General features: G+C 34.2%; 1 protein-coding gene across 1 annotated transcript; it reads left to right on the plus strand.

Annotated features, from left to right (window-relative positions):
- Positions 1-37,208: 37,208 nt before the first annotated feature.
- LOC149533956 (MADS-box protein JOINTLESS-like) lies at positions 37,209-214,677 on the plus strand. The gene is made up of 7 exons (XM_089805936.1): positions 37,209-37,673; positions 38,229-38,426; positions 52,546-52,603; positions 113,106-113,167; positions 155,208-155,307; positions 214,390-214,431; positions 214,513-214,677. The coding sequence occupies exons 2-7, from the start codon at positions 38,245-38,247 to the stop codon at positions 214,675-214,677; spliced, it is 609 nt and encodes a 202-aa protein (XP_089662062.1). The 5' UTR covers positions 37,209-37,673; positions 38,229-38,244.
- The last annotated feature ends 44,029 nt before the right edge of the window (positions 214,678-258,706 follow it).

A 258,706-nucleotide genomic window follows, 5' to 3' on the forward strand; every position in this document is an offset into this window, starting at 1 on the left:
GTTGAAGAAGAAGGAATGGCAGAAGAGGAAGGAGAAGACATAGAAGAAGAGGGAGATAAACCTCAAGGTCTGACTCAAGGGTTAGGAGAAGATAAAGAGGAAAGTGTTGAGGAAGAAGAAGCCAAGGAAGCACAAGTTAAAAGAAAGGACACAACTCCTCCTGCTCCTCAATCCAAGGGAAAGAAAGTAGCTACTCTTGCACCAAAGAGACCTACCACAAGGGCTGTAGCACAAAAAGCCCAAGAGGAGGCAAAAGGAAAGAAGAAAGACTCAAAGAAGACTACTGCCAAGTCTAAGAAAAGAAAATTTGTTGCCCAGCCTGAAACAGATGAGGAGAAGATAGAGTCAGAAGACAACAGTCAACTTCAAGTGGTAAGACACAAACCTCAGACTGTTGTTGATAGATTATGTTCAAAAATTAGGAACGATGATTTGAAAGGTTTAAAGAACCTGAATTTTTCTAAGCTCACCAAAGAAGAGAAAAATAAATTAGAGGAATCTGTGTATGTTATGATGGCTGAATATAAGCACACACCTCTAGAATTAGATGAATCAATGTCTATAGAATTGTACAAAATTGTAGAGGATAAATGGTATTTTTGTTTACAAATGGAAAGGGAGATAAGGGAGTCAACATTAGCTAGTTTGTTGGCTGATTTGTCTAGAGATCAAGTAACAAATGTAGTAAAAAGGCATAATAATAGATTCACTCCCAAGCATAGAGCATTCAGCATATTACAAAATAAAATTGAAGAGGTAGTTACAAAGTCCACAAGATTGTGGAGTATAGTTTACAAGAAAATAGAAGATGTGTATAATGAAGAATATAAGGCAGAGGCAAGTGCCAAGATAAGGGAAAAGAACGTGTCAAGAACCAAGGAAAAAGAGAAGGAACAAGTGGAGAAATAGAGTGAAGAAGAAAAGGAAGAAACGGCACATACAGAGGAGAAAGAGGAAGAGAAAGATACAGCTGAGTCACAAGATCAAAGTGTGCAAGACACACGGGTATCTCCTCCTAGCCCTCCTCATGCCACCATCACACCTATAGTTATTATAAAAATAAATATTTTACAGACACTTCAAATCCAAACATCAATCCATTAATTGCAGAGGATTTAGAAATCCTTGACCAATCATCACTAGTAGCAAAATTAAGTTCAAATCCTATATTGGTCAGTGTTGATGAATTACATAATCCAGAAGTTAAAACAAAGATAGTCAAGGTAAAAGCACAAGTGCCACCCTCGACCATACAAACTACTGGTATTCTATTTCTTCCACCACCACCTCCACCAAGTGTAGTCACTTATACACTTCAAATGCCGAGTACAACAGTAGGGGAAATAAAAGAAACATCTGAACAACCAACAAGTTCAACCCCACCTAGCGATCATAAAAGGGATACTCAAGCTAAAGAAAAATATGAGACAAGGAAGAAGAAGGAGTCTGCAATACAAACACTAGTTGCATTACCAAAATTTGGTACTCCAACACAGACTCTTCAGCAGTCGAGCACTGATGGGTTACAACTACAAATCAGGACACCAGGCTCGAGCTCATCAAAGGTAGTCAGGAAACTTCACTATGGAGTTCTAGATCTTGATGAAGAAATAAAGATCCCATATTATGAATCTAGCACTCTCACTGAAGAGAAGATCAATGAAATTCAGAGTGCATTAGACAGAAGAAGGAGGCAAGAAGCACTAAGAAAAGAACAAAAGCATAAGCTTACCTTGAATGAAATCAAAGACATATTCATAGAAGCTTTCTGCTTACAGTCTCCAGATGAGTCAAGAGCAATTATAGAGCAACTATCTAATATAGTTGACCAGGTGACTAGTGAAGACCAGGAAACAAATGCCAAATTGCTCGAATGGTCAGAAAGGAAGTTCCAAGGCAAGGTAAATAATAAAATATCTGGTGATATAGCACTGTCACAAGTAGAACTGGCAAAGAAAATTAAAACAGTTAAAATTGTACTAGGAAACATCTTTTCCCTGTACAACAAGTTGTGTGATTTTTCCACATTCACATAGGACACTAGCCAAAAAATACTAAGCTTGGAGAACAATTTGAAGATTTCTAGTATGCAACTCCCCACAAATCCAGCTCAGAGTGAGAAGCATTTTGCCTAATCACTTCACACACAAAGAGAGTTAGCTGTCTTAGCAGCAGAGGAGGCAACGACAAAAGCTAAATTGATGCAAATTTAATTCTCAATAACTCCTCATTTGGAACTACTTCACAAGGAGCAAATAAATGCAGAGACAGTCCTCAAGAAAGACCCCAATCTTTCTTCATCTAATGGACTTGTACAACTATCAGCAGAGATTGCCATCTAGCATAAGTCATTAGATGTTGCACTAGCAAATTGGAATGCAGCTCTGAAGGTACTCCTTGAAGTAAATAGTACATTTTTGGCCAAGTATGGCATTTCTTTGTAAGACCCTTGACATAAGTGTCAAAAAGGGGGAGAATAAGTATGGGGGAGTTAAGTACAGGAATGAAATGATAAGTATGATAAAAGGGGGAGATAGCAAATTTTGGGAGACTTTTTTTGACAAATTTTAATTAGTCAGAATGCAAAAATAGGACAGAAATCACTGAGTGTACATACAGGATCAACTAACAAGGAGTCATAAGGATCTTAGTTAAGTGTTTTTGCCACTCATGTCAAAGGGGAAGATTGTTAGTTTAAAGAATAATTTTGACAACTGAGTGTAAATACACTTAACCGTTTTTCCACTAAACAATGCCGAACAAAGAGTAGGTGCCAATTAATATGAAGTGTCGAGCTATATCAAGTGTCGAGCAGTAACAGTAGGTGCCAAGTGTTAACAAGTGCCGAGTAACAGTAGGTGTTGAGTGTTAACAAGTGCCCCGTGTTAACAAGTGCCGAGTAACAGTAGGTGCCGAGTGATACAATTTTTTTTAGGTGCCGAGCTATTCAGGAAACAGCATGTGTCGAGCATCAACAATGCTTCAGGAGCCGAGTAACTCAGGATATCAGCATAAGAGTTTTTTATTGCACCAACTATGATGTAAACTATTTTTGTAGCTGACATAATATAAATCTCGAAATATATAGAGATAAGAATGAATATTTTACATTTCCTATGCAATTTGCATGCACCCAATTGGAAAACTTGGAAAGGCATGCAACCAATTACCAAAAGACAAGTATTGAGCGAGAAATTGAGATTCAATGTGGATCATAGATCCATATCTAACCCTAAGTCTTCAAATTCTTTTTAAGGAAGACGAAAGGTTCATTGAAAAAAAAAAGAGATGAGAGGAGACTTAGAAAGTAAGAGTAGCAATTCATTAATCAGTTGATCAGAGCAAAGCAAGGTAGACAAACAAAAATCAGATCTCAGAGGATTGAAATCAGAGAAAGAGAAAGAACAAGTTCCTGCATTCAGTAATCAAGGATTGCAAACAAATAGGTTTATAATACCTAATACTCTCTTACCATTGTATTAGAAAGAAAATCCTATGTAGATAGGTTGGCTTAAAAGCTATTTGTAGATCCTTATCAAAAGGTGATTAAAACCTTTAATAGGGTGACACTTCATGTTAAGTGTTTGAAATCCTTTAACTAGGTCACTATTGACACAATGTAAAGCCTTTAACAGGGCAGGCCTTTAAGAGGGTAGACCATCAGAAGTGGTTGAACAATATTGCTGCAGTAATTTTTGTGGGTATCATCCCCACCCCAGTTTTACCTTCTTATTCCTGGAGGGTTTCTGGGTTACCAAATTCCAGTGTTATGTGTTGTTCATGCATGTGTTTAGTTTCATGTTTACTTGATGTATTTACATGTATGAAATTTACTTCCACCTAAAAGTTTTATTGGCTAAAGTGTGATACTTCTGATTCACACTCCCCCCCCCCCCCTCTCATAAGTATGCTTTCCATATTTGAATATTCCAACAAGTGTGAGTAACTAAGGCCAATTGGCACACTCAACACCCAAACCACCATGCAAGAGTTAACACAACAGAAGCAAACATAAAAGAGAAAAACACCATAGAGAGAAAGAGAGAGAGAGAGAGAGAGAGAGAGAGAGAGAGAGAGAGAGAGAGAGAGAGAGAGAGAGAGAGAGAGAACAATATTCTTTATTGATTCTTAAAAAAATCATCATACATTCCCAACTATAAGGCCTTCTAGGTTACGACTATTACAAAGAAGAATACATCTTTCAAAGAGGAACACATCTCCAGACTCAAGTACAAACTTCTACCTCCAAGCTGCTTCACATAAGACTCCTCTACCAAAATTATTTATTAAGACTCTACCCAACATCCCCTAATTATACCAATCTAAGCCACAAGTCAGCCTAGAATGCTAAAAACTAAATAAACCTAAGATTAAATACTTGAAGAGCCATAAGTCAACCTCCAATAGAAATTAAATGTCCAAGAATTGATACCCAAGAAAAATCACAATATCTCATAGCTTCGATTGAATTAGAACTTATGCTTCAAACCATAGGTAGTAATTTATGTCCTCTAAAACCCCTTAAAGGTGCAAAGGCCAATTCACCAAGGATAAGTGCACATCCATCTCAAAATTCACGCACAGAGTCCTGTCGTGCAAATTATCATAAATTTATAATCTAGGAGAATTGTCATATCTCCAAACTTATAAGGAATTCGGACTCCCTCCTTTCACACAAGGAAGTACTCTAGGCCCTCTTAAATCCCTGAAATTTTCGTCCTCTAAATATTTTCACAAAATTAGTTACATAGCTTGCAATAGGAAACCCAAAAACTAGAAAAACACAGTTCCAACAGCAAGGTAAAAATGGCTCAAATCTTACCATGATAACTCCAATCTCATTGTGCACATAGGAAAAGGTTCCCCATTGTGTCTCCAATGCTTTGAAACTACTAAAAGCTCACAAGGAAAGACATTGTAACTCAACAAAACTAGGAAAACCTAAGAACATGCAGGATAGTAGTGCAAACCAAGATGCTCTTGCATCAATCGTATACTTTAAATTCTCTCAAAACCACTTACACATATGAGATCTTTGTTCTTGTTCTTCTTCATTAATTCTTAATTGAGGTGAATTACAAGAATATAATACATGAGGTTTTTCTTACATGATTTCCCTTTGGTTCTTTTGTTGAGTGGAGGCTATTGCATCAACATACTTGACCACATACTAAACATAATTGTATCTACATGGTATAATGCATTTCATTGTTAGCTTTAATATTTACTACATTATAGGATTTCCTTTATTTCAATTCAAGTTTTATTCCTAATAATGGGTTTTACTAATGTAAGCCCCTTTTCATAAAAAAAAATTCCTTTTGTCCTATGTGAAGATGCAAGTCATAGAGTTTCAAATTTGCATTTTTAGGGATTGGAGTTATAGCGCCATTTATAGATCAAAGACTTTTAGTTTTCAGCCTCTCCAGTATAGGTCAAGATTAACCTATAACTAGAAAGTCGACCTATTCCTAATACTTACATATTTTCACTTGTTGTATATTCTACCTCTTGGGTTCTAGATACATCTCTATTTTAGGTTCTAACATAATCTAATAGTCCATTTCTAGATCTAAACTTCTATCCTCTACTAGCCCTCAATTTGAGTACATTTCCTTCTTTGTAATATCATTGTGCTTACTTTTATGGATTATATTCTTAAACACCAACTAGGACTCCTCTCAAGGAAAAGAAAAAGAAAATCTCAAGACCCTACATTGTGAAGATCACAAATTGGTACCCTATCTTGTTCCAATCATGTTTCTATTATTTCACGGTTTTAGATCTTCTTTAAAATAACGTATACTTTGGTGAGTGCCACATTTCTCACAATTTTGTATGTAACACCCACTATGAGTTATTTACAATTTTAACATTGTGTTAAGATGTCATAAAGCCATAATTAATCATTCTTCATGTCATAAGGTCCTTGAGACTGATTTGTAATGTTTGTGTCCAATATGTGGTCCTGATGGTCTCAATATTGTCAAAATTATCATTATTAAGTGAAAGCTTGGAAAAGGAACCAAAAGGGGTATTTAATCATGTATGAAGGAAATTGGGATATTAAAATGTATTCAAAATGGACCAAGGGCACAAAGGCCCTATTTTTGGTGTGGAGTCAAGTTGTGTAAAATTTCTCAATATTGACAAAAGTTGTCAATAAAAGTTGTGTTGCAAAATTATCATAACATATGGATAGAGTTTGGTTAATTTTAAAATAAGGGTTATGAATGTTTTCTTTTATGGTTTCAAAGTTTTCTCCAATCCTCTTAGGGTCAAGGATGACTAAGGAGATTGATCTTGTGTAAGAAAAGAAGAATTTGGATTAAAATATTTATAGTTTTCTTGATAAAACACATATTTTTAGTCACCATTTTCTATATTGTATATATAGATGATTAATTGTATAAATGAATAATTGGTATAGTAGGAAATATTGACAAATATCCTTTAAGTTAAGATCTGTTTGAAGCAAATCCATTGAGTTTTAGAGGAGATATGGTCAATTTTGTCCAAGCAGGTTTGTATTTTCTAAAAACTTATTTTTTCAATGTTTCTTATTCGTGCATTGTTATTTTTTCACATGGAAGACATAGTATGTAAGGGGGAAATTATTGTTCAATTTGGTAATTTATTTAGGGTTTTTTTTAAAGTTTGGAGGGAGATTGTGAAATTCTTTGGAAAAAATTGGATACCCTCCATAACTAGGGTTTGTTTGCAAAAATGTGTGTACCTCTAGTTTTCAAAATTGGAAAATTATTCCCATAGGTGGAATGGGAAAATTTTGGATGAAATTTCTAATGAACTAAGTCTCTATTATGGAGGTTGATTTTTTTGAAAGATATGGCTTTCCTTGGGCTTGGTACGTGTGTGTGGCGGGCCTTAAAAGTGTGGAAATGTGTGCTAATTAAGTTGATGTTAGAAATTTGAGAGGTTTGGTAAGTGAATAAATGTGAAATCCTTAGTTTGTGTATTTTTTGGGAATGGAGACCAATATTGTGTATACTTCCTTTGTAAATGATGGCTAATTAAAGGCCTAAAATAGAGGACAGACATGATTTGACACTTTTGTTCCAAATGATCCAATACCAATTTAAACATATATTAGAAAAAAACCCAAGAGGGTATCTATAAATTCTCTTGTTTGGTCCCTATGATGAACAATTGGGGAGTTATGATCAAAATTTTGGAAATATTATGAAAGGCTAAGTTACTGAGAGGGGAGGGGTGAATCAGTAACTAAGAAAATTTTGATCCTTAAATTAAAAATTAATCCTTCATATATATTATGAGGTAGTTGCATTCGTGAGAAATTGAAAACATGAAAGCATACACAACACTTTAACACATAAGATTTTGTGATCCATAAAACTTCCAAATAAGAAGTAAAACTGGGGTGGGGATGATACCCACAAGCTTTAGTACTGCAATATAAAGTTGGTCGGTTAAGGCTTACATTGATCACTTCTGATGATCTACCCTATTAGGAGCAATAAGGACTGCTAGGTCCACTTTATTAAAGGATTTACAATCATACAATAAAGTATGCACTCGGTAAAGAGATTTACATAAGACTATTAGGTCTACCTTGTTAAAGGATTTGGCTGATCCACCTATTAGGATGAAGCAGTAGTTGATCTTTGATCTCCAACTAGGTTTGTTGAATGAGATTACTTTGAGTGTATAAATTGCCTTGCTGTGATAGATGAATCTTTGCTACTCCTTATACTATTTTAGCCTTTGTAATTCGCTCTCATGCTTTTCTCTAATTACATTACTTCCATTTGATATAATTAAATACTTTGGATGTGATACAAAAAATTATAAATATATATATATATATATATATATATATATATATATATATATATATATATATACAATCCAATAAAAAAATTACAAAGTCGGCCACAATACAAGTTTACACAAATATTACAAAGTTGGCTCAACCTACAGGAATTTGGGTTCTAAAGACTAACTTGATGAGGTTTTGATACTCGGCATCCACATCAATGCTCAACATCATCATGCACTTGGTAGATGTAGAATCTCAATCCATACTAATCACTTTCAAGTAGTCTTGAACTTAGTCTGCATTAGTGACTTGGTGAATATTGTGAAACTCAACATATAAACTAGATAACTTGATTCATAATGCATAGTTCAGTCAATGCTCTTACTACAAGCTCAGTATAAACTGAATCACTTGGTTAACACTGAGTAGTTTGATTAACACTAGACTCACATCACATCAAATGAAAACTCTGTAAGCACTACACAACTTGGTTTACACTGGTAAACTCGACATACACTAAGATGCTCGGTTTACACTACCGATCATTATCATAATAGTAACTACTTGACACAAACTAAAATTTGTCCAAAGGACTCGGTAGCAACTGTAGAACTTAGTAACATCTGAAATGCTTGGTTAACACTATTAACTATACAATAAGCTTGGTAGATACTTATAATCTAAGTAAGTGTATGTCACTAATAAAAAAACTTGACAGTAAAGTCAACAAAAAAACCCTGCAAAATAGGGTTATAAGGCCTAATTGAGCATAGTAAAGCAATTGATATTGATTTTCAAAAGGCATTTGTTCCGAGGGTTAATCTAATTTGTTTTTGGACATGTGGGTTTGTAGGAAGCCTAAAACCACTAGTCCAAGCCCTTTCTAGGTCATGTTTTATGTTTGGTTCATGTTGCCATGGTGGGGTCACCCCTTTTCTTTGTGATTGTTGAGCATTGAAAACCTTCATGTATTATATGTGTAAATCCTTGAAAACTTTATTTGAATGGTCTCATTTCACCTTTTATACCTCTACATCACTACATGAGAAGCACACAAAAAAATTCCATGTTCAACTTTATGACAGTTCCCAAGAGTCATACCCTTGAAAGTAATATTTTATTTTACATATTATTTAATTTGATGGATAATCTCATGTATATCATAATTTTTCCTATTGATAAAAGTTTGCACTCATTTTATTTTTGATGGATAAATACCTTACCAATATGACATTCAACTTCTTATTCTCTAATAACTTCCATGGATGCTTTCTCAAGAGCAATTTCTTCACCCTTGTTAATAAAATTGGTTAGTTCATTTAGTAAATCAAATGATAGCTCATTCTCATCACAAGTTTTGTTAGCATTAATGATGATAGTATTCTTATGGGGGGAGTATATTAGAAGTGTTGGAGATATGATTCATAGCTTATGTGTTACATTCATGACAATGTTTTTCATTGATGTCAATCTACTTTTATTCGATGAAGAATGGTAGAACAACAGAGATAGATTGTCTTTGAGTGGTTCATGAATTTAGGATCAGATTATGTACACTTGGGATTATGTTTTTAATTATATATAGATGTTATAGTTAAGATCACATACATAAATATGAAGACTAGATAGACTTATGCATATTTTAGGGAAGGCAAATTTTAATTAGCTTTTCTAGAAAGCAGGTACTCTTATTTGGATTTTATCTCCTAACAGAGATAGAATCCGGTTGAGTAAGTTGAGACCAAGTTTAAGACATATTGGAGATGACTTGGTTAAGTTAGCATAATCAAATGTTTATCGTATGAAAATTTAAGAAGACTACAAACCTACAGATTGTTTATAATCTTGAAAATATGTAATATTCTAATGTAACATGTATTGTAATATCTTAAGATGGTCCTATATTATCATATTAAATTAGGAAAGCCTCAAGGTCAACTCAATAAAAAAATTTTGGACTTGGTATAAAGGAAATATGTTTTCCTTAGTTGTAATCATCATTGACATCATAAGTAATGATATGTAGTCGGGTATGTGCAGGATCATGGTGTGCCAAAAAGTGGCGATCTGAAAAATATGTAGTTCTGAAATGTCTCAAAGAATTTCAAAATCTATTCCCACTTTTTTCCCACTCATCTTGATACTAAATGAAAACAATTAATACCTTTATAATTCCTACTATATCTTTCAATACCAACCTTATATGGTCATCTTTAAAACATCCTAAAAATGTGTTTTTGGCATGTTCTTATGTGTTTTTTACTTCAAGCATGTAGCTGATGACTTTTTTTTAACCAAAATTTGATGTAATGAAAAGGGTTTCTTAAGAATGTTCTTAACTTTTCATAAATGTAAGTTTTGTCAAATTACAAGTTCAGTAAGTAATTATTACTTATTTTCTAATGGAGTTAGCTACAAAGTGCTGATTGACATACTGGTTGAAAAATAGCTATAACTTTCAAACCGTATAATATTTGTGAAATCCAAAAGATGCGTCACATTCTATGCTTTAACTGGTATAAGAAAAAAAGAAAAACTTAATTTTGATTTTTTTTGAACTAGTTAAGGTGGTCAGACACAAGAGTTTTTTAATTCTGAAAATAGTATAGTAGAAAATTCATAATTAATTATTTATTTGGAATAAAAATTGCCAAAAATATGTGTCACATCTAGGAATGAGTCTAATTTTTATATCTAAAATTATATTTAAAAATATTATCATTTGATTATGATTAAGGTGGTCAGACATACACCTAATTTTTATTTTTGCCCTGAAATTTTTGTAGCACTGCATTAAAATCCAAACTTTTGACCAATCAAATAATTTTTCTCCAGATAAGGCCTTGTAGTTTAGAAACTAGATTCAATTTCCTACAGATTATTTTCTTACAACTTTTTGATATAAAGTCCAAAACCACTTTAAAATTATGTGTCAAGTTGACATAACCCTGATTTGCTACTTTTTCACTGCCACTTAAGGCCATAGTTTGGTACACCATGATCCTGCACATACCCAGTCATATCCTTGTAATATATATTGTACAATCTTGCTATGTGAATTTTTAAAGATTGAATAGAAGAGTTTGGTGTGGTTGAGGCACAATAAGCTTACAAATAATTGTATTTGGCAAGACAAGTTTATGGTTGAAAATTTTTTATTTCAAATTTTATTATTTAGAAGAAATGGTATAGGGGCTATTTAGAGAATGGGTTATGTGGTCTTCCTTTCAACTCCTAATAAGGTAGGCACAAATCCTAATAGTGTTGGAATCTCTTAACAGGGATTCAAAATCTCCTAACACAGACTCATATGTAGTATTTGGATTTCATTGATCCAAATAGGTTCTATCATCTAAGAATGAAATTTTATATTACTACATTATTTTTTGGGTATCATCCCCACCAGGATTTTCCCCCTGATCAAGGGTTTCCCTAATTAACAAATTTGGTGTTATTGTACATGGTTATTTTTCTATGGATTTTGCATCTTTTTTTTACATGTTCCAAAATTATTAAAGATAATGAGAGTTATTTTAATTACATAATTGATTCACCCCCACCCCTCCTCAGTTATCTTGGTGGACTTTACTTTCTAACAATTGGTAATAAAGCATCGGGTCCTTGAAGGAAAAGATTAACCTCTTAAGGAGATATTTGGCACATTTATTGAAAGATAATCTAAAGTTTGATGGAGTTAACTATGACACTAGAGAAGAGAAGATGAAAAAAATGCCTACTATGCATGGGCCAAGAATTTTGGTTGGTTACAAAAAGTAAGAAGGATGTGATTGAAGAAGACAAGATTGAAGGATGTGAGGTAACATGGAAAGATTTATTCAATCAAAATGTGCTTGATAGAGAAGCATTGTTATCAGCTATTCCTAAAACTAAATATGGAGAGGTAAAATATTTTAGACTTGCTAATGAGATTTGGAATGCTTTAAAATTTACATTTGAAGGTGATAAGAATGCTAAGAAGGCTAGAGTACAGAATTGGATATTTTTATTTCAAGATGCTAAGATGTTGGAAGATGAAATTGTAAGAGGATACCTTTCTAGAATATCAGAGATTTTCATGGGAATAAAGAATTGTGGAGGAGAGAAGTCTGAAGATGAAGTTTTCTAGAAAATATTGAAGACTTAGACACCTTATTTTAAGCAGACAACATAGATGATTGAAAATGTTATCCCTTGTGAACCTAACTTTACAAGAGAGACTATTCTTGCAAAATTGCAAAAATCTGAGATGTGGATGAAAAAAAGTGGTGAATATCCTAGAGTGGAGATTTCTTTTAGTACACTAAGAGACAAACCTATGTTGGCATGTAGTGCTAGTACAACTAGAGACTGTGCTAGTAGAAGTCGATCAAGAGATGAAGAAGACAAGAAGATTGAAGGAATTTCCCTACTTATGAAGAGAGAACCTAAAGGTAACCAAAAAAAAAAGTGTTGGACATGTAATGAACTTGTTCATTATTCTTATAAATTTCCTAAGAGATTAAATAACTTTAAGCCTAGAAAGCCTTATAAATCAAGACTACCTAAGTATTGATTTTATGTTGATGAGGATGGTGAATTTGATTTCAAAATGGTAGACTTCATAAATGATAGTGATAATGAAGAGGATGATTAAATTAGATTTGCTTCTATTAAAGAAGAGAGTCTTGAAAAATAAGAAATGAAAGAAGTAATAAGAGAGGAAAATGCATTAGTATCACAAATTATAAAGAAAGAGTTTGATTGGATTAAGATATTGGTTTTTCCCATCATATGATAGGACATATGAACACATTTCTAGAATTCAATAGTTATGATGGTAGAATAGTTAGAGTTAGAAATAATGCAACATAAAACATAAAGGAAAAGGATCTATTACACTTCATAGAAAGACTAATACTAATGATGTTTACTTTTTTGATGGTTTGAAACATAATCTTTTTAGTGTTGAACAGCTTGTTGATAAGGGTTATCAATTGCAATTTATAGAGAAGACTTGCATTATCAAGGATAAGAATGGAATATTGATTAGTACTCATAAAAAAGAAAAAGTTAATGTATTTCAGTTGAATCCCATTGAAATGAGATTTTTAGTTGCTAAGGTGGATGAAAGTTGGTTATGACATAAGAGACTTTGTCATATCAACTTTGATAATATTGCGAATGTTAGTACTACATTTGTAGTTAGATATTTTACTAAGGTTTTGAAATTGACTAACATGATGTGTAAAGAGCGTGTGATGGAAAACTAGAAGAAAAGATCTTCCCAAGAAAAGAGTATACTATTTTAGTGAAATGGAGATTGTGAACACATAATTGAGTGGCCCTACAAAGACTAGAGCATTCTATGTTGAAAGATATTTTATGATTCTTTTTAATGATTTCAATAGAATGATGAAAGCTTTTGAGAAATTTAAGATATTTAAGAGTAGATTTGAGAATTAAATCTAGTTTAAAGATTAGATTCTTGAGATCCAATAGAGGAAGAGAATTCATTTCAAAGAATTTAAGAGTTTTTTTGAAGACAATGATATAAAGAGATAGCTTTCAACCTCTGAGACACCTAAGTAAAATGGGATAGTAGAGAGAAGAAACATATCAGTGGTTGAAGCAGCATGAGCAATGATGTATCCCACATCTTTTGGAGATAAGTAGTGAATACAATAGTATACACTCTGAATAGAGTGTAGATCAGACAAGACAATGGTATGACCCCCTATGAACTTTGGTTTGGACATGCACCTACTATGAAGTACTTTACAATCTTTGGAAGTAAATTTTATATTAAGAGAGATGATGACATTGGTAAGTTTGATTCTAAAAGTGATGAAGGAATGTTTCTTACATATTCATTAAAAAGAAAAGCATATAGATATTTTAATCAAAGATCTAAGACTATTATTAAGAGTGTTAATGTGAGATTTGATGAGAAGTTTGGAATTCATGAAAGGATACTTGATTACAATTCTAATGAAGAGACTAATCCTAGAAATAATAGGAAGAATGTTGAACAAGAATTATTTTATGAAACTAGCATTGACTTAAAAAATGAAATAAAAAGAGAAGAACATAGAGAAGAAATCAAACTTCTGATAGTGACACCTAATAGGAATGTGGCACAGAATCATCCTACTAAATAGATTATTAAAAGCAAAGACAAAGGATTTATGACAAGCAATAAGGTACATGAGGAACTATGTTTAATTTCTCAAGTTGAACCTAAGAATACTGATGAATCTTGTAAAGATGATTATTTGAAAAAAGTGGTGAAAGAAGAATTGGATCAAATTGAAAAGAACAAGACTTGGAAATTGGTTCCTAGACCTAAAGATAAGAATTTTATTGGAACTAAATGGGTACTCAGAAACAAGATGAATAAACTAGGTGAAATTGCAAGAAACAAAACAAGATTGGTATGTAAAGGTTATTCATAGCAATAAGGAAATGATTTTTAAGAAACTTTTGCACCTATTGCTAGACTAGAGGAAGTAAGCATGTTTTTTTCATATGCAACAAGTAAGAACTTTAAATTTTATTAGATGGATGTCAAATCATCTTTTCCAAAGGATGAACTAGAAGAAGATGTATACATTAAACAACCTGATGGTTTTCCTTTGATACATAAAGAGGATATGGTTTACAAATTAAAAAAGGCATTGTATGGACTGAAACAAGCACCTAGATCCTGGTGTACAAGATTGGATAAATACTTGACAAATTTGGGATTTGTCAAAGGTAATGTTGATAGTAATTTGTATTTGAGAAAGAATGATAAAGGATTATTAATTGTCATAGTATTTCTGGATGACATTGTTTTTGGAGATAATGATGAAGTAAGTGAGGCATTTTTTTAAGAAATGAATAAATAATTTAAAATGAATATGATTTGAGAGATGAAATACTTCTTGGGATTGTAGATTCTACAAAACAATGATGGCATTTTTATATCACAAATGAAGAATCTTAAAGATTTGTTGAAAATATTCAGATTGGAAAGTTGTAAAACTATTGGAACTTCTATGGAAACTGGATGTAAGTTGTCTAGAAAAGATGAATCCCCTACTATTGAATAGAAAAAATGTAGATCTATGATTGGCTAATTGTAGTATTTGACATGCACTAGACTTGATTAGCTAATTTAGTTGGAATTGTGGAAAGATTTTTGGTAGAACCTTAAGAGATAAATTATGAAATAGTAAAAAGAATTTTTAGATACTTGAAAGGCACACCTAATTATGGATTATGGTATGATAGATCACATGATGTCATTTTATGTGTATACACTAATGTTGATTGGGCAAGAAGTGTAGATGACAGAAGTAGCACTAGTGGTGGAACATTCTTCTTGGGAGGAAGATTAGTTTCTTGGCTAAGAATTGCAATTCACAGATATGGAAGAAAAAGAGTATTTAGTAGTGGCAAACAATCATACTCAAATTATTTGGATGAAGAAAACGTTGAAATATATTGGAATATAATTCCTTGAACCTATTATCATTTATTGTGACAACACAAGTACTGTAAGTATGCCAAAGAATCAAGTAGTGCATTAAAAGACAAAGCATATATCTATTATCACTTTTTGAGAGAGAAAGTTATATAGAAAGAGATTAGATTGGATAATGTTAGCACAAAGAAGAAGATAATAGATATATTTATAAAATCATTAGTGAAGGAAATGTTTAAGTATTTTAGAGGTATGCTTGGGGTTACTGTCCAACCTACTTCAGATTAAATGATGTGGAGATTGTATTATCCAAGATAGGAGAAGAGAACAATTTATTTACCTTGATTGGATGCTTGATGATTCCTCTATGGTAGAGTATCTATGCTTGAGTTGAGTTAGTAAGGACTCTTGGCATCGGTATTGTTGTGTCTTTTCACACTAGAGCTAGAATAGATTATTCTAGAAATGATTGAACTTAGAGAATTGACATAGTTATGCATTTTTCATTAATGTTAATGGGGGAGAGATTTTGTGTATATGAAAAACATCCTTTGATATGTATGTTTGGAAGAAAGAAGTAACATTATCATTTGGGGGAGAGATGTGTATTTTCTTAGATATGTATTTAATTAATGAAGAATATTTATGATAAATGTTGATGTACATGGGAGATTAACACCCTCCTTATGCATGTCGATTACTTCATGAAAGATGGAATTTGTGAGAAACATGAATGGGGGAGGAAAGGAAGATGAAGAAGAAGTGTATTAGGTATTATTTGAATTTATATGTCTTTCATCTATTTTGTCATCAATAAAAAATGGGGATATTGTTAGCATGAATTTTGATAGTATTCCTATGGGGGAGTATATTATTATTTTTGGAGACATAATTTAGATCTTATGTATTACATTCATGATAGTGTTTCTCATTGATGTCAACATACTAGTTATTTTGTAAAGATTGGCAGAACAGTATAGACAGATTGGCTTTGTGTGGTTTTAGGGTTGAATATCAGCTTATGTGCACTTGGGATTATATTATAGAGTATTTCTAGATACTATAGCTAAGATATCGCATAGAAATATGAAGACTGGACAGAGTTATGAAGATTTTATTCAAGGAACAAATAACATTTCTAGAAAGTGGGTACTATTATTTGAATTTTATCTCCGAACAGAGATGGAATATAGTTCAGTGAGCTAAGAGGTATTTTGAAGACATATTGAAGATAACTTAGTTAATTTAGTCTGATTAAATGTTCATAGTATGAAAATTTATGAAGATTTTGATCTGAAAGATAGATTGTAATCATGAAAAGATGTAATATTGTAATGTAACATGTATTGTAATATCTTAAGATGGTCCTATGTTATAATTGTAAATTGGGAAAGCCTCAAGGCCAACTCAATAAATTGTTTTAGGACTTAGTATAAAGGAAAGATGGTTTCCTTAGTTGTAATCATTAGTGAGATCATAAGTAATTATATAAGGTCATATCCTTGTAATATCTATTGTATGAGCTTGGTGTAAAAATTGGTTAAGATTAGAGAAGAGGTTTGTGTGGTTGAGATGTAGTGAGCTTACAAAGAATTGTATTTGGAAAGACAAGTTGTTGGTTGGACATTTATTATCTCACATTATATTATTTGGAAGGAATAGTATAGAGGCTATTTGGATAGTGGGTTTAGTGGTCTTCCTTTCAAATCCTGACAAGGTTGGCACAACTCCTAAAAGGGTTGAAATCTCCTAATAGGGGTGCAAATTCTTCTAACAGGGAATCATATGTATGGATTGCTAAAATGAAGAAGATTGTTGAAGTATAGAGATTCATTAAACCTATCATGGAACAATCCTTAATTTGTCATTGATGTCAAACCTGCTACTTGTTGGTGAGATAGTTGCTAATGTGGTCTGACTACTATCATTTGATTGATTGACGAAGAGGATTTGAAAAGAAACAATAACAAGAGTACCTAGAGAAAGGTTGAGTTATATGGTGTATAAAAGAAGTACTAAGACCAAGTAAGACTTTGATGATATATTGTATAGCTTATCTACTTAAGGATAAAATGAAAGGATACTCAAGAAAAGACAAGAAGAAGGATAAGCAAAGAGATGTGTCTTCCATGCCTAACTGAGCAAACAAGTGGAAGCCAATAAATTTAGTGCAGGCCGAGCTGAAAGTTAGCTGTGATCGAGAAAATTTAGTATGTGTTGAGAAAAGAAAAATCTAGTAGGTGTTGAAGAAAGGAGGTTTAATATGTGTCACACACCAGTAAGACTTAGTGTATACCAAGCAACCTAGTGTTGATTAAGAATCAGAAGACAGTTATTGCTGAGTAAACAACATGTTATTGCCAAGTCCCAGTAAAATGAGTTTGATCAAATATTTGACAAATCTAAGCAAACAAATTTGATTTTTTTAATTATATGAAGCATGTAGAAGATAAGTATGATGAGTTGGTGGCATAGAATCCAAGATAGACAATTTGAAGACAAATTTGAAGAGGATTGTAAGGGAAGTTTGTAGAATGAAACAAAATGGAAAAGAGGATAGATTCAATGAATCTGACCTAACTCTAAGATGGACGATTATAGTGAAGTAGAAAAAGAATCTGAATTAGTGTGAACCACATATAGACAAGGATTCTTGAGGTGTTTCTTCATTTGGTAGCTGAAGGAATGAACCTCTAGTTGGCATACTAAGCATGAAGGCTTAAGGAAGTAAAGGCTTGAAGGGTGAACAAGCTATCAGAGACAAAGGAGATTGAATGCCAAGTAGTATGGAGGACTGAATAAGAGATATACAATCTACAAGTGAGTTGTTTTGTGATCAGATCAAGTCCTACTATTACTTTCTAACAATTGTATCAGTTTGGATATATCCTTTGGATTAAGGTTGACATAGCAGTCATGAGTAAATCCTTTAACAAGGTGACATTCTAATGGAATATTCCAAAGTCCTCTAACAAGGCTCACTTCTAATAGGGTAATTGAAATCCTTTAATCAAGGTCACAATTAACAATGAGCATTGTAACCTTTAATAGAGTTGGCTCCTCAAAAAGCTCACTTTAGAAGAGTGAAAATTGGTACCATGTTACTAGTAGCTTTTCCCACATTCGGTTTCCACATAAAATCCTTATGTCAAATTGTGTGAATGGTTTTGTGGTATTTCATGTTTACATTTTTGCAAAGTTCATTTGACTTAAGATAGTAATATACTATGGTTTGAGATATTGGATGATCAATGCATGTACATGTATTTGTTAAGTACCAAAAAATTTTATCTATACATTTGAACCTTGGATAACTAATTCACACCCCCCCCCCCCCCCCCCCGTACCCCTTAGTTATTCTAATGTATTCCAACAATTGGTATCAAAGCATTTGGTGCTTGTGAAGGAAACAGTTTGAAGGTACTTAAAGCTAAAGATCAAGATATATAGAAAGGAGGTACCCAAGTTAAACAAAAAAAAATTTTGCATGGGAAAGTTTGATGAAGTTGCATATAGGAGGACTTGGAGATTATGCACAGACAACTATCACCACTAAACATGTTGAAGTAGTTGGATCCCTAACTACTGAACAACTTAAACACAAGAAAGAACACAATCAAGTAATGTTGGAGATTGCATCTGCCCTAAGCTATTTAGAGTTTCAAGACATCAAAACATGTACCACTTATAAAGGAATGTGGGATGCCCTGAATAAGATCTATGGAGGAGACCAAAATGTGCTAAGAGCCAAAGCAAATAGTCTAAGAGGAAAATTTGATGAAATGAGAATGCAAGAAGTTGAGACTATAGTCTAGTATTGTTCAAGAATCAAAGATATTGTAAATGCAATCAGAGGAGAAAATGGAATTATTGAAGATGAGACTGTGATTAGAAAAGTGTTAAGAACTCTTTTGCCTATCTATGTTATTAGAGTCTCTGCTATACAAGAATTGAGGTGTACTCTTGGTAGTGATCAACCCTTGAAGGATTGGTTGGTAGACTCATTGCTTTCAAACTTTCAAATTTTGATAATTTCAAATATGAGAATATTGATTCTACTTTCAAAGCTAATATGACACTCAAAGAACCTAAAGGAAAGAAAAAGGTCAAACATTTTGCTAGTGATAGTGACACATATGATGAAGATCTAAAAGAAATGGAAGCATTGTTGGCTAGGATATTTCATAGAAGAAAAGAAAAATACAAAGGTAAGTTACCCATCATATGTTTTAATTGTAATGAAGTTGGTCATATTGCAAAAAGGTGTCCTGAGAAGAAAAACAATAAAAATGAAGACAAATTCAAAGGTAGAAAAGATGAGAGTAAAAAAGGCTATAAAGGCAAGGGAAAGAAAGCTTATTACATTGCTAAAGAAGAATCTAATGATGAATCAAATGATCATGATGATGAAGTTGTGTATGTTGCTATGAAATATGATTCAAATGAAGATGAGGCAACTACATTAGTATCTTATGTAACCAAAAGTGGAAGATGGATCATAGATAGTGGAGGTTCTCGTCACATGATTGGTGATAAAAGTACATCTATTACTCTTAAGAATTACAATGGAAATAGTGTTAGATTTGGTAATGATGCACCCTATTCAGTGAAAGGTAAAGGATCAATAAGATTGATAAACAAGATTATGTGTGACAATGCTTACTATGTGGAAGGACTTAACTATAATCTATTGAGTGTGTCATAATTGAATAGTTGAGGACAGAAAGTTGAATTTGTACACAAGAAGGCTAAGATCTATTATGTTGATGCATAACTCATTGGGAGTGGAGATCAGAATAGAGGCAATATGTTTTATCTTGACATGAATGAAAATATTTGTCTTGTTGTATAATTTGATGATGTATGGCTATGGTACAAAAGATTATGTCATGTAAATTTTGACAACTTGGTTAGTATCAGTAAGATGAAAACAGTTGGAGGTTTACCAAAACTGAAGAAACCTGATAATGTGATTTGTAAACAATGTCAGTTAGGCAAGATGACAAAGTCTAGTTTTAAGAGTAAGACTCATACTTCAAAAGAAATTTTGGAATTAGTTTGTATTGATCTATGTGGACCAATTGATGTGCGAAGCTACAAAGGTGACAAGTATTTTATTCTATTTTTTTATGATTACTCAAGAATGATGACAGTTATGTTTTTGAGAGAAAAATATGATGCTTTTAAAATCTTTGAGTGGTGTGTGGTTAAAGTTGAAAAGGAAACTGGTAAAAGTTTGAAATGTTTGAGATCAAATGGAGGTGGAGAGTTTACATCAAATAAATTCAATAACTTCTACACCTAGGACCCCTCCACAAAATGGGATGGTTGAAAGGAGGAATAGGTTTGTGATGGATTGTGCCAGAACATTGATGATAGAGAATAAGGTCACTTTAAAATACTAGAGAGAAGTTGTTAGTATAGTTCTCTATACCTTGAATCGAGTACAAGTCAAGAACAGTACAAATTTCACACCTTATGAATTATGGTATGGTTACTCACCCAATGTCAAATATTTTAAGGTATTTGGAAGCAAGTGTTACATTATCAAGGATAATAGAAATGGTAAACTTGATACAAAAAGTGAAGAAGGTATATTCCTAGGTTGTTCCACAAGAAGTAAAGCTTATAAGTGTTTAAATATTAACACTAACAAATTTGTGGAAAGTTCAAATGTAATTTTTTATAATATAAAGAAATACATGAAGATGAACAAATGAAGGAACTTGAGAATTACAAAACCTTTATGTACTACTATGAAGACATGTATGCTAATATTGATGGTACTGTGAACCAAGCTACTAATTGAAACAAGAATCAGTGATTTTTGAGTCACATAAAATGGATGTCGAATTTTATTCGAGAGTTGAGTTACAATCAGAAGCTAGGGTACATTCTAATGTCAAGATCAATTTATAGGAAAGGAATATTGAGTTACTTGATAGAGAAGTACATAGTGAATGTGAGATTGAACTTCATGAATGACCTATTGTTGAAAGAAGAACGTAGCAAGGATTATCAAAATATGTCAGAAGACATCATTCTACCAAACAAATCATTGGAGAAAAAGAGTTTGGACCCATGACAAGGAATATATTAAGGAATGAAACATGTTTGTTAAGCATTCATGAAACTAAATCAGTGAAGGATGCATTGGAGAATGAAGACTGGAGTCAAGCCATGAGAGAAGAAATTGATCAAATTAAGAAGAACAAAAGATAAACACTAGTACCAAGATTAGAGGACAAGAAATTTATTGGAACCAAGTGGGTGTACATAAACAAATTGGATGAGAATGGTGAAGTAACAAGGAATAAGGCAAGGTTAGTCTACAAAGGTTATGCACAAGAAGAGGGAATTAACTATGGAGAGACATTTTCCCCAATTGCAAGATTAGGAGTAAGAACTTTGCTTGCTTATTCTTCTTATAAATGATTCAAAGTTTATCAAATAGATGTTAGGTCATCGTTTCTAAATGGTATACTAGAAGAGGAGGTTTACATTTAAAAACTTGAAGGATTTATTGATTCAAATAATAAGAACATGGTGTGTAGATTGCACAAAGCTTTATATGGTTTAAAGAAAACTCCAAGAGCATGGTATGAAAGACTGCACAACTATCTTGTGAAGATTGGTTTTGAGAAGACTAATGACAACAATAATCTATACTTGAAGATGGAAGGAGGTAAAGTAATTTTACTAGCTGAAATATTTGTTGATGATATATATTTGAAGGACAAAATGCATTGTGTAAGACATTTGCAAATGAAAGGATGAAAGAATTTGGGATGTCTATGTTTGGAGAAATAAAGTTCTTTGTTGGATTACAATTTTATCAAATAAAATATGGTATTTACATTACTCAGTCCAAGAATGTAAAGGAGATCTTGAAGACTTTTGGTATAGAAGATTCAAGACCAGTAAGTACTCCCATGGTGACAGGACATAAGCTATCCAAAACTAATGATTCTACTAAGGTAAATAAAAAACTGTACAAGTCTATGGTTGGAAAATTACAATATGTAGTTCATAAAAGACTTGATATTGCACTAGTTGTTGGGATTGTTGCGAGATTTTCTACAAATCCTAAGGAGAATCACTTAATGGTTGTTAAAATGATTATGAGATACTTGAAGGGTACATAAGACTCTGGTCTATACTACAAGAAGAATGACAAGTTTGAATTGAGAGCCTATACATATGTTGATTTTTTTGGAAACATTGATGACATAAATAGTACAAGTGGTGGAGCATTTTTCTTAGGAAAGATATTGGTTACTTGGACTAGCAAGAAATACAACTATATTTCATGATCTACTATTCAAGTCAAATATGTGGCTACTACAATTAATTATAAAAATGTGGTGTCAATCAAACAATTACTCAAAGGAATGAAGGAAGAAATGACTAAATTGAAAAATCTAAAATTTTGCTCACAAGCTACCAAGAAACCTTCTTGTTTCCCAAGCACACACTTAGCTACAAGCTTTGCTAAACTTTGTTCCTCTTGACTACATCATGTTGAACTCCATGCAAAATGAATATGAATTAAGACACCACAAGACCAAATTATACTAAACTAAGCCATAGGTCAGTCTAGTAAGCTAAATTAAATAAATATTCACATTAAATACATCATCAAGCCTCAAGTTGGCTTGGCAACAGACATTAAATACATGAAATAACTAAATGCTTAGGACACACCCCTAGTTTACAATGCATAACTAACTCATCTAACAACTTAAGAGTATGAGCCCTTAGGCATAGGTCCATGTGCCACCCAAAAATCCAAATATAAGATCTCAAATGCCAGCTACCTTAGATCGAAGCTCAAGAAAATAATCTCCAGGGTCTTCTAGTAAATCAAGAACACATGACAAAAAATAACCAAAATAGCTCTAACTCCAAGATGATTACTCCAAATGTGATGTGCACTTAGGATAAGGTCACCAAATATGCCTTGAACACACCCCCAATTGTAAAAACCATAACTCCACATATTCGAGCACAAAGCTCCTGCATATAGGATTGTTGACTATCTCACGATGCTCCTACTTCATGTGTGTTGGTTTTTATCTATAAGTTTACTACTTTACATTTTAGTTATTTCATGTTGGTGAACTAATTAGAAACACAAAAAATATTGACCAAGTTAAAATATAGTCTATTGGTTCATTATTATAAAGTTAAATAAGTATGAATTTGTGTGGTACTAATCCCCCCACTCTCTATGTACCTAACTTGAACCTTTACAACAATTGGTATCAGAGCATTGGTTCTTTAGATAAAAGTTTAATAGCTTGAGAGTAGATTTGGGATAATGGAAATTTACAAGTATCAAAAAAAATTAGAGGAAGCCCTAGAGAATTCTAATGACTAGATACAAGACCTGAAGAAAAAATTGAAAACTACACTCGCCAAAAGGAATTGTCAGAAACATTACAAATAAGCTTTGATAGTCTCAAACAATTACCTGAAGGAAGTGTCAACTCCAAGGAATTTGTTGTTGCTATCACATATCTATTGAGACATAATATTGAACTATATGAAGATATTAGTCAAATAAAGAAATAACGAGAAGGTGAAACCATAGAATGACATAAGTTTTAGAAAAGATGAGAGTTGTTGAAAATGCTAAAGAAATCCTTGAATCTGAGAAGAGAAATGTTGAAGAAATATTTAGAGATATAGATTCACTCAAATTACATGTGATTTCCAATACTCTTTCCTTAAATATTTCCTAGTCTTTGACCCATAAAATAGGATTCTTGACACTAGTTCATTACACCATATTATCATGGCATAGTGCCCATGCCTTGATATCATTAGGTCATCATCAATATTTAGTAGAACTTTATTTAAATCCAACATAATATGTTGAAAAGAGGAACTACTTCCCTATCCCTTTTTCAAAATTAAAAATTAAAAAAGAAGTTGAAGCTCCAAACATGGATAAAATATCAGAATTTATAATCTCGGGCCTTGTACAACACTATGGTAAATTGGTAAATTGTAAGCCTCTCAATTTTGAGGTCTTGGGTTTGAGTCTATTCAAGCTTAACATATAATAATAATTAATCTCAACAAATAATAATATATACACTCTAGGCTTTGGTTCATTGTCTATTAAAAAACATTTACATGACAACACCAATCGCATGATCATGCAAAAATTTAAGAATAGTTTATGAAAGATTTTCTTTTATTGTGATATTTATGTTTGTGTGTCCTTAAACTTGTATTTACTTAATTGACATTAAGAGTATTTATTTGATAATTTAAATATTTATTAATTTAAGAATTCAAATATAATGTTAAAATTGTTTTCTTTTACTTAATTTTAGAAAATGATTTTAATTCTATAAATTCTATATTTAAGCCATCAACTCCCTTATCTACCAATTCAATTTTGTTTCGTTCTCAATATATATGATTAATTTTTTATGTGACTAAAATATTTAAGCAATCCCGCAACTCTTTCTAAGCTTGTGTTTAATCTCTACGTAGGAGTATTACATCTCCTTAATCATTTATTACTATTTGTGAATCACCTTTTATTTCTAAATTTTAAATACCCAAGCTCTTTAACAATAGAAGCCTTAACATCTAGAGAAGAAATTGCCTTTACAACCTTCTCATCCTCTCCAACTCCATGCCCTCTTAGTCTTGGGATGGATGGATCCCTCCTCCACCTCTACCTCCCCCCCACACCCACCCCCCCCCCACCCCCCCCCCCCCCCCCCCCCCCCCACCACTCCCTCCACTGGATCTGGCACCCATCTGCCTAGATTTGGATATGGTTTTGAAATCTCAAAATGGTCGCCTCCTCCTTCATGAGGACGATTCTTTTCTAACAGAACCTGGAGCTATTCCTGATGATTGTTCTTGCTTAGGCCCCCGGCCCTTGGGTGGTCCCATAATTAAGGAGATCCCAAAGTCAAACTGGTTGGGGGTTGTTGTTGGATCCAAGACTCCTATGACTCTAGTGCTAAACTGACATTCTCTTTAGAACCCTTGGACCCCTCATTTCCCTACCTGATTCTGTGGTGGACTCAATTTCCTCAAGGTTTTCCCTGTGCCTTGTAGGAAATTTTGTTTCTTTCCAACCTATAGTGGATAAGGTCAAAAAATGATGCTCGACAAAGTGGAAATTCATAGGCTTTGTCTCTATCTCTGTGATGACTGAGGCCCTCTTCCTATTCAACTTTATGGCTAAAAATGACAAGGATGCAATCATGGTTGCATCTTGGAACTTTGGCAAATATCACTTGATGCTGGCAAAATAGAAATCGAGCTTTAACCTAGAGAGAGACCCTTACAAATCTGTCTTAGTCTGGATCTACTTGCCTAGGCTCCCCTTGGAATTCTGGGATGAATGTGTTTTCAGATGGATTGGAAGCTCCTTTGGGCAGTTCATAAAGATGGATTCGATGATTGGCTCAAATATCAAACTAGGCTTTGCAATAATCTATGTGAATGTGGGACTAAACAAACCCTTACCAACCATGGTAGACCTAATTTCTAAATGGTGAACTTGGTTGCAATCGTTAGTGTATGAGAATGTTGCTCCTTTCAACCAAAAATGCAACAATTGTGGTCATATTTTTGTGGAGTGACCGAAGAATGAGAAACTCAAGAACAAGGTATCTTCCTCGGGTGTAGAGGTGGGTGAGAGCTCAAAAATAGTTGAAAGGACTATTGTACCAATAACCTAGGAAATCACAAACCCAGGTGGTTCCATCAACACTTGCATGGAGGAGCCTCAATTGACTGGAACCCCTTGCTTGGGAGAGAACAAAAGAACCTCGATGAAAGAATACACTAGTGTGCAAGGTAAGGAGATGAATAATTTATTGAATGTTGTTGTTCAAGAAGAGGGGGAGATTTTCGACATGTTGAACCTAGAACCGCATCTGAGTGATGGTATGGTGGACAAAGAAAGGATTTTTGATGGGGTAGAGAGCTACTGTAGCCTACCTATTGACGTGGGGACAGGCTCGTATCTTGATAATGGAACCCTTGTAGTCTCTATTCCTGGTATAATGGAAGTCTTTTCCCCTACTTCAAAGGGCCCAAGCCTTGATCTCATAAAAAATGTTGAATGGATGGTCTCGAAGAGGAAGATTAGGGGAATAGAGTAGATGTCGGATCAACTATGAGGATAGGGAGACCTCCGACTAGGAACATCTGTCAAAAGGAAACAGAAAAGGATATTGCATAAGGGAAACAAAAAACCCTAAAGGAAACCCAGAACCACAAAAGATGAAGATCATATCTTGAAATGTGAGAGGGTTGAATAGCCCCAGGAAGTAGTACAAAATCAAATAGAAAACCATTGAACTTAACACTGATATGATTCTTCTGCAAGAAGTTAAAGTGAATACACATGTTTTTTCAGAAGTGGCAAATTATATTTGGCCAAGTGCTAAATATACCTATAGTGAAGCTAATGGAGCTTTTCGTTGTATTACTAGAATGTGGAATTTTGATAAGGCTATGAGTGTGGATATTTCTGTCAACACCCATTTTGTTGTCACAAACCTCAAGACCCACTCAAGCAACTAGACTACTTTCAATTTTTATGCTCCTAACACTCACAATGGTGGGCTTTTTGTCTAGAATGAGGCTACTACTGTGGCAGATTCTATGAGACATGGGAAATTTTTGTGTATGGGAGACTTCAACACCCCGTTGTACCCTTCTAAGAAATTAAGGAGATTGGATGATTTTTTGAGAAGAAACAATCTAATTGATATTGAACTACAAGGCTCTATTTTTACATGGTCTAATAATAGAACATGGGGAAATTTTTGATTCAAGTTAGGCTTGACAAGGATATAATCTCTTTAGGATGGGACATTCTCCAACACACCTCCCTAACGGTTTTTCCAAGGACTATCACGAATCATTCGATGATACTTTTGTCTTGGACTCAAAAGGCTACTAGGCGAAGGCCTTTTAGGTATGAGATCATGCGGCACTCACACATTGAATTCAAGGACTGTATTGCACAGTGGTGGAAGCATTTGGTAGAAGGCACTACCATGTTCTGTGTTGCTAGAAAGCTTGACAGAATTAGAAAGGAGGTGAAAGATTGGAGCAAATCCTCATTTAGGATTTTATCCAAGGAAAAGAAGGTTATAGAGAAAAAGTTGGAAGCCCTCCAGATGCAACTTGCCCAAAACAACCTGTAGATTGAGCAGTAGCAGGAGGAGAAAAAGTGTAGAGATGAATAGAGAACCCTTCTAAATAGAGAGGAAGTTTTCTAGAAACAAAGATCTAGGATACAAAGGTTGAAGGAGGGAGACAAAAACATGACATTTTTTTACAAATCAGCCTCAAGATAGAAAAAGAGAAACACTATGAATAGCTTGATGGATGATAATGACCACAAGGTCACTAAAATGGAATAGATGGAGGATAAAATCAATTCTTATTTCCAGGAAATGTAAAACCGCCCAATGGCCTAGGTTAACCACAACATAAAAAATGATATTCTAAGGTCATTTCAACTAGTGATTGATAGTCAAATGAATGAGAAGATGAAATGCAAGGTCAAAGAAGAGGAAGTTAGAAAGGTTATTTTCAGTATGGATCAATATAAAGCTCCTAGTCCATATGGGTTTCCTCCTACTTTCTTCCAAGAATTTTTAACATTGTTAAGTATGATATTATCCATGTTACTCATGACTTTGTTAGAATGGGAAAGTTGCTGAAGGAACTCAACTAGACCTTCATTTTTCTCATCCCTAAGACAAAAGACCCTTGGAGACTAGAAGACTTCAGACCCATTAGCCTTTGTAACACAATTTACAAGGTTCTTGCTAAGGTTATGGTGAATCACATCAAGCCTCTCCTAGACAAATTTATTGCCCCCTTTTAGTGTGGCTTTGTGCCTAGGAGGTAGATTCTTGATGTAGTTATAGCCACCCATCAGGTGATACACTCTATGGAAAGGTCTAAGAACACAGGTATGGCTCTTAAACTGGATATCTCCAAAGCTTATGATAAGGTCAGGTGTGAATTCCTCTTCGCTATTCTTGCCAAACTTGGCTTTAATGAGAAGGTTAATAGTATTATAAAAAATGCTATTACCTCTACCACTTTATCAGTGATCACCAATGGAGCTCCTAGCAATTTTTTCTCATCCTCCCAAGGTCTTTTCCAAGGTGACCCCCTGTCTTCCTACCTTTTTATTATTGTAGTAGAAGTGCTAAGAAGAAATTTAGTGTGTTTGACTAACTCTAACAGAATCAAGGGTGTTAAACTAGCCTCTTGGTGCCCCCCACAAATCATACATCAGTTTGTGGATGACACCTTCTTATTCAACATCTCCTCCATTCATGAAGCTAGAGAATGGAAAGTCACCCTAAATCAATATGCTCTGGTCTCTGGTCAATACATAAATTACCTAGAAAAGCAAAGCCTTTTTCTTCAACATCATTGCCAACTTGAGAGATAAGTTGACAAGTATTTTTGGCTGCGAGGAGGCAGCCCTCTGGAATCCTTATCTTGGCCTACCACTCATAATTAAGGAAGTTCCCAACTAGTTTTGGAATGGCCTGGTTGAACACTTCCAAAAAAGGCTAGCGAGCTAGAAAGGGAAAATCTTGAGTAATGTTGGGAAACTCTAGCTTCTCTCTGCCTCCCTGCAAGGCATCCCAGTGTATTTCCTATCCATTTTCAAAATCCTGGGCAGGTTTAGAGATATTATTGATAAAATCTAGCGAAACTTCTTGTGGTCTAGAACTGAAGAGAAATCAAGAATGAATTTAGTTAGCTGAGAGAAAGTCTATTGACCAAAAGCTCTTGGTGGTTTGAATTTAAGAGGAACAAGAAACTTGAACAAGGCCCTATTAATGAAAATTGGCTTGAATTTGGTGAGCTCTTAAGGCAACTGGTGCAACATAATTAAGGCTAAATACCTTGGGGGATTGTCTCCTCACCAATTCCCTTGGGCATGTGATCTCCCCCAGGGCTCCAAGATTTGGAAAAATATGGTTATTACTAGAAAGATCCTAAAATGGGGGTACCATTGGATTATAGGGAATGATAATTCTATTGATTCCTAGGAGGATTAGTGGATTCATGATAGTCCTCTCATGCATAATAAGTTCCTACCTCTATAGGAGAAGTGTACTAGATTGTATGGCCCTCGGATTCAAAACTTCATAACCCCTGAAAGACAATGGGTCACTATCCAAAACCTTGAACCCATTGATTTGGGAATCGCTCAAGAGCTATATGACCTTCTTTATACCTATAGGAACCCCTCAATCTGATTGAGGACTACTTGGTGTGGAAACTCACACCCTCAAGAGAGTTTATAGTTAATTCTACTTATCTATGCTCCATGTGGGAGATGGTTTCCTAGGCTGATTGGAAAAAAGTCTAGCACCCTTGGATCCTACCAAAGATAACTTTTTCTCGTGGGCAACTTTGCATGGATCGATCCTCACCATTAATAACCTATAGTGTAGAGGGTGCCAACTTGCTAACTATTGTATTTTATGTCTTCAAGATGTGGAATCTATTTCACACCTACTTATCCACTACCTCTTTGCCAGAGTTGTGTGAAGGGAAGTTCTTTCACTATGGGAGGTCAAATAGTGTATGGAGAATGAATTGAAATACTTTATTCATTGGAACGGGTTGGTGGTGCATTCTTATCTCAGAAACTTATGGTTGATTATCCCCCCATATGTTACTTGGCATATTTGGAAGGAAAGGAATAATAGGAACTTTAGGGAACAAGCCAATACTAATGTGGGGGTGCCCCAGCAGGTTATTAGGCTCATAAAAGAATGCAACGGATCTGGTGTTGGAAATGCCCCTACCCCAAATCCCCTAGGTGGTCTAGACATGAAATGGGCTTCGACATGGAATGTTGGATCAATCATGGCATAATTTGACAATTCTAAAGTCCTGGCTAGGAAGAAGGCAACATGGCTCCCTCCCCCTCCATCTTGGTTCAAACTAAATTTTGACAGTTCAACCATGATGGGAAGCGCCATAGTGGGAGGTATTCCCCATAATAGTATGGGAAATATGGTGGTCACCTATGCTAGTAACTATAGAGGAGGCTCCAATAATGAAGTGAAAACTATGGCACTCTTGTGGGGGTTGAGAGTTGTGAGAGCTTAAGGGATCTATAAACTTGCCATCGAGGAGGATTTTATGCTTATCATTAAGGTCGCTAAGGGAGAAGGACAAAGTAACTGGTCGATTAAACTCATAATCAAGGAAATCTAAAGGTTGTTGGAAGATTACCATGACATCCAAGTGGCACACATATATTGGGAAGGGAATGACATGATAGATGAGTTGGCCAAATTTGGCCATGGTGTTAGGGATTTGATGGAATGGGAGGACATCAGAATGTTGTTGGATCATAAATGCAAGTGGTGATGGAAAGGGAGCATACTTTCAAAAATATCACATAATGAATCAAAATAGGTGGCAAGCTATCCTTTTTCCATGAGGGTGTGAGGACAAGACGATCCATAAAGGGCTTATTTGAAAAGATAGTATGAGGATATGCAATAATGTTTCAGTTGTTGTGAACATTGATTACTATTGTAAAAGGATGTAGAGGGGGGATTTGGCAAGATATAGAAAATAGCCTACTAATAATCATAGTAATAACTTATTGTATTCTCGCACTAACTACAACTAGCATCGACCGTTTACAGAGGAAAATAGACCACTCACACGTGTCATAGGGGATGGATTTTTTTCTTTTGGGAAACTTTGTAGAATTATGATAACTATGCAATGCCTTTTCATTTTTATCATTTAGGCTTCTCATTTTATATTTCATACTTACAAAGAGGCTATGTCATCTGAAGATTTGGTTTTTGACCTGGGTGAAGACATGGGTGTTCATGATTGCATAGAACCAGTTTGTGTGGAGAAGGGCATTCGTAGCAGTGAGGTAGAGATGGTCTACTTGTAGGAAGGTGGCCTCTTACCATATATGGAGGGAATGGGGAAGCATAATGAGATTGTCTCGGTGCATTTCTTCCAAACTTGGAAGGACAGAAAGGTGATTGTCAATGGTATGGAATTTAAAATCTCTAAGGAAACCATTGCGAGGATTGCAGATTTCACTATGCAAGGATAGAAATGGTGAAGGCATGCTAAGGTTAATGAGGAGCCCAGTTTGTGGAAATTTGTCAAACTTGAGGAGGAACCAACACAAATGTGCAAAGGGATTTTCACGAGAAGCCCTCCCTAAGCATTGGGACACCATCTGCTATGCATTCCCTGGAAGGTTCTATTTTTAAAGCTAGGAGGAAACATGAGGAGGGTAAAACTTTTTACATTATCTACTAGGGGCTTATGAACAAGTTGTATTTTCAACACCTAGCCCAAAACCCACCTCTTTTGGTTAACCCTTTGGCCTCGGTGACCCCCCAAGTCTCCTTGGACCTTGGACCTTGGCCTAGCCATAAGAATTTCAAGAAAACCCATGGCCTAGAAGTCAAAATGGACCCAGAAGCCAAAATCAGCCTCATCAAGTTGGACTCAGATACCAAGAAGGGTTTAGATACTAAGAAGGGGACAAAGAGCACCAAGAGAACCAATAAGCACCTCCAGTTAGATAAATTCAATTTCCTCCCTCCCCCCAAAAAAAAAAAGATTCCACCTCTGAGTCTTCCAACAGTGATGTCAAACCTGCGAAAAAGAATAGATTACCTCAATCTGCCCCCAGCTCTCTCAGCCCTTCCCATATCTTTGACACCCTAGAGGCTACCCCAGCTAGAAGTGGGGGGGGTGGGGGGAAGACATCACTTCCACTAGGAAAGAACTCAACAAAGACACTGGGAAGAAAGGGAAGCACATCCATAGTAAGGCCAAACTAGAAATCCTGGAACATTCTATAAAAGACCTAATTGATAATCAAACTGATATCTGCCAACGATTTGAAATATTGGTGGAGTTTTCCACCAAGGTCATGCACTCCACAGCCACAACCTTATACTTCCTATAGGCTAAGAAAGAGGAGAAGGATCTGGGAAAAGCTACTAAGATCACTCAATACATCAATGGCTTTCTGGCGGAGGACTAGCTAAAGACCTTCTTGGAGAAATCGGTTAAGGGAAGGGGGAGGATGCGATCAGGGATGCTGCTGAGGAAAAGAAGGAGGATAAACAAGGGAAAGAAGAGATAAATTAGCCCTAGTTCTGGTGTTTTTTATGTGTAGTTTTTTTATGCTTAGTACTTTGAACTTGATACCCCATGGGGTTGTAGATTTTAGGATTATGTTGATTAAGAGCACCATTTTGTATAGGAGTTGTTGGTAAATTTTACAATCTTTTATGGATATTAGTCTAAGGTATGATAGTACTATTAATCATGTTGTGGACTTCTTCTTTTTTTTTTTTGAAGTTTAAAGATGGCATAGGATAGACAATTGGGAGGTTACCTCCAGCTGATTGTTCAGCCTATTTGTTACTTGGGGTCAAACCCCTATTCTTTTTTGGCTGCTATCTAATATTTCAAAAATAATAGAAGTCGTTCCACACTTCCACTAAAGCCTCCAATTCTATTCTATTGTTATTAGTATCTTCAACAAATTTTACAATTTTACCACATAATTTCCCATCCCACCAATTAACTACACATCAGATTCTTAAAGTTCCTAGGTTGCCCCTTGACACCCATAGAAATTTATTGTGAACCAACCAAATTGTATGACAGTACACTTGCAAATTTCTCTTTCTTTACTCCCTCTTTCTATAAAATTACTAATTGTTTTAAAATTTAATATTATTTTTTATAAAAATCAATTTCTAAATACTTTTTAAAAAACTTACACTATTTATTTATTAATATTAATTTAGAATACAAAACATAAATTGAGAACTTTACCTATTGGCTTAATAATAATTTTTTAATTTTATATTCTTTTCATGATAAATGAAACAATTTCCATATATTATCAAATTTCAGGCATCCGTAAACTTGTATTTAACAACCCCAAAGAGGTAAATAACAATAATTATAAAAATGAAATTTTCTGGATTCGATTGTGTATGCTTTTTTACCATCAATGTTTTGGATCATACTACATGATCCATCATCAGGATGTGAAAGAGTAGGATCATGTAGTATGATCCAAAATGTTGATGGTAAAAAAGCATACACAATCGAATCTAAAAAATTTCATTTTTATAAATGGATTGTGGAAATCTTATGATGTTAAGGAATAATTATCTTTTGATCTTTTTGGAAAGTAGCCCCTATCGACATTAGTTAAACATGTATAAGTTCCTGGGACCACTGGAAATGCTCACACTGAAATTCATTACATATAGCCACTTGGAATGTGATGGAACACTGACTGACTGTGACTGGTGATGTCAAAGCCGCAAGGAAGAAGAGATTACCTCATTCTACTCCCAACTCTCTTAGCCCTTCCCATATCTTCAACACCCTGAAGGCTACTCTGGCTAGAAGTGGGGGGAACACATCACTTCCCCTAGGAAAGAACTCAACAAAGACACTAGGAAGAAAGAGAAGCACAACCATAGTAAGGCCAAACTGGAAAGCCTAGAACATTCTATAAAGGACCTAGTTGATAATCAAATTGGTATCTACCAGCGATTTGAAATGTTGGCAGAGTTTTCCACCAAGGTCATGCACTCTATAGCCACAACCTTATACTTCATGTAGGCTAAGAAGGATGAGAAGGATCTAGGCAAAGCTACTAAGACCACCCAATCCATCTATGGCTTTCTAGTAGAGGACTAGCTAAAGACCATCTTGGACAAATCAGTTAAGGGGGAGGGGGGGATGAGATCAGGGATGTTGTTGAGGAAAAGGAGGATAAGCAAGGGCAAGAAGAGAGCAATTAGCCATGGTTTTGGTGTTTTGTATGTGTAGTTTTTTTATGTGTAGTACTTTGAACTTGATACCCCATGTGGTCTTAGCTTTTAAGATTATGTTGATTAAGAGCACCATTTTGTATAGGAGTTGCTAGTACATCTTACAGTCTTTTATGTATATTAGTCTAAGGTACGATAGTACCGTTAATCATGTTGTGGACATGTTTTGTTTTTTGAAGTTTTAAAATGGCATAAGATAGACAATTGGGAGGTTAGCTCTAACTGATTGTTCAGCCTATTTTTTACTTGGGGTCAACCTCCCATTCTTTTTTGGCTGTTAACTAATACTTCAAAAACAATAGAAGTCGTTCCACACTTCCACTAAAGCCTCCAATTCTATTCTATTGTTAGTTCCTGCCAAGGCAGGAATACTTATGCATTCATGTCAATCCAAATATGACATTAACACTAACCAATCAAATCTAAGAATTTAAAAGATTATATGAGATTTCAAATGTTTATATCTTTTTCTAATTTTTCATTATTTTATAAATCACATTTTTCATCCATTCTATTGGTCGATACTATTTTTGGTGGGGGAGAAAATTAATTTTCTTTAACAAAAAATACAACTATTCTCTAACAACCTCATCTTGCATTAATGAATGTATTAATTATAACTTTATCTTTTCCACATTTGTGACAAGTTGATAAGATTTTATTTTTTCAATCATTTTATCTTCCACCTCACACCATATGTCTAGTCAATATTAATTATCACAATCTATTAAATATTTTTAATTTCTCATTTTAAATATATTTATTATTAGTTTACATTGATGTTTATTTTTTATTATTTGATATAACTTGTTCCTAAAACTTCATGTAATGCATGAGTTCAAATTATACTTCTATATATATATAAAACTAATAAATATGTCTTTTTAATATAATTTCAATATGTTATATCTTTGTATTTGAATTTCTAATTTTTTTAAAACTTTGCTTTTTTAATAAAAGTAGTTAAATTATTACTATTATTTTATTTTAATAAAAATAAATTAAACAATATTATTTTTTAATTATTTTTTATATAATAGTGTTTGTAATATGTATAATTGATAAGTGTTACAATTTTTAAATTATATTATTTATTATTATTAATATTTTTTATTTGAACAATTTATCATTTAGTTTAAATACATTTAAAACTTAAATATATATTTTAATATTAAATTAATAATTATATTTTATATCAAAAATCATACTAAAGAAATAACCACAAAATAGAAATAGTTCAATTCTAAAAGATATATAAATTATTATTAGATTTTTATAAACTATGTATTAAAATTAAATAGTTATATTTTATTTCTTATTTATTACATCATATTTATTCATCAACATCAAATTTATATGTATTACGTTTATTTATTATTTACAAATGTACATATTAAATTATATAGATATTATTTCATCATTAAAAATTACTTAATTTTATGAAAATTTTGGAAATGCAAAACATTAAATAGTAAGCCTTCTCTAATTGTGTAAAATTAAACTATTAGTTTTACTTATAAAATATTTTTATATCTCAATACATTTCATTTTTTCTTTTTAAAATGTGAGTTTTAATATAGAAATTAAATTCTTAGTTTCATTAATTAAAATATAATATATTTTAATTTTTTATTATAACCATGATGTTATGTTGACTATTTATTTTACTAAGAAAAATAATTATATTTAATTCTCTCTCTCTCTCTCTCTCTCTCTCTCTCTCTCTCTCTCTCTCTCTCTCTCTCTCTCTCTCTCTCGCGTGCACACACACACACACACACACACACACACACACACACACACAACTTATGTTGATATCACTCTATCTTACTATTTTATCTCTCTTCCTCTTCCTCCTCTATATCATCTATCCTTTTTTCCTCTACATATATGTTTAGGTTGTTATTGTTGTATACTACTATTTATCTCTATCTATATCTGTATCTTAGTTTTTGTCCAATGCTAATGATTAAAAATAACGAGTTTCATTTGATAATCAAGATGAGGTTAATACATAATTGGGGGAGTTATTCCAACTACTCATGGTTGTCTAGTAGCATGCATGGTATGCTTAAACATATAATGTGATACTCCAAATGCTTCATCAATTCTTCAAGTTTTATATTTCAAATATTGGTATGGATATCTTTCCTCATTGCACATAATTTAAGTTGTGAATGTAGAAGGTGCAAATTTGTCTAAAGCATATGTATTTATCGTAGTATGATATTAAGTACTTAGTGCCATATTGGAGACTTTGGCCTCTTATTCTTGGGCTTAAATGCCCAAAGATATAATAATATAGCACAAGAACTTAACAACAAAATATGAGCCATCCTATCAGATCACAAGCGCATTTCTAGATCGAGAATTTAACAACAAAATATGAACAATCCTATTAGATCACAAGTACATTTCTAGACAAAAATTAATATATTCATAATGTTAATTTAGATTCTCACTCATCTACACCTCTACAACCATTATGCGTTAGGCAGGAACTATGACGCATTGCGTCTCTTGTTAGTAGTATCTTCAACAAATTTTACAATTTTACCACATAATTCCCCATCCCACCAATTAACTACACACCACCTCACACACATAGAAATTTATTGTGAAACAAACAAATGGTATGATAGTACACTTGCAACTTTCTCTTTCTTTACTCCCTCTTTCTATTAAATTACTAATTGTTTTTAAATTTAATATTACTTTTCAACAAAAATCAATTTCTAAATACTTTATTAATTTTTTTAAAACTTACACTATTTATTTGTTAATATTAATTTAGAATACAAAACATAAACTGAGAACTTTACCTATTGGTTTAATAATATTTTTTAAATAATTTTTTAATTTTATATTCTTTTCATGATAAATGAAAACAATTTCCATATATTATCAAATTTCAGGCATCCGTACACTTGTATTTAACAACGCCAAAAAGGTAAATAGCAATAATTATTTTTGATCTGTTTGGAAAGTAGCCCCTGCCGACATCAGTTAAACACGTAATAAGTTCCTGGGACCACTAGAAGCAATACATATTTTGTGGTCTTCCGGTCACTGGAAGCGCTCAGATTCATTGCATACAGCCGCTTGGAATGTGATGGAACACTGACTGACTGTGACTGGTGAGAGAGAGATAACACAGCCGTTAGTGAAAGTTTTATCAACTTGACTTTTAGGGTACACCGACAACAACTCTTAACAGATACAGCCTCCCCCGCATATTCTCTTCTTGGCCATTAATGGAAACTGTACAATGCCGAACGTGGATGGTGAAGATTCGATCCGGACGACTTGCTCTCGATTCTGTATTTGGAGAGCTCAAAATGGCTTTTCGTCTTGCAGCACAACATTTCCGAAAGGAAATTGCGGCAACTTCAGGCAAATCCGGAATTCTATTTTTCGTATTCTACCCTGCGAAAGAGATAATAGCTACCGAAAATAGCATCTTATCTTATCTTTGCTTGAATACGTAAGGCTGCATTTGAAATGTTTGAGGTCATTGCGAGCGGGCCTATATTTTTGTAAGGTAATCGCTAAGATCAGCTTGTCTCGCAAATATTTGTACGATTTAGAAAGCTCTCTGCAAATATTGGTGTAATTTTTGCAAATATTTGTGTGTTTTAAATGTTCTTCGAAAATATTTGTATAATTTCAAAAGATCTTCGAAACTATCTGTATAATTATTAAAGATCTCTAGAAGATACCGAAAATAGTATCTTATCTTATCTTTGATTGAATACGTAAGGCTGCATTTGAAAGGTCTGAGGTCATAGGCAGAGCTCGGCTCAGTCGCCGGTATCAACATTTTCTTGATTTTCCTGAATTTCAGCAAGGGAATCGTTATATTCTGCTTGTTTTGGAAGTATTTGTGCGATTTCTAAAGCTCTGTGTAAATATTTTTGTAATTTCAAAGGCTCTTGGCAAATATTTGTATAATTCAAGAATTTCATTGAAAAATATTAGCATAATTTCCAAAGATCTTTGCAAATATTTGTTGTAATTTCAAAGAAACACTTCACAGATAAAGCATTTAAGGCGTTCTTTTGAAAATATTTGTATAATTTGAAAAATCTCTTTGCAGGTATTTGAGGTTTACAATGGGCAGAGAAAGAATAGAACTAAAGAAAATAGAGAAAGCCGCAGCGAGGCATGTAAGTTTCTCGAAGCGGAGGAAGGGTTTGATAAAAAACGCGAAGGAGCTTTCCATTCTATGCGACGCGGAGATCGTGCTCATCGTTTCTTCTGCATCAGGGAAGCTCTTCGAGTACTCCAATACTAGGTACCATTTTCTCGTCCTTGATTTTATTTATTTAGGGCCCGTTTGGTTGCTGGAATAGGAATAGAAAAGTTGGAATACTTTTTCTATTTTCTGTTTGGTTCGTCACTTGGAATAGTGAATAGTTGGAATAGGGAATAGGAATACGTATTCCCATTTTGCCTCTAAAATGAGCTTATACTCATTCCAAAAAATAGCTCTTGTTGGAATAGCCATTCCTATTCCCAATATTACATGTCTATTCTCCATTCCTATGCCCACGACCAAATGAGACCTTAGGAAAAATTTTAGAGGATCTAGTTTCGGAAAGTTGATAGGAACAACGAATTCGTGATGAGGCAGTTTCCTAAATATTGGAACACATTGAACGCTGTACAACGCAAGTCTTTTTTCTGCTTCTAAAATTAGAGGTTTTGGAATGGTGAATTCCTGCTTAGAAAATTATCTGCTTCTAAAATTAGAGGTTTTGGAATGGTAAATTCCTGCTTAGAAAATTATGTAGAAGAGTTTTGGAGTTGGTTTTCACAAATTTTGTTTAATTTTTAAGAGTGTTAATAGTAAGCTATTTTTATGTTATGCAACAAAAGTGTATCTAGTAGTTATTCAACTTTTAAAATTATTCTTTTTGTATTTAAATTGTTTTAGTGTGAATACTTAGTTTTAAAAAAAAAAATTAATAATATTTTCTTTAAGTGATTCTGTTTTTATTTATATTAAAATATATGTATTAATAATTATAAATTTAATTTTAAAAAAATATCTCTTTGAGCATAAAGATCTCAATTTTGAATTGTTTCAAAATAATATTTCATACAAAATTATAATTATAAATTGACAATGTATTTTATAAGAAGAGTTATTGTTTATATTTTAAAATAAAAATCAGTTTTTATTGATCTAAAAATTTGACATTTTTAAATTATAGAACTCTTAATATAAACATTTACAAAATAAAGAAATTTAAAAAGAAAAATACATATTTTTTTAGATTTTATTTTCAAGACATTTGAATTATTAAAACAACAAAAGATTAAAAAATTGCCTATTCATGTCGAACTATGTTGAAAATATTTGTAATACTAAAAATAATGAGGTTTAGTTTAGTTTTTTCTTTAAAGATTTCTTTTTAGTTTCGATAATTTATTTACTAAATGAAATATATATTTGTTAGAGACATTTCTATTTTTTCATATTATTTTTTTATATTTTTTTTATTAATTTTTCATAATAATTTTTTATGGGATTTATTTAAATGATTAATTTTTTCATATTTGACAAATTGAATTTAAATAAATAATATTTATTAATCTATTTAAAATATTTTATTAAATATTATGTTATTCAAATTGAAAATTATTAATAATCTAATTTGTTCACATAAGATTATATTTTAAATCTTTACTTTTAACTATTGTTTTTTCTTTTCCTATTTATTTGAAAAATAATTACTTGTGAGCTCCATGTTCTATCTCTATTTACTTAACTTTTGATTTTTAAAATTGATTTAGGTTTTAGTTTTTAAATTATTTCAATTTATTTTTTATATTAGTTTAGTTTTTTATTTAAAATTTGTTTTTTAGTTTCTATAATTTATTTAATCAATAGAATATTTGTTAAAGATGATTTTTGATGGAATTTTTTAAAATAGTTTTTTTTATATAAATAGTCCCTTCATTATATTAAAAAAAATACAATCAAGTTACATATTCACAAAAAATAGTTTTTTTTTTCATATTTGATAAACTGATTTAAATAAATAATATTTATTAATCTATTTAAAAGAGTTTAGTAAATATTATGTTATTCAAATTGAAATTTATTAATAATCTAATTTTTTCACATAAGATTACATTTTAAAAATTAATTTCATTATCAATCAGCTACACAAAAGCATACAACTACTAGTTAATATTATCAAAAATATTTTTCTTATAAGAAAAATGGGAAGTTAGTTATGAGATTATGCACGTCTTTAAAATGGAGACAAGTATACAATCTTTATTAAAAAGCTTATTAGAAATATAATTAATAAAAATGAAATTAGCATAAATATATGTCATTCTTAATAATTTTTAAAACTATTAAAAATTAAAAATAGTTAAGATGAACATGTATAATTCTTTTCTAGATATAGATTTTATTATGTAGACTCTAATGTTGTAATTTTGGATCTATTTTATCATCCACATTATTTTCTTGAGGTATCTTATTGCATTATGATATCCTTTACCACAATGTTGAAGACATATGTTACTATTATTACTCTAGTTAATCATAATCTATAGTCCTAAAAATAAAATTACTATAATATGATTCAAACATATTAAGAAATATTGGAAGATTTTGAAATAATTAAAATTTAGCAATATTAACACATTTTTAATTTCTTTCTTGATTTTTATATAAAATTCAAAGAATTTATCTCTGTGATTGATTTGTCCTTTTTTGAAAATATTAGAGATCATCTTACTTTCTTTCTTTTTCTATAGAAACAGTATAGATCTCCCTAAGAATTTTATTTATTGAAAAAAATTAGTGTACTCCATGTTAGGATTGCCAATGAGGTCAATATATTTGGCTATTTCTAAATTAATCCTTAATCCAACATTAGCCCTATTAAGTACTAAGAAAATATTATATTTAGATTTTGAAAAAGAAAGTCTTAATGATGTTTACTTGAAAATCATTTTTGTTTTAATTTTTCACTATTTCATATATGGTTCTTTTAACTTTGAACATGAGTTATTAGAGGTGGAAGACATGTCATAGACATAGAAGAACTTTGATTCTTTAGAGTTTGGTTTATGAATTCATCCATGATCATATAAACTTAGTAAGCTTGTAATTTATATATGTATAGAAGAAATATTTTTCTTTACCAAATTTTTTTATTAATTTTACTACTACATTCTCAAGAATGATTTTTTTTCACCTCAAACTTAATAGGCTAATGGGTTGCTTCACTTTCATTAAAAAACAATTATTTGACTTTCTTTAATTTGATTCCCTATTGCATTATGGTTCCATCTGTACATAAACCAAAAGTTTCCTAGTACTCTTACATTTGACTCAATCGTTGTTTTTATTCTACTAGATGACTATTGTAATTTTTCTAACTAAGAAATAATATTTATCAAAATATAAAATCTTGATGTTATATTTATTAATAATGTTAATCTCTTATAGATATACTTAATTTTTATTCTATGATCTATATAATCTCCTAAGATTATACCATAGTAAATCATAATGAAAAAAAAATTATGGATCAAAAATAATTTACTATTCTCCACATTTTATGAGGAATTAATCTAGTCATTATGGATCCTCTTCAAATATTATTTTTTATCTATTATGAATTAATCTATATATAACTAAACATAATCATGAGGTGATCTCATAAATATTTTTAGAAGTGCTCTTTTTCAATATTTGTTGCTACAATACATAACTAAAATTATACTCCATAAGCATGTAAATATGGTTTTATCTAAATCATTTGGTTCTACTCAAAATAGATTGTAGCCACTAAATCCAACTAAAAAGGAGAAATGTTTTGCATAAAATATGGTTGATGAAAATAACATTTTAAGATAGTAACCTTTAACTATCAATAGCTAATATAGATATTTATCTTTTTAATCTTAATTTTGAAAAATTTACTAATGGTAATGTCAAATTATTATCCAATGTTGGATACACAAATCTTACCCTCTAGAGTGTTTTCTCTTGATTTTGTTAGCTCTCGAAGGGTTGGATTTATCATCCCTGAATTGGATTGTTTTATTTGATTGAGTATAAATATGATGTGCTTACATGGCAGTATGAATTATTTTTATGTCACTATATTTCCATGCAAAAGCTTTAGAATATAAATATGAGGCATCTCATAATTTTTTTAGATTCTAAATAATAGGTCACCTTTGTTCAAGGTTTCTTAATTTAATTCATGATTAACTTGAAATGAGGATAAAATTGATGTAAGTATTTGGTATACAATAATATGCTTGCAACAAATACAATGTAGCTATTTCATGATAATAAAAATAAATTCTTCTAATGGTATAATTTTTACCAAAGGGCATATCAAAGATACTGAAGAGTATTGTTAATGAACTTAGGGTTGTTCTTAGGTACTTAATTATATTGGGAATTATTATGAATATTTTCATCATTTATTTCTAGTATTCTTCTTGTTACTCAATAAACTATTTTATTATAACCATTTATAACCTATTTCCCTCGTATGATGATTCATTTGTGTGAATTGACATAATAATGATTAAAAATATGTTTAAAATATATGTGAAGGAATATAAAATAATGGCATGGCCACAACTATAATTAGTGGGCCAAGAGAGGCATACCAAATAATAGTTATTGGCATTACAAGAAAACAAAGAACCAAAGAAGGAATTTTTAATTCAAGGAGTGGACATCAAAATTGGCCATGCTCGAAAAATCATTCATATTATTCATGCATTTGGAAGTGCATTCCAACACTTGTTATCTGGGCTATTTGGTGGGAGAGGAATAAAAGAATTTTTAGTAATCAATCTTCATCTATAGAAGGTGTGTTATTAGCATTAGAATCTGTAGTGGGGGAAGTAGTGGTAGCTTATGTTAGAAGAACTTCTAAGCATCTTATTATTACTAGATGGGATATTGCATTGGCAAATAGATGGACAAATTTACCCTCTCCATGCTATAAGTTCATTGCTTCAGGGCTTGGTGTTAAAGTGAATAGGTGGGAAGTGAAATGGATTCCTCCCAGAGTGGATGTTTGTAAACTAATTTTTGATGGTTTCTCTAGGGGTAATCCTGTGAAATCGGGGGTTGGAGTATGTATTAGAAACCATAATGGATAGGTGGTGGGTATGTTGGCTCATAAATTATTGATAGGTACAAATATACAGCAGAAGCCATGGCACTTTTAAAAGAATTAGAGTTGGCACTTTATCTAGGAATAGATAATATTCATATTGAGGGAGATTCAACTCTAGTCATTAATTCATGCTTAAAGAGAAAATCAGAGAATTGGAAGTTTGGATATATTTTGGATAAAGCTTGGTCAATTATTGACAAATTTAAGATGGTTTCCTTTTCTCACACCCTTAGAGAGGGAAATTGAGTTGTAGACTATTTGTCTAATTTATCTTCCGACTTACAGGATGTTGAGATGAGGATTACGAACTTTGCCTCTGGAAATTCAGAATACTTGAATAAGAAAAAACTTTGCATAATTAATAGTATATTTATTGTTAGTATTCATCTTTTGGTATATGCTTGTGGTTCATTATACAAATTTATATATGGTTTTTTGAGATGGCTACAATATGCATTTTTTGACTTGGGAATTGCATATGTTTATCATTGCGAACTGTCTTTGCTTGACGATTTTGGGAGTTGTATCATTGTAAAGAATTATATTACAATCTTTCTATATTTGGTAACAAATAAAGGGTTTCTTGCTATGTTCTTCCCTTCATGACCCATTGAACTAGCTTTACTATATATATATATATATATATATATATATATATATATATATCTTCAGTGGCTTGCCACTTTTCGTCGATTTTTTTTTTTGAGAGAAGTATTGTTACCATATCTATAGGCAAGATATGAACCATATTAAAAAAACTAGAATGAAAACTAGGCTCTTGTACTAAGTTGTCGATCAAAGTTTTAGAGTAGAAGTAGATTTTAAAATAGAATGGGTAGGAATGAACAATTGTTATAACAAACCCTTTTGAAGGGAGCGTAACATATTGATCAAGAAGTAATTGATAGGAAAAATTGTTCAAGATAGGAACAAAAATTATGTTGGAGATATAATTTCATGAAAAAATATAAGATCCAAATAAATGGAATCAACATTTGTTAAAGAATATTGCAAGAGATGAATGGAAGTAATGTTTCCAAAAACCTCTTCACTTTGAAGACAAGCACTACTATAGACAATATTTTTAAAGGAGAATTTTGAGGGTGCAACAATAGAAAAGAAACCTGATTACTAAGGTGACTCACAATAGGAGGAGCCATGGAGATAGTCAATGGAAAGTAGCCCAAAAAAAAATGGTATTAAAAAAACCCCACTTCATATTCTTATATTTGAATAGTAGAATCATAAAAAGTGAAGTTCCTTCATTAAATGTGATGGAGGATGGTCACCATTAGAAAAAAATATAAAGATGGTGTAAAAGAAACTAGGGATCTCTTACTAGGACAAAATCTTTACATAGTGGATTTTTTGTGGTAGAATTATGGTTAATGGATATAAAGAAGAAAGATATACTCTAGGCCCCCACTTGATGGATGAATAGGGATTATTTATAGAGGATTCAACTCCTAATTTTAACTTGTTGAACAGAACCACGGAGATTGTTACATTATGGATCATAATGTAATTCTCACCCATAAAGTATTGGAAGAACAATGTGTTAAAAATTATAGGGGATAAAATTAGAAAATTTGTTAAAACATATGAGCACTTGGATGACCAAAAATATGGGATGTATGATAGGATATATATAGAGGTACTATGATTTCTATTAGTCCCCAAACCAATTAAACTACACTCATAATTTGATATTATGTATTAGTCAATTATAGGGGAAAATTATCTAATCTTCTGATCTAAACATGGTTTAAAAGGACACTCATCATTAGAATGCTACAAAAAAGAAAAAGAGAATTAAAATGATATTGAAAGCCCTACAATAGGCCAATATAAAGAAGGAGAAGAATAGAAGTTGGCAAAGAAGATTATATTGATCAAAAGCCTAATCACAACTTTTTGCATAAAAAGTAAAGAATTCAACACTCTTTATAATTAATGAAGCTAATCAAGTTGATAATGAATAAATAGCACAAGATAATGGAGGAAACAAAAAAATGGGTTAGGAGATCCCCATGGAAGAGTCAAAATCCTTTACAATTGATTTTTTCTCTCATCTTTTCATTTTTCCTCAAAATTTTAAATTTTCCTCGAATTGCACATTATTTACCTCAAAATTAATCATTCTTTGTATATATTATAGATGAGGTGACTTATACCTTGGGGAGTTAATTTTGGTAAATTTAGATGCCCAGTAAAGGGCATTTCTCTTTAGTCACCTAGTAGAGTTGACCCTCACAAAAATTAACCCCAAAATCCCTGTAAAAGGAGGCTTCCTCTATTCAAAAATAACAATTACAATACACAAGCATCCTCGCTCAAGCAATTAAGTGCAATAATCCAAGGATTTCAATCAAGAAATTATTAATGGAAGGTATCCATACAATATATTCAAGAATGCATTTCCCTCTATAGATGTTTCTTCTTTCTTCATTGGAGTTGTAAAAATTGGCCATAAAGGGAGGAGATCTACATTCATACATCTAAGAGTTCTTCTTCTTCTATTTCTATTTAATATTTGAGGTGATTTATTAGCATGTACTACAGGTTTTATTGTCTTACATGATTTCCTTTTGGGATTTTGTGTTGAGTGAAACCTATTATATCAGCATACTTGATCACATACAAAAGACAATTATATTTACATGGTATGATATGTTGCACTAAGGTTTAATCTCTATTGCATTACAGCATTTCTTTTATTTCAACTCAAGGTTAATTCCTAAAAAGGGGCTTGACCAAGAGAAACCCCCAACTTATAAGAATTTCCCCTACTATTTGGTGTGCAAGTATAGATTCATGGAGTTTTAGATTTAGATTTGTAGATCTAAAAGTGGAGTTACAAATATAGTATCGAGACCTCTAGATTTGTTTATTATGGGTATAGGTTACCTCAATATTGACCTATGCTAGTATAAGAAACCTCATGCTTGACCTGTTCCTTCGACATTCAAATTTTCACAATAGAAATCTCTATCTATTAGGTTTTCATATTCTCATTAATTTCTAGTTTTAGTATAGTTTGACAAGGTTTCTACAAATATGAAGTTGCTTCATCTACTAACCCTCAATGTGAGTCCATCTTCTTTCCCCTTCCTTCATATAACTTACTTTGATACACTAGATCTACCATCTTTTTGTTTATTATTGCATAAATATACATTTGAATTTTCTTTCATTTACATCACATTTTCATCCCTACATTCTTACATAGACAAAAAGGGCCTTAGAATAATACATATTATTGTCACTAGATCTTACATTAGCACCCCTCCTCTACTTGAGTTGTGATAATTAGGTTTACTCTGAAGAGGTTATAATATTTTGGGCCCCCTCTAATCTATGTTTCAAATGGTTGTCTACAATTGATCATCATCATGTCTTATACATTTTGGTGTATCTAGGTTCTTACATTTTCATTCTAATTTTAGTGTTAGATCTACTTGGCTACATTATACACATCAAGTTAGATCTCTCTTGTATCACATATTTCATCATTGTATGTATAGGTTCACCTTATACATTTTGGTGAACCCATTTCTTTTATGTGTTATACCTTTTGAGTGGACATTTGGATATTCTGGTTGTGATCTCTTTTGTGTCTTCATTATAACTTAATATTTTAATTGGATCCTGTTTGTATATTAGTCTTTATACCCTCATGTTTAGATCTACTTTTTATCCCCCTTGTTTGGTTACATTATATAAGTATTAAAATCCTATTTGCATCTTCACATTGTTTTGTTACATTCTTGTTTTTTAGCCCTAGTTGCATACTTATAAACATGAAACTCTCTAAAATAGAGTAGTGTGTAATCACTAATATAATCACCTTTTTTATTTCTTCTCTCTACCAAATCCATGAGGTACTTTATAGTTTATTTCATTTCATTGTGTTTATATCACTTTATGATATTCTTGCATATAGCATAATGAGGACAACTAATGCAACACTTCTCTACAAGGAATGTTTCAAGATTATTATCAGCATTTCATGTATCTTCTTGATGCATATTTGAACTAAATGCATGGAATATATAGATTACATAAGGGTATATATAAATGAGCTTGTTGTCAATCCTCTTAACTATATAGTTCTTAGTTAAGCTCAAACTCATAATAATCCTAAAAAAATTAATTGTCTCCAAAACATTATCCATGATCCAAATTTTAGAAATTGTATAGATGATTTTTCTTCTAGATCTTTTGGTGACAGTGCTTCTCCTTCACCTTCTAAGGATGGGAATACTATTATTTTGAAAGATAATATTCCTTCTACTATACCCGTTATACCATGCATGCTCATACAAGATGAATTGTCTATTCCTTCTACATTATAAACTACTTATAATGTAAGCTATTCTATCACCACCCAATAATGCTACAAAACTTTAGGACTAGATATTAATGAACAAGGTATTACAATTTCTATTAATCCTTCTCCAAAATGTCATAAAGATGGTTTAAGTTTCATTCCCTAGCTAACCCTTCTCAACTTTCTAAAGATCTTGTGATAGAAACATATTTATCTTATCAATCTCCAAGTAATTACTAATTCCCTTGATGATTTCCCTCCACCCATAATTGATAATGCTCCTATATCACTACTTCCTGAAGTTCATCATGTTGATTATTGTCTTCCTTCTTCATCTAAATGACACTATCAACAATTTCCCTCAAGCATAGATAAGAGCATGATTTGTTGTCAATAGATTTATATCTTTAATTTAATTTTTTCTATTATATATCTTTAAGGCCTTCAAATAGGAGTGTTATATTATATTAATTTATTTTTGTATTTAATCTTATTATTTATCTGTTCAATTTTCTTTCAGAAAAGGATTATTACATAAACAAAGAAAGCATAGACAATTGGGACCTAATGCAGGAGCATCTTGGGTGAAGGGAAATCTCAGATCACCCAAAACAATATTTTTTATATGTCTTTCAATAAGGGTTATCTCAATGCAAAGTTACTATTTCTAGAGACCTACTATTTTTATAAGTTGGTTGTTTGAGCTCAAAATGTTATGTTTTCATCCCTCAAGGCTATTGAAATGAAAATTTATAGAACAACCTATTTTGACAATTCCAAATTTTAATAAGGTATTTCAATTACATTGTGATGTCACTGGTAAGGCAATTATATTTTCCTAATGAGTTTGTTTTATATATGATCATCAAGCTTTGCAATGCTTGAACATCCAAGGAAACTTGAATTAATGACATTTGAAATGAGTTAGGCTTTTGTAGAGGTATACATTTTTTGAAATATAGGAGTGAAAAGTCTAACAGGTTTATTGATGCTCTTAGTAGGAGATAGATTTGGCTAAAAGATATGTAGATTGAGGTTGTTGGGTTTAGCAAACTCAAGATTTTGTGTCAAAAGTTCCTTGATTTTGGTGAAGCTTGGACATCTTGTACAAAACATATTACTCTGATAGAACCACGTGGTTGAATTTAATCATGTAGGATGATATGTTATTTAGAGGAATCCAATAGCATAGTCTAAGGAGTTCTATGAGGGAGAATCATAGTAAAGGGTAAAATGGATACTTTGGACATGATAAAACAATTTCTATGGGTAATGAAAATTTTTACTAGTTACAATTGCAACATAATGCTATGAAATTCATACAAAGTTGTAGAGTATATCAGATGGAAAAAGGAGTCGAGCAGATTACATGGTTATAGAAGTCATTACCTTTATGTGAGAAGCAATGAGACGATATCAATATGGACTTTTTTGTTGGACATTTACCGAGGACTTAGTTTTCAAATATGGTACATTTCATTTTGTGGAAGAAGACTAATGGTTTTGTTTATGTAATAGAATTATTCTTGAGAGAAGTGATAAGACTTCATGGTTTACTAAAGAGCATAGTTTTATATTAAGACAAATTTAAAGTTTAGCTCATCACATCACCCACAAACTAATGGATAGATAGAAATAGTGAATAGGAGTTTGTGAAATTTGCTGTGATGTTTGTTTGGAGATAAACCAAAGGGATGGGATTTGATTTTAGCATAGGCAAAAAATTCATATAATAATTTTGTCAATAGGAGCATTGATAAATCACCATTTAGATAGTATATGGAAGTCACCCTATAAGTGCTTATAAATTGAGAAAATGGACTAAGGGAAGACACGTAGTGTCAAAGTTGAAGATTTAGTAGAACACTTAAATAAATTATGTGAGGAATTAAGTAGTCATATTACTGAAGTTATACAAATTATAAGGGTAAAGAAGATGAGAAAATGAAGCATTAGGAATTTTCGATAGGAGATGAAGTCATAGTTTATTTGAGAAATGAGCAATTTTTAGTGGGAACATATAATAAGTTAAAGATGAAGAATTTAGGACCATGCAAGATACTGAAGAAGCATGATTCAAGAAGTATCTATGAAGTAGAATTGCTAATGAATCTGAATATTTAACAACTTTTTAATATTTTAGATCTAACAGAGTATCACGAAGGAGGTATTGAAGATAAGGTCACACAAGCACATTGGAGTATTCTAGCAATTACTCCAACTACAAAGGAGATTCAAGGAGTCTTGATAGTCATATTGGTATAAACATAAGGAACATGAGTTATAAAGAATATTCGATCAAATGAAAAGGATGGCTTGTTTAAGATTCATCATTGTTGACAAGGGAGTAGGTTAATTGTCTTGGTTTTGCTCTAAACACATGTGATGTGATAAGGTCACATCTCAAATTAGCCTAGGTGTCTAATGTAGGAGTATCTTGTGTGAAGGGAAATCTTATATAAACCAAATAAAATTTCTAATTTGTCTTTCAATAAGGGTTATCTTAGTGTAGAGGTACTATTTATGGAGGATTTCTATTTTTAGTAATTTGGTCATTTGAACTTAGAATGTTTTGATTTCACTATTGGAGGTTCATTTTAGATATATCATCTTCCCAATAAAAGTTTCATTACAATATCAAGTCTATTTTTGAAGTTAATGAAATTTTTTGGTATTGGCAACAAGGCATAAAACCTTTGAATTTAGTTTTGAAGGCTTTAGAGACTTCAATAAGGGGTTAAACATTGGATGATTAGAGTTTTTGCATCTTATGCATTGTATATTAGGTCATGTCATTTCCAAAAATGGGTCATAATAGTCAATCAAAGAAACTATCAATGAGTTATGGTCTTCGAAAGTCGCACCACCTGAAATGGGCAAAACTTAAATTTCTTCAAAATTTCTTTTGAATTATGAAATTTGTGTAGCCTTCTCTATTGTAATAAATACCAAAAAAAAGAAAAAAAATTAGGTTTGCCTCAAGTTCTAGGGTTAAATTTCTAGAATGTTCTTGGGTAGTGGAAAATTGCCTAAATAAACAAGGCATGTAGGGTTGCGCATGGCAATTCTAGGATGTTGGTGTTGGCTCTGGCTTATAGAATATGTCAAGAAACACTACCATGTGGCTTGCAATGTTTTATTTTTAAAATTTGTGAATCTATACTTTTGGAGATAAAAGAAGCCAACCTTTTGTTCTTGCAAATTTTTGTTATTTATCTATTTCTATTATGTATTTGTATTATTAAGGGGATTACCTTTTATCAGGATTATTACAGAAGAATCTTATATACTATAATAGCATTAATAAATAGTGGGAAAATAATTAAAACATGAGAAAATAATTTTTGATAAAAGAGGTAGATAAAGTAATTTTATAATTTTATCCAAACAAATTATCACATTTGTATGAATTTATTGTAGATTTCTTTCCAAACAATCGAAGCATAACTAGATTTGATATTCATAAAGAAGTGAACAAATATAATCAAAGACAAGGATGTTGGGATCTCTAAATTATACATTCCTAGCCCTCACATCCAAAAATATACACCTTTAGACCAAAATAAGTGTGTAATACCTTGTAGGAGAACAATACCCAATGGGATCATAGTGACTCATGAAGATATTCATACAGGTTATAAAACTAGAGAAGAAAATATGATAACTAAGCTACAGTTTTGAAGTGTATTATTTGGTTAACATTTTTTCTTTGTCCTCAACAAGTTCGGCTTTTGGAAGAATGTATAAAATGGATAAAGGATAAAATGTCCTAGTTATTTTTCTTATAAGTTGTTAGTATCTTATTTTTGCATTTGGAAAGGAAATTTTAGGAATTTTGGATATTTTGAGTACAATAATACAATAGTGGGGTTCATTTCTCTCCTCAATATCCAAACTCTTTCTTGACACTTGGATTTTATCGTAAATTTTAACTTAAAATTTAGCTACTCTTATTTTGATGAATTATTAGTCGAGTAGTAGGATTTAGAATGATGCAAGCACAAGGGAAACTTTTGTTTGAACCTAATATGCATAAGAAAATCTCTCAGAGCTAGATCCATCACGAATGTAGATGAATCATTTGTATGCATACTTCTTGTCAAGAAGGATGAAGCAAGAACAATTTTCTAAACACTGCCTAAGGATTTTGTATTGATTGTATGAAAGATTTGCAACAATTAGAGAATAAATCCTTATGAAAGGGTGAATGAAACCCTAGATGCAAACTTAATGCACAATATAGTTAGCACGTGCTAGTTTTTAAAATCATAATTATTTAGATAACTTAAGCTATTATTAGCATAACTTGATTACATGAAACAATCCACACATTTAGCTAAGTGAATGAAGTAATCTTAGAACCTTGTTAATTGAATTAATAGATGTTGTGGTTATTATTCCAATAGGAAGTACATGCAAGTGAGGCAATCATAATGATAAATAATTACTAAATATTTTTAAATATATGTAAAATAAATAAATATGGACAAGGATTAAATCATGAACAAAAAATAAAACAAGAGTATGCCACTTATTGAGATGTTATTTTGATAAACTATCACAACAAAATAAAATAAGTAGATTACTAATATTAATTTTCTTGTTATAATTTTATTAAATATATATTATTTGACATTTCTACTGATTAAAACTATTGTAAGTTCATACTTAACTATTGGCACATTGAGTTTTATAATATAAAGATTTCATAATTTTTGATGCTTTTATAAATCCCCTTCTTATAATAATAAAAATATCACTTATATATTAAATGATAGTCTTTTATGCTTAAATTTGTGTAACTTTTGTATTTAGCAATTAACTAAAAAAATCAATATGTATAGTTTTTCTAATTTATATATAATTAAATTTTTTATTATTAATTTAACATTTCTTGTTTTCTAAAGCACGAAGACAATCTTGAGGAAGTATTGTAAAATCTTTTCTGGAATTATAAATATTGAGGTAAATTTTCACTAAATTTTTTTTGCATATTCATATGAAGTCATTTACTTTAATAGTGAATGCTTATTATCTTTACAAAGTATCATTAAAGTTATTGAGAAAAATCATTCAACAAAATTCCTATTCAATAAAAATAGAACACACAATCAAATAGAAAAATATAGAATTCATGCATATATCTATTAATATTTTCTTTAATTTTAATTTTAATTTATTTATTTCTACCCCTAAATAAACATGATCATGTGATGATACTATCATACATTCTTGTTACTAGCTACAATACAAGGATCAAAATGACTCTAATTATCCATGCTTCTATTTGAAGAAAATATTATCCCACTAATCTTTGTTAGTAATATTTTCTTAAGTTATTGCATAAGATTATCATACCATTTTAATTTTTTTTCTTAGAATTGGGTTGGTTATATTGGGGCTATTGATGTGTTCTTAGTCATTTTTATGTCTAGTTTATATCTTTCTCTATATTATTGTCTTGAAATTTAGTGTCTCAACTCTTACATGGAGCTTTCCTTTTGTGATTATCTTCTATATTTATTTTATTGAATGTTATGCTTGTTGAAAAAATGTAACATTGAGAGAACATTGTTATCCTTTGATTGAAAAAAATAATAATACCAAACTTATTGGTATTATATCTATAAAAAAAGTATTTTAAAAGGGCACAAGACTAAAAAACTCGATGAGTGGATGAAATCTATTCAATCGTGCAAGTATAAGACAAATAAAAAAGTTGTCTTCATTATCATAGACTGCAAATCAAGACTTCTTGATCAATGCCAAACACATATATTGAAAAAAAATATCTAAGATGAAATATTACATATATAATATAAAAGAAGATAATAAAAATCACACCTATATATGTATATTGGATAATTGGAGGGTATGTGCAGGATCATGGTGTACCAAACTATGGCCTTAAGTGGCAGCGAAAAATTAGCAAATCAGAGTTATGTCAACTTGACACATAATTTTGAAGTGATTATGGACTTTATATCAAAAATTTGTAAGAAAATAATCTGTAGGAAATTGAATCTAGTTTCTAAACTACTAGGCCTTATAATGAGAAAAAAATAATTGATTAGTCAAAAGTTTGAATTTTAATGAAGTACTACAAAAATTGCAAGGCAAAAATAGAAAGTAGGTGTATGTCTGACCACATTAATCAAAATCAAAAGATAATATTTTTTTCATATAATTATAGATATGAAAATTAGATCCATGCCTGGATGTGACACATAATTTTTTGTATTTTTATTCTAAATAAATAATTAAATATGAATTTTCTACCAAAACTTTTTCAAAAAAAAAAATCCTGTGTCTGACCACCTTAACTAATAGAAAATTTTACCAAATTTTTTTTTTCTTATACTAGGCAAAGCATAGAATGTGACACAACTTTTACATTTAAAAAATGTTATACCATTTGAAAGTTATAGCTATTTTTCAATCAGTATGTCAATCAACACTTTACAATAATCTTCATTGATAATTAACTAATAAATACTTAAAAAACTCAAAATTCAAAAGAAATTATATTGATGAAATCTCGAGAGCAATATTAAAAAGCCCTTTTCGTTTCATTCAATTTCGATCAAAATAACATTGTCAAAGAACTTTTCGAAGTCTGAGTATCACTAAAACCCTCTTCAAACATATCTTTTAGGTTGACCAGGTAGGCTTGGTAAATACCAAGCCTAATCGAATATTCGATTTCAAATAAGATATCTTATTTCAAATCGGATATCCAATATGGCTCGGTGAATTTTGTTGGAAAATTTGAAATCTCAACCCATTTTGGAGGGAAAACTAGGTTTAAGAGTTATAGCTTATGATTTATAAATTATTTCAATTATATTAATATGTAAAGATGTATTTTAATATATATTATATATATAATAACACAATGTAAAGATATAAGATATAATCTATTAATATATAATAATATATTATGATATTCTTATTATAATCTATAAATATAATTTATATTGTTATTATTTTTACTACATATAATAATGTAATATATTCATTAAATATAATATGTATTATATATTATTATATTAATATGTATAATAATATAATATATGTATAATAATGTAACATATATATATGTATGTATGTATGTATGTATGTATGTATGTATATGTATGTATGTATGTATTATATATTAATAAATTATATATTATTATATTAATATGTATCTTATTAATATATAATAACGTAATATTTTTATTAAATATAATAATGTTATATGTGTGTGTGTGTGTGTGTCTGTTATTAATATATATTATTAGATTAATACGTATGTTATTAATATATACGTATATTATTAATATATATGAGTCAAAGGGGGCATAGGTTGACCTATGACCCCCTTTGACCCATTAAATGATAACATATGTCTCTAGGGGTCCTAGGACCCCTAGCGGCATATTAGAATCGTTCTTACTAGTCAAAGGGGATCATAGGTTAATCTATAACCCCCTTCGACCCATTACATGACTACATATGTCCCTAGGGGTCCTAGGACCCCTAGAGACATATTAGAATGGTTAATATGGGTCAAAGGGGCTCATAGGGTGACCTATGACCCCTTTCAACCCACTAAATGATGACATATGTCCCTAGCGGTCCTAGGACCCCTAGCGACATATTAGAATTGTTCATATGGGTCAAAGGGGATTATAGGGCGACCTATGACCCCCTCTGACTTATTCAATGATGACAGATGTATTAGAATTGTTCATTTGGGTCAAAGGGGGTCATAGGTTGACCTATGACCCCTTTTGACCCATTAAATGATGATATATGTCCCTAGGGGTCCTAGGACCCCTAGAGATATATTAGAATTCAACCTATGACCACCTTTGACCCATTAAATGATGATATATGTCCCTAGGGGTCCTACCCCTAGGGACATATTCGAATTGTTTTATGGGTCAAAGGGGGTCATAGGGTTACCTATGATCCCTTGTGACCCATTAAATGATGACATATGTCCCTAGGGGTCCTAGGATCCCTAGGCACATATTAAAATGGTTAATATGGGCCAAGGGGGGTCATAGGGTGACTATGAACCCCTTTGACTCCTTAAATGATGACATATGTCCCTAGGGGTCCTAGGACTCCTAGGGACGTATTAGAATTGCTCATATGGGATAAAGGGGGTCACAGGTTGACCTATGACCCCCTTTGACTCATTAAATAATGACATATGTATTAAAATTGTTCGTATGGGTCAAAGGGGGTCATAGGTTGACCTATGACCCCCTTTGGCTCATTAAATGATGATATATGTCCCTAGGGGTCCTAGGACCTCTAAGGACATATTAAAATTGTTCATATGGGTCAAAGGAGGTCGTAGGGTTAACTATGACTTCTTTTGACTCATTAAATGACAACATATGTCCCTCAGGGTGTTAGGACCCCTAGGGACATATTATAATGGTTAATATGGGTCAAAGGGGGTCATAGGCCCTTTGACCAATTAAATGATGATATATGTCCCTAAGGGTACTAGAACCACTAGGTAAGTATTAATATTGTTCATCTCAGTCAAAGGGGGTCATAGGGTGACCTATGACCCCCTTTGACATATTAAATGACAATATATGTCCCTAGGGGTCCTAGGACTGCTAGGGACATATTAGAAATTTTCATATAGGTCAAAGGGGGCCATAGGGTGACCTATGACCCCCTTTCATTGATTAAATGATGACATATGTCCCTAGGGGTCCTAAGACCCCTAGGGATGTATTAGAATTGTTCATATGGGCCAAAGGAGGTCATATGGTGACCTATGACCCCTCACGACCCATTAAATGATGACATATGTCAGGACCCTTAGGGACATATTAGAATTGTTCATATGGGTCAAAAGGGGACCCATTAAATGATGACATATGTCCTTAGGGGTCCTAGGACACCTAGGAATGTATTAGAATTGTTTATATGGGTAAAAGGGGGTCATAGGTTGACCTATGACCCCCTTTGATCCATTAAATGATGATATATGTGCCTAGGGGTTCTAGGACCCCTAGGGACATATTAGAATTGTTAATATGCCCCCTTTGACCCATTAAATGATGACATATTTCTGACATTAGAATTGTTTATATGGGTCAAAGGGGGTCATAAGGTGACCTATGACCCCCTTTGACTCATTAAATGACGACATATGTATTAGAATTGTTCATATGGTTCAAAGGGGGTCATAGGTTGACCTATGACCCCTTTTGACTCATTAAATGACAATATATGTCCCTGGGGGTCCTAGGAACCCCAGGGACATATTAGAATTGTTAATATGAGTCAAAGACCTATGACCCCCTTTGATCCATTAGATGACGACATATGCCGATAAGGGTCTTAGGACCCTTAGGGACGTAGTAGAATTGTTCATATGGGTCAAAAGGGGTCATAGGGTGACCTATGACTCCCCACGACCCCTTCAATGATGACATGTCCCTAGGGGTCCTAGAACCCCTACGAACATATTATAATGGTTAATATGGGTCAAACAGGGTCATAGGGTGACCTATGACCCCCTTTGAACCATTAGATGATGACATATGTCTCTAGGGGTCCTAGGACCCCTAGGCACATATTAGAATTGTTCATATGGGTCAAAGAGGGTCATAGGGTGTCTTATGACCCCCTTTGACCCATTAAATGATGACATATGTCCCTAGGGGTCGTAGGACCCCTAGGGACGTATTAAAGTTGTTCATATTGATCAAAGGGGGTCATAGGTTGACCTATGACCCCCTCTAACTCATTAAATGATGATATATGTCCTTAGGGGTCCTAGGACCCCAAGGGACATATCAGAATTATTAATATGAGTCAAAGGGGTTCATAGGTTGACCTATGACCCACTTTGACCCCATATGAACAATTCTAATATGTCTTTAGGTGTCCTAGGATCCCTAGGGACATATGTTGTCATTTAGAATTGTTAATATGAGTCAAAGGGGGTCATAGGTTCACCTATGACGCCCTTTGACCCCATATCAACAATTCTAATATGTCCCTAGTTGTCCTAGGACCCTTAGGGACATATGTTGTCATTTAATGGGTCAAAGGGTGTCATAGGTCAACCTATGACCCTCTTTGACTCATATTAACAATTCTAATATGTCCCTTGGAGTCCTACGACCCTTAAGGACATATATCATCATTTAATGGGTTAGAGGGGGTCATAGGTCAACGTATGACCCCCTTTGACCCATATGAACAACTTTAATACATCCCTAGGGGTCCTAAGACCCCTAGGAACATATGTCATCATTTAATGGGTCAAAGGGAGTCATCGAACACCGTATGACCCTCTCTGACCCATATGAACAATTTTAATATGTGCCTAAGGGTTCTAAGCCCCTAGAGACATATGTCATCATTTAATGGTTCAAAAGGAGTCATAGGTCACCCTATGACTCTCATAGGTCACCTTATGACCCTCTTTGACCCATTTTAACCATTATAATATGTTCGTAGGGGTCCTAGGACCTCCAGGGACATATGTCATCATTTAAGGGGTCGTGGGGGGTCATAGGTCACCCTATGACCCCCTTTGACCCCATATGAACAATTCTAATATGTCCCTAGGTGTCTTAGGACCCCTAGGGACATATTAGAATGGTTAATATGGGTCAAAGGGGGTAATTGTGTGACCTATGATCCCCTTTGACCCATTAAGTGATGACATATGTCTGTAGGGGTCCTAGGACCCCTAGCGACATATTAGAATTGGTCATATGGGTCAAAGGGGTTCATAGGGTGACCTATGACCCCCTTTGACTCATTAAATGATGACATATGTATTAGAATGGTTCATATTGGTCAAAGGGGGTCATAGGTTGACCTATGACCAACTTTGACTCATTAAATGATGATATATGTCCCTAGGGGTCATAGGATCCCTAGGGACATATTAGAATTGTTAATATGGGTCAAAGGGGGTCATAGGTTGACCTATGACCCCCTTTCACCCATTAAATTATGACATATGTATTAGAATTTTTCATATGGGTCAAAGGGGGTCATAGGGTGAGCTATGACCCCTCACAACCCATTAAATGATGACATATGTCCTTAGGGGTTGTAGGACCCCTAAGGACATATTAGAATTGTTCATGTGGGTCAAAAGGGGTCATAGGGTTACCTATGACCCTCTTTGACCCATTAAATGATGACATATGTCCCTAAGGGTCCTAGGACCCCTAGGGACATATTAGAATGGTTAATATGGGTCAAAGGGGGTCATAGGGTGACCTATGACCCCCTTTGACCCATTAAATGATGACATATGTCCCTAGGGGTTCTAGGACCCCAAGGGACATATTAGAATTGTTCATATGGGTCAAAGGGGGTCATAGGGTGACCTATGACCCCTTTTGACCCATTAAATGATGACATATGTCCCTAGGGAGGTATTAGAATTGTTCATATGGGTCAAAGGCGTCATAGGGTGACCTATGACCCCCTTTGACTCATTAAATGATGACATATGTATTCGAATTGTTCATATGGGTCAAAGGGGGTCCGAGGTTGACCTATGACCCCCTTTGACCCATTAAATGATGATATATGTCCCTAGGGTTCCTAGTGACATATTAGAATTGTTCATATGGGTCAAAGTGTGTCATAGGGTGTACTATGACCCCCTTTTACCCATTAAATGATGACATATGTCCCTAGGGGTCGTAGGACTCCTAAGGACATATTAGAATTTTTCATATGGGTGAAAGGGGGTCAAAGGTCCCTTTGACTCATTAAATGATGACAAATGTAGTAGAATTGTTCATATGGGTCAAAGGGGGTCATAGTTTGACCTATGACCCGCTTTGACACATTAAATGACGATATATTTCCCTAGGGGTCCTAGGACCCCTAGGGACATATTAGAATTGTTCATATGGGTGAAAGGGGACCCTAGGACCCCTAGGGACATATTAGAATTGTTCATATAGGTCAAAGGGGGTCATAGAGTTGCTTAACACCCCCTTTGACCCATTAAATGATGACATATGTCTATTAGAATTGTTCATATGGGTGAAAGGGGGTCCTAGGACCCCTAGGGACATATTAGAATTGTTCATATAGGTCAAAGGGGGTCATAGAGTTGCTTAACACCCCCTTTGACCCATTAAATGATGACATATGTCTGATTAGAATTGTTCAATTGGGTCCAAGGGGGTCATAGGTTGACCTATGACCCCCTTTGACCCATTAAATGATGATATATGTCCCTAGGGGTCCTAGGACCCCTAGGGACATATTATAATGGTTAATATGGGTAAAAGAGGGTCATAGGGTGACCTATGACCCCCTTTGAACCATTAAATGACAACATATGTCCCTAGGGCTCCTACGATCCCTAGGGACATTAGAATTGTTCATATGCACATAGAAAGAGGGGTGCCTCATATTTGAATTTTTTTTGAGTCCGACCATGGAAAAGGGAAATATGATGGAGCAGAGGCATGTGTGAAGAGAGCTCTAGTTAAGGAGCAATTGAAGATTTCAACAACAAAGCTTCTTGATGCTCGTAGCATTATTGATTGGTGTAGTTTAGCATTATCACAGGGGGGGACTTTTGATTCAGTGGTATGTAGGTTCTTTTGGTTAGTTGAGGAAGGGTCCATAGCTGATAGATCAGATTGTGCTATAGTGAGAGACTCATCAAAAATGCATTCATTTTGGAGCTCTGATTCTAGTACATGGACCATTTGGACACGACAGCTAGCTTGTTTTTAACCTAGTTGTTTTTAGTGTGATTGGGATCACTATGAGTTAAGTGAGTGGTTGGACACATGGGCTCCACATTATATTACTCCATTGTCTATTATGCCCTCTATTAGAAATGATGACATGGAAAGTTCACTTGAGCATAACCATCTATCAGATCTACTTCAGCCAAGACATGTCTTTGCATTGGTTGCACCATAGGGGAATGATGAGAAATCCAATTATTGGTTAGCACATTGTGTACGAGGTAAAAAAAAACTTGCACAACTGATCACAGATGATGATGGATTCACATATCCTACTAGTTCAGTGGTTGTTGTTGGAACATGGCGGCAGACATACATGCTTAGAATGAACATAATTCCTGCATTCGAAGACTATCAGAAGCACAAAGTAATTCTCATATATGCGCATCTTATTATAACAACAAATGTAAAGTTATTGAAGCATCAAGGAAGACCAAAAGTATTTTATTATAATATTAAATATTATATTATATTATTATAATATAATACATTATAATATAATATTGTTAGAATATAATATTATATATTATATTATAATATATTACTTTCTTATTATTATATTTTATATCATATTATATTATATATATATATTTTTATTATATATATATTATATTACATTAATATATATTATAATATAAAATATTATATTATATTATTATAATTTATAATATATTATACCTTTTTATTATGTATTATATTATACTAATATAATATAATTTTTTTTATATTATTATGATATAATAATAATATTATATTTGTTTATTACGTCGACTATATCTGATATACATTCGGATATCCGATAAGGCTTGGCCTTACCTTCCAGGTTTGGTCCCTGGATAGGTGGAAAAAAGTCAAATGAGATTTTGAAGCACTTTTAGACGTCTTCAAACTCTATTTTTTTCACATCGCCATTTTTTGGCACACCATGATCTTGCACATACCCTAGACAAAGATGAGGGACCAAAAATTTTACACATTCTTTTTTGCCCTCAAAAAATGCAATAAACTATGTGTGCAATGTAGTGGATGCATACTATGGGTTGGATTGATCAAGCCTTAGGTTTGGCAATTTAAAATATGGTATGTGTTCCCTATAATGCGTGCACCCTATGTAAAGTTCCAAAATAAATATAAATATGTGAAAAAACTTATAAATAGACAGGTAAAATCCAATAAGATCTACCATATCCTTTTTAGCTCTACGACCATACATAAAATGTAACATTTAAATATAAGCAATCCTTTCTTATACTTAAGTTACATATTAAGTATATATTTTTAGGATGTTTGAGAGTAGTTTGAGATTCATAAGAGATAACATAAATATTTTGGATTCTAAATAGTTTTAAAGAAATTTTAGACTTATCTAAATTTTAGGAATTAACACATTGTCTTCAACACAATTCTCATTAGACTATTGATTGTAATCTTAAGCTCTTCACTTGTGGATGATAGTTTAAGGATTATTTTACATTATGTAATAATTTAGTTTGGTAATTGACATGTATGTTTAACCATGAGAGAGAGAGAGAGAGAGAGAGAGAGAGAGAGAGAGAGAGAGAGAGAGAGAGAGAGAGGTTCACTTGTCATTGGCAGGTGAGCAAGATGGCTTTCACTTAATTACCAAGGAAAGATTTTGAACACTCATTCATATCGATTTAAATGGATAGAATTAGATTATTTCCCCCCACTTTAGTAGATTATTGTGACCATTGCCTGATATCTCTCGTACTGACCCCTCCATCTCAATACTTAAGAACAATAGTGTCCTAGAGAGAGAGAGAGAGAGAGAGAGAGAGAGAGAGAGAGAGAGAGAGAGAGATCACAATAGTGTCCCCTTTTCAAATAATTAAAAAATAATAATCTTTGCTAAGGCAGGCCAGGCCCAAGAAAGTGAAGTTTTGGAAAAAGGGGGTTAATCTTTGGAAACCGTTGGACTAATAAATGAAAATTATTATTAAAATATGTTTCATTAACCTCTCTTGGACGTGAGTTACATTTATGCCCTCTTTTAAGGGGGTTTGGAGGCATTTTGGGCACATTCCAGAACTTGATTTTGCTGATTTCTTTGTTATTCTTCAGAGGCTGCCAAACTTGTGGAGAAGGAGACCCAAGAACGGGAGTTTGCAGGTTTCCAGGGAGACCCAAGAACGGGAGTTTGTAGGTTTCCAGGAAGGCTAAGGACAGGAGTTTGAAGCCATTCCATGTGCATGCTCATACAGAGTTTGCCTTTGTGCTGAACAGTGTAGATTTGTGGGTTTTTGGGTGTGTTTTTTGCATGAGTTTGGTGTTTTCAGTTGAGCATTTCATATCAGTTTTGGTTGCTGCTGTATTTCAGACTTTAAGCTGTTAAAATAGAACTGAATATATGTATTGGGACGTGATTAAACTTCTGAGATAGTTTATTAGTGTTTTTGTGGTGTTTCCGAGCATTTTTGTGTTAATTTTAGGAGCCCGATGAGCATAGTTTTTGTCCTACATTTGTGAGCTGCTGTGTAAAGGCTATATAGATCTAGAAATTTCATTTTGTAGGCTGTTAATGCTGCTGAAATTTCTGTAAAAATGTCTATTTTCAGATTTATTAATAATAGGTGAAGCTGTGAAGCTTTTGGCACCATTTCTAGCATACCCGATTTGGGGTTTCTTGAGAAATTTGGAGGATCTTTGTGATATTAGTTGTTTGATCTTAAAGATCTGATTAAAGGTTGGAAATATCATACAAAAATCAGAAAAGGGACATTTCAGTGGTATCAGAGCCATGATCTTGCCAGCCTGAGGGTTTGTAGAAGTTTGCATGTCAGTTTTGACAACTACCCAGATCTTGCATTTTAGTTTTGAGAACTACCCAAATCTTGCATGTCATAATTTATGGTTGCATGTTTCTTCTAATCAGATGCATGTTGAAATTTATGGTTGCATGCTACTTCTAATCATCTTTATGTTAGTTCTTGGTGAATTTGGTGGTTGTAGAAGTTTGCATGTCAGTTTTGACAACTACCCAGATCTTGCATGTCAATTTTGACAACTACCCAGATCTTGCATGTTAGTTTTGACAACTACTCAGATCTTACATGTCAGTTTGATAACTACCCAAATCTTACATGTCAAAATTTATGGTTGCATTCTACTTCTAATCATATGCATGTTAGTTCTTGGTGAATTTGGTGGTTGCATGTTGCTTCTAATAAGCTGCATGTCAAAATTTATGGTTGCATGCAACTAAGTGAAAGAGAAAAAAGATATTTGCACCGAGAAAAGAATAAAGAAATTTTGATCAAACCTCTAGTTGAAAGTAAAAGTACAAAATCCAAGGAAGGGAAAAGTATGGCTGATCCAGATGAGATGGCAAAGAAATTCTTCCAAGACATCCAAAATACTCAGAAGCAAACAGTGGATAGTTTGGCAGAAACTAGAGAGGCTTTGCGAATATTGACAGAAAAACTACAAGGAGTTGCATCTATTAATGAGAAAGGGAGCACTTCAGAGGAGCCAAGAAATCTGAAATCCACACCATCTAAATCAACCAAAACTATTTTCTTGCCTGCAGATGAGCCACCAGTACCAAATTCAGCCATTAATCCTATGGAAGAGGTTACAGGTAACTTGATTACATTAAGAGCTACTTATAATGGCTTAGATGACGACTTTCATAGTTCAGTTCCTTTTAGAGAGTATGTGGATATGATGAACACTTTGATGCCCAAGAAAGAGTATAGAAGGGAGCATGACATAAGTGGAAGAGAGCTCAAAAATAAAATAAGCAAGTTTATAGCACCTACTTTTGATGGAACAAATAAAATTTCAGCTAGAGCATGGCTACAAAAATTACAGACCTTCTTCACACTTAACCCCATGAAGGAGAGTGATGTTGTTCAAATTGCAAGTCTACACTTGGAAGATGCAACCTATGATTGGTGGTATCATGGAATGACTACTCAAGGTCATGATCAGGTAACTACATTTGATGATTTTAGTCAAAGAGTGATAGATAGATTTGACCTCAAGGATGATGATTATGAGGATGTTGTTGTGCATGATGGTGAGATACCTAGTGTAGATGAGCAGACATTGAGCATTCATGAATTTTCTGAGAGAGAGTACCAGGCACAGTTAGATGCTTCATCACATGAGGTTGAGGCTAGTAGTACTTCACATGATTTATCCCTCCAGCTGAAGGTGAGTGAAGACAGTATTGTCACTACATTATCTCATCATGATAGGTATGTGGAGTTAGTTGGTATTGGTCATATTACTCAAGTCAGGATTTTGCTTGAGTTACCAGCTAATTCTAGTTTACAGATATGGACTCGAGATTGTTATATTGGCATTTGGGGTTCAGTTGACTGTAAATCATTAACACTTTTTGGTAGCAGTGATTGTTTGGGTGCTACCATGGATTCGATTAGCAAATTGCACGGTGTTGTCTTTTCTTGTGCCAGGAGCTTATCCGATGTTGGTATTAGTTTTCATACACCGGTGTTGGGCTTTGTTCATATATCCAGTCGACCATACTTGCAGGAATGTGTTGATGATATTTCATATTTGGCAGTGTGTACAGATGAGTCCCAGGATCATATTGGCATTGATGACATCCAGGAGGATGCAGTGGGCAGTTTTGAAGACTTAGTTTCCTTGGGTATAGAGGAGTTGGACAGCAATGCTAATGTTTTTGATACTCTGTATGTTGATATGACCTTTAGATTTGATTCACAAGATATGGATGGTAATACTCTAGAGACTAGTAACTTTGAGGATACTCCTTTAGACAGTGCATCAGAGGAGATTTGTAGGAGACAGTCAAGCCAGTGCCATCGTGTGTCTAATCAGTTGAGAGTTAGTGACCGAGACATTGCTATCACTTGCCAGCATTTCGATGCTGCTCGTCAGTTGTTAGCAGTTTATGGATGGGATTCTCCTACTAGTGATGAGCAAGAAGGCAGTTATCTTTCCTTGACAGAGATCCACTCTTTATGGGAGGCTATTCAAATTTTGAGACAGAATTATATGCAGTTTGTAGCTGATAGAGATTATCTTATGGAGTGGGGTAGTATAGCATATGATGCATTGTTGGCCAAGGAAGATGAGGTGAGTGAGCTTACTGAGCAGCTTGAGGTGACTTCTGAGATTCTTGAGAGTACACGGTTGGCTTTCAAGGAGTCACAGTTTCATTTGGCTAAGGTGACCATGGAGTTAGAGAGACTACAGTCTTTACCTGATTCTATACAGTCACAAGCTATGGTGTTTGGTGATCCGAGGATGACCATGGCCGAGATTGTCAGAGATAGTGGAGATGGGGATGCATCCATCCTTGATACTAACATTGACATATCAGGTTCATTCCCACTAGAGTCAGGTTCAGTTGAGTTGGGTGTTGTAGCAGATTGTTGTATGCCTAACATGGTGGTGGCCTCTAGTACTGATGGCATAGAGACTAGAGATGTATCAAAGATCGTGTGTGATTTTGGTGAGTCGACAGTTGGCATGGTTCCTGCTAGTAATACTACTCCCTTGGTGATATCTTTGGAGTTAGTAGTCAGTTCCAACATGGTTAATGATCAATTGTAGTTAGTTTCATTTGGATTACAGTCTGAGCCACTGACTGAGATTGGCACATTCTATCGGCATTACACTATGAGGTACGCTCATCAATTTACCTTTGATGACCATGATGATGAGATTATGATACAGAGATGTATTTTGGTTCCTAGTGCTTATCATCAGTCATGGAATAGTTTGATGCCTCAGGATGAGAGTTGTGATGGGCATGACATGGCGATAGGTTCTACAGTTCACAGCTTGATAATACATGACTTAGAGCAAGAGTTTCAGAGTGATGCTTCAGTGGGTGTTGTTATTGATTCTACTCCTTTGGCTATGACATCTCCTGACTTAGCTGGTGATCAGTTACAGTGGGTTGTATCACTTGTTCATGGAGTTGTATAATGTGTGGATTCTCCATACTTGGTATAGTTTCATTTGAGAGCATTCACCATTGTTGCAGAGTTGGATTGTACATTCCGTATAGGCCAGTGGAATGCGTTGATGGTATTTACTGTGTTGGTAGTCCACTTTACTTGGGTTTTGATGTTCTAAGAGTTTGTGTCTCGTGGGTTTCTAACTGTGGAAGTTCTAATTTTGGAGTTTGGTTGAGCTATAATTGTCAGTTTGATTATGGATTCCTCTTGGTCATATTGCAGAGGATATTGCAGGAGCCTGTGTTAATTGGTAGTAGTATAGTTCATGACTACATTTGGGATCCAGGTGGATTGATTGGTTTATTGTTCAGCCATTGCTTGAGGACAAGCAATGTTTGGGAGGGGAGGACTTGTCATGTCCCCTTTTCAAATAATTAAAAAATAATAATCTTTGCTAAGGCAGGCCAAGCCCAAGAAAGTGAAGTTTCGAAAAAAGGGGGTTAATCTTTGGAAACCGTTGGACTAATAAATGAAAATTATTATTAAAATATGTTTCATTAACCTCTCTTGGACGTGAGTTACATTTATGCCCTCTTTTAAGGGGGTTTGGACGCATTTTGGGCACATTCCAGAACTTGATTTTGCTGATTTCTTTGTTATTCTTCAGAGGCTGCCAAACCTGTGGAGAAGGAGACCCAAGAACGGGAGTTTGCAGGTTTCCAGGGAGACCCAAGAACGGGAGTTTGCAGGTTTCCAGGAAGGCTAAGGACGGGATTTTGAATCCATTCCATGTGCATGCTCATACAGAGTTTGCCTTTGTGCTGAACAGTGTAGATTTGTGGGTTTTTGGGTGTGTTTTTTGCATGAGTTTGGTGTTTTTAGTTGAGCATTTCATATCAGTTTTGGTTGCTGCTGTATTTCAGACTTTAAGCTATTAAAATAGAGCTGAATATATGTATTGGGATGTGATTAAACTTCTGAGATAGTTTATTAGTGTTTTTGTGGTGTTTCCGGGCATTTTTGTGTTAATTTCAGGAGCCCGATGAGCATAGTTTTTGTCCTACATTTGTGAGCTGCTGTGTAAAGGCTATATAGATCTGGAAATTTCATTTTGTAGGCTGTTAATGCTGGAAATTTCAGATTTATTAATAATAGGTGAAGCTGTGAAGCTTTTGGCACCATTTCTGGCATACCCGATTTGGGGTTTCTTGAGAAATTTGGAGGATCTTTGTGATATTAGTTGTTTGATCTTAAAGATCTGATTAAAGGTTGGAAATATCATACAAAAATCAGAAAAGGGACATTTCACATATTATAACCCACTAGGACACGTTAAAACTCATTAATACCCCTTAGAACTCATTAAGGTCTCTTACGTGTCCTAAGGAATACTAATTCATCTGAAGGTAGCATAATGTTTCCTAAGAGGTCCTAGGACCCCTTAAGAATCTGTATGACCCCTTATACAACATTAGGACACCAAAAATATTAACTCCCATCAATACCCCTTAAAACACATTAAGGTGCATAGGACACATTAAAGGGTTCTAGTGGTTCCTAATGGTTTATAATGTATCATAAGGGGGTATAATGGGTCCTAAGAGGTAGTAAGACACCTTAGAACCCATTACATCTAGACCCATTAGGACCTCTTAGAAACCCTTAGAACACATTAATCATTGTAGGCCACACTTTAGGAGTCTAATGTGTCCTAACAAGTCCTAATGTGTCTTAATTGGTCATAAGTGGTCCTAAGACTTCTTAGGATCCATTAGGATAACAAAGGACACATTAAGACCCATTTGGACACAATAGAACCCATAGAACCCAATAATATCCTTAAAATACATTAACAGGTGTAGGACGTACTAATTGGTTCTAGTGTGTCTTAATGGTTCCTAATTTTTCTTTAGGAGTTTTAACGAGACATATCATCTTAGGATCCTTTAGGACACATTACAATAGATTTGAACCCATTATGACACCGTAGAGTACATTAACTATCATAAGACAAACTAATATGTCCTAGAGTGTTAATAATGAGACCTAAGTGGTCCTAGGATCTAGTATGATGCCTTGAAATATATTAGGATTAGTTAGGACACATTGGAAACCATTAATACCTATTAGGATACATTTGTTAGTGTAAATAATTATTATTTACACTTTACTTAAGTTTACTTAGGATAAATGCATTATTTTATTATTTATTAGGTTAGAGACCTAGGAGTTTGTGTACTCATATGAGTTATCATGTTGACAACACAAGAGTAAGAAACTCCAATTTAGCACATAGTGTCTACAACACTGGAATTTGCATAATTAACTGAGTTGTCATGTAGACAACATAGTTGTTCACACTCTTAATTAAGCACATGTTGTCTACAACATAATTTTACGTGACACACTTATGTAGGATTATCCTCTCATCATCGTACTAACTTCTTTTCTCAATGGAGGATAATCCACTCTTGGTGGACATGTGCTTAGTTGTGAGGCTTATCATATTGCTAACTCCTAGTCATTCTAGAGGCCTTTATATACAGGCACTCCTAGTGTACTTGTACATCAATTTAATTTCATATTGTTATTTTGATCATACTCTATTGATTTATTTTGTGGCAATCGTTGAGCTTCTTGGTCTTGGCTGATTTTTCCCTAAGGAAAATTCTTACATGATATCAGAGCCATAGGAGCGTTATTTCATTACCATTGGAGACCATTCTTGCTTCACCTCTTGGAGGGCCACCAATTTAGATCTGGCGAATCTGTAGTTATTAGGAGCATCTAGAGCCAAAGTGGACCTCACCATTGCATCTAAAGTGCCACTTCAATGAATTTTGACTATAAATTTTCCTATGTTGGGTGATAGTCAAAATTAAGACAATTTTTTTTTCCAAACTGGCACCCAAAGGCCCAATTTGTAGAATTCGGTATGATCTACTAGATCTACAAATTTATTATTTCAGATTTGTCATTTTATTTTCTCTACATTAATTGTATTTTTTGGATTCTATTTTCGGAAGAAAAAAATTCAGCCTATCAGGCCTGTAGAGAATTTTTTTTTGCAAGAACCGGGTGGTCAAATCCCTGCCCCTGCTAAGGAATATTGACTAAAATTCAGCATATTCTTTTCCATTCTAAATTGACAAATAATTCTAGCTGAATATTTGGTTACATATCGACCACATATTCTTTCTACACAAATTCTATCGACCACATTGCAAACTAGTAACAACAACATCAACCTGGCGGCCTCTTAGTTGCTTAACACTTCACATCCCTTTCTTTTTAAAAGTCTTGGCAGTTGAAGTTTGGGTGAATGTGGGACTAAAGTCCCACACCCACCCTACCATTTTTCTAAAATCTGACAATGAACAACACCTCCAGCTCCCATCGGCCTTGACTTTAGGCACCTTCATTTGACCTCCCACCGATGCATTAATCTCTAATCTCAACTAACAATCGTTGGCTTTTCAACTCGCTGTTGAAGACCCTCTAGAAAACACTAGTAGAGCCCCCACTGGTGGCAACCCCATCCACCCACCGACTCTTCTTTTCGATGCCATAAATGCCTGTCGTCTGTTCTTTCACCTACAAGCATTGCTTCTCCAAACTCTGGCATCCTTTGGTGATTCCATGTAGACAAGCAGCGCCATGTAATAGGCCAAGTCCACCACATCCATTGAGCCAAGTCAACTGCTAGCTCAATAGATACAATCACCTCCATATAAGCTCTAAGTTTGCAAATGGACACGTAACCCGCCACATCTCCACCACATAGGATATTCATACGGTGACATCACTTTCCCAATCAACAGATCGAACTTCCATGTCATCTGGGGAGGGCTTTTTTTGCTGATGTAAGCATTTAATGGCATTAAATTTAATGGTCATTTAACTGTCATTAGTAGGCCAAATTGCACTACCATGACAGTTGTTTGGACACCAAATTTAACAACACAGTTTTATGATTAGACCCCTCTCCATATTCAGTTATGATTTGACAGTCTAACTTTGGGAGGCCATATCTCAGTCATCTAGACTCTAAATCAGGTGCTTTTTTTTTTTGTTAGAATTTCTTGAATTTTTCAATGGTGCTATTATTTTTGGTGCACGGATTTGTCAGAAATTTTAGTTTTTGGTGACTCTACCTATCCAATCCTACATTTCGCAACTTCAATTGCTCCATACAAACTCTTCTAGACTCCAAATTAGGTTCTATTTTTTTTGAAAGTGAATAATTTTGTGTCTACTTTCTAGAGCTAGGATCAGATTATAGGCTTGTGTGGACAATTGTTAGAAATAGGTCATTTTATGCATTGTAATACTTTGATAAAACTTTAGAATTGTTGTACATCCGAGCTATAGTATTTTGTACTAGATTTGAACTCCAAGAGGAGGTTGTAAACAACAAATCAAAAGACCACTAAGGCCAAAATTGGCAAGTGGCTATTGTAATCACACTAAGTATAAAGTGCGAAAATCTTTCCTACTATTTTCTTTCATTTTTTGCATCATGGAAAATCTTAAGATTCCAAAATTAACACCACATAACTATGCCACATGGTCTGTTAAAAAATGGTGTGAATTGATGCATAATGAAGCTTCTCAATATTTAGATGTTTCCTTTCCTAAATCAATAAGTGATCAAGTATTTAAAAGTGATATCAATGCTTGGAATCAGGCAAATAGGAAAGCCCTAAGTGCTCTTAGGTTAGGGGTTGAAGACAAGATCCTCTATCAGATCATGAAGTATGATACATCCAAGGAAACTTGGGATGCTTTTAAAACCCTATATCGTAAAGTGATTGAAGAGGATGTCTACAAAATTGAAGATGACCTTGTCACCCTAAATCCTAAGAGCTTTGATTCAATATAGGATTTTAACATTAAGGTGAATGAATTGAGAACAAAACTAGATGATTGTGGTAGTCCTATTAAAGATGATAGGTTGATTTATCTCATTCATAATAAGTTGCCATCCGAGTACTCTACATTTTCCTCTTCTTTCAACACCACAAAGACTACCTTAGGGGCTTCCTATAAGAAAATAACTTTTGATGATTATGCTTAGTTGTTAGAGGATGAACAAACTAAGTTGACAATAATGGGGATTCTCAAGTCTTCAAAGTCTAAGGCATTGGTGGCTAATAATGAGAGTTCTCGAAATTCAGCTGGTCAAAGTTCAAACAAAGGAAAGGGCAAAAAGAACAAGTGGAAGAATAACAAACAAGAGGACACAAAAAATTCAACACCACAATCAAATCAACAACAAGGCAAGTCTTCTCCAAATACCAACAAAAAGGGGGACATTAATTAGGAGAAGAAAAAGCGTGCCTATTGTAAAAAGATGGGTCATGATGAACATCAATGTTATCACAAATAGATTGATGAGTTGAAGAACATCATGAAGAAACACAATGTTCCACTGCCTAATGCTTATAAAGGGAAAGGATCTTCATCTTCAGATTCTAAGGGCAAAGGGCATGCTTTACTCACAAACACTATCAGTTAAGGAGAATGGATCATTGATTCAGGTGCCACACAACATATGGGTGTGTCAAAGAGAGATTTTTCTTCCATGACACACTCAGAGGTACGACACATCTTTGTAGGAAATGATACTAAAGTGGAAGTTGAAGTTAAAGGTGAAGTTGAGATCGATAATGGAGTCATTCAAGGATGTTCTATATGTTCCTAATCTTACCTCCATCCTTCTTTCAGTCTACCAAACGACTCACTATGGAGGTGGAAATAAAGTTGAATTTCTTCCAGATTTAGTGGTAGTGAAAAGCATCAAGGATGAATCTATGATTGCAATAGGTGAATCCAACCATGATTCAAGGATTTACACTTTCTCTTCCTTTGTGCCTAAATCAAATGCACAAGCCTTGTTATTACATTCCAATATAGAAGGAAAATTGTGGCATGAGAGATTTGGACATCTCAAGTACAGATATCTTCAGCAACTTAGCAACAACAAAATTGTTCAAGATCTACATTAAGTCTAATTTTTTGAAGGTGTTTGTTTAGGTTGCTCACTTGGGAAACATCCTAAAAAAATGTATGACAAGGGGAATTCTTGGAGAGCACAATGTGTTCTTGAATTGGTTCATAGTGATGTGGTAGGCCGATTTTTAGTGCCATCATTTGGCAAGTCTCGCTATGCACTCACCTTCATAGATGACTACTCTCCCTTTACTTGGTTTTCTTCATGTCTCATAAGAGTGAAGTGTTTCAAAAATTTCTCAGCTTCAACCCTCAAGTGGAAAAGTAGTCAGAAAAAGCCATCAAAGTTCTTCGAACAGATAATGGGGGGAGTATGTGAACTCAAGACTAATAGATTTTTGTACTCAAGAGGGAATTGACCTTCAGCATTCAATACCATACATGCCACAAAAAAATTGTGTTGCTGAAAGGAAAAATCAAACCCTCAAAGAGATAACCACTTGCATGCTACTAAACAAGTCTCTTGATCAAGTCTTTTGGGCCGAAGCAATGAATTGTGCTAACTATATGTAGAATAGGAGTCCTCACAAAAATTTGGATGGTATAACTCCTTTTGAAGCTTGGACTGGTAGGAAACCTTTGGTTAAGCACTTCAAAGTCTTTGATTGTCCAGCATGGGCACAAATACCTCTATAGAAACACAAGGTATTGGAAGCTCAAAGAAAACCTTGCATCTTTGTTGGATATGTAGACTCACATAAAGCCTACAAGTTAATGGATCCAGAGACCATGACACATTTTATGAGAGGAGTGTACACTTTGAAGAAAGTTGTCCAAGCTTTACTTCAACTCCTTTCTCCTTCATTAAAGAGAGTGATAGTGATAACAGTGACTTGGAAGATGTACATCCCTGACCAAAATAGAGGCATTAGTCAGTTGAGGTTGAGGATATACCTTCTACATCTTCTTCCACTAGACCTAGATAGGCTAAGTAGACATTAGATGTGGCAGGACCATTCGCAAGGAATCCTTCAAATACTAGGGGGACAGGATCAAAACACAACTCACTCCCTCATGCTTATATTGCAGTTGCTTCTGATCCACAATCATTCAAATAAGCATCAGGTATTCCAGAATGGGATAGAGCAATGGAGGAAGAATATAATTCTCTTATGAGAAATGATACATGGGACTTAGTCTTTCTTCCTAAGGGAAGAAAATTGGTTTGATGTAAGTAGATCTATCAAACCAAGTTTGTAGTGGATGGAAGTGTTGATAAACATAACGCTTGACTTGTTACAAAAGGATTCTCTTAGGTACCTGGTGTTGATTACACTGAGACCTTTGCAACAGTTGCAAAGATGAATTCCATTTGTTTGACACTAGCTATAGCAACAACTCAAAGATGGGTTATTCATCAGATTGAAGTGAAAAGCACATTCTTGAATGGTGATCTTCATGAGAAGATTTATATGGAGCAGCCACAAGGGTTCATCAAAGATTCTTCCTTGGTTTGCAAATTGAAGAAGTCTATCTATGGACTTGAACAAGCTCCAAGAGCTTGGTATGCCAAGATGGATTCTTTCCTTCTCTCAGCAGGGTTCACTAGATATCATTATGATCTAAATGTCTACATTCTTTAGAGGGCTCTGATACCATGTAAGAATTTGGAGAAAAATCACCCAAGACGAAGAAGCTCAACAACTAGCACAAAATAGACCAATAGAGTATGATTAGAATAACAATATGAAACTCAATATATGTAAAAGTACACTAGGAGTGCCTGTATATAAAGGCCTCTAAAATGATTAGGAGTTAGCAATATGATAAGCCTCACAACTAAGCACATGTCCACCAAGAGTGGATTATCCTCCATTGAGCATAAGAGTTAGTGTGATGATGAGAGGATAAGCCTGCATAGGTGTGTCATGTAAAATTATGTTGTAGACACCATGTGCTTAATTAAGAGTGTGAAAAACTATGTTGTCTACATGACAACTCAATTAATTATGCAAACTCTAGTGTTGTAGACACCATGTGCTAAATTGGAGTTGTTTAGTCCTATGTTGTCAACATGACAACTCATATGAGTATGCAAATTCCCAGGTGTCTAACCTAATAAATAATAAAATAATGCATTTATCCTAAGTAAGCTTAAGTAAAGTGTAAATAATAATTATTTACACTAACAACATTAAGGGCCATATGACACACTAATTGGTTTGAATGTGCCCTAAAGGTTCCTATGGTATCCTAAGAGATTGTATTTATGTGTTCTAAGGAATCCTAATGAGTCCTAGTGTGTTCTAAGGGATTGTAATGGGTTCTAAGTAGTCTTAAAACCCATTAGGACACATTACAACCCCTCAAGATGCATTAGAACCTACAAAGGCACATTAGGTTAAAAATAGGTCAAAAGGGTATAAAAGGGATCCAAAAGGGTAGATAGATGTGATGAAAATATTAACTCCCTTGTGATAGGAAAATAAAGATGAAGAAGTGAGTGACAAGATCAAAAGGAAGATGAAGATATGATTGAGAAGAACCAAGAAGATGAACGCAACTAACTGATGCATCCATGAAAGATAAAGAAGATTCTCTCAACACTCAAGTGTAAACTTAAGCTAGAATGAACCCTAGAATTCAAGCTAGTATGCAAAGTACAAGTGAAAGGGTTATATAAGTAGTTTCTTTTTTATCATTGAGCCTTATTAAGGACATTGGAAAATTATACAATCATCACTAGTATAACTATGAGGACATGAATATGATCTATATTACATAGGTTTGTGGGAATCCATTCTATGCATCAAAGACGTAAAGGTCAAGACGAGGGTGCATTTGGATTCCCTAGATGTAGTATAGCAATATTGTGCTTGCAGCAAGGCAAAATATTGAGATGACCATAAACATGCACTTTCAAAGAGAAGATAAGGATGTAATGTTGAAGATCCTAAGTGTTAAGTGGGCCAAGAAAGATGCTCAAGACACCTAAGATCTAACAAAGTACACCCATAGATAGAAATTAAAGGGAAAATGCCCCATGCCCCCAATCCTATAGTTCATGACATCCGCAAGGCACTATTAGAGATGGAAAACTTGGTAATGCAATCATCACAAATAACACACAAAGATAATAAGCCAACAAGTCTCCCTCAGTTTTTAGTTTAAGTTTGTATTAAATTCACATGACCATCTTCTATGGACTTAAGTCTACCAATGAGAAATGTCGCAACATCCTAGACTGGACAAGGGATTCGATAAGTGTTGAGAAACACTTGATGTCAAGGGGAAGTGTTGAAAAACATTGTTTGAGAGTTGCCAAAGAAACCCTAAAGCACCTAAGAGACCTTGATAAGCATGGACAATTTGTGCCCCCTAGACATAGACAAGAATGAGTTCTAAGGTAGGAAAGGTAAAGAAATGTGAGATGCATGGTTTGGAGTGCAAAGCAAGATACTAATAGACATAGATGCAAAGGTCTCAAGTAGCGCCTGTTTCCATGTTTTCACCACTTAGAAGGGTTTTCTTTTTTCTTTTATTTTTTAGGATCTTTTATGATTTTTTAATATTTTTGAGATATTTAATATTATTAGTGATACATTAGAGCACCTATTACTATGTTTTCACTTAGATGATCAACTTTTTAGGACCATTGAACTTCTTTTTTGGATTTTTTCAGCATCGTATATGTTTTTTTTATATTTTTAGGAATCATTAAGTATGTACAAGCAGTGAGCAATGGGATCACTAAGAATAGAACTTCTTCAAATGTAGTATATTGATGGGCTTGGCGAGGTATTGTACCTCAAGTGTAGAGAGTTGATAAGCACCAAAGCCAAAAGAAGTAGTAACAATGTAAGGACCCATCCACTTAGGTTCAAACTTGCCCTTCTATTCTTTATTTTGTTGATTCTTCGGATTCTCTTCGAGGACAAGGTCACCAACTTAAAACTCCCTAGGATGTAATTTTTTGTTGTAGCTAGTAGACATTCAAATTTTATATTCTCTCATGTGATCAAAATAAACCTTGTGGTATTCATCCAAGAGTTTAAGCTCATATATTCTCATAGCTCTATAGTCCTCATTAGTAATCAGCCCTTCCATGTAGACTCGCAAGGAAGGAATCTCAACCTCTAATGGTAGAACAACCTCAAAAACATAGATTAGAGAAAAATTTGTAGCCCCAGTAAGCGTACATATGCTAGTGCTATATGCCCATAGTGTAGGATTAATTTGTAGATGTCAATCACATCCAAACTTATGTACAGTTCTATATAAGATTTTTAGTAATGTCTAACTCAAAGCCTCATCTTGACCATTCCCTTAGGAGTAGTAAATAGAGTAATAATGTTGTTAAATCTTAAATTTATTGTAAAGTTGTCTATGGTCCTTATTCTTGAATTATCCTCCATTATCAATGATTGTAGAGGAGGGAATGTCATAGCAAAAAATGATGTAATTTAGGATGAAGAGAGCAACATGTTTTCCTATAGCTATAGAAAAAGGCAGAACTTCAACCCATTTAGTGAAATCCTTGGTAGCTATAATATAAATTTATTTTTAGTAGAAGAAGTAGGGTGTATTTACCAACCAAGTGAAAGGTCCACTGCTGAAAAGGCCAATGTATGATAGAAGGAATCAACTAACGTCCAAGAGCATGAATCAAATTACCATGGAGTTGATACTTTATGTATAACTTAGCATACCGCATGACATTAGCCTATATAGTAGACCATTTGTAACTAGACCTAAGCATTTTTTGAGCTAGAGTGAAGCCATTCGAGTGAGACCCGTGAATACTATCATGGATTTTAGATAATGCTCTTTTGGACTCATACTTCTCTAAGAACCTAAGTAGTATTTTGTCTAGACCCTTCTTATACAAGTTACTAGAGATAGTGGTATAGTGGGAGGTATTTTGAATGAGTTGGCATTTTTCATTGTGGGTTAGATTTCCAAGAATAACTTGCTCACACAAGTAAGAATAGACAGTGGCATATAAATAGGAGTCACAACCAACAACAATACAATTGACTCTATTGTCAGGGGAATCATAGGCAGGATGACATAGCTCTTCTACCAAGAATTTAAACTGAGACTCATGTTCTTGCAATTATAAGATAGATGCCAAGGTAGCCATAGCATTAACAACCTTATTTTCAGCTCAAAGATTTTGTTGAAAGGTAAAAAAGGTGAAATAGCTCCTCAAAGAAACAATCAACTTCTTATAGGGAATCAACTTGTTATCCTTAGTTTGATCATCATTGTTCATTTGATTTATTACAAGTTGTGAGTCTCCAAAGATATGTAGCTTAGTCATTCTCCATTCAATAGCCAACTTGATCCCATTTGTGAGAGGCTCATATTCTTCTATGTTATTTTTGCAAGGGAATAATAACTTTTAGGAATTAGGAATAGTGTATCCATGGGGTGTAACAAACAAAATACTAGCTCCAACACCATTCTAAGTATCAGATCCATTGAAGAACATCTGCCAATTCCTTTGAGTGACATACATGATAGATGAATCTACAAAACCTATTTGCATAGGAGAACTGTCTTCAAGTGGGAAATCAACAAGTTGGTATGTACTAGCTTGTCTATTTATGGCTTTATATTCAAAGTATTCAATATCAAATTTGGAAAGAGTCATCATCGATTTAGAAATTCAACCAGTGAGTGCATCTTTACTTAGGGGGTACTTGATAGAGTTAATCTTGGCAACCAAGTGTGTAGTATGAACTAGCATAAAGTGTCAAAGCTTTGTGGATACAAACACTATAGCAAGATAAGACCTCTCAATAATATTATAATTGACCTAATAAGCAACTAGAGTTATGTTGATATAATATAGAGCTTTCTCCTTTCCATTTTCATCATGTTATGCTCGTAATGACCCCTAGGAAAGTAGTTGTAGCTAAGGTGTACAAAATTAAAGGCTTTCCCAAAATAGGAGGCATGAGTATAGGAGGCTAGGCCAAATATTCCTTTATCTGATTAAGGTTGTTTCCACATTATCTATTCCACACATATGTAGACCCCTTATACAATATTTTGTTGAAGGTTTGTTATCTATCATCTAGCTCAGAAATAAACATGCTTATAGATTGAAGATGTCCTTGAAGACTTCTTAATTGACTAATACTGCAAGGAGGTGGCATTTTCATAATTGTTTGTACCTTTTTAGGATCAACCTTAATGCCCTTAGTAGATATGATGTATCCTAGCAATTTACCAAAGGTGGTGCCAAAAGCACATTTCTTAGGAATGAGCCTAAGCTAAATTTGTTCCATGCAGTCCAATATCAAACTCAAACCATCCAAATGAGTATTCCTTTTCTTAGACTTATACAAAGTGTCATCTACATAATATTCCATGTTTTTATGCATTGTGTCATGGAAAATGGTTGTCATAGCCATTTGATACGTAGGACTAGTATTTTTAAGCCAAAATGGCATGACATTATGGCAAAAGAAACCCCATGCACATGTGAAAGAAGTCTCCTCTTGGTCTTTAGGAGCTATCTTTGTTTGGTAATATCACAAGAACTCATCCATTAAGGAGTACATTTCATAGCCCATAGTTATTCGCACTATCCTGTAAATATTAGAGAATAGAAAATCATCCTTAGGGAAAGCCTTATTTAGGTCTCCTAAGTCAGTGCATACATGAATGGATATATCATATTTTGAAATAGGTACAATATTTGAAATCCATTTTGCATAGTCTATAGCTCTTATGGATTTGGCACTAAATAGCTTCTATAATTTGGCTTTCACCAAGAGAGAAGCATGTGGATGCATTTTTCTCAATAAAAATTTAACAAGCTTGAAACCAAGAGTTATAGAAAGGTGATGAATGATAAGGTTAGTGTCAACACCGCTCATGTCTGCATAGGTCTAAGCAATGTTGATCTTCTTTTCACAAAAAAACTAAGTGAACTATTCCTTATCTTCACCTGATAAAGATTGAGCTAAGTGTATAATTTTTTTATACTCTTATGTATCAAGATTAATAGGATGTATAGTCTCAATCAATATTGATGATCTGTGTTGAAAATAGCTAGGCAAACTACCAAGTACCTCATCCTTAGGTACCTCAAAGAGGTTTTCACCTTTGGATACATCTGTATTTTTACTATTTTTAGGCTCTAACACTACCACAAAGTGTCTTTTGGCATTAGAGCACCTCTTTTTCATTTTTATTTTTATTTTGTGACTAATGTACTTGATATTTGTTTTTGTCATGTTGATAGTTGATTCACTAGTGGAATAGACTACAAGATCAATGGAACTAAGGTAGCAAGAAATCTCGTAGTCATTTTGAAAGGATAGTATCTCAAGTGGTTGACTTTGTATAAACCAATCAATGAGATTGGGATGCATAAGCAATTGCAAGGTGAAGGATTCTAGGATGTTAAAGTGAAGGGAATCGTCTCCAATAACTAGAGAGTTATAATCTATAAGGAATTCTTCAAAAGTACCTAAATGTAATGTATCCAAGGCCTTCCTAGCAATATGTTATATGTAAGTGAGATATAAAGAACTTGGAACACCACATCCTTCTCAATAGGACCAACTCGAATGGGTAGCACATTAGACCTTTGGAAGAGCGCTCAACTTTATCATAGGCCTTGAGTAATCTTCCACCTAGAGTCAATAGAAAACTCAAAGAGACCTAATTGTTGAACAATATTGAAGGAAATGATATTCATCCCCGCACCATTGTCTATTAGCACATGTCTAACTTGGGTACGATAGATTTGAACCTCAATATAGAGTGCAAGGTTATTTGCATGGCTAAGCACTTTTTTATCTTCTTCATAAAATGTTTGGTAATGTAGAGTAGAGATGTGGTTCACCATAGCTTGGAACTTATCTGCATTAATGTCAATAGGAACACTAGTTGTGCGTAGTACTTTCTCTAAGATCTCCTTATGCAAAGGGTATATTTCTATCAGCTCAAAGATGGAAATTTGCATAAGGGTATGTTGTAATCAATCCACAAGGTCATAAGTGGACTTAGTGGTGGTAGATTTTTTCCTAGACAAGGAAGACCCCACTTGTTTAGCATGAGTTGGGTTGGAAGTAATGGAAACTTTAAGGACAACCTTGGTTTGGCTCTTAGTAATGACATTTAATCTTTCACCATGAGAAGAGGAGGTGAGAGTGGTGACTCTCAAGAAAACCTTAGGCCTTTCATCATCCATTGCATAGTTGGGCTCCTCATCATACTTGGGTCTCATCATGAAAATACTCTCATCAATGAGTTCAAGCTTGTGAATAACATTATTAGCGGTTGTGTAGGTATAATTGATCTTACTAGTGTGGTTTTTCTTTTTCTCATTTGATGTCTCCCCTTGTTCATACTTTAGGAGATGCTCTTTCAAAACCTTATGATCAAAATTTTTAACTATCTCACCCATACAAACCTTTCCTTCCTCAGTAAGATCTTGTATATGTCTTTAAGCTTGAGACTGTAATCAGTATTATGACCTTTATTCCTATGATAGTTGTAGTAGTAATCTTCTCTCCACCAAGGAGGTATAACAATGGGATCATAAGGTCTTGAATTCTCTGGTAGCATAATGATCTTATTAGCAATCAATGTTTTTAGTATTACCTTATAGGAATCCGCCAAGGGAGTCTTATAGTGCTTATGCTTAGATGGTTGTGTAAACTTAGGCTTGTTGGAATCATTGGTCTTTTTAGCCTCTTGTTGTTTAGTAGCTAGATTAGCATTAGAGAAGGTTAAGATGTGCTCTTTTGTTTTAGGGGCATCAACTACCCCATCATTAACGTCATTCTTATTTTTATTCCAAGGTTTTCCTTTGTCTTTACCATTCTCATTGCCATCGGTTTTATCCTTGTTCAAGATTATCTCCCCCTTCTTAAAAAAAACATCCTCTATATGACACACTCTCAATCATGTCATTAAAAGTGAGAAACACTTGTTTTCTAAGATCATAATGTATCTCTATTACAAGAGTGTTAAAAAAGATGTCGATCTTCTCATTTTTAAGAATTTTTCGTGGGTATCTAGCATGCAATTTTCTTCATCTTCGCAAATAAGTGACAAAAAGTTCTTCTTGTTTATTATTGATGTTGCGTAAATCTAGCATAGTAATGGATGTTTTATGTTGTAAGAATAATGTTGTATGGACCTTTTTCCAAGCTGATTAAATGATTTAAAAGGAGAGGTAATCGTTGTGAACCACTCCATGAGTTGCCCATTCAAAGTACTTGGAAAGAGTCTCATGAGGTATGTGTCATCATGCATGCAATCCATACTAAGAGCATAGAATTACCTAATATGATCATGTGGATCCCCATTTCCATTGAATTTATCATATTTAGAGATCTCGACATCTTGTGGAAAAGGAATCATATAGAGACTTTTTTAAAAAGGGAGTGCACATATAGATTCAATGAGTGAGGACTGAGGTTTTTCCTTTTCTCTTTCCATGCATGAAAATTCATTTTGTAAGTCTTGGACTTGTTTCCTCAAGATCTCATTTTTAGTAGGTTCTCTCTTTTGACTGGTCCTTTGAACATCAAAGTCACGGGGTAGCTTCTATCCTCTAGAAGTCGAGTATGTGAAATGTCGATCCCCATTTTTCTCTAAAACCTTAACCAGAAGCCTTTGAAGGTAATTGTATTGTTGAAAACTTAGGAGGTTGTCGCTAGTAATCTCATTATCTACCTCACTTCCATGTTGTAAAGGTTTTCCACGATGGAGCCTTTTATGGTAATCATATTGTTGAAATCTTAGGAGGTTGTCACTAGTAATCTCATTATCTAGCTCATTCCCATGTTGTAAAGGTTGTCCATGATGGGAATGTCTAGGTGGAGACATTGCCCTCAAGATGAGACCTTGGAATCCAAGGAGGGGTGTCATTGCCATTGTTCCCAAAGTTCACAAAGGGATTGGTATAAGTGGCATTAGCATTTTGGTATCCAAAGGTATTAGAGCGATGATTTCCAAAGCCATGAGCATTACCATTGTGAGCATTGTTTTCCTCAAATATATGAGCATTCATCCTAGTGGCCACTTGTCTTACTTTCTCAAGTCTTTCTTGTTCTAGTCTTGCTTGTTCATCTCAATAGGATTTCTTCTCTCTTTCTATTTGGTCATGTCTAATTGTAAACAATCTATCTAAGTGTCGGTTTCTCTCTTCTTGATTCATGGTGAAAGAAACATTATTTTTAGCCCTACGAGTATCAAGTGGAGTATCGAAGGAACTGCCAAAATGGCTAAGAGGATCATACCAAGCGATTGATTTGTCTTCTTCTATTTTTTCAAAGATAGGTTTAGCCTTAAAATGTTTCTTACGTGGATGCCTAGTTGTAGAGTGTAGTTGTTCAAAGTTAAAAGAAAAATGACTTCCTTGACTAAGTTGGAGCCTAGTTTCAACTGGCATGTTAGGGGTATTTTTTAGATTAGAAGGATAACACAAAGCACTTGGAGTTCAAACTTAGAAAATCAAGATGTTCACTTGTCAAAGAGAGGTAGAAAATAAGAGTGACTTATCAATCAAAGTGTCTATGCAGCATAGGACACCAGTGACTTGAGTCAAGAACTAGGCAAGAAGCCAAATAGCCAAGTAAATAGAGAAGGTCAAAATGAAAAGTGAACAATCTCTAAAGTCATGTATGTAACCAAGGAGCCAAGGTGATCAAGTGTAGACTTTCCTAAATCAACCAAGAATGTAGTCAAAGTCAAACTAAGTGAGCACAAGGATTAGGCAAAAGAACTCAAATAGTAGTATAGCCAGGGATTTTGCACTACAATTTGCAAAAAGCAATATGATAGTTTTGGACCACACAACAATTTTTGAATGATAGTATGATAAAGTCCAATATAGTAGTATGATAGAGTCTAGTATAATAGTATGAGCAAATTTGTATGACAGAATGATACTTTATAGAACCTAGAAGTATCGTACGATATTTCTGAGATAGGTAGTATGACAATTGACTACTAGAGACAATTTTCATAACTTTTATGCCTAAAAGACCAATGTTTCACAAAGGTTTTTGTTAAATTTGTGCAATGTGAATAGAGCCTATAAAATTAAATACAACTAGTCTATTTCATACTTGAAATGGACTAAAGACACTAAAAAAAAACAAATTCTTTTTACTTGGGCAGCCTTGCAACAATGTTAGTATCCCTTTTTTTCTATTTTCCTTAGCAAGACAAGCAAGCAAGATAGGCACCTACAAATTAGAAAGGGTTGAGTCATCAAAATAATCAATTAAATTTGAAAGAAGCCCTATAAAATCATTGTTAGGACCAGTTAGAAATCCAATAAGCCAAAATATGAAAATTAGAAAGTGAAATTTGAAATTTGAAAGCCAAATTGAGCAAATAAACTAGACATAATGATATATTGGGTGACCTAGTATGATACGATACTTCTCAATATGTTGGGATCATACTTCTTCTCGACATGATACACTATACCAATATAGAATGATACTTTTCAAACAAAAATATGACAAAATATAGAGTACTAGTATGAAAGTGAAATTGGCCATGTATTGTATCCCAGTCCACAAACTATCGTGGGATCATAGAGAAAGTATTGTACAATAATTTTGAAGGAAAAAATAGAATTCAACCTGTAAGTGTAAAAAGTGACAAAGATAAGCAAAAATGGAGCTAAGCAATGATGTCCAATCCCATAGCGGGTGCCAAAAATGTATACCAAAAATAGGTTACACTTCTATAAACTAATTCTTAGGGAAGGAATGGAAAAGGGAGTCTCAAGAAGTGGCTTATAGCTTCCTATCTATGACATGCAAGAAAAATTGAGATTGTGGATCTCAAATGAACCTAGCTAAAGTAACCCTTGCAATGTGCACCTAGTAACCCTTCCAAGATGCACCATAGAATGGAAGATTCAAAGAGTAAAGGCAACAATGCTAATATCCAAGAATCAATGAGGTGCAATGAAAATGCAAGCTAATAAAGAGAGTTACAAGAGCCACATAGTTAAGCTATGTGATCTAAGCTAGAGCATAAAGGAAAGCTAAGCTAATGCAAGTATGAAGATGCAAGCAAAATGAAGACTAAGCTAAGAATGCAATAATGCTTCAAGTTCTCCAAATGCTATAAGAAAACTAGTAGCATAACGTCAGGATAAACTAGAATAGAATAGAGGGTGAGGAGAGAGACTCCCTTTTAAAGAAAAATGGACAATAGAAATTAAGAGGTGAAATCAAGAGTGGAGAATAAGCCTTGAGTGATCCATGTGACTAGTTAGCTTAATACCTTAGTAAGGAAGGATTGGACATCCTTCCACAATGATTCTATGGTCAGACAACATCATGTGTTTTACTTAAAATAGTATACTAATTTTGTTTAATTTATCAATTCAAGAGCATAAACTTGAAATGATGACTACAAAGTATATGATCTAATTCTTCTTTAAGTCATTACAACTAAAGCAAAGACAATGTTGAAGGAAACATGTGCTAGAAAATGAAATGATAACTTAACTTAAAGATTAAGATAATGTTTCAAATGGTAAACCTATCTATGCACCTATGTTGCAGGAACAATTTATTGATTCCATTATCAATGGCTGCAAGAGCAACATGGTTCTACATTACTTGGAAACAACAAGGAAATGAAATTTATTCAAACAGAATAGTTTACTCACCAAGTGGGCCCCCTTGGATGAGTGAATAGAAAACGCAATCAAGACAAGAGATGTAAACTTGAATTGTGCATTCTATTCATTCATGGTGAAAGATTATACTTGATTAAAACTAGTATCACACTTTGCTACCATGAAAATCAACTCACTCTATTCTTCTTTCAACATTGCTCAAAGCTACAATAGTTGTTATTTTAAAAGGAAACTACAACTACTTCCTAAATCTAAGATCACTTCATTAATGAGGATCAATTACAGACTCATAAAGTTTGAAATAGAAACAACATTAACCATGAATAAATCCTCCAGGAATATAGCAAGTTGTGGAAGTTACATTCATGCATTGCAACAATAGAAAGAAATAAATGATTTTCTCTATTTATAAAGGTCAAGCAATCTAGTTGGCTTTGATTTCTTTAGCACTAAAATATTGATGTTGGAATATTCGTGGAAAATGCCTACAAAACAATCAATATGCACAAAACCTCTACATACATATATTTATTTTTATCATCAATATTAGAGAAAAAGGTATAAAGTTCAAATTACCACTCTTGCAAATCCTGTAGCTATAGGAGGAAAACTACCCAAAACATAACATAAATGGGAAAAAATTATCAGCATGTAATACTACTTCATTATACCATTTTTGTCGATGGATTCAAGAAAATATAGCATCTTTAAACTATCCATATTCCTACTTCATGATTTCCCATATATATAACATATACATAAAAATCCATAAGTTCATATGCTTGAAACCATAAAATCATTATTGTTTGCAAGATAAATGTTTGAAAATAATATAAAAGGAACTTAGAAAGAAGGCATTTTGGAGGCCCATCATTCCTCCCAATTGAGCTATTGTTGGTCCCCAACAACCATGAAATTTTTAATTCTGGCTCAAACTCTCCAATCACTAGTTGTCCTCTCCCCTGGCTCATTCTTAACATAATCAAAGTATCCATTATTTGCCCTAAGCCTTCTCCATTGTCAAATTTCTACTGACATATCATGATCCTCTACATTTTCATTCGATGTTAGTAATGGTTGTAGGAGGATGGGAGGTTCATACCTTAATAGAAGCTAGTATTGGTCCAGACTCCTTCCCAAATCGATATACAAGAGAATTCTGATAGTAGCAAGAGTTAAATTTTGAGGTGAGTGGGGTTCCCTTATGTTTAGTTCATGTGGCATACATTTCCACCTTTATCTTGAAACAAAAATTGGTGTTTCAACATCACAAGATGAATGTTTCTCCCAATCTGCAAAGGCTTGTTCTCTTATTGGGTATAAACTTTATTAGCTCCACTAGGGTTGCCTACAAAAGAAATCCAATCCAAAAATGTTCACTGAGAGTTTTGAACTTGTGGTCTCATGAGTAGAGGAGTTGTCATTTTATTGTCCCTATATGGTGCATCTTGGTGTTCTTTGCTTATCTCATTCTGCATCCAAGACATTACTACTCTCAATTTCACATCTCTTATATAAAGGATTGACTTCCACTCTGTATCATTAGGCACTGTCAAGTTATGCAAATATAATTCACACAAAAATTCTTCAAAGGCATTGGAACATACTGGAATGCATCATAAAACTCATGAGGAGTTGAAATGGAGGGATTAAGTCTTTCCACAATTCTTGTCGATTTGAAATTTACAAGTTGTTCTTTGAGAAATAATGCATACACTGGTGATAGTAATTTGCATTCCATAAGTTCAGGAATCAACCCTATGACTTGTTCAATCCTCCTCTTTAAACATCATTTTGGTCTAAGCTTTTCTTTAATTCATGGCTTTGTTCATTAATAACATGTTTCAATTTTTCTATCTCCAACATCCATTGTGCTCTTCCCCACAACATTTTTTGAAATAAATTGATCCCTATAGATAGGGGTGTAGAGAAATTAGGTGGTGGCAATTGTTCTTGATTGAGAATGTCTATCCATTCAAATGTTGGATGATGAACTTTGTTGGAACTTTGTGGCATGGAGCATTCTCCTTTCCTTATAACAAGTGTTGTCACCACATTCTATTTGCTTACTAGACTCAGTTTTTAATTTAGCTAGCATTTCTAGTCCATCCTAGTTAATCTTTTTTATCACTTCTTCAACAACTTCTTGTCTGAATTCTAGGTAGTCCTCAGAACGAAGGTCTTCTGAATTCTCACAAGTTTCTTGCATAACAAGATTTTCTTCAAACTCCTTAGATGCTTTAGGCTCTTCATAATCCTTAACTATCAACAAGTACATAGTTAACACTAAGGTCAACTTTGGGTTGTGGACTCTGGTTATTGCACTCATTATCACTGGCTATGTTTTGTTGAAATTTTTCCTTTGAGGAGGACTCCTTCACAAGCTCAGAAGACTCTAGGTTAACTACTGGAAGAGAAGCTTCAATAAACCTATTTCCTTCATAAAGCCTCACACTTTGTCTCATAGGGGTGTAGACAAGCATGGAGAATTCTTTTGTTTCCTCTTTCTTGTAGTCGTTTCTACTTTAGCTGCTTTAGGAGGTTTTTCTGAAGCTTCCTTCCCTTCTGAGTGTAGGGTTTCATTAGTATTACTTTCACTATCAGGATGTTGTTCTAATTTTTGCTCTTCTAGTTCCACAACTTTACCCTTGTCTTCCCTAATGGTAGACCTAGTCTTTTCAGAAAAATGGGGTCTTGGGGGCACCAACAGCTTCTCTATTTTTACTTTTCTTCCTTGTAGAAATGGAGGCATTAGCTTTGTAAATCCTCTTCCTAGTTGGTCTAGAAGTGGAGGGAGAGGCTTCATGAACATTTTTTGTCCTTGAAATAACCTTGAAAAAACCATTAGATGTTCTTTCCCTTCCCCTCCATCCAACACCCTAGCCTCTAGGGCTGACCAATCTATGCTCTACCTCATTTAATTGCAAAAACTCTTCCCATGTCCTGATTGATTGTTAGTTTGATTCCCTTTCCACAATTAATATTATCAAACAATGATGGGAGATAGACTGATCCTTTCCTAATTTTACTAAAGAAGCTTGCTTCTTCAAAATATTAAAAAGGAAATTGAGAAGATTTACCCATCTATAGTCATGTTGTAGATGAGCCAAAATGTTGAAATTTAGGGCATGCAGGTACTTGTAACGACCTTCACAAGTGATGTACTAAATGATAAATATTGTTGGCTAGATAAACTGCAAGGGAAAAGATAATATGAAAGTACCTTGCTTCTTTTCTATGTCCATCAGAGGGTTGGGATGAAAACTGAATTGTGCCCTAGTCATACATAAATCAAAATCCTTTACCCAATTTTCTCCTTTTTGGGGTAACCCAATGACTTTAGCCATCACATCTTCTGTAAATTCAATTTTTAGCCCCTTGACCATTGCAAAGCCATCCTTCAAGGTTCTAATAAATTGAAGAGAAACCTCTTCATTGAACCCCTTGAGACTAAGGTAGTAGTCTAACTATCATCTTCTCCTAAACATCTCACAACTGGTCAATTCACCCATCAAAATCCTATGATCAATCGGCTCATATCTTTGAAGACCTCCACCCATTGTTATGAACAATATAATCATGGTGTTCTCAGAACTCAACAATGGTGAATTAACAAAATTTGTAGTATTACAACACCAAATGGTACAGATAGAAAAAAAGGGCATAAAATTACTATGTGCTTCTTGAATTTAAATATTTTTAATTCATGAAATCTCATGATATCTTTCCTTGCATCAAGTCTCATAATATTTCACTCGTGTATAGGCCTGCCACTCCGAACATGTTGCTAATATATCATTAAAAGTTAAGCTTCAACTTCTATTTTCCTTAATGATGCAATCATGGAAGGACAATTCATCAAGTATGTGATGACAATCATCTCATAGGACAAACATGTGACAACAATCATCTCATAGGACAAAAACTTTAAAGTTTAGTTGTGATTTAAAAATTTGAAAAATGAATATTCTCCCCCTGCCCCCCCCCCCCCCGCCCCCCCAAACTAAGTAAGGGCATGGGTCCCACGAGACCACGATATGCAAGAGTAATAAATTTAAACAACATGAATTCCTAATAAAGAATGAATAAAGTAAAGTATATGTGAGGTTATGTGGCACGAACTTGGCAAGTGTTGCACGAAAAGTGTTCTGAAAAAGATCACCTTAATTGATGGAGTGATGGGATGGAAAGGAAAAATGGTGAAGAGAGAGGGTGAGGTGGAGTGTATGGTGGAGAAATTTCTTTCAAGAAGAAACTGTTTATTATAAATATTTTGAATGGAATCTAGAATTAGCAGAAGTTCGTGTAGAAGATCCAGACTCTTTAGTTGTAGAAATGAGTAGATCTTCGTTGTGTTAAAAATATTGTAGGAACTCCTTGTGACTGACCAATTTTTTGTAAAGCTTGAGGTGATGTGCATTGACAAGTAACTTGGATCAAACAAGATAAATAGCAAACAACTAGTCCACTCCATTTGGAAATACAGCAACAATTTCATATGGTCCTAACCAATGAGTTTGAAACTTTCTTGGATTGTGTTGATACTTGGAATCATAAAGAAGTGTCCAATCTCCCACAACAAACATTTTATCTTTGATAAACCTATCATCCCACTATTTTCATTGACATTAGATGAGTTATGTGTTATTTAACACAGATTTGTGTCATTCATCAAGGCCATTTAAACTCATAATTTGATCTTGTTGTGCAATAGTAAGTTTCATACCAAGCTCCAGAGCAATCCTTAATGTCTTATACTCAAACATTACAACTAACCAACCATAGACTAGCTCAAAAGGAGTGAAACTTGTTGCGGATTTTTAGGTGGTTCTATAAGCCCAAAGAGCTTCAAGAATGATGCAGGAGCATCCTGCATGGGAAAATTATTGAAAAAAATAATAATAATCTGGAGGAGAGAGAAAGTGATGAAAATTAAAAGAGAAATGATAAAAAAATGAAAAAGGAGAAAAGGAGAAATTTTTATTTTTGAGGTGCATAGGTGGCATAATAGAAAAATTTAAAAACTAAATGGTTGTCATTCCATTTATCAAGGTCTGTGGGTAGAATTTTAGAAAGTTATGAATATTGTAGAAAGTTGTGGATATTGTAGAAGGTTATGGAAGTTGTAGAAGGTTGTGGATAAGTCATGCATTGGGTGGTAATTGCCTATTTAAGCAAGGCATATGAGCATTTCTAATCAAGCTCGAGGAGTAGAAGCTCGAGGAGTGGAAGCTTGAGAAGGAGAAGCTCAAGGAGAATCTTGAGAAGTAGAAGCTTGGAAAGGTGAAAGTTGTGGAAGGTGAAGCTTGGAAAGCTTGGAAAGCTGGAGGGTGTGAAAGAGAAGGAGGAAGTAAAGAGTGAGTTTTCCTGAGTCTGTGGACAGAGCGCTGAATGTGAGGCAGTTTACATTACGATTGTGATGGACTTGTGAGCGTGTAGACAAAGCGCCGAATGTGAGGCAGTTTACACTAGGATCTTGGATAGAGGTTGTGAGAAGAGCTAGTGACTACGGTTTAGAAACAAGAAGGTTGCTTGGTGGCTTGCGAGCACAAGTTGAGATCTAGGAGGTTTCTACCAGAGTGTGGATGTGGACTAGCTTGGGTTTGGATTGGATCTTGAGAGATCTTGTAGAAATGTTATTGTAATTGCTATTGGATTTTTAAGTATAATAAAATTGTTTGGGAAGCATTTTGCCTCTCTTTGACTCATATTGTGGAATTTTTTGTTGTGATTTGGTAAGGTGGTGTGGTCCTTTGTCAGTGGTATCAGAGCATACCTTCGTCAGTGGTATCAGAGTAGTACCTTCATTAAAGAAGGTGTGTGGCCCAATCCTTCCTATGGAGTACCACTATTTTGGTGAGAATAGCTTCCAACTCCCTATTAGTAACTTCTACCTTGCCATTAGCTTGTGGATGGTAAGGTGATGATTTACCATGTCAAATAGTATATTCCTCCATGAGAGTATCTATTACATTAGATGTAAATTGAGCTCCTTGACCATATATCAACTCCCTAGGGACACAAAACCATGTAAAGATGGTGATGGGACTAGAATATGGTCTATTTTATCATTTTATTTTTAGTTGGATTTGCAAACTTTCGAAAAAAAATTCATGTTTAAGAACATGATGTTTATGATAATTTTAGACAAATGTGTGCATAATTACTTTCCAAGAATAAAATGAATATGCTATGAAATGATATGTCATTTGATTACAAAATAGTGAGAGTGATGTTTTTATTCCTTAGCTAGGTTGGGTAGTTCTCTTGCAGCAATGTGACATAGGGTAAACTAATTTAGATGACATATTTTGAATTAGTCTTGATGTATGTTATTACTTTGGAGGCACTAATATTTTGTAGATTCAAATATGAAGTCAACTCAACTAAGAAAAGTCAGCAGCCTAAGAAAATGGTGGTAAATTTCATTAATGACCTCCCACATCACCAACCATTTTGCCCATAATAGTTAGTACATATTTTCAGGAAAGTAGGAGTCAAAGCAGGAAATCCAGAGGTCATGAGCTCCTAAATTCATGTTTCATTTGGTGCCAAAGTTAATACATCTCTTGTAATATTCAATGTCATCCATTGTTTCTGTAGTTGAAGAACATACCTGTTGTCACCCTTCCAAAATTCTATGGCCTTATTATAGAAGACCTTGAAACCTTTCTATAGAAGACCCTGAAACCTTTCTCTTTGAGTTTGACATTCTCTGTAGGAGCTATGACTACACAACCGATGCCCATAAGTTGAAGTTGTTTCCCTCTACTCTAAAAGAGGTTTCTCTAAGATGGTTCATGGGGTTGGGTGCAAAATGTTGTAGCAAACTGGACTGAAATAAGTAATTTGTTTCTTCAAAAATATAAAGAATATTGTAGAGGTCAACATATGAAGGGGGATGACATTTTTAAAATGTCATAGAAGGAGGGTGAAACCTTGGAAGACTATGTTTCCAAATTCTTGTTCCATGTGCAATGGAATACACAACATAACTTAAATGAAGAATCAAAGAAGCATCTTTTTCTGAGAGGTGTGCAAGAAGAAAACATGGAAGCCTTGGACCTAATGGCTAGAGGAGATGTTACACAAAGGACTTGGAATGAAATCAAGGAGATATGTCAGAACTATTCAAGGGCTACTGTGAAGAAAGGTAGAGGATTAAGCAGCCTACCACATAAGACCAATGGTGGCTCAGGAGTATCTAAGATGGAGTTATCTAACCTACTATCTGACATCAAGCAAAATATCATTAATAATGTTGCTACTTAGTTGGATACCATGCAAGCCCAAAGGAAAAGGCATGAAGTTGATGCTATGCTAACTAAATTCTACTCTCGATGCAAAGAAAGGAATAAGAATTGCACATGCAAGACCATTGCAACCGTGAATGCACATCCAATGCCCATTGAGTTCAAAGTAATTGATTAGGATACAAGAGAAGTGATTTATGTTGCTCAAAGATGACCATGGGCTCAAATACAAGGTATGCCTCAAGACTCTCTAAATAATTTTGGTTATAATAATAATCAATGGCAAGGCACTATTCCTCCAAATTTTTCCCCTCAAGGATAGAATTGGAGCATAAATTGGCCTAACCAGTAGCCATAGTATAACCAAGCCTACCACAACCACCTCAATATCCCCAACCAAATAAAAAATGGACTCAACAAAATATATAGTATTCTCAGTGGGGTCTTAATCAACAACCTATCTACCAGGGGAATTGGTAGCAACCACGTCTGTGGGGGCCTAACCAACCATCTCAGTAGAAAACCCTGATGCCTCTACCTTAGCAATAAACCCTGATGGCTCTGCCTCCTACAACAAATGCTAGCCCACAGAAGCAACCACAACTTCCAACTCAGCCAGCACCAAATCCCAACAATAAGCAATAGGCTTATTCTTTACAGATAAATGATATTCATCTAAGGTCCAAAACCAAGTTACCTCCACCTAAAGGACCTATAATAACTGAGGTCATTGATACTGAAAATGTTCCAACAAATCAACTAGCCGATGCCTCAATTCCCCCACCTATACAAGCATCTACTCTCCCATATCTGCAAAGCTAAATTTCTACAGCTCCATCCAAATCAAATCCTGTAGCAACTGATCTCTTAGACCAGCTTAAGAAAATGACTATCTAGATTCCCTTATTGGATGTGCTTAAGGAGATTCCCCTTTACAATAAAGCTTTAAAGTTAACTCTATACTCTCCTGCACAACCACAACTAGATCTTGACCAAGTCTTGGTGATGATTCTTCAAAAGTTAATTCTGTTCAACAACTCATGATGCTTGAGAGAAACCCATTTGTTGTATCCCAGGAAGAAGATGATATATTGGCTGCACTCCATACTAATCAATATGATTCCGAGGATTCCACTTCTAAATATCCTACTGGACCCTTACAAACTATATTTCCTAAATGTGATGCACCTCAATCTCCTGTAGCAGCATATTACCTTTATACATTATTACCCCATGAAATCAAATCTCCATCAATAGCAGAGGTTTTAATTATGGATAAGGTAAAGATAGCTAATATTTTTGTAGGAAAAGAGAAAAATATCAATAATAACCTTATTGCAACTTAGATGACAAGTCTCATTAAGCTATTGCAAGATAGTCAGTAAGCCTTTGCATGGGACTATAATAACATGCGTGGTTTAGATCCTAGTCTTTATACATATAGGATATTTATTAACTTAGAATGTAAGCCAGTGAGACAACCCCCGAAGAGAGTAAACCCAACATTAAAAGATATAGTCAAAGTAGAGTTACAAAAACTCTTAGTTCTAGATTTATCTATCCTATTTCTAATAGCCAGTGGGTGTCACCTCTAGTTATTTTTCCAAAGAAGGGAGGAAAATGGAGAGTATGTGGAGACTATAGGGACCTTAATAAAGCCATTAAAAAGATCGCTTTCCTTTGTCATTCATTGATCAAGTACTCGATAACCTAGCAGGAAGGAGATATTTTTCATTTTTAGATGGTTTCGGTTGATATAATCAAATCCAAATCTCTCCAAAAGATTAGGAAAAGACAACATTCACCTATCCATGGGGAACATTTTCTTACTCTATCTTACCATTTGGATTATGTAGTGCACCTACAAATTTTCAACAAGCAGTACTTAGCATATTTTCTGATATAGCTACTAATTGTGTTGAAATCTATATGGATGATTTCACCACTTATGATGAAACATTTGAACAAGCTCATGCCAACTTGGAGAAGGTGTTAAAAAGGTGTCAAGAATACAACCTTTCTCTTTATAGTGAGAAGTGTTATTTCATGATGGAAGGAGTTGTTCTTGGCCACTAGCTTTCCTCTTTTGGAATTCAAGTGGACCCTGCAAAAAATTTTGTAATTACTAATCTACCAATGCCAACCAAGAAAATAGATGTCAAAAGCTTTCTTGGACATGCTAGTTACTATAGGAGGTTCGTCAAAGACTTCAATAAGCTTGTTGCCCCCTTGTACAACTTACTCAAGAAGAAAACTGAATTTGAGTGGATAGAAGACTGTAAAGCAACATTCTAGCAATTGAAGGATGTTTTGACTACAACACCTATTCCTAGAGGACTTGATTAGAAGCTACCTGTCCACATTCATACTGATGCATCTAATACTACTTTAGGAGTAGTTCTGGGACAAAAAGAAGGTACTATTGAGCATGTCATTTACTATATTAGTAAGAATTTGTAAGGTGCTAAGCTGAACTATATTGTCACTGAAAAAGAATTGCTTGTTGTTGTGTATGCACTTAATAAATTTCAGCAGTATATCACAAGCTATGAGGTTTTTGTCTATACTAATCACTCTACTATAAAATATTTGATGAACAAATCTGCTATTTCTGGTAGATTAGCACGTTGGGTACTCCTCGTGTGGGAGTTTAATGTGAAGATAATAGATAAACCATGCCGAGCCAATGTAGTAGCAGATTTTCTATCATGACTTCAACTACCTCATGATCCTATAGCCATAGATGACAGCTTCCCTGATGAGCATCTATTTTCAATAGAAATTTATAACCCATGGTTCATAGATATATCAAATTACCTTGCTACAGGAAGAACACCGCCACACTTTTCACCCAAGTAGTGTCGTCTCTTGGTGGAAAAGAGTTTCAACTTCTCATGGATAGCTAGGTTGATGTTCTATATTGGACCAAAACATGTAACTTGGCAGTGTGTGAGGGAAGATGAAACCTATGACATCCTACGGGCATGTCATGATGAACCATCTAGGGGTTATTTTGCAGCAAAGAGAATAGCCTACAAGATTTTGACAACTGGATACTACTCGCCTATTCTCCAAAAAGATGCAAAAAAGTATACAAGGAAATGTGATCAATGCCAAAACATGGGAAGGCCCACTAAATCTGATGAAATGCCTCTACAACCAAAGTTGGTGATCACACCTTTTGACAAGTGGGGTATTGACTTTATCAGTCCAATAGAAACCTCTTCTCATGGAAAATCATACATTTTAGTATGTACTGATTATGCAACTAAATGGGTTGAGGCACAAGCTTTGACACATGCTAGAGATCACAAAGTAGTAGATTTTCTATATGAATGCATATTCACCAGATTTGGAGTACCTAGAGAGATTGCCACATATCAAAGAGCTCAATTCACATCCAATCTTATTGTAGAACTCATGAAGAATTACATGATCCATCATGGTACATCTTCTCCATACCATCCTCAAGCTAATGGTCAAGTAGAAATCACAAACAGAGAGATAGAAGCAATCCTCACCAAGACAGTTGCCTTTTCACAAACAAGACTGGGTTACCCGACTTCCTGAAGTAATTTGGGCTTATAGGACTACATGAAAGAGCACCATTGGATTTACCCCATTTGAATTACTTTATGGTAAATTTGCTTCCATGCCTATAGAATTTGAGCACAAAACTTTAAAAACTACTTTGTAATTGGATGTTGATCATTCAAAAGCTCAAGAAGATAGGTTACTGTAGCTGAATGCCCTTGATGAATACCGCAAATCTACCCTACATAATACTAAGATAATTCAACAACAACGAATGAAATGGCATGATAAGTTCATCCACAAGAAGAATTTTTCTATTGGAGACTGGGCCCTGCTATATGATTGGTGTTATCAGTAAACTCCAGGAAAATTATAAAATCATTTCTATGTTTGAGAATGGTGCAGTGCAGCTCTCTACCATTGATCCTGTTTTCTTTAAACTACTTGTTAATGGGCACTGCTTAAAACTCTACCATAAGCCGTCTAGTCATAAAGAGTTCCCGTAGCAATTCCAGCCATCTACTGATCATACAATTCTTGTAGCAATTGTAGATGAGTTTCCCACTGATTTGTCATCCTCTCTCTAAGAGCATTTCACTCATCATAATAAACTATTTTCTTAGTGAAAGTATTTTCTCCATAATAATTCCACCTCGCTCCACCTTTTCTTGTCTTCCACCTCACCTCATCCTTCATCAACTTGTATGATGGTATCATCTGACAATAGGAATTACAAGGTTCGTACACATACTCAAAACATTTTCTTAATGTGTTGTTCTATTTTTAGTTACCTTTATCACTAGCAATTGTAGAAGCTATTGCCTAATTTAGTTGGGGGGAGGGGTATTATATTTCATTCATTTTTTTGTGATCATTAAATATTCATGCTATTCTTTATATGCTACCACACGACAAAAAGAATGATGTGATGTGACAATTACCTTTATGTCGCACAACTGTTACCTTTATGTCACACATTTTTGCAAACTGGTAAGTACAAGTTCTAGCTGAGGTACTTAATGTAGAATTAAATGATCTTAAATGCTAACACATTAGTTACTTAAAACAAGTACTATCACTTATCTTCTCATCTTGTTCCAAGCTTTTTCCATTTTTGAAATTACTCATGTAATCACTCTGAAGGAACAATGGGGGGTGATTTGAAAACAAGAGAACCAACTGACCATACAACATTGTTGAGAGACCTAGTCTTCCTACCTATATTTCAAGCCAGGGGGTGGATGAATTACATGTTCAAACAGTCTACATGGGATCAAGCGCTTACCTTAGAATTTTTGCAAACACTGAGGGATAGTTTTGCCACAGTCAAAGGAATAAGGGTTTCATTTTCACCCAAAATTGTAGCTAAGATAATGGAATTGCCTCTGGTAGGAGAGGAGTTCTCAAACACATTGGACCCAGTGTCAGCCAAAGACCATTTTATAGTGCACACAAACCCACGGCTTTAGATAGATTGGAAACAAGGTACAATCCACACATCTTTACCATAACCATTTAAGCAATGTGCTATCTATATTGTGAGAAATTTTACTTGTGAGGGGAGACATTCATATTTGCATGCCACGCATTTCAAATTTTTGAGTTTCCTAAGAAATGATGATTGCCCTTTGAATGTTCCTCATTTTATGTATCATATTTTGTTAAAAAAAGCTACTGTAGTGCAAAAAGCAACCCTAAAAGATGTTTCACACCACTATTTTATTAAGCTCATCATAGAAAAAGCCCTTAAGGAACAACTTTGGATATCTTGGGATGATTTTATTTCAAATAGTGGGCAAAACCCTGTTAGGCAACCTGTAGAGCAGATCGAAGAGGAAAGAGAACCTCAGGAAAATCATGTAAACCCAACACTAGGTTCTTCCTTGTCTAGACCCAAGATGTCATAGAGAACCCCAATTTCCACTCCTATAGCTTCTACCTTTGGGTTTGGTCCAACATGTGATAAGGGTAAAATGAAAATTAAATTTTCCCCAAATATTGACTCTCCTACAGTTCCTAGGGTTTATAAGAAGAAGAAAGGGAATGTACAGGAAACATCTTCACAACTTCCTGTAGCTTCAAAGGCAATAGAAGTACCCCTCAAGCATAGAACTTGAAGGATCCAATCATCTTTAAAACCTAATGAGGGTGTGTCTTTTCAATCCCCTATGTCCGAAAATGTAACTATTGAAAAAGAGCAATCCACTTCTTCTAATAGGGATAAGATCATCATTAAAGATTGTTCAAATGAAGAAAGTGCAGAACATGTGCCTACAATAGCAAGAACATCCTCTATCTAGTCGCCCATCATTTCCATAGATTTAGACAATGACGACAGTGTATCTGTTGGACTTGCAGACTCTCCTCCTGTTCTTTAGAGGACAAAATTTCATGAAAAAGATATTTGAATAAATTTGGAGACAGTTAATACTATTGCTGAATCTTTCATAAGGACTTGATGCTTTAGACTCTGCAACATAGCAAGTTGTTCCTCTTGGTTCTTCACCTACGACACATGTTACTTACCATCATAGTTCCACTGTTTCATTGTTAAGCATTATTTCATAGTTATCTAATCAATTAATTCAAGAGAGGGAAGAATGGAAAATAGAGAGAGAGCCTCGACAAAACCATCTTTAATCAAACTCAAGATTTGATTGAGAAGGATGTGGAGATTGAACAATTAAGTGGTAAACTTACAAAAGTCACTACCATGATTCCTGAACTGATGTCTTGTTGCTCTCCTTCTCCTATTTATGCTCTCTTTTTGAAAGAACAATTTGTCAATTATCGAATGACCTGTGTAATGCAAGGTAAGTTTAACATTGAATACTCCTGAAAATTCTTCCAAGCTTTCATACTACCCCTATAGCCATAAAATTTACTCTATGAACTCTTTTTACATAAATTAGTAGTCCTTAACAACAGAGATTGGAACCCTCTGCTTTATGTGGGTGATATTCAACTCAGGGCATTGATGTCTTGGAGCCAAAATGAAGTTAGTCCAGAAAATCAGGCCTGCTAGTACAAAGAATAAGAGTATGAGATTCCACTTTTTCTTAGGCCTGAAGCCAAGTATGTCAAAATAATGTACTATGATTGGTTGAAAGTTGCTCAATCAAAATCTAGAAATTGGATTATTTCTCCTTTAAGGGAGGTAGCCTATCAAGAATATAAGGCTATGGCAAAAAATAGATCTTCCTACAACAAAGCAAAGAAATCAATGGTGCTGGATAGGATTGAGGAAGACCTACAGAAGAAGGAATCTCATTCTCCATTGAATATTATCATGGCTACTTGACAAGCACCCTAGTACATTAAGCTAGGGGAAGAAAGAAAAAGCGATTGGATTCCTTTAACTTTTTATCCTCCATTTCTATTGTCCCCATTGCTTGCTAATAAAAAAGATTTAGAGAAATTTGATATGATAGAAGAGTTCTGCAGATGGGAAGGGTACAAGAAGAGTAAAGGTTGTTATTGGAACTATGCTACAGGAGGTAAAGGACAAAGTGTTCCCTTAGATATCAGGATGGCTGCAAGGATTAAAAATTTCATGGTTCCTTGAGGACAAGTCAAAGTTTCAGTTGGGGGGAATGATGAGACCAGAATATGATTTATTTTATCATTTCATTTTCAGTTGAATTTGCAAACTTTCTAGAAAACTTTAATGTTTATGATAATTTGAAACAAATGTGTGCATAATTACTTTCTAGGACTAAAATGAATATGCTATGAAATGATATGTCATTTGATTACAAAATAGTGAGAATGATGTTTTCCTTCCTTAGCTAGGTTGGGTAGTTCTCCTGTGCCAATGTGACATAGGGTAAACTAACTTAGATGACATATTGTGAATTAGTCTTGATGTATGTTATTACTTTGGAGGCACTAATATTATACAGATTCAAAGGTGAAGTTAACTCAGCTAAGAAAAGTCAGCAGCCCAAGCAAAGTGTGGTAAATTTCATTAATGACCTCCCACATCACCAATTATTTCATCCATAACTGCTAGTACCTGTTTCCAAGAAAGTGGGAGTCAAAGCAGGAAATCCAAAGGTCATGAGCTCCTAAATTCATGTTTCATTTGGCACCAAAGTTAATACATCTCTTGTAATATTCAATGTTGTCCATTGTTTCGATAGTTGATGGGGTCTAAAATCTAGGAATTATGTTCCTAGTTTGTTCTTAAATAACTGGAAGTCTTTGTTCTAGAGATAATAATTAATTAAATGTTTTTGGTAGAAGGAAGAAGTTTTTTGAGTTTTTGAGTACTGAATGTAATCTTGCTATTTATCAGTATGTACATTTACTGTTGTTATCGATAAAAAGATCATTTTAGTTTTCCATCTGTGAGTAGTTGTACTTCAATTCTTTGTGGAGGCCAACATAGGAAGTGAACTAATTAATTAGCCAAGAATTTACCTTCAGTTCATAAAACTAGAGTAGACTTTGTTTTTCCTGTAGCCATTGATAGTAGAATTGTTTGATTGTTCCTATAGCATAGGCTGTTGAAGTAGTTCTTAACTGTATTTTCATGCTTTGTTAAAATAGATTTGATTCTCAGTTTTAACATAGATTTCCTATAGCATAATCATTTGAATTTCTATAGAATAATTCTTAAGTTGAGAGAAGTTTGAAGCATATACTTTACAGAAACCATTTCAAGTTAACTTCCCCGATTGATAAATTAAATGAGTCCAAATGAGTTGGGTTAGAAACACTTAGGATGTCCAATCTTGGATTAAGCAGTCCATTGTTGTAATATTTTGATCTCTTTCTTTGGCAAAGTAGATGGATTCATACAAGAACTTGGAAACATTGTTATCCCTTGGATGTGTCATGGGTTTGGGCTCTGCCCACTTAGTTACACAATTAGTGCAAACTAAAATATAGGATTTTCCTTGTGAATAGGGTTCAATCGAATTTACAAAGTCAATCCCCCATTTATCAAAGGGTGCAACAACTACCTAAGGCTACAAGGGAATTTCATCTGATTTAGTGGGTCTCCCCATGCGTTGATGCTTATCACATTTCTTTGTGTATCTAGCTGCATCCTTGAGTAAACTTGGCCAATAGTACCTAGTTGTTAATAATTTAAATGTTGTCTGCTTCGCTACAAAATGACCTCCACGGGGCTCATCATGGCATGCCCTCAAGATAACATATGTTTCATCCTCCCTTATGCACTGACACATTACTTGATCAGGACTAGTATAAAACATAAATCAAAGAATAGCTAAAGCACTTTTCAACAAATAGCTTCCTTTCTTTAGCAAAGAAGTGAACTAACATCTTTCCCATGGTTAGGTAATTCGTAATATCTACATCCATGGATTTTGTGCTAGCAACCAAAAAGAGATGTTTTTCTGGAAAACTAACATCTATGGTTGCAAGATTATCGGGGACATGCAACCAAGAGAGAAAGTCAACTACCACATTGGCTTTGCTAGGCTTATCTACTATTGTGATATTAAATTCCTGCATAAGTAGCAACCAGCAAGCCAATCTTCTTGATATTGCATGCTTATTCATCAGATACTTTATAGCAAAGTGGTCACTATGAACAAATATTGCATTTCCAGTAATATAGTGCCTGAACTTATTTAGTGCATAGATAACTGCTAGTAACTATTTTTCAGTGACTATGTAGTTAAACTATGCACCTTGCAAATTCTTACTAATGATATAAATAGCATTTTCAACTGAGTCTGCCTTCTGACCTAGCACTGCACCTATAGCATAGTCTGAGGCATCTGTATGAATTTGAAAAGGCAATCCCCAATTGGGCCCTCTGAAAACTGGTGTTGTGGTGAGAAATTCTTTAAGCTGTAGGAAACATGTAGCACACTCAAAGTCCCAGGATAATTCAGAATCCTTTTTTAACAAGTTATAAAGGGGTGCTACAAGTTTACTAAAATTCTCAATGAATCTTCTATAATACTTGGCATGTCCAAGGAAACTATGCACATCCTTCTGCTTCTCTGGCATAAGCAAGGTACTAATAACCTCAATCTTTGTTGGATCTACTTGGATGACTTGTGATGAAATGAAATGACCTAGTACTACTCCTTTCATTATCATAAAACATTTTTCACTATTTAGGGAAAGGTTATAGTCTTTTGATCTCTTGAGTACCTTCTCTAAGTTTGTTTTTTCTTTCTCAAAAGTAGTCCCATAAATAGTAAAAGCATCCATGTAGATCTCCATATAGTTAGTAGATATATTAGAAAAGATACTTATGATAGCTTGTTGGAATGTGGCTAGGGCATTGCACAAGCCAAAAGGTAAAACTGTGTAGACAAACACTCCCCACGAGCATGTGAAGATTGTTTTTTCTTGGTCCTCTGGAGCTATTTGTATCTGATTGTAACCACTAAAACCATCTAGAAAAGAAAAATATTTATTGCTAGCTAGCTTGTCAAGGACTTGATCTATAAACAACAAGGGAAAGTGGTCTTTCTTAGTGGCTGAATTGAGCCCCCTATAATCTACAAAAACTCTTCATTTTCCTCCCTTCTTTGGTACTATAACGAGGGGTGAGACCCATTGGCTATTAGAGATAGGGTAGATAAGACAAACACTTAATAGTTTCTAGAGCTTATTTTTAACTATATCCCTTAAAACAAAGTTAACTCTCCCCTAAGGCTATCAGAAAAGTTTGAAGTCAAGATTGATGTATAGCTTATGAGTACAGAGCATAGGATCTAATCCTTTCATGTCCATGTAGTCCCAAGAAAATGCTTTTTGATTTTCCTATTGTAGTTGCAACATAATTTTCTGATGGGAAGGTGATAAGACATTGTTTACGTTCAACTCTCTTCCTAGAGCAACTTCCATCTTAATAACTTTATCTATCATGAATAACTGGGCAATAGGAGAATAATTCACCTCATGAGGTAATAATGAGTGAAGGAATTAGGAAGCTTCTAAATGTTGAGGTGTGTTTAAAGGTGGTAATATGGTTTCTAGGATAGATTCTTCTTGAGGACACACTTGAGGCTCTACTCAATACTCATTCATGATAATGGAATAAATTATCTCATCTTCTTCTTAAGAGAGTACAAATGACTCTTGACCTATCATCATTAGTTGTTGGATGGAATTAAATCATGGATCATCATCACCCAAGTCTGGCCAGATTACTTTGTCATCTAGCAACATTGCTAAGCAGGGGAGTATAAAGTCAAATACTTAGTATGGATACCATTAGATATTCTTATCTTCCCAGACCAGCAAGCTATATAGGCATCTGGAGTATCTAACCATGGTTGGCCTAAAATAAAAAAATATCCACCCATGTTAGTCTTTGGGGAAAGAACAATAAAGTCTACTAGATACTTCCAAGAGTTTAAGGTGGCTATGACATCTTCTATCATCCCATCTAGCTTGATAGTGGAACTATCAGCAAGCTGAAGTAAGCTAGGTGTTTCTCTAAGACCAATGATATGTAATTGAGACAATACCTCCTTTGCTATGACATTGATGGATGCTCCTAGGTCAACTAAAGCATTTTGAGCTCGCATCCCATGAATGGTAATAGTAACCACAAGACTCTCAGGGTAAGAATATTTGGGTACATTTAATTTCTCCAACATTAAATCAGACAATTGTCCTAAGACATGAATAGCTTTTGGATCCTTCTTCTTTCTTCTTGGTTGCTTGATACATGCTTCCTTGATGACTTTATTATAGATAGGAACTTCCTTAATAGCATTAAGTAATGGTATTTTCACCATCATCTGCTTCAATCAATTAAGCAAATCAATTACTGCTTTGTTTTTTACATGTTGGCCTTGTTATACTAACCTATGAGGAAACAAAGGCTCTTTGGCTACAGGAGAGGTCTATTGAGCTGACACATCCACTTGTTGAATTGGGAAATCTTTAACTTCAATTATTATAGGTTTTCGCGGTGAAGGAAGAGTAGTTCCCGACCTTAAGTGGATATGATTCAAGGAAATAGCATAACTTTGTTTTTGTGTTGGTTGTTTGGTATTATTGGGATTAGGATTAGGTTGAACTGGTAGCTGAGTTTTCTTAGGGGGGGATTAGTGGTTGTAGGAGGAGGCATTAGAGTTTACTGTTGAGGTGGTGGCATTAAAGCTTGTTGACTATGTTGGGTATTCCAATTTTGGGGTTGCCAACAACCTTGTTGAGGTTGTTGACAATTATTATGCCAACTAAAACCAATATTCTGAGAATTTTTCCATTGATTGTTACTATTATAATTTTGAAGAGGATCTTGTGGCATACCTTGTATTTTAGCCCATATCCTTCATTGAGCAATGTAGAACACCTCTCCATTTTCATCAATGTCGTTAAACTCAGTAGGCATTGGTTGTGTCTCTAGACTTGCATCTAAAATTCATTTTCTTCTCCCTACAATGTGGACAATATTCAACTAACATGGCATCATTTTTGTCCTTCTTCCTTCTCACTTGCATGGTATCTAGCTAAGTGGCTACATCATTAATGATGTCTTGTTTGAAATATGACAGCAAATTGGATAGCTCCATCTTTGATACTCCTAAACCGCCATTAGACTTATGTGGTAGGTCTCTAAGTCCCCTACCTTTCTTAACAGTGGTCTTGGAATAATTTACACATATACATTGTATATTTGTCCAATTTTTTTGAGTGATATCTTCTCCCACCATAAAATCTAGATCCTCAATACTTCCATCATTTACACCTCTCAAAAAAAAATGTTTCTTTGATTCCTCATCCAGCTAGTGTTGTGTGTTACGCTATAGGTTGAACATGAACCATGAGACATAGTCTTCCAAGGTTTCATCTTCTTTTTGGGACATTTTGAAAATGTCATCCCCTTTTAAATCTCAACCCCTGCAATATTCTTTATACTTTGTAAGAAACAAATTGCTCATTGCAAGCCAATCTACTACAGCGTTAGCACCCAACCTCTCGAACCATCTCAGAGCAGTTTCCTTGAGGGTGGATGGAAACAACTTCAGCTTGTGAGCATTAGTTTTATAGTCATAACTTCTGCAAAGGATATCAAACCCAAAGAGGAAGGTTTTAGTGTCTTTAGTAATTAGGCCATAGAACTTGGGAAGTGCAAAAAAAGGTATGTTTGTCAATTTTTAATTACCTAGCTGAGGAGGGATTAGATTGTCTTGGTATTCAGATTCTACAAAAAGATCATTCAAATGCAAGGATTCTTCAGAGGATGAGTGTATTCATTCTTGAGCATAAGCGAATGGCTTTTCAAAAGGTTCTTCTTCTTTGTTCTCGCTATGAGGTTCTTCAAGCTCGGGATTAAAAATATCTTCCTAATTATTAAGAGGAAGAAATCTCCCAAGGAGGTCTCTTCTTCTATGCATACAAAATAATGCAGAATTTCAACTAACATAATGACTCCAAGGTTGAACTAGATTGACACCATCCCCAGAAATAGTGCCAAAAATGACTAGTTATCTTAATACCTTAGTAATGAAGCATTGGACATCCTTCCACAATTATTCTATAGTCAAACATCATCATGTGTTTTACTTAAAACAATATTCTGACTTCATTTAATTTATCAATCTGGGAGCATAAACTTGAAATGGTGACTGCAAAGTTTATGCTCTAATTCTTCTTTAAGTCATTACAACTAAAGCAAAGGCAATGCTAAAGGAAACCTATGCTAGAAACTAAAATGACAACTTAAAGATTAGGATAATATTGCAAATGGTAAACATATGTATGCACCTATGCTACAGGAATAGTTCAATGATTCTGTTATCAATTGTTGCAGGAGCAACATAGTTCTACCTTACTTAAAAACAACAGGGAAATGAAATCTATTCTAACGAAATAGTTCACTCACCACTGTGCTCAAAGCTACAATAATAGTTATTTTAAAAGGAAACTACCACTACTTCCTAAATCTAAGATCACTTCATTAATGAGGATCAATTTCAAACTCATAAAGTTTGAAACAAAAATAACATTAACAATGAATAAATCTTTCAGGAATATAGGAAGTTGTGGAAGCTACTTTCATGCACTACAACAATAGAAAGCAATAAATGATTCGATTCACTTTTGAAGGTCTAGCAGTTTGATTGGCTTCGAATTCTTTAGCACTAAAATTTTGATCTTGGAATATCCATGGCAAATGCCTGCAAAATAATCAATGCACACACAACCTCCACATACTTTTTTTTTTCATCATCAATATTAGAGAAAAAAGTGTAAAGTTCAAATTACCACTCTTGTAAATCCTATGGCTACATGAGGAAAACTACCCAAAACATAGCATAGATGGGGAAATATTTATCAACATGTAATACTATTTATTTGTACCATTTATGTCCATGGATTCAAACAAATATAGCATCTTTAAACTATCCATATTCCTACTTCATGTTTTCACACATATATACATATATAACATATACATAAAAAATCATAAGTTTGTATGCTTGAAACCATAAAGTCATAATTGTTTGCAAGATACCTATTTGAAAATAAGATAAAAAGAACTTAGAAAGATGGCGTTTTGGAGGCCCCTCACCATGCGCACAAGAATCTCAACTAATCAAGATAAATGGTGGTGTTTAAGAGGCAAATGATGTCTAGAAGAGAATGAAGATTCCCCTCACCTTGAATGGTGCAGAAGCATCCTGGGCTTTCTTGCAATCTTGCATACTGAAGTCAAGTGCCAATGGTTTCTAATTTTTTGTTGTTGTCAACTTGTTTAGCATATGTAGAGTTACTGTAGCTCTAGTACATGTCAAGTTACTATAGCTCTAGTGGATGTTGAGTTATTGTAGCTCTAGTGGATGTCGAGTTATTGTAGCTATAGTAGATTTCGAATTACTGTAGCTCCTAACAGATGTTGAGTTATTATAGCTCCTAATGGATGTTGAGTGACTGTAGCTCCTAGTGGATGTCAAGTTACTCTAGCAATCTTATATTGATTGAGTGTTCCTCCATGTGCTGAGTGAACCTGCTAGTGCTGAGTTTTCTAGTGGATGTTGAGTGTTCCTATATGTGTTGAGTGCTAGTATTGGTTTTGGTTTTGTTTGTGCCGAGTTCTCTAAAGCCAACTTTTGGCATTTAATTTATGTATGGATATTTAATTTAGTGTCATATCTGACTTGTGGCTCGACCTATATTTAATGTAAGGGATTTAATTTAGTTTGTAATGAGTTGGGCTGACTTGTAGCTTCATTGGCTATAAGTAAGGGGTTTTTTGGAGTCTTTAAAAAGTTAGCATTCTAGCTTGGAGAAGGGGATGAAGTGTAGATGCAAATTTTGAAGAGCTAGGGTTGTAGCTTAGAAACTAGAGGATTCCTTGGTGGACCTAAGGGTACAAGTGTGGATTCTCTTTGGTGTTCTTATCTAGTTGTGTATCTAGACTAGTTGGAATCAGGTTTGTAACTGGATCTTGTTGTATCTTGCAGAATTCATTTTGTAATTATTGTTGGTATTTGGCCATATCCCAGAAGGCCTTATAGCTAGACATATTGCATGTAATCAATTATATCTATGAATAAAGACTTATGATTTGGTATCAAATCTTGCATTATTGTTGCTTTTTTGTTGTATTTCCACTTTATGGTTTTTTGTTGAGGGTTTGGACATCTCCTTTTGGGATTCTCCTAACTTGTACTCCATCAGATGGTACCAGAATGAAGGTTTTCCTAAGTGTGTGGACAAATCACCGAAGTTGTGGTAGTTTATACCAGGACTTGCAGAGAAGGTTGATCTTGTGGCTGATTGATCTTTTGGATTGGTGGATCTATTAATTAGGGTTTGCTAAAATTTTGGAAGATGCCTCCAAGAAGATTGGACCCTAGGGAAATTGATAATCTTAGTGACGATGTGGAAGAAAAAATCTCAGAGAAGATAAGAGCAGAGTTCAGATATGAGATTACATTGATGAAGAGTGACATGATCATTGAAATTGTAAGTGTTTTAGGTGGTGTACCTAGGCATTTGGGTACTGAAGGTAATTATGAGGAATTTTCTAAAGACTTTGGAGCTACTGGATCTAGTGGAGAGGAAAAAACTAATTGTGTGGAGGGACCTATTAGAACTAGGGATGGTAAGTTTGCTAGACCTGGATCTCAATTGAAGCTGAAGCATAAGATGGAGGTTTCTAATTTCTCAAGTACTTGCACTCCTGAAGATCTGATTGATTGGATTAGTGAATTGGAAGACTACTTTGATCTTGAGGATATTGAGGATCCACTCAGAGTGAGGTTGGCACAAACTAATTTGAAAGGACATGCTGCACTTTAGTGGAAAGAATTGCAAAGAGATAGAGAAGAGGAAGGTGAAATGAAGATAACTAGATGGAGATTGATGGTGATTAAGTTGAAGGCTAAGTTCATTCCTATTGATTATGAACTTGAGTTGTTTAAAAGACTAAAGAATCTAAAACAAAAGGATATGTCTATGATTATACCGAGGAGTCCTACAAGTTGACTATTCAATCTAGTCAAAGAGAATTGTCAAAGGAAAAGGTAGCTCAGTACATTAATGGTTTGAGATTCAATATTCAGGATGAGGTTGGTATGTTGAATATTTCTTCAGTTGAGGATGCTTATCAGTATGCCCTAAAGGAAAAGGATAAGTTGAAAAGGAAAAGTCAAGGTAATGATAGAGGAATGGAGAAGTAGGATAGCTTGGCACAAGCTAAACCGAGTGCTAAAAGTGAACCAAAACTTGTTGATTAGAAAAGGAGGATAGGTAGAGGTGAGTTTAGAGGTAATTTTTTTAGATGTGGGGAAGACGGGCATAGATCTTTTGAATGTCTGATTGGGAGGATAGCTACTATTGTGACTGAAGTTGTAGTTCAAGATAGTTGGCCTAAGCAAGGAGAAAGTTTGCTAGCTTTGCGAGTACTAGTTGGTGAGAGGACATTGGATCCTTGTTAGAGGACTAGTTTTTTCATGACTTATTGTAAGTATAGTGGTAAATTTTGCAAGCTAATTGTGGATGGTGGTAGGTACTGATAACCTTGTTACTGAGGAGATGGTTCAAAAATTAGTTTGAAGAGTGTGCGACATCCTTATCCTTATAGGATCGGTTGGTTGCAAGGTGAACATGCTTCAGAAGTGAGGGAGAAATACCTTGTTGATTTCCAGATTAGGCAGTATAAGAATCAAGTGTTTTGTGATATTGTGGACATGAACAATTGTCATGTGTTTCTTGGTAGACCTCGACAGTATGATTGCAAGGTTGTGCATGATTGTATCAAGAATGTGTTTACTGTTGAGAAAGGTGGCAGAAAGTTTTCCTTGATTCCTTTGCACAATGAAGATCTCGGTAGGAGGAACCTGAGTATTGGCAGTTGAGTTGAGTTGGCAGATTTTGAGAAGGTTGGAGATTAGTGTGGAAAGCAAACCTATAGCACACCTCGAATGGATGTGAAGAAGCATAAGAAGAACAAGGGAAAGAATGTACAAGTTGAAGATTTGGAGGATATGTATGGGAAGAACCAGTTTAGAATTTATGTGTTGAATCTGAGAAGATGTTCTTCTAATTACTAGAACATCTTTTCAAACCTAGGGTGTTTGATGCAGGAGCATCCTAGGCTTTCTTGCAATCTTGTATATTTGAGCCGAGTGCCAGTCGTTTCCAATTTTCTATTACTATCGAGTTGTTTAGTGTATGCCAAGTTACTGTAGCTCTAGTACATGTTGAGTTACTATAGCTCTAGTGGATGCTGAGTTACTGTAGCTCTAGTGGATGATGAGTTAATGTAGCTCTAGTGGATGTTGAGTTACTGTAGTTCGTAGTGGATGCCAAGTTATTGTAGCTCCTAGTGGATGTCAAGTTACTATAGCTATTAGTGGATGTTGACTTATTGTAGCAATCTTATGTTGATCGGGTGTGCCTTCATGTGCCAAGTGAACTTGTTGGTGCCTAGTTTTCTAATGGATGTTGAGTGTTCCTATATGTGTCATGTGCCAATAGTGGTTTTGGTTATGTTCATACCGAGTTGTCTGTGAGCCAAATTTTGGCATTTAATTTATGTATAGGTATTTAATTTAGTGTTGTAGCCAACTTGTGGCTTGACCTATATTTAATGTAAAGGATTTAATTTATTTTTCAATGGGTTGGGCGGACTTGTGGCTTAGTTGGGTATAAGTAAGGGGTTTTGTGGAGTCTTTTAGAAGTTATCATTACAGCTTAGAGAAGTGGATGAAGTGTAGATGTGATTTTTTAAGAGCTAGGGTTGCGGCTTAGAAACTGGAGGATTGCTTGGTGGACTTGAGGCTACAAGTGTGGATTCTTCTTGGTGTTCTTATCTACTTGTGTATCTGGACTAGCTGGAATCGAGTTTGTAAGTGGGTCTTGTTGGATCTTGCAAAATTGATTTTGTAATTTTTGTTGGTATTTGGCCCTAACCTAGAAGGCCTTACAGCCGGGCATATTGCATGTAATCAGTTATATCTATAAATAAAGAGTTTTGATTCAGTATTAGATCTTGCATTATTGTTGCTTTGTTGTTGTATTTCCGCTATGTGGTTGTTTGCTAAGGGTTTGGACTTCTCCTTTGGGGATTCTCTTGCCTTGCACTGCATCATTGAAAAGTATGCCTATCATGTGAGACAAAAATGTTTTTCTTTTATTTTTAAAATGGGAATAATGTTTTTCATTTGCACACTTAGGATTAGTGGGATTTTTGAGATTTTTATTTAATTAAAAGGGACCAAGTTCTTTGAATTAAATAAAAGACTTAGGATAAGGTAATCAAATGATAGGTTATAATCGAATAATTGATAAAATGATGATTTGATCAAAGATAAGTGATGGATAAATTAATAAAAAATGTTAGAAAAGGGTCTCATAGTCTAGATGACCATTTTTGGGTGATTATAGACCCTAATAGATCTTAGTGATCTGTGGGGGAAATATGTACTATCTCATTTCTTGAAAAACTTACCCTTGAATACTCATATACCTCTTTTCTCTCTTTTTTCTATCAAGGCTTCATGATCATCTATCTTTCATTCTTCTTCATGAATTTCTATTCATTCACTTGCATATTCTCCAATATGTCTTATGTTTTTACTTGTACTCTTGGTTAGTACTCTTTTATCTTTATATGCACTAGCTCTAAAATCAATCTCAACTCTAGGAAAAGAATCTTTCAATCTTCCCATTTCAAAATATTTTATTTTACCAATCAATGCTTCTTTATTAAAACCTTTAATAAGAGGAATAACTTAGTTCAATTAAATTAACGTTGTGCTCATAAGTTGGTATTAAGGATCGAAGAATCTTGTGAACAACTTGAAAATTTTGTCCCTATACTAATTCTTGTAATTCATTATACATATGCTCTAACAATTCCATCTTCTTGCATTATTCCCCCTTTTTGACTTAGCTTTCCAATTTCACAAATTTTCTTCCTTTATAAATTCATTAGGTCTTCTGATAAATTCTCTAACTTAATCCAAATGTCATGTGCGAGGTCAAGTTCCTATGATTGCTTCTCTTGTAGTCATGTTCTACTATAATATCTTCTTATCCTAATCTATACATCAAGATAGATCTTTCTTAGTCTTTATAAAAAATTGACCCCTTGTGATAGACCAATTGTTAATTCCCATATAGATCAGATGTGTTTGCATCTTATTCTTCCAACTTTCATAGTTATCACCATTAAGTTTAGGACTCTCTTTACTTTAAGCCATAGATCACCTCAAGTTGTTAAGCTTCTTTCTCAAAGAGGACCTAATTCTTTGATGCCAATTATTAAGAAGTGGAGTCCGCACAATAAAAAGGAAGGGGTGGGGGGCTTGGGATGAATTTGTTATGACCAAATATAATTAAAACCAAACTTATAAATGTGATCTCTAACAATTAAAATAATGATGCACAACAAAAATAAACCATGCACCATAACACAAGGATTTTTTGACTAGGGAAACCCTTGATCAAAGGGAAAAACCTTAGTGGGGATGACACCCAAAAGATAATGTACTAATATATAAATTCTTTGTAAATGGATGTGACCTTATTAGGAGTCAAATACAGTACATTTAGTTCAATAGTGCTTTTAGAGGATGGATACTTGTTGAATCCTTTTTAGAAGATTCTATACCTATTAAAGGGTAGAAAGAAAATAAGTAGACCCACTGCCTAAATGTTGCAGCAAGTGTGAAAGACAATATTTCAAGATAACATATCCAAAATCATGAATTGGCAAGTCTGCAACTTACTTGCCAAAATATTTCCTTTGAAGCTCCCCTTAATCATCCAATATTAACATTAGTATGCTCTGATTATCCATAATATGCATCCACATCAGTTGATCTCATATATGGAATACCCAATTAAGGAAAACAACTTTCCATTATACCTCTTATAAATAATTAATTAGGTTGACCTATTAGAGCTTTCCCTGTACATTTAATTACATAGGTCTATGTTAAGGCATACGTGCTTTCATAAGCATTATTAAAAATAATAGAATAATGTTCCCACAAGTTACAATAGAGATATTACATTTTACAATTATAAATAACACGCTTCCTCAACACATTCAACTATCAATAAAATATATCACATGTTACAAAATAGCGACATTTATATAATAACCCAAATTCTTTCTTTAGACATGGGAAAGGATACATATGCTAATTAGAGTAAAATGTATAACATTAAAATGGAAAAAAAAATTCTCTTGAAAGCTGCAAATGCTACAACTTACAATTGTATGTAAGGAACACTACTAAAAACTTAGTAATGTCTAAGGTGGACATATATTAGGAAGATGTATACTTGGGAGTCTTTTTATACAAAAGTAAGTAAATGTAAACATACTACAATAGTGAGATGTATTTATGTGCCAAATATTATATAAGGAACCATTTCAATAATTTTCAAACAAAATAATTGAAAGTAAATGCATCATTCAAGAAAAAATGAAGGTTTTAAATATACAATTTCTATATTTTATTTTTATTCATGTAATTTTGTATTTTAGGAATAATTATAATAAATGATGCAATAAAAGTATACTCTAGATTCATTATAATAATTTTTATCAAAAATAATAATTTGTAATCATTTTCAAATTGAATATTTTTCTTTAAAAAGGCAAGGCCCTACTATGCAATGGTAAATTGTGAGTCTCTCATCAAGGAGGTCTTGGGTTCAAGTCTATGATTAACACATATAATAATCAATCCTAACAATAATAATGAATAATAAATAATCTAGGCTTTGGTTGATTACTTGTCAAACAAAATTATTATCATATTTTATTAATAGTATAAATTTAAATATAATATTTTACTAATAATTTGATTTTTATTCATTTTATTTAATCTAAATATATTTATAGTTGATATTTAGTATAATTTATGATGTAACATTTTGCAAAGCTTAAAGGTATACTAGTATTGATAATTTTACTAATCTTTTTCAAGGTACTTGCAGTTTGATAATCAAGATTTTGGAAGGATAAGACAAGAAATGGAAAGCGTCAACCATATTTTGAGGTAAACCATAGAAATGGAACCCCTTGCTTGGGAGAGAACACAAGAACCTTAGTGAAAGAATACACTAGTGTGAAAGTTAAGGAGACAAATGATTTATTAAATGTTGTTGTTCAAGAAGAAGGGGAGATTGTTGACATGTTGAACCTAGAACCACATATGAGTGATGGTATGTTGGACAAAGAAAGGATTTTTGAGGGGGTAGAGAGCTACTGCAACCTGTCTATTGGCGTGGGGATGGGCTCATATCTTGATAATGGAACCCTTGCGATCTCTATTCCTAGTATAGTGGAAGTCTTTTCCCCTACTTCAAAGGGCCCAAGCCTTGATCTCATAAGAAATATTGAATGGACGATCTCGAATAGGAAGATCAAAGGGAATAGAGTAGATGTTGGATCACTTATGAGTATAGGGAGACCTCCGACCAAGAACATCTATCAATAGGAAACAGAAAAGGATATTGCATAAGGGAAACAAAAAACCCTGAAGGAAACCCAAAACCACAAAATATGAAAATCATATCTTGAAATGTGACAGGGTTGAATAGCCCCAGGAAGTAGTACAAAATCAAATAAAAAATCTTTGAACTTAACATTGATATGATTCTTCTGTAGGAAGTTAAAATGAATGCACATGTTTTTTTAGAAGTGGCAAATTATATTTGGCTAAGTGCTAAATATAACTATAGTGAAGCTAATGGAGCTTTTGGTTGTATTTCTACAATGTGGAATCCTTATAAGGTTGTGGGCATGGATATTTCCATCAACACCCATTTTGTTGTCACAAACTTCAACACCCACTCAAGCAACTAGACTACTTTCAATTTGTATGCCCCTAACACTCGCAATGGTGGGCTTGTTGTCTAGAATGAGGCTACTACTATGGAAAATTCTATGAGACATGGGAAATTTTTGTGTATGGGAGACTTCAACACCTCGTTGTACCCTTGTAAGAAATTAGGGAGTCTGGAGGATTTTTTGAGAAGAAACAATCTAATTGATATTGAACTACAAGGCTCTATTTTTACCTAGTCTAATAATAGAATGGGGAAAATTTTGATTCAAGTTGTAGCAACTAGAAAATGGGTTAAATGCATAACATACTATGAGCAAATCACAAAACTCAATAATCATATATTAGCACCCACTAGTCTACCATGAAAGCCAAACTAATAAAGAAAGCAATAGAAACCCCCTCTTTCATTTGTAGCTCCCATGTCCTTCTTTCTTCTCCAAATGATTGTAGCTCCAAAGTTTCCTATAGTGCACACAAAATTGAAGCAAAAGTCTATGATGTGGATAATGCCATGAGAATACTAGAAGTGTGATTTTAGTGTGAGAAAAAGAATGCAAAATGCAAAGAAGTAGGGACTCAAAGACTCAAGAATTTGGAGCTAAAGACTTCCAAGACTTCCAGGGACTTCCAAGGACTGGAAATGAGAGAAAGAGTGTCCATTTTATAATGGGCATGGAGGATGAGAGCATTGGATTTGTCACCCATAGATATGCGATATGGCAAGAGATTCCTTTGAGAATCCATGATGCATATGACAAAATATGCCAATTGTAAGATTCTATGATGCATGGAAGTCAAACTTGGCTAAATGTGGAAGAGAATCTATGACGCATCATAAGACATCTCAAGCCCAATTAAAGCCAAGAATCTATGACAAATAAGCCAAATAGGGACATGCGTAAGAGAATAAGAATATTTGATTATGACAAATCTTATCCAAGCGTCAAAGGAGAATCCATGAGGTGTCATATCCAAGTGTCACTATGATGCAATATTCTATGGAATATTTGAATTAAAAATCATTTTATTCCACAAAATAAGAATTAGTAGAAAATGGAATCAATTATGGGAAATGGAACTTAGGAAATTAAGAATTTCCATGGTTTGCAAATGATGAACCAATTAACTAATAAAATTAATTGAGGATGATAATTAGGAAGAATAATTAGAAAGAATGATAGGATTAAATAATGGGTTATTTAATCCTATAGAGAAAATTAGTAGATGATTGGCCAAATTGATTAAATGAATGCGGTCATATCCTTTGATGAAAATGTGACAATGATATAGATTGAATATGATGATGATAGATAGACCAAAGCCATGGTCAGATTGATTGATTGAAGTTGATAACATGCCAAGGACACATGACATGAATTGGTTGATATGTAACATTTAACCGACATTGTAAATGCTACAGGATTGAAATTGATTGAAAAGGTTTGATCATAATAACATCAATGCACACTGTCAATATTATTAAAATGGTTGATGATGCCATGATCTTACATTGAAAGTCTCAATAATGTCAAAGATTGAATGACATGAATGATAGTTTGACCTAGCACTGAGAGCCACGATAGTACTAAGGTCAGTTTGATAAGATTGATAGGTTGATAGGTTTCCAAGGCACTGAAAGCTAGAAAAATACCTAGGAATTGATAAGTGATGATTGATTTGGGATGTTTGATATGTTTCAAGTTGATTAGGACTGATTCTAAGTGATTTTGGGTTGATTTGTGGTGACTTTGAGTTTATATGAAATGGTTTTGAGTTGATAAGAAATGATTTTAAAATGACATGAAATTGATGTGAAAGAGGATACAAATGATAAAGTATGATCAATTTGGCCAAAAGATCGAAGTTAGTAGAATGAGAAAATGGCACAAATTAGTATGAAGAAGTGATGAAACCATAGATGTGAACCATTTTTTAGTTTCTACACAACTTAGGCCTGACAAGGCTATAGTCTCTTAGGATGGGACATTCTCCAGGACACCTCCCTAAAGGCTTTTCCAAGTTCTATCTCAGATTGTTTGATGATACTTCTCTCTTGGACTCAAAAGGCTACTAGGTGAAGACCTTTTAGGCATGAGATCATGTGGCATTCACACATTGAATTGAAGGATTGTATTGCATAGTGGTGGAAGGATCTAGTAGAAGGCACTGCCATGTTCTGTGTTCCTAGAAAGCTTGACAGAATTAGAAAGGAGGTGAAAGATTGGAGCAAATCCTCGTTTGGGATTTTATCCAAGGAAAAGAATGTTGCAGATAAAATGTTGGAAGCCCTCCAGATGCAACTTGCCCAAAACAACCTGTAGATTGAGCAGCAGTAAGAGGAGAGAGTGTAGAGATGAATGGAGAACCCTTCTAAATAGGGAGGAAGTTTTCTAGAAATAAAAATCTAGGATACAAAGGTTGAAGGAGGGAGATAAAAACATGACATTTTTTATAGATCAATATCGAGATGAAAAAAGAGAAACACTATGAATAGCTTGATGGATGATAATGACCACAAAGTCACTAAAATGGAATAGATAGAGGATAAAGTCAATTTATATCCCCTCGATAGCCCGGGTTAACCGCAACATACAAAATGATATTTTGAGGTCATTTCAACAGGTGATTGATAGTCAAATGAATGAGAAGATGACATGCAAGGTCGAAGAAGAGGAAGTTAGAAAGGTTATTTTAAGTATGGATCAATATAAAGCTCTTGGTCCATATGGGTTTCCTCTTGCTTTCTTCCAGGAATTTTTGAACATTGTTAAGTATGATGTTATCCATGTTGCTCATGACTTTGTCAAAATGGGAAAGTTGCTGAAGGAACTCAACCAAACCTTCATTGTTCTCATTCCTAAGATAGAGGACCCTCAGAGACTCAAAGACTTCAAACCCATTAGCCTTTGTAACACAATTTACAAGGTTATTGCTAAGGTTATGGTGAATCACATTAAGCCTCTCCTAGACAAATTTATTGGCCCCTTTCAGAGTGGCTTCGTGCCTGGGAGTTAGATTCTTGATGTAGTTATAACCACCCATGAGGTTATACACTTTATGGAAAGGTCTAAGAACCCAGGTATGGCTCTTAAACTAGATATCTCCAAAGCTTATGATAAGGTTAGGTGTGAATTCCTCTTTTCCATTCTTGCCAAACTTGGCTTTAATGAGAAGGTTAATACTATTATAAAAAATGCTATTACCTCTGCTACTTTCTCGGTGATCACCAATGGAGCTCCTAGCAATTTTTTCTCATCCTCCCAAGGTCTTTTCCAAGGTGACCCCCTGTCTCCCTACCTTTTATTATTGTAGTGGAAGTGGTAAGAAGAAATTTAGTGTCTTTGACTAACTCTAACAAAATCAAGGGTGTTAAACCAGCCTCTCAATACCCCCCACAAATCATACATCAGTTTTTGGATGACACCTTCTTATTCAACATCTCCTCCATCCATGAAGCTAGAGAATGGAAAGTCACACTAAATTAATATGTGCTAGTCTCTAGTCAATACATAGATTACCTAGAATAGCAAAGCCTTTTTCTTCAACACCATTGCCAACTTGAGAGATAAGTTGACAAGTATTCTTACCTGCCAGGAGGCATCCCTCCCAGATATTTATCTTGGCCTACCACTCATAATTAAGGAAGTTCCCAATTGGTTTTGGAATGGCCTGGTTGAATGCTTCCAAAAAAGGTTAGCGAACTAGAAAGGGAAAATCTTGAGTAATGTTGGGAAACTCCAACTTATCTCTGCCTCCTTGCAAGGCATCCCAGTGTATTTCCTATCCATTTTCAAAAACTTGGGCAAGTTCAGAGACATTATTGATAAAATCCAATGGAACTTCTTGTGGTCTGGAACTGAAGAGAAGTCAAGAATGAATTTAGTTAGCTAAAAGAAAGTCTATCAACCAAAAGCTCTTGGTGGTTTGAATTTAAGAGGAACATGAAACTTGAACAAGGCCCTATTAACCAAAATTGGCTTGAATTTGGTGAGCTCTTAAGGTAAATTGGTGCAACATAATTAAGGCTAAATACCTCGAGGGATTTTCTCCTCACCAATTCCCTTGGCCATGTGATCTCCCTCGGGGCTTCAAGATCTGGAACAATATGGTTAATACTAGAAAGATCTTGAAAAAGGGGTGCCATTGGATTATAGGGAATGGTAATTCTATTGATTTCTAGGAGGATCAATGCATTCATGATAGTCCTCTCATGCACAATAAGTTCCTACCTCTGCAAGAAGAGTGTACTAGGTTGTATGGCCCTTAGATTCAAAACTTCATCACCCTTGAAAGACAATGGGTCACTATCCAAAACCTTGAGCCCATTGATTTGGGAATCGCTTGGGAGCTACAAGACCTTCTTCATACCTATAGGATCCCCCTCGATCCAATTGAGGACTACTTGGTGTGGAAACTCACACCCTTGGGAGAGTTTATAGTTAATTCTACTTATCTATGCTCCATGGGGGAGATGGTTTCCCAGGCTGATTCGAAAAAAGCCTACCACCCTTGGATCCTACCAAAGATAACTTTTTCTTCTGGGCAACTTTGCATGGATCGATCCTCACCATTGATAACCTACAATGTAGAGGGTGCCAACTCACTAACTGTTGTATTTTATGTCTTCAAGATGTGGAATTTATTTCACACCTACTTATCCACTACCTCTTTTTCATAGTTGTTTGAAGGGAAATTCTTTCCCTATGGGAGGTCAAATAGTGTATGGAGAATGAATTGAAATACTTTATTCATTGGAACGGGCGGAGGGTGCATCCTTATCTCAAAAACTTATGGTTGATTATCCCTCCATATGTTACTTGGCATATCTAGAAGGAAAGGAACAATAGGATCTTCAGTTAACAAGCCAATACCAATGTGGGCGTGGCCTAACAGGTTATTAGGCTCATAAAAGAATGTAGCGGAATCTACTGTTGGAAATCCCCTCCCTCGAATCTCCTGGGTGGTCTAGACTTGAAATGGGCTTTGACTTGGAATGTTGAATCAATCATGGCACAATTTGACAATTCTAAAGTCCTAGCTAGGAAGAAGACGACATGGTTCCCTCCCCCTCCATCTTGGTTCAAACTAAATTTTGACTGTTCAGCCATGATGGGAAGCACCATAGCAGGAAGTATTCCTCATAATAGTATGGGAAATATGGTGGTCACCTATCCTGGTAACTATGGAGGAGGCTCCAATAATGAAGTAGAAACTATGGCGCTCCTACGAGGGTTGAGAGTTGCAAGAGCTCAAGGGATCGATAAGCTTGCCATCGAGGGGGATTTTATGCTTATCATTAAGGCTACTAAGGGAGAAGGATAGATTAACTGGTCGATTAAACTCATAATCAAGGAAATCTGAAGGTTGTTGGAAGATTACCATGACACCCAAGAGGCACACATATATTGGGAAGGGAATCGTGTGGCAAATGAGCTGGCCAAATTTGGCCATGGTGTTAGGGATTTGATGGAATGGGAGGACATAAGAATGTTGTTGGATCATCAATGCAAGTGGTGATGGAAAGCGGGCATACTTTCAAAAATGTCACATGATGAATCAAAATAGGTGGCAAGCTGTCTTTTTTCCACGAGGATGTGAGGACAAGATAATCCATAAAGGGCTTGTTTGAAAAGATAGTATGAGGATATGCAATAATGTTTCAGTTGTTGTGAACATTGATTACTATTGTAAAAGGACATAGAGGGGGAATTTGGAAAGATATAGAAAACAACCTACTAATAATCATAATAACAACTTATTATATTCCCATACTAACTACAACTGGCATCGGCCATTTATGGAGGGAAAGAGACCGCTCACATGTGCCACAAAAGATGGATTTTTGCCTTTCGAGAAACTTTGTAGAATTATGATAACTATGCAATACCTTTTCATTTTTATCATTTAGGCTTCTCATTATATATTTCATACTTGCAAAGAGGCTATGTCGTCTAAAGATTTGGTTGTCGACCTGCGTGAAGACATGGGTGTTCATGATCGCATAGAACTGATTTGTATGAGAAGGGCATCCGTAGCAGTGAGGTAGCGATGGTCTACTTGTAGGAAGGCAACCTCTTACTGTATATGGAGGGAATGGGGAAGCATAATGAGATTCTCTCGGTGCATTTCTTCCAAACTTGGAAGGACAAAAAGGTGACTGTCAATGGTGTGGAATTTCAAATCTTTGAGGAAACCATTGCAAGGACTACAGATTTCACTCTATAGAAATGGTGAAGGCATGCTAAGGTTAATATTTATTTATTAATACTAATTTAGAATACAAAACATAAATGAGAACTTTACCTATTGGCTTAATAATAATTTTTTAATTTTATATTATTTTCATGATAAATAAAAACAATTTCCATATATTATCAAATTTCACGCATCCGTACAATTGTATTTAACAACCCCCAAAAAGGTAAATAGCAACAATTATCTTTTGATCTTTTTGGAAAGTAGCCCCTGCCGACATCAGTTAAACACGTAATAAGTTCCTGGGACCACTAGAAGCAATACATATTTTGTGGTCTTCCGGTCACTGGAAGCGCTCAGATTCATTGCATACAGCCGCTTGGAGTGTGATGGAACACTGACTGACTGTGACTGACTGTGACTTTATCAATTGCGATTTTACGCGGCCATTAATTATGAAGGAATTATACTCTTAACAGATACAGCCTCCCCCGCATATTCTCTTCTCGGCCATTAATGGAAACTGGTCACTTCCAAGAATATTGCAAGAGATGAATGGAAGTAATGTTTCCAAAAACCTCTTCACTTTGAAGACAAGCACTACTATAGAAAATCTTTTTAAAGGAGAATTTTGAGGGTGCAACAATAGAAAAGAAACCTGAATACTAAGGTGATTCACAATAGGAGGAGCCATGGAGATAGTCACTGGAAAGTAGACCCAAAAAAAAAACGGTATTAAAAAAACCCTACTTCATATTCTTATATTTGAATAGCAGAATCATAAAAAGTGAAGTGCCTTCATTAAATGTGATGGAGGATGGCCACCATTAGACAAAAATATAAAGATGTGTAAAAGAAACTAGGGATCTCTTACTAGGACAAAATCTTTACCTAGTGGAATTTTTGTGGTAGAATTATGGTCAATGGATATAAAGAAGAAAGATATACTCTAGGCCCCCACTTGATGGATGAATAGGGATTATTTATAGAGGATTCAACTCCTAATTTTAACTTGTTCAACAGAACCACTTGATGGATGAATAGGGATTATTTATAGAGGATTCAACTCCTAATTTTAACTTGTTGAACAGAACCACAGAGATTGTTACATTATGGATCATAATGTAATTCTTACCCATAGAATATTGGAAGAACAATGTGTTAATATGGGATGTATGATAGGATATATATAGAGGTACTATGATTTCTATTAGTCCCCAAACCAATTAAACTACACTCATAATTTGATATTATGTATTAGTCAATTATAGGGGAAGATTATCTAATCTTGTGATCTAAACATGGTTTAAAAGGACACTCGTCATTAGAATGCTACAAAAAAGAAAAAGAGAATTAAAATGATATTGAAAGCCTTCAAATAGGCCAATATAAAGAAGGAGAAGAATAGAAGTTGGCAAAGAAGATTATACTAATCAAAAGCCTAATCACAACTTTTTGCATAAGAAGTAAAGGATTCAACACTCTTTATAATTAATGAAGCTAATCAAGTTGATAATGAATAAATAGCACAAGGTAATGGAGGAAACAAAAAAAAAGGGGTGGGGGAGGGGGGTGTGGGGGGAGATCCCGAAGGAAGAGTCAAAATCCTTTACACTTCATTTTCTCTCTCATCTTTTCATTTTTCCTCAAAATTTTAAATTTTCCTCGAATTGCACATTATTTACCTCAAAATTAATCATTCTTTGTATATATTATAGATGATGTGACTTATAGCTTGGGGAGCTAATTTTGGTAAACTTAGATGCCCAATAAAGGGCATTTCTCTTTACTCACCTAGTAGAGTTTACCCTTACAAAAATTAACCGCAAAATCCCTGTAAAAGGAGGCTTCCTCTATTCAAAAATCACAATTACAATACACAAGCATCCTCGCTCAAGCAATTAAGTGCAATAATCCAAGGATTTCAATCAAGAAATTATTAATGGAAGGTATCCATACAATATATTCAAGAATGCATTTCCCTATATATATGTTTCTTCTTTCTTCATTGGAGTTGTAAAAATTGGCCATAAAGGGAGGAGACCTACATTCATACATCTAAGAGTTCTTCTTTTTCTATTTCTATTTAATATTTGAGGTGATTTATTAGCATGTACTATAGGTTTTATTGTCTTACATGATTTCCTTTTGGGATTTTGTGTTGAGTGAAAGCTATTATATCAACATACTTGATCACATACAAAAGACAATTATATTTACATGGTATGATATGTTGCACTAAGGTTTAATCTCTATTGCATTACAACATTTCTTTTATTTCAACTCAAGGTTAATTCCTAAAAAGGGGCTTGACCAAGGGAACCCCCCAACTTATAAGACTTTCCCCTACTATTTGGTGTGCAAGTATAGATTCATTGAGTTTTAGATCTAGATTTGTAGATCTAAAAGTGGAGTTACAAGTATAGTATCAAGACCTCTAGATTTGTTTATTATGGGTATAGGTTACCTCAATATTGACCTATACTAGTATAGGAAACCTCATGTTTGACATGTTCCTTCGACATTCAAATTTTCACAATAGAAATCTCTATCTATTAGGTTTTCATATTCTCATTAGTTTCTAGTTTTAGTATAGTTTGACAAGGTTTCTACAAATATGAAGTTGCTTCATCTACTAACCCTCAATGTGAGTCCATCTTCTTTCCCCTTCCTTCATATAACTTACTTTGATACACTAGATCTACCATCTTTTTGTTTATTATTACATAAATATACATTTGAATTTTCTTTCATTTACATCACATTTTCATCCCTACATTCTTACATAGACAAGAAGGGCCTTAGAATAATACATATTATTGTCACTAGATCTTACATTAGCACCCCTCCTCTACTTGAGTTGTGATAATTAGGTTTACTCTGAAGAGGTTATAATGTTTTGGGCCCCCTCTAATCTACGTTTCAAATGGTTGTCTACTATTGATCATCGTCGTGTCTTATACATTTTGGTGTATCTAGGTTCTTACATTTTCATTCTAATTTTAGTGTTAGATCTACTTGGCTACATTATACAGATCGAGTTAGATCTATCTTGTATCACATATTTCATCATTGTATTTATAGGTTCACCTTATACATTTTGGTGAACCCATTTCTTTTATGTGTTATACCTTTTGAGTGGACATTTGGATATTTTGGTTGTGATCTCTTTTGTGTCTTCATTATAATTTAATTATTTAGTTGGATCCTCTTTGTATATTAGTCTTTATACCTTCATATTTAGATCTACTTTGCATCCCCCTTGTTTGGTTACATTATATAAGTATTAAAATATTATTTGCATCTTCACATTGTTTTGTTACATTCTTGTTTTTTAGCCCTAGTTGCATACTTATAAACATGAAACTCTCTAAAATAGAGTAGTGTGTAATCACTAATATAATCACCTTTCTTATTTATTCTCTCTACCAAACCCATGAGGTACTTTATAGTTTATTTCATTTCATTATGTTTATATCTCTTTATGATATTCTTGCATATAACATAATGAGGACAACTAATGCAATACTTCTCTACAAGGAATGTTTCAAGATTGTTATCAACATTTCATGTATCTTCTTGATGCATATTTGAACTAAATGCATGGAATATATAGATTACATAAGGGTATCTATAAATGAGCTTGTTATCAATCCTCTTAACTATATCCTTCTTAGTTAACCTCAAACTCATAATAATCCTAAAAAAATTAATCGTCTCCAAAACATTATCCATGATCCAAATTTTACAAATTGTATAGATGATTTTTCTTCTAGATCTTTTGGTGACACTGCTTCTCCTTCACCTTCTAAGGATGGGAATACTATTATTTTGAAAGATAATATTCCTTCTACTATACCCCTTATACCATGCATGCTCATACAAGATGAATTGTCTATTCCTTCTACATTATAAACTACTTATAATGTAAGCTATTCTATCACCACTCAATAATGCTACAAAACTTTAGGACTAGATATTAATGAACAAGGTATTACAATTTCTATTAATCCTTCTCAAAAATGTCATAAAGATGGTTTAAGTTTCACTCCCTAGCTAACCCTTCTCAACTTTCTAAAGATCTTGTGATAGAAACATATTGATCTTATCAATCTCCAAGTAATTGCTAATTCCCTTGATGATTTCCCTCCACCCATAATCGATAATGCTCCTATACCACTACTTCCTGAACTTCATCATGTTGATTATTTTCTTCCATCTTCATCTAAATGACACTATCAACACTTTCCCTCAAGCATAGATAAGAGCATGATTTGTTGTCAATAGATTTAAATCTTTAATTTAATTTTTTCTATTATATATCTTTAAGGCCTTGAAATAGGAGTGTTATATTATATTAATTTATTTTTGTATTTACTCTTATTATTTATCTGTTCAATTTTCTTTCAGAAAGGGATTATTACATAAACAAAGAAACCATAGACAATTGGGACCTAATGAAGGAGCATCTTGGGTGAAGGGAAATCTCAGATCACCCAAAACAATATTTTTTATATGTCTTTCAATAAGGGTTACCTCAATGCAAAGTTACTATTTCTAGCGACCTACTATTTTTATAAGTTGGTTGTTTGAGCTCAAAATGTTATGTTTTCATCCCTCAAGGCTATTGAAATGAAAATTTATAAAACAACCTATTTTGACACTTCCAAATTTTAATAAGGTATTTCAAGTACATTGTGATGCCACTGGTAATGCAATTAGATTTGTTTTGAGCCAAGAAGGTAGACTTATTGCTTACATCAGAGAGAAGTTGAATGATGTGAAAAAAAAAAAAAAAAAATTATGATTAGGAGTTTCATGCTATAGTTTAGGCATTGAAGAATTGGAGATATTATATTTTCCTAATGAGTTTGTTTTATATATGATCATCAAGCTTTGCAATACTTGAACATCCAAGGAAACTTGAATTAATGACATTTGAAATGAGTTAGGCTTTTGTAGAGGTGTACATTTTTTGAAATATAGGAGTGAAAAGTCTAGCAGGTTTATTGATGCTCTTAGTAGGAGATAGATTTGGCTAAAAGATATGTAGATTGAGGTTGTTGGGTTTAACAAACTCAAGATTTTGTATCGAAAGTTTCTTGATTTTGGTAAAGCTTGGACATCTTGTACAAAACATATTACTCTGATAGAACCATGTGGTTGAATTTAATCATGTAGGATGATATGTTATTTAGAGGAATCCAATAGCGTAGTCTAAGGAGTTCTATGAGGGAGAATCATAGTAAAGGGTAAAATGGATACTTTGGACACGATAAAACAATTTCTGTGGGTAATGAAAATTTTTACTAGCTACAATTGCAACACGACACTACGAAATTCATACAAAGTTGTAGACTATATCAGATGGAAAAAGGATTCGAGCAGATTACATGGTTATAGAAGTCATTACCTTTATGTGAGAAGCAATGAGAGGATATCAATATGGACTTTGTTGTTGGATGTTTACCAAGGACTTAGTTTTCAAATATGGTACATTTCATTTTGTGGAAGAAGACTAATGGTGTTGTTCATGTAATAGAATTATTTTTGAGAGAAGTGATAAGACTTCATGGTTTACTAAAGAGCATAGTTTTATATTAAGACAAATTTAAAGTTTAGCTCATCACATCAGCCACAAACTAATGGATAGATAGAAATAGTGAATAGGAGTTTGTGAAATTTGTTGTGATGTTTTTTTGGAGATAAACCAAAGGGATGGGACTTGATTTTAGCATAGGCAAAAAATTCATATAATAATTTTGTCAATAGGAGCATTGATAAATCACCATTTAGATAGTATATGGAAGTCTTCCTAGAAGTGCTTCTAAATTGAGAAAATGGACTAAGGGAAGACAAGTAGTGTCAAAGTTGAAGATTTAGTAGAACACTTAAATAAATTATGTGAGGAATTAAGGAGTCATATTACTGAAGTTATACAAATTATAAGGGTAAAGAAGATGAGAAAATGAAGCATTAGGAATTTTCAATAGGAGATGAAGTCATAGTTTGTTTGACAAATAAGCATTTTTTAGTGGGAACATATAATAAGTTAAAGATGAAGAATTTAGGACCATGCAAGATACTAAAGAAGCATGATTCAAGAAGTATCTATGAAGTAGAGTTGCCTAATGAATCTAAATATTTCACAACTTTTTAATATTTCAGATCTAACAGAGTATCACGAAGGAGGTATTGAAGACAAGGTCACACAAGCATATTGGAGTATTCTAGCAATTACTCCAACTACAAAGGAGATTCAAGGAGTCTTGATAGTCATATTGGTAGAAACATAAGGAACATGAGTTATAAAGATTATTCGATCAAATGAAAAGGATGGCTTGTTTAAGATTCATCATTGTTGACAAGGGAGTAGGTTAATTGTCTTGGTTTTGCTCTAAACACATGTGATGTGATAAGGTCACATCTCAAATTAGCCTCGCTGTCTAATGTAGGAGTATCTTGTGTGAAGGGAAATCTTATATCAACCAAATAAAATTTATAATTTGTCTTTCAATAAGGGTTATCTTAGTGTAGAGGTACTATTTATGGAGGATTTCTATTTTTAGTAATTTGGTCATTTGAACTTAGAATGTTTTGATTTGACTATTGGAGGTTCGTTTTAGATATATCATCTTTCCAATAAAAGTTTAATTACAATATCAAGTCTATTTTTGAAGTTAATTAAATTTTTTGGTATTGGAAACAAGGTATAAAACCTTTGAATTTAGTTTTGAAGGCTTTAGAGACTTCAAAAAGGGGTTAAACCTTGGATGATTAGAGCTTTTGCATCTTATGCATTGTATATTAGGTCATGTCATTTCCAAAAATGGGTCATAATAGTCAATCAAAGAAACTATCAATGAGTTATGGTCTTCAGAAGTCGCACCACCTGAAATGGGCAAAACTTAAATTTCTTCAAAATTTCTTTTGAATTATGAAATTTGTGTGGCCTTCTCTATTGTAATAAATACCAAAAAAAAGAAAAAAAATTAGGTTTACCTCAAGTTCTAGGGTTAAATTTCTAGAATGTTCTTGGGTAGTGGAAAATTGCCTAAATAAACAAGGCATGTAGGGTTGCCCATGGCAATTCTAGGATGTTGGTGTTGGCTCTGGCTTATAGAATATGTCAAGAAAAACTACCATGTGGCTTTGCATGTTTTATTTTTAAAATTTGTGAATCTATACTTTTGGAGATAAAAGAAGCCAACATTTTGTTCTTGCAACTTTTTGTTATTTATCTATTTCTATTATGTATTTGTATTGTTAAGGGGATTACCTTTTATTAGGATTATTACAGAAGTATCTTACATACTATAATAGCATTAATAAATAGTGGGAAAATAATTGAAACATGAGAAAATAATTTTTGATAAAAGAGGTAGATAAAGTCATTTTATAATTTTATCCAAACAAATTATCACATTTGGATGAATTTATTGTAGATTTCTTTCCAAACAGTCGAAGCATAGATAGAGTTGATATTCATAAAGAAGTGAACAAATATAATCAAAGACAAGGATGTTTTGATCTCTAAATTATACATTCCTGGCCCTCACATCTAAAAATATACACCTTTAAACCAAAATAAGTGTGTAATACCTTGTAGGAGAACAATAGCCAATAGGATCATAGTGACTCATGAAGATATTCATACAGGTTATAAAACTAGAGAAGAAAACATGATAACTAAGCTACACTTTTGAAGTGTATTATTTGGTTGACATTTTTTCTTTGTCCTCAACAAGTTGGGTTTTTGGAAGAATGTATAAAATGAATAAAGTGTCCTAGTTATTTTTCTTATAAGTTGTTAGTATCTTATTTTTGCATTTGGAAAGGAAATTTTAGGAATTTTGGATATTTTGAGTACATTAATACAATAGTGGGGGTTCATTTCTATCCTCAATATCCAAACTCTTTCTTGACACTTGGATTTTATCGTACATTTTGCACCTTTAAGAAAATTGAACTAAAAATTTAGCTACTCTTATTTTGATGAATTACTAGTCGAGTAATAGGATTTAGAATGATGCAAGCACAAGGGAAACTTTTGTTTGAACCTATTATGCATAAGCCAATCTCTCAGAGCTAGATCCATCACGAATGTGGATAAATCATTTGTATGCATACTTCTTGTCAAGAAGGATGAAGCAAGAACAATTTTTTAAACACAACCTAAGGGTTTTGTATTGATTGTATGAAAGATTTGCAACAAATTAGTGAATAAATCCTTATGAAAGGGTGAATGAAACCCTAGATGCAAACTTAATGCACAATATAGTTAGCACGTGCTAGTTTTTACAATCATAATTATTGAGATAACTTAAGCTATTATTAGCATAACTTGATTACATGAAACAATCCACACATTTAGCTAAGTGAATGAAGTAATCTTAGAACCTTGTTAATTAAATAAACAGATGTTGTGGTTATTATTCCAATAGCAAGTACATGCAAGTGAGGCAATCATAATGATAAATAATTACTAAATATTTTTAAATATATGTAAAATAAATAAATATGGACAAGGATTAATTCATGAACAAAAAATAAAACAAGAGTATGCCACTTATTGAGATGTTATTTTGATAAACTATCACAACAAAATAAAATAAGTAGATTACTAATATTAATTTTCTTATTATAATTTTATTAAATATATATTATTTGACATGTCTACTGATTAAAACTATTGTAAGTTCATACTTAACTATTGGCACATTGAGTTTTATAATATAAAGTTTTCATATTTTTTGATGCTTTTATAAATTCACTTCTTATAATAATAAAAATATCACTTATATATTAAATGATAGTCTTTTATGCTTAAATTTGTGTAACTTTTGTATTTAGCAATTAACTAAAAAAATCAATATTTATATGTTTTCTAATTTATATATAATTAAATTTTTAATTATTAATTTAACATTTCTTGTTTTCCAAAGCATGAAGACAATCTTGAGGAAGTATTGTCAAATATTTTCTAGATTTATAAATATTGAGGTAAATTTTCACTACATTTTTTTGGCATATTCATAAGAAGTCATTTACTTTAAGAGTGAATGCTTATTATCTTTACAAAGTATCATTAAAGTTATTGAGAAAAATCATTCAACAAAATTCCTATTCAATAAAAATAGAACACACAATCAAATAGAAAAATATAGAATTCATGGATATATCTATTAATATTTTCTTTAAGCGTAATTTTTATTTATTTATTTCTACCCCTAAATAAACATGATCCTATGATGATACTATCATACATTCTTGTTACTAGCTACAATATAGGGATCAAAATGACTCTAATTATCCATGCTTCTATTTGAAGAAAATAATATCCCACTAATCTTTGTTAGTAATATTTTCTTAAGTTATTGCATAAGATGATCATACCATTTTAATTTTTTTCTTACAATTGGGTTGGTTATATTGGGGCTATTGATGTGTTCTTAGTCATTTTTATGTCTAGTTTATATCTTTCTCTATATTATTGTCTTGAAATTTAGTGTCTCAACTCTTACATGGAGCTTTCCTTTTGTAATTATCTTCTATATTTATTTTATTGAATATTATGCTTGTTGAAATAATGTAGCATTGAGAGGACATTGTTATAATTTGATTGAACAAAATAATAATACCAGACTGATTGGTATTGTATCTATAAACAAAGTATTTTAAAAGGGTACAAGACTAAAAAACTCGATGAGTGGATGAAATCTATTCAATCGTGCAAGTATAAGACAAACAAAAAAGTTGTCTTCATTATCATAGAATGCAAATCAAGACTTCTTGATCAATGCCAAACACAAATATTGAAAAATATATATCTATGATGAAATATTACATATATAATACAAAAGAAGATAATAAAAATCACACATATATATGTATATTGGGTAAGTGGAGGGTATGTGCAGGATCATGGTGTACCAAACTATGGCCTTAAGTGGCAGTGAAAAATCAGCAAATCAAGGTTATGTCAACTTCACAAATAATTTTGAAGTGGTTATGGACTTTATATCAAAAAGTTGTAAGAAAATAATTTTTAGAAAATTGAATGTAGTTTCTAAACTACTAGGCTTTATCATGAGGAAAAAATAATTGATTGGTCAAAAGTTTGAATTTTAATAAAGTACTACAAAACTTTCAGGTCCCTATGGGTCCTAGAACCGCTAGTGACATATTAGAATGGTTAATATGGGTCAAAGGGGATCATAGTCTGAACTATGACACTCTTTGACCCATTAAATGATGACATATGTTAATAAGGGTGTTAGGACCGTTAGGGACACATTAGAATTGTTCATATGGGTCAAAGGGTATTATAGGGTGACCTATGATCCCCCTCGACCCATTAAATGACTACATATGTCCCTAGGGGTCCTAGGACCCCTAAGGACATATTATAATGGTTAATATGGGTCAAATAGGGTCATAGGGTGACCTATGACCCCCTTTGACCATTTAAATGAAGACATAGGTCCCTAGGGGTCCTAGGACCCCTAGGGAAATATTAGAATTGTTCATATGGGTCAAAGGGGGTCATAAGGTGACCTATGACCCCCTTTGACCCATTAAATGATGAAATATGTCCCTAAGAGTCGTAGGACCCATAGGGACGTATTAAAGTTGTTCATATGGATCAAAGGGCGTCATAGGTTGACCTATCAACCACTTTGACCCATTAAATGATAATATATGTCCCTAGGGGTCCTAGGACCCCTAGGGACATATTAGAATTGTTGATATGGGTCAAAGGGGGTCATAGGTTGACCTATGACGAACTTTGACTCATTAAATGACGATATACATCCCTCGAGGTCCTAGGACCCCCAGGGACATATTAGAATTGTTAATATGGGTCAAAGGGGACAATAGCTTGACTTTTGACCCCCTTTGACCCATTAAATGATAACATAAGTCACTAGGGGCCCTAAGACCCCTAAGCACATATTAGAATTGTTCATATGGGTCAAAGGGGGTCATAGGGTGACCTATGAGCCCTCACGATCCATTAAATGATGACATATGTCTTTAGCGGTCGTAGGACCCCTAGGGACATATTAGAATTGTTCATTTGGGTCAAAGGGGGTCATAGGGGTTACCAATGACCCCCTTTGACCCATTAAATAATGACATATATCCCTAGGGGTCCTAGAAACCCTAGGGACATATTAGAATGGTTAATATGAGTCAAAGGTGGTCATAGGGTGACCTATAACCCTTTTTGACCCATTAAATCACGACATATATCACTAGGGGTCCTTGGACCGCTAGAGACAAATTAGAATTGTTCATATGGGTCAAATTCGGTCATAAGATGACCTATGACACCCTTTGACCCATTAAATGATAAAATATGTTCTTAAGGACCCCTAGGAATGTATTAGAATTGTTCATATGGATCATAGTGGCTCATACAGCAACCTATGATAATGTTTGACTCATTAAATGATGACATATGTATTGTAAATGTTCATTTGGGTCAAAGGGGGCCCTAGGTTGACCTATGACCCACTTTGACCCATTAAATGATGATATATGTACCCCTAGTGACATATTAGAATTGTTCATATCGGTTAAAGGGGGTGATAGGGTTACCTATGACCCCCTCTGACCCATTAAAAGATGACATAAGCCCTAGGGGTCCCAGAACCCATAGGGACATATTAGAATGGTTAATATGGGTCAAAGGGGTTCATAGGGTGACCTATCACCCCTTTTTAACTGTTAAATGATGACATATGTCCCTAGGGGTCCTAAGACTCCTAGGGACATATTAAAATTGTTCATATGGGTCCAAGGGGGTCATACGGTGACCTATGATACCCTTTGACTCATTAAATGATCATAAATGTATTAGAATTGTTCATATGGGTCAAAGGGGCTCATAAGTTGACCTACGAACCCCTTTGACCCATTAAATGACAATCTATATCCCTAGAGGTCCTAAGACCCCTAGGGACATATTCGAATTGTATATATGGGTCAAAGGGGGTCATAGGGTTACCTATGACCCCCATTGACCCATTAAATCACGACATATGTTCGATTAGAATTGTTCAATTGGGTCAAAGGGGGTCATAGGTTGACCTATGACCCTCTTTGACCCATTAAATGATGACATATGTCGAACCCCTGGGGACATATTAGAATTGTTATGTGGGTCAATGGGGGTCATAGGGTTACCTATGATCCCTTGTGACCCATTAAATAACAACATATGTCCCTAGGGGTCATAGGGTGACTATGACCCCCTTTGACTCATTAAATGACGACATGTATCTAGGGGTCCTAGGACCCCTAAGGACGTATTAGAATTGTTTATATGGGACAACGGGGGTCATAGGTTAACTATGACCCGCTTTGACTCATTGAATGATGACATATATATTAAAATTGTTCATATGGGTCAAAGCGGGTCATAGGTTGACTTATGACCCCCTTTGACCCATTAAATGATGATATATGTCCCTAGGGGTCCTAGGACCCCTACGGACATATTAGAATTGTTCATATGGATCAAAGGGGGTCGTAGGGTTACCTATGACCTCCTTTGAACCATTAAATGACAACGTATGTCTATAGGGGTGTTAGGACCCCTAGGGACATATTAAAATAGTTAATATGGGTCAAAGGGGGTCATAGGGTGACCTATGAACCCCTTTGACCAATTAAATGATGATATATGTCTTTAGGGGTCCTAGGAGAGTCATATGGTGACTTATGACCCCCTTTGACCAATTAAATGACAACATATGTTCCTAGGGGTCCTAGGACCACTAGGGACATATTAGAATTTTTCATATAGGTCAAAGGCCCTATGGCCCCTTCTCACTCATTAAATGATGACATATGTCCCTAGGCATCCTACGACCCCTAGGGATGTATTGCAATTGTTCATATGGGTCAAAGGGGGTCATAATGTCACCTATGACCCCCCACGACCCATTAAATGACGACATATGTACCTAGGGATCCTACGACAACTAGGGACATATTAGAATTGTTCAGATGGGTCAAATCTTTTTGACCCATTAAATGATGACATATGTCCCAAAGGGTCCTAAGACCCCTAGGGATGTATTAGAATAGTTCATATGGGTAAAATGGGGTCATATGTTGATCTATGACCCCTTTTGATTCATTAAATGATGGTATATGTCCCTAAGGGTCCTAGGACCCCTAGGGACGTATTGCAATTGTTAATATGGGTCAAAGGGGGTCATAGGTTAAGCTATGACCCAATTTGACACATTAAATGACGACATATGTCCCTATGGGTCCTAGGACCCCTAGGGACATATTAGAATTGTTTATATGGATCAAAGGGGGCCATAAGGTTACCTATGACCCCCTTTGACCCATTAAATGATGATATATGTCCCTACGGATCTTAAGACACCTAGGGACATAATTAGAATAGTTAATATGGGTCAAAGGGGGTCATAGTCTAACCTATGACCCACTTTGACCGATTAAATGATCAACGACATATTTTTGACATATTAGAATTCTTCATATGGGTAAAAAGGGGTCATAGGGTGACCTATGACCCCCTTTGACTCATTAAATGACATGTGTATTAAAATTGTTCATATGGTTCAAAGGGGGTCATAGGTTCACCTATGACCCCCTTTGACCCATTAAATGATGATATATGTCTCTTGGCATCCTAGGACCCCTAGAGACATATTAGAATTGTTAATGTGAGTAAAAGACCTATGACCCCGTTTGATCCATTAAATGATGACATATGTCGATAGGGGTCTTAGGAGCCTTAGGGACGTATAAGAATTGTTTGTATGGGTCAAAGGGGGTCATAGGGTGACCTATGACCCCGTTTGACCCATTAAATGACGATATATGTCCCTACGGGTCCTAGCACCCATAGGGACATATTAGAATGGTTTATATGGGTCAAAAGGGGTCATAGTGTGACCTATGATCCCCTTTGACCCATTAAATGGTGACATATTTATGACATACTAGAATTGTTCATATGGGTCAAAGGGGGTCATAGGGTGACCTATGACCCCCTTTGACTCATTAAATGATGACATATGTATTAGAATTGTTCATATTGTTCAAAGGGGGTCATAAGTTGACCTATGACCCCCTTTGACCCTTTAAATGATGATATATGTCTCTCGGGGTCCTAGGACCACTAGGGACATATTATAATTGTTAATATGAGTCAAAGACCTATGACCCTCTATGACCTACTAAATGAAGACATATGTCCCTAGGGATCCTAAGACCCTTATGAACATATTAGAATTGTTCATATGGGTCAAAGGGGGTCATAGGGTGACCTATGACCCCCTTTGACCCATTAATGATGACATATGTCCCTAGGGGTTGTAGGACCCATAAGTATGTATTAAAGTTGTTCATATGGGTCAAAGGGGGTCATAGGTTGACCTATGACCCCCTTTGACCCATTAAATGATGATACATGTCCTTAAGGGTCCTAGGACCCCTAGGCACATATTAGAATTGTTAATATGGGTCAAAGGGTGTCATAACTTGACCTATGACCCCCTTTGACTTATTAAATGACGATATATGTCCCTACATGTCCTAAGACCCCTATGGACATATTAGAATGGTTAATATGGGTCAAAGGGGGTCATAGTCTAACCTATGACCGCCTTTGACCCAGTAAATGATGACATATTTTTGATGTATTAAAATTGTTCATATGGATCAAAAGGGGTCATAGGGTTACCTATTATCCTCTTTGACTCATTAAATGATGACATATGCATTAGAATTGTTCATATGGTTCAAACGGGGTCATAAGTCGACCTATGACCCCCTTTGTCCCATGAAATGACGATATATGTCTCTAGGGGTCCTAGGAACCCTAGGGACATATTAGAATTGTTAATATGAGTCAAAGACCTATGACCCCCTTGGACCCATGAAATGATGACATATGTCCTTAGGGGTTGTAGGACCCCTAGAGATGTATTAAAGTTGTTCATATGGGTCAAAGGGGGTCATAGGTTGACCTCTGACCCCCTTTGACCCATTAAATGATTATATATGTCCCTAGGGGTCCTAGGACCCCTAGGCACATATTAGAATTGTTAATATGGATCAAAAGGTGTCATAGCTTGACCTCTGACCCCATTTTACCTATTAAATGACAACATATGTCCCTACGAGTCCTAGGACACCTAGGGACATATTAGAATTGTTCATACGTGTCAAAGGGGGTCACAGGGTTACCTATGACCCCCTTTGACCCATTAAATGATGGCATATGTCCCTAGTGGTCTTAGAACCCCTAGGGACATATTAGAATGGTTAATATGGGTCAAAGGGGGTCATACTATGACCTATGACCCCTTTTGATTCATTAAATGATGACATATGTTCCTAAGGGTCCTAGGACCCCTAGGGACGTATTATAATTGGTCATATGGGTCAAAGGTGGTCATAACGTGACCTATGACCCCGTTTGACTCTTTAAATGGTGACATATGTATTAGAATTGTTCATATGAGTCAAAGGGGGTCATAGGTTGACCTATGACCAACATTGACTCATTAAATAATGATATACGTCGTTAGGGGTCCTAGGACCCCCAGGGACATATTAGAATTGTTAATATAGTTCAAAGGGGGAAATAGGTCGACCTATGACCCCCTTTGACCTATTAAATGATGACATATGTCCTTTGGGTCCTAGGACCCCTAGGGATGTATTAGAATTGTTCATATGAGTCATATGGGGTCATAGGTCACGATCCATTAAATGATGACATATGTCCTTAGGGGTTATAGGACCCCTATGGACATATTAGAATTGTTAATATGGGTCAAAGGGGGTCATAGGGTTACCTAGGACCCCCTTTGACCCATTAAATGATAACATATGTCCCTAGGGGTCCTAGGAAACTTAGGGACATATTAGAATGGTTAATATGGGTTAAAGGGAGTCATAGCGTGACCTATGACCCCCTTTGACCCATTAAATGACAACATACGTCACTAGAGATCCTAAAACTTCTAAAGACATATTAGAATTGTTCATATGGGTAAAATATGGTCATAGGGTGACCTATGATGCCCTTTGACCCATTAAATGATGACATATGTCCCTAGGGACATATTAAAATTTTCATATGGGTCATAGGGGGTGATACAGTGACCTATGATCACCTTTGACTCATTAAATGATAACATATGTATTAGAATTGTTCATATGGGTCAAAGGGGGTCCTAGGTTGACCTATGACCCCCTTTGACCCATTAAATTATGATATATGTCCCTACGAGTCCTAGGACCCCTAGTGACATAATAGAATTGTTCATATGAGTCAAAGGGGGTCATAAGGTTACCTATGACACCCTTTGACCCATTAAATGACGATATATGTCCCTACTGATGCAGAGGAATTTTAGAACCTTTAGAAAATCAAGTGCACGACTTAAGCCTTCACATGCATGAATGCAAATTTCAGCAAATGCATAGAAATTTAATGAAATGAGGGTCAACACACGAAGATGTTGCCCATTCAAATCTACATTACAACTGGATTTTCCTGTAACCTGATATGAGACAACAATACAGAAATAAATAAATGCATGAAATTACAGAGAATCCTCCAATGGCTGACAAAGACCATTGGAGGATCTTTAGAAAACCCCCATGCAAAGACCACTCTCAGAACAACAGAGAGATCCGGCTGATAGGAAATGAACAATAAGAAAATATTAAACTATTAAGATCTGATTTTCAGATTTCTTCCAAGATGTTGATCTAAATACAAATAGAAAAATGTATGTAGAATACTACACAATCACATCTGTACAACACTAGAAACTTCAAAAAATTACAAGAAAACTCAAGAACTTCATTCTATTCACTTTCTCCCAAAAAAATCTCTCTCCAAAAATCTCTCTTCAAAATTCACTCTTTCTCTTTTTGAAAAACCTTCTAATGTAACTCCCAAAAATCCATCATAGCTTTCTTGTAGCGGTTACATTTTGAATGCCTACACATGGTGCTTTAGGAATATTCACCTTCTAATGTAACTCCCAAAAATCCATCATAGCTTTCTTGTGGCGGTTACATTTTGAATGCCTACACATGGTGCTTTAGGAATATTCATCATTTTCTTCCTTTTGATTTTTCCCATAAACATTTTCAAAAATTAGAAACCTTTAACACACCCAAAATAATCTAAAATAAACTCATACTAAGTCCTAAGTGGATAATGTTGGGTAGGCTTATAAGAATGCCACCTAAACATTTCCACCACAAAAAAAAAGACATTTATTTTAAAACATAAAACTCTAAACTCACACACACACAAACATTTCAAATTTTAGATTTTAAACACAAATTTTTTTGATATTTTCTTTGTGGCCTACATTTTAGTCATATTGTAGGTTGTCTTCCTGTCCCAGACGTGCTCCTGCACCATACTCCCAAATTTCAAAAGTTTCCAAGTCCCTTGGAAACACCTGCAAAACAAAGCATTAGAAAAACATATGGATCCCTTCATCTTGACTTTTCATTTGTACTTTTCCTCCATTAGAATACTTGGTCTTTCTTGAACTTGTATCATTTGAATTTTCTCTTTCTCCTTCATCTTTACCTTTGGTTTGTTTTCCATTGGTAAGATAAAAATTATTTGCTGCTCACTATGCATCCACTTCATCATATTCTGAATTTGTATGGCTGCTACATACACTTGTAACTTCATCACTTTCTGAATTTTTATTATTGCTGAATACACTAGAATTTTTATTCTGAATTTTATGTCCCGAAAATAATTTGTTTCCCTATCATAAATATATTTAGCCTCATCTTCTTTGTCCATAACATCATTTGATACCTCTTCTTTGGACACTTTTTCATGTTGAGTCTCCATACTACCACCATTCCTTTGCCATTCTCCCATGATGGCTGTAAACTCTTCCCATAAATCAGATTCTTCTTCAAAACTTGTTGCTACACAATCTTTATCTCCATCCTCATGCCATTGTTCTTGACATTTCACTACACCATGCATTTTGAAGGCTTCATTATTTTCCTGCAAACTCTCTTTCATAGGAGTACCTTTCAGAAGATAGTTGTGTATATGTTTGTGTGATTGTAAAAGATTCAGAGAAAAAGTCTGAGAAGAAGTCCAGGAGACTAGATAAGAAGAAATTAACCTAGCGGAGGAAAAAGGTTTGGGAGAAAGTACTTGTGTATATGTTTGTGTGATTGTGAAAGATTGAGAGAAATAGTCTGAGAAGAAGTCCAGGAGACTAGATAAGAAGAAATTAACCTAGCTGAGGACTGATGGGACAAGAAGAAGCAACTTTATTGTATCTTTTTAGAAGGTATCGGCAAAGAAAGGATTCTAAATAGAAGGAGATAGAGGAAAAGAAGAAAAGAGAGAAAGAAGAAAGGAGAAAACAAAGAGAAGAGCTAAGCAAGATAGAAGAGGAGATAAACAATTTGAGAAGGAGACTTGAGGAGAATGACGCTAAGTTGAAAGAGAATAAAGCTAAGTTGAAAGAAGTGCAACAAGAACACAAAGTGCAGCAACAAGAAGTGCAGCAAGTATATCTTGACGAGAGCAGTAACAAGACAAGCCCTATTGGATTTGAATGCAAACAATCTGTGGTTGGAACAGTAACATGTCTTTTGAAAATAGAGAAGAGTACAATGCTAAAAGGTACTCCTATGAAAAAGATTTTGGAGGCTGAGGATAAAAAGGAAGAAGTGATTCAAAGCACACAGGTAGAGGATGAAGAGTTAGATCAAGAAGAGGAAAACAATCCATTAGAAGGGCATAGACCGCAGGTGAATGTTGGTGTAGAGACTAAGAGTGAACAACAGGAGGTTGTTGTTGAACCTTGTGAGGAAAAGGTTCTTGCAGATGAAGAAGAGTTGGTGACAGGTGTGGTTGCAGACAATATTTGCGCAGATGATGGAGATGTTGACACAAATGATCAAAAAGGAAAAGATGTAGTGCAAAGATCAGATGTTGAAGAGAAGACTATTGATGACAAGAATGAAGTATTTGTTGATCATTATGATGCTCTAGAGATATACAAACGAGAAGCAAATGTTGGTATGATAATTTGGTATTTTTATGCAGGTGATACGAGGTTGTTAAATATATTTGTTCCAAGATTTGACACAGGTACCAAGGAAGGTATTCATTCTACAGTTTGGAATCAGAATGTTCTGGCAAGCGGCATCAATTCCATCATTCTTATGGTTACATTATTGCTTGCATACAATTGGAAACTCCGGAAAAAGATTGCAGCAATTCAATGGGACTTGAATTTTTCTGTCCCCGGGAGTATAATGTAGGCACATCTCATTACTAAATCATTTCAAAGGTCCAAGATTCTCCATATATTTTAAATGGTCAATTTTAATAATTTAGGATTATGTCTTAGTGGATAGAATTAGGTGTTTTATTAAATAAATGTTATAGTTTTAGTCGGATATGTTAGAGAGTTAGAGGAAAGGGTCAATGATGTTAGTGTCGGTTTAAGAAAGGATAAAATTAGTAATAGAAATGCCATGTGGTCGATAATTAAAAGAATCTCATCAAAAAGTTGGTGGCAATTTTAGGAGCGTTCATAATGACGAAAAAATGGCTATCGAATAAAAGAAACCATTTCATATTCCTTCTATTTGGAGGAAATTCAGTTTTCTTTAAAAAGCCAGTCTGATAGCTAAGAAGAATTCGAATTTAAGGAGATATAGAAAATTTTTCATTTTGGTCTTTGTGCAAGCTTCAGTGGTCTGAGTTCTAAATAGTTTTTTTTACCTTCTCATTGGAAAAAGTCGATAATTTGCAGGGGAGAATAGAAAGTTCTTTTTATGATTTTCGGTTTTGTTTTGCTTTTCATCTAAGAATGTAAGTTCTACATTCTGCCACATCTTTTTACAAGCTGAAATTTGGAAAGTCGAAATGTTCTAAGTTTTTTTTTTTTTGTACAGTATGGATTAGTTGTTTTTGAAACTCCTCCAAAGCGTTGAGATCTTTGTATTCCACTACAGTGGAATTGGATACGTAGAAGAACAAAAAATAGAATTAAGCTTTTGGAAGGAAAACCGATTTGTGTTACTAAAAGCATGAGTAAAATTTGTGTTGAGAGTGGTTTCAGAGTTTGGTATTGAGTTTCTACATTTTTCAGCAGGAATGTGGTGTCTTTTTTTTTTTTTAACTCTCTTTCCATATTTGGAAGCCTGAGAATACATCTATTTTAAAGCCACTGTGATCTTAGTTTGGAGTAATGGATTTTCTTTTCTTGTTGAATATGAATCGGTTTGAAGTTTTAAGATATCTTGAAATCAGGTTTTACAACAAAGAAACTAAGTATTATGTTAAGAAGAATCTCAATGTGTTGAAGTTTGAATGTATCAAAGACTAAATGGTTTCCTTGGATATTACTGTCATGCAAATAACAGTCTCAGTGCGAAAGGCATATCTTGAATTCAAACCATTGGATTTCTCTAAGATTTGAGTATGTTATGGAGAAACTAATTACGCCCGTTCTCACCAGACCAATCGAAAAGTTTTGATTTCAGTCAAAAGTTATAGTCCTCTGTTCACAGGTCTATCCCAAAACAACAGATTCTGAGAAGACACAGTTGCTAAGATAACAAGTGCAAGAAAGAGGTGGTTAATGGTGAAAGGAAGAGGTGGTGAATGATAGATAAGTAAACTATTATTATTATCATCATTGGAATATTATAAGTTTTTCTGAACCTCTCTTTAATGTGTACAAAGAAGAATGCATATAGATTTTCATAATGTTTTATGTGGTTTCAGAAAAGGATATGAACCATATGTAGATTTGAATGAGTCAATGTGATTATCCATTTTCATGCAGTCCGGATGTTCATGAAGTTCATGTTCCAAGACATTTTTTTAAATGTGTATGACGAAACTAAGTTAGTACTTTGTCATGTTGGATTTTAGTGTGTGATCCTGAAGGTTGTAGATGCCCCTTGAAGTAACCCAGTTGAGTGTCTGATTCCTCCTGAATTTTCCAAGGTGTGGCTCTGCATCACCTACGAGTCCTAGGACCCCTAGGGACATATTAGAATGGTTAATATGGGTCAAAGGGGATCATAGTCTGACCTGACACCTTTTGACCCATTAAATGATGACATATGTTAATAGGGGTGTTAGGTCCATTAGGGACATTAGAATTGTTCATATGGGTCAAAGGGTGTTATAGGGTGACCTATGATCCCACACGACCCATTAAATGACTACATATGTCCCCAGGGGTCATAGGATCCCTAAGGATATATTATAATGGTTAATATGGGTCAAATAGGGTCATAGGGTGACCTATGACCCCGTTTGACCCATTAAATGAAGACATAGGTCCATAGGGGTTCTAGGACCCCTAGGGACATATTAGAATTGTTCATATGGGTCAAAGGGGGTCATAAGGTGACCTATGACCCCCTTTGACCCATTAAATGATGAAATATGTCCCTAGGAGTCGTAGGACCCCTAGGGACATATTGAAGTTGTTCATATGGGTCAAAGGAGGTCATAGGTTGACCTATGAACCGCTTTGACCCATTAAATGATAATATATGTCCCTAGGGGTCCTAGGACCACTAGGGACATATTAGAATTGTTAATATGCGTCAAAGGGGGTCATAGGTTGACCTATGACCCCCTTTTACTCATTAAATGATGACATTTGTCCCTAGGGGTCCTAGGACACCTAGGGACATATTAGAATTGTTCATACAGGTGAAAGGGGGTCATAGGGTTACTTATGATCCCTTGTGACCCATTAAATGATGACATATGTTTCGAGGGGTCCTAGAACCGCTAGGGACATATTAGAAAGGTTAATATGGGTCAAAGGGGGTCATACTCTGACCTGACCCCCTTTGATCCATTAAACGATGACATATGTCCGTAGGGGTCTTAGGACTCCTAGGGACGTAATAGAATATGTTATATGGGTCAAACGGGGTCACTCTTTAAATGATGACATATGTATTAGAATTGTTCATATGGGTCAAAGGGGGTCATAGGTTGACCTATGACAAACTTTGACTCATTAAATGACGATATACATCCCTTGGGGTCCTAGGACCCCCAGGGACATATTAGAATTGTTAATATGGGTCAAAGGGGACAATAGCTTGACTTTTGACCCCCTTTGACCCATTAAATGATAACATAGGTCCCTAGGGGTCGTAGGACCCCTAGGGATGTATTAGAATTGTTCATATGGGTCAAAGGGGGTCATAGAGTGACCTCTGACCCCTCATGATCCATTAAATGATGACATATGTCCTTAGCGGTCGTAGGACCCCTAAGGACATATTAGAATTGTTCATTTGGGTCATAGGTAACCGCTATGACCCCTTATGACCCATTAAATGATGACATATATCCCTAGGTGTCCTAGGAACCCTAGCATAAAATTGAAATGGTGACTACAAAGTATATGCTCTAATTCTTCTTTAAGTCATTACAACTAAAGAAAAGGCAACGCTATAGGAAACCTATGTTAGAAAATGAAATGACAACTTAACTTAAAGATTAAGATAATGTTACAAATGGTAAACCTATCTATGCACCTATGCTGCAGAAATAGTTCACTAATTATGTTATCAATGGCTGCAGGAGAAATATAGTTATACCTTACATTGAAACAACAAAGAAATTAAATCTATTCTAATAGAATAGTTCACTCACCAAGTGGGCCCCTTTGGATTAGTGAACAAGAAACACAATCAAATCAAGAGATGTAGACTTGAATTGTGCATTCTATTCATTCATGGTGAAAGATAACACTTGATTAAAACTAGTCTCACACTTTGCTACTATGAAAATCAATTCACTCTATTCTTCTTTCAATTGTGCTCAAAGATACAATAGTCATTATTTTAACAGGAAACTACAACTACTTCCTAAATCTAGGATCACTTCATTAATGAGGATCAATCATAGACTCGTAAAGAAACAACATTAACCACGAATAAATCTTCCAAGAATATAGCAAGTTGTGGAAGCTACATTCATGCACTACAACAATAGAAAGAAATAAATGATTTTCCTCACTTAAAAAGGTCTAGCAATCCAATTGGCTTTGATTTCTTTAGCACTAAAATATTGATCTTGGAATATCTATGGAAAATGCCTATAAAACAATCAATAGGCACACAAACTCTAGATACATATATTTATTTTCATCATCAATATTAGAAAAAAAGGTGTAAAGTTCAAATTACCACTCTTGCAAATCATGTGGCTATAGGAGGAAAATTACCCAAAAAATAGCATATATGGGGAAACATTTATCAGCATGTAATACTACTTCATTATACCATTTTTGTCCATGGATTCAAGCTAATATGGCATCTTTAAACTATCCATATTCCTACTTTATGTTTTCACATATATATAACATATACATGAAAAACCATAAGTTCATATGCTTGAAACCATAAAGTACAATTGTTTAAAAAATAATTTTTTGAAAGTAAGATAAAAGGAACTTAGAAAGATGGCCTTTTGGAGGCCCATCCTTCCCCCCAACGGAGATATTACTCGTCCCCAACAACCATGAAATTTCTGATTTTGGCCCAAGCTCTCCAATCACTAGTTGTCCTCTCCCTTGGCTCATTCTTAACATAATCAAAGTATCCTTAATTTTCCCTAAGCCTTCTCCATCATCGAACTTCCACTGACATATCATGAGCATCTGCATTGTCATTCACTGTTAGTAATGGTTGTAGGAGAATGAGAGGTTGATGCGTTAACAGTATTGGCTCGGACTCCTTCCCAAATCAATATATCATTGAATTTTGATTTTAGCAAAAGTTAAATTTTTTGATGAATAGTCCCTTATATTTTTATTTTAAAAAAACAATAAAGTTAAATATTCAAAAAAAGTGGGGTTCCCTTATCTTCATGTCATGTAGCATCCGTGTCCACTTTTATCTTGAAGAAACAATTGTTGTTTCAACATCACAAGATGAATGCTCCCAATCTACAAAGGCTTGTTCTCTTATTGGGTATACTTTATTAGCTTCCAATCCAGAAATTTTTGCTGAGAGTTTTGAACTTCTAGTCTCATGAGTAGAGGAGTTGTCATTTTATTTTCCTTGTATGGCGCAACTTGATATTCCCTACTTATCTCATTTTGCCTCCAAGACATTAATGCTTTCAACTTCACATCTCCTATATAAAGGAGTGAATTCCACTCTGTATCATTAGGCACTGCCAAGTTATGCAAATATAATTCACACAAAAATTCTTAAAAGACATTGGAATAGACTGGAATGCATCATAAAACTTATGAGGAGTTGAAATGGAGGGATTAAGTCCTTCCACAATTCTTGTCAATCTTGAAATTTATAAGTTGGTTTTTTAGAAATAATGCATACACTAGTGATGGTAATCTGCATTCCATAATTTCAAGAATCAACCCTGACTTGTTCAATCCTGCTCTTTAAAATTTCATTTTGGTTTAGGCTTTGCTTCAATTAATGGCTTTGTTCATTAATAAAATGTTTCAATATTTCTATTTCCAACTTCCATTGTGCTCTTCCCCACAACATTTGTTGAAATAAATTGATCCCTACAGATAGGTGTGTAGACAAATTAGGTGGTGGCAATGGTTCTTGATTGAGAATGTCTATCCATTCAAATTTTGGATGGGAAACTTTGTTGGAACTTTGTGGCATGAAGCATTCTGCTTTCCTTATAACAAGTGGTGTCACCACATTCTATTCCTTACTAGACTTAGTTTTTACTTTAGCTAATGTTTCTAGCCCATCCTAGTTAATCTTTTATATTACTTCTTCATTAATTTCTTGTCTAAATTTTGGGTAGTCCTTAAAAGGAAGGTCTTTTGAATTCTCACAAGTGTCCTACATAACATGATTTTTTTCAAACTCCTTAGATGCTTTAGGCTCTTCATAATCCTTATTACTATCAACAAGTACATAGTTAATACTAAGGTTAACTTTGGGTTGTGGACTCCGGTTATTGCACTCATTATCACTGGCTATGTTTTGTTGAAATTTTCCCTTCAAAGAGGACTCCTTCACAAGCTTAGAAGACTCTAGGTTAATTACTTGGAAGAGAAGCTTCAGTAACCCTATTTCCTTCATAAATCCTTGCACTTTGTCTCGTAGGGGTGTAGATAGGCATGGAGAATTCTTTTGTTTCCTCTTTCTTTCAGTCATTTCTACTTTAGCTACTTTAGGAGGTTTTTCCTAAGCTTCCTCCCCTTGTGAGTGTAGGGTTTCATTAATATTACTTTCACTATTAGGCTGTTGTTCTAAATTTTTCCTCTTCCAGTTCCACAACTTTACCCTTTCCTTCCCTAATGGTGTCTTTTTAGACAAATGGGATCTTGGGGGCACCAGTAGCTTCTCTATTTTTACCTTTCTTCTTGCTAGAAATGGAGGCATTAGCTTTGTAAATCCTCTTCCTAGTTGGTTTAGACGTGGAGGGAGAGGCTTCAGGAACATTTTCTGTCCTCAGAATAACCTTGCAAAAACCAATGGATGTTCTTTCTCTTCATCCAACAACTTGGCCTCTAGGGCTAACCAATCTATGTTCTACCTCATTTAACTACAAATACTTTCCCCATGTCCCAATTGATTGTTTGTTTAATTCCCTTTCCACAATTAATTTTATCAAACAATGATGGGAGATAGACTAATCCTTTCCTAATTGTACTAAAGAATCTTGCTTCTTCACAATATTTAAAAGGAAATTGAGAAGATTTACCTGTCTATAGCCATGTTGCAGCTAAGCCAAAATCTTGAAATTTAGGGCATGCAGGTACTTGTAACAACCTTCACAAGTGAAGTGAAAAATGATAAATATTGTTGGCTGGATAAACTCCAAGGGAAAAGATAATCTAAAAGTACCTTGCTTCTTTTCTATGTCCATCAGAGAGTCAAGATTATAACTGAATTGTGTGCTAGTTGTAAGTAAATCAAAACCCTGTACCCAATTTTTTCCTTTTTGGGGTAACCTAGTGACTTTAGCCACCACATCTTCTATAAATTCAAGTACTGCTTCATTTTCTACATGTTGGCCTTGTTCTACTAACGTATGAGGAAATGAAGGCTCTTTGGCTATAGGAGAGGTCTACTGAACTAACACATCAACTTGTTCAGTTGGGAAATCTTCAACTTCAGTTATTATAGTCTTTTGGGGTGAAGGAAGAGTAGTGCCTGACCTTAAGTAGATACCATTCAAGGAAATAGCATAACTCTCTTGTTGTGTTGGTTGTTTGGTATTGTTGGGATTAGGATTAGGTTGAACTGGTAGCTAAGTTTTCTTAGGGGAAGTATTAGTGGTTGTAGGAGGAGGCATTAAAAACTACTACTAAGGTGGTGGCTTTAAGGCTTGTTGACTATGTTGGGTATTCCAATTTTTGGGTTGCCAACAACCTTGTTGAGGTTGTTGCCAATTATTATGCCAACTAAAACCAGTATTCTAACAATTTTATCATTGATTCTTACTATTATAATTTTGAAGAGGATCTTCTGGCATACCTTGTCTTTGGGCCCATCTCCTTCATTGAGCAACATAGAGCACCTCTTCATTTTCATCAATGGCATTAAACTTAGTAAGCATTGGTTGTGTCTCCAGACTTGCAACTAACTTGCATCTACAACTCCTTTTCTTCTCCCTACAATGTGGACAATATTCAACTAACATGGCATTAGTTTTGTCCTTCCTTCACCTACATGGTATCTAGCTGAGTGGCAACATCATTAATGATGTCTCGTTTGAAACTGATAGCAAATTGGATAGCTCCATCTTTGATACTCCTGAACTACCATTAGACTTATGTGGTAGGTCTCTAAGTCCCCTACCTTTCTTAACATTGGTCTTGGAATAATTTATACATATACTTGTATATCAGCCTAGTTTTTCTAAGTGATATCTCCTCCCACCGTAAGATCTAGATCCTCAATACTTCCATCATTTACACCTCTCAAAAAAAATGTTTGTTTGATTCTTCATTTAGCTAGTGTTGTGCATTACATTATAGGTTGAACATGAACTATGACATATAGTCTTCTAAGGTTTCATATTCTTTTTGGGACATTTTGAAAATGTCATCCCCTTTTAAATCTTGACCCCTATAGTATTCTTTATACTTTGTGAGAAACAAATTGGTCATTGTAGGACAATCTACTACAATGTTAGCACCCAACCCCATGAACCATCTCAAAGTAACTTCCTTGAGGGTGGATGCAAACAACTTCAGCTTGTGAGAATCAATTTTATAGTCATAACTTCTACAAAGGATATCAAACTCAAAGAGGAAGGTTTAAGGGTCTTTAGTAATTAGGCCATAAAACTTGGGAAGTGCAGAAGAAGGTATGTTCTTCAAGTTTTGATTACCTAGCTGACGAGAGATAGGATTGTCTTGCTATTTAGGTTCAGCAAAAAGATTATTCAAATGCAAAGATTCTTCAATGGATGAGTGTATTAATTCTTGAGCATAAGCGAATGGATTTTCAAAAGGTTCCTCTTCTTCATTCTTGGTATGAGGTTCTTCAAGCTTGGGATTAAAAATATCTTCCTAATTATTATGAGGAAGAAATCTCCCAAGGAAGGTTTGTTCTTATATGCATGCAAAATAATGTAGAATTTAAACTGACATAATGACTTCAGGGTCAAACTATATTGACACCATCCTTGGGAACAACACCAAAAATGACTAGTAAGCATAATACCTTAGTAATGAAGCATTCAACATCCTTCCAACCCATGATTATATGGTTAGACATAATCATGTGTTTTACTTAAAATAATATACTGACTTCATTTAATTTATCAATCTAGGAGTGTAAACTTGAAATGATGACTGCAAATTATATGCTCTAATTCTTCTTTAAGTCATTACAACTAAAGCAAAGGAAATTATGAAGGAAACCTATGTTAGAAACTAAAATGACAACTTAGCTCAAAGATTAAGATAATGTTGCAAATGGTAAACCTATCTATACATCTATGTTGCAAGAATAGTTCACTAATTTTGTTATCAATGGCTATAGGAGCAACATAGTTATGCCTTACTTAGAAACAACAAGGAAATGAAATCTATTCTAATAGAACAATTCACTCACCACTGCGCTCAAAGCTACAATAGTCATTATTTTAAAAGGAAACTACAACTACTTCCTAAATCTAAGATCACTTCATTAATGAAGATCAATTACAAACTTATAATGTTTGATATAGAAACAAAATTAACCATGAATAAATCCTCCAGGAATATAGCAAGTTTTGGAAGCTACATTCATGCACTACAACAACATAAGGAAATAAATGATTTGATCTGCTTGCAAAGGTCTAACAATCTAGTAGCCTTTGACTTCTTTAGTCCTAAAATGTTGATCTTGGAATATCCATGGAAAATTCCTACAAAATAATCAATGCACACACAACCTCTACATACATATATTTATTTTCATCATCAATATTAGAGAAAAAGGTGTAAAGTTCAAATTACCACTCTTGCAAATCCTATGGCTACAAGAGGAAAACTACCCAAAACATAGCATAGATGGGGAAACAATTATTAGTATGTAACACTATTTCATTATACCATTTATGTCCATGGATTCAAGAAAATATAACATCTTCAAACAATCCATATTCCTACTTCATGTTTTCACACACACACACACACACAAAAAAAAAAAATCATAAGTTTGTATGCTTGAAACCATAAAGTCATAATTGTTTGCAAGATAACTATTTGAAAATAAGATAAAAGGAACTTAGAAAGATGGGCTTTTGGAGGCCCATGACCATGGGTACAATAATCTCAACTAGTCAAGATAAATGGTTTTCTTACAATCCTGCATATTGGAGTCAGGTGCCAATGGTTTCCAATCTTTTTTTGTTGTCAATTTGTTTAGTGTATGTCAAGTTAGCATAGCTCTAGTGCATTTCGAGTTACTATAGCTCTAGTGGATGCCGAGTACTATAGCTCTAGTGGATGTCGAGTTACTGTAGCTCTAGTGGATGTTGAGTTACTATAACTCTTAGTGGATGTCAAGTTACTGTAGCTCCTAATGGATATCGAGTTACTATAGCTCTTAATGGATGTAAAGTTACTGAAGCTCATAGTGGATGCTGAGTTACTGTAGCAATCTTATGTTGACCGAGTGTTCCTCCATCTACCAAGTGAACCTATTGGTGTTTTGTTTTCTAGTAGATGTCAATTGTTCCTGTATGTGCCAAGTGCTAGTATTGGTTTGAGGTCTGTTCATACTGAGTTGTTTGTGAGCTAACTTTTGGCATTTAATTTATGATTGGATATTTAATTTAGCGTTTTATCCAACTTGTGGCTCAACATATATTTAATGTAAGGGATTTAATTTTGTTTGTAATGAGTTGGGCTGACTTGTGGCTTCATTAGGTATAAGTAAGGGGTTTTTTGGAGTTGTTAAAAAGTTATCATTCCAGCTTGGAGAAGGGGATGAAGTGTAGATGCAAATTTTGAAGAGCTAGGGTTGTGGCTTACAAACCAGCGGATTGCTTGGTGGACCTGAGGGTACAAGTGTGGATTCTCTTTGGTGTTCTTATTTAGTTGTGTATCTAGACTAGTTGGAACCAAGTTTGTAAGTAGATCTTGTTGGATCTTGCAGAATTGGTTTTTTAATTGTTGATGGTATTTGGCCCTAACTTGGAAGACCTTATAGCTAGACCTATTGCATCTAATCAATTATATCTATGAATAAAGAGTTTTGATTTGGTATCAGATCTTGCATTATTGTTGCTTTGTTGTTGTATTTTCATTGTGTGGTTGTTTGCTAAGGGTTTGGACATCTCCTTTAGGGATTCTCTTGCACTGCACTATGTCACATGGTATCAGAGTGATGGTTCTCCTGAGTTTGTGGATAGATTGCGGAAGTTGCAGCAGTTTATACTAGGACTATAGAGAAGATTGGTCTTGTGGTTGATTGATCTTCTGGATTGGTAGATCTATTGCTTAGGGTTTGCTAAAAAATCTGAAGATGGCTCCAAGAAGATTGGACCTTAGGGAAATTGATGATCTTAGTGATGACTTGGAAGAAAAAATCTTAGAGAAGATAAGAGAAAAGTTTAGATCTGAGATTGCATTGATGAAGAGTGACATGGTCACTGAAATTGTAAGTGCTTTAGGTGGTGTACCTAGGCATGTGGGTAATGAAGCTAGTTATGAGGACATTGCTAAAGACTTTGAAGCTACTAGATCTAGTGATGAGGATAGAATTGATTGTGTGCAGAGACCTATTAGAGCTAGGGTTGGTCAGTTTGCTAGACCTGGATCTTAGTTGAAGCTAAAGCATAAGATGGAGGTTTCTAATTTCTCAGGTACTTTGACTACTAAATGCTTGATTGATTGGATTGGTGAATTGGAAGACTACTTTGAGCTTGAGGTTATTGCGGATCCACTCAGAGTGAGGTTCGAACAAACTAAGTTGAAAGGACATGTTGTACTTTGGTAGAGAGAATTGCAAAGAGACAAAGAAGAGGAAGGTGTGATGAAGATCACTAGATGGAGATTGATGGTGATTAAGTTGAAGGCTAAGTTAATTCCTACTAATTATGAACTTGAGTTGTTTAAAAGACTACAAAATCTAAAACAAAAAGGATACTTCTATGAAAGATTATACCGAGGAGTTCTACAAGTTGACTATTTGGTTAGGTCATAGAGAATTCTTAAAGGAAAAGTTAGGTTGGTACATTAATGGTTTGAGATTCAATATTGAGGATGAGGTTGGTATGTTGAATACTTCTTTAGTTAAGGATGCTTGTTAGTATGCCCTAAAGGCAAAGGACAAGTTGAAAAAAAAAAGCCAAGGTAATGATAGAGGAAAGGAGAAGTTGGATAGCTTGGCATAAGCTAAACCAAGTGTTGAAAGTGAACCAAAACCTACTGATCAAGAAAGGAGGACAGGTAATGGTGAGTTCAGAGGTAATTGTTTTAGATGTGGGAAAGAAGGCCATGGATCTTTTGAATGTCTGATAGGTAAGACAGCTACTATTGTGAATGAGGTTGTAGTTCAAGATAGTTAGCCTAAGCAAGGAGAAATTTTGTTGGCTTGATGAGTACTAATTAGTGAGAGGAAATTGGATCCTTGTTAGAGGACTAATTTTTTTAGGACTCATCGTAAGTCTGGTGGTAAAGTTTGCAAGGCAATTGTGGATGGTTGTAGTACTGATAACCTTGTTACTGAGGAGATGGTTCAAAAACTTGGTTTGAAGAGAGTGAGACATCCTTATCCTTATAGAATGTGTTGGTTGCAAGGTGAATATGCTTTGGAAGTGAGGGAGAAATATCTTGTTTATTTCTAGATTGACAGTATAAGGATCAAGTGTTGTGTGATATTGTGGACATCAACAATTGTCATATGTTGCTTGGTTGGCCTTGGTAGTATGATTGTGAGACTGTGCATGATTGTGTCAAGAATGTGTTTACTGTTGAGAAAGGTGGCAGAAAGTTTTCCCTGATTCCTCTACAGAATGAAGAGCTCAATAGGAGAAACCTGAGTATTGGCAGCTGAGTTGAGTTGGCAGATTTTGAGAAGGTTGGAGGTTAGTATGGAAAGAAGACTTGTAGCACACCTCAGATGGATGTGAAGAAGCAGAAGAAGAACAAGGGAAATAGTGTACAAGTTGAAGATTTGGTGGATATGTATGTGAAGAACCAATTTGGGATTCATGTGTTGAATCCCAGAAGATGTTCTTCTAGTTACTAGAACATCTTTTCAAACTTGGGGTTTTTGATGCAAGGGCATCCTAGGCTTTCTTGCAATCTTGCATATTGGAGACGAGTGCCAGTGGTTTCCAATTTTTTGTTGCTATCGAGCTACTTAGTATATGCCAAGTTATTGTAGATCTTGTGCATGATGAATTACTATAGCTTTAATGGATGCTAACTTACTGTAGCTCTAGTGGATATTGAGTTACTATCGCTCTAGTTGATGCCGAGTTACTATAGCTCTTAGTGGATGTCAAGTTACTATAGCTCCTAGTGGATGCCGAGTTACTATAGCTCTTAGTGGATGCCAAGTTATTGTAACTCCTAGTGGATGCCGAGCTACTATAGCAATCTTATGCTGATCAAGTGTTCCTTCATGTGCCGAGGGAACCTCTTGGTGCCTAGTTTTCTAGTGGATGCTTAGTGTTCCTGTATTGTCAAGTGCCAATATTGGTTTTGGTTATGTTCATGTCAAGTTGTCTGTGAGCTAATGTTTGACATTTAATTTATGTCTAGGTATCTAATTTAGTGTTGTAGCTAACTTGTGACTCAACCTATATTTAATGTAAGGGATTTAATTTAGTTTGTAATGAGTTGGGCCAACTTTTGGCTTAGTTGGGTATAAGTAAGAGCTTTTGTGGAGTCTTTAAAAAGTTATCATTCCAGCTTGGAGAAGGGGATAAGTGTAGAATTTTGAAGAGCTAGGGTTATGACTTAAAAACTAGAGGATTTCATTGAGGACCTGAGGCTACAAGTGTGGATTCTTCTTGGTGTTCTTATATAGTTGTGTATCTGGACTAGCTGGAATCAAGTTTGTAAGTGGATCTTGTTTGATCTTGTAGAACTAATTTTGAAATTGTTGTTGGTATTTGGCCCTAACCTGAAAGGCCTTATAGTTAGGCATATTGCATGTGATCAGTTATATCTATGAATAAAGATTTTTGATTTGGTATTACATCTTGCATTATTGTTGCATTATTGTTGTACTTCTATTGTTTGGTTGTTTGCAAAGGGTTTGGACTTCTCCTTTGGGGATTCTCCTACCTTGGACTGTGTCATTGAAAAGTATGCCTATCATGTGAGACAAAAATGCTTTTCTTTTATTTTTAAAATGGGAATAATGTTTTTCATTTTCATACTTAGGATTAGTGGGATTTTTGAAATTTTTACTTAATTAAAAGGGGGCAAGTTCTTTGAATTAAATAAAAAAATTAGGATAAGGCAATCAAATGATAGGTTATAATCGAATAATTAATAAAATGATGATTTGATCAAATATAAGTGATGGATAAATTAAGAAAAAATGTTAGAAAGGGGGCTCATAGTCTAGATGGCCATTTTTGGGTGATTATAGACCCTAACAGATCTTAGTGATCTGTGGGGGAAATATGTACTATCTCAATTCTTGAAAAACTTACCCTTGAATACTTCTATATAGGCAACTTACCCTTGAATACTCATATACCTCATTTCTCTCTTTTTACAATTAAGGCTTCATGATCATTTATCTTTCATTCTTCTTCATTAATTTCTATTCATTCACTTACATATTCTCCAATATGTCTTATGCTTTTACTTGCACTCTTGGTTAGTACTCTTTTATCTTTATATGCACTAGCTCTAAAATCAATCTCAACCCTAAGAAAAGAATCTTTCAATATTCTCATTTAAAAATATTTTATTTTACCAATCAATGTCCCTCTATTAAAACCTTTAATAAGAGGAATAAGTTAGTTCAATTGAATTAACCTTGTTCTCATAAGTTGGTATTAAGGATCAAAGAATCTTGTGAACAACTTGAACTTTTTATCCCTGTCGTAATTCTTGTAATTCATTGTACATATGCTCTAACAATTCCATATTCTTACATTATTCCCCTTTTAAACTTAGCTTTCCAATTTCACAACTTTTCTTTCATTATAAATTCATTACCTTCCCATAAATTCCTTTACTTGCCAAAATAGTTCATTTGAAGCTCCCCTTAATCATCCAATATTAATATTAGTATGCTCTAATTATCCATAATATGCATCCACATCAATTGATCTCATATATGGAATACCCAACTAAGCAAAACAACTTTTCATTATATCTCTTACAAATAATTAATTAGGTTGACCTATTAGAGCTTTCCCAATGTACATTTAATTACATAGCTCCATGTTAAGGCATACATGCTTTCATAAGCATTATTAAAAATAACATAATAATGTTCTCACAAGTTACAATAGAGATATTACTTTTTACAATGATAAATAACACGCTTCGTCAACACAATTGACTATCAATAAAATATATCGCATGTTACAAAATAGCGACATTTACATAATAACCCATATTCTTCCTTTAGACATGAGAAAGGACACATATGCTAATTAGAGTAAAGTTGCAAATGCTACAACTTACAATTATATGTAAGGAACACTGCTAAAAACTTAGTAATGTCTAAGGTGGACATATATTGGGAAGATCTATACTTGGGAGTATTTTTATACAAAAGTAAGTGAATGTAAACATACTACGATATTGAGATGTATTTATGTGCCAAATATTATACAAGCAACCATTTCAATAATTTTCAAACAAAATAATTGAAAGTAAATGCATCATTCAAGAAAAAATGAAGGTTTTAAATATACAATTTCTATCTTTTATTTTTTTATTCATCTAATTTTATATTTTAGAATAATTAGAATAAATGATGCAAGAAAAGTATACACTGAACTCATTATAATAACTTGTATCAAAAATAATATTCTATAATCATTTTCAAATTGAATATTTTTCTAAAAAAAGGCAAAGGCCTACTACGCAACGGTAAACTATGAGTCTCTCATCAAGGAGGTCTTTGGTTCAAGTCTATGATTAACACATAATAATAATTAATTCTAACAATAATAATGAATAATAATTAACCTAAGCTTTGGTCGATTACTTTTCAAACAAAATTATCATCATATTCTATCAATAGTATAAATTTAAATATTATATTTTACTAATAATTTGATTTTTATTCATTTTATTTAATTTAAATATATTTATAATTGATATTTAGTATAATTGAGGATGTAACATTTTGCAAAGCTTAAAGGTATACTAGTATTGTTTATTTTACTAATTTTTTCAAGGTACTTGTAGTTTGATAATCAAGATTTTGGAAGGATAAGATAAGAAATGGAAAGCGTCAACCATATTTTGAGGTAAACCATATAAATCAATGTTATTTGGAATTGTGAAGTTATTATTATTTATTTTAAGTAATTGGTTCTTTTAACAAAGGATTTGTCTATTTTTTTTCATAGGCATATGGATGGAGAGGACCTTCAAGAGCTAACCATAAAAGAGTTGCAAGAATTAGAACAAAAGTTGGAACTTGGGCTACATAGGATTCGATCAAAAAAGGTATCATTTTATTGTATTTTATTATAAGTTAAATTAGCATGTTTCACATAAATAATATAGAATTTTTTAAAAGATAAATAATTTATTGCTTTATTAAAAATGGTTCACAATTTCTCTGCTTAGTTCACTTTCATGAGCTCTTCACTAACCACATAGTTAGTTCTTCTTAATGTCATAGATGCTCGCATTCCTCACTCATTTTAAAATTCATAGAAGCTTCAATAGGGCTTGTATTGTGTGAATTCCTCAAGAAGATGCTGAATTAGGATATCACAACTTGCTTTGCCAAGGGTTTTCTACTTTTACTATCCAAAGGTCCTTGGTGTCCATGTACCACACTGAATTTTACATCATTTAGACTAAAACTATCCCTTCTAATGTGATAGAAAATATGCCTACATCAGAAATAGTTAACATGATTTTTAAAAAGGCACTAAGTTTTGGTATCCATAGTTGCAATGGGATAGAATGGCTCCTCAATTGAACTAGTCTCCCCAACTCTGGTGATTCCGCTACATGGTGCGCTCACCTTCTGTCTTCCCATCATCTCTAACCATTACAATATGCTTGCATAATTTGTTCACAACTTTATAGGATTTGTGTAGGATCGTACTGTAATATGTCAATTTATACAGATTTGGCCAAAATGATGCAATTTCTACTAGTGTTTCTAAAATAAAAACTTGTTGATGGGGAAATTTTGATTTACCCATGTGTTAAGGATTTTTATAATGTAGTTTTATTATCATGAGGAAAAATAAATTGCATTAAAGAATATGCTTCAAATTATTTAAGGAAACTTCCTATATGATCTTTCTTTGATGGAATATGTGTTCCAATATTATTTTCCATGGATTTGGAAAGCACTAAGATAGAAGAAAGAGATGATAGCTAAAGATGTGGATAGGTTACACACTAGTCCAAACTATTGTTAGAGTAAAAGGTTAATTTAATTTCGTTCATTAAATTACCTTTACCCCCTTCTTAAGATTCCCTTTATGCACTTGCTTTTCCATTTAATAATTAATTAGTAATTATTAAATGTCATTTACCTCTTAGGGTTTCCCTTTTAGGTTTTCTATCTCCTTCACCAAGATTGATCAGTTGTAAATTATTCATTTTCTTTTGCACAAGTAAATGTAATCTTTTTGTTTATTGTGCAAACCCTTCTCTCTTTGTGTTTCTTACTTCCTCGTAATAGGTTATTTGCATGCAAGATATCCAAGGATCTATGGATTTGTTCATTATCAAATCCTAGATGATATCAGAGCTTTGCTTCTAGCTACCTATTCTTGTTTGGAGTACAGAATGTACACAATTTTTTTTACACAAATCTTGTGATTTTTTGTTGTTTTCTATGAAAATATGGGGTCTTTCAAATTGGATGCACTTTGAGCCCAAATGGATACTACAGTTGGATTCAAAAGATGTCAAAACCCCCATTTTAATATAAAGCACATCTTGTTTGGCCAATGTTGTATTATGTGGAAAAAAATATTTGCCCAACAGGGTTGTATGACCTTGTGCACACTTCTTGAGGTGATATTTTCAAAAAAAAATAATGGGTTTTTTTGAAAAAAAAAGTTGTCTATATTAAACTTTAATAAAGTATTAAAAAACTTTATAAAGTTTTTTTTGAAGACAAACTCAAGAGCATATGTACTTAGAAAAGTATTGATGGTGCAGGAGGGTACTTGCAAATGTAGAGGGTGACATCATTCAAAAAATGTTTAATTTGACATCCATGCACCCATCAACAAAATATCATTGCAAATTTGATTTTGAGACGCATGCATTAATGGAGGATATTTTGGTATTTGGTTTTGTTTGGTTACCTATTTTTTCCAATGAAGTCAGATGATTCTTCTTGCATTCTAGTGGACATAACTTGCTCATTTTAGTTCTATTTTTTGATCTAAAAGAAGCATCAAAAAGCTCTTCTTGAGCCCTATCTAAATTTTGTGTTATTTTCATCAGTATTTCTTAAAGGTGCATGTGATTCTCAAACTGATCTTCTCTCATTTTATTTACTCATTCCTTCTAGCAATTGGACTTCAACTTTTTGTATTGTGAAGGGTGTTTTCTATTATTATTTATGTTATTTACATTAGTAAACCAGAATGTTTTCAAAAAAATTCCAACACCTTCTAAAATAATGGACGAGACCTCCTCTTGTCTAGAACTTCTGACCCCTCATAACTATCACACATGGAAAACCCTAATGACATGACTTCTCTGATCAAAAGTGTTGTTGTCCTGGTTACATGCAATCTAGCCAATATTACTGAGGCCATTTGAGGTCATGTAATACAAGAACAAGATGGATGAGGCAATGGGGTTGATTTCTTTACAAGTATTTGGTAGTCTATAGTTTCATCTTGATGGGTGCAATACCCCTCTAGCTATGTAGACCAAGCTTGATGGCTTGTTTGGTACTATGAATGAGTTCAGGGCACTTTAGATTGAGGCAAAACTTACCTCTCTTGTACAAGATTATTTTCCTTCCATTGAGGACTTTTTGATGAAGTTAAAACAAAAGAGATCTTAATGCAAGGTTGTGCGAAAACCAAGATTGACACCGAGTGCATTTACATGATTCTTTCTAAACTTCATGGAAACTTTTAGATTTTTGCTTCTACCATCAAGCCCACCTCCTAAGGGACATAAATCAAAGCTAGAAATACCGAAGTGTTCTTATTGTAATAAGCCCAATCATAATGAGTTACATTGCTATGAGAAGAAGTTAGATGGCGATGCCAAATAGGTTTCAAATTTCACAACTTTCCTTCAAAAGAGAAACATTATTATTCCTGCTACTTCTCACAAATATTCTTCATCATCATCATTTCAATTAGATTGGAAAGATATCGGAAAGGGTCATGCACTATGTGCAACTACTACTCCACACTCTTCTAGATGATTGTTGGATTTAGGTTCTTCACACCATATGGCATCTTATCAATATTTGTTCTCTTCTTTTGAGGCTTCTCCTACTCCACACATTTTGATGGGGAACAACATTGTTATGGTTGTATGTGGGAAAGGTTATATTGGCATTGATGATGGTACATTTCATGATGTACTTTGTGTTCCATCTTTGTCCTCTAACCTTCTCTCTATTTATCAGATTACACATACTGGGACAGGGAAGATAGTTCAGTTTGCACAAGATTTGGTGCATATTAGAGATAGTGAGACATGAAATATTGTTGCTAGAGGGATTTTTTATCATTCTTCCCACATATACTACTCCTCTCATTTTGGTCCACCATCTCCACGATCGGAGACTTGCTCTCCTTTACGAGAGACTACTGAGGTGAAGTTGGATCACTTGAAGTTATGTGTTATTCCTAAGACCATTGTTGTAACTTCTACACCTCCACCTCATATTTAGAGTCCATCCATTGCACAAGACTACTCTTCAACATTACCTATTATTAAAGCTCTACTCATCAAGCCACCTACTATAGTTGTTAGGGATATATCAGATAACACACATCTTCTCTCAGATGATAGATTTAGCATACCAATTATCCCACCTCTATTGGAGATTTCATTGCAGATTCTCATGCATTATCCTTTAAGCATCAACTAAGACTTCCAAATTTAGCTTGCTTTTAGGGATTTCACCCTCCTTGTCCACTACCTTTGTTTCTTTCATATTGGAGCCACATCGGTATGTTCATTGATAGAGGAGTTCTACCATTTTGGGGGAGCTATGGAGGAATCAACACACATTCTCCAATCTCCATTATTCCTAGGTGCCAATATAGCAAGTAAAACACATGGACTCAAAATTTCTCTGATCAAACATTTTTGCAACAACTCTTGCACTTGTCTATTGAGTTCTTCATTCTCTGTCGATGTATTCAAAAAACTAGCTCCAGCAATCAAATCCATATAATGACTTATACCCTCTACAACAATTTTTTTTTCACTCATTCAACAAGCTTTCAATTTCTATTGGCACTTGGCTTATACTGTCTTCTTATGTTGTCACTCAGCCTCTATTAGTTTCTAAGCCATTGCTATGCTCTATCACTTGACCATTACTAGCACAACTTGGCCCTTTATGAATTATAACCAAATAGACTTGGTTCTTTTTCATTTCCTTCTCAATTTGCTTTCAATTAACCAATCAAGCTCTAACAATACTATAGTTTATCTCATTGGGAGACTCAATCAAAGGCATCAATGTATCCATAACTCCATTCATCCAAATAGTATATTGATTCAATCTTATATCATACACAACATGTTTATCATATTCCCAAGGTCTACCCAACAAAATATGACAACAATCCATAGGCATAATATCACATAGAACATCGTTAGAGTAATATCCAATCTTTGATTTCATAAATCTTATCCTCATCCTTGATCCATGAAACATGATAGGGTTTAGGATGCTTCAGCCTCAGCAACTACAACTTTGTAACCAGCTCTTTAGATGCCAAATTTGTTAAACTTCTAGTGCCACATCTATATTGAAAGGATCAATGTCCTTCTTTGCCACATCTAATATAATTACCATGAAAACCTCCTCTAGAATAAGAATTACCTCTTCCTCAGTAAGAACTAGTACCTCCTCAGTAAGAATTACCACCATTTGATTTAGTCTTTCCTTTGTCATCACTTTTCAACTAAAACTTATCCTTATCTTGCATAGAATTATTAGATTTGTCACTTTCTCCATAACATCTACCTCTACCTTCTCTAGAATCTACCACATCTAACTCTTTGTTCATGCTTCTTTGTCAAGATCTGTTCCATTTTCAAGGCATATTAATCTTCTTATTCCACACTTTCCAATTTTAAATAACTTATGTCATCTTGAATCCTAGATCTCAATCCATTTGAATACCTTGCAATGTCCTCAACCTTGTCATCCACATGTCTAGATCTGATGTCTAGTTTATAGAATTCCTCATCAATATACTCTTTTACATTCATGTCTTTTTGTCTCAAATTTTGCATCTTTCTCAACAAGCTAACTTGGTAATCAATAGGAAGGAAAATCTTTACTTTATTCATCATTTTCAACCAATTTTTTATCTTCTCTTTTTCTCTTCTCTGTCTATCGGTTTGCAAATGCTCCAACTATGGTGAGGCATGACCTTTCAACCTAATGGCTGCAATCTTTAGCTTGATATTATCAAGAGTACCTTCAAACTCAAAAGACATCTCCATATCAGAGATCCAATCCAACACAACATAAGTGTCCAATTTTCCATCATAAGGAACAACTTCCATAGCAAGCTTTGAATGTTCCCTAAATAATACTCTCAACAATCCTTCCTCATCCTAACCTTCCTCAAGTTTTGGATTAGAGTTTGATGTCATTGCTTCATCATCACTCACCTTATCCACATGCGCTCCTCTCCTCAGGGTTATCTAAGTAGCATCTAACTTGGTTGCAATTAGATCAACATGTCCATAATAGCAGTATCAAAATTTCCTCTGCCTCAAACCATCTTGATGAACAAGTTCATGCAATATTGCAACCCTTTGAAAGCTATAGGTCAAATCTAAAGATCTGTTACCCTTAACCAAATTCAACTTGGTGTTTTTCACATTCCAATCTCCACAAGGAAGAACCTCAAGCTCCGATGCAACCTGATTCAAGGAGGGATCTAAATAGCTAGGGCTAGAGACACACCTAACTATCCAACCACCTTACTAAGTAACACAATGAAAGAAAACAACACAGAGAACAACTCCAAGGAGAGAGGATCGGTAAACCTTTTTATTGATTCATCCAATTATCAGCATACATGTCCAGTTATGAGTGTTAGCATGAATGTTGATGCTATGGGGGAGCATTGAAGAACATTGATATGATGTATTTATAACTATGTTTGTCATTGATGACAACATAGTAATAAGTTTGTAATAGACTGGCAGAGCAGTAGATTGTGATTTTTGTATTGAGAACATTATATTACTTGTCTAATGATGTGTAGTTACCAGTTGATACTACATTGTGTATTTGTGAAAAGGGTAAGTGCGCAGAACCTGAATCAATAGTGTACATAAGATATGGTTGATCTACAGAGAACCATATGGAAATACAGTATTAGGAAAGTAGTTCCTATTGTATGATTTCCATAGTTCATTACAATTGTAGTGAAGGGTTGCATAATCAACTTGAGATATTATACTGATCATTGATGACATCAGTGAGTGTGCATGTATAGAAGTTGCACGTGTGAAAGTTTGTGTATAACTACAAGCTGACAAAAATGAATTAAATGAGTATTTCATTCAATTAATGTGTGGAAAGCTAACTCAAGAATTTATTATTAAACATGGTATAAAGGAAAGATGTTTTCCTTGTTTTACATATAGATGAGTAGAGAACAGTTGTGAATTACTAAGTAGCAAAGTGATACAAAAGTAGAGTAATCTACCTATGCTTGTAAGTGACTTTAATGGTTTTTGTTACTAAGTTAAAAGTCCTAGATTTGATTGCATGATCTGAAGGTGAAGGATTTCGATGTACTGGAAAGAGGAAAAGGTGGAAACTTGTTATACATCTATTATTCTAAAAGTAATAATACCGAGGTCAATTGGATATTAGGTTCATTGATCTAATCCTAAAGCTATTTGGACGGTGGGTTCAGCTACCTTCCACAACTCCTAATAGGATTGGCACAACTCCTAATAGGGTTGGAATCTCCTAACAGGGATTCAAAGTCTCTTAACAAGGACTCTTTGTACTAAATATTGTAAGACTCCTTACAGGTCCATCCTCTAACAAGGAATATTCATATTAATACATCATTTTATGGGCATCATTCCCACCAGGGTTTTCCCTCTGATCAAGGGTTTCCCTAGTCAACATATCTAGTGTAATTATCTATGAGCATCTCTTTATGGTTGTTGCTTATATTCATTGATTGGTTAAGATTGTTTAAGAGGATAAATGTTTTAATTTCCATATAACTAACTCACCCCACCCCATCTCTCTCAATTATATTGGTGGCTATTATTCCTAATAGTGAGGCCTTTATGGGTTATAGCCAAATACAAAATACAACTTAAAAATCCAGGATCTAGCATTAAATTCACTACTCTAGAAACATCTTCTCTAAAAAACTTGGTCCTACCTAATTTAAACCTAAATACCCCTATTTATACTTGCCAAAATGACTTATAAAAAAATTCTAGATCATTACATAATAGAAAGATGGACTTTAAAATGGACTGCACACATCCCAATAAAGGATCCTAACATTAAATTTACAATCCAAATTAAATGCATAAGGTGGATCGAACTAAGATCCAATCATAGAAAAACTCAATCAAAGAAGGAATCGAACATCATCAAATATCAAGTTCACTCAGCACATGAAGGAACACTTGTGCAATACTAGACAACTCGGCCAACACAAGAAATCTACAATAACTTGAACTTGAAAGTGGCTGGTGAAATGAAAAAAAATAGGTAGGATTACAAGGCAACCCAGAATGTGTTGCAAGGAGATCATTGAAGTGAAGAAGATTGATTAAACCTATCATAGAACAATCATTATTTTGTCACCGATGTCAAACCTACTACTTTTTGGTGAGATAATTGTTTACTTTGGTCTAAATTCTATCATTTGTTTGATTGATGAAGAGGATTTGAAAAGAAAGGATAACAAGGGAACTTAGAGGAAGGTTGAGTTATTTGGTGTATAAAAGGAAAACTAATACCAAGCAAGACATTGATGATATAATGTATTGTTTATCTACTTAAGGTTATAATGAAAAGATACTTGAGAAAAGACTTGAAGGAGGCTAAGAAAAGAAAAGTGTCTACCAGGCCCAACCGAGAAAACAGTACATGCCGAGCAAAGTTAGTGCAAGCTGAGCAAAAAATCATGGAAGCCGAGTGAAGTAAGTTTAGTATGTATCGAGTGAAGAAAGTTAGTATGAGCCAAGCAAGAGAAATCTAGTTGGTGTCGAGAGAAGAGAGTTACTATGTGTTGAGCACTAGTAAGGACCTAGTGGATACTGAGAAACCTAGTGTTGGCCGAGCATCAAAACACAGTGTTAGCCGAGCAAACAAATTATTATTAATTAGTGCTAGTAAAATGTGTTAAATTAAAGATTTAATGAATCTAAGCCAACAATGTTGATTTCTTGAATTGTGTGAAGCATGTGGAAGATTACTATGATAAGTTGGTGGCACAAAATTCAAGATAAACTATTTTGAGGCAATTTCAAAGAGGATTGTAGAGGAAGTTTCTAAAAGGGCCAAAATGGAAAAGTGGACATTCATTGAATCTTACCTAACCCTAGATATGACAATTGTGGTTAAGTGGAAAAAGACCTAAATGCTCTATTTGTGATGAAAGAAAGAAGGCTTAAGGAGATGAATGCTTGAAAGGTGAACAAGTTGTTAGAGACAAATAGGATGAATGTCAAGCAAAATGGAGGACTAAATGTGAGATTTGTAATCTACAAGTGAGTTGTTATTGTTATCAGATCAAGTCATGTTGTTACTCTCTAGTAATTATATCAGTCTAGATAAATCCTTTGGATTAAGGTTGACCTAATAGTTGTTAGTAAATCCTTTAACAAGATGAAATTCTAATGGAATGTTTTAAAGTTCTTTAAAAAGACTCACTCCTAATAGGGTGATTGATATCCTTTAACTAGGTCATATTTAACAGTGTGCATTATAACCATTAACAGGGTTGGCTCTTCACAGAGCCCACTTTAGGAGAGTGAAAATTGCTAGCATGTCACTCGTGATTTTTCTCAAATTGGATTGCCACGTAAAATCCATGTGTAAAAATGTTTGATTGATTTTATAGTTTTGCATGTTTACATTTCTGCAGAGTTATTTTGGCATAGGACTGTAATATGCATATGTTTAAGATATTGAATGGTCAATGCATGCATAAGGATAAGTTGAAGTAATGAAAAGTTTTATTTGTATATTTGGATCTTGGATAATTTATTCACCACCCCCCCCCCCCCGCCTCCTTAGTTATTCTAAAGTATTCCAACATGATGCTCTTCAATCAAAAACAAAGGGTGAAAATGTGACATCAAAATATGCAAAGGGAAGGCCATTTTAACTATGAACTACATATCTACAAGTGTTATAGAAAAAATAATGTGCATATGTGATCAAAATTGAAAACCTAAGAAACCTCAATAATCTTAGATCTCTAGGTATAGCTCAATTTGGATGACATATATCAGTAGGTTTATGAGATGGAAAACATATTCCTAGAGCATAGAAACCAACTCAAACCAATTTTTTCCTTATGTTTGCAATTGATAGATTCCAAATTTTATTTTGTAATTTTGACACCATGTTCCATCACACAAGAAAAAATTATTTTTATTTTTTATTTTTGGAGGGAGGAGGGGGGACTGCCTTTCCTTTGTCAAGCTCCCATATAGGAATTATCCTTGAAAGACATTGTATAAAAAACCATGCAAGGAAGTAAGACAAATTTAAATATTCACCTTACTTGATAAACCTCTTGTTAATAAAGATTGTGCAATGCTATAATATAGTTGATGTCAAATCTAGAAAGAAGGATGTAGAAAATCTCCACAAATGCAGTTGATCTAACAAATACCAAATCATGAAGCCATGGATATAGATGTGCACAAAAGAAGAAGATGATGAAAGCCAGAATGCAGATCTCCTCTCTTGATGACCAACAAAATGCAAGATCTTGAAGAGGAAATGCTCAAAAAGGAACTTTAAATCTTGAGAACACCTTGAATGCTTAGCAAATTTCCTTAAAATTTGACGAATGCCTTAAATATTATAGTTTTAAATTCCTACATGTGTGTATAGATGTCTTTTTCATGAGAAAATTTGATGAACAAGCTTCCTTATATACTATTTTTTAGTATTGGAAACAAAGCAAGCCTACAAAGCCAATGAATTTTGTAAATTAACTCTGCAGTATAAAACTAGTCCGAGAACCAAAACTACCTAGGATGCAAATCGACTCGGCTGACCTCTACTAGTATAGGTTTACTAGGCTAACCTATTCTAGGGTTATCCTAAGAAGGAGTAACCCTGAGCTCTCCAAAAGTACATAGGTGTAATTGCAAAAGAGATAACAATGTGTGAGAGAAAAGATTAAGCACAAATAAATCCATGGTCCATAAAATCACTGAATTGTAGAAGGTAAAAGATCTTAAATGATGGGTTCTTCAATTTTAAGATAGTACATTTAGCACCCACTTTAGTAGGAGTATCAACCTACCTCATACTCATGATGATGAAGGATGCTTCCCTTAATACCATAAACACACAAGAGAAACAAAGAAACAATAGCAAATGTGACAACAAAATATAGATTTCTTATTTGTGCCGCAAATGTAGAATTATAGAACTCACAAGTACAATATGTTAGCCCACATGAGTGCCTTCATTATAGCAATCTGAAAGGCAATTTTGTGAACTACACCCAGAGTTGTTCTACACAATGTTCAAGCCTTTCTTAAATAGGCAATTTTATGCCACCTGAGGAGGTTCTACACATTGAAACTTAATGTCTAGAGCTGACAGTCCCTAATAATACATATAGAGTCAGCCAAATACATCTTTGACAATTATTTTAGATATTTTAGGTAACCCAACTTTGACAGGTCATAACTCATGAACCTTTGCTCTGATTGCCTATTATAACCACTTTTCAGAAAGATCAGCTCCTAATCTACAGGCTTTGAACCATGTAAGTGCCCTTCTACCAAATTTTCAAATCTCATCTGGATACTCTAAGGCCTCCAATGGTAAGCCTAAAGATTTTTCTAAAAAAAATTCATCGAAAATCGACAATAACTTCTCTGATACTTATGCTTAAGCAATGAGATTTTTATGGTAGACTTACAACTCTAAAATGAACCTTCTTGTAGAAAATGAGAACACTTTTAGCTAATATGACAAACTTACTAAAAATAGCAAGCTCCCAGGAATAGCAACCCCTTGTCTACTAGTGTTTATTAAAATGGAAAATATTGAAAATAAAATATTTTTGGGTGATGCAAGATTTCTCTTATATGCAGGATGCTCCTACATCTGGCACCTAGGGTAATTTGAGAAGTGACTTTGTCATGTCTTAGGTGTTTAGAGGAAAACCAAGATGGTGAACATCCTCCCTTGCTAGCCATGATGAATCCTTTACTAGTCTCCCTTTCCACATGACCAGGTATTCCTCATAAGTTTTGTTCATTTTACTTTTGCCAACATGACTATCCTGTATCTCCTCAATCTACTTTGTAGCCAAACTAGTTGCTAGAATACTCCATTGGAAAATGCTCCTTTCTCAAATGAACCATGACTTCATCTCTAATATGAAATTCCTTATACCTCTTTTTCTTATCTTTCTTAGGCTTGTATTGTCTATTCATCTTTATGATGTGTTTCCTTGCCTCCTCATGGATGTTCTTCAAATGTTCAAGAAATTCATCTGCTCCAGCACTAATTTTGTCTCCTTTATCCAACTACCTCAATTTAGAAGCATTTATGGGACTATTCTCATATACAATCTAGATTGGTGATTTACAAGTACTCCTTTTGACAGAATTATTATATGCAAATTTTACCTGTGGTAAAATCATATCCCATCCTTTTATCTTGTCTCCAACCAAACATCTTAGCAAGTTTCTCAAACTGTTATTCACAACTTCTATCTGTCCATCAATCTGTGGATGATGTGATGGACTGAACTTCAAATTTATCTTTAACTTCTTCCATAATGTATGCCAGAAATACCCAACAAATTTGGTATCTCGATCTATAACTATACTCTTTAGCAAACCATGTAGTCTCACCACTTCTCTAAAAAATAACTCTGCCACATGAACAACATCACTAGTCTTCTTACAAGGAATAAAGTGTGTCATATTTGAAAACCTTTCAACCACCACAAAAATAGAGTCATGCCCTTGATGTGCCCTTGGTAATCCAAGAACAAAATCCATGTTGACATCTCTAATGGCTTCTCTGGTATAGGTAATGGTTGATACAGTCCTATATTCTGCTTCACTCCTTTTTCCATCTAACATACTCTGCAACTTTGTACAAACATTTTCACGTCTTGTTGCAACTATGGCCAGTAATAATTCTCAACAACCAAAGCTATGGTTTTATCCCTGCCAAAATGTCTGGCCAATCCTCCACTATGCCTCTCCTTGATGAGATTCTCTCTCATTGAACTTTTGGGAATGCACAACTGGCTTCCTTTGAATAACATACTATCCTAGATCATGAAATCCAACCACTTTGTCCTGTAAAGTGTAATAGGTTCTATACAAGCCTTGCACGCTTCATAAAAATCAGCATCATTTGGATATAAAGTACTAAGTTCCTTGAACTGAACGATCTCTATCTACATTTTTGTTAGCAAAAGTTGTCTTCTGCAAAGAGCATATGCAACTCTATTAGACTTCCCACTCCTGTATTTCAAAACAAATGTATAACTTTTCAAAAACTCAACCCACTTCAAATACTTTGGTTTAATATTCCTTGACTATTCAAATATTACAAAGCTTGATGATCAGTATACTAAACAAACTCTTTAAGAAGAAGATAGTGTCTCCACTTCTTCAATGCTTGAACTACAACATAAAATTCTTGATCATAAATAGAAATTTTTTTTTGCATCATTCAATTTCTAATTGTAATAAGCAATATGTCTACCTTATTGGCTCATAACAACTCCTATTGCAATACCGTTAGCATCATAGTTTACTTGAAACACCTTGTTAAAATCTTGAAGTGGTAAAAAAGGTTGTTCAGTAACTTTTTGTTTCAACATATTAAAACTCTTATTTGGTCCTACAATGCACTTAAATTCTTTACTATCCCCTCTTATTGTTTCAGTTAGGGGTCCACAAATACTGCTAAAACCTCTGTTGCACTCCTTGGAGTAGGCCATTCAAGGATGGCCTTCACTTTCTCTAGATCCATTTTCAAACCTTCTACTAAGACTACAAATACCAGGTACACTAACTTGTTTACAAAACTACACTTATTTAGGTTTATCAACAACTTTTCTTCCCTCAACTTATCAAACACTTTGTAAATATGAATCAAATGCTCCTCTAGTGTCTTACTAAAGATCAATATATCATCTAGGTAAACAATGAAAAACTTACCTAGAAACTTCTTCAGTACCTCATTCATGAGCCGCATGAAAGTGCTCAGTGCATTGGGTAACCCAAAAGGCATGACTAACCACTTTTACATTCGTTCTTTAGTCTTGAAAGTAGTCTCTCACTCATCTCCTTCAATGATTTCAACTTATGTTTCACTCCATCCTTGGTTAGAGTGTAGGTATTTGTTTGCCCATCATGTACAAAATGCTTGTCAAATTGTCATTACCTACCTAGCAACATATAACATATCTCCATAGGTATGATATAAAAAATTACCTCATCCTGGTAGTTTCCAATCTTGAACTTCATAGAGAAGTGCTCATTGACCAATAACCTTGTGGCCATCTTGTAGCCAAGCAATACGGTATGGATGCGGGTGTTTCTATCTCTTTAGATTCAACTTGGAGACCATCGTTTCTGATACCAGATTGTCAGTACTCCCACCATCAATGATCACATCACAAAAGTTATCTTCACATCTACACCTAGTGCAAAACAAGCTCCTTCTTTGATCAGGTTCATTCTCACCACTCAGTAGGACTCTTCTATTAACTAGGATTTATCCTTTTTCAACATCTTTAGAATGTGAGGATCTGGCATCTTCATCAACATGTGCAACTCTAGCCTAGCCTTCTATTCTTTGGTTTTTCCTTCCTTGGCGTTGGGTACATTCAAATGTTCTATGCCCTTCTTCTTCATAGTGAAAAGATTTCCCATGGAAGCCTTCTCTTCTAGATCCTTTTCCTCTGCCTCTTCTTCTCTTATCTCTATTGTTTTGATCATGGAAATGATTGGAATTGTTTCCACTTTAGTTTTGACTACTACTTCCACCAAATCTTCCACCACAACCTCTTCCACTATTCTTGTTGTCAAATGTCTTGCTCAATTTTTCTCAACTCTTAGGACAAACTAGTATGCCTCCTTAATATTGTTCATCCAAACTAGTATGCCTTCACAAACTTCACCCTATCAGGATCATCAATATCTTCATACTCAAAGTACTTCTCTAGTTCATTGATCCAATTGATTAGCTCCTCTGGGTTAAGATTTCCTAAAAATGTGGGAACCTCAAACTTACGTATTTACCCAATCTTAGAGATTATCATAAAAAACCTCTCTTCCTTTGGGTTTAAAACTACCTATGCTTTGATATTTTCTTCTACTTCATCCTCATCCTTGCTTTCATCTCTTATAGGAAGGTTCATTCATCTACGCAATTTTTCTTCCAATGCTTGTGTTTATGTTTAGAGGGCTCTAAAACCCTCAAGTGTAACACCTATAGCTCTTACACCATGCTCTCTTCGTGGAGGGATTTTCGCTCTTTTGCTTAAGCCCTACTGCAAACTAACTCACAATCAGCAATCTATCTACATGCTTAGCCCAAACCATGGTCTTAGTGTGAATTGCTTCACAGTCGGTGATCTATCCAAACACTTAAGAGTTCTAGCTCTGATACCACTAGATGAAGGATGCTCCCCTTAATACCATAAACACATAATAGAAACAAAGAAACAACAACAAATGCAAGAAAAAAATATGGACTTCTTATTTGTGCTGCAAATGTGAAATTATAGAATTCAGAAGTACAATATGCTAACCCACATGGGTGCCTTCATTAAAGCAATCTGCAAGATAATATTGCGAACTACACCCAGAGTTCTTATAAACAATGTTTACACCTTTCTTAAATAGACAATGTTATGTCGCCCAGTGAGGTTATAGGCATTGAAATTTAATACCTATGGCCGATAGAGCCTAACAATACATATAGAGCTGGCCAAATACATTTTTCACAATTATTTTAGATATTTCAGGTAGTCCAACTTTGAAAGGCCATAACTCACGAACTATTGCTCTGATTGGCTATTATAACCACTTTTTGGAAACACTAGCTCATGATCTATAGACATGAAATTGCGCAAATGCCCTAATGTCAAGTTTTTGGACATCATCTGGGCACTCTAATGCCTTCAACGATGCACCTAAAGTTTTTTCTGCAAAATTTCCACCAAAAATCCACAATAACTTCTCTAATACTTATGCTTGAGAAATGAGATTTTTATACTAGGCTTACAACTTTAAATTAAAGCTTCCTGTAGAAAATGAGAACATTCTCAGCTCGTATGACAAAATTTCTAAAAATACCAAGCTCCTAGAAATAGCAACCCCCTATCTACTAGTCCTTATTAAAATAGGAAAAATTGAAAATAAAATAAAATTGGGTGATGCAAGATTTCTCTTACACCCAAGATGCTCCTATATCACATTATATAGTAGATCAAAATAAAAACTAGTTGTAGCATGACTAAGGAGACAAATAAACTACCAAACCCCAACGGACTTGAGTCTTTATCATATCCAAAATCATAACAAGAGATTTTTTATTTAGAAAAGAGAGAGGTCAACTAATCCATTAAGGATTTTGTTCCTTATTGTAAAAAACACTAAGCGGATATGATTGAATAGTATAGCAGGTTTGTGTTCTCAGTAGTCAATCTCGTAGAAAAAACAAAAGCGCAAGATCAAATGGTCTAGCGGGTTTGTGTGTTGGATAGTCAATCTTTCAATACTTGAAACTTTTAGTGCATTTATATATGCACACCCTTGTGATATATTACTCCTATATCATGAAGATTGATTATGTATGTGTCAAGATAGGCCAAATGGTCTAGAAAGTGTGTGTGGCATGCTAGTCACTAATCTAGGAAATATAAAAAGGGAGACCCTAGAAATTTGTGTTATGCTTGTATACTCTAAATGTTTTGCTTGAAATAAACAAAAACATAAAAATATTGGAACCATGTATGACCCCATGAAATGGAAAAATAAAGTTGCTAGTTTATTCGTTGATTAGGTGGTGATAAAGTTGTTTAATGAATTGATCATATCGAGTAGATTAAAAGTGAAAAGTGGAGAGGAGTGATGATGATATTGTAATGGCTATTCAAAGAAGGTAAGTGATGTGTAGAATGGAGATTTGATTAAACAAAGGTAGTTGTTATTTCAAAAAAATTATGTTCTTGTTACTCACTAACCTTTCTAGAAGAAAATACTTTAATTGAGTGGATTTAAAAGTCTTTATTTATAAACCCATTTGTTTGGTGAAATTCCATTGAATATTTTTAATACCTTTAAATAGATCACTCAATGAAGGGTGATAAGCTCTAGATGATGTTTGGTGAAAATCTCCTAATAGGGTCACACCTAGTAGTGTGCTTGTAACCTTTAATAGAATCGGCTCTTAATTGAACTCACTTCAGAAGAGTGAAATTATTCTGGGTGACTAATCCTAGGTGGTTTTAACCCTTATCAGGTTTCCATAGTAAAAATACTTATGTTAATTTGTCGATGAATGTTTTTCATGTTATTTTCTTTATGCATTTCAAATTATTAAATTGTTGTAAGTCAGTCAATGAACCTGATACTTGTTAGGAACTACAATTTTATTTACTAGTTTAAGGTGGATGAAGTTTATGAGTTTTTTGAGTTGATTTCCTAATAAGTTAAAGTTTTATGAGTATGGTGAAATGTTTGGAAGTGCCTATTGATTCACCCCCCCCCCCCCCCTCCCTATTTGTCTAACAATTGGTATTAGAGCTTTAGTGCTTGGAGGAAAATGTTTGAAAGAATTAAGGTAAAGATTCGAAGATGTATAATAGAGAGGTACCAAATTTGAACAAGGAGAACATATCATCATGGAAAATAAGGATGAGATTGTATCTATTTAGAATTGGACACTTTGCATTGCATTACCTAGATGATTAGTACACATTGTCGCCCATGGACCTATGACAGTTGTGCAAAGGAGAGAAAAGAAAGAACGCAACTCCCTGGTGATAGAGATTGCTTCTTTCCTAAATGATGTTGAATTTGATATTATCAATGACTATTATACTACAAAGGAAATGTGGGACAAACTTACACTAGTGCATGGAGGAGATCAAAATGTATTGACAGTGAAAGCTAAAAATTTTACTGAAATGTTTGATTATATGAGAATTCAAGAAGATTAATGCTATCAAAGGAGCTGGAGGAACCATAAGTGAAGAAGTTGTTGTAAGAAAAGTTCTTATGACTCTGTTACCTATCACTATTGGAGTATTTCTTATTCAAGAGTTAAGATCTATACTTGGTAATGGCATTAAACTTGATGCTTTGATTGGTAGATTGACTATATTTGAGTTGAATAACTTTGATAATTGTTTTCCTAAGATTAAAACATATTTTAGGTCATCACTAATCATTGTTAGTTCAAGAAAAGAAAGGAGTTCACATTGAAAACAAGATGAAAGTGAGTATGAATCAGAGGATAAATACCTAGATGAGCTTTAGTGACTATAGGCAAGGATATTACTGAGTGGAAAAGGAAAGTATAAAGATAAACTACCTTTGATATGTTTTAAATGTAATAAAGTTGGTCACATTTCAGATGGATGTTCTAATACAAAAGAAAAAATGAAAGGAGCGACAAAAGGGAGAACAAATACTATGGAAATATAAACTACAAGGACAAAGGAAATAAGTCTTGTTACATACCAGAGGAATAGGACACGGAGTATGAAACTCCTAATCAAGTTGATGTTGAAGAAGTTGTGTATGTTGCAATAAAAGATGATTCTAATGATGAAAGGTATGAACATGAAAAGTCTCTTATTTCACATATTAGTAAGAATGATACATGGATTATTGATCGTGGTTGTTCACATCAGATGACTGGTGATATTGATAAGCTTGAACATTATGATCGAAAAACTACCAAAATTGGAAATGATGTTCCATGTCTTGAGAAAGAAAAATAAATTATTATGCTATATGAGAAGATTAGATGTGAAAATACTTATTAGGTGAAACAACTAAAATATAATCTATTGAGTGTGGCTTTATTCAATAACTCAAGTCACTAAATGGAGTTTCAAGCTCAAAAGATGAAAATCTATGATGATGTTGGGAACTTGATTGGTACTAGAGGATAAACAACAGGTAACCTATTCTACCTAGATTCTATTGAGGATACATGTTTGATTGTAAGCATTGAAGATATATGGATTCAACATAAAAGGTTATGTCATGTGAATTTTAGCAATATAATCAGGGTTACTAGGAAGAAAAGGGTGAGGTTTACCAAGCTTAAGAAAACCTAATAAAGTGATGTGTAAGCAATGTCAGATTGGTAAAATGACTAAGTCAAGTTTTAAGAGAAAGGCATACTCTTATAATGATGTGCTAGACTTGGTTCATATAGATCTTTGTGGTCCTATGAAGGTTTAAAGTTATTGTGGTGATAGATATTTCATATTATTTGTTGATTACTATTCAAGAATGATATTTGTGATGTTCTGAAAAAATAAAATTCTAATGCATTTCAAATGTTCAAATGGTAGTTGAGAAAGAAATATGTAAGTCATTGAAATGTTTTAGATCTAATAGAGGAGGAGAATTCATGTCCAATGAGTTTACTATCTTTAGAAATGAGAATTGAATTGTTCAAAGGAGGAACATATCTATTGTTGATTGTGCTAGAACATTGTTAATTGAGAAAGAAGGTTGCACAAATATTCTAGAGAGAATTTATCAATGCAACTTTTTATACAGTAAATCGAGTACAACTAAAGAAAGGTACAAACAAAATACCTTATGAACTATAGTATGGACATACACCAAATGTTAGTTATTTCACAATCTTTGGAAATAGGTGCTATATTCTAAAAGATGATAGAAATGGGAATTTTGATTCAGAAAGTGATAAAGGTATATTCCTAGGCCATTTCACTAGAAGAAAAGCATATAAATATTTGAACCAAATTACTAACAAAATGTTGGGAACTGCAAATGTGAGAATTGATGAGTTTGTAGAAAAGAATGGTGAAGAAAACAAGAAAGAACCTAAATATTATCAGAGATTTGTATATGTCCAAAAAGGTTCATCAAGTACCCAACTCGAGCAATAGTTAGAAGTAACCAAGCGACAACACATGATACCTAAGCAACAACAAGTTACAATTGAGCAACATGTTGAACCTTCACTGGGAAGAGAAAATACTAAACAATAGAGAACCAAGCTAGTATTAGCAAATTATGTAAGAAGGAATCATTCACTGAAGTAGATTATTGGAGATAAGGATGTTGGAATCATGACAAGAACTAAGTTGAAAAACAATACATGTTAGATTTGTAAATTTGATCCTAGAATAGTAAAAAATGCTCTTGAGAATGAAAATTTGATCAATGCTATGAATAAAACGATTGAACAAATAGAGAACACATGGACATTGGCAAGGACACCCAAGGATAAGAATGGTATTGGCACAAAATGAATTTTTAGAAACAAATTGAATGAAAATAGAGAAGTAACAAGGAATAAAGCAAGGTTGGTATGCTAAATATATGCACAAGAAGGAATTGACTCTCATAAGACATTTACACATGTTACTAGAATAGGAGTGATAATTTTAATCACATATGTTGCTTATAAAGAAAGGATTCAAGTCTTGTCAAATGGATGTGAAGTCTTCATTTCTAAACGAAATTCTGAAAGAGGAAGTCTATATTTAGCAATTTGAAGGATTTGTGGATCATGAACAGAGGAACATGGATATATAAACTAAAAAAGGTTGTATATGGATTCAAGTAGGCACCCTGAGCAAGGTATGAAAGGTTATATTCATATTTGATGAAAATTGGTTTTGTAAGATCTAGTGAAAATAGTAATCCATATTTGAAGAGTGGATCTAATGATATGATCTTGATTACTAACATATTTGTTGAGGATATCATATTTTAAGGTCATGAACAGATGTGTAGAACATTTGTTGATGAAATGGTGAAAGATTTTGAGATGTCTATGTTTGGAGCAATCAAATTATTTCTCGGATTGCAAGTTCAACAGGTGAAAGATGGTATATACATAACTCAATCCAAGTATATCAAGGAGATATTAAATAGATTTAGCATGGAAGATTCAAGACCAGTTGGTGTTGATCTCTAAGCCTTGTTGCCTATTAGTGCCTAACACTTAGTCATTTCCTAGGTAGCATTGGTCGGTTGTCACTACAACCAAGCCATTCAATGAAAGTCAAGCTACATGGACTTGTTTATATTTTCCCTACATGTCAAACAAGTCAAAGGTTATCGAGCACCCCAGTGTAGACCAAGTCACAATATATGTTGAGTGAAACATAGAGAGACCGAGCTATGTAAAGTTAACTTACGTTGAGTGAGTCAGTACATGTCAAGCCTATAGAAGCCAAGGGAAAACATGAATATTAGTTATGACTGAACGTTGGGATATTCAATTGCTGAGTAAACCAAGTTTGGCATATGTGTTTGTAATGGCACAAACACTTATGTAAACCATTTTGGTCAACTTCTATATGATATTTTTGCATTATAGAGATAGCTAAGGGGATAATTATGTATCTTGTCAAAGGACATCAATGCCAAGGAAGGTAGAGTAACCAATCAAAAAATCAGAGGGACTAAGTAGAAAAAGAGTAAATTTTGGATCACAGATTATGATATAGAACCTTCCATGATTATCTATTTAAGAAGGAAACAAACTCTAAATAATTATTAGTTTTAAGGAAGATCATGAATGTGTGAAAAGGTCAAGGACATAGAAAGGAAGGCTAAGTTTGATAAAGAGATCAAACAAAGAAACCTAGTATTGAAGAGCAGAACAGACTAAATCAGATAAGGACATCAATTCAAACAAGGGAAGAGGAGATCCATAATCTTTCATTAAGTGCTAACCGAAGGATTAGGTACTAAGACATTATAACTAGTGTATCAAGGAAAAACTCTTCATTGAGTGGTTTTAATAGACCTAATTAAATATCCTAACAAAGTGCTTACTATTATGAGTTCAAATCCTTTAACCAAGGTAGACTTAATCATCTTATAAATCTCTTAACAACACAGACTCCTCACAAGGTAGATCATCACAAGTGATCAAAATTGTAGCCATAACTAGTGAACTTTATTGTTGAAGTTGTGAACACTTTTGGGTGTCATCCCCACCCCAATTTTACCTTCACCTTGAAGGGTTTATGGGTAACCAAAATCTTTGTGTTATGTGTTTACATTTTCATGTTGATGGATGTCATGAATAGCTAGATTCATTTCAATTTTATAGTTCATGATATATGGTATAAGATATAAGATGGATTAGGAGTGAATATAGTTAATATGGTATTTTGTTTTAAGGAGTTAAATCAATTATAGATCCTAATTCACCTCCCCCCCCCCCCCCCCCCACTCTCAGTATCTTGCTTCCTAGTAAGACTTCCTAGAACTGGTATCAGAGCTTTGTTCTCTTAAAAGAAGTCTAACAGCTTGAGAGTTTAGATCTTGAAGATAGAGGCTTACAAATTGGGAAAGATCATTGAGAATCAAATGATTGACATCCTAATCATATTGTAGTAACTTGAAGTAGCAAGAGAGGGTTTAAGGAAATACTTAAGAAAAGGAAAGATATGGCCATTCAACAAAATGATACACTTTATAAAGAAGTGGATACCAAATGATTGCTTGGAATTCCAATGAAAGTGATATAGCAATAGTAGGCCTATTGGAGTAGAACAACAATCTAAGTGAAGAAGTCAGAGGTTTAAAGAGAGAACATGAAATCCAATTAGTATGACTGTGTGAAGTGATTGGACAGAAAAAGAAAATTGAAGAACACAAAGTCGTGATTGAAGAAGACAAGAGTCAGATGGCTATTAGACTTGAAGAAAGGTCATCTAATGTGTAGAAGCTTACAAATAATCAGTTGGACATGATGAATCAATTGTTACTTGTAAATCAGGAGCTAAACAGAAAGAATGTGGAGATAAAAAAATCTAAGATCACAAAGTAACCCACTAAGGAATGAGTTAAGATCAGAGAAATAACTTCTAAAAGAATGAATAAACTTAGTGAAGTTAAAAGATACTTTGAAGAACTGCTAAGTTCACCAATTTTATCTAGTGATACTTCTAGTCTAGGACATATCAATCACTCTTCATCTACTAAAGAAGGTGAATCATCCAAGAGTAAAGAGCAAAGAAATGCAAAACCTTAAGGATAACCTACATGTCATTATTGTAGCAAAGTAGGACACACATCAAACATTTACAGAGCCAAGAATGGTAACCAAGACCCTAAACCTAAGTTTACGGGTAATTTCTTTATTTGCAAGAAGAAAGGACACTAAGCACATGAATGTAGGTCAAAGGTAAGTGATACACCTACTGCACCTAGATTTGAAGCACATTACTACATTTGTTAGAAATATGGACATAGAACTCAAGAAGGAAGATCAAAAGAAAAATTCAACTAGACATCTAAGAAGCAAGCATGTGCACCTAAGCAAGGTAACTCTTACAATTGGGATTATAACATATGGTATAGTTGTCATTATTGTGGAGAGTATGGTCACATTCTAGAAAATTACATTAGAACACATTTTAGAGGCAATTACAAGAAGTGGTTAAATGGAAGCTTGGTTTGCTTTAGTTGTCACAAGGGTTGGATATGCTATTAAGAACTATAGAATCCAAGCACTAGCACCAAGCAATGAACACATCAAAGGAAAAGACAAAGTCAACTTATAAAAAAAAAAAAAAAAAAGGAGATGAGTCAAACCTAGAAAAAGAAAGTAGAAGCTGAAGGTAATGGATCAAACAAAGTTGAGATCACCAAATCTAATGGATCAAGTGATCACACCACTTCCAACTAAGCAAAGATGGTATGTTTGGAACTATACACTTGAATGATATATTACACACTAGTTCCTAACAAGAAATGTGATTGAAAGTCCATATATGCATGAATAAACATGCACTAGTACAAATTTGAGAAAAGAATTAAGGAAAAGAATTCAATGCATAATCAATGTCAAGCATCAATTTTATTGCCTATAGCGACTGAGTAATGTCATACGAGTTGAGAATTCATAAAAAACCAAGGTAATATGATGACCAATTATTTGAAGGAAAGAAGTGCAATCACAATGATGCGTGAAGGCCAAAACATCTATAATGCCCCTACTTTAGTAAATTGGATTTATTATAAACCTAATTTGATAGATTGAAGGTATATATCAATTTTTTGTAGTTCATTTTTTTTTACCAAGTGATTTTAGTGAAAGAATGAGAAAATCACAACATGCCATCAAAAAATTTGAAGAACTAAGTAAGGTTGGTTTGAAGTGTTTAGTTGTTTTCAAAATTCTTGAAGTTAAGTTTCAAAACCCTAGTTTCAAAATGGCATTGTTTGCATCTAGGAAATAGATGTTGAAGGAAAGTAACACATGGATTGTGAGCAACTACCAATGTCCTCCACCCAAATTTAAGATCTACCCTAAGATTGCAATGACTAGATTCGCATTTGGTGCCCTATCATTGATTCTACCTAGATCTTGATGGTTCACAATGTTTGATCATGTTACATGTGAAAGGTTGCAAAGATTGGAGATTATAAAATATGAGTTGCTTATGACAAGCTATTGGATAATAAAATATTGAAATATGAAAACAAAATTATTGTTAAAAAAGGGCTTACTCTTTCCCCAGCATTTTCTAGAGTATTCAAAGTAGGATGGATAAAGATCATACTAAGTTGAGTACATGATATGAAATTGTGGTTGGAAGGTGGACCAATTGAGATAAACTAAAAAATTATTCGCTGAGTTACTGGTTATCCCACCCTAGATAGAGAAAAGACTATGAGATGTGCAATGAAAAATGTCATCGAGGATCAAATAAAGGCCAAATGGAATGGTTGAGGAATGCCTATTGATGGAATTGAGGATCCTTTAGTTAAGTTTTCAATGTGTGTAATCTCACACAAGCTATATAAGTCAAGCCAACTAAATAGTGTTTCATGAATTGTAGTCAACCTAGGTAACAAAATTGTAAAGAAAGATCACAATTATGACCTAGTTGAGCTACAACTACAACCATCAAAAAATCTTGGAGCAATTTAGAAAGCCAAGAACACTTTGTGTAAGTTCATATCTTTGCTAGTTTTATATTTTTCGACATGAAAAATTCATTTCCTCTAGTATGGCATGGGACAAGAATGGTCACTAAGAAAATCAATGTTTTCATTTAACAATTGGGTGAAATTTTGAGACCATAATACATAATTATTTTGATGAATTTAAGAGAAAAATGAAGAATAGAATGAGGATCCCATAGTCTATGGTAGATGATTACTATGAAGATGTTTGTTTCATGGTAGATAAATATTTCCCATATGCATGGGTAGTGTTACCAAGGGTTGCATGGTTAAAACCAATGCAATATAAAGTAGATGTGGATGAAATCACTGCAGTAATTACTACATTTTTCTTTTAAGAAATAAACAAAGATGTTGATCCCTTCAGCAACTATGAGTTGGCCAAGCTTAGAATGGTGATGCAAACAAAAGTGCCCAAGATGGATAGGAAAAGGAAAAAGATGATCACAAATCTTGAAAGAAAACTTGGTAAAGAACCTCTTCAAATAATAGAGGAAGAAGGTGAAGACAAAAAATATGATAATGAAGAAGAAGAAGATGAGGAATCAAGGGGTAAAGAGCAAGTTGTTGTTGAGCCCAAGGCAACCAAACAGAAAAAAATTGTAATTTTTGATCCTAAGGTGAAGGAGGATCTAAAGACGAATGCAACGAAGATAATTACACCTCCTAAACATGATCCTAAGAAGAGGATATTAAAAAGATTCAAGGCAACTCAGCCCTTGGTTGCTAAAATAAATAAAATATTTGTTAAGAGGAAACAATCAAAATAGATCGAGTAGAGTTCAAAAAAGAGAACAAGAAGGAATTGATTGTCACACCAAATGAGGAGTAGGATGAAGGAGAGAAACTAGAGTCTAATGGTATGAGCAAGCTTCAAATTGTACCCAAATGACCTCCTATTAAAATTGATCAAGTATGTGAAAATAGTAGGAACTCGGTTGACATAACAAGCTTTAAGCAAATTAAATATGATTCTTTGCATAAGAAACATCAGGAGAAAGTTGACAAGGCCATGATAGATATGATGGAAAAATTCAAATGTATGCCTATAGAAATAAGAAAGGGTATTCCCAAGGATTTTTATAGTAAATTAGATGCAAAATGGAAGTGGGCATTATCCATTAAAAGGAAAATAAGGGAGACTGCATTGTTGTAAACAATGCTTGACTTAGGAAAGACATATATGTCTATTTCCCTAAGAGATTATGCCAAGAAATTCATGCCAAAAGTAAGGGCATATAGAATTTTAAAGAATAAAGTAAATTAGGTTCAAAAGAAAGCATTTGGATTGCTACTTCCATCGGCGAAAGAAGAAAAAGAGGAAGAGGGAAGAGATGTTATATAGTTAGATAATAAAGAATATGATGATGAGCTTGGGGGATTAGAAGAACAAGTGAGGAAGTTAGTAGAGGGAGGTGAACAAAAAGATGTTATCACTATAGAGGATTTTCTTGATTCATCACCACAGAATTAGAATATCTTAATTGACAAAGATTTGAAACATGTAGAAACAAACACCTCAAACACCTCTCTTCCATGCGCCAATCTATTTTTATTAAAAATCCAAGATTATCCTTCAATGGATAGTGCATCAAATGATGGTATATAAGTTACATTAGCAACATTTATTCCAAACTTGAGTGTCAACCATCAAGGCAAGGCCATCATTGTACTACCAAAGTCTATACATGTAAATGATGGACAAGAAGAAGAGAAAGGAGATGCAAACCAATTTGCTCAAGATGCCTTATAGGGAGATAAGGAGGTAGAACCATCTAAGTGGACAAAGATTGAGAAGCCTAAGGAGCGAGAATTCATCCAAGCTCTTATTCAACTATCGAGTGTTCACACTGATGCATTAACTATTAGACTTGCTCAATAGGTTATATCAACTCAATAGGAGCACACTAAACAACAGACATTTAGACCAAGTGCAAAGGGGAAACAATTGCAAATATCACTACCAAGTGACAACACCCCATGATCACAAATAATGAATACAATTTTTGAATCTCTAGAGACTATAATGAGTCTAGATGAGGTCATTACATTATCCAAGTATGACCCTGACAATATGACATTGGAACAAATGCAAAATCTACAAGCTTTGTTGAGTTATAAGACAAAGAAAGAACAACTAAAGAGGGAGTTCAAGTAGAAGAAAGTACTCCATGACATTAATGATATTTTTGTAGATGCTTTTGATATCCATGATGTAAATGAGCAAAAACCAATTTTAGAATAGTTAATCCATATTGTTGAGAAAGTGAATAATGAGGATATAGAGACCAATGAGAAAGTGATGAAATGGTCTGAGAAAAAGTTTGAGCAAGTTTTTGGAGTAACTAGTTTGGAAGGAATTTTTCAGATTATTTGTTCATTATATATAAAACTTTGTGATGTTGATTTCTTTACCAAGGAGAATCAACACTCCATTGATCAATTACAAGAAGATTTGAAGACTTGTGCTAATTCATTGAGCAAGAATGTAAGTTCAAGCTCTGATTCATATAATAAATTAACATTTGGTCAAGGAATATTAGCCGAATTGATGGCTAAACACAAAAACATTAGAAGTAAATTGATTTCAATTTAACCATGTTATTACCTCATATGTAGGTGATGTAGAAGGAACTATCAATTGAAACAAAGTTAATTAAGAGAGATAAGTATGTTGCTACCGATCAACTCAACAATAGGAGAACAATAAGTATGAACATGCATGAGCTATTAAACGATTTCCCTTTTTAAAATAATATATTATTGTTATATCATTTCTGATATAGTTTTTCATGTTGTTGCAAATTCCTTTATCACCTCTTCACTACTTCCTTGGCCATTCTTCCTAGTGATTCCCAGGTGTTTAAATCTCAAAATAAACCAACTCAATCTATTGATCCTTAGCTAGTGTATGATTAATTACATATTTAATATATCTCAACTTTTATGGCTTGAGGAAACAAGTGTTTAAATCTCAAAATAAACCAACTCAATCTATTGATCCTTAGCTAGTGTATGATTAATTACATATTTAATATATCTCAACTTTTATGGCTTGAGGAAACAATTCTAAGACTTGCAGAAGTACAATTTGGTTCTAACTTAAAACAATAAAAGAAAGTTGTTTGGACTCAACTTGACAATTTTTCTTTAATTAATATGGGAAGATGAGTCTCTTTCATATTATAATGCATAATTCTCATGGACATACTTCCTTCTCCTATAATTTATAATGTAGAAATAAAAGAATGAAGATGTATCAGTCAAAAAAGAAGTGACCACTTAACCTAGTCTAACATAATATAGAAACATGAGCCTTCGCCTTATGTTTACTAGTTGGCTTCCTCACAAAAGCAATCCATATGCAATATCAAAATGTGTTTGATTTCTTCCTTCATCAAGGGTTTAGAAAGGAGTAAAATTGTGGAAATAAAATGTAGGAGTAAAACTATGGAATGAAAATGCAGGAGTAAAATCATGTGGAGGAAAAATACATAACTAACTTCTCTCGGCTTACAAATATGTGTAAATGCGTTCAATTTCTCAAAGGCTTCCAAGAAGCCATAACTCTTAAAGAAAATGTTTTGTCCTCTTGGACGTTGATATAATATGCCAAGTGTGCATTTGGGTTTCAAGAAAAGAAATGAATAAATAAGGTAGAGAATTTGAAGGTTATAAATCAAGGATAATTTTTAATAAATTTATCTACTTATACATAGATGTATTTATAAGATGGCATTATATCATATGTTTTATCCAAGGTCATATCTTATATTATGTATATAAAAATACTTGCTTTATTTTGAAGATTATTTTATCTTCTTATACATGCATTTAAATGTATGTATTAGATAGAATCTTATATAAAAATGATATTATGGTGTCACCTTTATATCTATATCTATGTGCATGTACATAAATATGTGTTACAATGAAATGATGGATAAGTCAACCATAATTAGTTAAAGGTATGTATTTTAATTAAGTTAAAATCATTAATATTTTTAATGTTTATCTAAGAGCTCATCCATGTCCAAATGATTGTACCCTACTATACAAGTCACTAGGTCATTACCAAGATAGTTAGAGGTCATATCTGTCAACTAGATAAGTGGACTAAGATAGTGCCCCATTTAGTTGATCATATTTAGCAATGCTTCTCCTCTTCATCTTCTCCTACAATCACTTGTGCAACATTTTCCATGATAAATACATAATAACATTTAATGTAGATATTAGCAAGGAATTTAATTATTAACAATAACTTTGAAACCAAGCAACTGCTAACTACTATCATCATTATATGACAAATAATGGATAACGACCATTATCATTAAATAGTTAAACAAATAATGAATACAAGGAATATATTTAACTATCCTTTTCAAATGATTATGAAAGAAAGTCCATTTAATTCAATGGATATAATAAATTAAACTAGGTCAAAATTTGGGATGTAACAAAGTGCACCTTTGACACCTACTGAAGATCTACAATTGACATATTCAATCAAATAATAGCCACAAGTGGAGTCATGGAGAAGACCAAAAGCATAAATAGGACACAATAAATTCTTAATAAAGTGACAAAAAAAAATTGTAGTATATCATTTAGCTAAAGGTCATAGAATCAAATCCTGAGAAGTAAGCTAAAGAAGTGACTAAAGTCTTTGATAGTCAACTTAGTACGCTTGAGGAAATTGCATCTACCAAGACACGGGGAAATTAAGGGCTTTAGGGCCATCAGGGGTATTTCTAAATGGTTAGCTTGCTTTGTTTAGGTTTTAGGAGGATGGATAACACCAACACAAATGTATTGCAAGATATGGTGAAAATTTCATAACATGCTAGGGGTTTAGGTTACATTATGTCATTCATAGGGTTGGGCTTGACGTGAGAAGTTGTATCACCTAGAGGCAGATTGAATTGATCAATGAGTTGGTCATAAGGGGAAGGGCCATGAGAAAAGTCTAGTATTTTGATACTTTGGGGAAGGAAAAGTTTTTGGACTATTGGATGGTGTGCTAAGAAGAAGCCTAAAGTGTTGAATCCCTGAGAAACTTGAGAAATCTAAAAATTTCTATGTCATATTGGTATGAAGTCCAATTTATAAAATCGGTTTATGTTAGAGGAATGAGACTGAGAAAATGCTAATACAATGCCTCCTAAAATAATAAAACATCAAGACTTGGAACAGATGGATCGAAGGATAGTTGAGAAGGAGAAAGTCAAATTGAAGGAGATATTGAAAATTTTAAAGAGAAAAGAAAGGCAAGGAACGATCTAGACAACTCTGATGAGGAGAAAGCACATAGCAGAAGCAAATCCTCCTAACCTATAAATTCCCATAGATGAGAAACCTTTCATAAATACCATCAAAGAAGCACCCATAGAGAACAGAAGATAAAATGGAAGGTCCCACATTTAGTGGAAAGATGGATGTGGATAAACTTATTGATAATATTGAATCCTTAGAGAACTATTTTGGAAATAAGGAGGCAAAAATTTATAATAAGGTCAAATTTGAAAATAATAGACTAAAGGTATCCAATTTGGTGTGGGTGAGAGGGAAAGATTGGGTAAGAGTGTGATTAGTAACTAGAGTAGAATGACGAGTCAATTGAAGGAGAATTTTGTGCCAGAAGATTATGAACATAAAACATCAAGAAACTTTATAGTCTAAAATAGAAGGACTTTTGTGGTGAATGCTTCTAGTTAGAATCAAGGGATCAAGAGAAACTTAGAAGGAAGGAGAAAAATTAATAGAGGAAAAGGGAGAAGAAACTTCAAAGGAAGATAGAACTTCATAGGGAGAAACAAATCTAATAGAAATAATGAATCTAGTCACGAAGGAAGAAAATGAAATTTATGTTCTAGAGGAGGTGAATATAGAGGTCGGAGACCCAATGGAAGCGGTAGGAATGGTGGACTAGGGAGAGGTCTTGGTGTCTTCATAGAAAGATTCTATAATATAACCAAGTAGGACACACCATGTGTAAGTGTCTAGAGAAGGCCTCAAAAAGTCATGGAGGAGAGAGAAGAAATAAATTGATGATTGAATAAGAATTCCAAAATTTCAATTCCATCATTGGAAATAAAGGAGTTGTTTAAAATGGAGAAACATTGATGATGCGAAGGGCCTTATTGAAGGTGACACAAAGGCTAGAACCACCACTGAAGAAGACACATTTTAAGACTAGCTAAAGGCATATTGAAGGGCATGTAAGGTTATAACAGATTATAATAGATTATAGATTAACTAAAGATATAGTTTCAGTAGAGATGATAGAAAAATTAAAGTTAATAAGATTGCCACATCCTAAACTCTACAATGTTTCTTTTTTGAATAAGGGATGAAATGTCTTGGTTGATGAGAAAGTGTAGGTTGATTTTGAAACAGTTAATTATAAAGATTAATTGTTTTTTTATCTAATTTATATGGATGCTTTCCATCTATTATTGGTGAATCCATAGAATATGATGTGGATACTCCTTAAAAAAGGAAGCAAAATATCTATCTACTTACCAAGAATGATAGGAAGTTTAGGATGGGTCAACTACCAAATGAGGAGATATAAAAGCAAGTAGGGTCAAGTGTCGTGTTGGTGGATGGTAATTAGTTCTTCAATATTATGAGGAAGGAAGATAGTCAAGGGTATTCCTTTCTTTTCAAACCCAAAGACTAGTTTTATGTAGTGGATTAAAGAAGGATGAAATTCCTAAAGATGTAGAAGAATTTTGGTACAAGAGCACCACAATAAATGTTAATGAAATGCAATGGAAAAACTAATTTTGAAGCCTTGTGAATTGTTAGGATTGTTTAGGAATATTGGCTATTTCATTGGACCCATTTGTGAGACCTAGTTCCAAGATTTGTGTACTATAAGCCCTTGGTCAACTACGGTCAAATGTGTCAAATAGCCTAGAATCTTAGGATAGATTAGTTTTTCATGTTTCAACATGTTCTTCTCCATATTGGATCAGTTAGAAACCAATTTGGTTAACTTTGGCAAAAATGCACTAAAATTGTAACGTTGTTAAAAGTTGTCAAGCAACTTTTTAGCAACTTTTTGCTAAATATTATAAATTGAACCCCAACAATTATATATGGTTCAAATAGTTTTTATAAATGTTGGGAAGGCCTACATTATCCCTTTCAGGAAGTTGGTCAATGGAGATATGTAAGCTTGCCTTCAAAACAATAAAAATATAAAGTTTTCCTGCAAAATTTGCTGCTGAAATGTGTTGTATGGATGCCCTCTAACATATAAGTATGGATATCTAATATGGTTGGATAGCTTGGTGAATCGTCTTTCTATTTCACTTGGAATGAGTACTAGTTCGTTCTATAGCTCAAGATATTCCCATTTTACTGACTGTTGTCCCATTTTGTGCCATAACCTAGGGTTTCATCTATTTTCCCCCATATCTTGATATTCCACGATGTGAAATTAACAACCCTGGGTGGAATCCAAGTCAGGAAAATTTATTCTATGTTCCTTTTGGTTTCAAGTCAAATGAAGCAGGCTGGAGAGAGAAACTTGATGCCCTAGGCATGCAAGATCGATGTGCATGCTAGAAATCTGTAGCAACATCTCCGATAACTCAATACAGAGAATGTTTCAAGGCTTGAAAATTTATGTGTGATCATCTTACGTGATCCTCATAATGTTCCAATTTATGGATTGAAGTTTTTCTCAAGGGATAGGGTACTTCCTTTGTTAATGGAGCCCTAATTGCCTACATTCCTAAGTGAGCCTTAAAAAACTCAGCTGTTGCATACTTTTCTTGAGAGCCCAAAGTTTTAGTAAGTTGTATAAACCCAAAAAGGGTATCCAAATCAATGATTATTTTCTTTGGGTTGTGAGGAGATGTTTGTGATTTTCCATGTTCAAACATACAAGCCTAGACTTGAGTTTGTGAAGCAACTAACCAATGGAAGTTGTATATTTTGAACCTAATGTAGGATTCATGTTAGTTTAGACCTAAATAGACCCTTTCAATACTTGGAAGTCACCCATGGTCCTTATTTGTGTTTGGGGGTTTTGTGTCAAATAAGCCTTGTGATGCCCTTAAGAGCAACTAGTGATTAGTTGTCTTTATGATACGATTTCCTTATGGTTGGGAATTTCTAGGAGTGGTTGGGTTGTGATAACCATTAACATCCTATCAAGCACTTGTGATAGGTGTTTTGGGGCAGATTGGCTTACCAAGGACACTCATTACTCCTTAACCTTCAATGAAGAGGATTCTAGGAACCTTTTCCATTCCCATTACCTCGTTCCATTGGATCACATTTTTTGGACAAGTATAATTTTAGAGTGCAGGATGAATTGCCTAACACCTTACCATCCATCAGAGACATTAGTCATCATCTATATTTAATCCATGGTGCAACTCTACCAAATAAGTTGTCATATAAAACAATACTACCCCAAAATATAGAGATTGCCAATTATATACAAGAACTTTTAGATAAGGCATTGATTAATAAGAGATTAATCCCCTTGTGTATTCTCCAAAATGCTAGCTCCTAAAAAAGGATCAAAAATAGAGATTATATAGTGACTTAACAGCCATAAAAAAAATCTCAACTAGGTATAGGTTCCCAATGCCTAGGATTGAGGATTTTTTGGACTATTTGGGAGGAGCTTGTTACTTTTCCAAGATTGATTTGAAGTCTAGTTACCATCAAATTAGAATCAGGCAAGGGGTAAATGGAAAGATACCTTTACGATCAATGAGGGTCTTTATAAATGTATAGTCATGTCATTTACCCTAAGTTATACAAAGTACCTTACATTTGATGAGTGAGGTATTGGTAGAATTTATTGCCAAATTTCTCCTTGTTTATTTTGATGATATCCTTATGTTTAGAAGGACTCAAGAAGAGTACATCAAACACTTAGAACTAGTATTAAAAATGCTACATGAGGAGAGATTGATGATTAATCTAAAAACATTTGAATTCATGAAAGAGGAATTGATATATTTTGGCTTTGGCATCTCCAAGGAAACCTAAATATAAATCCTTCTAAAGTAGAAGCAATCTTGAAATAGCCTCTGACTTTAAATTTAGTTTCATTAGACATTTGATTGCACTTTCCATGGTTTTCTTACTAACATCAACCATTTCCTTCAAATTATTTTGGATATTGTTTAAGATGTCCTACAACTCGTTAAAAAATTACCCATGGTCTTCCTTGAGATCAAAGATACCCTAAGCAAGGGTTTAAATACTTGCCATGATACTATCTAATTTTGGTCTAGCAAGGGAGGTTTTCTCCTTTGCATCATTGAATTTTTCCACTAAGCATATGATACGTGACCCTTGGGTAACTAGAAATCTTACATCACCAAAAATATTTCCTTCCAATTTAATTGTTTACTTTTAATTTGGAAATGTCCCCTATTATTTTAGGTTGTGATGATCCAATTGGCTCACTTTCTTAAATGATCCTTATGCATGCTCTAGGCATCTTGGATATCTTATGTCTAGCCTCACATCTTATACCAATGTTTTCATATGAACTTATCTTAAGATTGATCCAACCCTATAGTGGCCTCTCTATTCTAATAGTTAGGATGGCAAGTTCAAGCTTGCGATGAAGATTCACAACATTTGATGCCAATGGTATGTTGTTCTGTGTTGTAATACATTTTATCGACTCTCTTCTATGTTTTCACAATAAAACGTATCTATTTGGGGTTGTTCATATGCATTTGGGCCTAACCTATCTATTTTTAATACATTTCTTTTTGTCTTGGAAATCAATGACTAGATTGTGGTTGGTACTCTTGTTTATAAGTAGGGTAGTATTCCTTGTTTGATTAGTGCTAGATGGAAAGGGTGCTAAGTGATTAGAAGATAGAAGGATAGCAAGATATTAAGTACAAGAAACAAGGATAACTAGTGTCTATTCGACATTTCATAATTTAGGCTAGAATATGTACTTGTAGTTTTATATTGAGAATGGTGTTGTAATATTTCATTTGCAAGCCAACTTGATTATAATTTATTGAAATTTATTTCTTTGTGTTAATCTTAGATTGGTTTTGACATATGAGTGACAATATACTTAAGTCATTTACTTAGTTCATACTGAACAAATAATACATGTCAAGCATTAATTGTCAGATAGTATGTGTCAAGTTACTCAAGTGTCGAGCAGATAGTAAGTGTCAAGTCATTCAAATGTCGATTGATTAGTGGATGCTGAGTCATTCAGAGGCCAAGTTACAACATTGAAGTTGCAGTTTATGCCAAGCATCTAGGACTTCAAGTGTCAAGTAATATAGTTTTGACATAGTTGTTTGTAATGGCACAAACTACTATCTAAATTGTTTTGGAGCCAACTTAAGGATTGTTTTGCAATCTTAGATGATAAGGACAAATCTTTATTGAGAATCCCTATGCAATACATGAGGCCAATCAAAAAAATAGAAGGTTTAAGTGGCAATATAGGTGAATCACAATCATTGATTCATACTTAACCCTAAGTCACCTTCATTTTCTTAAAGAGGAAGAACCCTAAACTTTCTATGAATGTAGAGGGAGAAAAGAGACAAGTTTGCATGCGCAAATAGAGCATTTGTGGTGACTAAGGAGTTGTGAATGGAGATACATTATGGAATCAGTTAGAAGAGAATGGAGGAAAGGATTTAGAAGACAGTAGAGATACATCTGATTAGTGAGGATCAAGTACACATCAGGAAAGAAGTGATCTATTATCTAGCAGCAGAGTTCTAACTGTAAGATCATTGTTGAAACATTTTAACAAGTAAATCAATTAAATATCTTAATAGAGTAATCTTAATAGACTATTGTAAATCCTTTAACGGGATGCTTACATCATTGTACGTTAAAGTCCTTTTACTAGGCACACTTCTAACAGGGTGTTGAAATCCTTTAATACGGTAAGATCTAACAGTATTGTAAGTCTTTAATAGGGTAGACCTTTCATAGCGTAGATTGTGTTTCATGATCAAACATTGTAGCCTTCATTGGATACACTTTATTACTACAGTACTGGAGATTTGTGGGTGTCATCCCTACCCCAGTTTTACCTTCTCCTTGGAGGGTTTTTGGGTAACCAAATATTTAGTGTCATACATGTGTTGAATGTTTATTTACTTTCATACGATGCATGTATATGCTTAATTTGTATTTCAGTTTACTTTTCCCAGAGTTTACTTTTCCCATTGTATTTCCAACATTTGGTATCAAAGCTTAGTTCTCTGGAAAAGGAAAGCTTTGTAGCTTCGAGGAAAGATCTTCATGATGGAAGTCTACAAGTTGGGAAAGATTATTGAGAACCAGAAGATTAAAGTATAGCTCACCTTACATCAACTAAATGAAGTAAGAGATGAGTTAAAGTGATCATTGAAAAGAAGGAAAGAGATAGCTATTGAAGAGAATGACATATATTACCAAAAGATTGACACTACTGATTAACACAAGTAAATTTGATGTAGCAGTTGTAGATCTGATGGAAAAGAATACAACCCTAACTGAAGAGGTAAGAAATCTCAAGATAGAACAACAAGTCCAATTAGCATTGCTATGTGAAGTCACCAAGTAGAAAAAGAAACTTGAAGATGATAAAGTCATGATTGACGATGACAAAAGGATATTGACCAATAGACTGGAAGAAAAGACATTAGAGGTGAATAGAATTGCTCACATACAATTGGAAACATTGAATCAAATGATGATTGCAAATCATGAACTGAATGGAAAAGATGTTGAGATCACAACACTGATGTTGCATAATGAACAACTGAGAAATGATTTGAAAAGAAAAAAGAATTTTTTGAAAGTTTCAACAAACCTAGTGAAGCCATCAAGTATTTTGAGCAATTGATGAGATATCCTAGATCCAACAATGAGACTACTAGATTAGGTTACACTAGTATTGAGGAGGGAGAATTGTCTAAAAGTGGTGGACAAAGGAATGCCAGTGGTAAGAACTCCAAACCTACTTGTCATAATTGTGGTAAGATAGGTCATGTTGCCAATGTTTGCAGGAGCAAAATTGCAAATCAAAATTCTAAGCTGAAGTTCATGGGTCACTACCACAAATGCAACAAACAAGGACATTAGGCACATGAATGTAGAACCAAGACCATAAGCACACAAAGATTTGAAGGATATTGCTATAACTATTAGAAGTATTGACATATAACATATGAGTGCAGATCCAAGCCCAAATGGTCATCAAACAAGAAAACAAAGGTAAAGCACAATGGCAACTCTTATAATTGGGGTTATAGATCTAGGCATAATTGTCACTATTGTTAGGAGCATGGACATGTTGCTGAAAATTGCATAAGAACACATTTCAAAAGTGACTACAAAATATGTATGAGTCAAACTGCATGTTTTAGATGTTTAAGGATTGGTCACATAAGTAGGAATTGTCCAACAAGGTCAAGAGCACCAAGCAGTGAGTTCAACAAAGGCAAAGGAAAGGAAAATGTTGACAATGTTAGAGATGAGATGAACAAGACATGGAAGAGAAAAGAAGATTGTAGCACATCAAGTTTAGATGGGATCACTTCATCCAATGGATGTTTTGATCACACCACCTCCATTAAGCAATCAAGAGGTATGTGTGGGACTGATATTTAAAAGATATACTATACATCAGTTCCAAGGGTTTAGTTCTAAAAATATTATATTTGCATGAGGAAAGATATAAAGTGTTGTTTAGAATCTAGAAGAAATCTTTTAGTGGTTTTAGTTTTCATGTTACTATCAAGCATGAAAAGTTTCACTTAAGTTGCCGAGTGAAATATAGTTAATGTCAAGCTATCATTAATGATAGTGTTGACCAAGCTCATAGTGGTTGTCGAGCTTAAAGAAAACTAAATGGAAGCCAAGTGAATCAGAATTGCTATAGGGGCCAAGCCTAAAGATGTGTAAGCATTGTGCATCAATTGCAAATTTTCAAGATCTATACATCAAATTATGATTCATTTGACATCATTCAAAATTGGAGGGAGCACAAAGAGATAAAGGTGAATTGAAGAGATCATTTCAAGTATTTGTAGAGTGAATTCAACCACTATTCGACACCATTCATTAGATCTAGGAAGGTATTTATTGTGTGTCAAAATATGTTATTTCAATTTGTGAAAATCCTAGGTATTAAATATGGTGTCTAGTTCTTCTTCTACTAAGGGCAAAGAGGGAAAGGAATTTTTAAATGTTCAATTAATTAGCAATGAGATTAGACAACCAAATTTAAAGGCAATTCCTGACATTGCTTATAAATAAGACCTGTCTAGCACATTATCCATGATACCACCACAATTCTTAATGATTCAAGATGTGAGATGTCATTACATGGTAATAGGGTATCCAACCCTAGACAGACCCAAAACCATGAGAAGAGAAGCAAAAGAGGTCATTGACAAAAACATAGAGGCAATGCAGAATAAGATAGGAATGAGAATCGACACCATCACCAATCCCCTAATTTCTTTTGCAATGAGGATTATTTCACACAATTCTTTCAATGAAGCAGGTTAAACAGTGTACCTTGTATTGTTATTGACATAGGATACAAGATAGTGAAGAAGGATCATGGTTATGACCTTCCCAAGCTATAGTTGTAACAATTATTAGAAAACTTGGGATCCATAATGAAAACCAAGAGTGCACAATGCAAGTTTGGATCAATACTTGTATGCATATTTCTATGTGTAGAACACATTTCCTTCCTTCAGTAAAGTTGGATGGAAAACAAACAAATCTATTGCAGTACAAATAGGTGAATTCATTGACCAAATGGGAGATAATTTTGAGTCTATTATGACTAGTTACTTTGAAGACTTTAAGAAGTCAATAAAACAAAGACACAAGATTCTAGTGTCATTAGCTGGGAAACATTTTAATGATGTTTGTTTTCTAGTTGATATTCATTTCACATATGTATAGGCTATAATTCAAAGGGGAAGATGGTTAAGACCTTTAGGATATGAGATTAATGTGGATGAGGCATCGGCAACAATTACAACTTTTATTGCAAAAGAAGTAGATAATAGGACTACTGCCTTTGTTAATTATGATGTTGAATAAACATAGGGGTAGTGCAAAATAAGAGAGTAATGATAATTGGCACCATCACAGATCCCCTAATTGCTTTTGTAGTAAGGATTATTTCACACAATTCTTTCAATCAAGCAGGTTGAATAGTGTACCTTATATTGTTATTGACATAGGATACAAGATAGTGAAGAAGGGTCATTCTTATGACCTTGCTGAGCTATAGTTCCAACAATTATTAGTAAATATGGGAGCGATAAGGAAAACCAAGAGTGCACAATGCAAGTTTGGATCAATACTTGTATGTATATTTTTCTATGTGTAGAACACATTTCCTTCCGTTGGTAAAGTTAGATGGAAGACAAGAAACTCTATTGCAATACAAATAGGTAAATTCATTGAGCCAATGGGAGAGAATTTGGAGTCCATTATGACTAGTTACTTTGAGGACTTTAAGAAGTCAATGAAACAAAGACACAAGATTCTAGTGGCATTAGTTGAGAAACATTTTAATGATGTTTTCTTTCCAGTTGATACTAATTTCACATATGTATAGGCTACAATTCCAAGGGTAAGATGGTTAAAACCTCTAAGATATGAGATTAATGTTGTAACATCCAATTTTCTCAGGTCTTAATTAACAACTAACATACTCATAGGAAAATAGTTATCACTTCACTTTTATAGGAAGACAGTTAAATCAATTTCATTCATATGAAAGAGATTGACAGTTAAGTCAATTAAACAAAATTTCTTAACTAAGGAATTAAAAAGCCATCAAATGAATTTACTATAGAAATTGAAATCCACATACCATGGAATTTGAACTGATAAATCATTGTAAGAATGCTTTTGCAATCACCCAGATTACTCCAAAAATACCACTATAACAAAATCATATATTGACTATCATTCAATACTAGTATATCAAAAAAAAATGATGATTACTATTAAATACCACTACATAAAATTAAGGCATCAAAAACCACTATATCAGTCAGGGCATCGATTACCAATGAATCATTTAGGGCTTTGGATACCACTATATCACTTAGGGATTCAATTTCCATTAGATCATTTAGGGAATCAGATACCATTGTATCAAATTAGGGTTTAAAATACCATGAAATATATTAGGGTTTCAAACACCACTGTATCATTCCTTTCCTTTTGATTGCCTAACTGTGGCAATAACATATGATTAGAAGATATGCTCATATTTATTATTCATATAAATGAAAGATAACAATCCACCAATTAAAACTATCTCTTGCAACTAAATGTAAAATAACTCAATTAATCTTACCTTAGTCTGGCATATACATTATAAAAGTAAAAATACATGTTTCCAATCAACAATTGAATGCATAGTTTTTCTCTGTCTGACATACATCTGACATTTTGGGGAGAGGTGAAACATTTTCAGGAGCTTAACCACCCAACCTCGAACCTTAACTTATTCCCCACACGATATCTAATGAGATAGGCCCTCCCTACCTGAAATTGAACTTAGAACATTTGTCATCTACTGAGCATCCTAGTATTTAAATGCACCACTAGACTTGACAACAGGAATTACATTAACAGGATCATGCATGAGCTATTAAATAATTCATATTAAAAATGATAAACATTTTTATGTCATAATTGATACTATTTTCATCTTATTGCAGATTCCTTTCTCTCACCTCTTCACCCTTTTCCTTGGCTACATAGTCAGGTGAGTCCTAGGTGTTTGGAATTCTCAGAACAACTAGTTCGGTCAATTATACAAGAAGATTACATGCATCCAACATTCACAGTCTGTGATTTGAGAAAGATATTCTTAAATAATGCATAATTTATTGCATAATTCTAATCTCCATTGGCATAATGATATATGGATCCATACTATGAATACGTGGCTATCACATGCCATGAACAAGGAAAAATTAGAAAGAGAATCAAATATAAAGTATCAACAATATATCAATATAAGCGATAAATGTACATACATATTGTGATTATTTGTAATGGTCGGATCAACATATACCTTGTTATGAAAGGAGCTCATTAATATTCAACTTTACCCACAATGTATCTTTGGCTTGTATTTCATTTATTGAAGTCTGTGATTCTAAAAGAATGAACTTGCTGCACTTAAAGACCAAGAGTCAAGTAACTTCAACGGCAATCACAGATGCTTGATTACATTCAGTCAAATTGAAATTGTCAGTCAAAGACTTTAAAAAAAATATTAGTAATATCAACCCATTTAGATGACAATGATTCGTTCCTACATTGTGTTGTGAACGTTTGCGATGGATTCAACTATGCAAATAATATTTGAAGTAGGTCACATAAGAAAAATATATTCTAAATTTCACACTGAATGAATCACTAGAGAAGAAATCAGGACTAGCTTAGAAACGAGAGTAAAAAAATGTTAATGGTTATCACAGTAGCATGACTTGTACGCAGTTAAGTCTGCAAACCAAGGAGATGTGCAATCAAAGATGGTAGTTAGTGTAAACCTCGGCAGTAGTCTACATGTGATTGTATACAAATGAAATATCATTTTTGAATGCAAGGATATCTAGCATAAAAGGTTGTGGTCGTGATGCAGATTATACAGAACAAAGATTGGTGGAAGAGCGCCTCATTTTGTGGAAGAAAAAGACATATTGCAGAGAAGGAATGTAACACGTCGGCTTTCCCATAATGATAATGTAAATATTATCATAGTTATAAATTCTACTCACACACCACACATATAAAAGAAAGAAGGTTGGGAATTGTTAAAGAAAATCAAACTTAAAAAAAAGTAGTCAGGTGAATAAAAAGGATAGATATATCCATCCACCTCTCTCATGACTTCCATTAAAAGCGCAAGCTATGACTATTTTGCTTCCAACGGTTTCAAAGAAAGAAATCCATTCAAATTCAAGCATTAATTCAATTTGAAAAGAAGAGAAATAAAGAGGGAAAAGAACTAAGGAGGAGTTGAAAAGTTATAGACTTTATTTTATTAGTATAATACATTCTTATATATGTTCACATAAGTCTATTAATGAGGTGACATGATTAGATTATATTATTATAATTTATTGGTGTCATTTCATTTTTATATTTATGTGTTCGTGTTATTAGAGGAAGAGGAAGAAGTAGATGTCCCTGCTCGAGCACCACTGGCCCTAACCCAAGGTCAAGGAGAATATCAAGGTGAAGAGGAAGTCGAGCTTAAAGAAAGTATCGACGGAGAAGAGGCAGTGAACCACCTATAGCGACAAAGAAAAAGAAGAGGAAAGCTATAGCTCTAGCAATTAGCAAGCCTAAGAAGGTTGTAAAATCTAAGCCTGCAGTTCCAACAACCAGAACCAGAATAAGAGCTACTACTAAGAAAGCTCAAGAAGTGGGAAAGTCAAAAGAAAAGAAGGCTAGGAAAGCTATACAAGATGATGAGTTTGAGAAGAGACAAAGGAGAAATTAAATTGCTGCAGTCAAATCAAATGAGGAGTGGACAAAATTTAATGATAATAGTCAATTCAAAGTGGCAAGTCACAGTCCTTCTAATTTAGATAATCTATGTGAAAATATAAAGACTGATGCAAATTTTAGATGATTTTCACATATTGAATTTTATAAACATAGCAAGCTAGAAATGAACAAGGTAGAGGAGTTAGTATATGCCATGATGGAAAAATTTATGATGGCTCTAATAGAGATTGCCAACTCTCTACCAAAGAACTTATATGATAGAGTTGAGAAAAGATGGAAATATAGTCTCACAACAGAGAGAAACATAAGAGAAACAAAACTTGCAAGAGTGATGCTAGATTTAGATAGATCTAAGATGAAACATGCCATTAAGAACTACGAAGGAAGATTTCCTCCAAAGTACCAACCATTTGAAATATTTTGTAGAATAAAATTGAAGATGTTGTTGAGCATATTACCCAAGCATGGAAGGCAATTTATGGGCTGACAACACCCAAGGCAATTCAGCAGACACCTATTGAGGTAGGTGATAAATAAGGTGAACAAAGTATACCAAATATACAAATGTCAAGTTCTAATCCACAATATAGGACAAAAGAAAGCACTAAAATTATACATATCAAGGATGTTTCTGACAATGTGCCTTAGAACATCAATCCACTAATAGAGGAGGACATGAAGAAGATATTGCTAGACACCACCGCCAAGGCACAACCATGTAGTCATCCTATATTGGTGAGTGTGGATGAACTTAAGAAGGCAAAGAAGAGATCTGTAGAGCTGGGAGCACAAGACATCTGTGAGCAACATCAACAAATTGGTTCACAATGTATCAATACCAGAAATTTCTATAGATGCACAGATTGGAACACAAGTTCAAGGTGCAATTGAAATTATAAGGCTAGAAGAGGAGAGGATTAAAGAGCAATTAGTAATACAAACACTAGTTAATTTGCCAACAACTGCCACTCCTCCAAGTCAAGCACTTCATTGGCTGAGTGTAGAAGCTACAACACTGCAGTCATCAAGGCCTAGTCCTAGTACATCCAAGGTAGATGAGGTTACATCATTTGGTGATGTCAACTTGGATGAAGTTATTATTTTACCAAATTTGGACCTTGCAACAATCACTATTAACCAAATGAGAATACTACAGGATGCATTTGCAAAGAAAAAGCATCAAGAACTGATTAGAAGGGAGCATATGAAGAAGCAAGTATTACAAGACATCAAGGACATATTTATTGATGCATTCATCCTGCCAACACTTGAAGAAGAAAAGTCTATCATGGAGTAGTTGGGAAACATTGTAGAACAGTTCAATGATGTAGACCTAGATTCCAATATAAAATTACTTGAATGTTCTAAGAGAAAATTTCAAGGAAAAGTCAATGAAAGAATATCAAGTGCTATTGCACTTAGTCACATTGAGTTAGCAACGAGGATTGAAAGTGTAAAGAAAGTCATAGAGAATATTTCTCACTTTATACCAAATTGTGTGATACAACTCTATTCACACAAGAATTTTAGTACCATATTGAAAATATAGAGAGAGATATGAAGCTAACAGGTACTACTCTACTAAATTCTCTTGCTCAGAGTCAGAAGCACTTTAGGAATTTAATGAATTCTCAAGGTCAGTTGGTAGCTCTGCATGCTGAAGATGCAAATATTCAAGCTACACTAATTAGCATCCAATCCATGTAGACTCTTCACATGGATATACTTCACAAGGAGCTAGCCTTTATAGAGACATTATTGCAAAATGATCCCCATCTTTCTACACTTTAAGGCTTAGTTCATCTTGTTGCCAAGTTAGCCATCCAACTCAAATCATTAGAAGTAGCTTGTGATAACTAGGATGTAGCTCTGAAGATAATACTTGAGGTCCATAAAAATTTCTTGGACAAACACACTTTTTGTGTACAACCCATGACATAAGTGTCAAAAAGGGGGAAAATAAATGAAAGGGGAGAATGAAGAAAGGGGAAGAATGCATGATAAGTAGAGATCAAACAAAGACAAAGTCAGCATATGCAGAATCTACTCAGAAGGAGTATTCAGGTTTAGAATCAAAATAGAATAATCAACTCAGGGAGAGTTATTAAATTTTGAGGTATGACTAATGAGTCATAAGTTTTGCAAAATTTTAAACTTTTGAAATTTTGTATGTAAATGGATATTATCTAAGTTATGCTTGAAAGGCTAAGGTTATTCATGCATGACCAAGTATTTTGCCACTCATGTCAAAGGGGGATATTGTTAATCTCATATTGGCTTTGACATATGAGTGACAATATGATTAAATCATTTACTTAGTTCATGCCAAACAAGTAATATATGTCAAGCATAAGTTGTCAAATAGTATGTGTGGAGTCACTAGTAAGTCTCGAGTCACTCAAGTGTTGAGCAAATAGTAAGTGTCGAGTCATTTCGGTGCCGAGTGATCAATGGATGTCGAGCCATTTAGAGGCCAAGTTATAGCATTGAAGTTGCAGTTGATGCCGAGTAATACAATTTTGACATAGTTGTTTTTAATAGCACAAACTACTATGTAAGCCATTTTGTAGCCAACTTAAGGATTATTTTGCAATCTTAGATGATAAGGACGAATCTTTATTGAAAATCCCTATGTAGTACATATAGCCAATCAGAAAAATGGAAGGTTTAATTGACAATATGGGTGAATCACAATTGTTAATTCATACCTAACCCTAAGTCACCTACGTCCTCTTAAGGAGGACAAACCCTAAACTTTTTATGAATGTAGAAGGAGAAAAGAGAGAAGTTTGCATGTGTAGATAGAGCATTCATGATGACTAAGGAGTTGCAAATTGGAATACATTGTAGAATCAGTTAGAGGAGAATAGAGAAAAGGAATTAGAAGATAGCAAAGATACATCTAATTAGTGAGGATCAAGTACACATAAGGAAAGAGGTGATCTATTATGTAGTAGCAGAGTGGTAACTGCAGGATCATTGTTGAGACATTTTAACAGGTGAATCAGTTAAATCTCTTAACAAAGTAGTCGTAGCAGGCTATTGTAAATCCTTTAATAGGGTTCTTACTTCATTATAAGTTAAATTCCTTTTATTAGGCACACTTCTAATAGGGTGTTGAAATCCTTCAAATGGGTAAGATCTAACAATCTTATAAGCCTTTAACAAGGCAAACCTTTCATAGGGTAGATCATGTTTCATGATCAAACATTGTGACCTTCATTAGATCCATTTTATTACTGCAGTAGTGGAGATTTTTTAGTGTGTCATCCCCACCCTAGTTTTACCTTCTCCTTGGAGGGTTTCTAGATAACCAAATATCTTGTGTTATACATGTATTGAATGTTTATTTACCTACGTAATATGGATGTGTATGCTTAATTAGGTATTTCAGTTTACATATATATATTGTGAGATGGATGTGTGGTGAGTGATTTTAAGGTTGAAGTTTTATGTGCTAATTCACACCCACACACTCCCCCCCCCCCCCCCCTCAAAGTTTACTTTTCCCATTGTATTTCCAGCACTTTGATGTTCATTTTTTGTTAGTTTTTTTTGGCATTCTTTTTATGGTTTAATCTAGTTGCAAGGTCAGACATCTCCTTTGGAGATTCTCTTTCCTTGACTGTATCAAGTGGTATCAAAGTGTGGTTTACATCAATGTTAATGAACAACTTGGAATCCAATGTCTTGGACTTGCATTCTTTGCTATTTTGGAGTGGAAGAAGTTGAGGATCTTATCTACATCAAGTGTAGGATACTGCAAGGTGGAAAGAGAAGTATTGAATGCTCTGGAGTTTGGAAATTGTGCCTATCAACCTGAGTTGTTGATAGGAAAAAGATTGGATCTGACTTGTAATTATGGAAGTTTACATGAGGAGGATTGGTTTGTTGATATGTTGATCTAGTTTTTCAATTACCAAATAGACCTAGTTGCTTGAGGTAGATTGTTGGTGTTGGTATATTGTCGTATTGGGTTAGGAAAATCAACATTTATGACCAAATCATTGAAATGGGGGAGTTGAAGAATGGAAATCTTGTAAATATGCCACCTAGAAAGATGAATCCTAGAATATTATACATAAAATGATGGAGGATTTTGAGAATGAGATAAGGATTGAGATCTGTAATGGTTTGGTTGAGGCTAGGAGAAATCCTAATATTGAAGATGAAATTGAAGAAGTTTCTAAAGATATTGAGACAACGTAAGTTGATATTCCTACAAAGGAAGAAAGATTGTTAAAAGTTATGGCATAAATAGGTAAGAATTGTAGAATTGATGGTGTTTGATTTTTTGGTTCTTTACATCTAGAAGAATTGATGTATTATATTAATAAACTAGAGGTTTACTTTGATCTTGAACATATTAAAATCAACAAAGAGTTAGGTTAGCACAAGCTAGTTGAAGGGTCATGTTGCCTTAAGGAGGAAATAATTGTAGAAAGGTAGAGATGAGAATGGTGAACCTAAGATCACTAGATGGAGAGTTATGGTTTCTATACACCATGCCAAGTGCATACTAGAGAATTGTGAGCTAGAAATATTTAAGAGATTCTAGAACTTAAAGAAAAGGATTTGATAAGTAAGGAGTACACACAAGAGTTATAAGAGATATTAATTGGATCTGGATATAAAGAGTTATCTGAGGAAAAGGTGGCTAGGCATGTTAATGGTTTGAGACTTAACATTCAATATGATTTAAGTATGTTGAATATTAGTAAAATTTAATATGATTATCAATATTCCCTAAAGGAAAAAGATAAGTTACCTCTAAAGTTAGGGATAAATCAATTTTTGATAAAGGAAAACTTAAAATTGTGATTCAATAACCTGATCAATTGATTAAAGGAAAGGGTAAACATAGTGGAAAATTAGAAGGTACTAATTTCAAATGTCGAAATGTTGGGCATGGAACTCTCCAATTGTTGAACTTGAGTTGTTGGTTGGCAAAAGATTGGATCTGAATTGTAATTATACAAGGTTACACGCGGATTGGTTGATTGATAAGTTGATAGTTTTCGAGTTACCGACTAGACCTAGTTGCTTGAGGTAGATTGTTGGTGTTGGTATATTGTCAGATTGGATTAGGGAAATCAACACTTGTGATTAGATCATTAAAATAAAGGAGTTGAAGAATGGAAATCTTATAAACATACCACCTAGAAGGATGAATCCTAGAATATTATAGAGAAAATGATGGAGGATTTCAAGAATGAGATAAGGATTGAGATCCACAATGCTTTGGTTGGGACTAGGAGAAATTTGAATATTGAAGATGATATTGAAGAAGTTGATAAAGATATTGAGACAACATAATTTGATATTCCTACCAAGGAAGAAAGATTTTTATAAGTTATGGTACAAATAGGTAAGAATCGTAGAATTGTTGGTGCATGCTTTTTTGGTTATTTACATCTAGAAGAATTGATGTATTACATTAATCAACAAAGAGTTTGGTTAGCACAAACTAAGTCAAAGGGTCATGTTGCCTTATGGAAGAAAGAATTGTAGAAAGATAGAGATGATAATGGTGAGGCTAAGATCACTAGATGGAGAGATATGGTTTCTCTATATCATGCCAAGTTCATACTAAAGGACTATGAACTAGAATTGTTTAAGAGATTCTAGAACTTAAAGAAAAAGAATTTGATAGTTAAGGAGTACACACAGGAGTTCTTAGAGATAACAATTAGAGTCAAATATAGAGAGTTATATGAGAAAAATGTGGCTAGGTATGTTAATGGTTTGAGACTTAGCGTTCAAGATGAGTTAAGTATCTTGAATATTAGTACAATTTAATAAGCTTATCAGTATGCCATGAAGGAAGAAGACAAGTTACCTCTAACGGTAGGGATAAATCAGTTGATGATAAAGGCAAAGTTAAACTTGTGAATTAAGAAGAACATGATCAATTGATTCAAGGAAAGGCCGAACATAATGGAAAATTAGAAGGTACTTATTTCAAATATCAAAATGTTGGACATAGGACACTCCAATGTTCAATTGGTTCTAGAAAGAAAAAACATATCCTTGTGGCACACAAGGGGAAAAAATAGAAATGAATTAGCGAAGAGAGAAGTTACACCTAAGATAACAGAAAAATTGATGTTTAGGAGAGTTATATTGAGTAAGAAGGAACCAGACCCTATGCAAAGATGGAATTTATTTTGAATTGTTTGTAAATGTGGAGGTAAATGTTGAAAATTTATAATGGATGGTGGAATATTGATAACCTTTTATTAGAGAAAATGATGCAGAAGTTAGGACTGAGGAGACTGAAACATCTTATTCTTATGGAATAAGTTGGTTTCAAGATGATCGTACAAAGGAAGTGAAATAATAGTATTGGCTTAATTTCAATAGTGGACCTTACTAGGATGAGTTATAGTATGATGTGGTTAACATGAGTTCTTTCTGTATTTTTTTGGGTAGACCTTGGTGATGTGATGTTGGTCTTTTCATAATTACTAATTTTTTATGATTTTGTCTTTAAAGATGATAGAACATTTACTTTAGTTCCTTCAAAGGAGGAAGGAATGAAAGATAAGAACCTAACCATGTCAAAAACTTACACCTTAGGAGAAAAAATTACTTCATATCATAAGGTGATGGATTTTGAATAGGTGGATTAGAAGGTTATAGAGGTTTTATAGCTGTTGAAGAATCCAATCAGCGAATATGAATCGGTGAGATTGACAACTAGAGACAATCGGATGATGATGTTACCATAGGCTATTGGTGAAATGGTATCCGATGAGGAGAAAAATCTTATGATTGTATTAGAGAGCACAAACTTGTTGAATGAGGTAAGTGGTGGAATCAAACGACAAAAATTGTATAAAGTATTAGTTGAAGATTGCAAAAGTGGTAGAGAACAAGACACCTATTGTACTAAGATGGATCAGAATAGAAGTTATGGAAGTAGTAGCAATAAGATACCTAAGGAGAGTGTATTCTTTAGGATTTTTAGATTTGTAGAGTTGACATAGTCATGTCCTTTCTGATAAAGAAGATATGTGGGTCAAGAATCAACATGATATTTATGTTTCAACCCCTATTAGACGCTCATAAGTTATGCTTATAAAAATTATTCTATTCACCAGAGGTGTTTGATGCAAGAGAATTCTTACGTCATCGGTAATCTTGCATTGCCCAAAAATATTTCTTTTTGGCTCATCTAGTTACTATTTTTTTTTAGAGTTTTCTAACTTTTTAAGGCTGTGATCGATCTAGATAACTCATTTTATTATGAAATCCCCATGGTGTGGTCCAGACATCTTTGAGATCTTGTGTCTATCTTTGCATTTGTTCTATCTTTTTTGAGCATTTTTATTGTGGTTTAATCTAGCTGCAAGGTTAAACATCTCATTTGGGTATTATCTTTCCTTGACTACATTAGCATGAAAGAGCAACATTCTAGATCTTCGTCAAATTCATAATATACTTGCCAATGTCCAGGATTTCTAAAACAAAGGACCCCTTCTCGATAGGGGTATCTTTCTCCATCTCAATGGTAATCTTGACATGGATACCCATGTCCATGTCATTCTTCTTGCACTTTGGAGAATAGACAAGGGATATGGGAGCTGACTCAGACGTTTGTTTGAACTTTTTCAAGAAGGAGCATTTACACTTGACCTTCATGGAATAGGACCTAGAAGGACTCCTCCTATTTGTAGTTTTCCTTAAACCCAAAACCCTAATCCTTTCCTTTACTTTAACCTTTTGTTGCTACCTTTGAGAATAATATATCACTTCGTGTACTAATCTTACTTGAATGATATTGTCTCCCCTTTATATCTTCCAATGTTTAGGAGAGCCACACCTCTTTATCATGTCTTCCCTTTGAATGGTAACAACCTTTCACAATCACCACACTTTGAAATAAACACAAGCCTTCACAATTTCTGCTCTTCATAATTACAACCTTTCTAAAAGAGTCACTACCCTTCATAATTGCTACCCTTTGAAAGAGTCGAAACCTTTCATAAATTTAGCTTTTGAAGGAGTTGCTTGTTTTCTTCTTATTCCCTTTCCTCTTCCATTAATTATTTCTTGAATTGCACCTTTCTTTTTCTCTTTCATCCTCCCTCCCTTTCAAATGAATTTCCATTTTCTCTTTTAATCTAATGTTTGAGACTCATAACATCTCATTTTTCATACATTTTTACCCCTCATTAACTTAGCTAAATCTTATTTATAACATATTTTAATTTTATTCTTTAATGTTTTTACTTTTAATTTTTTATGTTCTTATACATTAAATTTATTATTTTTCTAATTAAATCAAATTTAAAAAGATAATATTTTAAAAAATTGATTAAAAGACACACGTCATGTTTATTCTATTGACCTTATGAGCACTATTAGGCACCCAACTACTACTCTTTCTTCTTTGATCTCTTTGGCTATTACAAGAAGAATGTTGAATACTTGGGCCATGACTTTTCTTTGTGAAGACCCTATCAATGAGATCCTTGAGCTTGTGAATGGCCTCAAACTGTCCTATATTCTTTCTATGTCTTCCAACTCACTCAATTGGGTCTTATAAGCATGCACCTGTTTATTAGTCATCCAAACTAACAAAAGCTGCCTTCCACCTTTATAAGACATGTCATAGGCACCTTGAAAGAGTTTACACTCCATGAAGGGGCTGAGGAGCTCTTACTAACTCTTTAATTGTAACTTTTTTTTACTTGTATTAATGTTTTTATGATCTATAAGGTTGTGATGTATTTTTTTTTGTTAGAGACTATTCTATTTTGTCTCAATGTTGCCCTCATGCCTCTCAAGAGGCCACCCTTAAATATCACACACTAAGGAAGAAATTAAGCTGGGACAAATAAGTCAACTTTGACTATTTAACACTTAACTTATGAATCAAGCCTTAGTGTATGATGTTTAAGCTGTCCACTCTCAAGATGCATCCTACAAGTCACTAATCTAACTTCTTACTAAAAACTATCATCTTTCATCTTGGCATCTTCTTCATTGACTGCTACGTTGACTTCCTATTATGGATTCCCTTATTAGATCTAAAGGATTTGATCAAAACAAATCCACAAAGCCTTCAAATACCTGCATGCAAGAAACCTATCACAGAAGAAAAAGATGAGAGGAAGCAAGGGTTTTGGTCTGAAAAATATGCTAATATATTCTTAGAAATGAAAGAGATAAAAAACTATTACAAGAGTTCAATCTTAAAGGTGAACAAAAACCTAAAGCCTAAGAAAGCTAGGTTGAACATTAATAAATAATAAAAGAATTAATTATTGATGCACCTAAGAGAAAGCTTAAGCACTAAAGAGTAATAACTTAACTAATTAAATCAAAATGATTTAAGTAGTAAGGAAAAAAATATTACTCTAACACCCCCCCTTAAGCTACGCGAAGGGGAAAAGCCAACCTAGCACAGCTATGAAAGTAGGAAATGGGTCCTGGCAACAAGGCCTAATCAGGTACCCAATACAAGGAATCTCTGTAAACTAGAGACAAAAGAGAAATCCCAATGGGAAACTCCTTTCCAAATAGAGATTAAAAAACAACAAAAAGAAAATGGCTCAAGAGACTCTCTCAAAACCATAAGTACAACTAGCCCCCCCATGAGAGAGAGATGAGACACCAAATCCCCCCATGAATCATGGAGCCCCTGTAGAAATTAACGAACCAATGGAACTACAATGCAAAAGAAACAAGGGCACAGAACAAGGAAATCACTGATTGACTGGAAGGCCTAATAGATGCTCAAAGGAGAAAACATCAGGATCCTGAAAGGGAATCCCCAATGCAAGTGTGCTTACACTGTCATGAAAGAGGAGATAAATGTCCTCTATAGAATCCGCAACAAGTGCACCTAGAGGCTCGATAAATGGAGCTAGAGGGTTCGGCAGAGCGAAAGTAGAATCCTATTCAAGAGAAAAAACCTCAACTAGATGTGGTGTGGTAGTCAAAAAAGTGATCCTGGGAACAATACAAAGGTTCAAGTGTCTTGACTACACCACATGATGCTCTTGTGAAAGAGAAGAGTAGTGCTGCAATAGTGGGAATGGAGGACCAAAGTGCGAAAAGGTGTAGAGATAGGTGGTATAATCTACTATCCCTGTAGCAATAAGGCCTCCTGTTGTACTATAGCAAATGAAAACTGAATCTACTGTGAACTCAACTATCTTCCCTGATCCACTGTGTGTAATTTGATAAATTGAGAGAAGGTTTGAAGATAGAGATGGAACATACAACACATCATTGAATGTGCCACTCTAAATGCCAACTGAACCTTTCCCGCAAACTATTAAGGCAATGTTATTCCCCATGAGAATATGAGGAATGGGAGAAGCCTCAATCATGGAGAAGACCCCTTGAGAAGATGTCATATGGTGAGAAGCACCTGAATCCAGTATCCAAGGGACCTGAGAAGGGGATGCAATGGAAGCTCGTAATGCATGACCCTGTCAAAAATCTAGTGTAGATGTCAAAGCGATGGAAGAAAACTGAAAGGAAAACCCTTGTGAGGTAGAAGACGATGGAGATGAAATAGTGCTCTTCTAAAGAAGAGCTTGCAAATATACAATTTGTTTCTCATAGCCATCAAATCTCTTCTGAAAATAATGTGACTCATCATGAGGTCCCTTCTGACAATAGGAATAGGTATGAGTCTCAATCATTTTTTTCTCCTTCTTAGAAGAAGACGATGAACTAGCAGAGTGTTGAGAAGAGGAACTTGATATTTGCTTCAGCTTTTGTGTATTCGGAGGTGACTTGGCAAGCAATGCTTGTGACTGTTAACCTATAAGTGAATCCATCTAAGTGAGCTTGGACTACTCACGATTTAACCTGTCACAGAATGTCTCAAAAGAGAGCATAACATGTCATGCACCTAGAGCATCCATAGTAGAGTAGAAGGTAGAAGTGAAAATCTAATAAGGACCTCAAAGCTTTGAGAGTATCAAAAAGATACACTCATCATTTGACTTTATCTTTCTAGTAACATCTAAAATAGATCGAAGAGATTTGAATTTCATCAAGAAGTCCTCAATACTAGTGAATGATTCAGGAACGAGGGAGGTGAACTTTGCATCTATCTATAGAACCCTGAACTATTTCATTGTTCCAAACGAGGTGGAAAACTTGTCCTATATAGCTATGGGTGTAGTCAAATTTTCTCGATGAAATAGTAACCCATTTGAAATATGCATTGCAATGAGGCCCATTGCCTCACCCATCTTATTGTGCTACATAAGAACCTCATAGGGCCTCTATAGAACTGGCTAAGCCACATCGAGGAATGACCATAACCCCTCTTTCATAAGCAATCTGGTCATCTGTCCTTTCCAAGTATGATTGTTTTCAAGTTTAAGGCAAGCTACATAAGTGTCTGTCATTCAGAGAAAAAGACATAAGTAGAAGGGATGATTTTGAAGTAAAATATAGAAAGGAAAATGCACCCCGCCACAATGTAATAATCAAACCCCAACTTACAAATTGATTGCATAAAGGAGAGAAGAGAAAAAAAGTTTTAGATATGAATAAAAAATACCTGGTACCAAATACTGGTGAAAAGACTGAAAATCTAAAGAGTTCTCCAGAAGAGCTTTCCAACCCTTTTTTTCGAACAAAAACTGGAGCTATAACAAAGAAGTTTTGCCCCCCCAAAGATAGAAGCCATCAATAGACTTCAAGTGCCAAAACAGGTATCAATATGGAAAAAAATCCAAAAAATTTCTTCTCCATCATTTCTGTCTCAAAACCAACTTTCCAATGCTTCTTTCAGATAAAAAAAGGCCCCTGTATGCTCGAGTTATTGCAAAAAAAATGCTTTTTTTTTAAATAATAAAATTTTTTTTTTTTTAAATCACTATCGGAGTAGTGGTAGAGCGGAGCCAGGGTGGCAAGGAGACAAAGCTCAGTGACCATGGCACCACAATGAAGCAAATTAGGGCTGAGCAATGCTTGGGCAGCTCTACGACAGAGGAGTGATGGAGCACAACAGAGTTTGGCCACCGACGCTGAAAATAAAAGTCGTTGGTCGGCAACTAGGAGTTGATAGCCCATGCCGAAAAACACAAAAGCTGGCTGAAAAAATAGGTCTATGGATTGGAAAACAGCCTAATACCATTTTTTTAATTTTATTTTACAAATCACCTCAGAGAGCATGCAGGAGGTCGTATAGCCTTCTAGCAAAAATAAAATTGCCTCTCGGACCAACGTTGTCCAAAACAAAAAAACTTTATATGGAAATGGGGGTTTTGATGCCTTTTCGATCCATCTGTAATGTCTGTTTGGCCTCAAGTAGCTCCAAAAATTAGTAACCCCTCTATTTTCTCAAAAAAGCCCAAAAAACTCTAGATCTATTCTATCAAACCTTTCATTGTCCTTTTTCTCCAAATAATGAACAAGCTACAACAGATCTGGCTCTAATACCATGAAGGATTTGATCAAAACAAATCTAAGAAGTCTTTGAATACCTATATGCAAGAAACCTGTCAGAGAAGAAAAAGACAAGAGGAAGCAAGGGTTTTGCTCTGAAAAATATGCTAATATATTCTCAGAAATGAAAGAAATAAAAAATAATTGCAATAGTTCAACCTTAAAGGTGAACAAAACCCTAAAGCCTAAGAGAGCTAGGTTGCACATTAATAATTAATAAAAGAATTAATTATTAATGCACCTAAGAGAAAGCTTAAGCACTAGAGAGTAATAACTTAACTAATTAAATCAAAATGATTTAAGTAATAAGGAAACCAAATATTACTCTAACAATATCTACCATCATATCAACCTTGTAAAGTTAACCATATCCTTAGCTTTCATTATCTTTTCTATCAACTTTAACCCTCCTAAGAAATCTATTATTTCCAAGATACCATATTATACTATCTTCGTTGTGCCTCATTTAGTTTTCCAAGGAAATCTCTTTTGTTTCTCAAGATGCCTATGATCCTTTAACTATGTTTGTCAACGCAAGCATAGATCTGTCATAGGTTAACTATGGATATGGCACTCTTCTATTCAAGTTGTCTTTTTGAGCCAATCTTATCACTGTATTCTCATAGTCTCTTGATAAAATCCACTCACTCAACATGTATACTTGATGATAACTATCATACTTTCATGACAAAGTATCGGGCCTTTTTCCTTTCTCAAACTTCCACTTCTACTTGTCTCTCTTGATATCTAAGACTTTTTCCATTCTTTCCCCATCACTATAGTCCTTGCCATTGAGAATCTACATTAGGAAGGGATTAGGCAAGACATTCCTTTTAACAATCTTCATTACTTTCCCCAAAATATCTTTATGAACAAAAACTTTATGTTTGTCTTCTACTATTTACCTCTGTCATGAAACTTTCTTTCCCATAATATCGTTCTAAGGTCCTTAGCCTTTTTCTAACCATGGTGGTCTACTCTTTCATATTAAAGGTGATTAAACACTTTACTCGTGACTGTTTCCTCATTTCCACTTCATACAAAGTATTATCATGCAATTTCGATTGGTTGTCCTTGCCAATATCTTATGGACTCTCACTGCTACCCTTTTGGAGGTTGTTGTGGCACTCTTAAAAGAGAACAAAGCTCATGCATGCTAAATTTTAGTAGATGTACTCCTATGCCTTGTTGTCCATCAAAGATATTATCATTGTCCACTTTCTTGCTTCCAACTATCAAGGGTTTGGACATGGTCACTGCCATACTATGATATGACCTAAATTGTTGAGTATGATGTACATATACATTTATTCCTATTCTCACTTTCTTTTTCTGGCTAGGTCTCTGTAGAAGGCATGTAAACGTTAGGTATTTTTGATCCTTCAATCCCTTGTCAATAATTCGTTCCTTCATTGTAGCCACCCGCCCTTTTGAGTGCATTTCATGAAAATATCACTTGACATTGCTAATGGTTCATATTTGGTGCCTCGAATCTCCCTAAACATGGACTTCTTATCTTTATAGTTTCTATATCGGTCACACTTTAAACCATTTCTTTGTATTTGTTTCGTTTAGGAATTCATGTGTATCTTAGATTAGTATGCACATCCCATCTTGTATACATTAGTTCCTTTACAACTTCTAATCAGAAAATACAAGTGCTTACTACTATGCCATAAAAGTGAAAATAGACATAGTTGATTTCCCACAATTAAAACCTTAAAGGAAAGTGATTGCAATTTACCAATCTAAACAAAATTCAGTAGCATTATGACATACAAATTATTATTCTACAATCATAGAACTACAAGAATGATACAAAATAGAGAACACAGATATATGTGGAGAAAACCTTTCCAGGTAAAAACCCCACCCTCCAAACCATCAAGCTAATGTATTATTCAGCAACAAGTTACAATACATTTTCAGCATTCACATAGAGATTTACATCTTGCTCCATTCTAGAGAAAATCCGGTAGCATAACCCTATTAAAATAACTTCTCATCTCTAGTTTATTCTCTACAACAATGCTTTGTACTTATAGAGTTTTCATACAATAGGAAATAGTTTCTAAAGTGTCCACATTCAACGCATCTACAAATTGTTTAGAAACTTCCTTATGCAAAACTCTTGCATAAAACAAAACATAAGAGAATAAAACACCAAAAAACAGAAGCTTCTATTTTTCTACTCCAAGTCTTTTCTTGTGGAAGAATTCAGCTTCATTTAGCAAGCACAAATAAAGCAATAAAACATGGTAAGACTGAGTCACCTTATCCCAACACAGCATTGGGAGGGTCAATCATCATGAAAATCTTCTTATAATTAGTTGGTTTTCATACTCGTCTATTTAATAACAATTGTATTTTATTTTTAATCTCACCGTCACGCACAGCATTGTAAAATTTAATCTTTAGTGCACTCTATCACACTTCAATGTTAAATTTACTTCTTTTTTTTGGCACTGGCATGCACTGCATACATAATTTATGCATTGACTGTAAAATTTAATATGTATTTGCAAATCAAACATACCCGAGAAATGAGAATGTGTTCAGTTCCCAATTCTTCCAAATTTCTCCTTTACACAACCTGAGACATCTAAGTTGGCAAACACTCATAAAAACTCCAAGGGATTCTTTAGCATAATGTCAAATGACCCTTTCAAATGCATGCAAATTTTTAATTAAAAGCTGCATTTGAGAAAGGACATTTTCATTAAATTAATTGTAATGTCCTTATTAAATATGTTCATATTGAAAATGTTTTGCTATTTAATATTTTTAATGTTTTAAAAATATTTATTTGGAATAATTAAGACAATTCATTAACATATTGTCTTTCCAAATATTGTCATACAAAAATTAATTGTATTTGATTAATTCAAATGATAAATAATAGTAAACAAATTTAATTGGATGTGTCGTTATAATTTTACATTGTTTCCAAGTTTCCAGGATGACACACCAAACACCAAAAGTCTCTCCCAAAAGTAACACATGAGTCTTCTAGACCATCCTAGCCAACTAAGAATATCAATTAACACCTTAGACAAGATTAAACATCCACTAAAAAAGTCATAACTAGATCTCAGTACAAAAGAAGCCTAAAATTATTACACATGTTGTCATCATATCTTCCACTTGATTGTCTACTTAAGACTCTTTCACCATGAACTATCCAAACATAGCTCATATGGCATTTGTGATATTGTTATCAGGATTTAAAGGTGTAGTTTTTCATTCAAACTCATTGACCCATGCCTAATAGAAATATCACAATTTGACTTGCCATGGAAATACCATTTTTTCACTAGGCCTTTCTGACATTGCTCCTTGTAAGTAGTTGCTTATTTTTTATGATTAATGCTTATGTCCCTTAGGTTTCCTATCTTCTCTTTCTACCATTAATATTGCAAAAAAACCTTTATTTCTTTTTTTGGCTCTTGTTACAAAATCAACCCATAATGTTGATATATCATAATTTATTAATGGTGCTAAGCCCTTTGATCTCTTTAATATTAGACTTGTCCTCCTTTTAAAACTATCCTAGTCCACCTTTTATTCCATTTCAGATCATCCAAGAAGCATGTGAACATCAAGTCACATAAGGTGTGGAGATCTTATCCGTGATATTTCTCAACAAAGTAAGACCACAAATGTGAACCAAAAGAAACTCTTAGAATATGGAAAAATAGTTAAGCATAAACTTGAGATTATTATGAAGACAAGGCTTCATGAGTTTTAGTGTTAAGACAATGCAGAAAAATGTTAATAGAGGCAATGAACAAAAGTATATGATGGGCTCAATATGACAACCATTAGATAGAATAATGTTACTTTTTTCTTGTGGTTTGCATTGTTTCTTTATCTTTATCTTCTCATTGCCATAGTAATACCTTTACAATCTTTCAACCACCCTTAAACATCACACACTAAGTTAGAAATTAAGCCTGGAAAAATAAGTTAACTTTGACTATTTAATAATTTTAGTTTAGGAATCAAGTCTTAGTGTGTGATGTTTAAGCATATTTCAACTAGCAAGCACGAGTCATTTCATCATAGAAAATATATTGTCCTCTAACATATTTTGAATGATTATTCTCACATCTTGATACATATTATTGTTTAATAGATGCATTGACATTAGCTGCAATTATCTTAGCTTTGTCTATTTGATATTGATCACAAAAGAAAGGTATATAATCATAGAATATGAAAATAAAAAAGGCTCACATCTAGTCCAAGGAGTTTAGCTTAACTGGTTGAAGCAATGAATTCTCATTATAGAAACTTTGGATCAAATCCAAAGAAGCTTAAATTTATCTATAATATTTTTGAAAAATTCAGATTTAATATTCATTTGTAATTTTTCATGAAAACAGTATAATATTTACTTTTAATTTATAATGTCTCATAAACTTTGGCTACAATAAAATGATAAAGTTATGATGAAAACCTTTAAAAAAATGCTAAAACCCTAAATAAGTAAACTGATTATGTTAAAAATCAAACTCATTTTCTTCTAATACAAAACTTAGTATTTTGCATACACATGATATTTTGAAACATTTAAGTTCTTACAATTGAAAAGATATAACATTTAAGTTCTTATAATTCAAAAGATAAGGCCATCAAACAAAGTTAATGTAAAAATTTGCTATAGCCATTCTAAATGGTCGGAATATGACTTAAAGATGTATAATATAGACAAAAGGCATCTATATCATTTTCAACCTTATAAAGAACCTATTGTAGGTTTTCTATTTTTTCATCATATTATAAGAGTGTAACTCACTTTTTCCTCATGGGTTAAGTACTAAATTACTTTTGCACCAGTGCTTTGTTTTAGCTAGTTGAGAAAGAGTAACGAGTGTAGTGGGATGCATATGTCACCATACTAGAATATTACTAGAATATCAATCAACTTTGAAGTTTGTCTTAGCCCAAATAATAGCTGTATTAGTAGATACATTAGATTTTTTCTTGGCTTAATTGTAATAATGGAACCAGGGAAACCGTCTCGAGGAGGAGAATGCGAGACTTCAACTGAAGGTATCTGTTTTCTCGAATTGGGGCCTCTATTTCGTTATGGTCTAGTTCTTCTGGTTGATTATAACGAAAGACAATGTACAGGTTCAACAGTTGAAAGAGTGCTCCAATTCGGAGAATAATACTGCAGTGGAATTCTTGTTGATTGAGCCTTCGGAAACTCCTAATCATCCTCAGACTTCTGAAAGTATATATACACAACACAAAACAAGCATTATTCAACACAATGAGGCTTCAGACACTTCTTAGAGTTGGGGTAAGCTATTTACACGTTTTATATTCTGTTTGATAGGAATCGTTGGCCATTATTGAAATGTTGATAAGATAATTACAACACAGGTTGTCCATCTGATGCCTGGTTTGGTATTCCCTCACGAAACACGGCATACACTCGTTAGTAACGCTTCTGATTCAATCATATCTCTTGTTGATTGGTAACTGATTATGGAGCTGATTCAATCGTTTTATATACCTGTTTTCGAAGGTGAATGGTAACATAATTTGGCACAAATATTAAAACTATAATGTACTTAAATCCTTAAAAAATTTAATTCTGATTTTAGCATATGATAAAACAAGGATACGGTATTTCCGTGGCAAAGATTCTCATATATCTGATTTCATATTCATTCGTACAGAGCAAAATTTTCATATGAATGGGCTCTCATTACAAATGTGACTGTTCTCTGGAACAAATGGCAGATGCCTGGACTGTGTCTTTTATTTCAGTATGTTTCAAATGCTGTCCTATATTTTTTGGCGCTGTTTGTTAGAAATATTAATTTTACTAATCGTCTCATGCTTTTAGATTATAAGGTTTAGGTTTAGGGTGTGCCCGCTAAAGTATTTTCTACAAGTTATGTCAGTCAAAGTATTTTCTAGAAACATGTAGATATTTGCATTTTGTCGGCTAATTTAGATGTTTCCAGAAATGATCTAAGACCTCTATAAATAGAGGCATCATGTAATGTAATTGATATGGACAAAACAATGAATGAAATATAATATATTTTATTGTTCGATAGCACATTGTGTTCTATGTTTGGTGTTTTGTATTGTTCTTTGTCTTTGTTATTTTTTTGTCCTTTGCCCATCCATCAAATTGGTATCAAAGCTCTATCGGATAGAAGGTTGGACAAAATTTCAGATTGTGATAAAAGAGAAAGTGGTTTGTCGGTGCTGTTAAATGGAGGATTGTTTGTGTTATGAGTATGAAGAAGACCACACAGGAAGTGTTAAGCAGGAAAGAGGGCAAGTCGGCAAGAACGGTATGGTGTGAATTCTCACAATTACTTAATTACATTTTAGAAATTATAAAAGCAGAAGAATATTGTGAGGAGTGTAGCTGTCTAAAGGTTTGTTTCAAGCTGTTTGAAGATTTAATTCTAGAAGTAAAAAGGTCTTTAGAATTTTCTAAAAAATAGAGTAAACTGTGTTTAATTGTTGAGTTCAATGGGAAAAGCTGGTAGAGTTCAAAACGAGAAGACAAACAAGTTAAAAGAAGAACTAGTGATGGTGAAGAAAGAAAATGAAAATTATTGTGTGAAAAAGATATTTTGGAAAAAGAATTGGAAAAAGTAAGAAATGAAATGGGAGAAGAAAAATCTATATTGTTAAATGAAATTAGTGTCCATATAGATGCAATTGAAGAGCTAGAGGGTAGGCTAAAATTTGTGGAAGAAGTACATAATTGGCAAGTGAAGGAAATATGTAAACTTAGAGAGAAAAATAAAGAATTAGAAGAAAAGTTAAATTTGTTTGATGATGTTGAGAAAATGAACAAAGATTTAGAAGAAAATGTGAAGAAATTGGAAGAGGAAAATAGTATGCTAAAGAAGGATTTGTCTATTTTGAAACAAGAGAAAGAATGTTTGAGTGTAAAACCATTTGTATGTGATGTATCTTGTGACACAAATGATTTGAGTGAATGTGATTCATTTTGAAATTGAAAGTGTTTGTGATGAAAAGTGTGAGAAAGTAAATGACAAGAAGTATGCAGATTATGTTTGTTATGATAATAATAGTATTGGCTTGAAGATTATGAAAACAATGGGTTTGAAAGGTAAAGGTTTAAGAAAGGATGAATAAGGATTAATGAATCCGATTGAGACTATAGTCAGGTCAAAATATGCAGGTCTTGGATATGATGCAGGTAGTTGAAAGATGAATAAAGGTTCAAGAGATTCAATTGAAAGAATAAAGATTATGAAATGTTCACACTATAATAGGAAAGGGCATACAAAGGATAAATGTTGGGATTTAAATCCATGTAATATTTGTGGCTTAAAAAATCATTGTGACAAGAGATGTTGGAATAGAGATTACAAAAATGATTCTATGGTAGGTTGTATAAAAATGGATTGTGGATGGAGCTATGGATCAAATTGGCATAAATTTGTAGGACTGGTCAGAAGTTTATTCAAGTACAAATGTTCAAGCATAAGGAAGAATTAAGTACAAGTGGGAAACAAATCTGAGCAAGGCATCAAAGAGGAAAAAGGTTATCGGCATTTGTGATAGATGAGACAAGATGAGGCAAGATTATCAGTAGATCCTATGAAATGAGGAAATTGTTGGTAGCAAATTGCTTACAAAATATTGTAGAAATTAAAGGCTGCAATCTCAGAAGACACTATTCATAAGGCATTAATTGATATGAAGATTATTGGAAAATAGCTTTTTGGGATTTGGATTTGTATGCAATGAAATTTGGTAGTAGAAATTAGAGGGAAGTGTTAGAAATAGTAATTTCTACTTATCATCCGATGCTTCTAGATTATTAGGTTTAGGTTTAGGGTGTGCCGGCTAAAGTATTTTCTAAAAGTTGTGTCAGTCAAAGTATTTTTCAGAAACATGTAGATATTTTTGTTTTGTAGGCTAATTTAGATGTTTCCAAAATGATCTAAGACCTCTATAAATAGAGGCATCATGTAATGTAATTGATATGGACAAAACAGTTAATGAAATATAATATATTTTATTATGCGGCAGCACATTGTATTCTGTGTTTGGTATTTTGTATTGTTCTGTGTCTTTGTTATTTTTTTTTGTCCCCTGCCCATCCATCACTGTTTTCATTATGTTGTCTCTGCACACTGCTATTACTGGATGGTTGTATTTTCTGTCAATTAGTACTGAACTAAGTTATGTCGAACTTCTGTCGGACTGTGCTGGGGTTGGAATCCAGTGTAATTATATATGAACATGTCATTTTGTGATTGTGAATTCTTGGTCTCATGGTTTTAAGCTATGATTGTTGTTCTCGAGTATGAATATGATCTATTGTACTTCGATGAATGTGGGCAAGTAGCAATATTATGGATTAAAGTGCTTATGATTAAAGAAAAATTGTTTTAACAAAGACCAGAAATCTAAGTCTTTGCAACAAAACCAAAAATAAACAGGTACACGCTTTACTGAACTATCATTTTTTTCCTCTTTTTTAAACATTCAAGGTTAATGAAATAGACCTTAACTATGCTATCAATACGGCTGATACTCTTATCTTACCACCTTTTTAATATCTTGACAGGTTAGTATTAGATGTTAAGTTTAACTATTATGTCTGTTCGTTTCTTCTTATTAGTCTCTTTGTCTTCTATTGAACAGTAATGTACAAATATGAAGGCAAATCCCTGTTAAATTTATTGTGAAAAAGAATCATTGATTAATTCATACCAAAGCATGTAATGGTTCACCCAATGACATACCACCGTGATCTAAAAATGACTAAAATAGTAATGCAAGATGTTGAGGAAGTTGAGGTGAGCGAGTAGTGCAACAAGAATACATGTAATTTCCCTTATTAGTTGATTTTTTCTTTATAATCTTCCCCATTTTTACAGCTCACGATAATTGAAAAAACCCTAATTTGGTAGCTTACACACTATTCATGGCAATGAGAAGAATCTGGTTTACAAGCATGATGTGGTTGCAATAAGGAACTAAATGATGGTGTTGGTGAGAAGATCAATATAATTCTTCTTCTTTGCATATCCACCAAACTGCTCCAGGTAAGTTTATGAATCTCAAGCTACTGACTGAATAAAATAGCTGCTCTACTCTCAGTATAGATGTAGCCACAAATTTTAGTGAACTACAATAAATTATGTGTCTCTTTTCTTATTTTTGTAATTGATTTCTAATTTTAACAGTCCCAACATCAAAGCCTTTTCAGTCTTCTCACTGGTATCATCTGCATCCTCAACACTGTACTTATATCCATGAGGTGAACTTTCTTGGCCAAATTCACACTAACAGATGACGAAGCAGAGTTATCCTTATAAATTACTTGTAAAGCCTCTTCTTGTTCAATCAGTTTCTTTAAGACCCTCGGTGATATTATCCGTGACCATTTTACTAACTGCAGTTTCAGCTCTTAGCTTATCCCGAATCACCTTCAAAGAATCTTCAAGCTTGTTAATAGACTACTCACGGTCTACCCTCAAATTGCTAATACCCTTGGCTAAAGTTTGGTCACTTGCTATGATGTTATCAAGACTCTGGTTTGAAGGAGAGGATCTATCATTCAATCCATTTATTTCGGCTACTATCCATGGAAATATAGAATCGTAGGTTTCCATCATATTTTTTACATTTTTATTTATATTAGGATTTTCAAAGAACCTATGAACCCCTCTTAATTGCATAATCTTTATCCATGTCAATAGGGATGTCCATGTGAATATGAAACTCTTGATTTTGAGTTCTAGAATTTGAAATCTAGATTTCGGCTTTTCAGAATTTGATTTGGACCATTTGATTGATCAAGATTTCATTATTAGAATACACATTTCCTCTGTTTAGTTGTACAGTTCTGAAATTAGAATACCAACCAAAATAAACATAGATGAAATATATTTTCAATATATTATTAGAATCACATAATAATAAATTCAATAATGAAAAAGAAACGAAAGATTTTGATGAAGTAGAGAAATTTTCGTTCATTACAGTACAATGAAATCGAGCAGGAATCAATTAAATTTATTTACATTGAAGTCAAGCGGGTTAGATGTTTTATTATTTATACAAGTTATTTATTCAAAATTGCCTTTGCCTGATAGATAATAACACCTTTTCACACAAAATACATTCAACCATTATGTTCATCGTCATGCCTGAAAGCGAGATAAAATTAATAGAAAGACAGACTAAATTACAGCTGCCTTTCAGAATTTCATCCCAGGTTGCACTGTATCTTTATAGATTCATTACAATCTGGTGTTTTTCTGTTACGCCTAGGATTATGGATTATGTGGATTATTCTTGGATAGATGTTGTCCAAATTGACCAAAGTGTGCAATACAGTGATGTCAACTTTATTAAGAGATATTCACAAAATTGTTTTGACCGGGGATTTATAAAAACTTTTGAGAAAAGAAATTCATTTTGACCATGCGTATGATCGACTATGGTAAAAAAGGACAATGAAGATTTTGATACACTGTAGAAGTGTTCAATTTGATCGCAGAAATAGTCACAAAGTCTTTAGGAACCGTTTGATATTTGTTTTCTTTGCTTGATTTGGTTGTTTGTAAAGGGGCTGGATGCATCCATTTTCAAAGGCTAAAATTAACTTCTTTCTAGGGAGGTCATTCAATGTAATAGCTTGCTCAGAAACGGCAAAATCAGAGAATATTTCTTCTATTGAACACCTGTGGAGGGATATGATCTCTCCTTTTGTTTAGTGTATTTGTTGTTTCGCAAGGATTGAGTAGAGTGTCAAACATAGCAATAGGTCAGGTGGACCTCAAAGTTTTTCATTTCAATTCATATGTAATTCAAGTTTTTGGTAAATTGGAATTAAAATGGAAATTGGAGCAATATGTAATCCAAGTTTTTAGTAAATTGGAATTAAAATGGGAATTGGAGCAATTCCACCATTTAGATGGAAGACCAAATTATGGATTTGAAGGTAAATGGGGAATCCAAATACTAATTTTTTCAATTCTAGTTCTGATTTTGCGCACATAAACAATGGATTAGAAATATTTAGAAATTACAAATGTCAATTTTGGTTCAAATCCATGAACCAAACAGGCCCTAAGAAGGAGGAATAAGTGAACTAGGCTTTGATTTAGCATTAGGCTTTAAGATAGGACAACTTCCTCGTATGCCTAGCATAGAATGTTTTGGAAGTGTCTATCTAGTTGAAAAAATTGTTGTGATTAGGCATTTATTTATTATATAATATTACATTTAAATCACAAAACAAGTGTTCTATAATTTTAAACGATTGATAAATTACAAAAAAATGTCATTATGTTGGCTGCATAGCAATTTTGATGGCTCAGAGGGTTTCTTGTTTCATTTGGTTTTATGAAAAGATAAAACTAGCTTTCTCATTTTCTTTGACAACAACACTAGGCTCTAAAGAATCAAAAGCATTATAATTTGATGATGTGTAGTTAATGTCATTGCTATAAGAGATAGAAACTTTGTTATGAGTAAAGAAGGTAGACGAGGGATGTTTAGTTTTATTTGAATCAACTCTTGATATGAGGAAGTTGCCCCATAATGTATCTTTAAAGAATTCTTCTTAAATAAAATTAACATTTTAGATGGAGTGTTTCTCCCTAAATGAAAAGCCCTAACATATTCCATAACAAGTAAAATCAACCTCTCATGAAGAAGAAGGGGAACAAAAATTGCTTGAGCATGTAGACTATAATTTATAAAAGGAAACAAATAAAACAAAAAGGAATTGCACTTGTTGTGCATTAAATGGTTAAGGATAACAAAACAAAAGTTAAAAATATTACAAAATTTATAAATGAGGGTGAGATAATGCACAATTACCTTAGAGATATTTGCTCATGGACCTTTTAAGGGAATGTCTATGACAACCCTTACCAGTATTATTTTCTACATTGTCTCTTTCACCATGCTAAAAAAAAATCCACTACTTCATTGACACGCTTCTTATCTATGTAAAACTTCCTACCCTCTACTCGTGGGCATGAGATCTTTACAATTAAAGAAAGGAAAAAAGCTTTTTCTTGAACATGTATAGACAATGATTTATAAACAAAAACAAATAGAACAAAAAGGAAATGCACATGTTGTGCATGAAATGGTTAAGGATAACAAAATGAAAGATAAAAGTACTGCAAAATTTATAAATGAGGGTCAGCTAATGCATAATTACCTCAAGAACATTTGCTTAGGGTCATTTAGGGGAATATCAACGATAAACCTCACCAATATTATTTTCTACATTGTCTCTTTCAGCATGCTAAAAAAAATTCCACTATTTCATTGACACACTTCTTATCTATGTAAAACTTCCTACCCTCTACTAGTGGGCATGAGATATTTGCAATTAATGTTTTATCGATTTATGATTCAATGGCATATACTCTAAGAGTACCCTCCTTCCATCCTTCAATAAATGGTTTGGTGGCCTATACATCGACCCCATGAAGCTTTTCCATATAGCCATTTAGGCCTCCCACTAAAATCTCACTCTAGACTAAGTCCATTTTTTTTTTGTCACAAACAATGAGTTCTATTTTATTATGGTCCCCCATTCTTCCATAAGAATAAGCATCCATACTCTTGAAAATAGGGCAAGTAAATCAAAACACCAAAATTGTCACTTCCAAAATACTCAACCATTTCATAATAAGTAAGGCATTTATAACATCATCCTTTACAAGATCATTATGCATGATACAAGGATATCATTGTTAATATCCTAATTCATCATTTGTTAAACTTTAATGTCAATATTCACTAGCCTTCTTGCCACATAGTTAGCTTCTTGCAACATGTGCTAGATTTTATATTCTTTAAACATACCCAACATTAATTTGTAATCTTTAATAAAATAATAATAATTGTTTACCTTGTGGGACATTTTCATTTAAACCATCATCAATCATAATATATCCATTTTCAACCATAACTTCATCATCCCCCTATCGTTAACTATTTTCATTCGAATGTTGATTTGTTGGAAATATAAGAGGAGTAACTGAGAGGGGAGGGGTGAATCAGTTACCACTAAAATAAATCTCAGATCCCTTTGATGTCAATATAGATCAAAACTAAACTCTGTTATAACTCAATAACACACAAAAAAAGTGTTGTAACTCGATAAAGACTGAAATGGCTCGATAAATGCTTAACATGAAAATCTTCAAGATATTATCTGAGGTTAATCATACTTAACTTAATTATAAACACATAAGAAAAATAGCATGAACACAGTTGCCACCAAGATTTAACGAGGAAACCTAATTCGAAAAAAATCTCCAATTGCAACTAGTTACTGATTTTCACTCTTCTAAAGTAAGCCCTACTAGGAGCTAACCCTGTTAAAGCATACAAAATAGACTATTATGTGTGACCTTGTTAGATGATTTAATCACCCTATTAGGAGTGACCTTGTTAGAGGTCTTTAGACAATTCAATAGAAATGCCACCTTGTTAGAGGATTTAGAAATAGTTTTTAATCCAACTCTGTTAAGATATTTAGATCATTGTTACAATGGTTAGAGAGTAACAATGAGATGACCTAATTTTTGATGCAACTGAATTGCTGATTACAAATCTGAATTCTAGCTTGTACATTTGATCCTTCCTGATCGAATGTATCTTTGCATCTCAATAAGGATATTCTGCTTATCCTTCTAATTCACTTCCTCTTAGCATCATCAAATCTTCAATTATGTTCCACACATTCAATCCTCAACTTGACCTTATATTTATATCATACATATTCTCAAGTTAGCTTAAATACAACTTAGAATAATTAATATTCAACTTCTCAGATGGCTAGAACTAATAGACAATTCAATTAAGCTCAATATGCCAAAACAAGAAAATCCTTCATTAGTCGACCCTACTTGGTAGATATTAGCTCAAAATGATTTTCCTATGTTAACCAAGTGAACTTGATTAATACTGTATATTCATAAAGTTCCTTTGGTAATCGAGTGAGCTTAGTTAACATTGGTTCCATCTAACATTTCCTTTGTTAATCAAGTTAGCTTGGTTAACACTCAACTTCTGCAAACTTTCCTTTGTCACCCAAGTGAACTCAGTAGACACTGTCTTCTTAACTAGGAAAACTCTGGAATGCTTGACAGACACAGAAAACTATCTTCATTACTCAAGTGAGCTCGACATACACTGATTGGCAATGATATGACATTTTGTGTAACATCAAAGAAAATACACAATTAATCAATTGTTTTTAACAAGATGGACCACATAAACATCAACATAGTAGTTTGTCTAAGTAATATTATGGATTGAAATTTTTTTATTGAATTAGTTGGAGAAGGGCCTTAATCCTAGATATTATAACTTAACACATGACAACATAGACTCAAGCCTTAAACCCTACAACAAAATCCTAACCAAAAATCTAAATCACATGAAAAACAATGTATTCAAATGCCTACTGCACTATTCCTTTATTCTATAGAGTTTTTAACATAATAAAATACATAACAATATGAGACTTTGAAACCATATAATTAACCAATGAGATAGTTTTAGCCCAAAGGACATGGGTATTAGAAAATAATAACCAATTCATTATGGTCAAAGCTAAAAAAAATTGTAATAACTATTATGATATTAATTTTAAACTTATGGTCACTAACCTCATCTATTGGCATCTTTAACCTCATCCTTCTTTGAGATGATCTTCCAATTCTTTGATAGATTTGAGGTTTGTTGTCTAGTCCTAGTCATCCTCATCAATCTAATGTTCTTCCTTGTCTTCATCTCCTCCCTCTTGTTTCTAACTCTTCTTCTTGTCCTTCCTTTTGATTATATTTTTCCCATTAACCACTACAAACATAGCTTTTGCCATTATTCTACCAATAATCCTACATAGGTTATAACAATTATTTAGTTTGCTTAGAAGAAGTAACAATCTCCTCTACTTGGATGATTTATTTTTTCTAAATATTGTTAATTTATTCATATGTTTTGGGAGGGATTTATTTCTCTTTAAGAATGTTGGGGACAAGGGGAGCCCTTCATCAACCATATCCTCATTAGAAATAAGGGATGCACAAGCCTGGTCCAAAACCTCTTCATAATCATCCAAATTGATAGATATGTCAATAGATTTTTCTTCCTTGCCACCTTTGTATCCATCATCCTTAGAGTTATCTAAGGATCCCTTCTGCTCTAGCTCATACTCAAAGTTAGTTTCAAGGATAATTTCCTTTTTTATATTTTCCCCTTTGAGTTCCCTTATAAGCAATTGTGTCAAAAAAAATTCTTAGAACTCATCTCATGTTCCTAATCTTCATGAGTTTCTTGGAATAAAATGTTGATCTTGAAGCATGAATTTATTTTATATTTGATATTTACTAGAGAAATGTAGAGCTTGAAAGTCTTTTTTTTATTAAGCTAGAAAATAGTTATATTTGTCAACATAAAAGATAGATGATGGTCACATTGGTAATGGGATCATAGCTAACATGGTTAAAAATAAATAAAACTTATTTTCTTCTAACAATAAGGTGTTTTGAATTTTAAGGCATTTCAGGATGATGGTTATTTTAAATATAAAATTCTTATTCCTATTCATAACAAGATGTTTCATAGTTCATTTCTGTTATAGGCTCATTTGGGAGTTCTTATAATATATGATTTTATTTTGTATGGATGGTTGTGTGCTAATTACATTCAAGAAGTATGTGTCTTTGATGAGCTATTTGGAGGAAAATATTATTATTTTAGAGGATGACTAAAAATTCTTCATTAATAGGTATATTGAAAAAGTGGTTGCTTGTCATTCACTTTAATAATTATATCATGAATTCTAATACCATTATAACAAGATAGATCTCAAGTAGGGGGAAATAGGGCTAATAATAGATAAATATTGTGTGTGTGTGTGTGTGTGTGTGTGTGTGAGAGAGAGAGAGAGAGAGGGAGGGGGGGAGAAGAAAGATGAAATGGATATCAAGTAGGATAATTATCACTTAGAATAGGAAAAGTTGGTGATGGTGCATGAGAGAAAGAATGGGAAAATGGTGACAGACATGAGGTGGACATACATAATAATTATGTGAAAATATTATGAGAGGGGGAGAGATATGAAAAATAAAGAAGGGGGAGATGGATAGAGATGATATAGACCTCAAGTTAGGGCTTATATTAGATTTTTTTTAAATGAGAGAGAAAGTAGTTATAGGTGGACATGTAAGAGACAAAGTGCAAGCATGGTGAGAAGTTTATAGAGATGAGTTATAAATCGAGGGTAAATAGAGAGTAATAAATATTGAGAAGAGATAGGGAGATAGTGAACTAGGATAACTAGAGGGAGAAATTTGTGTGTGAGAGTGTGTGTGCATGTGACACAGAGAGAGGGGGGCACATGTTAAGAAGCATGAGAGAGTAGGGTAATTAGAGGATATATGTTTTAGAGAGAGTTAGAGAAAGGAGAGAGGGTTAGCCACATGAGGAATAAGTTTATGGTAATGTGTGTGTGTGTGTGTGTGTGTGTGAGAGAGAGAGAGAGCTAGGTTTTCTATAAGGAAGCTAAAGGTGAAGACCATCAATTAAATTAAAAAGGGAGTCAAAGTAGTTGCCAAGAAGATTACGGTAGAGGAGGAGGAGATGACACTATAGCCATCATAATGTTGGTTTATTTGTTTATTCTTTTGTTTTTTAGCCTTTTAAAGTTTTTCTTGCATAGTTTTTCATTTGGTTTTGGTGATAGTTGTAATGTCCCTACTACTAGGGTTAGCTTGGGACAAGTATTGCCTACAAAATAAATATTAGAATTCAACAATAACAAGTTTAAATATACTATTTGATGCAAGAGCATCTTGCATTAGAAAATAAAGAGAGAGAAAAATATTAATGGAGGAGAGAGAAAGCTACGAAAATTAGAGGAAAAATAAAATAAAAATAAAAAATAGAAAAAAGTAGAAAAAGAGGAATTTCTATTTTCAAAGTGCATAGGTTGTGTAAATAGAAAAATAAGTAAAAATGGTTGTCATTCCATTTATCGAGGTGTGTAGGTGGAATTCTAGAAGTTTTTCGGCATTTCCATAAATTATGCATTTAATATTTGTCAAGCCACATGATGGTGCTTAGTTATATTTGGGTGGGAATTTAATATTTTCTATAAGGTATTTGTATTTACCTTTTATCCCACATTGGCTGTGTTTGTAACATCTTGGGTGGTGAGTGCCTATTTAAGCAAAGCATATGAGCATTTCTAATCAAGCTTCAAAGTGTGATATCTTCTTAGTAGAAGCTTGGAGAGGAGGAAGTAGAGGAGTGAGTTTTTCGAAGTTTGTGGATAAAGTGCCAAACATGAGGCAATTTATAGAAGGATTGTTGTGGATTTGCAAGTTTGTGAGAAGGGCTAGTGGTTGCAGTTTGGAAACAAGGAGATTGTTTGGTGGGCCTATGAGTAACTAGTTAGATATTCCTTGGAGGCTTCTACCAGAGTATGGATCTAGAATAGGTAGGGTTTGAATTGGATCTTGAGGGATCTTGCAGAACTATTACTTGCTTTGTATTTGGCTGTAACTGGGAAGGCCTTACTACCCAACACATTGCATGCAATCAGCTATATCTATGAATAAGTTATTGTGATTTGGCATCAAATCTTGCATTGTTGTTTTACTTTCATTCTATGGTTAAAATGAAGTGACAATTCATTCCTATGGATTATGAGCTTGATCTATTAAAGAAGATGCAAGGAATGAAGCAAGTGAGAAAATTTGTTCAAGAGTATACCAAGGAGTTCTACTGAGTTCTCGTCAGAACCGGCCATGCAGAAGCTAATAAGGAGAAAGTCACCCATTATCTTAATGGGTAAAGGCCCAGCATTTAAGACAAGTTGAGTCTGGTTCGAATGAACAGTATTGAGGAGGTATACTAGTTTGACCTAAGAGTTGAGGAGAAACTGAGTAAGAAGTTTGACAATAAGAATAGTGGAAGAGGTCATGGTGGAAGATCTAGTGGATGATCTTATGGAGGCCATAATGATGATTAGAAGAGCAAGGATGAGGCTGGAAGTAGCAACTAGAACCAAAAGGGAAACGATTCCAATTGTTTCCATGATTAGAACAATAGAGATCATAGAGGAAGAGGCAGAGGAAACAGATCTAGAAGAGGAGGCTTCCGTGGAAAATTTTTTCACTGCAAGGAAGAAAGGCTTAGAGAATTTGAATGTACCCAGTGCCAAGGAAGGATAGATTGAAGAATAGAAGGTTAGGCAAGAGATGCAAATGTTGATGAAGATGCTAGATCCTCACATTCTAAAGATGCTAAAAGAGGAGAAGTCCTAGTTAATAGAAGAGTCCTACTAAGTGGTGAAAATGACCCTAATCAAAGAAGGAGTTTTTTTTGAAAAAGCTGCAGATGTGAAGATAAGTGTTGTGATGTGATCATTGATGGTGGAAGTACTCACAATCTGGTGTCAGAAACGACGGTCACCAAGTTGAAGATGAACATACAGAAACACCTGCATCTGTACCATATTGCTTGGGTGCAAGATGACCACAAGGTTATGGTCAATGAGCAGTGCTCATTGAAGTTCAAGATTGGGAGCTACTTGGATGAGGTACTTTGTGATATCATGCCTATGGACATATGTCATATATTGTTGGGTACGCCATGGCAATTTGATAGCATGCTATACATGATGGGCAAGCAAATACCTATACTCTAACTAAGGATGGAGTGAAACATAAGTTGAAGTCATTGAAGGATAAAGAAGAAAAGGTATGTGTGCTTCCAGAATATATTTTGTTGATGGAAAAGAGTTTCTTAAAGGTATGAAGCATGAACAAATGTGTTTTTCTATAATTCCTAAAGATAGTAAAGAAGAAGTAGAGGAGGTACCTGCAAAAGTTGTAGATATGTTGGATGAGTTTTCTGATATTGTATCAGATAATCTACCTGATGGATTACTCCTAGTGAGGAAGATCAGACACCAAATGGATTTGGTTCTAGGAGCCAATTTTCCAAATAAAGCAGTGCACAAAATAACACTAGCAGAAAGTGAAAAGTTAAATAGCAAAGTTCATGAGTTGTTGTAGAAGGGGTTGATTCAAGAGTGCTTGAGTCCATGTGTTGTACTAGTAGTATTAGCACCAAAGAAGGATGGAGAATGAAGGATGTGTATAGATTATCGTGCTATCAAAAAGATCACAATAAAGTATAGATTTCCATTGCCAAGGATGGACGATATTATAGACTGCTTGAGTGTAGCTAAGTATTTCACAAAGATAGAGCTAAAGAGTGGGTACCATCAGGTTCGTATCAGAGAAGGTGATGAGTGGAAGACTGCTTTCAAGAAAAGGGAAGGACTATGTGAATGGTTGGTCATGCCTTTTGGGCTAACCAATGCACCAAGCACTTTCATAAAGTACTGAAGGAGTTTTGAGGCAAGTTTTTCATGGTTTACCTAGATGATATATTGATCTTTAGTAAGACATTGGAGGAGCATTTGATCCATTTTTGCAAGGTGTTTGAAAAGTTAAGGGAAGAGAACTTGTTGATAAACCTGAAGAAGTGCAGTTTTGTAAAGAAGGAGTTGGTGTACTTGGGATTTGTAGTCTCAGGAGAAGGTCTAAAAATGGACCCAAAGAAAGTGAAGGAAATCCCTTAATGGCCTACTCCAAGGAGTGTTATAGGGTTGTATCAGCCATTACCTGTACCAGAAAAGCCATGGAAGGATGTCAACATGGATTTTATTCTTTGATTACCGAAGACACAGTGCGGTCATGATTCTATTTTTGTGGTGATTGATAGGTTTTCAAAGATGACACATTTTATTCCTTGCAAGAAGACTAGTGATGTTGTTCATATTGCAAAGTTCTTTTTCAAAGAAGTGGTGAGACTAAATGGTCTACAAAAGAGTATAGTTTCAGATAGAGATACCAAATTTATTAGATATTTCTAGCATACATTATGGAAGAAGTTGAAGAAAAATTTGAAGTTTAGTTCATCACATCATCCACAGATTGATGGGCAGATAGAAGCTGTGAATTGTAGTTTGGGAAACCTATTAAGATGCTTGCTTGGAGATAAACCCAAAGGATGGGATATGATCTTATCACAGGCAGAATTTGTCTATAATAATTCTATCAATAAGAGTACTGGTGAATCACCATTCCAGATTGTATATGGGAGTAGTCCTAAAAAAAAATTTGAATTGAGGAAGTTGGATAAGGGAGAGATAAGTAGTGCTAAAGTACAAGATTTTGTTGAACATTTGAAGAACATCCATGATGAGGTGAGGAAGCACATCATAAAGATGAATACATAGTATAAGGCTAAGGCAGATGTAAAAAGGAGATATAAGGAATTTAAAATTGGAGATGAAGTCATGGTTCATTTGAGAAAGAAGCATTTTCCAATAGGTACATATAATAAGCTCAAGATGAAGAAGTTTGTACTATGCAAGACAATGAAGAGGCGTGATTCTAGAAATGCATATGAAGTGGAGTTTCCTGCTAAATTGAATATTTCACCAGTATTTAATATTTTAGATTTGATAGAGTATTATGAAGGAGGTGATGGAGATGAAATTGCAGAAGCATAATGGAGTACTCTAGCAGCTAGTTCAGCTACCAAGGAGATTGAGTAGATACTAGACAATCATATCAGAAAATGTACTAGAAATAGAACTTATGAAGAATATTTGGTCAAATGGAATGGGAGACCAGTTGTGGATTCATCATGGCTAGCAAAGGAGGAGGTCAACAATCTTGGTTTTCCTCTGAACACATAAGACATGACGGGGTCACTTCTCAAATTACCTTGGGTGTCTAATGCAGGAGCATCTTGGGTGTAAGGGCAATCTTGCATCACCCAAAAATATTTTATTTTCAGCATTTTCTATTTTAATAAGGACTAGTAGACAAGGTCGTTACTATTTATGAGAACTTGCTATTTTTAGTAAGTTGTTCATACAAGCTCAGAATGTTCTCATTTTCTATAGGAAGGTTCATTTTATAGATATAAGCTTACGATAAAAATCTCATTGCTCTAGCTTAAGTATCAGAGATGTTATTGTAGATTTGTGGTGGAAAAATTTGTAGAAAATTCTTCAAGTTCATTGTTGAAGGTCTTAGAATGCTTGAATGAGGTCCAAAAACTCAACGGAAGGGCACTAGCATCATTTCAAGCCTGTAGACTAGGTGCTTTAATTTCCAAAAAGTGGTTATAATAGCGAATCAAAGAAACAATTCGTGAGTTACGGCCTTCATATATTGGCCTACCAAATTTTCTAAAATAATTTGTCAAAGATGTAGTTAGCTAACTCTATGTGTATTGTTAGGGTCTGTCGGCCCTAGGTATTAAGTTTAAGCATCTAGAACCTTCCCAAACGACATAAAACTGCCTATTTAAGGAAGGCCCAAAGATTTTCTAGGGTAGCTCTTGGTGATAGTTCACAGCACTATCTTGTAGATTACTGTAATGAAGGTGCCCACTTAGTTTAGCATATTGTAATTGAGAATTCTATAATTTTACATTTGTGGCAATAATAAGAAGTTCATATTTTGTTCTCGCATTTGTTATTGTTTCTTTGTTTCTATTATGACTTTATGGTATTAAGGGGAGTTCCCTGCATCATAATGTGGATTCACTAGTTTCTAATGTGGATGAGAGTTTGCTGCTAAAACACTATGTTTAGTTTGTTCCTATGACTGAGCATGTTGATTGAATGGTTGAGATTCTGAGGTTTGACATAATGATGTAGATGTGGATGATTTGCATGTTGGTTTTGTTGTCCTTGATGAAGTAGAAACCATTGGTGAAGATGAAGATGGTTGTAGATCTTTCTTTTGGTATCAAAGTGGGGGAACACATTTTTTCTATCTACATGGAGAGTTTGATGTGGGAGCATCTTGCATTAGAAAATAAAGAGAGAGAAAATTAAAAAAATAAAGAATGAAGGAGAGAGAAAGTGACAAAAAATAGAGGAAAAATAAAATTAAAATAAAATATAGAAAAAAGGAGAAAGAGAGGAATTTATATTTTCAAGGTGCATAAGTGGCATAAATAGAAGAATAAATAGAGAAGGTTGTCATTCCATTTATTGAGGTTTGTAGGTGGAATACTAGAAGTTTGTTGGCATTTCCTTAAATCATCATTTAACATTTGTTGGGCCACATGGTGGTGCTTAGTTGTATTTGTGTGGGAATTTGATATTTGTTATAAGATAGTTGTACTTACCTTTTATCCCAAACTAGTTTTGTTTGTAACATCTTGGGTGGTAAGTGCCTATTTAAGCAACACATATGAGCATTTCTAATCAAGCTTCAAGCTGTGATATCTTCTTAGTAGAAGCTTGGAGAGGAGGACGCAAAGGAGTAATTTTTCCTGAGTCTGTGGATAGAGCACCAAACGTGAGGTAGTTTATAGAAGGATTGTGGTGCAGTTGGAAGTTTGTGAGAAAAGCTAGTGGTTGTGGTTTAGAGACAAGGAGATTGCTTGGTGGGCTTACAAGTACCAATTAGATCTTTCTTAGAGGTTTCTACCAAAGTATGGATATGGACTAGCTAGAATTTGGATTCGATCTTGAGGGATCTTGTAGAACTATTACTTGCTTTGTATTTGATCATAACTGAGAAGGCCTTGTAGCCTTGAACACTGCATGTAATCACTTACATATATGAATAAATTATTGTGATTTGGCTTCAAATCTTCTATTGTTGTTGTGTTTCTATTATGTGGTTATTTTTTGGGGGATAGGACACCTCCTTTGGGGATTCTCCTGCCTTGCATGACATCAAGGCTAAGGGCATCGAAGAGACTCCAATTAAGAAAAGTGTTACATTTTCTATGAGGGAGATACAGGTGAAGACTTTTGAACAAATTCAAGAGGGAGTCAAAGTAGTTGCCAAGAAGATTAAGGAAAAGAAGGAGGAGATGGCACTAGAGCCATCATAATGTTGGTTTATTTGTTTATTCTTTTGTTTTTTGGCCTTTTAAAAGTTTTACTCACATAGTTAGTCATTTGGTTTTGGTGCTAGTTGTAATGTTCCTACTGCCAGGGTTAGCTTGGGACAAGTATTGCCTAAAAAATAAATATTAGAATTCAATAATAACACATTTAAATATACTATTCCACCCTCTAATCTAAGCCCCAACATTACAAACCTCTCTAGATTGGGCTTCCTAAACCTCATTTATTTGATAATCTTCCATGGAACTCACCCATTAAGGTTCTTAGACAAAACATTTTCTATCCATGGTTAGTCACATATGCATATGTAGATAGATCATCAAAATATTCTGGTACATGGTGATTATCCATTAGTCCTAGTCATGGTATTCAAATGCAAGCCTTTAACGCCTATCATATCCCATGCTAGAGATTTCTTTCATATCCATGGTGTTAGTCCAATGGACTAACACAATATTATTTGTTTCATAATATTTATAAAGGGTTACTCATCTCTCACACTAATACGATAGCCATTGATACAAGGATTTCACTTCCTGCACTAGCACTATGAGGTTAAATCAATTACTTAGATCCTGAAATAATTATATTAATATATTGAAATACATCAATTTATTCTTTATATTTACTAAATAAAATATTAAATTATTAAATATAATATGAAATAAAGATATATTTCAAATACTAGAGAATCAATTATATTATTTGATTTATATCTATATTTATAACTCAATAAAAGAATATTTATATAGGATTACGATTGATCCTAATAACATTGCTGAGGCAAGGGCTTTACACTTGAAAATGGGTATTGCAATTTCTAATGAAATTCAGAGAATCCACATAGAAGGAGATTCTCAAATTATAACTTCAGCCATTAAATTAGGACACTTTTCTAGTTGGGAGATCCACTACATTGTCTAGGAGGTGAGGGCATTACTTTCTAAATTTGTAAAATTGAAAATTTCACATTGCTTTAGGGAGGTTAACAGATTAGTAGATTCACTTGCCAATAAAGGGGTTGCTTTGCATAAAGGGTCGATTGAATGGGATCAAACATCATTGGCTAGTTCATTGAAATTTGATATAGATTTAGAATGAGTGCTAGGAGAAGTCTCTTCACTTAGTATCTGATAGATGTCTAGGGGGTTATCGACTTCTCATGTAGTATTTTGGCTTTGAATTTGCTTCCATTTTTTTTTTTGTATAGATTCTGGTTGTTTCTCATTGAATATATATTATTTTTGCATCTGCAAAGGGAGAGTTTCATCACTAATTTCCTCATGGAGCCTTTTGAAGTAGTTTAGAATAAAATAGAATGGCCTTGTCTATTTTTTCCAAGAAGAAAGAAGAAATACCTTATAACTTGAACAGTTATGTCCACATTTTATGAGTTATCCTTTGACTATTTCATACTCTTTATTATTTTCCCACTTGGCATGTGAGAGGAATTTGAATAGGAACAAAAACTATCACATTTAAGTCTGACTAATTATGTTTCCTTTTACTAGTTTCCATGTTGATGCAGGGAGTTATGTCCACCTTTTATGAGTTATCCTTTGTCTTTTTAATACTCTTTATTATTCTCCCACTTGGCATGTGAGAGAAATTTGAATAGCAATAAAAACTATCACATTTAAGTCTGACTAATTTTGTTTCCTTTTACTAGTTTCCATGTTGATGCAAGGGACTCACCTTAATACCATAAACTCATAATAACAAAAAAAGAAACAACAGAAAATGCGAGAAACAAAATATGGACTTCTTATTATCACTGCAAATGCAGAATTACATATACTTAATTACAATATACTAACCCAAATGGCTACCTTCATTACAATAATCTACAAGATAGTGCTGCGAACTATCACCTAGAGCCCCCCTAGACAATGTTCGGGCCTTTCTTAAATAGGCAATTTTATGTCACCAAGGAAGGTTCTAAATGCTCAAACTTAATACCTAGGCCAACATACCCTTACAATACACATAGAGTTGGTCAAATACATCTTTGACAAATTATTTAAAAATTTCAGTAGCCCAACTTTCAAAAGCCATAACTCATGAACCATTGCTCTAAGTGGCTATTATGACCACTTTTTGGAAATGCCAGCTCCTAATCTATAAACTTAAAATTGCACTGGAGCCTTTCTATCGAGTTTTCAGACCTCATCTGGGCACTCTAAGGACTCCAATGGTGAGCCTAAAGACTTTTCTACAAATTTTTCCACCGAAAATCCTCAATAAATTCTTTGATACTTAAACTAGAGCAATGAGATTTTTATGGTAGGCTTATATCTAGAAAATGAACCTTCCTATAGAAAATGAGAACATTCTGAGCTTGTATGATAAACTTACTAAAAATAGCAAGTTCCCATAGATAGTAACCACCCTGTCTACTAGTCCTTATTAAAATAGAAAAGGCTGAAAATAAAATATTTTTGGGTGATACAAGATTGCCCTTATACCTAGGATGCTCATGCATCAAACACCTAGGTTAATTTGAGAAGTGACCCCATTACATCTCAAGTGTTCAGAGAAAAATCAAAATGGTTGACCTCCTCCTTTGCTAGCCATGATGAATCCTCAACTACTCTTCCTTTCTATTTGACTAGATATTCCTCATAAGTTCTATTTCTGATTTTTTTTTTTCAATATGACTATCTAGCATCTCCTCAATCTCCTTGGTAGCTGAACTAGCTACTGGAATGCTCCATTGTGCTTCTGCAACTTCATCTCCATCACCTCCTTCATAATACTCTGTCAAATATGAAATATTAAATACTAGTGAAATATTCAATTCAATAGGCAACTCCACTTCATACACATTTCCAAAATCATGTCTCTTCACTATCTTGCATGGTCCAAACTTCTTCATCTTCAGCTTATTATATCTACCTACTAGAAAACACTCCTTTCTGAAATGAACTATGACTTCATCTCCAATCTCAAATTCCTTATATCTCCTATTCACATCTGTCGTAGCCTTATACTGTGTATTCATCTTTATGATGTACTTCCTCACCTCCCCATGGATGTCCTTCAAATGTTCAGCAAAATCTTTTGCTTTAGCACTACTTAGCTCTCCCTTATCCAACTTCCTGAATTCAAAAACATTTCTGAGACTACCGCCATATACAATCTGGAATGGTGATTTACCAGTACTCTTATTGGAAAAATTATTATATGCAAATTCTACCTATGGTAAAATCATATCCCATCCTTTTGGTTTATCTCCAACCAAGCATCTCAGCAAGTTTTCCAAACTATGATTCACAACTTTTCTCTATCCGTCGGTCTGTGGATGATGTGATGAACATAACTTCAAATTTGTCTTCAACTTCTTCCATAATATACACAAGAAATAACCAACAAATTTGATATCTCAATCTGAAACTATGCTCTTTGGTAGACCATGTAATCTCACCACTTCTTTGAAAAACAAGTCTACTACATGAACATCATCACTAGTCTTCTTGCAAGGAATAAAATGTGTCATCCTTGAAAATCTTTCAACCACCACAAAAATAGAATCATGCCCATATTGTGTCCTTGGTAATCCAAGAACAAAATCCATGTTGACATCCTCCCATAGCTTCTCTGGTATAGGTAATGGTTGATACAACTCTATATTCTGCTTCACTCCTTTCACCATCTAACATACTCGACAACTTTGTACAAACTTTGTAATGCCCCGCCAAGGGATCCAAAGAATTAACCTAGAATTTCACTAAGTTTGGTAGCATTTTTTTTTTAACCATGAAAGTAAATACCTCATATAACTTATGCACAATAACGAAAGCAATAGCAATAACCATAAACATAAAATACATAACAGATTACATTCTTTAAGGATCCCTTAACATTGAATTACAACTAAATCAACTAACATTACTGAATCCATCTAATATAACAACCACATGAAATAATAATGATAAGTGCAATGTTTATACATTACATTTCTAAATGTTCAATCATCCATTGTACATGTCACAGGGTATGAAAAGCTTAAAAGAATGTGTGTGTGTGTGTGTGTGTGTGTGTGTGTGTGTGTGTGCGTGTGTGTGTGTGTGTGTGTGAAATAAGGTACATCAACCTATTCTAATCCATGAAACATCAAAGTAAAGATAATCACATGATACACATGATACATCATCATAGAAGATATATACATCCATCATAAAGATCAAACATAATAAACTAAGTACACAGTTCCTCCCAACCGTTAATAGCGTCATTAGACCATCATGGGCCCTAGCCATCCCTCTATGCATAACATTCCAAATCACCAACGAGATCATCGGTTATAACATAATAGGAATGTCACTCCCAACATATACTATATCATATGCAGAAAGTAATCTAACATGCAAATAAAAGCATAAGATAACATCATCTAACATATGCTATTCATCAATGAAAGGATACATATCCACCATCATGAAGGACACATCAGCCATGATGTCGCAATGAATCTCAAATGATAAGAGTGGAAAATCACTACCACCCGATCGCGTGGTACCTAAGTGGTCCACTCCCACCATGCTGAGGAGATAATCTCAAGTCCCAAACAGGCTATCAAAATCACATAGCATAAGTATACTCTCTAAGTCCAGGAATCCTAAAAGTATGCTACTCAAAGGTTCCAAGCACAAAACTAACATCTAATTCCCAGAGACACAACAATGACATGTAGGAACCTACTACACAAGCAGGAAAGTGTCATCGCATATATCATGTACAAGTTACCCTGGCAGTTAGTTAAACTCCACGGGTCCATACTGATCCTCATGCAGCCACTAGTATCCTCTCATACTGACAAGACATACTATGGAATGCAAGGTCGCAACCATGCATTCTCTCTACTCCCATCCTAGTCTGTGCAACCACTCGAGGCATGAGCGAGAACAAAAAAATTATCTTTTTAAATTCATTCAGTTAGTATTAGGCGTGAATGTTTTCACTTATTAACCAACTTACAATGAGTTACCCTGGCAGCCTCTTAGGGCCCCGACCCCCATTGCAAGCCACTTCTCGACACTACAAGAAAATAACCTACCCTAAGCTCATGGAATCATAAATCTCAAAATCATAAAAGATAATCCATAATAAGAACATCAAATATGCATAAAAGCATCAAATCTCCATGAGCAAGCATCCATAGAAAATCATGACCACAACAGCTCTCTATTGGCAACTGAAGTATCACTAATAATCAAAAGTATCATTTGGTTCTCAATAACCAAATTATATCTCAATCATATTGATCGGAGACTCCAAAATGGTTGAGTCAAAACATGTCACAACATGACATCATAAATCAAGATTTCAATCCCATCATGGCGACTAGAAAATATTCCAAGGATAATTGATCGATGAATCAAAAATGATTGGGTCAAGTGTCTCATACATAAGAAAACTCAACTATAACAATGAATAATTACAAACATTACATAGAGCATTCCATCACATAACCATGGTTGGGTTTATAAAGATCGGAAATAAGACATCATCACGACATCACAATAATAACCCCCAAGCCTCTGGTAGACGTCATATAACTGGTCAACACTAGTCAACCCAAAACCCAAAACAAATAGCATAAAGAATCACAATGCAAACACATGTTTTGGTTTTGCTAAAATTACATACTTGAATTTAAATGTGGAGGTTTCAGTTTACGTTTTCCAATCTAGATATCAAGTGGAGAAATTGCATGTTTTACCTAACCCATGTATTTGTTTGATAGATAAAAGTTTCTCCCCAAAACCATTAGACTCAATTTTCTAATTGATCTAATAATATTCTGTTTATATAAACTTTGTTTGAAAAATGACATTCCCAATGAATCCAATATTATCAACAAAATTTGCATATTTTAAAACTTTGACTAATAATTAATTACACTTCTAATATTAACTAATATTAATTTAATTTAATTTAATTTAATTAGTTAATAAATCATATTAAATGCATGGTAATAAGATTCTATTCAAACCTGCTGCAGTGGCAGAACAGAAAGCTTACACGACAGGAAGTCTAGCGGTGACAGGAAAATAGCATACAGAATTATAAATCCAGAATCGTGAGAGGACGTCTTGCAGTGACAGGAAAATAGCATACAGAATTATAAATCCAAAATCACAACAAGAAGTCTGGATACTGATGCTAATTTGCTATGCCTCAGAATCTGCAAAGCAAGCTCCTTCCTTCTCCAACATTGTCGGGTCCTCCAAAGCTCCAAAAATGCTCTCCCAAAATGCTCTCCCTAAACCTCTAGGAATGTCTGAATATAAAGAGCTCTCAGGAAACACCTAGAATGTCTCTAGAAATAACTAGAAGGTGTCACGAACTAAGCATGTGTCTTTTCCAACATTCTAAATGAGTCATAAGGTTGTAGACACCATGTGCTTAATTGATGCACTAACCCCCATGTTGTTGACATATGAGAAATGAAAATGTGCGTTAACTCCTAGGCAAGCTTATAACTCTTATTTAATTTTTATATAACTTCTATTTAAATTTTTATAACTTTCATTTTAATTTTTATAACTTTTATTTTTATTATTTAGTTATTACTTTATTATTAATTTATAATTATTATTAATTTAATTTGTAATTTTCTTTTATTTAATTCTTTTTCCTCAATTAATTCTCATTTAATTAATTATAGTCAAAATATCAAAGATCATGATATTTAATATTAATTTTCTCCAAATAATTAATTTATTAATTAAATCTATTTATTAATGCTTAATTAATAGAAAATTCACCATAGACCTCCAAGATAAAATATGAAAACCCATCATAGAACAATTCACACAAAATCAATCTAAAGGGTTAAAAACCACAAAATATGTCATCCAACACATTCGGTGGGTAAAATATCCAGATACTTGTCCTACCTCACTAGGAAAAATGGTGAGGACAAATGGTTTAAGGGTTTGGGATTTGGACTTGAGAATTTATCTCCCTTCTCTTACCATTGAAATAGTGTAATAGGGTACACTCATCCTGGCAATTCAAAGAAGTTGATACCCAGTACCTACAACCTGCATAAAAACCATGCATGTACATACAATATATATAATGCTAAGCTAAACAGGCAATGGCAGGAAGTGGTGCATCGTGTAAATCCCGACTAGTAGGTGACTATGACTCCCTTCCTTAACCACATCAGAAATGCCATACAATATGAACAAACACGCACACCATACACATGCAAGTATAGGGTAAGTATCCATAATAAAGCACATGAGATAATAAACCATCTTACTAATCATCATTAATAACTAAAAGAAATGTAATGATCATCATGCATACATGAAATGTAAAGTCTAAATTATCTCATCATATACCAACTGAATCCATAACATAATGTCTGATAGTCTCAAAAAAATACCACTAATCCATCAACATAAAACTAGTCTAACATACTCTGACAATAACAACAACAATATGTCTAGAAAGATGTGAACGAGGGCAGGCACTACAAACTTTGTCACATCTTTTTGTAACTATGGCCAGTAATAATTTTTAGCAACCAAAGCTATTGTTTTATCTCTACTAAAATGTCCACCCAATCCTCCACTATGCTTCTTCTTGATGAGGTTCTCTCTCATTGAACTTCTTAGAATTCACAACTAGCTTCCTTTGAACAATATATTATCTTAGATCATAAAATCTAACCACTTTGTCCTGTCAAGTGTAACAGGTTCTGTACAAGCCTTCCATGCTTCACCAAAATTAGGATCATTTGGATACAATATACAAAGTTCCTTGAACCACACCACCTCTATCTACATTTTTGTTAGCAAAATTTTTCTTCTACTAAGAGCATCTCCAACTTTGTTAGACTTCCCACTTATGTTTGAAAACAAATGTATAACTCTACGAAAACTCAAACCAATTTAAATGCCTTTGGTTCAATTTTCCTTGACTATTCAAATATTGCAAAGCTTGATAATCAGAATACAAAACAAACTTCTTGGAAAGAAGATAGCATCTCCATTTCTTTAATGTTTGAACTATAGCATAAAATTATTGATCATAAACAAAATATTTTATTTTTGTATCATTCTATTTTTCACTAAAATAAGCAATCGGTCTACCTTCATGGCTCAAAACAAGTCCTATTGCAGTACCACTAGCATTACAGTCTACTTGAAACACCTTGTTGAAACCATGAAGTGCTAAAATAGACTGCTCAATAACTTTCTATTTTAGAAAATTGAAATTCTTATATGCTCCTTCATTCCACTTAAACTCTTTCCTATCTCCTCTCATTGTTTCAATCAAGGGTCCACAAATACTACTAAAACTTCTTATGAACTCTCTATAATATGTAGCCAATCCATGAAAAGATCTCACCCCCGTCACACTCCTTGGAATAGGATAGCCTTCACTTTCTCTGGGTCCATTTCCAGATCTTCTCCTAAGACTACAAATCCCAAGTACTCCAACTCCTTTACAAAATTGCACTTCTTTAGGTTTATCAATAACTTTTCTTCCCTCAAATTTTTAGACACCTTGTGAATATGAATCAAATGCTCCTCCAATGTCTTACTAAAGTACAATATATCCTCTAGGAAAAAAATGAAAATCTTAACTAGAAACTCCTTTAGTACCTCATTCTCAAGTCTCATGAATGTTCTCAGTGCATTGGTTAGCTCAAAAGGTATGAATAACCACTCATACAATCCTTCCCTGATCTTGAAAGTAGTCTTTCATTCATCACCTTCTTTCATACAAATCTAATGGTACCCACTCTTTAGATCTATCTTTGTGAAATATTGAGCTCTACTTAAACATTTCATAATGTCATCCATCCTCAGCAAAGGAAATCTATACTTGATGGTGATCTTGTTGATAACATAAGAATTTGTGCATATCCTCTATTCTTCAATCTTCTTTGGTGCTAACACTGTTGGTACAATACATGGACTCAGAGTCTCTTGAATCAACCCCTTCTGCAACAACTAATGAACTTGCCTATTCAACTCTTCACTTTTTATTGGTGTCATTCTGTGCACTACCTTGTTTGGAAAGTTGGCTCTCAGAACCAAATCCATCTGGTGATTGATCTTCCTCATTGGGGATAATCCATCAAGTAGATTATTTGATACAATATCAGAAAACTCTTCCAACATATTTGCAACTTCTATAGGACCTCCTCTACTTCTTCTTTACTATCTTTAGGAATTATAGAAAAACACATATGCTCATGTTTCATACCTTTAAGAAACTCATTTCCATGAACAAAACATTTTTTGGCAGTACTACATACCTTTTCTTCCTTATCCTTCAATGAATTCAACTTATGTTTCACTTCATCCTTAGTTAGAGTGTAGGTATTTGCTCGCCCATCATGTACGACATGCCTGCCAAACTACCACAACCTAGCAAACAACATCTAACATATGTCCATAGCTATGACATCACATAGTACCTCATCTTGGTAGCTCCCAATCTTGAACTTCACTGAGCACTGCTCATTGACCATAACCTTGGGGTCATCTTGCACCCAAGCAATATGGTATAGAAGCAGGTGTTTCTATCTCTTCAACTTCAACTTGGTGACCATTTCTGACACCAGATTGTCAATACTTCCACCATCAATGATCACATCACAACACTTATCTTCACATCTACACCTTGTTTGAAATAAACTCCTTTGATCAAGTTCATTCTCACCACTTATGAAGGCTCTGTTGTTAACTAGGACTTCTCCTCTTTCAAAATCTTCAGAATGTGAGGATCTGGCATCTTCATCAACATGTGCAACTCTCACCTAACCTTTTGTTCATTGATCTATCCTTCCTTGACACTTGGTACATTCAAATGCTCTATGCCCTTCTTCTCCACAATGAAAATTTTTTCCATAGAAGCCCCCTCTTCTAGATCATTGTTGTCTATATCTTCCTCTCTGATCTCTATTGTCTTTATCATGGAAATGATTGGAATTGTTTACCCTTTGGCCCTGGTTGCTACTTCCAGCCTTGTCCTTGTTCTTCTAATCATCATTATGGCCTCCGTAAGATTGTCTCCTAGATCTTCCACCATGACCTCTTCCACTAGGGTAAAAGTAAAAACCTGTGTCACCCTTTTACAAAGGAAAAGGCTAATAGAAGTATAATTGTTCAACTTCAATGACGTAAATCTTGTATTATTATTTAGAATTTGAAAATGAAGTAAACTAACGAAAAATGTAGAAATGGATGAAATTTAGGATTATAATTTTTCATAATTATTTGCAAAAAGAAATAATAGATTCTCATTTTTTTTAAAGACAAATTTTTATTTGCTGAAAAACACTGCAAATTAGGGGTCTAGTTCCCACCACAAAACTGCAAGGAAATAAACTTATTTCCTTTTGATCTTAGATTATGATATAGATAATATTTGTAGCTAAAAAAATTAAAAACAAAAGATTAACTTTAGACCTATATTTTCTCTTTTATAATTATTCAAATTTCAATTTATTCAAATTGATAGTGTTCATCACCCGCCACATTTTTAAAAATAAATCTATTGCAACTGAAAAAAAAAATTATAGATTCTTGAAGACGACTCCCTCCTCTAGAATGTCATAATCCTTTTAAATTCTTTTGATATGATTTACTATTTTTTCTTTCTCAAAATCAACATCTTCTTGAGTGTTAAAATGTGTACTTGTAGTATTGTTTAATTACAATATATTATATCTAATTGAAACACTGTGAACTCTATATGAGAATATTCTTGACTTTGAGCTTTATAAAATAGTGTTTATATGTTATTAAAAAAATATCATAAAAAATAGTAAGTTATTGAAACATTAGTTTTCTGAACTAATTTAATTTTTTTGGTAATTTGATACTAACTACTATAAAACATGCATTTAATAGAAATTTCCAATTGGAAAAGTGTGAGCCCATATATAACTTAGCTAGAATAAATTTAACAAGATTGTATGTTTGAAAAAAAACTACTTTTTACATAGAAATACTCAAATTTAGTCATTCTGATTAGTCAGCTTGAAAGGTGACACAACTTTGTACTTTCACCTCTATTCTTATTGTCAAACTTCTTGTTTAGTTTCTCCTCAACTCTTAGGGAAAACTGGTATTCCCCTCAATACTGCTCATTCGAACTAGACTTAGCTCATCCTGAATGCTTGGCCTTAACCTATTAAGATAACGGGCAACTTTCTCCTTATCAACTTATGCATGACTGGTTCTAATGAGAACTCAGTAGAACCCTTCGGTATACTCTTGAACAAATTTTCCTTCTTGCTTCATTCCTTGCATCTTCTTTAACAGATCAAGCTCATAATCCATAGGAATGAATTCTTGCTTCATTTTAGCTATCATCTAATCCCATTTGGTGATTTTGTACTTTCCCTTTCTAGTGCACTCTAGATGAACCTCCATCTACATTTTTGTTAGCAAAAGTTTTCCTCTACTAAGAGCATCTGCAACTTTGTTAGACTTCCCACTTGTGTTTCAAAACAAATGTGTAACTCTACGAAAACTCAACCCAATTTAAATGTCTTTTGTTCAATTTTCCTTGACTATTCAAATATTGCAAAGCTTGATAATCAGAATACAAAACAAACTTCTTGGGAAGTAGATAGTGTCTCCACTTCTTTAATGTTTGAACTATAGCATAAAATTCTTTATCATAAACAAAATATTTTATTTTTCTATCATTCTATTTTTCACTAAAATAAGCAATCAGTCTACCTTCCTGGCTCAAAACAAGTCCTATTGTAGTACCACTAGCATTACAATCTACTTGAATAACCTTGCTGAAACCAGGAAGTGCTAAAATAGGCTGCTCAATAACTTTCTATTTCAAAAAATTGAAATTCTTATCTGCTCCTACATTCCACTTAAACTCTTTCCTATCTCCTCTCATTATTTCAATCAAGGGTCCACAAATACTACTAAAACTTCTTATGAACTTTCTATAAGATGTAGCCAGTCCATGAAAACATCTTACCCCCGTCACACTCCTTCGAGTAGGCCATTCAAGGATAGCCTTCACTTTCTCTGGGTCCATTTCTAGATCTTCTCCTAAGACTACAAATCCCAAGTACACCAACTCCTTTACAAAATTGCACTTCTTTAGGTTTATCAATAACTTTTCTTCCCTCAAATTTTTAAACACCTTGTGCGCGTACGTGTGTGCGTGCGTGCGTGTGCGTGTGCGTGTGTGTGTGTGTCTGTGTGTGTGTGTGTTTCTGTCTGTGTCTGTGTTTGTGTGTTTGTGTGTGCATGTGCGCGTGCGTGCACGTATGTGCGTGCATGTGAGCGTGCGTGTGTGTGTGTGCGTCTGTGTGTGTCTGTGTGTGTGTGCATGTGTCAGTGTGTCTGTGTCTGTGTGTCTGTGTCTGTACGTCTGTGTGTGTCTGTGTCTGTGTCTATGTCTGTCTGTGTCTGTATGTGTGTGTGCGCGCGTCTGTGTGTGTGCGCGTGTGTGCATGCATGTGTGCGTGTGTGTGTGCATGTGTGTCTATATGTGTGTGTCTCCGTGTACGCGTGCTTGTCTACGTGCATATGTGCGTGTGCGTGTGTGTGTGCGTGTGTGTGTGTGCGTGTCTGCGTGTCTGTGTGCGCATACACGCGTGCGTATGTGCGTGTGCGTGTGCATGTGCATGTACGTGCGTGTGTGCATGTGTGGGTGCATGTGTGTGCGTGTGTGTGCGTGTGGGCATGTGTGTGTGTGTGCGTGTGTGCATGCGTGTGTGTGTGCGTGTGCGTGCGTGTCTGTGTGCGTGTGTGCGTGTGCACGTGCGTGCGTGTGTGTGCGTGCGTATGCACATATGTGTGTGCGCGTGTGCGTGTGTTTGCACGTGCGCGTGTGCGTGTATGTACGTGTGTGTGTGTGTGTCTGTGTCTATGTGTCTGTGTGTCTGTGTGTGTCTATGTGTGTGTGTGTGTCTGTGTGTGTTTGTGTGTGTGCGTGTGTGTCTGTGTGTGCGCACGTGCATGTATGTGTGCATGTGCGTGTGTGTGTGCACGTGCATGTCTGTGTGTGTGTGTGTGCGTGTGTGCGTGCCTGTGTGTGTGCGCGTGTGCGTGTGTGCGCGTGCGCATGTGCGTGTGCGTGTGCGTTTGCCTATGCATGTGTGCGTGCGTGCACGTGTGTCTGTGTGTGTACGTGTGTGCATGTGCATGTGTGCGTGTGTGTGCGTGTGTGTGCGTGCGCGTGTGCGTGTGCGTGTGTGTGCGTGCGTGTGTGTGCGTGCACATGTCTGTCTGTCCGTGCGTGTGTGTGTGTGCGTGTGTGCGTGTGTGTGTGCGTGTGTGTGTGCATGTGCGTGTGTGTGTGTGCGTGTGTGCGCGCGCTTGTGCGTGCGAGTGCTTGTGTGCGTGCGTGTCCTTGCGTGTGTGTGTGCATGTGTGTGCGTGCGTGCACATGTCCACGCGTGCGTACGTCCATGTGTACGTGTACGTGCGTGCGTGCGTGCGGGTGCGTGTGTGTGTGCGCTTGCGCACGCGTGTGTGCACATGTGCACGGGTGCGTGCGCGTGCGTGTGTGTGCGTGCGTGCGTGTGCGTGCGTGCGTGCGTGCGTACATGCGTGTGCATGTGCCTGTGTGCGTGTGTGTGTGTGCACGTGCGTGTGTGCGTGCGTGTGTGCGCATGCGCATGTTTGTGCGCATGCGCGTGTGCGTGTGCATGTGCGTGTGTGTGCGTGTGTGCGCATCCGTGTCTATGTGTGTGTGTGTGTGTGTGCGCACGTGCGTGTGTGCGCGTGTGTGTGTGCGTGTATGTGTGTGCGTGTGTGCGTGTATGCGTGTGTGCGCATGCGCATGTGTGTGCGCATGCGCGTGTGCGTGTGCGTGTGCGTGCGTGTGTGCGCATGCGTGTCTATGTGTGTGTGTGTGCATGTGCGCGTGCATGTGTGCGCGTGCGTGTGTGCGCGTGCGCGTGTGTGCGTATGTGTGCGCGTGCATGTGTGTGTGTGCGTGCATGTGCGTGTGTGTGTGTGTGCGCGCGTGTGTGTCCGTGCATGTGTGCGTGTGTGTATGCGTGCGCATGTGTGTGTGTGCGTGTGTGTGTGTGCGTGTGTGCATGCGTGCGTGCGTCTATGTGCGCGTGTGTGTGTGCGTGTGTGTGTGCATGTGTGCGTGTGTGCGTGTGCGTGCATGTGTGTGCGTGTGCGCGTGCGTGTGCGCGTGCGTGTGCGCGTGCGTGTGCGTGCGTGTGTGCATGCGCGTGTGTGCGTGCGTGCGTGTGTGTGTGTGTGCATGTGTGCGTGCATGTACATGTGTGCATGTGCCTGTGTGTGCATGCATGGGTGCGTGTGTGTGTGTGCATGTGTGCGTGCATGTACATGTGTGCGTGTGCGTGTGTGTTTGTGTTTGTGTGCGTGTGTGTGTGTGCACGCGTGCATGTGTACGTGCGTGTGTGCGTACGCGTGTGTGCGCGTGCACGTGCGCTTGTGTGTGTGTGTGTGCGTGTGCACGTGTGTGCGTGCGTGTGTGTGCATGTGTGCATGTGTGTGTGCGTGCGTGTGTGCATGTGTGTGCGCATATGTTTGTGTGTGTGCGCGTGCTTGTGTGTGCGCGTGTGCATCTGTGCGTGCGTGTGTGCATGTGTGTGTGTGCGCGCATGCGCGTGTGCGTGTGCGTGTGTGTGCATGCGTGTGTGTATGTGTGCGTGCGTATGTGTGTGTGCGTGTGTGTGCGCATGTGTGTGTATGCGTGTGCGTGCTTGTGTGTGCGTGCGTGTGTGTGTGAGCGTGCGCGCGCGCGGGTGTGTGTGTGTGAGTGTCTGTGTCTATGTGTGTGCATGTGTGTGTGTGTATGTGCGTGCATGCGTGCATGTGTGTGTGTGTGTGCGTGTGTGTGTGTGTGCGTGCGTGCACGTGTGTGTGTGCATGTGTGTGTGCATGTGTGCGTGCGTGCACATGTGTGTGCGTGTGCTTGTGTGTGTGCACGTGCGTGTGCGTGTGCGCGCGCGCGCGCGTGCGTGTGCGTGTGTGTGTGTGTGTGGGTGTGTGTGTAAGAGGTATAGAAAGAAATGCATGGAAATAGATAAGGGTTCAATATTCTATAAAAATCTAGCATTAGCTAACAAGACAAAATATCTACATATTTTTGGAAAATACTACAACCGACTCAAACTTCTAGAAAATACTTCAATTGTCACACCCTAAACCTAAACCTAATAATCTAGAAACATCTAATGAAGAATGATTAATTCTTAGTGGAAATTGATATTTCTAAAACTCCCCCTTAATTTATACTATCTGCATCATCAATATTTACAGTTCCCAATGCTTCCCTTAAAATCTCAAATTGATCCTGTGCTAAAGCCTTGGTGAAGATATCTGCAAGTTACTCCTCTGATTTGCAATATTGTAGATTAATTTCTCTATTATTAACCAGCTCTCTAATGAAGTGATACCTTGTGTCAATGTGCTTTGTCCTCTTGTGAAACACGTGGTTCTTTGAAAGTGCAATAGCAGACTTCTTATCACTATAGATTGTAGTAGGTCCATCTTGAGCTTGCATTAAGTCTTTCAAAAATCGTTCACATCCATATTGCTTCACATGTTATTGTTGTTCCCGCTATATACTCTGCTTCAGTTGATAAGAGAGTTAATATAGGTTTCTTCTTTGATGCCCAAGCTACAACAGTTGTCCCAAGATGAAATACATATCCAGATGTGCTCCTTCTATCCCCAGTATTCCCTTCAAAATCACTATTTTTATATCCAACTAATTCAAAATCATTTGAAATAGAATACAAAATGCCATGATTCATAGTTCCTCGAATACATCTCAAAATGATTTGTCTTGCCTGCCAATGTGAGTTCTTAGGGGATTCCATGAATCTAGAGATTAAACTCACTCCTACCACAAGTGTAGAAACTAGACTGCAATTTATCAATCTAAATCTTTTTGAAACATCTTTTTCATATTTACTTTAGCAAAAGAAAATTCCTTTATCATTTTGAGTAACTTCAATGCCAAAAAAATATTTCATCAATTCTAGATTAGTCATTTCAAATTCGTTTTTCATTGCTGATTTAAACATGTCAATAGATAAATTGCCTATGAAGATCAAATCATCAACATATAAACAAACAGTCAAAATCTGACCTTGTTCATTGATCTTGGTATATAATGTAGGTTCATAGGTGCTTCTCTTGAATTCATTATCCATCATGCATGAATCTATTCTATTGTACCAGGCTCTTGGAGCTTGCTTCAATCCATAGAGCATCTTCTTCAATGTATAAACTTTGTCTTCATGTCCTCTTATTTCATATCCTAGTGGTTGTTGCACATAGACTTCTTCCAAATATCCATTTGAAAATGTCGATTTGACATCCATTTGGTGAACCATCCATTTGTTCTGATCTGTAGTAGCTAATACTATTCTGATAGTATCAAGTCTTGCTACAGGTGCAAATGTCTCATTATAGTCAACCCCATATTCGTCTGAAAATCCCTTAGCGACTAACCTTTCCTTATATTTGTCTACGTCTCCATTAGCTCTAAACTTAGTCTTATAAACCCATTTTACACCAATGCAATCTTTGTTCTTAGGTAGATCAATTATTTCCCATGTATCATTTCTATTAATTGATTCGATTTCATCATTCATTGCATTAACCCAATGCCTTTCCTTAATTGCATCTTCAAAATATATAGGATCTTCAACAACTAATGAAAATTTTGATTGCAAATCTACTTTACTTCCTTGATCATAAATCTCACTCAAACTTCTAATTTTCTTGCTTTTAATCCTTGATCTCAATTGTGCAAGTATAGGGTTTGAACCATTACTTACTTATGAATTCGAAGATTCTCCATGTTCAACTTTATTTTCTAAGTGATCTCCTTGTGGACTTCGTGGTAGAGTTCCTTCTTGGTCACTTGGTTGATCCTCTTGATCTTCATGATCCTTTTTATCCTTCTCACCATATGGTATTGTTGCAACACCTGTAACTATTTTATCTATATTTCCATCCCAAGATTCATCATCTTTAAATACAACATCCCTACTCACAATTACTTTTCTAGTGATGGGATTAAATAACCTATATGCCTTATATTGATCATCATAGCCAATAAAAATGCATTTCTCACTCTTATCATCTAATTTGCTTCTAGTTTCTTTTGGAATATGTGCATATGCAATACAACCAAATACTTTGAGATGAGAAACACTATGAATCTTACCACTCCCTGTTTGTTGTGGAACCATGTCTCTCACAATCTTTGTTGTACTCTTATTCAAAATATAAACAGCACAAGAAACTGCCTGAACTCAATACTCATTAGGAAGATTCTTACCTTTCAACATACTCCTTGCCATCTCCATTTTTGTCCTATTCTTTCTCTCTGCAACAACATTTTGTTGTGGATAGTAAATTTCTTTTTGATTCCATGATCCCTACAATAATCTAAAAACTCATTTGAATTATACTCTCCTCCTCTATCAAATCTCAACACCTTGATAGGTAAACCACCTCTTCTCTCGAAAAAAGGCTTGAATTCTTTAAATTTTCTAAAAGTTTTAGATTTGTATTTAAAAAATTAAACCCATGTCTTTCTACTAAAGTCATTAATAAATGTTAAGAAATAAATGCTCTTGGCTAATGATGGTGTTTTCATTGGACCACATATATTTGAATGCACAATTTCTAAAAGTACCCTTGCTATATATGACATCCCTTTTGGAAAACTCTCTCTATGATGGTTGGCCAAAATAAAACTTTCACATGGACTTAATGATGCTTCTTTCTTTGCAATAAAGATAATCTTTTGAGATTTACATGACCATACCTCAAGTGCCATATCCATGTATGATCTTGTCTTGTTACCTCGAAACTTGTTGCAATTTTATCAACCATATTTCTCTTCATCTAAAGTGGAAATATTCTATTATTTGTCATTTCTAACCCTTGTAAACACCAAGTTACTAGGAAGCATATCAAATATAGTGCACATATTTTTCTCAAAAATAACTCTAACCTTTTTTACTAAGTTGCCCCACACTTATAAGATTATGTTTCAAACTAGGTACAAAGTATACATCATAAATAGATTTCTTACTAGGCTTTGTTATGACATTGATTGTACCTTTTCCACTTACTTCCACTATCTCATTGTTTGCCAACTTCACCTCTGATTTAATTGACCTATCCAAACTTTCAAAATAATCTTTGTTTCCTATCATATGATTGCTGCAACCACTATCTAGAAACCAAAAATCATTCGAACTCTCTTGTGCTACATTGCAAGTAATGAACGACATCTCAGAACTACTTTCAGAAAAAATCGCATTTTGCTTACTCATATCAGCCTGTTTCTTTCTACACTCATTTGCAAAACGTCCAAACTTCTTACAGTAATAACATTGAACATTTGTTTTATCATACCTTCGTGATGTCTGATTATTACTACATCCCCTTGAGTTGAAGTATTGATTTCTTCTTCCTCCTAGATCTAGACTCTTTCCTTCTCCCTTTTGAAAATTATATCTACCTCTTCCTCTTCCTATAAATCAAGAATTTTATCTTCCTCTAACTCTACCAAATCTCATTTGTGTTTTGAATGCATTCTTTGATGAATTACCATTACACTTATTCAACTTGTCTTCATGATTATACAAGGATCCAAACACCTCATCTATAGATAATGTTGTTAAATTCTTGGATTCTTCAATTGCAATCACAATATTATCAAATTTAGGAGGCAAATTTCTTAAAATATTTTCTACAACTTTCATCCTTGATTAACCACATTCATAACACAATTTGAAAATTGCTCTATAGAGTCAAAATCCTTCATTTGTAAATTCTCAAATTCTCTTCTAAGTGCTTGCAATTTGACAATCTTTCCATTACTTGTACCTTGATATGCAGTGTCAAGAATGTCCCAAGCTTTCTTGGCTATAACAGCTAGCTTAATTTTTCCAAGAACCAAGTTATTCGGAGCTTGTCCAATAATCTGCAAAGCTTTTTTACTCTTTTGCCTATTTTCATCAAGTTTTTTCTTTTGATTAGCATTTAAAGTAGACTCATCTACAAGTTTAGCATAACCATTTAAGATTATATCTAATAATACATAGGAATCAAATATACATTTCATTCTAAAAGCCCCATCATCATAATTCTTTCTAGAAAACATTGGAATTGAACCCTGAAAACTCCCTGAAGCCATGCATGACAAAAACTTATAAACAAAATTCACGAGTATAACAAACCCTAAATAGGGTAATAATAAACTCACACATCTCACAATAACTTTCTATCCCCTTTCTCTATTGCAATCCTCCTTATGCACAATCCTTCAAACTCCTCTTCTTAACCTTGCTCTAATACCAATCTTATGGATGGGCAGAGGCATGGGAAAATACAAAACACCAAACACAATGTGTTGCAACACAATAAAAATATATTATATTTCATTAACGGTGATTTCAAATGAACACATAGTGTCTTTTTATAGGCAAATGTACAATATTCTAGAGAAATCTAGCATTAGCCAACAAGAAAAAATATCTGCATATTTCTAGAAACTACTACAGCCAACTCAAACTTCTGGAAAATACTTTAGCCAACATACCCTAAACCTAAACCTAATAATCTAGAAACATTTAATGATGGACGATTAATTCTTAATAGAAATTAATATTTCTAACAAAAATAACATTTATATTGTAAAGTGCGGTAAATACACATACTTTCAACAATGATTTGATCTACGCAAATATTTAGAAAGGCTACTATGTCAGGAATTCTTTTTTTGTTTTGTTTTGGGTAGAGTGCATATGCACTTTCATATAAGGATATCTATCTAGAACTATACATTCTTCCATGAATTAACAAGAGACACAATGCATCATAGTTCCTGCCAAAATGCCAAGAAATTAATAATTGAGAGTGGTTAAGAAGTTAAACACTTTAAGTTATAGTTGTAAATGCATTGAAACAATTCTCTTATACCATCATTTTATTTTGTATGTCAAATATATGACAACCATCGAGAAAACAAGAATTCTTCCTTCTTAAAATTTGTTCTATGATTATATCATATATTTTAAATTCTTATTAATTAGACAACGAGCAATATTTAGAATTGATTTTATTAGTTTTTATTTAATAATAAATTTAATATTGCAAATATTTAGATTAAAATGATATAGTTATAAAAAATTATTACTATAAGAATAACAAATTAAATTGAATATTATTTTCCAAAAATTATTGTATATAAAATATAATATATAATAATATAAATATATATTTAAAAAATTGAAATCTAAATAGATTGAAATAAGTAAATTTGTGCAACTTATAAAACTAGTTTATATATATATATATATATATATATATATATATATATATATATATATATATATATATATATATATATATATATATATATATATATATATATATATATATATATATTAAAGCTAAGCCAAGAGATATCCTTCTCTAGGCGCCTATTTTCATAATCCCATAATTTTCATCACCGCATATTTATGTGTCTAAGAGATGTGAGGAAATGATTCGAGACTCTTGATCTACCTCATCTTTATTTCCATTTCCTCTATGCAATTTTCACAATTTTAATTTTAATTATATTTAGTCTACTTCTATTTTGTTTTTCTGACTTGTAAATAAACGTCAATTTTTTTTCAAAATAGAAAATGTTTACATTGAAGATTGTTGCCACTATAGAAAGCCTCTCAACTTAATAAAAAACACTATATTAGCAAAAAAAAATTATATATGTTTATTATGTTACTATGATTGTTAACGAATTATTATATGTAGTATTTTCTACATAGTAGATGATGCTTGTACACATGGAATGAATCAAGCTTGTGTCTCATCTCAGTTGTTACATACCTATTAATAATATTGTCACAAAGTGTGACAAGTGGTGCATGAAAATTATTTAAGTATTCAACAAACCACATGGATAACATGATTGTGAATGCATTAACAAGCATGATATAGGCCATTTTGAATAGAGCCCAACTTACAGTGAAAGTATAACGAAGGGGATGTGCAATGTTTTTCTCAACTGTTGGATTAACTCACTATGCAATTGTGTTCGTCGTGATTTACTAGATATTGCCCTTGTTTCTCTCTCACTTTTCTTTTACTCGGTCTTTCTCTCTCACTTTTCCTTTACTTGGCCTTAGACATAAGTATACTAAAATGTTCCAGTCCATTATAGATTTATGTTTCTAAAATTTGATATGTCTAAAGAGTAGCACTATTAACACAACTTCTCCACTAACTTGACAGGTAGTGAGAGTGGCTTTCTGCCTTGATAGCATGCTGCTTCATAATTTTATGGGACTTTGCATATCATGAGAATAACATCAGGGGGAAGCCAAATATGTAGAGAAAGTGAAACAACCCATTTCTCAAACTTTTACATATGGTCTCACCTCTGTCTCCATAATTGTGTTGTGAATTTTTGTCTTTGTAATTGTTTGGAGTATGTAGCTGCCAAAGATAACTCTTGCCTGAACATGATACCAATTTAGTCACCTGCTCAAAGGAGCACAACAGAATTTTAATTCGACCTAAAAGATCTCGTGATTCATGCATGGCCTCTTTATTAGGCTTTTCACAATGAATTTGTTTTAATAGTGTAGGTAATTTTTCTGTATTGAATGGGACTATGTGTTGGCATGCATAATTTCTACACTACATAAGCAGATTGTGGAATTAGATCATAGGAAAATTTTGGAGTCATAGCACAGATAGATTGTGGAGTTACAACACAAGTTGACTTTAGAGTCACAATCTAAGTAGATTGTGGAGCTTAAAAAAGGATTCCGGCTGCAAGAAAGACATATGAGATCAATCCAACAGTAAGGTGTTGCATTTTTGAAGTTGAGGCATGAGTGTGTGCTTATGAGCTGGATTTTATTTCAAGTGATTAGTTTTGTAAGAAGTTGGAGATCATTATTTTTTTAAGATAATCTTATTGATTTTGCTGCCATTCTAGTATTTTAAAAGATGTTATTGTTTTTTAAAGTATGGCATCAAGCATGAATCAATTTATGATTCTAATATTTTTCGGCAAGAATTATGCTCATTGGGCATTTAGAATGAAAACAATATTTCATTCCCAAGAGTTAGTGGAGATTGTAGTGAATGGATTTGTAGAGCCATTGGATGAATCCTTATTAACTGTGGATCAAAAGAATGAACTCAAGGAAAATAGGAAGAAAGATATAAAGGCTTTTCAAATTATTCAACAAGGTTTGGATGACACTATTCTTGCAAGAATTAATAGATCTACAATAGCCAAGAAAGCATGGGAGATCCTTGAAACAACATATCAAGGCATAAGCAAGGTAAAAGTATCTAAATTGTTGTTGTTAAGAAGAGATTTTGAAAACCTTCACATAAAAGATACTGAATCAGTAGAGCAATTTTCAATTTGAATTATGAATGTTGTTAATCAAATAAAATTGAATGGTTATGAGCTAAAAGATCAAAAAATTGTAGAAAAGATCTTAAGAAGCTTGCCTATTAAATTTCATAATATTGTTGTGGCAATTGAGGAATCTAAGAATTTGTCAACCTTATCTATAGATGAGTTGTTTCGGTCATTACAAAACCATGAATACAAGTTGAACAGGTGTGATAATACTTTATTGGAGCATGCATTCAAAATAAAGGAAGAGGAAATCTAGGATTCAGAGGACCAAGAAGAGGACAAAATAATTATCAAAGAGAGGAAAGGAGTTTTGATCAAGAAGTAAGGAGAAATCAAAGTTTAAGCTCAAGGGGGCGCAATAACAATCAAGCATTAAAAAGGTATGACAAATCAAACATCCAATGTTATTATTGCAAGAGGTTAGGTCACATAGAAAATGAATGTTGGAAGAAGCAAACAAATGTAGGCAAACAAAATGCCATTTTTTCTGAAAGTAGTCCAGGGACATTGTTCATTACATGTCATGTAGCTCAAGAGAGCAAGTGATATTTGGTTTCTAGATAGTGGTTGTAGCAATCATATGACAGGAAATAGAGATATATTTGAAATCTTGGATACCTCAGCAAAATCAAAAGTAAAATTGGGCAATGATAACATAATAGAAGTAAGCGAAAAAGGTACAATGGTTGTGATGACAAATCTTGGTAAAAAATCTATTCTTGACTTGTATTTTGTACCTGATTTAATGCATAATCTTATAAGTGTGGGACAACTTACACAAAAAAGTTATAAAGTTATTTTTGAAAATAACATCTGCACTATATTTGATATTTCTCCTAGTACCATGGTCATTGCAAGGGTTGAAATGACAGACAATAGAATGTTTGCACTTCACATGAAAAGTGCAGTGATGGACAAGGATGGAGTGAGTTTCAAGGAAATATGTCAATTTTAATCATGGATATGGCATTTGAGGTATGGTCATCTAAATTTCAAGGGATTGAATTTATTGCAAAGAAAGGAAATGGTAAGAGGCTTACCCACCATTGAAGCACCATTTACTTCATGTGAAAGTTGCATCTTAGCTAAGAAACATATGTAAAGTTTTCCAAAAGAAATGGCATATAAAGCTTGGGCACATTTAGAAATTGTGCATACTGATATACGTGGTCCTATGCAAGTGCCACCATTAGGGCGAGGGGGGTGCATTTATTTTCTAACATTCATTGATGACTTTAGTAGGAAGACATGGGTTTATTTTCTTAAATATAAATCTAAAACATTTAGCAAGTTTAAGGAGTTCAAGGCATTTGTTGAGAAACAAAGTGGTCTATCCATTAAGGTATTAAGGTTAGATAGAGGGGGAGGATACATGTCAAATAGTTTTTGGATTATTGCAGGCATCATGGAATAAAAAAGCAGTTCACTACAAGTTATACACCTCAGTAGAATGGTGTTGTCGAAAGAAAGAATCAAACAATAATGGAGATGGCAAGAAGCATGTTGAAAGGTAAGAATCTACCAAATGAATATTGGGCTGAAGCAGTAGCTTGTGCTATTTATATCTTGAATAGGAGTCCAACAAGGATTGTAAGAGACAAGATTCCACAAGAAGCATGGAGTGGTAAGCATCATTGTGTTTCCCATTTTAGAGTATTTGGTTGTATTGCATATGCACATGTTCCAATAGAAACAAGGAGTAAATTAGATTATAAGAGTGAAAAATGTATTTTTATTGGTTATGATGAACAATCTAAGGCATATAAGTTGTTTAATCCTATAACTAGAAAAGTCATTATAAGTAGAGATGTTGTGTTCAAAGAGGAAGAATCTTGGGATGGCAATATAGACAAGATAGTTATAGGCACAACTCCAATACTATATGATGACCAACAAGGAAAAGACCAAGAGAATCAAGTAGATCAAACAAATGAGAAAGGGGGAACTCCTTCAAGAAGTACACATGGAGATAACACACAAATAGAAGATGAGCAAGGAGAATCTTCAAGTTCGCAAGTGATGAATCTAATCCTACACTTGCATCTTTGAGATCAAGGATTAACTAAAATTTTGCAAGAGATTTATGAACAAGGGGGCAGAATAGATTTACAATCAAATTTTGCTTTATTTCCTCGAGATCCTATATATTTTGAAGATGCAATTAAGGAAAAACAATGGATTAATGCAATGAATGAAGAAATAGAATCTATTGATAAAAATGATTCATGGGAACTAGTTGATTTGCCTAAGAATAAAGAATGCATAGGTGTAAAATGAGTTTATAAAATTAAGTATAAGAAAAATGGAGAAGTTGATAAATATAACGCAAGATTAGTAGCTAAAGGGTTTGCAAAAGAATATGGAGTTGATTATAATGAAACTTTTGCACCCGTAGCTAGACTAGATACTATTAGAATGGTACTTGCTATTGCACCTCAAAACAAATGCATGGTTTATCAAATGGATGTAAAATCAACTTTTTTAAATGGGTATTTGGAAGAAGTTTATGTGCAACAACCACCAGGTTATGAAATCAAAGGACATGAACACAAGGTTTATAGGTTGAAGAAGGCACTCTATGGGTTGAAACAAGCACCAAGGGCATGGTATAGTAGAATTGATTCATATATGATTAAGAATGGATTTAATAGAAACACTAGTGAGCCAACATTATACACCAAAGTCAAAAAGAAAGGGAAAATTTTGAGTGTTTCCTTGTATGTTGATGATTTGATCTTTACTGGTAATCTTTCCATTGATATGTTCAGATCAACAATGAAGAAAGAATTTGAAATGACAGATTTGGGTTTGATGAAAAAATTTCTTGGTATTCAAGTAACATAAAATGACAAGGTAATTTTTATTTGTCAAAACAAATATGCACAAGATGCTCTGAGATAATTTAGAATGGTAAATTGTAGTCCAATCTCTACACCTATGACAATGGGCACAAAATTAAGTAGAGAAGACAGTGAAAATGAATTTGATTCTACTCAATTCAGAAAGTTGGTTGGCAATTTGATGTCTCTCACAACAACTAGGCCTGATATTATGTATGTAGTGAGTGTAATTTCTAGATTTATGGATTCACCTAAGAGCTCAAATTGGCAAGCAGGAAAGAGAATATTGAGATACATTGTAGGAACTCTAAATTATGGCATTATGTATTCTTCTTCAGATGATTTTCAGCTAGTTGGGTATACTAACAATGATTTTGCAGAAAGTATTGATGATAGAAAGAGCACATTTGGACATGCATTTCCTCTTGGAATAGGTATTCTGGCATGGGCATCAAAGAAGCAGCCTATCATGACTATTTCTTCAGCTGAACTAGAATATGTAGCCAGTACATCAGCAGCATGTCAAGTAGTATGGATGTGAAGAGTCTTGAAAGATCTAATGCATGAGCAAGATCAATCTACTACAATCTATTGTGATAACAAATCCACCATCACACTATCAAAGAATCATGTTTTTCACAAGAGGAAAAAGGACATTGATACTAGATATCATATTATTCGAGAATTAGTCAATAATGGAGAAATCAACTTGGAGTATTGCAGATCCGAAGATCAATTGGCATATATATTTACAAAGGCATTATCAAAAGAACACTTTGAATATTTAAGAGACCAAATGAATATTGTAAACTTTGATGTAATTAATGGTAGAAATTAAGGGGGAGTGTTGGCATGCATAATTTCTATGCTGCAGACCATCAACAACCCACCTATGATACGCTACTAACCATCAACATTCCACCTTCACTATGTCCAAACCAAAATAGGAGGCAATGTGTAGAGGAAATGCAGATTGCAAGGGAGCTAAGGAATAATTCATACAAAATAGATATTATTATCTTGAGACATGGCAACAGGAAAAGGGAATGATATAGTTTTGGAGTTTGCTATGGAAACTACTAGGAGGGGTTAAATTGACTGAGTTTCCTCG

The sequence above is a fragment of the Cupressus sempervirens genome, chromosome 10, assembly GCF_028749045.1.
Source record: "Cupressus sempervirens isolate cs-2001-9-10 chromosome 10, ASM2874904v1, whole genome shotgun sequence".
Taxonomy (NCBI): Eukaryota; Viridiplantae; Streptophyta; class Pinopsida; order Cupressales; family Cupressaceae; genus Cupressus; species Cupressus sempervirens.

Bases quoted from the DNA above. Each gene is read 5' to 3' on its own strand.
- LOC149533956 (XM_089805936.1), top strand. From the start codon at position 38,245: ATGGGCAGAGAAAGAATAGAACTAAAGAAAATAGAGAAAGCCGCAGCG. The intron at 155,308-214,389 runs GTATCATTTTAT...TAATGGAACCAG, and splicing joins ATAGGATTCGATCAAAAAAG to GGAAACCGTCTCGAGGAGGA. The intron at 214,432-214,512 runs GTATCTGTTTTC...GACAATGTACAG, and splicing joins ATGCGAGACTTCAACTGAAG to GTTCAACAGTTGAAAGAGTG.